This window comes from Calonectris borealis, chromosome Z, assembly GCF_964195595.1.
Source record: "Calonectris borealis chromosome Z, bCalBor7.hap1.2, whole genome shotgun sequence".
Taxonomy (NCBI): Eukaryota; Metazoa; Chordata; class Aves; order Procellariiformes; family Procellariidae; genus Calonectris; species Calonectris borealis.
Genome location: NC_134352.1, coordinates 46,346,216 through 46,634,573, shown reverse-complemented (window position 1 = coordinate 46,634,573; position 288,358 = coordinate 46,346,216). Strand labels below are relative to the sequence as shown.

Here is a 288,358-nt window from a genome sequence, read left to right as displayed (position 1 = left end):
AAATCACCATAGCATGACCTGAAACTTGGTAATAAACAGCACAAACTTTTCACTTAAATCCATGTCTTCTCAATGAGAAGTTCTTATCCAGTGGATATAATTTTAAGTGTAGCATCAGTACTTTCACACTGATGGCTCTAAATAAACTAAATAAATCTAGGACTTGCATGGAGGCCTCTCACTTTGTACAACTCACTGAAAAAAGCTATAGGACTGTCTTGAAATGGCTGGTTTTAAATAAATAATAAAAGGTTTTGTCATGGTTTAATTCTAGTCAGCAACTAAGCCCCCCCCATCCCAACACAGCCGCTCGCTCACCCTTCAGTGGGATGGGGGAGAGAATCGGAAGGGTAAAAGTGAGAAAACTCATGGGTTGAGATAAAGACAGTTTATTAGACAAAGCCAAAGCTGCACGTGCAAGCAAAGCAAAACAAGGAATTCATTCACTACTTCCCATCGGGAGGCCGGAGTTCAGCCATCTCCAGGAAAGTAGGGCTCCATCACACCTAACGGTGACTTGGGAAGACAAACGCCATCACTCCGAACGTCCCCCCCTTCCTTCTTCTTCTCCCAGCTTTATATGCTGAGCATGATGTCATATGGTATGGGACATCGCTTTGGCCAGTTGGTGTCAGCTGTCCCAGCTGTGTCCCCTCCCAACATCTTGTGCACCTCCAGCCTACTCGCTGGTGGGGTGCGCTGCTTGTTGTAAGGCTTCTTCTCCATTGGTTCAGGTGGTTCCTGCTATAGTAATTCCTATAACATGCAACTCAAATCATGGGTTACAACAATTTAATTTTTCCATTGCAATCTCCACCCCTGCTCCCTTTGGGCCAGGTTGTAGGGTTTAACATTGCAATGAACTCCTCCCCCTGCTCCTAGCCTGGCTAGCAACAAGGGGTTCCTGCTATAGTAATTCTCATAACATGCAACTCAAATCATGGGTTACAACAATTTACACGTATATCCATTACAATCTCCACCCCTGCTCCCTTTGGGCCAGGTTACAGGGTTTAACATTGCAATGAAGTCCTCCCTTTGCCCCTGCTCCAGCTTGGACTTATCCACAGACTGCAGTCCCTTAGGGGTGTACCTGCTCCAAGTGGAGCCTTATCTATGAGCCACAGTCTCCCCAGGGTTATACCTGCTGCGGCATAGACTTATCCACAGCCACAGTCGCCTCGAGGTGCACCTGTTCCAGCGTGGCCTTCTCCATGGGCCACAATGCCTTCAGAGATATACCAGCTCCAGTGTGGACTTATCCACGGCCACAGTCCCTTCAGAAGTAAATCTGCTCCAACATGGCCTTACCCATGGCTGCAGTCCCCCCAGGGGTGTACCTGCTCTGTCGTGGGCTTATCCATGGCCACACGCTTTGAGGTGCTCCAGCATGGACTTACGCACAGCAACTGGTGCTTCAAGGTGTACCTTCTCCAGCGTGGACTTATCCTTGGGCCACAATCCCTTCAAAGGTACACCTGTTGGTGGCACAGACATACCCATGGCCACAGACGCTTCAAGATGTACCTGCTCTGGCATGGGCTTATCCATGGCCACAGACGCTTCGGGATCATCCACAGGTCACAGTCCCTTTGACTCAAGTTCACACCGGAGTTCCAGCCTGTCTAGTACGGCAGCACAGAAACAGCAGTGATGCTCTGGCCATCTGACAGCCCAGGCGCTCGGCCATTGCTGTTATCAACATGTTCCCAGGCACAGCAGAGTAAGATGATCAGCAGTCCAGCAGTACAGCAAACAGTGTAAGCAAAAAGCAGCCACTAACGAGCACTAGACTCTAATATACAGTAAGGCAAGTAAGCCCCATGGCACAGGAGCCTGCCGATTAATAGGTAAATAGCAATAACAGCTATAATTCGATCTAGCACATTCCAATCAAACCTGTTGTTATCTCGAACCCTTCGAGCCCCATGTTGGGCGCCAAAAAGGACTGTCGTGGTTTAACCCAGCTGGCAACTAAGCCCCACACAGCCACTCGCTCACTTCCCCGCAGTGGGATGGGGGACAGAATCAGAAGGGTAAAAGTGAGAAAATTCGTGGGTTGAGATAAAGACAGTTTAATAGGTAAAGTAAAAGCCACACACACAAAGCAAAACAAGGAATTCATTCACTACTTCCCATCGGCAGGCCAGAGTTCAGCCATCTCCAGGAAAGCAGGGCTCCATCACACGAAACAGTTACTTGGGAAGACAAACGCCATCACTCCGAACGTCCCCCCCCTTCCTTCTTCTTCTCCCAGCTTTATATGCTGAGCATGATGTCATATGGTATGGGACATCGCTTTGGCCAGTTGGTGTCAGCTGTCCCAGCTGTGTCCCCTCCCAACATCTTGTGCACCCCCAGCCTGCTCGCTGGTGGGGTGGGGTGAGAAGCAGAAAAGGCCTTGACCCTGTGTAAGCACTGCTCAGCAGTAACGAAAACATCCCTGTGTTATCAACACTGTTTCCAGCACAAATCCAAAACACAGCCCCGTACTAGCTACTGTGAAGAAAATTAACTCTATCCCAGGCAAGACCAGCGCAGGTGTTATTCAACAGGTAAGCTATGCTCTTATTTTGTTCTGTGGAAATGGTGTGCAAGTGCTCAGTTGCCTGAACTGACATTTGATACGGCTGTGGCCACAGCAGCCTCATTTGGTTTAGATAAACTAGGATCATTTGTAGATGTTGTCCAGCTTTGCTCCCTGTGCTTTTCTTCCAGGCATATATTCCTGTTCTAACCCACTTCACTAATACCCTCCTGTTTAGGTATGGTTTTATAATCCTGTTTTCTCAGTTTTTAAATTTCTAACAGGCACACAGAATACTAGGAGCTGTATTTGAAGTACAGATTGAAACAAATTGTTGGAGAACATTTTTAACGACTTGTGTCGTCAGCTCATCCTTCACTTCCGCCATTTTTTCCCTTAATAAATATTTCCTGTAGCACATTCCACGCTGGTACTTTCTATAGTTGTTTCAATATGCTTAAACACACGCTAATGCGCCATCTAATGCCTTCCCTTCTGAAGCAAGAGGATTAAAAAGTGCCTTGAGCACACGTGCAGAGAGGGTGGCTTTGTGCAGAGAAGGAAACCGTCATTCTCCTGGGACGGTCAGGTTAGTTTCCAGGGGTGGCTTTCCAGCAGTGACTTGTCCAGCTTCTGTTGCTCTATCTGAGTTCTGAAACTTGTTTCTTTATGTGTTTGGCCAGGGTCTTGTTACCTTTGATACTTTTTTATTCTTTGTAAGGAAGGGTTAATATTAGTGGCAAGCTGTTGTGATCCACTTTGTGCCATTGTATATGTAAAAGCTGTTGTTCCAGTTGCAGAAAGCTCTGGTAGTCACATTTCTGTTTGTTTTATGGTGGAAGAGAATTTCTGAGTCTCCACATGTCACAAGAAGAGATTGCTTCCCAGGAAAGGAAGCGGAGTTCAAATGGCAGGATTTAGAGAAAACAGACATTTTAGAACAATGGTGTATGCTCTCAAAAAATTAATGAATGACATCATACCAAAGACTTCACTCAGAGGATCCTGTGCCCTAGGAAAGACTGCAGATGTTGCACTTCTGCTTGGGACAGATATGATACATGTCATGGGATCAAGGAATGAGCAAGACACTAAAAGAAAAAACCTAAACTGAGAGTAGACAGAGGACTGAAAAATAAAAGGTCTGTAATGTGCAATAAGCTTACACCACAGATTTAGAGACATGCATGTGTAGAAGTACGGTACTAAACATTTGGAAAGCAACAAATTACCCAGCCTATTTTTTCTTAACAAGACTACTAAAATTTTTTAGAATGAATTTCAATTGCATGTCAGTAAGTAGATTTGGAAGGCAGGAACTTTGGAAGGGCCAGAGGAAAGGAAGCAGAGTGAATCAGAAGAAACACTGGAGAAAATGTTTTGGCTAATTTTTCCCAGCATATGGCTTAGTAAAAATGCCTGCTCAGCTCTACCAAATAAATACGAAGAACATTTATGTAACCTGGGCAGCAGCCTAATCTAGCTCCAGGAACTGCTGGAAGTTTAAAGAGATCAGACACTAAATTTCTTACCAAAATTTTTTGTTAATTATTTTTGTTAATTATTTTTGTTAATTAGTTTTATTTGATTGCCTTACCAAGAACGCGTAAGTTAACCCAAGAGAAAACTAAGAAGTTTAAAAATGGTTCATTAGAATGAGACACAGTGTCTTTTAAGTGTGACGATATATACATATGAAATTCTCACTGGGCTGAAATATATGAAATATAAGTGTGGACAATATTTCTCCTGCTACAGCAAGCTTGGTTATGTACATGAAGAAAGTATCTACAGGAATAAAGATTAGGAAACACGTCACAGGCTTTATTAAGATACGTGGAGAAATACCACACTGTTTAACAGCTTAAATCAGCTAAAATCTCATTGCTATTTGATTCCCAATATGTCAGGATACTTTTGAAAAAAGCTGATTTGGTAAACAGAATGAAAAATTTGCTTCTCCAGAATGGTGGAAGAATGAAATGAGAAAATAAGCAGAAATCTAGGCACAAAGGCAAGCAAAATGTGTAGATTTTTTTTCTCTTAGCAAGTCTTTTGATGCCCAGTTGGCAGTGGGGTCTGGTTTATCACTGCTTAATAGTTAAGAATTTATTCTGATTATTGTTTTAGTTGATTTGCCACATCTACTTTCAAACTGCAACAAAATGAGAGGGCAGATTTACTAAGTCTCAATTGAAAAACTGAGATACACTTTGGAACAAATCCTAATGCATACTGTTATTATTGGTGAGCTGGTGCAGTAAATGTTTCTGAAAGTAATATGCACATTACTGACAGTAAAATGAGGGTAGTAATTTACCTGTGCCTCCACTCAGCTTCTTGCTGACTTAAATTGTAATAACGAATGAGCCACCACTATGCTTCCTTCAGGAGGATTTGATGCATTCTGGGAAGTAATGACAGTTCAGCCAATAGGATCAGACTGCTTAAAACACAGGCCTGTAGAAAATATCAGTCAATGTAACAATTTTCTTGTAAATTCGCTAATAGAAAAACTAGTCACACCTCTCGGTATGGTGGGATGCTGTGTATGGTATGAAAGATAGGTAAGTGTTAAGAGTGCATATAAGTTCTGTTCAGAAAGAAATTATTTTACAAACAAACTTCTGTTTTGCTGCCAGAAAGATCATAGTTATATCTATTACAGTTGTAATAGATGTTGCATATTTTTACTCTAATTCACAGATTTTCTGGGGTGCATTATTTGTCCTTAGAAGCCCAAAAGCCATGTTACCAGCAAAAAGAAAGATTTTGCTTTCTGTTGTGTGTTCTGCTCCTGTGCCATCAGTTTCATCATTTAAGGATGGCAGGAAAGAAACCCGGCTAGGGCATTGCTGTGTCTTTGCAGTCTCCTGCTTTATCATCAAGAAATTCATTTAACATCCCAAATCAGGGGAGCAATGGGTGTTGCAATGTAGCTTCACAGCACCTTTGCACAGGTGTGCTTGCATTACTGCTGTTCAATTGTTAGCTGTGCCTGTAGTGCTTCACATTTTATAACCAAGTAATGGCAACGTGGTGAAGATGTTTTACCAGCTGGGGTGGAAGAACAGATAATATGCCTTTTGGGGGTTGCACATTCCCAAAAGCTGCTTCTTTCTTGAAGTCCTGCTTCTCACCTTCTCACATGGCAACTGGGCATGTTCATGTGTAAGGAGTTTCTGACAGATTATGTCAGTACATTTCTTCTGAAAGGGAAGGAAATGTGGAACCTGATAATGATTTTTCCTTTTTTATATACAGAAGTAGCAACTCTGTGTGGTTAATTCTTTGGTGCAGTATACAAGTTTTTATGTGATCTAAGGTGAATCACAGCTTGTTAGCAGTTTGCCTTATTGACTGAATCTTTTCCATGAATATGACTCAGGTTGGTGACCACTAACTTGGAAGTGATGTAGCAGCAAATCAGTTTCCACAACAAGAAATATTATCCCAACTAAGAAAAGAGAAAGGGAGAGATCAAAATAAAAAGTCTAGCAGTAGAAGTCATGTTTCCATGGGATAGCCTACATGTAAAAGAGGTAGACACATCAGTGCCATTTTGAAGGAGGAGGCTGTAGTCTACTAATTTTCTGTAGAGGGAAAAATGGTTTTGACTTTGAGGATGGAAAAGGCTGTATGAATGCAAAGTTTCTTCTTTTAAACCAGAGAATTTTGGAAAAAAAGGTCTTTTCTTTCTAGCACTGTGTGAGTGCTTTTCAAAAAGAAGCGATAGAAAGGGTAATATTAAATTTTCAGTCTTGATGCAGCAGCTAAGGTACAAAAATACCTGGCTGTTTTAAAGTAAGGATCCTGCAATGGCTACAGGTTTTTATCCTCTTGCACGTAAATATTATTTTGCAGTGCTTTCCCTAAATCCAGCTGTTTCCTTAGGGTCTTCACCTTCATTTTAGAAAATACCTTCTGTGCCGCATGGCCAGTGGGCTACAATAACGAAGGTGAGGTATCAGAGGAGTCATCCAGGGTTGCCCACGTTTCCTGCACACAGAAGGACTTGGTTCATAAATGATCTCTGCTTCCCATGATGCTCAGTCTTTTCAGATTTGATCACTTACAGGAAGTGGCAAGTGGCCTCAATTCTCACCGGACTTTGCAAGAATTGACAATATATGAAACACTGCAATAAACTTGCCTATCAGAAAGTAAATGCAAGTTTCCTAATTTGTGACTGCATGAGAGATGCTTTATGGTCTTGTTTCCAAAGAAATTAAAAAAAGACACAAAAGAAAAAGTAGCATTTTTGATGTATATTAACAGAATAGGAAAAAATTAAGGCTGGTTCTGAATAGACACTATTGTTTTAAAAATAATTGTAAAATGCTAAGTACAAAAGCCATACAAGCAAGAAGCTACAAATACGATGTTGCTTAATGTGTAAGTGGAATCCTGTATTAACAGCATAAGATTTTAATGTTGTTCTGCAATACCGTTCCTTACGTTTGACAGGGTGCCATGTGAAAAATTCAGGGCAGAAGACCATAAAGTGAAGCTGAGTGGTTTTATTCCACCTGAATTGCTAACAAGACTATGCTACAGTGTAAAAAGAAATGCCCTTGGGGCTCTCTGGAAATTTATGTCAAAGCCTGTAATAAAGCATGAAATAAAATCATTTCATCAAAAATATCTTTCATCCCCCAAATAATATGATGACATGAAACCGTCTGACAAAGTGCTTTTAGCAGTGTCAAGGAAATGACTGAAGAAAATATTAGGATTCTTATAATGTAATTAAAACAATCATCAGGCTGATTTTACATTAGTGAGAAGGTGATTGAGTAAAAACATTGTCTTTCAGTTGCCTTTTTCTTAACCTGTTGTTGGTAGGTGCAGAGGTAGTAACTTACTGAGTTCTTACATAATTAAGAATTTAAGGAGGATGCACTGCATTGTTCTGTTATGGAAGGATGCTATTTTTTGAATTTTGTGGTTTACTGAATTGTCATGGCATGTTGCTGCCGGGTCTGTTGTAATGCAAGATCACACCTCAGTTTCCCAGTGTAATGGCTCGATGTGCAGCTAGAAAGAGAGATCAAAACTACAACTGGATGAACCAATTACAGGATACTCTGAGGACCTTCCAGACTGACTTTCCTATGATTGCATGTAGAATTTTCTAAATTTTCTGAATCGCAGAAGGCATTTTCCAAATTCATTCTTGCTCAACTTTTGGTTTCAGTACTTCAAATTACTAGGTGGTGTCTTATGCAGGAGGCCATATTCAATGACCAGTGTTTTTTCCTGGCTGTAAACTCTGTGTTATCACATTAAAACTGTGAAGATCTGCATGACCTAGCCATAATACTACTAGTTTTCTCAGGTTTTTTTCCTACATTTCTGCCCACCTCCCCGCTGGCTCTTTTCCTGAACTGCATCCCTCAAAGCAGTTTTCTGACATTCAGCTGCTTAGCCCATACTCACAGAAGCAATAGTGGTGCCAGGTTATGATGGCAAGAATGATAACAAATTATTTGTTACATGCAGTCCAATGACTGAGCCATCCAAGGAAGAGGTCAGCTCCCTCTGCCTGAAGAATGGGTAGATCAGGCATCAAGATTACCCAAAATGCTTGGTTAAGACAAGCACAGCAGTAGTTAAAGGTATCCCTTTTATTTGGATGTGGCGGCTGTAATTTTGTATTGTCTTTGATATATCTGGTTGCAAAGTAATACTGCTTGGAAGCCAAATACTTTTTTAAATTATTCAGTTCAAATCCAACTTTGTCTTAAAAAAGAATATGATGCCAATTTTTTAGAGATCCTACACTTACTTTCTTCTGTGAGAAGTCCTGCCACTAGCAGGACTACTTCAATATGCATAATTTCTTACACGTGTTTGTCTAAGTTCCTAAAGCCATAACCCTCATAGGCAATCTTTTACATTGACCTTATCTATGCCATCAGAAATATTTTTCTGTGGTGTCTGACTGGATCTTTCTTGCTGCACTTAGTCTATGATTTCTTGTTTTGCCCACTATGAGCAAAGGGGAGGATGCAGAAGCCTTTTGTGCTTAAAAATTCTTGTGTTGTGTTTGGAAATTGGCGGGTTTAATAGATCTGCTCATGACATATGGCTCTTTGTCATCTTCCAACACAGATTATTAGACTATTTATTCCACTTTTGCCTCCATGGAAGTTAGACTGAGATTCCCTTGCTGCTTGCTTTTTTCTCTCTTTCTCTAGTCTTCAGGTGTCTTACTGGAAGGGCCAGCAGAGACGTGAGGGATTCCTGCTCAATCTTCCATGCTAATCCTAGCTCTATAAACTGGGGAAGGGTTGATAAGGAAACAGAAGGTATCACAACCCTCTTTCATTTCTGTCTCCTGAAGAGACTAAATAACATTTCTCTTAAATTGCCTACAAAGTCTTTCTGATTTAACTGACTTTACAAGAACGTGAGGTGACTAACAACTATCCGTCTTCAGGGAGAGTTTTAAGGGGGCAAAATCATTTTCTATTTGCACAGTAGAGATATTCTTTTTGTTTCTTTGTACAGTAGTAAAACCAGTGCTTTTTAATGGTCGCATTAGCAAAGAAATTTTAAAATTACTGTGGGGGACAATCATCAGCACAGTACTTATTAAGACACTGAACTCCAAGCATATGTGCTACCTTTATTACATACAAATGCGGAAATTTAATGTTTATGTGCATTTCTCTGGAATAAAAAGGTGATTTTGATCCTTCTAACACAAATTTGGAGGGGGTGGGGGAACAAAAAAGGTTTTCAGAGATCTCCTAGTGGGAAATGAAATGTGATCAGGTTATTTTATCTTGATATATGTGATTATTTAAGAATAATTTAAAGATAAATATCTGATCTATCAAGCCAAAAATATCCTGTGCAGTTTCCTATTAATGGTAACTGTGGGAGCTTTAGCTTATTCAAGATGGCAAGAGTAAATTATTCAGAGGATTGCTTCCTCTTAGAAGCTGCTGACTTCTATTACTAACATCCAAGGATGAGTTTTTTCCTTTTGGTTACTTTTATTTGTAAGTAGTGCAAATTTCAAGTTTTATTTAATTTTCAAAAATTCTCAAGCGTTACTAAAACATCCCATGATAAAATAGATGTCTGTAGAGTTAGAACAAATGAGAAGAACTACTTGCACACCCAATATTGCAGTCTGCCAGGAATGTGACTGCAACAGGAAGTCTTTAGTAAGTACTGAAACTGAGCAAATTGTTTGCATCCAATTATCTGACAAGTTTAGCATCTCAGTGCCATGAAATGTGTTAGCACAGATAGTTTCCGTTAATTTATTTAGGACTTATCTGAAATCTAATTGAATCAATGGAGACACTTTCACTGATTTTTAGGGGAGTGACCCTTATTTGCCAGATAGCAAAGCTTGAAGCTTGAAGCAGAAACACTGCAGTAGTCCAAGATATGTATAATGTACATTATGGTTTTTTGATTCAAGACTGGGCATGTGTTCAGGTATATCTCTGCTGCAAATAGTTGTGCACATAACTAATGCTGCAAATCTTTTCATATCAAATCCCAAGTCTACTCTCCCCTTAAAGTAAATGAGGAGGGCAAAAAGCTGAAGCAAACTACTTAATATAATTAAATAAATGTAAGTAGCTGCAGAGAACTTTGTGGAACATTTGTTAATTGAATTGATTAGCAGCATGGCATAGGGAAAAAAAATGCTTTTTCATTTTCTTTGAGCAATGAGGATATGCTCACTATCCATGGCAGTTCTAGCCCTTGTTTGCATTGATGCAATTACAAAATGATGTTTTATTACAGCTAAACCATATTAATGGTAAAGTGTTTGCCCCTAGTGCTTTGGAATTGCATAGTGAAGTATTCTACTTTAGTTCATTTTGTGGAATACACTTTTTTTCAGTATCAATGTGATTACTTAATATGACATTCCTTCAAGCCTTGATAACTAGATTATTTGTGACAATCATCCCAATCCTAATTCTACTCTTAGTACTTGTTAGTAAATGCTGATTTGAAAGGCAGAGGTCATTTCATGTCAGGAAGGATTTATCACTAACGGTGGTTTAACCTTGGCTGATGTGGCAGTGGGTCCCCAGTTTTGGGACACACTCTCTTTCTTGGCCTTAGCCAAAGCAAGGTTAATACTGCAACACCATATGAACTAAGCTGGCATGTGTCTCTTCTCTTATAGCATTTCTTCCTCATGCCAAAATGCTATTGCATGCACTGGAGGTATACGTATAGCCTAGAAAAAGGTCTCTTGCAGATGAAAAATCCCAGTTTGGAAGCACCTATTAGGTATCAACATGAGTAAAACTAGCATTAACATCCTCAAAGTTGCTTTTTAATGCCTTATTTTTATGTGCTTAGAATTAATATCCCTTGACTCTAGATTGATTTTTCAGAAACTGCTGAGGCAACATTCTCTGGAAAGAACAGTCCCAATAGAACCATAACAGGCCGTTATCTAGTTTCCTGAAGCTGGAGAACTCAAAAACACTAAGATGAGGGACTTATAATGTGTCTGTATCAAAACTGCTCCATTAAAATTTGAGCTTTTTCTGAATTTCCTGTTCTGTGCTTCCATGGTGCAATAGGCTATGACTCTGAATTTCACATTTGAGGTCTTCCTCAGATACTCAAATTAGCTGTCATTAAAACACTTGCTTCCTGCTGTGGGGGCTTTCAGCTTTTCACTGGGAGGCTGCAGGCAGAATAACATAATGCACTTGTTTCAATGTAAAAAAGAAAGATTCAATAAGGAATTATATACCCATAATTAATTCAGGTAGTTGATATGTGATCTGAATACTCTGTGAATAAATGCTAAAACACATTATGCTTAAAGCAGCAATTATTATTATATCCCAATTGTTTGGATTACATACATATTAGTAGATCTTTGCTTTTCAAATTCCATTCATAAATGTGGGTTATTTAAAAATAAAAAATTGAGTAGGTTAGCAACAGAAATATTGACAAGATACTATAAGTAAAATAAAGCAGATGAAAACAGAAAAGTTAACATTAATGCAATGTCTTTGAACTTCATGCACAGGATAAAATACAAATACATTTTAGAATGTCGTATTACTCATATCAGTTTGTTGCAGAAAGCTTATCTAATCAAGTTAATCCTTTCACTAGCTGCTGTTTGCTGTCTGCTTCCTGATCTCATTCTGGAGATAGCAGATTACTAGTCCCAGATCTGAGCTAAAATTAGTTAGCTCATCCATGTATACTTAGAATCATAGAAGCATAAGTATCTCGAGTTGGAAGGGACCCATAAGGATCATCGAGTCCAACTCCCTGCTCCTCACAGCACTACTTAAAACTAAACCATATGACTAAGAGCATCGTCCAGATGTACCTTAAACTCTGACAGGCTTGGTGCCATGACCACTTCCCTGGGGAGCCTGTTCCAGTGACTGACCACCCTCTCAGTGAAGAACCTTTTCCTAATGTCCAGTCTGAACTTCCCCTGATGCAGCTTCATTCTGTGTCCTCATGTCCTATCGCTGGTCACCAGAGAGATGAGATCAGCACGTCCTTCTCCGCTGCCCCCTTAAGGCAGTTGTAGACTGCGACGAGCTCACCCCTCAGCTTCCTCTTCTCCAAGCTGAACAAGCCAAGTGACCTCTGCCCCTCCTCGTAAGTCTTGCCCTCAAGGCCTTTCACCATCTTGGTCGTCCTCTTCTGGACACACGCTAGTAGTTTGATGTCATTCTTATATTGAGGTGCCCAAAACTGCACACAGTACTCGAGGTGGGGCTGCACCAGTGCAGTGTAGATTGGGACAATCACCTCCCTCGACTGGCTAGCTATGCTTGATGCACCCCAGGACACGGTTGGCCCTTTTGGCTGCCAGGGCACACTGTTGACTTATATTCAACTTGTCATCAATCCAAATCCCCACACGCCTTTCTACGAGGGTGCTCTCCAGCCTCTCATCCCCCAGTTTGTATGTATAACCAGGATTCCCTCATCCCAGGTGGAGATTCCGGCACTTGCTCGTGTTAAATTTCATGCGATTGGTGATTGCCCAAGCTCTCTAGTCTATCCAGATCTCTCTGTAAGGCCTCTCTACCCTTGAGGGAGTCCATAGCTCTTCCTAGTTTAGTATCATTGGCAAACTTACTTAATGTACATTTGATTCCTGCGCCCAGATCATTTGTAAAAACATTAAAACGTTACTTGACTTCCCATTTGATGTTTTTCTCTCAATACTAGAAATAGTGGTGGAAACTGGAGTTCGTGGTGGACAGCAAGGTTGAACATGAGGTAGCAGTGTGCTCTTTCAGCGAAGAGGGCCAGCTGCATCCTGCACTGTAGTAGGACTGTGGCCAGCAAGCGTCGAGGGAAGAAATCTTTCTCCCCTATTTGTGAGACCACATCTGAGTGCTGTGAGCTGATCAGGGAGTTTTGCACATGACATGCAAGAGAGAGCTGGATTTGTTCAACCATGGGAGGGGAAGTGGAGGGGAAATCCTATTTCTGGCTTTCCATACCTAAGAGCAGGGTACAGAGGAGATGAAACCAGAGTTTTTTCAGAGGTGCAGAGTTCCAGGACAGTAGTAATAGTAATAGAAACAAGTCATCATAAGGGTGAAGTCATCATAAGGGTGTTTAAGCACTGAAACAGGTTGTCTGGAGAGGCTGTAGAGTTTCCATCCTTGGAGATTCTCAAAATTGAGATGTATGGGGCCTGATCTAACTGGAGTTGTCTGTCGAATTGTGTTTTCCTGTTTTGATATAGTTTGCAAAATGGAGCAAAGACTGTTAATCTTCAAAGAAAATGTCCTTGGTTTTGCAAGTGTCTCTTCTGTTTTAAATGTGGGCAGAGATATATTTTTAAACACTTTCTTAAGCAGTGCAGAACAGCACTGCAACTGCTGGGCTGTTATCACAGGATCTTCTTGAATTCAGGAGTTGTCAGAAGAGTCTTCTGAAGTTACTCTCAATGCTTGGTGGCAGCAAATATGTCAAGGGTGAAAGGTGACAAACTTTGTATGTATTCTGTGGATGTGGAGCAGAGTGGTTTCTATGTACACATTACATTGCAATTATGTTCTGGAGTTGTTTTTGCTGTAGCAGCTTTGCAGCTGAGTGTCTCACAAATTTGTTTGGATGGCTGAATGTATCATGATTATAGAAACTGATTTACAGCAACAGGCAGCTTTCAGAAAGTTCAGACAGCCATCGTGTCTCTGACTCTTCAGCATGCTAGCGGTTGAGCTAGCAATTTATATCAGCTACATGCTGTCAAGCTGTTTGTTTTCTGTGACCTGCTTCATTTCAAATTGGGTATTTACTTGTTTATGCACAGTTTATGCATAGTGGGGCTATCAGTCATTTCTTTGGCAGGACTTGTTTTGATAAGTCTTTATGAATAGGGCTAGGCACTAGTGGCAGCTATGGTGGAGGAAGCATCTCGAAAGACCCTGAGGTGGGGTTTTGTCTTCAAGGTCTGACTATCCTGATGGAGGTTGTGCTGCTGCAACCATGCCCGCAAGGATGACAGGAAAATGGTGTGCAGGATGAGGAAGGACAAAGTGTCTGCGGTCTTATGTATTATAAGTCCCCTTTGGAGATCCTGCTATCTACAGCAGAGGCAGTGGTTGATATGGGGCATGACTGAGTAGAAACTGGGGCCTTCTGGGCAAATTGAGAGGCCACAAAACTACAGGAGCCGGGTCTGACAGAGGCCCCAACCTCTGGGGCAGCCCTGGTCATCTCAACAGAAATGGCCTCAGTCAGCCCTAAGCTGTAGTGGGCTCACTGCCCCACACTCAGTTTCCACAGACAACTTCCATAGACAACTTCCACAGACAACTTCATGATTTGTGGGGTGAACCATGGCCATGGACACAAGGTCACTGCCCCAGAGAACTGCTCCAGGACAGTGCATGACGATTTGCAGACAGGGATTGCTGTGAGGGCAGGAGGTGTTACAGAAGCTTGCAAGGGCTGTGACCTGCCTCTGTCAGAGCTGGCCTTGAGTACAGGCAGCCAAACCCCTACGAGCTGGAGAAGAGAGGTTGCAGAGGAGGATTGCGTAGAAAGATGGTTTCAGGCTGGTCAGGGCAATCAGAGCTCAATGCCTTGGACAAACCCTTGCATGGGGATGCAATAGTGATTAAATTTTTTTTTTTTTTTGGAGGACGAGGGAAGAACAGAGCACTGAGAGGGGCTGTGGAAGACTTTCCAGTCTCATTTGAATCAATATGTCATTCTGAGTGTTTGCTTCGTAAAATAACTTAAAGCAATCTAGTAAACTGAATGTTTCATTAATTCCCTGCTATCTTTCCCATTTTCTTTAGATAGGCAATTTAAACACCATTATTTGTACAGGTTTATTGTACGTGTACACTCAGTTGAAGCATATTTTTGGAAAAAAGCTTTTTAAAATCAGAATTGCATTTTACTAAGAATTTTCACTTAAGATAAATTCATAGTAGAATATTTGTTATGAATAAATATTCCCCCTTGCAGAGTGTACTGATGTGACCAAATTTTCAGGGTAAACCACTAAGCAGCCATTAGACTATGGCTTTTTCTCAAGAAGCTGCACTGTATTTGAAGCATTGATCAAGGTATTAATATGGAAAATACAAGCAAAGGTTTTTCTACTTTAGTGAAAATACAAATTCAGTACTTTCCCTGCACTCTCAACCTCACTGTTCCTTTTTCAAAGGAAAACATGTATGATAGCTTTCTGAAAAGCTGAAGAATCATTCTTTCAATATCGGTATTGGGGCTCATACTCATCAGATGCTGTTTTTTTTTTAGCGCAGGCTTTTTTTTTCTCTGATTGTTACACACTCCATCGCCTGAAGTAGTTTTCTCGTAAGCCTACTATGTATTAATAAAGCAATGCTGTGGAGGAATCACTCAACTCTACCTGAGCTAGATGTATTCACATATATGCTCATATATCTCGTAGTCATAGTGCTAGCTATGATATTGCACCTTAGAATGATTGTGGGTACAGTTTAAAGAAGACTATATGATGTAAGAGGTCAGAAGTATAGCTATTAGTCTTGTCTTACAAGGATAAGGAAAATAAAATCTGTATCCACCGAAGGTATGTTTGCACAGCAGAGGGAACAAGAAGTCTTCAGAAGTCTCCACCCTGAGGTACTGAAACTCAAACCTTCTGACTCAGGATGGTTTCAGATGCTCTGGAAGAGTTATGTCCCCTTCCTCTTCCTTCCCTCTTCCCAGAAATTGTCCAGAGGCTGTTTTCCTTTTCTTCTCTCCTTGAAACACGAGCTAGTGACTGTACCTGGAAGCAAAGTATCAACTCACAGTCAGTTCTTCTGAAGGATCCTGAAGGATCCTTTCTGAAGTACTGTAGTATCAACACCTGCATTTCTTTCCAAAGCTAGAAGATCTAGTCAGATAATTCCACTTCTGAAGCATGGAAGATTAATCACCTGTTAAGGTTATGAAGCTATATCCAGCCAGATGACATGTGAGTTATTCACCAGTTATTCACCAGGCCTCGGGCATTGATGCTGCTTTGAGCTCTGCAGTTTCTTCCCTTTGGCATATGACAAAGGGTTTTGTGAGGATTGAAAGTGTTTTAATTAGAACTAATTCAGCTAAATACAGAGATGTACAATGTACTGAAGGTCTGAACATATGATTTCTTTTCCAAATGCCTTTGAATTCTTTAAAAATATTAGAAATGGATATTATTTTTCTTTTTAAAATATTTTCTCAACAGGAGGTGGAAACAAAAACTCATTGCAGTGAATTAGAAGGATGGTTTCCTCCTCCATATTTGAATGAAAACAGAGATAGAGAAATATTATTTTTCTTAGTAAATACATGGTCTGTTGCATGATAAAATATAGCAGTTCTGGTACAATTCAAGTAAAAAAAAAGTAATTCTTGGATTCTTAATTAAATTACTGTTTGGATCATTCAGTGTGTTTAGAGATGATGTGCTCTATCAGTAGTCATTATTCCCATCGACAATTAGATGCCTAAAAACCATCATATTCACCTCGATATTTTACAAACTCATGTTTGGATTTGTACTCAGAAAAAGTAGTAGGACCCCATTACAGTATCTTCTCAGTTTGTGACGCTTTCACGTTGTATAAGCCAACAAATTTAAGATTGATTAATTGACCAAGAAATCTCCAAAGAGAACTCTAAGGAAGAAAGAAGGTAGCATTAATGATTCAATAGGTGATTCTACAAGTTGTGAGCCAGTGAGGTGAACCAATACTGCAGTATAGTGTTAGATGGGCTGTATAACTTTTTCTGATGGAACGTAAAAAATGAGCGTCAATTCATTTATGTAATCACTAAGTACCCACAGTACTTGAGCATATTTACTGTTTTGCAGATTACTTACATATTTTGGGGTGAGTATGTATTTGTCAGCTTTGAATGACCTGTATTTCATTGGTAAGAAAGTTTACCTAATCATCTGCATGCTCTAGCCCAGACCTAATGCTTTCTTGTGACAGAATACAGGGTTTGCACAGATAATTTGTTCTTTGTTCAGGGTTTTTTAAATTTCTTTTTTTTCTTTGAACCTTCATGGTGACAGATGATAAATGTAAGTTCCTGTCTCCAAGACCATGCAGAATGAAGATGTAAATGAACTATTTATGAGGTATGAATCTCTAGCTAAGAAAATGAAGTTTCTGATATAGCTACATCAGAAAATTTTTTTAAAATGTGAAAATTAGATACATACTTATGAAAGCTTGATTAAATTGTCATCAGAAGGTAAGAGCAATAATAATAATAATACTAATCTGCCTATTCTTAATCTTTGCAGCAATCGCACAATGAGATGTGTAACTAGGCTGAATAAAACAAAATGCTCTGTTTTCCATACCCAGTATCTCTGCATAAATAAACAAATAAAGAGCAGTCTAAAAAAAATGAGCTCAGCCTAAACTCTAATTTTGTCCTAATCTTGTAATTGCTGCAAGCAATTACCTGTTGAAGGAAAAAGAATTAAGAGAAAACCTTGTCACTCTCTTCAGAATGACTTTGTTAGGAAATGGTTACGCTATCCCAATAAACGTGTTAATAACCTCATATTGAATATTTGCCTCTTTGTCTTATCTCCAAGTCCTGAGAGACTTCACTGAGGTACATATACAGACAGCATGGAGCCCTATTTTATCAGAGAACATGCACTGGTTTAAGTTACAACCTTGCCTGGTTTTGGCTCAACGGTAACATGTCATCTTTTTCTATTTTATGGTCCTCGCAGCTTTCCTGACTGGAACCATACAATTGCAAAACAGAAATTAGGGGAAATTAGGCCCAGAATTCTGCCTCTATCCTTTTGTAGGCTCTGGGTTACCTTTACCTATGACACAAATGTTTTGTTATGGTGCTGGGATATGAAGCTATAAAATGAATTATGTTGTAAAAAAAAGAATGGTGATTTGAAAATAAAGTCCAAGGACAGTTTCAGGGCTAACACCAAAGTAGGTAATTTTTTAAAAAAACAGATAATGCAATGCATAACAATTGATATATTGATTGCTTTTCTTTGTGCCTGTATACATAATACAAATGATAGTATTTACTCAAAAATATAAAACAACAGTGCATTACTTAAAAAGCAGAGAGTGATAAAACAGAATAAAACAAACAAACCAGAACACCTGATAGTACCTAAGTTTGGCACATACTTGAATTCTTTTCACTAATTCATGCACTTTAAAATATTTTTGTCCAAATTAAAAATACCCCATCAATTGCTATGAATGATACAGTGTCTGCGTCAGGAAGCTGAAGTATAAGGTTTGCAGACTAAAATTAAGGTAAAATAGTAAGCCTACAAGAGAAAAGATTAAAAGGGTGATGCTGAATTAAATATGATACCTCTATAAACACCATTGCGTACATTCTTCATATAGTAAATCTACACTGCACATTCAAATTTACTCTATTCATATGGTAATCTATCATATCCAGTTTTTGAGCTGCAGAATAGGAAATGTTTCCCAAGCTGCAAGATGGATTTTTACAAAGTAGATTCAGCTTTCATTTCTTGTGAGATTGATTATTTTTGCTTGATATAGGTCATTTGTATAAGTATGTACAGTATTTTTGTTACTTATTCAGTTGTCTGAATTTTCCTAAGGTAATAATGTGCCAACAAAAATCATGAAGATGTCAATTTTTTTTTCCGTTGTGGTATCAGTCTGTAAATTTCATTTGTCCTTGATATATTGCTGTGGAGATGAGGAAGCTGTCTTTATTCAGAATACTATTGTTAGTCTGATGCATTTGTGTGGTATCTTCAAACATGGCTGGATCTGGCAATATTCCAGATCAAAATCATAAATTTTACAGAGATGATCAGAGAAGGTTCTTGTACAGGGTACACTAAGGCCACACTGAAATGGCACGAATTTTTCGGTGCCTGTATCTGCATTATACACAATTCTGCTAAGATGTAGTGTCTTGTAGAATTTGTGTGATCTATTTTTGTGTATCTCAATTTTTGAGAGTGATGCAATTTTTTTCAGTTCTCTTTTGAATAAGTCTAGTCCAGATATAGTGCTACTGATCTCAGCTGGCAAGGTTTGTAGGTCTTTGGTTATTCATGCACTTCATTTGTAAGATACGTGCTTCTGCTCAAATCAGTTGGCAACCCCAGCTGTGCTAACTGCTAATTGCTAATTGTTCTGGAGGCTGGCGATGATTCCAGTTCATTGGGTTGCATATACCATATGAAGGCACAGTTGACTTCTTTATTATCACCTTATGGACCACCATAAGACATGCCTTGAAGAAACTCATTTTTGTTTGATTGTCTTACCTAAAACCCCATGATGTGAAGGTTTATGACATCCGTTGACAGTTAACTTCTGCCTTTGTTATAAGAATGCAAATCTCCGCAAATCCACAAACTCCTGTTGTACAGGACATTTGCTTTTGTGTGGAACGGTTTACTGTTATAGAGCATCTTTTCTGTCTGGATGACTTGTCTTTTCAGGTTACATGCACTTTGTTGCACATTCACAGTTTGCATTTTTTTCCTGTCAGGCCTGTAAATCAGACATTCCTGGTTGTCTACTGTGTAACATGAGATCTATAAGGCAGATTTTTATCCTTGGCATGACATCATAGTTTATTTGCAATAGAAATGTACTTATTTCTTCAGATCATCATTTTGTCAGTGAGACTTACCTCTTTTGGCATTGATTTCTAAATATTAATATTCAACTACTAAACCAGCATTAGGTTGCTTTGTGGACATATGCTGGATATGATGAGCTGCATTTGAGTATAAAATGTTTGGCTGCTTCTTTTGTACATGGAGCGTATGTTCTGTTTATATTTTCTGGCACTTTTTTTTTTCTTTTGATATGTTTCTAGCATATAGCTTTTTATTGTTATAGTCCTCAGTAGACCTGAACAGAAAATAATTTCCTTAATCTGCCAGAAGCATTGAGATTTCATAAATCCTTTCCTACTCCAGAACAAACCTGAGATCACCACCCCTTTCCTTGATGACTCCCGAGACGTATAGGAAACCTCAGTTCAAAATGTCCTGTAGTCAATATTAAATTATTATAGCATCTTTCTTTATTGTGTGTTCCGATAAGTAACTACTGGTAAAGTCCTGCAGATTCTCCAGGTGGGGTTTTAGTAAATTGCCTGTTATTTAATTAAATAATTTTTTCTTCATTATAATTAAAACGTTGAATTTGTAGGACAAATTTTCTTTTTATTTCAAGGGAAAATAACAGAGTTAGAATTTGGAAAATGGCAGGATTTAGTTCAAAGTGATTTATGTTTGAAAAAATAGATAATATAGCTCATTTCCCTTTTCCAGCTTTCTCTTATGCACCTGACTTTAAGCCAGATCAGTTTAATCTGGTAAAAGCTAATGGCTGTTGAAAGGGGAGGACCTTTCCTGCTTCTTCAGTGCCAGCTGCTTCTTCCCTACCAGTTCTCTTTTGCCAGTATCAGCATTCATGTGGCCACATCCTGAGCAGATGTGGTAGCAACAGATCCAGCTCAGAAAGATCTCCACTTTTATCAGCACAAGGGGAAGCAATGGGAGTGAGCTATTCGGGACTAGAGAAAAGTGAGATTGTCCTTTTTGGATTTTTGTTGGATTAAAGTAGCAAAGTAACCGCAGCTTTAATGGATGTCTTTTCACGGCAGACTATTCAGATTTCTTTTGAAAGCATATTTGTTCAATACAGTAAGTGCTTGATACTAGCGCCTTCCTTCATATGATCCTTTGCACTTCAGGTTTTTTTCCATTTCTGCAGGCATCAATGAAAATCACATGCTTCCTCTCTACCAAGGAAGAAAATTCAGTCTGTATTATTAGCATTTTGGATACCCCGTTGTTGTGGTTTAACCTGGCAGGCAGCCAAATACCATGCAGCTGCTCACTCACTCCCCCCCAGCCCCCCAGTGGGACGGGGTGAGAATCGGAAGGGTAAGAGTGAGAAAATCTCATGGGTTGAGATAAAGACAGTATAATAGAACAGAAAAGGGAAAATAATAATAATAATAATAACAACAACAACAACAACAACAACAACAACAACAATAAATAATGATAGAATATACAAAATGAGTGATGCACAATGCAATTGCTCACCACCCGCACTGACCGATAACCAAGAGGCAATCGCTAGTTCCTGGATCACGCCTACCGTTCATATACTGAGCATGACGTCACATGGTATGGAATACCCCATTGGCCAGCTGGGCTGGCTGTCCTGATTATGTTCCCTCCCATCTTGTGTACCTAGCTCAGTCAGTAGGCACGGGAGCTGTCCTTGGACTAGGAGGCCACTTAGCGACAACTGAAAACATCAGTGTGTTATCAACATTCTCCTCATACTAAATCCAAAACACAGCACTAGGAAGAAATTTAACCCTATCCCAGCTGAAACCAGGACACCTGTATATTGTCATTTCCTTTTAGTGGCAAACCAATCCTGCATATTCTCGCTTTCACCTCCCTCCTTACCCCTATATTCATATTAGCACTGAAATACTCTGCGCAGTGCATTTCCAATGAATTATTGCATTTCTTGAGCCTGTAAGTTTTTCTGGCTGTGCGTGACGTCCCTTAGGTTACCACCAGCAGCATGCAATAATTTCCAACCAAATGCATTCTTTTCATGTCTTATTATCTAAATAAGTTACATTCCATTGATTGTATACATAATTGTCTAAGAAAGTATTTCAGGATCCATACCTGAAAATTTCTATATTCTAATAATGTGTGTTTTGATTTGCGTCTTTTGCACTCCTTAGCTTTCTTCTTGAGCAGCAGCAGTCAGAAGTGATGTTGATGGGGTCAGTGGGCACATTGCTATGGTTGTCCTTATTTCTTCATTGTGGCAGTACAACTCATCAGTCTCTGTTTTTTTAAGTTTTGACCTGACTTTTAAACAGTTTTGAAAACATAAACCCTAGTAGGCCAGACTGTTCACTGTCTCACATCAGTCTCACACAGCTAGCAAGTCAAAAACACTTGGTGTTGGTATTTGTATACGGTGCAGCTCATGACAAATACATCTAATCAACTTAATTTTAAACCAGAGAACTTTTATACAAGATTTCTTTTGACCTTTCTTCCTTAATCTGTTTTTATTTATTTTGAGTGCGAAAGGTGGGTGCACACATATATATATATACTGTACAGTTTACCTATATGTAAGTTCAATATGTAAATGCGATTCATTCTCTACGTGTTTTATCAGTAGTGAAAATGTTATTACCGAGAAGACTAAGACTGGATAAGCAATGAAAAACAGATGCTTCTCTCTCCCTCTAAATCAAATTGTGACCTGCAGGAGAATCAATAGCAGTGCTGATATAGACAAGTAAGCATATGACAGATGTTACCATGATTTTGTTAGAGCAGTTAATATTAAGACATCACCGTCTTAAAAGATCTTGGACACAAATAATTGTTTCAAAGAGAGAGGAATAGAAAGACAGGTGTATCTACAGTAATGGCTTTATTTCCATGCGGTTTGCAGTGAATTTTGTTTTCTTTCAGATAGGAGTTTTTACTTTTGACACTATTCCCTTCTTCCTCTTCTATCCTCAGTAAATTTTCTTGTTTGAAAAATAAAAAGACCCTTCACTAAAATCTATGTGAATTCGCACAAGCCATTTACAAGTACAGATAAATATTTCTTCACTGTGCTGCTGCAATACATGACATTTTATCTTCCCGTGCCTGTTTTGGACCTGAGACCCCTAAACAAACCCGAAGATGATCAGTGTGGTTTTTTATATTCTTATAGGAGTGGAGAAATTACACTGTAGCCCAGCATTAGAAAGTATGGACAAGGAGACAGATTCTTCCTCTGTGTCCATGAGTGAGCTACCTAGTCAGAGGGAAACATGAGCTTGCAGGCACAGTTTTCTGCGTGATGCTAGAAAAACGAGAATTCTGTAAATCCCAAATTCTTGGTAGGAGATATGCTAGCCACTGGCAAATGCTGCTTCTTTTTTTCCCTAGAAAGGAGCATTTGGAGCCTTCCTTATTCCATTTCTCTCCTTGAGGAGTGAGAGGGAAGATCTCTGTCTGAAAATACTGGAGGTCCTGGGGAAGAGAGGGAGTGACTAATGGCAATCTTGCAGTGCATACCCAGGAATGCTACAGAGCTGAATACTTTGGGAATTCTGTAAGTTTTGAAGGCTGGGGTTTGCAGGCAGGCAGTTCTGCATGCTAGCTGTTTTTTTTAAACACTGACATTGTAAAAATGCGTGAAGACTACAACTCAGCAGGATATTGTTGTGACGGGCATTGTACAAACATAATATATGAATAAGTCTAAAATTATTGCAGTGAAAGCATCAAGAAAGAAACAGAGAGATCAATGCAGAAATTGGGTGTTTGTACAACCCATACCGCAAGCTGTGGCACAGCTGAAACCCTGCTGCTTCCCCTACTTGTTTAATGAGTTGGTGATTTCTGGCTCTGTGGGGGAGCTGTACTTGGTTACTATGAAACTTGGAACTGGCTGCAGAACTGATTAACTTAAAAGTACCATAGCAAGAGTTTGTCTCAAAATAAGGACATTATACATTAATTCTAATATAATACAATGCTTACATTATATTTTAAGGCTCACTGTATTAGTACTCGTCCAGCTTTAACAGTTGTTACTGTTACGGTGCTGTTACATATTATTAAAATATTTATTAAAATATCTTGTTTAGTATCTGTTGTGTCCAGTTATGCTCTCTCTATATATTTTAAATCCTATGAGGGACAGCTTCTTTGTGTGGCCTTGAGGGACAGCTTCTTGATGGCCTTGAAGTCAATTTGTCCTGAGTTACCTGCAAAGAGATTTCCTCTTCCACAGGATAAAAATAATTTCAGAATCTCTGCCAAGTTATTGGACTTCTTTTCAGAATATAGTATTATTCTGGTGACCTCACTTCTGTTTTAACTATGGTGTATCTATAGACTGTGGAAAAAAAGACAAATGTTCTCAGAACAGTCTGGTATTTTAACTTGTTGAGTCTCTGCTCCTCCAATCTTTCCTGGTGAAGGCTCTTTTCTTTGAATTCTGTCAAACTTCCTTTAATGTTGATGTTTACAGGAGTTTGACATCTCATGTTAGGCAGTCTCATGAGAATACTCCTTTTTGATAAGAAAGTGTAAGATCTTTGCTATTGCCATCTTTCAAAGTAGCTACTCTTTCTTGTAAGTGGATGAGCGAGTTACAGAAGTGCTAGATGGCAGAAGAAAGACTCGAGCCTCAGGGAAGATATAATCTGGAAGTAAATGAAGATATAACCTGGAAGTGGTGTGTTTCACCTACTGGAAGATAGAAGAATTATTATGTGTCTTTTCTGAGGAGAAAAAAAAATGTTGATTTGGTATTTAATATGTTCAAGCCCTATGAATTTGTAGCACTGACTTTGAAATGTAAATGCAGTGATAGAGTATACCGGTGTTATCACTGAGTGTCATTGTGTTACCTGATGAGAACAGCCCAAGTATTTTGAATACTTGGATATCAGCTTCTCAAAGAACTAGAAACCAAGATTTGAAGATCCCTTGTTTTGTGTGTGCAGAATACTTAAAACAGGATTTAAAATACAGCTTAAATGAATTATACTGAAAGAAGTGTACCCAAATTATGATTTTTTTTTTTTGGTTGAATAAGTAGTTAGTGGCTGCACTTCCAATAATTATTTCTTTGAGATCATATGTAAGCTAGAATAGTTTTCATAGCTCTCAGCTATAAGGAAAACTGTGCAAAATATCCATAGTAATAGAACTGATATCTCATTTAAAAGGTCATCAACCTCTTTCTGGCATGGCAAAAAGCCTTAAGCAAAAATCATTTCCCCAAAATTTGACAGTACTTTTTTATATCTATCGTGTTGCTCAGATCTCATGTACGTTTACAACGAATCAGAGACTAAATGGTTATGCTTCACATATGTGTACTATGTAGAAACAATATAAAGGAGCATAAAACAGTCATAATCTACCCATGCCAAATTCAAACATAGCAAGCAGCTATGTTTCAAACATAGCTTCAAACATAGCAAGCAGCAAAGCCCTCAAAATATCAACAGAAAGCATTATTAGTGAGTTAAAAGCACTGGGAATCTTGGGAATCTCTGCAACAGCCTGTAGAGATTCATCAGGGTTGGCTGAAAGCAAATTTTTGTTTTCCTCCATTGAAATACTGCTGGCTTCACCAGATACAAGAAACAAAGTAAAGCAAACTTAGAGCACTTTCCTCCTTCTGAGGATTTTCTCTCCCCTGTCATTGCTCTAGTTAAATAACAAAATCATGGTACTATAGTCTCAGAGTGGCAAAGTCTGGGTTATCTGGACACCTTTCTACTACTATTATTTACTGCCATTCCACATAATTTTTATATATGTGGGGATTTTACCATTGTTGCAAATATCAGGAGCTCTGTGTGTGTATTTGGTGAAGCAGCATCCTTTTACACACGGGTCGTCTTAGAACTGAACTGTGACTTCCTCTAGGGAGATGTCATCTAAGAGTACCTGTAAATTTATCATAAAGGAAGTCCTTGCTTTCTAGTTTCGTGTATAAAATGAAGGTTTCTCAGAACTACATTCAGTTTTGAAAGTCATAAAATGGATAAAAAATATACTACTCTTGTTAAAAAGCAGCATATTATGACATTTTTTTGACACCTACAGCTTACTATGATAATGCATTAATTTTTTGCCAACACTAGTGCTATGTCAAGAATTTGAGGAAAATTTCCTACAAATATAAGGATGATTTTTATTCTAGGAGTCAGCTAAGTATTTTACTGTTCATATATTTACAGGTCCATGAAGTAGTAATATTTTAATATGTGCTCTTTAATTACAATTTTGAGCAGCACAGGGTTTTCAGCAATATTGAATTTATTATTTTATTAGCATTTTTTAAGACAGTCTTTCTGATGATACTTTGGCTTGAAGCCAGAGCAAAAGGACTTCCTGAGAATAGATGTTGTATTACCTACATTGCTCTGTTTCTTCAGTGATGAAGCTGGTTATTTCTGTTGAGGGAAGAGATGCACATGGCTATCTTTTGAGCTACTTTTTAAATGCAACATTTGGTTTAAAAGAGAAATTTCAATTTAAGTGTATGAACATGAAAACTGACTCCCTACACCTATTTTTGTGAAAATTAAGAAAAGTTATTAAAAAAAAAAATTGACAGTGCATAACTAGATTTCAGAATAAAAGGGATTGTTTCTCATTTTCTACTGCAAGAGAACTGTAATTTTTAGACAGTTCACAAGTCTTCTGATTTTTTTTTTTTCAATTAGTTTTTAAATTACTGTGTGCTGGAAAGGAGAAAAAGAAGAGTCATTGATAAGATACTAAATAGCTGAACAAAAACTTGACATGGGATTTAGTTAACAGGAAGGTGTTTCTAGCCAAAGCAAATGCTAGTCTCATGATTATTCAAAGTTCTCTCTCAATTGGTCTTTCTGGATCTGTTCCATGTTGCATAGATTAAGTCATTATTGAACCAGGACTTAAAGCTCTTACTTGTAAAGGTGAGTTACTGACGAATCTGTCTACGCGTGTGTCAGGAGCAGAGATGGTAGCAGAGAGGAAGCCAGGAAGCTTCCAGAGAAGTCATGTGCGATCTAGGGGATACAGTGGCAATGGAAATTTTGCCTAAACTGAAAATCCCTCTTCCCTATTGGTAATCTTCCCCAACCTATTCATTTTTTCCCATGTATGAACCACTGCCACCATAGTAGTGAAGAATGCTGATTGCTGAGGAAAGAAACTATTTAAATGGAGAATAAAGGAAAACTCCACTCATTATATGCCATGAACTATTCCTTCTGTATGCACAAATCTTTCTGTTTCCATCTACCAAAAGAAACTCTATTTTTATTTAATTGACTTGTATCCTGTATTATAAATCTGTCTACTCATTAAACTCAGGCAAAATTACAGTAGAATTTAATACAGCAGTAGCTATTGACAATGCTCAGAATTAGCCCTTAGTATTATCCCAACTAATGCCTACCAGACAGAATAATGGTATTTTTACAGTATTAAAAAGTTGTAAAACATTACCTCAGTGTTATTCATGCTAAGAATCTCATTTGCGAAATATCCAGTCTTTCCACTCCTGCTCTGCTCAAATGTGTGTTCACATCTTCCGTGAAGATGTGAAGGAGGATAGAATTTTGCAAACACAACCAGACACAGTGTGCTGTAGTGTGAGCAGCTGTACTAAATCGAGGAGGTCTAGGGTTTTAGTGTAGCCAAAAGCCAGACTACAGCTGTTAAGACCATAAAAGATCAAAATTCTCATTGGAACTGTTTCACTTTGTACAAATATTCATTTGCTGTGATATGTTAGGGTGGCAGGAACAGCGTTTAATTCAGGATGCCAAAATACAAACCCTGACATCTCTTTCTGTCTTAGATGGGAGGTACCTTTGCTCTTCTGAAGAAGTCTTGGGTAAAAAAAAAAAAGAATGAGGGTATGAAATCTGGGACCATCAAAAGAAGACAGCATGCAAGTCATAAGGAAAAAAAATAGGTCAAAGATTATTTTTAAAAGGAGGAGTTGAGGGAAAACTGCAGGAAAGGCAAGGCATTGTAAACTAACTGAAAGACTGAGCAGCCTTTTTGTCTCTCTCATGGGTACAGGGAAGAAAAAGTAGACATGCAAGTCAGTATTGTGAGAAGAACATACTGAGCATTAGCTCTCTTCCAGCTGTAAAAGAACTTCCAAGGAAAGCTAGGCTAAAAATTGCTTTTAAGATCTGTTTTTTCAAGCTTCCTTGGTCCTTACAGAAATTCTTGCTTCCCTTCCTGCCCTCTTTCCTTCACTCAAAACCTAATGATGATTTCATTTCTCATAGAAATGAATAAAGGTAGTGCCTGTTATAAATATGTATTTTAGAGAAGGTTAGGGTTCTTTTTAAAAATTGCAAGCACAGAAATCTTTGTGATTTTGTTCCCACTTGAAAAAAAAAATGTCATAGCCAATATTTCATATACATGGAAACAGGAAAGATATTCTAAATATTTGTTTCACAAGTGAAAATTAAATGCAGAGCCAATGTATAAAAAGCAGATGGAATTAGAAATGAACAATGCACTGCATTCTGCAAAAGTGATCTTCATGTAAGTGTATGCATCTTTCATGATCTCCCATGGCATGCAAAGCATATAGCAGCCAGCAATACTGGAACACATCCCTCAGTCAGCCCACCTCATTTCTGCTGATCTCACCAAATCTTCCTTTTTTTTTTTTTTTTGGAAAACAAGCTGTGTTGGGTAAATATTTTACAATGTTTCATTCTCATTCTTTTATGGCATTCTGAGTAACTTATACAAAGATTCTGTGTGTCTTATCAAAATACGATTTGCACCGTTATTCCTTTCCTCCCACCCCAAAAATCTTTCTCTTCAAACAAAATCTGCTGTCTCATTTATCATCATGGACTCAAAAGGAATATATGTTGTGTGCAGAACCCTTCAGGGACAGAGGCTCTCACAAGTGTTATGACATTTGAAATATTGTTTGAAATATCAATTTCCGTTAAAAAAACGCAATACTAAGCACTAATTGACTTACAGGCCAGACTGTGGCTTGAAGGCCGCAGGGTCTGAATATATATGTGCATGAGATGGCTTCATAGCTTATTGCTACCAGATGCCCTTGGGAGACTCTCCAGTAGTATTCTTCCCCTCACACCAAATGCACATGCACTGGAGTAACATCTCCATCTCAAGCACTGAAGGGGTGCTGCCTTCTGCAAGACCAGCTTTGCTTATTGCCCTAGTTTTATACTGCTTTTTTTCACCTTTGGAGAAACTGGTACCTTATCCACTAGGATGCCAATGTTGGTTATAACTTACAGTATTTATTCAGCCAGCAGTACAGGCTGAATACCCCTTGCACAGGATTTGAGGGGAGAGAAAGGAGTGTGTATATCATCTCCTTTTATGCATCCGCAAAGCCGGGCTCAAGTGGCTTACAACATCTCTGCGGCATAGAGTACCCAGAGGATCGCTAGTGCTGCAGGTAGCTGCTCATCAATGACAATTCTTGTACACATTTCTAGGAATGACTGTTTGGCATACAGATATCTTGAGGGGTTGTTCATAAATGTCCTACATTTCCTTTCTTTCATTTTCCTAAAATACGTGACCCAGCTATTTGCAAAGTGGATCATTCTGAAAGTTTGGAGCAGGGAGTGAAAGCACAGTACAGATGTCCTAAACAGACTTGGGCATAAAGAGGCTTAAGTTTCTGAGATCTCTTAACCTGATGGTGTTAATCCTATACGTTTGATAAAGCTGATGTATAGCTTCTCTTCTTGTGAGTACAGCTTGTGTTTGTGAAATTTTTCCTAAGTATTGAAATGCATTGCAAGTCTGAACAGAGAAAGAGCTGCAAGCTGTTACGCGTTAAGGTAACATAAAGTGTCATAAAGCAAAAACATGTTCCAAACAGCATCCTATCTCTGCCAGTGACTAATGATTCCTCCTTTATACAAATGCTCAAAGTATCCTACAGAAGATATTTATGGAAAAGTTTCAGCTTTACCCTGAGCGGTATATGTTTGGCATATTTGCAGAAGCATAAATGTGTGCATATATAGCAGTCCCATCTAATGGAACTGTGAATGGTAGCAATATCGTGAATTATCTCTAATCCTAATTGAGTTCTTGTTGGAAATAAAAATTTCCATATTATGTGGCAATAAATCCTTTTGCTTAATTATTCCCCAACTTCTTTCTTTTTACTGGATTTAAATTTCACTGAATATCCCTGTGTTTTTCCAGTTTTCACTCACAATTCATGATCTTTGTAAGCATTTATCTTACAAATAGTTCTAATGTTCAGTCCTTCATATACACAATATGTCCTTTCCATGCTTCATCAGGCATACCGCAATCAGGCTTTTTAGCATACAGTGAGAACCCTAAATGAAACTGAGCCACCTGTGTTGAAACTGCATCCTTAAACTCAACCCTCACTATCCAGCCACCACAACTACTTTTCTTTGTAGAATTAACTAACCTTCTCATGTATGTTTATCTGAGTAACTAGGATTTCTTATAAAGCTACTTGGTTTTTTTTTTTGGGGGGTGGCCTTTTTTTTTTATTTATAGTTGTGCTGTACTTTGATTATGATGCAAGTTTGCTCCAGGTACAGTTCAGTAATTCTTCTACCATCTAGCTGAAGGCTCAAGTCATCCCTTACTGAGGTGAATAGGTTGATTTTGAGTATCGTGTATGAAAATTATCTCTGTGACAACTGTTACTTCCTCACGAAAGGTTTTAAAGCCACATCCACAAAGTTCTTGCAACAAAGTTCTTGCAACAAAGTTCTTGCAAAAAGAGGTGGAGCCACTTATGAAATGTCATTGCTTCCTCCTGCACATACACTTATATGAGTGAAATGTGTTGCGTATAAAGTATTCCTGTATATTCACTTGTAAAACGGGGATTCTTCTTTTCTCTCCCCTAATGTGGGCCATCATCAGAAGCAGTGAGGAGGTACTTTCTGGCTTGGAGACACAGGAGGCAAGAGTTTCCTTCCCTCCTCCGCCTGCCAGGGCAACCGCATTTGCATGATTTCCCCGAGCTCCCTACCAGCAGCTCCTACTCCAATTTCATCCTGCAGTCAACAGCCTTCTGCTCCTCGGGGAGCATAGCCCTGGCAGTGGAGGCTGCTCAGAGGAGATACGCACGTGTCTCTGTCCTGTCCCCAGCTGGCCCTGGGGGCCCCACTGCTGGCTCCCAGGCTGCTGCCAGAGCAAAAGGCAGGCTGTAGCTGCCAGCACAGCTGCCCTCTGCTCCCAGGAGACCCCCTTCTGCTGGGATTCCTGAGGGAATGTCTTGCCGAGACTGTTAATTAGGACCCAATGTTTTCATAACACTCTTTTCCCCTGTATTTTAAAATAAATAATAATAACTTAAAAATCCAACTCTGGGTGTGGAACATGGAGGATGTAGCTATTTGAGCTGGATGTTCAAATAACATCTGCCCCCTCAGTCAGTGTTTCTGTTTTGTTTATCTTTTGCCAGGGTACCCCACGAGGACATTAGCAGAGACGGTGCTGGAGACACCATTCTTAAGGTTCTTAAGACTGTCACTTTCTGTGTCAGTGGAAGCTATATTGAAGGGACTTGCCAGAGGAGAGCTAGCTCTGCGAATTAGTTTGTAACAGTTGGCTGCCTCAGAAAAAGGGAATTTTCTTCATTGCCAGATCCCACCTCATCAATATTGTATTGCTTTCACTCTCCCTGGGTAGCCAGAGTAAGCATAGTACATCTCTACCCATTTGCACAGTACATCAGAGAGTTTTAATGTCATTATACTGCCTAGAATGGAAGTGGCATTAAAAAGGCTTTAGAAAGTGGTTCTCCTGTATCTTTTTAATGTTCTTGCACTGGAAGGAATTATTGCAATTAGTAATTGATAACATTAAGTGGAAAGTAAGAACTAATTTGCTTCTTTCCCCTGAAATAAATTAAAGGGGTTTTGTGTCTGAAAGAAGAACCATATGCAATTGAAATGATAGCAAAAGCGTACAAAATTTAAGTCCTCAATTATCTTTGAATACCTCTGGGGTTGTTCAAATATGCTCGCTGTATGAATGGAATAATAGTGTTTTGCCTATAGTTTATATATATGTTTTGTTTGCTGTGTGTGGTAGTGTCTCTTCACATGGAGATAAAGCATGTATTTAACATGTTATTTCACATCTGTACACCACAGCTGTTTTTAGACCAGGAGAGAGAGCAGATCCTGTGTCTCCTTGGATTACTAGTTTCTATGACAGCAGAAATGGAGATAATGAGTTTGGAGGATCTGGGGTTTTTTTATAATTTGCTGTTATAGTCCTTTCCAAAACTGCTGTGCTTCAATGCAAGGGGTAGGAGGCAATGACCTCTGTGGAATTACCCAGAAGAAGAAAATCAAAGCTGGTGATTCCGCTAAGAGATTATTCAATTCTCTGTCCTTACTAACTAACCAGCAGTTCATGTAATCTATCTGAAATATTTCTATATATTTTCAGCATCTGAATTATCTTAAATAGTATTCTAGGGATTGGAAAAGACGGTGTTGATTGGATATTATTCTTTAATGCTACCACAGACTAAGGACACAGAGGAGAAGACTGCCCACTTATGCTTTTTTCTTTTCTTTTTTTTTTTGAGCTACAATGTATTTGCTTATGTTTAAATATAGGGGAATGTTGCTCTCATGGCAAACCTGGAAATTGTGTCTGATTCAGCTTGCATTTCCCTTGTGACTGCTTTAAAGCATGCTCTTCCCCCTTTAAACAGGCTATTATACAGTGTTCTTGGCTTTCTCTTCCTTCTTTACAAAACTTAGTGCTGGTACCAAGACCGTTAGTCTTTAGAAGTGATGTGAAAGAAAGCAAATAACCAGGTAAATACAGTTACGACTCTTAAGAAATGCAATTAAGTACATTTGGGAAATACAGGTAACCATTCAAACAAATTGATATTTGTAACATATCTTGCATAAGGAAACAAATAAAGAAACAAAAGGTCATGTTTATTCCAACATGTGTATCATCCTATGGCAGATAACTTTCAAGCCTTTCCCCTTCAAAATGGGGCAAAATACTGAACAGAAATAGTGTTAGCACCTCAAAGTCCAATGTATGTTTGCACAAAAGTCTCCACATTTTTCACTTAAATGTGCTGGTCTAGCTAATTTTATTAATTTTCTCTACAGGTTTTGCCTTTCAGATTTTTTTTTTTTCCCCAGGAAGTAAAAACTTGGATTCCCTATGGTTAGCGTTGCTTTAAAAACCACCTGGATGGCTGAGCCAAGCCCATGCAGCACGGACCATGCCCTCCCAACCTTACTGGTGTTGCTGTAGGCGTGCTGGCTTGTGCCAAGTCCATGGGAGGGACATGCTGTCCCCATTCCTGTTCTGGAAGAGCCATAGAGCAAATTTCTGCCTCCCTCAAGCAGCTTCTGTGTGCTGGGCATGCATGGGTTTCAAACTGTCTGGTGATAAACACCCTGAATGTCAGACATGCAACAGGTCTTTTCCCTTCATCCATTCCCGGTGCTATTTGGAGAAAGTCCAACAATATTTGAATTGCTGCCTTCTTCCAAGCCCACAGGCTTTTTTCTTTTCATCTGTCTGGATGCATGTGTGTGAGGAAGGTTATCTCTGCCTAATGTCTTGAACATGATGAGAAAGACATTCTCCAGAGGTCATCTGGTCCAGCCCCCGGATAAGCAAGACAAATTTCAAAGTTAGGTCAGATTGCTCAGCTGAGTTGTGAAAATCTTCAAAGATGGATATACCACAACCTGCCTGGGTATCCTGTCCCAATGTTGACTACCCCAACAGGATTTTTTATCTATGTGCATTTGGAATTATGCTTATTGGGACTTGCAATCACTGCCTCTTGTCCTTTCACTGTGCCTCTGAGCAAACTCTGACACTGTCTTTTCTACAAATCCCTTTATGTAGTGGAATTCAGCAGTCATCTCCCACCCGTAACCTTGTTGAGGCTGAATAAACCTTTATCTGCTCGTCATATGTCATATGCTCCTGTAATGAGCTTTTTGTGTTCTTCCTTATGCTGAAATTACCTTAGTGGAGCAGATTAATGTGAATGTTGCATATCAGGATCCCTTGTTACTACTATTTTAGCTAGCAAAAGCAAAACTGTCATAAGGAAACATCCTTTACATGACTAGCAATAACTCAGATTCTAAAAAACCTGACCCTTTTGTTTTCTTCATTTTCCACACAGTTTTCAGCTTGCGTGCTCTTCATTATGCATTTGTATATATGTAATTGCCATCTCTGACCACCCAGCTTCATCAAGTCTATGACCATACCATTCACTCTTGTTCTACCTATAATACTTGTGTCACCTAAAATCCCCCCAGAATCAGGCTGAATGGCTGGCCTAGACAAAAGACTTGAGTAGCTTCTGTGGACGAGCATCCCCTAAGGCTGCTTCTCTTGAGCACAGGAGCCTGAGTAACGGCAGAGCTTTCTGGATCAGTTTGTTGGTACACCTTCCACTAGGTCACTATATTCTTTATGGTTTTCATAATAATCCAGTGGTGAATCTGCCTGAGGCAATGACCTGGCTCACCTTTGAATTGTAAATAGTGCAGTCACTGAGGGAAGTGTGTTAATTGTAATTAATGAGGCACTCATACTGAGGGGACCGTACAGAAATCTATAAAAGAACTAACACACAACTTCATTTAATTGAGTTTGAATGTGGACAAAGGAAATCAGGCCAAGAACAACCAGCTGCTCCTTTTGAAATATATGTAAGTACTATCCTGAGTTTTAAACTTTATCAGTTTGTAGAGCATATGGAAGGAAAAGTGGTGTTTCTGTGGATTTCGTTATTTTCCCAGGTTATAGACACTCTTACAAGGTAGCCACCAGTGAGGCATTTTATTGCTAGATTGTGATTTATAGCAGTGAGAAGAACAAAAAGAGAAATACCAGGAGTAGCAGCTTCTGTCTCAAATTCAGTTTGGAGCATTACCAAACTTTCCCCAACAGCCAAGTTCTGGCCAGCTTCTTCCTATCTGATTTTCTCTCTCATTGTAGTTATAAATCAGTTTTAAACAAAATTAATAGCCTTTGAATGTGGGGCAGGTGTATGTAAGTTCTCTGCTATATAAAACATGATATTTCTGTACGCGTGTGTATATATATATACACATATATATAAAAAACATTGCAACAAGCAGACTGCGTTACTGGCTGGGTATAGAACATAGCAAAGTACCAAACACAATTTTCTTGCTTTCGTTATCTTTCCCTTACCTCCCATGACCCACCAAACTGGAGAAGTTACTTAGGAATAGATGTACCAACCCAAGGCACCAACCAAGGTTTGGCTGCTTGTCTAAATTGTCTTAAAGTAGCATTGAATAAAATGCCTTCATCCCCAAGCTACAGTCACTCTCCCTCTCGCATGTTTGTGCACACACAAATTTGTTGATCATTTTGGTCATAATCACAGTCCCAACAGGAACTGTTGAATTCATTATTTTATCCATAAAGAAAAAAAAACAAGTTTTTGGAGTTTGGTGGTTTCTTCTGCTAGACTCAATTCTCCAGGATGACTTAGCTGCCTATACAAAATTTATGACAGCAGAAATTCAGTTCCATGTCTATGCCTAACAGAGATGTTGTTCTTTCTTGTGTTTGCAAAAAGTGGGAGAAAAAAAGGAGGATTTTTTTCACATTGACTGGCCACATGACATTTGTCTGATTTTTCAACTCTGAAAGAAGGTCCTCTTATAGCAAAAAACGGAGCATAAAGACTTGAACTGTATTTAAGTTGATGTTTTATGAGCTTTTCAGTTGAATTGATCTAGCTCAATAGACTTAATTCAGTTGAAAATGAACCATTTCCCTGTTCTAAATTAGACCTTAAATATGAACTGAAAGTATCACAATAAAGAACTGAAAGTTGTTGTTCCCCTAGTAAACATTAATAGCTGAATCTTACTTCCTTCTATAATGCTGTTTAAACCCAGAGAGAGAAAAAATTCCTTTGACAGATGATAGCTATTTTCTGGTGATGAATCAGGAGAACATATATTGTTTATTTGTTAAGCATGAACAATGTAGTCAATGTTGCATAAGGCATAAAAGCAGTCTGTGCCTCGAAGAACATTTTGAACTAACAACACAGATGTTGAGTAGGCAAAACATGCCAGAGTCCCCAACAGTAGATAATTGGTATTTTTAGTCAATTTTGTAATTAATATAATTTATTCACTGTTTCTGGGCTCGGTTGAAAAGGTTTTGACTAAATACTTACTGAGACAAGAGTCCATTTACTAAGCTGTATGAAAACATACTTAATATGAGAAGTGGTTAGTGTAATTTCATCTGGCATCAAGCAGATCAATAGGTGACTGAACTATTTCTTTGAAATTATTTGCTTTACTCAAAGCACAAGGTAATTCTTTGTACATGAAGAGGGAATGGTATTCCCTACTGGAAACAGCAATTGGTATTTAATGTGAGCTGTTACTGTTACAAATTTCAACAGTATCTTCTTGCTACTACTTTCCCTTTCATGCCTGCACCGGATGGGACTACCAATATTGAGTATTTGAAGTCAAGGGGACTATTTGTTGGCTTTGTGTGGATACAGATGTTTGGAATACGAATCCAGAGCAGAAGAGATGAGCTGCATTCTCTGTGGGCAGCTAACAGCAGCTCTCTCTCTCTCTACCTGCCTTGAAAACCTAGGCTCTGTCAGGCAGACATGCAGAGCCCTTGCAGCTGCAGTCAAGAGAAAGGAATGTTTTAAATAGCAAAGCTCTCTCCATAATGTGAAGTGTTCTAAAAAAAACCCATAGTGTTCGCTGATTTGGGTGCCTGAAGTTAGAATGTATGTTGGCATGAATCTGTCTCTGGCAGACAGATAATCCAACTGCTGATTTCACAAGTCTTGTGAAAATTTATATCTGTGAAGCTCTCAGACATCAGCAAAGATAGATGAAAAATCATTAGCATAGCCTGTTTCTCCATTTATAGTTTTATGCAGGAGAGAAGAAAATGGATATCTACTGTTTTTGGTAAAGAGTTCTTGTGCATACAACTCAAAAATAGCTGTGTGCTAAAAGGCTGAATTTTCCTATAAATAGAATTTACTGAGAATTATTTGTAAAATTCCATTATAATTTCTTGATGAAAAATTATTCGCTGCATTTTCCTACTGATGTATTGAAAGTTATCCTCGGCTGCAGGTGCAAGAATGTCTTCTGCTTTTCTCACTTGAAACTTCTGGAACTCTAAGGATTAGGAGTGAGAGAAGTAGCTTCAAAAAGGGAGTGAAAACAAGCAGCAGGTGGTGGCTGGCCGGGCTGGGACAGAGCCTCTCCCAAGCGACAGCGAGGTGCTGCCAGTGGAGCTTCCCAGCGCTTGAGCTGAGAGAAGGGGGCGGTGGAGGGGCACCTGGATTACCACTTCAGATTGAAAAAAAATCCAGAAATAATGAGAGTACCAGGAAGCTGGACTGGGTTATATCAACACCACCAAGCCTAAGAAAACATTTTTTCACATATATGTGGGTGCTATCCTGGGTTCTCATCTTGCTCTCCTAGCCAGGATTGATGCCACAGTGATACTGCCGTGATGGTGGGAGAGCTCCAGTTTCATCCAGCGTCAAAGAGGCAGCACTGTGGTAGTGCAAGCACATGAGTGATTGGTACTGAGCGGGATGATAACCATGTGCATAAATCTTGTCCTGAATGCATGAAACTTGATGGATCCGGTGTTGGCCACTGGATTATGTAATACAGGAGTTCACCTGCAGGACAAGTAAATTCTTCCGTTCCAGTAGTGGAAGTGCAGCCTCCTTAGGCCATGCCAGAATCCTTGCGTTCTCAACATGGGAAGGGAGGAGTGCTTAATATGCTAATGATGTGTACTTCGTTTCTATTTTATTCTTTTTATGGCTTCTTATGATGAAGATGATTGCGATAATCAATTTTTCCTTTGCGGAAAATGTTGCTCTTGGCGGGTATTTATTTAATATTTTTAAATGATTGATCTTCTTTGAGGTAAAAGAAAGCAGGAAAAGTAGAGAGAGAAATTCAATGCCATCTAAAGAAAAAAACAAATGGATTTTTCCTTCCTGAAAATAAGAGATACTACAAATTACGCTTCAGAAATAACAAAAATATTTTCTAAAAGGGACTTTTAAAAGAGGAGATATCTTTTGCTTAAACATTGTGCAATTTACCTGGAGTGAGTTAAAAGTACTTTGCTTCATATAAAGCCATTCTTTATTACATTCTTGACAGGATTAAAATCAGCTGTAAGCAACAGTATTATTTAGTTAATTAGATTTTATTTTAAGAGCTGAACTAACATGGTATTAGTTGGAAAGCCAGCACTTATGAATTAAAATTTTTATACATCCTCTGATCCTGCTTCTTTTCCAATTCTGTTTTCATGTCTACTACTAACATCAAATAAATAAGCACAAACATAAAATCAATGTAGCCCATTTAGAAGCTGGCAGTGAAAAATATATAATTTGCTAAATACAAGTGTACTCATGTGTAGAACCAGCAAATGTATTTTAAATCTCCTCCAATAACCATTACAGTCATTTCTGAATCCAACTTAGCAGTTCTGTTCATGTCACATCTCATTTTATTGCTTGCATTTTAACACACTGAGGAGCTTTCTGATGATCTGTTTATGACTTTTTCGTTTCCTCAACTGGTAGGTGTGTAATATTTATTTAAAATGAAATTTCATGGTGCCAGACACAACCATAAAATTTTTGAAGCGCAACATATGGCAAATTCCAGCTTCTGTTCAGTCAGAAAGAGATAGGAGGTATAGTGAACAACATTAGCAAATAAAAGATGGCACATATGCAGATATTTTTATTTATGGTAGACAGTTATCAAACACAAACTTTACTTTAAGTTAGAAAGACACAAGTAGTATTTAGCATTCGGATTACCTTTATTTCAATAAAGTAGTGTATTTATAGGGAACAGATATGGTGTCTTCAGAGCTGACACACAAGTTTAGCTGTGGAAAGCTGTGGAAAGCTGTGGTGTATTCAGCGCAGAAGCCACACATAAAGTTTGGGGTTGATGCTTCTCTAAAGCATCCTTGTGTCCGAGTAATCTGCTTGACACTGCATCACAGGCATAAACCAACAGGTTTTACAGCCAATTTGGGGTAATCGTAATGGTTTCTATAGATATAACTGTGTCAAGATACCTCGTGTTGCAGATCTGTAAGGAAGGGGAAATGGGATGCGTGCTTTGGGATGCTTGATTTGACTGTTGGCAGTGGCTCTGGAGGTTAGAACTAGAGGCAAATAATGACTCTCGGGGCTGAGAACTAGACCCTGAGCATCATGTTGCAAATCAGGCTGGTCAGCAACCTCAGTCCCCCTGCAGGCAGTCAGAAGAGGCAAATATTTTTCCAGCTAGTTTGGTTTTCCCTTTCTGTTCTCCAAGTGTGTTTGCTCCCTCTCTGTTCAAAAAGCAGTCAGAAGGCAGTTTACTTCTGTGCATGTATTACTCATCATGTTGTGGAGATTCTTCTCGTTTGTGCCTTGTTTAGCAATGTTGACGTTCTCCACTTGTTGAGATACTGTAGGAGCTAGGAAACACAGGAAAAGGCAGTAAATGCACCATCTGTGGCAGTACCATGCAGCCTCTACTGTTTCTTCCTCTATAGGTGATAAGGAATTTATCCTATTTGTCTTTGGTTTGCTTTTTTTGTTATTGTTGCTTCCAGTGTTGAATTGTGTTCTCAATGGAAACATGCCATTATAGGAAATCTCTCCTGTTCAATGAGAAAGAAAATTAGTGCTTTGGCTTGATTTGGAAAAACAAGCTGGTCAAACTGTTAGTGATAAACAGACCATTCAACCACTTGGTGCTTTTGTGTATATATATTTTTATAGGTAAGATATTTGTTTGCATGTATCAAGTGCAATGAATGTACTAGTTAAGATAATGTCAGCCAGTAGACCGCTTAGTAATGTTGCACAAGAAATGCTCAATAAGCAATCAGTTTAGACAATAGGATTTCTGTTCTTTGAGAGAAGAGAAAGTGAATAAAGAGGAAATGGAGAAGTTCAAATTACTGAGCCTTTGACTCACAGAGTAAGACCAGTGTGGATAGGACATATTAATGTTTTCATTTCAGGTCCAGCTTTGAGACATTGCTGTCAGAAAAATAGGGTTGGTAGTATTTTGGAAACAAATTTAAATAGAATTTTCTCTTGAAATGAGAAATACAATGTAACACACAGTTATATCATGTGTTTAGTATTTCTATATATTGGGTCAGTCACAAAAGGAATAGTCAGTTCCACCTGTTTCACTTAACCTCTGGCTTCCTGCCCATTTTTCATGGTTCTGTTTGCAATGAGTGTGGTCACTTACTCTGCACAAGGTTACTGATGAACTGGGGTGTTTAACCCAGCCATCATCACCGTTGAATAATACTTGCAGTGTGTTTGCTAGGAAGGGCTTGATCATATTTTAGGTCATTGCTACAGTTAACTGCACGTTGTTCAACATGTTTGCTATAAGCAGGAAGTAGAAGATACCAAATGTCCAAGGACAACACTGACTCTTTGGGAAGCAAGGCACTACCAGCATTAGAGTTTTGTCTTTATATCTGGTACATCTATAAACGCTCCTAAATGTCCTGGGAGCTTTTGACATGAAGAACAACTACTAGGTAGTTGTGGCTTCATGTTCATTCTTTTTGCGTATTGATAATAATACTTTTCTTGTATGCAGGAAGTGCGAAGTGGGAAGCTCTGTGATTCCAACAGACTAATACTGCTGAAGTGAATTTTCCCATAAATGTCTGCAGTACCCTCAAAAGTCTCTTCCATTTTACAATACCAAAGCTAAGGCTGAGAGAAAGCCAGAGGAGAAAGTTGTCTTCATGCACATGTTCCAGAGCCAGATCAGGCCCTATGACGAGTGGTTCCCATGGCAGTTGCTGGCATGTAGATCGCTACACACACACATGCACACAGAATAGAGTCCCTCACCCAGGGGAAGAGTTAGAAATGGGGTTTAATGAGAAGACAAGGCAGACTGTGCTGGTCAGGCACAGTACACATCAGATAAGTGTACTCACCAGCCCTGTTTGCACATGGATGGCCCCTTTTATCCCCTTTTTTGTCTGTGCTTATTCCTCCTCCATGCTCATTGCCCCTCAATCCACTATGATGCCTCCTGGTTCTCCCCCTGAACATCCCACAATAAGTCTTGTACAAGCCCAAAAGGCTCTTCCCAGCATAATGAGTCCCATGGCTCTGTTGGCCATAGCCCCACAGTCAGTGTGAGGGTCAGTGGGCCCCAGGATCGCTAGTGGGGCTGGCCATTCTCCTGCTGTCACTTGGGGAGCCCAGCCAGGGGCTCCTGGAGGGGTGACCAGGAATCCCTTGCCATCTTTGTGTTTGTGGAGACCAACCTCTCATAGCATAGCCCAACAACAAGGAGAAAGGAAATCTGGATTCTTTAGAAAAAAGTCAATTCCTTGCAACATCCAGATAAATAACGGACTACTAGCATGAAAAGTGCTCTAAAAATGTTGTGAGAACTAGGGCTTGGAGTAGCAGGAGGGAGAGAGGGATGTAGTTCTTGGCAAGGCAGAAGGGGGCTGGCTCCTGCTTAGGGACCACCTGCTGCTGATTAGCAATCCCTGGCTCTCCTGAAACAGAGGTAGTCTTCTTCATGTCACTTCATGTTACTACGAGAAGTCACTCTAGAAAATTTCTCAGAGAAGAAGTTCTACAATACTTCATAAGTAGACCCTGATAAATCTCAAAATGTTCTATATTGGCATTGTGACCATTATGTTTTCAACACAATCCAATGAAGTGACCAAAATGAAATGAAGTTGAAGTGAGAAAATTGAATATGATAGATTTTGATTTTCAATAATCTTTCCATCAAATCTAAAACAATTAGCATGATTCCATGAAACGTTTTACTTCTAATTCTAAATATTTATACTTCTTAAAACTGGGAATCTCTTCTGTCCAAAACTGTATGTTATTGATAACATAGACAGTATAATATAATAAAATATACTACCGTAATATTACAAAAATTATATTTATTTGCTTGATTGTCTATGTATTGGTGACAGTATTTTCACAGTGCTTCTCAGCCCCAGATCTTCTGTTTTATTAGTTCTTACCATCTCCTAGCGATAAAAAAGAGTGGTTTCATTTTATCGGTGTTTGGCATGTTGGGAAACTGAGGCAAAGTCCAAGAATAACTTAAGTAAGGTTATTCAGGAATTTGCTGGCAGAACAGCAGTTACAACCTCCAGCCATCTCTCTGAAGGCCCAACCATGCTGCATCTTGGATACAGTGATAGGAACCCCCAAAATTTCCTTTTGCCGGAAACACACTGTTAATGTAACCAGGTTTAAGTCAAGAGTGACATCCAGTGGTCAGACCCACTTTATTTCCAAGACTCGTTTTCGTTCCTCTGGCTAAGCACCAGTAATCTAAGTATAAACTAGATTAATTTATCCCCTCTTTTTTTCTGAGCATCTTCTGTGGAAAGGCGGATTTTGAAAAATGTGAGCTGCTCAGAAAACTGTTCAATGGATTATGTCCATGAATCAGGACCGCTTTGAGATTGCTTAGTTGCAATTATTGCTTTATGTCTCTGCTGATCATAATTTATAAATTGTATTTTTGGATTGATGATCAAAGCCTCACAGTGCTAAGATCCTTTTACTGGATGTCTTACACCTGCTGAAAGCCTGCAGAATGAAATGGGTAACTGCGTCTGTGCGTATCTTTGTGTGTATATTCCAGTACTCCCACTGATCTTTGCCTCTGATGCTTCACTTTTTCCATTTTATTATACACTTTGGGAGCAAAAATTCACCTAGGGAAGACTGAAACATGTGACTGGAAGTGATCACATATGTCAATAAATCCACTCTGCTGTGGGCAAGCATACTGTCTAAACCCTTTCAAGAATGTCTCACAGAATGGGCATCCACAAAGAAAGAATAGAAACATAGTTCTGTCAAATAGGCTTTTTACTCCTCTAAATAGCATTAAATACTACTTCTGCTTTCTTTTACTCAGATCTAGTCATTGCCAAATATATCTCCTAAGATCTCAGTGGCTTTTCCCTTATCAACATGAGAAAGTCTCCACAGATCACATACATAGCAAAACATGCTCCTCAAATAATGCTAAAATCATAAGCGGGTGGAGCAGGACACACACACGGGAGGGGACGGGACTTATGATAAATGCTGTGTTACACATTGATAATAATCTTTTCTCTCTGGGGAGCAAACTGATGACCAAAAATGCATGTGGTAAAAGAGGAAATTGTTATAGAATAGAAGTGAAAAATATGAATTCTGGTACTTTTAGAGCAAGAGAAAAGCTGACATTAACTCTCCCAATGAAATATCATCAACCTGTGTATTTGAAGATAAGTTTTATGTGCTTTTTTTCTTTCATTTTAGGTATCAGAGTTACATTTCACACTTTTTTATTCTTTATCCTACAGCTGTTAATTAGTGTGTAAATTATTGCCCGTTACCAGGCCGACTCCACAAACTCAACTGATATGTATTCGTGTTACAGAAAGTATTTGGCAAGTTAATAATTCACTTAGTTTCTAATCAATTAACATGAGGTAAGTCAATGAACCAGGTCTGGTCTAAAAGATAACTGAATCACATGATTTAAAAGCACTATTTTATTTTAGCAATTAAGTATCTGGACTGAAATGAAATTACATTTCAGAGAGATGATACGAGTGTGTTCATTTAGCCCACACTGCCTTTTGTTGAGCTGTACTTTAATATTATATTCTGTCTCACAATGAATTGCAAACCAGAATCTGCTTTCCTAGGAATGAAAAACCAAAACAAAACATGATGTAATAAGGTATTTTGTTTTTAGCAAAATTATTTTGAATTTTTTGTTATTATTATAAGAAAAGAGCTCTTCTAATGCAATTGCCATATCAATCTGTATTAAGATAGAGGTATGTCTATTTAAGACATTACTTTATTAAAAAACCTACTGTTTCAATTACGTATATAGAAAGGCATTCTGCTAGGTAAGACTAGCAGATAAATATCATAAACTTAATTTTTACTGTAGTAGTGAAATCAAACTCTTCATAAAAACAGAGGCCTAAGCTTTGATATCCAAGTTGCTAATGTACCTAAATTCATATTCAGAGGGTGCAGTTAAGGGATTTGTTTAGTTTATTTTTGCTTCTTATAGATTGGGGGAGGGTTTGTCACACATTTAAAAAAATTGTTTCAACTTAATTCAAAGTAATTTATTTTTGTTGATCTTCAGAGCAGCTGGAGGGGCAATTTGCTTTTCCTGCTTTGGGTGAGTTACCTTTTTAGAGAGGTGAGCACTGGCTAGGATAAATTAATTTTTAATTTTGTATTTGTGTATCTATTGGTTTATTAATTTTTTGACTGACTTCTTCTGGGTCACAATGGGGATAATAGAAATTACTGCATTGTGTATGGGTGTGTTAAAACATTTGATCCATTTTTCTAGGCATGCTTTACCAGTCATTTCCTTTTACATGTATGCCTAGAAAAAATAGTGCCCTTGTTTTTGGAGGGGACTAATGCCCTCAAGAAAGCACAGAAAAACAATTTTAGTCTGCTGTTTTTGTCATAAAGAAAGTTAAAAAACATCACATGGTAAGCACTGATTATTATTTCTGGCTGCAAGCCCAATCTGGTCTTCAAGACTAAAATTTTTTGCTCATTGCATTTTGTGGCAAAATAGTCACATTTCATGTAAGGTAGTAATAATGTAAGCCTAATAATTGTAAAGACAGAAATGTAGTGTTGCATGCAATGTTCCGTGTTCATAGAGAACCTTTTATCCTCAAAAATGTCAGTGCATTTCACAAACTAGATACGTACTAAGGCTATATTCATCACTGAAAGGGGAAGATACACATCGTCTGTCATTACTAGCACATATCAAAAGTGAACCCACCAAAACTAGGCAAAACACATAGGCCTTTATCACTGAGAGTGATGGCAGAAAGTTATCTTGCATGGCATGTTGCAATGCAGCTGCAAAGAGAGGAAGAAAGTGGTGATATTTGACTTAGGAGTGCTAAGTAAATTCTCCTTTGTAGTAAAAATACAACAGAGATTTTTAATTTTTGGGATGAGTAGACATAGGATTTCATGTGAAAATTTTTTGTCTGGTGAGACTGCAGAACTTGCTGTGATTAATAAAAGTAAAGCAATTAATGAATTCAGTATTCCACAGACTGAACGTCATGCATTGAAAATCACTGGGTTATATTCAAAGCCTTCCTTTCCAGAGCTGGTATTTCTTTCACCATTGATCAGTGAGGCTTAAAAATTCAAAGTGAAACACAGATAAATAATTGCACTCACCTCCTTGGCGAACAAGTTGTTCTCATTTTCAGTGCCACAAACAGCAATCCAGGCAAAGCTTAAATTTTAAGGTATCCCTTACTTGACTTGGTATGTGCAAAATCAAGCACAGAAGGCAAAGTGTAACTGTGTGGACATGCAATGTTTCCCTTCCTGCTCCTCAAAGTCCTCATGTAGGTGCAACACTCCCCTTTTTCCTTTAAGCCTCAACAGGATGAAACATCCCCCTTCCTATTAGTTCCATCTTTGCCTGCCTAGAGTCCTGATGCAACTGTCTTCTCCAATACATTTCTAGTAAAGGTTAACTTTACAGTTAATTTTACTTCTCCAGTGATATTCTAGTCTCCCTTCTGCTCCCAAATCATACTCCAGTGGCTTAACAGAGATAGCTGTGGAATGGTATTTGCTTTTCTTTATTACGTGCCTGAAAGTGGTTTGGGTTGTGTTTGCAGGAGGAACTGCTCTCACTAGTGTAGAGATGCTGGTTTCGTAAGGCTCAAATCAGTTAAGTCATGAGCTTATATAAAAGTGGAGAAGGCGGAAAGGGATGACAGCATGTTGGGTCAGCTTATATCGTACAACTAGCTGCCTCCTGTATAATGTATGGGAACTGTCAGGGTGGGATCCTTCAAGGGGCTCTGAGGCAACTGGGACTCTGCACTATGCATTCATATTTGCATGCATTGCACATTACATTTGGGATTTAGGAAGGAGAGATAAAATAATCACCCATTTATTAGGCGCATAATGAAATACTGTTATAATCCAGCTGTATTGGGTTTGCGTGGCAAGGTTTTGGTAGTGGGGGGCTACAGGAGTGGCTTCTGTGCGAAGATGCCAGAAGCGTCCCCCACATCCGACAGAGCCAATGCCAGCTGGATCCAGGACAGACCTGCTGCTGGCCAAACCTGAGCCCATCAGCGACGGTACTAGCGCCTCTGTGATAACATATTTAAGAAGGGGAAAAAACTGCTGTGCAGCAGCAGCTGGAGGAGAACAGTGAGAATAGGTGAGAGAAACAGCCCTCCAGACACCAAGGTCAGTGACGAAGGACGGGGAGGAGGTGCTCCAGGCAGCGGAGCAGAGATTCCCCTGCAGCCTGTGGTGAAGACCATAATGAAAGAGGTTGTCCCCCTGCAGCCCGTGGAGGTCCACAGTGGAGCAGATATCCACCTGCAGCCCGTGGAGGACCCCACGCTGGAGCAGGTGGATGCACCCGAAGGAGGCTGTGACCCTGTGCAGAGCCCATGCTGGAGCAGGCTCCTGGCAGGACCTGTGGACTCGTGGAGAGAGGAGCCCACGCTGGAGCAGGTTTGCTGGCAGGGCTTGTGACCCTGTGGGGGACCCACGCTGGAGCAGTCTGTTCCTGAAGCACTGCACCCACACTGGAGGAGGGGACCCACTGAGGACTAGTTTGTGAAGAACTGCAGCCCATGGGAAGGACCCACGTTGAAGAAGTTTGTGGAGGACTATCTCCCGTGGGAGGGACCCCATGCTGGTGCAGGGGAAGAGTGTGAGGAGTCCTCCCCCTGAGGAAGGAGTGGAAAAGACAACGTGTGATGAACTGACTGCAACCCCCATCCCCCATCCCCCTGCGCTGCTCAGAGCGAGGAGGTAGAGAACCCAGGAGTGAAGTTGAGCCCAGGAAGAAGGGAGGGGTGGGGAGAAGGTGTCTTTTAAGATTTTGTTTTATTTCTCATTACCCCACACTGATTTGATAGGCAATTAATTTCCCCCAGTCGAGTCTATTTTGCCCGGTGATTGGTAATGATGGTAATTGGTGAGTGATCTCTCTGTCCTTATCTCGACCCATGAGCCAATTTTCTCTCCCCTGTCCAGCTGAGGAGGGGAGTGATAGAGCAGCTGTGGTGGGCACCTGGCATCCAGCCAGGGTCAACCCACCACACTAGCAAAAAAGAAAAAGAGTGCACCTGTTTCCTGACACATTCCTGGTATAATGTTGCCGAAGGCCTTGGATAGACGCCTATTCTTCTCCCAAGCAGAAGATAATTTTTTAAGTCTGAGCTTATGTTACATAACTGGAGAAAAGAAAGCAAATCACTGCATTTGCTAATTAGTTCCTCCATACAAATAAAGGAGAATCAAATATTAAGAGTTTAATTAGTTGTTAAATAAGCAAAGACAGTTCCATTCTTAAACAGTTAATAAGGGTTAATATTAGCTTTCACAATATCAGAGGTATGGTCTTGAGGCCTCTTAGTTACCTTATCCCTCAAATACACTTATGTTAGTCACAAGAAACCTTAAACTTTATTCATGTCATTTTACGTAGACAGATTAAAAATGAAGGTGGAGAAGAGGCAAAATCAAAGGTTGTAGTTCTTGTGACCTAAAGAACTGATGAAAGATAGTGCATAGCTTTTGTCCCACTCTTATTAATTTGATGGAATCAGTTACAACAGTTAAAGAAAACTCATTACAATAACATCTTCCATAACAATAACATGTAAAATGAGCTATTCAGTGTGGTTGGTGAGTGTGCAGCCACCTTTCAAAAAAATGATCAATTTTCAAGGAAAGTCTTATCACAGTTATCAAAAGACTTGCAATAGTTCTGTTGTAAATTTATTTCCTTTCATAAATAATATTTCTACTGTAAATCTCTGAGTGACATCAAGAGGGTAAGCAGTGCTTAGTCAAATTGAAATTTAAGAGATGTGATTTGTACTGAAAAGAAGATTAGTCTGGTGATATTGCAGATGTTTGAAGTGTTGCATTTTATATACAGATAAATAAATGACCTCTCTTGCTTCTGGTTTAATCATTTTAGTTCCATCTGAAATAACAGTATGTTATTTGCCTTGGTGATATTACACTGACCTCATTGTGACTCCTATTATTTACCGGTTTTATTTTAGCTCTGGAGGAAGTACTGGACATTAGCATAGAAGGTGGTTTCTCTGGACCTATGTAGCTCATCAGTTAATATAAATCAGTGTGACTCTCTTGAAGTTGATCTGATCCTGCGTTACTCTTTTCAGAATCAGTTTTACACTGGCGATCTCAGAGTTTTCTCACAAGCAGTAGGCAGTCTCCCGAGGTCCTATAATCTGATGAACTCCCTGATATCGCAATATCAAAGCAAGAACACACCATGCAATGATTACACCATTGCTGGCTTCTGTTTTACCCTTCTCTCCATTGTGGTCAGTCTTATCTCAGCCTTTCATGTGAGCACAAGGCCTCTTTAATACCTCTTCCATATTTGGAACCCATCAGTGCACAAATGTGCAACTGCTGAAGCTAGATGCAAATGAGTACTGAGATGCTTTAAAGCAGGAGCAAAAATGCAATACTACAGGCAAAAGTAGAGAATGCACAATGAAGTTAAATAGATCAGTTCAGGCACAGAGAAGCACATATTGTATATCAAAGCCAGCTTTTTGCCTTTCTCTTTTAAAATAATTGTTAAGATATCTGTATAGCAATTTTGAGTAAAATAAGTTGGAATTTTTAATGTTTCAATTTTAAAACATTTTCACTTGAGCTTACAGATAAAGTGATCATGTTTTAAGGGGAACTATTTCATATTTCCTTTGTCCCGGTTTCTTTTAATTTAATTCAAAACATTCCTTAACCAAATTTCTTCTATGGAATATAAAAATAAAAGTAATAAATACATTCTAAATTAACGTGAGGAAGAAAAAGTTTCAACTTTTATCCATATACGAATCAGGATATGTATGTGATACTTTTTAAAATTGCATTCATATGTCTAGTACAGACGGGTTTGTTATTGTTTTCCACATATCATACAACATGTACAGCTGCGTGCACAGAGGTATATATGAATATTTCTTTACACATTTAGGAAAAACCCAGAAGGTATTTGTATGACTTGTCACCTCTCCTGCCTCAACACTTGGAATTTAGATATTTAACTAATTAACATTAATTTTACTTGTCCCCTCATGATGATTAATCATTCCTAATGTTTGAAACGGAATAATAATGTTTAACTAAAAATCATGCTTTCTGATCTCACCATTTCATTCAGCTTATCGGTTAATTAAATTCTTTGCTTGATGTTTGGGGAAATCCAAATCCATTTTAGTAAGTAGTGAATAAAGTCCTGTTGCTCAACTTATGCAGATATATTATTTTAGTGGGAATTATTTGAAAAAACTGCTTTTAGTTTTTGGTCTGTATAGGTTTACATACGGGAGCTATATTTGTGCTAATACCTGAAGTATGGGCCAGCTCTTTTTGAGGCTTTTTCAACATTGCAGGTGAGATATTGATGAAATATTTGATTCTTACTCTAATCCTCTTAAAATAAGTCACAAGATCAGCCCCAGTTGGAGGAGGGAAGTTCTCCTCCCTGTCCATGGGTGACCACCAGCGACAGCTGGCAGCAACAGCGGTGAGGATCAACTCCCAGCCTGCCTGGCTTTCAAATTGGGGGAAGAAATGAGCCAGCCCTGGCTTTATGACCCTGAAGGCTTGATTTGAGGGTGCTGTGACTGACCGTCAAAGCTGTTAATAATTTGAATGAGGGACTAATTAGCACCAAATCCAAGCACTGATCCAGGGCTAACACACAGTATGATCACACCTGTAATGGTACAACTTCTGGTAGCACTGAAGCAGAATGCACAGCACAACAGGGATGCTGTTGAAGCTGGTTTCCCTCAAATTTAAAATGTTTTATTTGGCAGAGTTTTCAGATTCTTCAGGCTATTTTATGTATAAATTCTTGTAGTAGAGTTGTTTGCCCACTGCATCAGAACTCACTGACGGCCGAATTTCTTGTGCGTATTTTTTATGTTGCTAAAAGCCCCAAAGTGATTTCTTACAGAAGCAATGGATTTGTATTTTATGCTTTCAAGAGTGCTGGCTGTCCTTAGCCAGCTCACTGACAAGTTGAATGACATGAGTTAGAAGTTTTGAACCGATAAGAAGTTTTGAACCAAGAACAAGGTTGTAAGTTGATTTAGAAAAGTACTGATACAGCTTCTGTTTATGTGACATAGGATGCATTACCTGCAGTGTCAGTAGCACGTAAATGAATGGCTTGTTACTTTGGAGTGAGAAAAAGTGTTGTCATTACAGTGATTGTTAGAGTGCCTGTGTGGAAATCAACAGGAGACATCTCAGCTGAAGAGCCCTCTTCTCTATGTACTTTTTAAAATTTCTTTCTTTCCAGAATATTTCTGGATTACAGAAGCATTTTGAATGTGTGTGTGTTGATGGATCTTTAGAAATCTGTGTGTTACCATTTTCATTAGCTTGTGAGGTGTGAAGAAAGCTTAATCCTTGCTGGAAAAAATATTTGTGATGCAGTCTGGAGATATCTTCATCCTAGTGGTACGGTCTGTTTAGCACATGCTGGCAAATGAAAGTTTTCTCAAAAAGGTAGAGTGCTAGACAGCAAGCTGCACTTGCAGAAACAAATGAAAATTAGAACATGAGGCTATTCACCCACCTCACCACCAATTCAATCTCTGTGGTTTGTCTTCTATCATCTGCCCCTTATTGTTTTCTGAACTCCTCTTTTTATTCAAGAGCGGATCTGTTAGAAACCAGTGACCCTCCTTCAAAAAAGCCTTCTAGGATTTCTTAGCTATTGTTAGCTAATTCTTAGCTATTTTGGATCTCAGAATTAATATTACCAGGTGGAAAGGCATTCAGGAGTAGTTCAAGTCCAAGCCTCCCTTGGACTTCGATAGGTACTTCTACCTGAGGAGATCACACTTAAGGGCCTGGGCCCTGTCCCACTGTTTATAGTGTGTTGTAGCAACTTTTCCGATGAAATACACAAAAAACCTCTAAGCTAGAAGATGATATGTAAAACTGAGTCAGAGCTGAGGAATGGTGTTTGCACATCACAGCCCATGAATCCCAATAAACTGAAGAAGAAAATGAGACCTTTGTGCAGAGAGCTTGTGGGCAGAGACAGAACCAGCACCAGGATCTCTTGATTTCTACTCCAGTGTGATAATCGGCAGAGCTATAAAACCATTAAATGTCTGCAGGAAGGATGTTCTGTGTGAAAATGATAAGCAGCAGTAGATGCAGAAGGAAAATATATTAGAAGTAGGACAACTATAAAATTATTTTCCTTATATATTTTTATATATATATTCCTTATATATATATATATATATATATTTTCCTTATATATACCCGTCAACCTTATAGTAGACAGCAGTTTAAAGGGTCAGTCAGGAGCATCCTCCAGAGCAGTGCGTTTTAGATACTTTGCTTAGAGACATTAATGGTCTCTTTCATTAAGTTACCATTTTATTCATCTTTTAACTCGTCCATCTTTAATTATTTCCTTTAGCACTTTGTATCAATGTGTTTCACATTTTAAATAATACTCTAGCTGAAAGAGGTTTTTTGTTTTTACACTTGCAGCAAAATTCTTAATTCCTAACTGCTTTTATGAGAAACAGGGAATTACCATTCCCTGCTCCCTCTCAAAAGTATTCATAACACACTAAGTTTTTTATCTTATTTTCCCTCCCTCTCCCCCCTTTATTTGTCCCAGGTGGAAATGCCTTGTCTCTTATACTATGTAGTACTATACAAGTATTTCATATCTGTCATCATCTTTGTTGTCATCCTTTATTTCTTCATAATTATCCTATATCTTTCTTAAAATCAACTAACTAGAGCTATATAACTTTTTATGGTTTGTTCTCAAATCCTTTCCCAATAATTGGTAAGGTTCTGTTTGACTTTCTGATGACACTTGGTGCTGCAATGATGTTTTCCAGGAATTATCCATGACAATTTCAAGATCTTTTCCAAAAGGGAATGGCTGAGTCAAAGCCATATTTGTGCTTTTCCCCTTGGTGTTACTGTGTACTTTCTACATTACATTTACCATTTTATTGCCAATTTATTCAGTTGTATGGGAATTCTGTATTTCCTAGTTGCCATTAGGAATTGTGTGTTCTGAATAATTCTGTATTGTATAGCAACCCCTTTTCAGGTCATTTTCCAGTATGCTAAACTGTTCACAGTGCCTGTAACCTTTTCCATGTTGTGATGTCTGCTTCATACCTCAAGACCGGTGAATGTGGAGACTCCCTTCCACTGCATGACGGCTTTGTTTCCTTAGGAGACTTTGCGACAGACTTGTTACAACTTCCCACAATATTCCTAGACACTCTCAGCTCACCCACCTGCTCATTGAATCTGTCACAGAACTCTACCATATTTTTATCTACAAAGCTGTATTGATTTCTCTCCAGTACAGTTTCTTTATCCTTTCGCTTTCTGTATTTTTTCATTATAGTTTCTACTAGTTGCCTTGGAACAGATCACAAACACACCAGTCTCACTTTTCCGTATCATTTCCAGAGATGATTTTGCAACCTTCTGTTTTGCAATCTTCTCTTTTGACTGCACTGGGCCGGGATTTTACTCAGTCATCATTATGTCAGAGGGGCTGAAGGTACCAATTAATAACATTTCAGAAATACATTCAGATATGGTATGTGTGAGGTGTGTGTTTCAGTAGGCTAATGCTTGATGATTTATTTCCTCTGGCTGTCTCAGCTGTCAGTTCTGTTTCATGAATTAGTGTTACACCAAATGCCACAGTAGCCAACAACTCACGCTCTGCACCTGCTTCTCGATCTGACACATGGACGTTTGATATTAAAAAAAAAAATTAAGAAGAACAAATTCAAATTAGAATGTTCCCTGTATTTTTAGTATCAGCAATATTTTGCATTGAAACATTTGGCTTATGAACAGGCAGGAGATAACATAAAGATAAGAGCATTCCCAGAAGGTTAGGATGCAACTTGTTGATGAAGGAAGCAACAGCATGCATGTGGGATTGTCTTTAAGTATTACCCTAACAAAGTTCAAAGGTTTTGCAGAGATTCAGTTAATCTTCCTTAAATAACTTTGCAGTTCTAGGTGTTTGATAATAACACCTACAGCATGTCAAATTCTTACTGTAAATGCACAACCAACTTTTTTAGCTATAGATACTACAGATTTTATTTGCAGTTAGGAAAGTTCTCTAATACATTTCTTCAAAACTATGAATAATATTTTATTTTCATGGCATTTATCTACATTTGTATGGCACTTACTAGTAGCAAATACACAAAGTGAGTGGCTGCATCTGCTTCCGTTAATTTTAGCAGGAACAAAGCCAGGTCCTGAAATTGCAAGGCATCATCCCTGATTTTAGATAAAACTTGCAATTTTGTTCCTCATAGTTGTGGGGAGAAGACTCTGAAGAATGCTTGTCAAATCTATAATCTTCTCAGTATTGGAACCCAAAATTTTCTCAGAGAAGGATTATTAACTTTGCAACCTGCTGCAGTCAACACTTGCAAATTAGGCTGTGGCTGGTCTCAATTTGACTAATTAAAAGGGGATTTTTGAGTTGACTCACAAGTCTATGGGGCCGGATGGGATCCAGGGTACTGAGGGAGCTGGCGGAGGAGCTTGCCAAGCCACTCTCCATCATTTACCAGCAGTCCTGGTTAACAGAGGAGGTCCCAGACGACTGGAGGCTCGCCAATGTGATGCCCATCTACAAGAAGGGCTGGAAGGAGGATCCGGGGAACTACAGGCCGGTCAGCCTGACCTCGGTGCCGGGGAAGATCATGGAGCGGTTGGTTTTGAGGGCGCTCATGAGCCATGTCCGAGACAACCAGGGGATCAGGCCCAGCCAGCACGGGTTCATGAAAGGCAGGTCCTGCCTGACCAACCTGATCTCCTTCTATGACCAGGTGACCCGCCTCGTGGATGAGGGAAAGGCTGTGGATGTGGTCTGCCTGGACTTCAGTAAGGCCTTTGACACTGTCTCCCACAGCATTCTCCTAGAGAAGCTGGCGGCTCACGGCCTAGAGAGGTGCACTCTTCGCTGGGTAAAAAACTGGCTGGACGGCCGAGCCCAGAGAGTTGTGGTCAACGGAGTTAAATCCAGTTGGCGGCCGGTCACGAGCGGTGTTCCCCAGGGCTCAGTACTGGGGCCGGTCCTGTTCAATGTCTTTATCAACGATCTGGATGAGGGGATTGAGTGCTCCCTCAGTAAGTTTGCAGACGACACCAAGCTGGGCAGGAGTGTTGATCTGCTGGAGGGTGGGAAGGCTCTGCAAAGGGACCTGGACAGGCTGGATCGATGGGCCGAGGCCAACTGTATGAGGTTCAACAAGGCCAAGTGCCGGGTCCTGCACTTCGGCCACAACAACCCCAGGCAACACTACAGGCTTGGGGAAGAGTGGCTGGAAAGCTGCCCAGAGGAAAAGGACCTGGGGGTGCTGGCTGACAGCCGGCTGAACATGAGCCGGCAGTGTGCCCAGGTGGCCAAGAAGGCCAACGGCATCCTGGCCTGTATCAGAAATAGTGTGGCCAGCAGGAGCAGGGAGGTGATCGTGCCCCTGTACTTAGCACTGGTGAGGCCGCACCTCGAATACTGTGTTCAGTTTTGGGCCCCTCACTACAAGAAGGACATGGAGGTGCTGGAGCGTGCCCAGAGGAGGGCAACGAAGCTGGTGAAGGGCCTGGAGCACAAGTCTTATGAGGAGCGGCTGAGGGAACTGGGGTTGTTTAGCCTGGAGAAGAGGAGGCTGAGGGGAGACCTCATCGCGCTCTACAACTACCTGAAAGGAGGTTGTAGCGAGGTGGGTGTTGGTCTCTTCTGCCAAGTAACCAGCGATGGGACAAGAAGAAATGGCCTCAAGCTGCGCCAAGGGAGGTTTAGATTGGACTTTAGGAAAAATTTCTTTACTGAAAGAGTGGTCAGGCCTTGAAACAGGCTGCCCAGGGAAGTGGTTGAGTCACCATCCTGGAAGTATTTAAAAGACGTGTAGATGAGGCGCTTAGGGACATGGTGTAGTGGGCATGATGGTGTTGGGTTGACGGTTGGACTCGATGATCTTAAAGGTCTTTTCCAAACTTAATGATTTTATGATTCTATGGCTGACAACTAATTCTAGAGAATGCTTTTCTTTAAATAATAGGAGGACATGCAGAGAGCAGAAGGGAGTGTGCATATCATAGGAGAGGGCTGTTAAGTGGTCATCCTCTTCTTTGGAAGTAACTCCTGTTATGACATCTTGCATAATCAGCATAGATTTCTACATAGAAAATAATGTTTTACAAAAATCCAGAATAACCTTAATTCTTATAAATATAGAAGCCAACTACTTATCTGTTAATTTTATTTCAACAGATACTTGCTACACTTTCTGATTTCTGCTTTATCTTGCAGTAGCTTCATTTACATTTCTGTAATGATTTTTAAGAGACCTTGTTCTTACATCTATTTCCATTTAAGATATAGTACTCCTTTGTTTCTTTACACTCTTCCTCTCAAGAATCATCTACCTAGTATAGTTTACATGACCTCTATTGCTACATGAATCCAAAATTCAAGATGTGTAGGACTGTCTGCTCCAGTTTATGGGGCCACAGTGCTATGATGGTGCTTTTGTTTCTGTACTGGTTTCTAAATGCTTTAATGATAGAGCTTAAATGTAGAAAGCCCTAGCTGTTTTTGAGCCCTGGATCGTAGAAAACAACCTCTCTCTTCATATGACATCAATGCAGTTTCAGTCGGTATAGAGACTGAGCAATTTCCACTTCTCATTTGAAAGAAAAGAATAAAGGCTCAGTGCCTCCAAGGTCTCTGAATTCACACTGCTTCCAGGGGACTTCAAGTATAAAAACTGTCAAGGCATTTCAGCAACAGTTATCCTTTCTCTCTTACTGGTGCAAGAATTATTTGAGGTGGCTCAGTTGCATCTGATGACTGATTGATACAGTTTTATCCTGTTCTTAGCTCAAGCCTTTAACATCGCATCTGACAGTAGGTGTCAAGCCTGGCTCAGCACTCTTTACAAGATCAGTCAGGCCAAATCATCTGAGGGAAGATTCTTTGCAGCTGGGGAGTGGGGATTTTGTGCTCTGGCCTGACGGGTGGGTGTATAGCTGTCCTTTTGGACATGCACGAGGTGAAGAATCTAATCTGTGTTAGATCAGATGGGGCTGGGAAACTGAGCATATGTCTGGAATACTGCAGGCCCTTCTGGTGCAGAAGTCTAAACTATGCAACAGAAAATGTTACTAAAAGTTGTTGATTAAAGTCAGTCAAAGAAATCTTGAAGGCTTTTTTTTTTTTTGAAGGGACAGCAGAACAATGTGGGTGAATTTTCAAGTTTTTTAAACTATGACCGACAGTCACATGTCTGTTCCTAAATAAAAAAGCTCTGATTTTTTGAGGCAATACATGTTTGCAACACCTACTGATTGACTCTTTGAAATGTAAGATGTTTTTTAAAAACTAACTTTGGGTTTTCAAGTTTTAAACTTTGGTCTTTCTTTAACTTCAGAAGACTCTAGCATGCTTATACAGTATTAATGCCTGAAAATAACCATTTTACTCCTCTTAGAATTGCAAAATACAAAACCAGTAGTAAGTGCAGTTTCTTGAATCTTGTATCCTATTTTCCCTCTTTGATTTTTTTTTTCCTTCCCTGGCCCCACCCCCAGTACGTTGCATTGATACATTTTTCTCACTGCTGTATCTCTGCATGTATTCATTTCCTTTCCTCTTTCTTTCCTTTGTAAGCAAAGTAATCTATCTCCTTGACCCCAACCTCACATACACATATAGCTCACCCATTTGAGTCTTCCCTTGGAGGTGTATGGGACAACCCTTTCCAGCAGTGGAGAGTAGTTCCCGTTCGACCTTTCTCTTCCGATCAACCTGCACCCTTGCAGCTCGGTACAAGAGTCCTCAGATCTTCTAGCCTATTGAGATGCACCACTTTCCCTTGAAGTATGTAAATGACTAGTTGTATACAGGAAATTCATTTAGGCATTTCACAATGATTTATTAACATCCAGATTGCAAAATTCATGCTTTCAATCCTACAGTTCATACAATCTTTCTCAGCAAAACCTATTTAGTTAACTAGACTGAAGATATTTTTCTAGGTGGAAGTAATAACAACTCCTTACCTTTTAGCAAATAAATTCTTAATAGGAGCACAACATACAGTGACACAATGTGTTAGTGCATCCACATTTCATCTGAGAAGATTAGAGTTTCTAGTTCAGTCCATTGAACAAAACGAATTTAGGGAGTGTTCCCATTATCTTAAATCAGTTGCAAGGTGTGAGTGTTTCAAGAGGTGATTCAAGGCAGGTGCTCAGTGCAGCTTTAGTTATTTAAATAAATAGCTTACTTCTTACAAGGATTGAGGATGAAATTGTGGAAGACTGTGTCCTTTCAACACCCCGTTATGTCACAAAACCAACAGAAAGCAGTAAATAAATCTGAAGTTCTAGCAAAGTTTGCCAAAGGAAAACCTTAGCATTGATACCAGAAGTTGCAATTCATGTGACCTGGCAACCTTCCTATATAAACTTACATAGCACTCACCAGTACTGCTTTTGGTGTCAGAAATATTGACTTTTCCCTCACTTACATGAACAATGAATTTTCTTACAGAACACAACTGAATTTCCGATTTCTGCCTGTCCTGATCCAATATCGGGGGAGATTCCGATGTGATCCCAAGAGCAAGATTAAGACACAAATTAGGTCAAATGCCGTATGTCTTAAAGAACTTTTATTATCAAAAGTAAAAGTTAGTAGCGATACTGTATGTCCTAAACAACTTCTATTATCAAAAGTAAAAGTTAGCAGCAATAGGATAGATTAGAATAAAGATAGAAATCAAGCAAGCATTCAGGATAGAGTTGCAAGAATAGTCACCACCATGGATCCGCGACATCTCAGAGTCCAAATCTTTTAGTGCTTCGGTAGTGAGCGGTCGCTCCGAGGTCCGTGGTGGGCAATCTCTCTGGGGCCGGCAGTGGTCTATCGCACTGGGGGTCATCTTGTCAGTCCCCTTTATTCCTGTTCCAGGGCTGCAGTTTCCATGGCAACAGTACGTTGACACATTCCTAGGCAACACAGAGTCTTGCTCAGAGCACATCCCCTGCAAACTGGAGGCCTCAGTGGCCTTGCAGCTGCTCTTATCTTTGAGGCAGATGTTTTATAGTTCTTAGGTAAGCAGACAAATGTTTTATAGTTCAGTTTCTCCCACTTTGCGGCTCTTCTTAGATAAGCAATCCTTGAGACAAATGCCAGGATTCACTGACAAATGTTTCAGTTCCTTACACTGCCCAAATACGTTCACGTAATATGTATTAGAAGATTTATGATAAATTTTGCAAATATGAAAGCAGTAACTCCATTTATTTAGAGACAGAGACTTCAGAGGTAAAATCAAATCATTCTAAAATTATTTTCAGGGGATCATGTCAAGGCTCATGTCTTGCCTAATATTATGCATGTAGAGATGGTATTCTAATGGTTTTACGCTTTATGTGAATAAGGATTGAAATAATCAGAGGTATAATCTGTGTTGTTACACAAAAAAAAAATTCCATAATGGCATGCCTCATATACCTCTGTTTTTGAAAAAGCATATTAAAATGCAGAGCTGTGCCAAATACTATCAATTTTGTTGGTGACATTAAATTTTATTGGAAGCTGTGTGTGCTGATCTGCGTACATTTTTACTCGGACTTGTCTAAATTATTTTTGTAATTTTTTTTTTGTTTAAATTTGCTCCAGACCTAGGATGAAAGTTTTGAAATTCAGGTTTGATACAGACTCAGTCATCACCATATTTCTTTAATTCTCTCTGTCTTTAGTGTCTGGCATGGAACATAGCTTATATATACAGGAGTTAATTTACATTTCTTTCTGTTGATAGAAGATAATTTTACTTAACCATCATATTCAATTTGTCATGAAAGTGTATGAGGTTTTATTGTTTGATCTCCAGCTGTAACAGACAAGCTCATTGACTGTTTAAATACAATAGGTTAATTTTATCTTGAGTTTTGATATAGTATGTGGACTCACTGCCCTAATTTAAAATACTTAAAACTTTACAAACCTTATGGATACCAGCTTCAGAAAATCTCATCTGACTTCTCTTTCTTTTACTCTTTTCCATGAACTTGTCAGAAGAGAATACGCTAAAATTTCTGTTTGTGAAGTCCATGTGCTGTGTATAAGTGAGATCAGAAGACATCAGGAAATATAGCAGTGAAGTGTTTCGAAAAACAGTAAATTTAAAAGCCATGGAGCATTTAAAGAACATTAAGAATTACAGCCAAAACCTGATTAGTTCTTTGTAGACCTCTAAAACAGTGCTGTTTTGCTTTATTTGTTCTTGGATACTTTGAAAGCACTTTTTAGATTACTTCCTCCTTAGGGAGAAGAGTGGAGAGCCAGATATAAAGGCCTGTGTAAAACTAGGGAGACACTGCTACAGTATTTCTTTGGGAATTAAGAGAGAGTAAAAACAGCCAAAAATTGATCTGATAACAATGTCCTTAGGGTCTATGTAACTTAAATATATCATCAAAGTAGATTTTTTAAAAGTTCAAAAAGGTAGGATTTTTTTTTTAACAAATTGCACACAGGTAAAGATAGGAAGAATATTCTGTAGAAGATATAATCAGAATATGCAGCATGGATGATACATTTTCTGGGTAAAGCAGAGAACCTCTTTTCCTTACATTTTCTAAGGACTTAAAGCTTTATAGATTTATACCATCAGAATTTAGTGCATTAAAATCTAATGACGTGAACAACTATTGTGACATCTATCCACCAAAAAATGCTAAATCTTTCTTTAAAAGGTAAATCTTACGGTGGTGTTCTGGTAAAGTGCAGTTAGGCAAAAAATATCAGTGAATGTATATGTTTTGATTGTACTAGTATAGTGACAGTTTCTACCAAAAATGTGACACCTAAATATGTAATTGTTCATGTGAATGTATATTCACTGAACTAAAGGAGATTTATTTGCATAAATAACATTACTTATTTACACACGTTTCTAAATAGGAAACTGAGAGTATTGACATGCTGAAAGATTTAATGTAACACTTCTGACCACTTTCTAAGTAGAAAGATCTCTCCTTCAGTTACCTGGAAGACTTTCACACTTCATCACAGCAAATCTTTCCCTCAGTAATGAAAATTACTGACTCCCAAAAAAGATCTTCTTGAAATAGTTGCACTCTAAAATTGCATAAAGCATGAGATATTTCTTACTTTCTAGGCATCTCTGTTTGAGTCCACTAAATAAACTGAGGTTTCTCTGAATATTAAGTGTCACCTTCTTGCTAGCTAGAACTGAATAGCTGTGACATGAAGTCAGGCAGGCGTTACCTTTACAACGAGTTATTTAAGATCTTGAGTTCTGTTATAAAGTATATTGGAATTTGAAATTTTCTAGATGATACGAGTCAGGTTCAGAGATTGTATAAAGTTATGTATTTTTCATCCAATATACTTTGGCTGTGGAAGAAAACCCCAAACTTTTTTTTAGACATATCTTGCTCTCTGTTCTTTCTGCCAATCTCAGTACTTTTACTGACTTTTCTTACAGTAGGCTTTCTGCTTGTGTGAAGACCATTTACACAAGCATTGCCCTATGTTAACTGTGATTCACTTATGAGTGTCCCCTGTTGTTGAAATGAAGTTGAAAATCAAAGAAACAATTAGTAGATCAAAGGTTTTGGAAATACATTTTTGCTGGAGTGTAGGCAATGGCTTGTAAATGCTGTTGCATAAAATGAGCTGGCTTGTTCAAGTTTCTCCTAAAGTCAGCATTGGTAAACAGCATATAAACCATTACTTTAGATTTTCATGTCCCATGGATTGACTTGGAAACATTTTTAAAAACTGACAGAGTTAATTAAAAAGAACTTATTTTGTCCCTCTTTCACATTCAATGGATGTTTTTTCTGGTTCTGTGTTAATGAGGTCTGCTATGCTAACAGGAAATACTGACAGAAAGCCCAGCAAATGTCTTTCCAAATTGTCACCAGGATCTGTCTAAACACTATGATAAATGTCAAGTTTCAATCAAAAAATAAATGGTTCTGTCCTGTAGAGACAGCTAGTGAGCTGATGAGATTCGTGTTATTTTATATGCCATATACAGGCAAGCTCAGGGAATATGAAGCTATTGTGGATACTTAAAATGGCCAGAAATTCTGGCTAACTGCTCTTCCTGTTTTAATCTAAGAGTGTCTACCTGGCACGTTAATTTTTAAGGATGGTAGAGTAGAATTTCAAACTTTATATCTAAATTTTACTCGCTAGGAGTTCTCTTGAAAGAACTCTTTAGTCCTGCTTTGAGTGCACTCATACCCTTTTAGATGTCTTTGCAGGTTTAGGTTTGCCCCTTCTCTTCTCTTGCAAGATTCATTTTTTGCGCACTTGGAGTAAACTCCAGCATCAGTCTCACTTACTTCCACTGTAAAACATGTCTGACAACTCAACTGACGCCTCCAAACAAATTTCACACATTGTAGGTAGAGCTTGCTGGCCTTGTATGACCTGTAGTTTAGGAGATGGATTTTGGTGCTCTATCGGCACAGAGTAGGACTGAGAAATTGAAAAGTCAGGTTTCTTTCAATATTTATAACTTTTCTGCCTAGCAGCAGTGATGAATACAGGTCCTTTGCAGATCCAGTTTTTACGTAGATTGGTTATCTTACAAACTGAAGTGTTGTCTTCTAGAACCTACTCTTTTTTCCAGTAAGACTGCCTGCAAGATGTTCATATTGAACTAAGTTGCAAGGAAGCTGTATGTTACTTGTATAGGGTCCACAGAATCATAGAATGGCTTGGATTGGGAAGGACCTTCAAAGACCATCTAGTCCAACCCCCCTGCTATGGACAGGGACATCTTCCACTAGATCAGATGAAAGATACGAAGAATAACTCTTTTTCTCTGCCCGTGCTAAGGTTAATGTCCTATATAAGCTCTGGTTATTCCAAATAAAAATTTATAAATATAAGACTATGATAAAGAGAGATTGCCTTATAAAATATTAATGATTATAAATATAATTAAAATTCATGAAAATTCTGTAATACCTTGAGAACTTAGATCCTTTCCAGCCACTACTGCAGCGAGCAGCCCTCTGTACAGGATCATACCCAGGGCAGTGTTTGTCCAAGTGTGGAACTAAATGTCTCCAGTGACCCTGTGCAGCTTTTAGGACGTTTTCTCTGAAAATCTTCCTTTTTGTTGCTAAGTTTGTTCTTATTATGAATAGTCTGAAAAAAAGCCATGTGCTTTGAGCTTGCTCCAGCATGTTGGCATATCTGCATGTGCTCTGACTCACTCCAACTGTGATGCTGACAGATTATCACTTGCTTTAGCGTTTCAGGTACCAGTCATGTCAATATACTTTTTCATGATGAAAATCTGAACTGTTTGACTTCCATGATTTAAAAAAAGATATGTACTTCAATAATGATGAACCATTTTAGACCACACTTTACTTTTCATGTTTTTTTGCTATTTGGGATTAAATGTATTTTACTTGGACGGACTGGAAACAAGTCTAGGAACAAAATGGCTGCAGTGTTGAGCACACACAGAAAGAAATGTCATATTTTTATGTTCAGAAAATAAATAGCATCAGACTTTTCAAGCTACATGTGCAAAAATACTCTGAAAACAATACAGGAATGTGAGAAGAGCAAGGGGAATGTAACCTATCTTCACATGAAAAGAAATCATGTAATTCATAAAAAAAATGAAAACAGTTAAGTAATTTTACTAATGCTGTTCTTAAATCTGTGTATGTGCCAAAACTGCTTTGAAGCTTTCAATGTAGAAGATACATGCAGAGTTTAACTGAACATTCAAGCTCACGGAAGGTCATTGTTGGTTAGATATGTCCAGTCTCATATTAATAAACACCATTCTGAAACAGAGGATAGATTTGGAGGTAACTAGGTCAACCTTTTGGAATTGTTCAGATAACTTTCAGTGCTTATTTTCTTCTGCTCTGACTGCGGGAAAAGTTGGAGACGGTTACTGTGGTACTCCAGGACTTGTTCTGGGAGATCAGGTGGATGTTATTAACCAAGTAAAGAGGCTTTTTCAAAAAAAAGGGGGGAAAAAAGACAGATTGCAAGGGGTGACTTGCTGGCTGGTCATTCTAAGATTTAAGGGATATGTTCTTTTCTGTATGTTTGTGGTTGATTCTTCCTGCTGAAAACTGGGGGTAACGTCTGGGAGTGCTCCTAGAAACTTAACGTAGCTTTACAGTTACTTCTTTTTTGCGTATTTCTCAGGAAAAACAGAAAGGAAGTAAAAATGCTCTGAATTTTCTTTGTGACCCCTAATGATGCCTCTCCAGTAGTAGACCTGAACCTTTTGGAGAGAACCTCCTGATCGTCTCCATTTACCTTGGGTGGCCCCATCCTGGAAAGATCTCAGAGAACACCATAACAATTTAGATGAAACCAAACAGGAAATTGCATGACAGGAGCATGCATGTTGTGCTTCAACTTCTAATGGGCATTCACTCCCTAGGAGCTGACTAGGACAAGTCCAAAGTTATACCCTTCTAAAAGTGTACACTGTGGACCCTCAGCACCAACTGTTTCACTCTACTGATCTTCTCCTATGGGCTAACACTTACTATTGCAGACATTGACTAAATTTATTAGTTGCACAAATTTCAAGACTCATACTAAAGCAAATTACTTAGAAATTAAGTGTTTATCTTAATGTAAAGAAAAAATATACTTAATATTATTTCTTAAACAAACATAATACAACAGAAATCATTTAGTATATGTGCTAAACCAAATAACATTCTTCACAAATGCTTTTTAAATAAATATTTATTCCACTCTCTTCTTCCTTCTGACTTTGCTCATTCAGAGATCTCCGTAAATTCTTCCAGGATGCAGATTTTTTCAACTTCTGGTCCATGTATGAAAGCAATGCAGGCTTCTAGATATGTTGAGATTAGTAGGAAGAATGGGACATTTTCCACTCTGACACAACAGCACATGCAGCCCAGCTAACTGTAATTGAAAGTCATTAAAGTCTGAAGGTCTTGACCCAGCAAGCATAAAACTAGTAACTTTGCCATATTCTGATGATTACAGAATTGGTTTTCCTTCTTTTTTTAAGATGAAACCCAGTATACTCTGCAATCACCTTCCGTGGAAAGTACAGGTGCATGCCACTTCTGAAAATCAGGTATTAAGTGTACATTTGATGGCAAGAATCCTGCCCCATCATCTTATATTGCATCTGTTCTGGCAGAAGGCAAGACTTAACTGACAAGAAGTTTAATAAATCACCCTCCAGTCCCCAAGGAGGGCAGTATAGATGCTTATGCTTGCATTGTCTGTATTACACTTCTGACAATTGGGGTTAGAGATCACTCTTGAAAGTTGCCATGTTGTTTTTTTCCATGAAAAAGAAACTTATTCGAGCTATGTCTCCCTTTTTCCACTCTTTGTTGTAGTGGATGGTGTCAGCCTATTTTTAGCATTATCCGCTTAAATCTGGCCCTTGAGACATCTGATTGAAAAGAGAACGACAATGTGAAGATAGCTACTGATGATAAAAAGTAAACGGATCATTTTGTCACTCCATCCCTGATTTTCAGATCTCTAGTACTTGGAAGCCTTTTGGGATCCCCTCTGGAACACTTCCAACCACAGTGCATTTCTAGAGGGAGGGGAACGGAGCACTTCTGTTAAAAGAGCTGTCAGTTTGATAGAGGGGAAACAATCATTGCACACTGAGTGAAGGTACAAACTATTTTGACACAAAATTGTAGCACTCTCAGAATATTCTACATTTTGTGCAATCATAAGCCTCTAAGGAGTGTTTTTAAATGCTTGTTAGATAACTTTGAATTGCTTTGAGATAAGGATATGTGCATTTTGAGGTAACCCCATTCCGTTTCTTTAATTTTTCTCTCCCCGTGGATATTTATTCCATTTTTGGAACAACATCCTTTAAACAAGTGTTTCTGTAAGCATTAAAACCAGCTTCCCAGATTTGCCTTTCTTTGGTGACTGACTTTTTTGTTTAAAATGAGGCAAAATTTAATTCAAACTTTTCCTGTTTTGAGGGCATTTCTCTTTTTGTCTTCTTTCCTTCTTCCACAGGGATGCACTGTGCCAAGTAATGCATATGCTGCTTCTGCATTTTTCCTATGGTTGCCAACACCTATGGGCTCACTTCCTTCTTCTCTACAGGCTATTTTAGGACCTCACTTCTCTGTGACCTCTTTTATCCTGACCAATTTGGATAAACTCAGTCACTTGGATCAAAAGTCTTGGATGTAGGGAACAGAAAAAATTACTACATGAGTCTGAGAAGCCAAGCTAAAAATAGGAAGAACACTTACCTGACTTGTTTTACTTTCCAGTCTCTGGCAGGCCTGGGTCTGAAACTAATGGAAATTTTATAATGGGATGATCCAGGAGTTTTTAACAAAATCCACTCAGCAATAAGTCACATACCAGTTCCAGGTCTATTGAGAGACTTTCTGCCACATTTCCACTAGGAAGTTCATCATATTTTTGAATTTGGGGCCCTGGAGACAAGAAAGATACTGAGAAATACTGAATTTCCCACAGAAATGCAGAACATCTTACATCTGAGATGGTGACCGGGGTTAGGCAAAATTTGGCTCCGTATCCATACTGGAGACCATTGTATAATTAATGGTTATTGACTTCACGTATTCTGTACCTGAATTTTACTGAGGTTGTGATATCGAACCCTGTACCTTATGTGAAGCTTAGAAACCAGTTTCAGAGTCAACAGGATCTGAGGATTTGGCAAGAAATAAATAAAGAGAAGGGAAAGTCACTACAATGACAGATTCTGGGACTGAGGGTTCCTGTGAGATAGAGTTAGATGAAAGGGTAGCCACACAGTCAAATGAAATTGTTACCTCAAACAAATATATACATAGTGAAATATATGCCTTGAGAACATATAAAAATAAAATTGAAAATTAAGACATGGTTTCTAAGCTTGTGGAAAAGGGGAATCAGTAATGCTGGTGTTTTGGGTGAATAGTTCAAGCCCAGGCAACACCCTAGCAACTGAAAAACTAAACTCTTAAAATAAACTCAAGTACCCAATCAAGGTATCTGTCAGCCTCCTGAAAGAGAAAAATTGGAGTTTGCAGGATGGAAGAATGGAAGACACTGAATCACATTTGTTCTTTGGCAATGGATGTGAATGAAGTTTTCCTACCACCTTGGGTCTGAATGTCTTGTTCAGGTGGCAGTAAGGCATTCAGGGGTGCTCTTTGCTTCCCTCAGTATCTCTGCCAGCAATTATCCTGTTTGCAAGTATTCTTGTATGCATTTGACAAAGAGTGAGCAAGAGAGACCAAATTCAGTGCTTACAGTGCATCCACCTAGGAGATGAGTGTCTGACTCCAGCAAATACCTATGTGTCTGAGAATATAAGGTTAACAAGAACCTAGAGGACCTGATCCTATACTATCCTAAGACTAATAAATAACAAGCTTAAATTCAAAAATCCTTAGGCTGAGGAGGGAATTGAAGTTGGGTTTTTCATTTAGAGAGGTGAAGTGGCTTTACTGCCATAGTTCTTTGTGGATGTTTTTTCCATCTGATTGCATTTGACAAAATCTGGCTAACTTCATTAACAGTTTTTTGATAGCTAGGGGATTTTTTTGCTGTTTGTTTGGTTTTGTTTTAATGGCTAAACTGTTTACCATATTGTAAGACTGGATGTTAATGATTGATGTATTTCAGTTCCTCCCATTACATAGGTTAACGGACTACCTTCCTTGAAAGCACAAATGTAGTTTTGATTTGGAAATAAAGGTGTTTTAATGAGGATGTTTTTTACTCGAGGATTGAGCTTCTTCCAGTTTTCAGATATTTTGAAACAATATCAGAGCATGAAAGAAAGTTTGTGCTGAACTCCACGGTCAGATGCTGAACATTTGTGTAGATGTGCCTGTAATCAAAGACCTGTAGAATTTGGTTACTTCATATTTCCATCTGCAAATATCCTAAGTCCAGAAAGACAAATGAAAAGGAAGAGGTTCGAACAGGAAAGAAGTGAGACAACTGAGAGAAGGAAATAGTAAAAGAAAAAGCTAGATGCAAGAAACAATGTGATGAAAGAGAATTCTATGGAGAGGTATTAAAAAGTGACATAAACAAGAAACGCTGCAAAAAGGAAGATTTCCCAACTAATTTTTTTTTTTATAATTTAAAAGTTTTGTCAACATATAAGTGAAAACAGAGACAATCAAGTGGCAAACCAATGGCAATCATAATTCCCTATCTCTCTCCAATTCCCTACTTTTCCTAAGTAGGTTAATCAAGTTGGTAAGGCTCAAGAAAAAGGGTTGAGTGGAGTCATGTACAAAATGCTCATGAAAAGATGAGAGAGAAAGATAAGAGGGAAAAGAAATTATATAAATGGTTTTCAGATAGCTTTTTGTTGTTTTGTTTATTTTTAATTTTTAAGATAACATGGTTCCAGATCAGTTTTTTCTTTTTAGAAAAGACCTTAAAAATTATCATCTCTTCGTGGGATTCATCATGACCAGCTGAATTAACTGCTTACTTTTACATCTGTCATCTCCTCCTCTACAATTTGAATTAAAGACTTGATCTAGACTTTGATAAAACAGAGCAAGGGAACAAAATTTACCAGTTTTCTTGCTAACTCCATGGAAGCTCCCAAGAGTCATTGCCTTCAGGGCAGCAGCTGGATGTTCATTGTGCTGAATCAAGTATAATGAGCATAGAAACTGTATGTACTGCTCTAGCAATTGCTCTGGGAACACCCTTGAGACGTTCTCAGCCCAGCAATCTCTTGCAGAAGGAATGAAATTGAATCTGTCAGTTCTGCTTACATGCTTATGAAAAGAGACTTTAATTGTTGCTTGATGAGATTAACATTTTACTTACGGTACCTACATGCACAGAATTTCAGGTTATCTGTACTCTAAAAGAAAAATTCTCACTTACTCAGTGGTGGAATATCTACCTGACATTTACTTTCCCCTACTGCCTTTGTAGTCTTTTATTATTCATTTGGTGAACATTATCTGGTGAATTATTTTCAAGGAACAATACCTTGTGAAGGGCTACATTGTATTTTGTTCGCAGGTTATACTATTAAATGATGATAATTTCCTGGAAACTTCTGTAATATTCGGTGTTATTATCCTGAAGTAATGCTTCTGGTAAAATTGATGGTGTAAAACAGTGTTGGTTAAATTGAAGCCAAGTCTGTTCCGCCTGTAGCATAGCTGTTAATTACAGCATTTCATACACCACAGATAACTGTGCCATCAGAAAAACTCTTTCTTTCAAATCAACTTCTGTGAATGCATTTAAATTTAATTTCTAGAGAAATTGTAACTGTAGGTGGATGCTTAAGGAAATAGCAGAAGCCAGATATGGTTTTTTTTTTTTTCTTCTAATGCTTGTGGTATGTTGTTGTAGAAACTTGCCTGTGGCAGGGTTAATTTTATTTTATAAGGGCCTTATAATTCTTTTATAAAAATGTGCTTGGGGTTGAAGATGGGCCAAACCAGTTCTACTGCTGAGGACATTCTTTATGAAGCTGGACTATGATAATTCATTATGTGCCTTAAATAAAGGATCAATATCACAAATTCAGTAAAATGGCAACAAATCTTCACTTTGCTGTACAAAACCCTTGAGTGCCACACTAGAGGTTTCACAGACATCTGCTGCTTGGTTGAAAGAACATCTGAAGAGAGACACTTTTCCACAGTCCTACTTTGAAAAGTTGGTGTGCTATGCTTATATTTTTAATTCTAGACGGGGTCTTAAGCAAATGTTATATTTAATTCATACCTTTGGTTGTGCTCATGAGTCTCAGTTTCCTTTCCCTGGCCACAGTGTAAATTAAGAAAGACTTGATTGAAATCCATTGAGTTTCACAGACACAAATAAGAGAAGAATTTGACTGGATAATGATTATTCATAATAAATAAGTTTAATACATGGACTATTAAAGCTGATTAAAAATGGAAGCCATAAAAGGCCATTTTTGCAAATAATTACTGGATTTTGAATTTAAAAAGAAGACATTAAATAGTCTCACTGGTTTTTTTTCTTCTTTCCCATCTTCTCATTGAAAGAAGAAAAACAAGGAAGGAATAAGGGGTAGCAAAAGAGAGAATCAGAATTCAAAAGAATTTCTTTCTTCTGAAGTCTGAGAAAGAAATTTCCCTTACTGATACTGTTGGGTTTTTTTCTGTTTTCAGTGAAAGGCCGTTGATGCCTGTATTTAGTTCCAATAAGGGCTACTAATCACAATGGATGAACTATTTTCATTTCATCTGTGCTGGCCCATCTTTCTGTTCTTCCTTACCAGGCAGTTTCTCAAGGTATCTGCTTGTAAGTTTATAAGACACAAACGCATATGGATGATATTGTTTACATACCCTCTGTGAAATGTATATACCAATGCACATATTAGAAAGTTAGAATTGAATGCAAGTAGCTTATTTTTAGTATACATTTAGCCTCTAAGAAAAGCTTTAGTGGGCATTATTGTCCATAAACGTTTTGATCTACTTAACATATTCCAAAATTGTCCCCAGACTTGCATTGTGGATTTACAGGTCAGGAAAAGTATTTGTAAATTTCTGTGAATGTGAGTGAATAGATTTAGAAGAATTAGCCATCATATAATCTTGGTCTGAATGTTTCTTTTTGCAATTGGAAGGATGTGTTTAAAGTATTTTGAGAGGACAGGGAAATGGGAAGAAATATGTATTTTAAAGCCATAAGGAAGGATTGCACCTGATGTTTTAAGTATCCTGAGGACAAAATTACAAAACTTCACAAATATTATTTAAATACAAATATAAAACAACTGCATGCTAGTTAGCTAAGTGGGTAAAACTTTTGTGAGATAGAAAGGAAACATTATGATTAAGCCTGTGTGTAGGAGAGTCATCAAGAAAGAGAAATGCAAGTTTTGGACATTATCCCTGACTTTTCTGTTACCGTCTCTTGCAACAGTGCTTGTGAAACAACACTCATGGAGTTTTATTTGCTGTTGTCTTGTACCCACATCTTTTCATTTGAGTACAAATGTGGAAACAAAAACTTTACAAAATCAGATCACCAGTATGTTGTACTAGCTTTCCATTCGCAAAAAAAAACTACATGAAATGTTAGGCAACTGGAGAATTCCTTCTTTGTTTTTGAAAGGATATGCTGCTGGCTTGGCAGGGCAAGAGGGGGAGGAGAAGAGGGAGTTGTTGTCTGTTTTGGAAGAGGACCCTTCCCTGAAGTCATGTCCAATGTGTACTACTTAAAGGCAGAATCTAGAAAAAACTAGTTCACCTTTCTCATGTCTAGAACATTTCTTTTCTTTTGCAGTGGACTAGAGGGAAGAGAAAGCTCAAAGTTTCTTCCCTGGTAGGATGACTTTTCCAAGTTTGGCAGGTGGCAGGAACATTGTGACATTTGTGTCTTAACACAAAGAAGAACACAGGAAGAAAAGTCCTGTGTTCCTCTTCATGTGTGGGAAGTGACTGTATTACTATGAGCGTATTTTTGACAAACTAAGAAGGAAAACTGCAGTTTCTTAGAGGGAAGGGAGCACTTCTGTGCCACACTTCTGTGCCACGTTTTCCCCCACTCCCCAAAGGACTCCCGCAACTGCCCTGCCTTGCCAGCATGATAAGAGGTTCTCTTTATTTAAGGATGCTGTGGGTAAAGACCTCTTTACATGCTTACATCCTTAAAATACTCCTCAGGAAGTATATTTTGGAAAAATAGAAATCCAGAAAGGATGGAAGCAGATTCCAAAGTTTTCTTTAACTGATGAACTGAAAGGACATCAGAAGTTTAATATTCATTCTGAAAACTAACTTTCTTTGCTTTCTGTTTGAGATTTGATTTCAGTTCTGTTAGAAGAGGTTTATCTACTGGATTAGATTACAGAGCCAAAACTTCCCAGAGTTATATTACAAGCACGCATACAAAGGAAACGGAAAAATGTTGAATTCAAGACTTTTGTTTTCATAAATACTGCAGTGCAAGCCAAAACAGTGATTTTTTTTACTATATGAAGCTGTAAAAATGTATTTTTTGAACTTTGATGAATTTGACAAATCTATCAAATGTCTCTTTGCAAGTACGGGACAGGAGTTTCTGTAATTACTGACACAGACTCACTATATGAAAGGTCTTTGTTTTTCCTAACCATAGTAATCTGCCTGTCAGACAACTGCAAAATATGGCAACCACTGGTGCCTTAAGCTCTTGGCTATTCAAATTTGAAACCATATAAACCCAAAATAATACCTGGTTGAGACAATACAAACCCCTAGAAAGTTTGTATATACACACTTTGTATAACACACTTTATAAAGGGACAGTGATGCCCTCTGAAAAATATTTTCTAAACTCTAGGCTTGATGCATTCAAGTTCTGCACATATGTCTGTGGTTGTACATGAATACATAACTAAAGATGTCTCAAACAACTTGAAGTTCAAGATACATTTTTCAGATGTTTTTGCATCAAAATGGTCCAGGAAGTTCTGCTATACAAATCCAGTTAGGAAAAAGTTGTTACAAAAACATAATATATAATGTACATTTTGAAGAATTCTTAAGTTTTGAGAGAGTCTCTTCATATATTTCTTAAACAGTAAATGCCTGTTTTCTGCTGGTAGGCTTATACAGAAGTGAGTGTACCTAAATATGCCAGCACTTTTTACAAGAAACATTGTGAATCCCATTTTATTTTTTGGAAGAATGTCTGCATATATGTATCCTTAAAAAAGGGCACCATTTTAAATAATGGCATATATTTATATATAATACATGCTCTTATCTCCTTGAAAAAATGATGCAGAGAGAAAAAATACGTGAGAGGAAAATCTGATAGCTTACAAAGTACTAAAGTTGCACATCAACCAAGACATAATGTAGTCTCCAGTTCACCCAAACGGTATCACAGAACCACAGAAGTAGAGGTTGGAGGGGACGTCTGGAGATGATCTGACGCACCCCCCCTGCTCAATGAGGGCCACCTCGAGTCAGCTGCCCAGGACTATGTCCAGATGGCTTTTGAATATCTCTAAAGAGGGTAACTCGACAACTTCCCTGGACAACCTGTCCTAGTGCTCAGTCACCCTCACAGTAAAACAGATTTTCTTGATGTTTGGGGGGAAGCTCCTGTGTTTCAGTTTGTGCGCATTGCCTATTGTCACTGGGCATCACCTGGCTCCATCTTCTTTATAACCTCCCTTTAGGAATTTTATATACATTAAGATCCCCCCTGAGCCTTCTCTTCTTGAGGCTAAATAGTCCCAGCTCTCTCAGCCTTTCCTCATAGTAGTCCAGTCTCTTCACCATCTTAGTGGCCCTTCACTGAACTCTCTCCAGTATGTCCATGTCTCTCTTGTACAGGGGAGCCCAGAACTGGACCCAGTACTCCAGGTGTGGCCTCACCAGTGCTGTGCAGAAGTGAAGGATCACCTCCCTTGACCTGCGGGCAACGCTCCTCCTAATGCAACCCAGGATGCCATTAGCTTTTGTTAATGCAATGGCACATTGTTGTCTCCTGTTCAACTTGATGTCCACCAGGAACCCTAGGGCATTTTCCGCAAAGCTGCTTTCCAGCTGGTTGAGCCTCAGCCTGTGCTGGTGCTTGGGGTTATTATTCCCCAAGTGCAGGACTTTGGCAATTCCCCTTGTGGAACTGCATGAGGTTCCTGCTTGCTCATTTTTCAAGCCTGTCGAGGTCACTCTGGGCAGCAGCACAACCCTCTGGTGTATTAAGCACTCCTCCCAATTTTGTATTGTCTACAAATTTGCTGATTTGGTCCCATTTTCTTAGTGGCCTCACTGGACTCTCTCCAGTATGTTCTTGTCTCTCTTGTACTGTACTGAGGAGTCCAGAACTGGACACAGTACTCCAGGTGTGTCCTCACTGGTGCTGAGCAGAGAGGAAGGATCACTTCTCTTGACCTGCTGTCAATACCCTCCAACTGCAGCCCAAGATATCATTAGTCTTCTTTGCAGCAAGGGCACATTGTAGGTTCATGGTCAACTTGGTTTCCACTAGCACCCTCAGGGCCTTTTCTATAAAGCTCCTTCCCAGCGTATACTGGTGTGTGGTGTAGTGTGCAGGACTTGGTACTTCTCTTTGCTGAACTTCCTAAGTTTCCTGTCAACCCATTTCTCCAGCCTGTCAAAGTCCATCTGGATGGCAGCATGACCCTCTGGTGTATCAGTCACTCCTCCCAGTTTTGTGTCATCATCAAACTTGCTGAGGGTACACTCAGTCCCTTCATCCAGATAAGGATGTTGAGCAGGACTGGACCCAGTATTGATCCTGGGGTACATCACTAGTTACTGACCTACAACTAGACTTCGTGCCACTGATCACCACCTTCTAGGCCCAACCACTCAGCCAGTTTTCAATGCACCTCACTGTCTGCTCCTCCAGCCCATACTTCATCAGCTTCTCTATGAGGATCTTTCAGCCTTACTGAAATCTAGCTAGACAATATCCACTGCTCTGCCCTCATCTGCCAGGCCAGTCATTTTGTCAGAGAAGTTTATTAAGCTGGTCAAGCATGACTTCCCCTTGGTGAATCATGTTGACTCCTCCCAATCATCTTCATGTCCTTCACGTGCCTGGAAATGCTTTCCAGGATTAGCTGATCCATCACCTTCGCCGGGACTGAAGTGAGGCTGACCAGCCTGTTGTTCCCTGGTCAGTTCTCCTTCTTGCCCTTCTTGGAGATAGGAGTGACATTTGCTTTTCTCAGTTCCTCCTGTACTTCTCCCAATGACCATGATTGATCAAAGATTATTGAGAGTGGCCTCACAATGACATCAGCCAGCTCCCTCAGCATTCACAAGTACATCCCATCAGTACCCATGGACTTATGTGTGACCAGTTTGCTTAAGCATTTATTTGCTAACCCGATCCTCTTCCACCAAGGGCAAGTCTTCATTTCTCTAGATTTTCCCCCTGGTCTCTGGGACCTGGGATTCCTGAAGGCCGGTCATGCTAGTAAAGACTGAGATGAAGGAGGTATTCAGTACCTCAGCCTTTTCCATGTACTGTGTCACCAGGGCCCCTGCCTCATTCAGCAATGGACCCACATTTTCCCTAACCTCCTAGTCACCTACCTACTTATACGAGCCTTGCTTGTTGCCTTTGACATCCCATGCTGGATTCAGTTACAGCTGGGATTTGGCTTTCCTAACCTCATCTCTGGAAGCTCAGATGATGTCTCTGCATTCCTCTCAGAATGTCTCCATACACTTTAAATAGCTATTTCCCTATGCCTATTCTTTATTTGTCCACATGGAGACTATTAAGAGTAATGCAAACCTGACTAAAACACAGTCTCTGTATCATGAATGCTGACTCAGTAGTGAGTGGAACACCCACTCCTTCATGTTGTAAATTTTCTGCCATAGGCAATACATAGATAGCACTTCAAATGTATTTATGTATTCTTGCAGAATACAGTAACCCTCAAAAATATGTTATTAGGTGTACATATTAAAAAGGTGGTTAACTGTTTGCTCTTAATTTCTTTATTTTGGTACATTTCATATAGATACCCAAGAGAACAGAAAGAGATTTTAGTGTGGATTTGAGTTTATTTGAGATTTCATGTAGGTGAAAGACTACTGCACAGTGTTGTACCATCAGGAGATGTGAGATGACCTGTTCTGCCACTCCTATTTCTCTCTCAGAAATAACTGACGTTGCTTTCTTGAGGGGGGTCATATGCTGCTCTGCATCAATATTTTTTTATGTCTTGATCTATTTATTTTAAGTGGCAGTCTGCTCACGAGTCATCTGGTAGTAGGTCACATGTTTACTCTGAGATTACAGATAGTTCATTTATGTCTGGCCTTCTAATTGTTTTCATGAAGTCTGTTTAAGTGTTTTTCTCCTCCATGTCACTGTCAGCAGCGTAGACTGTTATATTATTTGATACTCTAGCCCAAAACATGCAGAAGGTGCTGGAACCATATTAGGAACTGATTTGGAAAGAAATTCATTGTGGTGCAGGAATGAGTTTGTGATAGGAAAATATATCAGAAAGCTTTATCCTGAAGGGGTAAAATGGTAGCCATAAAATGCTCTTTAAATGACAAATTATGTTCTGATGTATATTGTAGCATTTTTCATGAGAAAGGTTGTAACTCTCACAGTGGTTTTTCTCAATTTGTTTAATAATCAGACAGCTCTAGCAGGAGAAGGTTTTTATCTTTAATTTTAAAAATGTGCTTGGTGCACGTGCCTCAGTCAGTTCAGAGATCTGGTCATAATTACTTAGGAAATCTTTTACAGAAAGACAGAAGTATTTCTAGAGTATTTAACAAGCAGGTTTCACTGAAACAACATGCTTTTATGTAATGCACTGTGTCTTGTCGCAGTTCTGGAGAGCCATTTACTGCCAATTGTAAACTGCTTTGCAGGAGTTCCTGTTATGTGCAGTCATAGTTGTAGCAGAGGGCTGCATGGTGTTTAGACCAGGTCTGTGATTTACTCATCGTGACAGGTGATCCCCACCTACTCACAAGGTTAGAACAAATATTAGGCAGCCTCTCTACTGACTCCCTCTATGTGCTGCTCTTCTTGGATCATTTACTAGGAAAGACTTCTGGGCTGCAACAGATGTCATTCTTCTTGACTGACTCTTTACAGGTGGCCTTTTCAAAGCAGAAGAGAAGGCTTCACTAGGACAGAGGCTGCAGGAAGCAAGTACTAGAGACGTGTATTTTGATAGATTTAGGAGTGGGGTTTTTTCCCACTAGTTTGTAAGAGGATAACTGAGACTTCTCTGATCTTGTAGCTGTACATAAGACCTTAGGTTTAACCACTTGCTAGTTCATGTTTCACCTCTGAATCTATCATCTCTTGTTCTGGTTCCTTTCTTTGAGATTATATTGTATTTATCATATTCTAATTCGGTTTCCAGTAAAGTATCAAATGTAAAGATATGGTGAAATAAGACCGAAACTTGACCTTTGTGGGGCACCTGAATTCCGGTGGGACTCAACCTCCTGTTTCCGCTGCCGGCCCTTTTCCGCTGTCTTGCCTGAGATAAGCCAGTGTCGTTTTCATGGAGGTAGCAGTACTGTGAATACGCATATTGTTGGCTCTGAACAAGAAATGGTGATGTTAAATATTGATTTGTGGCAGACTGGTATCTTGAAAAAGAAAAGCATACTCCCAGAATTCGAAGAAAAATATCATCGTCGTCAAAGGTTCAGGCTGTAGATTTCAGGCTCTGTCAGGGAAAAGTGTTTATATTCAAGGACTGATGTGGACAGCTGTACCTGTTACTAAAGAACTGTCATGCCAATAAATTAAATCTGTTTTTATGTACTTTTGGTTATAAGTTTGCCCAGAAAAAAATATTTATAAGGAATAGCTGATGACTGACTTTTCTCCAAAAATCAGTGAGCAAATATAGCTGACAGGAAACAGGTAATTCCAGACTGTCAAATGTCTGCTTGGGGATTTTCAGTGCTAGAGTGTGCTGCTGCCTGCTTCTTTAGTTGTCCGTTTCCATACATGACTGTGGTTGAGGTACTGTTTCACCTGTGGTGGCATCTCCTCCTGCTCTTTTGGGGAAAACGAGGGAGAATCCAGCATCACCCCACTACCAATTTCTAGATTGAAATGACTGAATTAACTTGCTGAAATCTCAGCTATGGCAATGTGCTTCCTCAGGAAGACTCTTCTTTTACAATTTCACAAAGATCACTGCAGATAGTTCTCTCGGTACTGTTGCAGTCTGATTATCTCAGAGATTTCTGAACTTTCCATCTGTCTGCTTAACTTTATGATGCACTGAATTCTTGATCTAAACCAAAGGCTCTTTTTGAGGTCTATTTGCTTTATTTCTTTACAAACTGTTAAAACACCTTTAGCTTTTGTGTACGTTTGGCACTCTTTTTTCTGTCCTGCTTCTGTAACATCTGTAACTATACCAGATGTGATTTTAGAGGAAGTATGTGAAAAAAGCTTCTGTTTCTGCAATGCTCAGCGCGTGCGTGGCCTGTTGAACTCATTGACCCTCACCTCTGTGCTGTTGGTGTCATTAGCATATTGCATATTTTAAGTCCCAAGAAGCACTAACCAGGGAAAGAAAACATTGTATGTGACAAACTTCAAATGTTATGCCCTAATTACTCTGTGATGGATTATCTCAGTTTTCCAGCATTGGATGAGAGTGTAGAACTAGGTCTAGAACTGAAACAGCGCATGTTTTGAAGCACCCACAATCCTTTTAAATCATGTTTGGGTTTTTGTTCTGTTTTAAGTTCCTAGTGACCTTTAATCTCCAACCCCCACTCATGTTTCACATGTGCTTAAATATGGTGGTAAGTCTCCTACTGAGTGGCATGTCTTCAGGACATCTTTTCAAATCAACAAAGAAATAATGGAACAGAGAGAATACCATATAAAAGAGAAGTTATGATTTTTGTTGCATATGTTTTTCTGGTGATGAGTTAGGAGCAATTAAGTGAGAGATCAGAAGGTCCCAGAGCGCAAAAAAAACTGAGATTAGTATGAGCAATATTTTACTGAACTTCTTCAGGTAAAATTTTCATTTTTCTTCCTTAAGCTTCTAAAGATTCTTTTAATCAACACTTCATTTTTCTTTATGAAGAATGTAATACTCAAAGGGATAGAGGGACATGGTGGGAGGGACAAAACTCCAGCCTGTGCTTACTTAGGATAAAGGTGTATTTCTAACTAATAGAGGGTGAGGTTTTTCTCTCTGATGAGATTTGACTTTCACCTCAAAACGATTTTTTTCCACTATGGTAGTAGAAGACATACCAGGATTGAATACCATGAGCTAATAATAAGAAAAAAATGCAGAATTGTAACCTCTAGGGAAGGACAGTTTGGATAGTTGGTGGTGAATTGCTTGGTCTAGGTTTTTTTCTTGTTTTTTTTTTTTTCTTTTTATGAAGTGGTGTAGCAGGCAGCATTGCCAAACTTGGAAGTCATTCAGGAAAGGGTGGCTTGATGATCTGTGAGGGTCTAAAGAATATTTTTAAAATAGAGGATAGAGGAGAGAGGCTCCTTCAGCTTAAAAAACAAATATTTGGGAAAGTATCTGTAAACATAGTTGAATAAACAGGGGAAAGGATGAACTAGTTAATCCAGCAACAGTTATGGCTATTGAAAGAGAAGCAAATGGTAAAAAAGCAGACCAATCATAAATGTACATTAGGAGGGGGGGAAAAGTTCCCCGACCTTATCAGCAGTAATATTCTGAAACAGTCTTACAACAAGAATTGTAAATGTGAAAGACTATGCTCCTCTAAGGACACATCCCAATATACGCAACGGGATTATGTGATACGGCGTCTGCGATAGGTACACAGGGCCTAAGAACGACTGGATGCTTCAGTCACCAAGTCCTGTTCTCTGTCATGTCAGCAAACAGATGCATCACTGGGTTACTGGAGATATTCACTGGTTTATGCTCAAATGGCCAGTAATGGATCAGATGGGTTTTTGGATTCCCTTCTCAAAAATGCAGGAAATTATACTGGCAAGTTTACTTGAAGCTGGCTGCTGAGGCTTTTCCAAGCATTAATCCTAGTGAAAATCAGTGCTAACCAGATGTGCAGATTTGAAGGGGCTCCACTAGATAGGCTGTGACTCCTTCAGTCACCAGCTGGTCTGCAAAGCCAGCCAGCAGTTTTCTCAATCACTGTTTCCCAAGGTAGTCAGGAAAGTGTTAGTTCTTGGAGTAGCTGTTGTTAGACCTTTTTAGGGGGGATGGAATTTTGTTTATTTGTTTCTGCTTTGTGATTAATGAGTTTATGTAGAAATAGTAAGAATTCAGAATTCTTAAATAGTTTTGTCTGAATGACTTTGGATCGGTGCTCTGCAATCCCTTGGGAACAATTTTGTTTAATTGGATTGAAGACGACACCAAATGCCTGCAGGTCCTTCCATGCTGTAGTCAAGAGTCCTTATTACTCAATTACATGCTTTTACATTCATTTTATGTTAATTCCTCTTCTTCCATCCACCACACATCTGTCTCCGTTCATTCCTGGGTTTTTTTGTAAAGAGCTTCAGATATTCGGCTTGGAATTTTTCTTGCAGATTTTCGGTCTTAAGATCCATTTCTTTTATAGTTGACTTTTCTTTGGTTCAATTGTACATCTTCATGGTAGGTTACCATTTTAACTGTACAAATTAAGGCAGACTGTTTAATCAAATTTCAGTCTTAAAACTGAGGCATCTACAGGCCTGAAGATTGTACCTAGTCCATCGACAGGTTTAGTGAATATCTCCCTCTACGGGCTCTGCTGGCAGGGCAAGTAGAAGCCTGCTAATTACTAACTTTTTGTGGCTTGAAGTTTTGGGGCTTCACTTAGTTCCAATTGCTGTCTGCAATGTCTGTGTACTCACTGATGGTTCATCACACTTTTTTTTTTTTCCTCCTTTAAGGTATAAGTATTTCTCATTGCCAAACACATAAATTTGGACTGAAAACCGTAAGAATGCATATCTGTAAAAATCTTGTATTGTGGTCATGTGTTGTCGTTTGTTTTATAACACTCTGAACAAAAAAAAAATCACAACACCTGCATAGGTTTATAAAAGGGTCTTTGCTTTTGAGCATTAACCTTTTCATTGACTCCCTGTGCTCCAGTTTTTGCATTTATATCAAAATAAGAGATCCTTAAAGTCTCTCACAACATACATGAGCATTCTTTGAGTTTTTATTTTTTTAAAATCTTTTTCTTAAAGTTGCATCTTTTCTAAGGCTTTTCCTGCACAGTTCTTCATTTAGCAAATGTCATCAGACTAGACAGTCAGAAATCTAAACAATTGTGACATTACTAAGATATTACACAATCCTGTTTAGCCTTGCTCCTGTTGTTATTTTCCATTCCTGTCCTTCTCTGCTTCTTTTATGTGTGCATGGGCTATTTAAACTGCATTCTTAGAGTACGAAATCTCTTCTTTATAACTCTTCATAAGACTCCTTGTGTTTTGTGGGTGCTATGTAAACTTTACATAGTACCAATATATAGCCATAATAAAAGACTGCTGGAGTGAATATGAAAAATATCTTTAGAAAGAACAATTTCAACTTTTTTTTTCCTTACAGTGCGTTCTGCTTTTATTCCACTTCACCCATTTACCAAAAAGGAAATTATTCTGGTGTCTATAATATCACAAAAGATCCATAATGGAATTGCCTAGGGCTTTGTATAAGCAAGTGTACATCTTTAAAAGACTTGTTTACAGAAAATCATGACCATAAGCAAACACTAAAGTTCATTGTTTGAATAAATTCAGAGACATTATCAGTTATGTGGACTCTAAAATTTAATTGAAAGTGATCAAAACAGAGCGGTAAGAAACAATGCTTGTATCTCATGAGGTCTAGCCAGGATGTTTTAAAGAAGGTATGCCATCTCACATACAGAAAAAAAACCAAATTACATTTTGGCTATTCATAGAAATTTCTTTTTGTGCTGCTAGTTGTGATCTGCAGATAATCTTGTTCCTTATTCTTATCCTTACTCCTTAATATGTAAGTTTTTTCTTTATTTTCTTAAGCAAAACATCATGTTCTGAAGACCGGTTCAACAGGTCCCAGCTTACTTGACTTTTTCTGAGCTTACATCTATAAATTGCCCTATATTCACCTTCAGATCCTCTCCATTCCCATAACTCCCCTGTCCTTAAGCAAAAGACTTAAAGTAGTCACAGAAAAATTTCTGTCAAACTTCCTCACACATCTTTCCAGTGATTTTATCTAAATAATTAATCTGTGAGAATCCGATAGCCCAATCAGATACGTTTGCAAAATATTCCCCTTTGATTGACCTCATGTGATATACCCTTATTGCTCCTGACACAAACATAACATTTGCATTTGCAGTCTGCCCGTAATCATAAAAGGTCCATGTCAGGCACTTTCTCATACTCCCTGAGAAGTGGCTTGAGGTGATCCCCTTTCTAAAGCACGTCTGCTTTTGCACTTTGCTTTCTGCAGTCTCAATTCAGGGGACAATGTTACAGTACTTTTGAATAATATTCAAAAGATCCTCTTTTGCAGCCTCTTTACTTTAGCTGTTGGTCTCACTGGTAGTCCCTGTTTTAATGCTGAAAGTAGATTGATGTGCCGTTAAAAGCAGCTGAATAATTTACATGCACTAATAATGTGTAAGCCGTGCAGCCATCTTAGGGAGAACTCTGAAACAGGAGAGAGATGGTGTATACCACAAAATATATCTTTTTCAGGGGGAAAAAAAACCACAAACAAACAAACAAAACCACCACCACCACAACAACAACAAAACAAACAAAAAACCCCAAAATTTCGCACATCTGCAGAAAGCAATGAGCTGCACGTTACAGATTACATGCATAGCCTCAAACTGGCTGTTCTCTCCCTGCACTTACAGCCATACTCTTCCAAAAATACAACGTGGATATGCACGTCTAATCAGAATACAACTTTTAAGAGTGTGGTATTATTAAAAAAAAAATTCCCTTTGATGACAGTTCACACCAATAAAATAGGTTTCAAGGAAGAAATAGGTACATTGATGTCCTGTCAGATGATTAAGTGAATATTTTTGTTTAAATATTGCACAATTGGCTACTTTCTGGTCTTATATAATAAAATGATCCATTGCTTCCTAGTAATACTTGTATCAGAAGTAGGAGACAATTTTGCATATTAAATTATTTTGAAGGCCAGACTTCCATTGTGTTGAATCTAATCTAATCTTAATTTTGTTTGAATGAATTTTCACAAAAGGCGTTACCCAATGAGAGTCTGTTTCTCACTCTGCTTCTACCTTTTATTTCTATGGCAATATTGATAATTAATTAGATACAGTTGAAAACCTGACAGGGAATAAATTAAGGGGTTTCTGCAGTTTCTTTTTCAATTGTGGTACCTATTACTGAGCTAGTAAAATTGCAATTAAATGTAATTTGAAGAGTTCATCACATTGTAAATTTTGACCAAGAACCTCTAGCAGTTTGTTTGTGACAAATTGTTCCTTTGTTCAAAGGATTCTATTTTTAACCAAATGTTCTTCTGTTAACATGTCTGTTCTGTTAGCATATGAAAGAGCAATGTAGAGTTGAAAATGTTATGAGAGAAGGTAATTTCCTTTCACTTTTTTTTAAGAAATCTAAGTATGGGAAAATATTCTAGTATCTCAGCTTATTAACAGACATACCTTCCCCATCCCAGCCACTGCATATTGTACAGGTTTGTGGCTAAATGCCAGGGTGAGCTGTAGTGCTCACAGAGAGCTCGCAACACCTGAATGACATTTTGGCCTTGCTGAAGCAAGAGTCCTAAGTAGGCACCAACTTGTTGGAAGCTGAGACGTCACTGGAGATATGCATGTGGAGTTTGCATGGGGTTTCGAGGTGGCAGCAAAGTTAGAGAGGCGGTAGTTTGAAAATCAGATGGTTCTTGGCATCTCCGTGCATTCACAGGAAGCCTACAGGAAGAAACATATGTGCACAGCCTGCACGAGAACCGTGTCGTACGGACTGTCCTTAGTGAGCTTGGGAGCTCTCGTGTCTACAGGCAGCTGGCACATAACCAAAGGAAATTATCTGTGGCTAGTCTTGTATAAGCAAATCCTTAAATAGGAAGCAACTGCTGCAATGGCCCCTGCTTTCTTCTGGCTGGTCACATTATTAACAGGGGAAAGGAGGTATTGCCAGAACATCTCTGGATCGCGTTAGAGCTGAATTCAGAGGCAAGAGGCCCTAGAGAGCAGCCGTATATCAGAAGGAGCGGAGTGGTCCCCCACCTCCTCTCCTGGCAGCTGCATTGAATGTTCTTCCTAAAAATCAGGCCAGCACTGCTTATTCAAGATGAGAAATCATTATGTGCAAGACGATGCATACATCTGTTAACTACTCCCAAAAGTATTTCTGTCAAGAATCATCAAATTTCCATATTTTACAAATGCTGTTTTTCTTACCCAGCCTTAAGCAACTAGTGATATGAAGCCTTTAAGAATAAAGAATAAAATGCTGGAGAACCTTTTACAGAATTTTGACACCATTTACTTAGGGAATCCCACTTTGGGCTTTTTTTTGGTTTACAGGATTTTTGATATAAAATATACAGACTTCATGTGTCACTGTTTTTTGTTCTTGAGTACTTGGTAACATTTCTCTATTCCTATTAAACACTATGTTGCAAATAGTTTTCTGAATTCCTCCTGCATTCCTGAGTCATTTAGAATTCCAGATAAATGTGGCAGCTCTAGCATGCATCAGGGTAATGAACCTTTCTGTGATGTTTTGATGAGATGTCAAACCTAACTGTTAAGTCTTCGAGATGTTAATTAGTGGGCCCTAACAAGCATAAACAAGCAAAGGTTTTGTAGCTTTTCCTTACTGTGCCATCTGAGAGGGGAGATGAGACGGAAAATGAAGAGAGCAGGGAGGCTGAAAAATTGTAAAAGAATGTGAAAGAATAGGAATCCCTGTTTGGAACACAGCCTTTTATAACATGCACAAAATCAATGGTGTTCATCCAATTTAAAATAATCACTCCGGATGCTTGAATACATGAAAGTGAATCCGTAAAGCCTCAAGGTGTTTCAAAGAGGAAAATAGAAGAAACTGTCAAAGCCAAACCTAGAAGTTGGTTGAGGAAAGAGGAGAGCAGGAAATAGTATTCCAGTTCTTCAGCAGAGTTTGCATTGCTTCTAGTATTTTGAGATCACCATTACTCTGAATAGGCAGGTCCTTCTTGTGGCCCAATGAGAGATGGACATATGCATACCATGTACAGACCACTCTGATTCCTTTCTTGCTATTGTTTGCAAGCTTTGGGTCCTTCCCCCTTACCCCCCAACCTGCTCAGTTTAGCATGTTATACAGCATATATCCTTTTGTCTTTCTAGTTATATTTTCCAATAAATAGCATATCTACACTTTACTTTTCATTAACTTAAAACTACTGACAAATCAGCAGACAGAACTACAGTATATTGTCTTAACCAATGCTGATATAAAAAGTAAGGAAGATTTGATTTTTTACTGAAAGGAACTATCCCAAATACTGTAAACTGATAGATATGGATCTAAGTATGGACTTTAAAAGAAATTTGCCAGGATAGTTACTGCACAGAAGCACTTTGGAAAACAACAATCTCTGATACAGAAAATAGTTTCAATTATTAATTTTGAGTACTGTGTGAACTATAAATTGTTAAAGATTATCAAACCTCCAAAGAACTGACAAGTAAGTCAATATTAACAAATATTTAGTAGACATTTAGAATTTGGTGATTATTCATGAACACATTTAACAATGTTATTGACAATATACCCAGGAAAAATCAATGCAGCAGAGTTTAAAAGAGAGCTGTTATCACAGGTATTTATTGATGTAGTACAGATTTAAGTGGGATGCACTTAGAAACAAATGGAATAGACCATGACTCACTGAAGTTAAAGAATCGTTAGTGCTTCTACTGCAAGGCTCTAATCTTAATTCAAAAGACTTTTATTTAGAGCATCCAAGGCAGCTGATAATTAAGTATATTTAACATTTAATTGTAAATAAAGTCTTTTCTGTGTAGAAATTAAACACATTTTATCATATCCCCAAACAGTATGCAAAGGATGTAATATGTATAATATTAATGAAAAATGAACATTAAAGATTAGCTTTCCTTGTGATAAACGTACTTTTAAGAAAAGACGGAAGTGAGATGATTTCAGCAAAATAGATTGCCTTCTATAGAAGGAAAGTAGGAAAATTACGAACAAAAAATTTTATGGAGAAAAAAATCAAATCAAAAACATCAGTACAAAGGAAATCTTTATCAAAAGTGGTAATTTCGTTCCAAAACAACTGTTTTCTCCAAGATTTAGAGATATAGTTACTTGTCTAAGGGCTTTCCAGTAATTTCATATTTAAATTTTTTCACACACTTCGTAATGTAAGATCTTGTACTGAATAAGCAAGTGCTAAAAAGTCAATATTTAAGAGCATACTTCATTGTATTTGCTTTGCACATTCATTGTATTAGGCTGATGAGATTTAATTAACTCAAATGAAAGCATCATCAATTTCATCAAAAGTTATTCTAAAGAAATCTTTACATTGAACATCACTTATTTTTTTTCTATTTTTCTGAGCAGAATAAATGAAAAAACTGGCTTTGTGTCAAGGAAATTATTCCATTAGGCTTGAGATGAAATATGTTATTGCTGGCAATAGAAAGGCAAAGCAAAGTAAAGGCTGGGACAGCCCTTCTTGCCTGTCTGCTGGTTATTTATTCAGGACATGGGAAACAGAAGTCAACATTGGTTTAGTTTGTCTAAATAATGAAGTGCTTCTTGGAGTCAGAAGTGTAATTCTGATGTCATTACTATCCCCCTTGAAAACTGTCCAAAATTTCAGAAAGCCATTCTGATTATTATTATTATTATCTTTTTCAGCAGGTAAAATTTTATGTCGGAGATATAATCATATTTGCTCTTCAGCATATTTTATTTGAGGGATAGAGGTGAGGGAACTTTTTTCCAAAATTTTAGTCCCACTTCACATCCATGACTAACGAAGTACTAAATACTAAGGGCAAGAGAATAAATACTGGATTGCTGGTGAAAGCATTCTCTGGGCATTGGCAGCACTGGATTTCCATTCTCTACATCAGCGAGTGTTTGCATATGCAGAACGGAGTCATGTCAGCCGGACAGGACAGGAAGAACCCTGCTCCTAAACACGCTGGTGGTTAGCAGTCCTTCTCTGTAAGGTGGGAAACGTAATTCACCAAATTCACTTGCAGCCTACATTCCCCTTTTTGAGAAATATCATGATCAGGCTCAAAAGTTGCTGAAAAAACACTTTCGCTATAGAATAGTCTCCATAATTCCTCAATATTTCTTTTTCTCTGTATCAACCACCACTTCTTGTTTTTCTGTTGTTTTGGGGAAGGTTTTTTTTTAAGCATCATATCCCGTCATTTCATGAAGAACGTGTCCATCATATTAATTATTTTATGGTCTATTTTTATTTTACCAGGGTTTTTAAATATATGTTAATATATATTTTTCTTGATATATGCAAAATCACTACAGGGACATATACAGTGAATTGCAAATTTTCTTCATTACAGAAGTAGTTTATAATATGCTAATTCAAAATTATGGTAGCCCTAAGTTAGCCAGGGAATTAGCTAAATCACTAATTATCGATTAACACTGAAAATCACAGATAACTAGTGGATCAGTACATAATAATGCTATGTAAGGTTTCCTTAGGTGTAATACCCCTTACACCAAAAGACTAAGCAGATTTGAGTGTCTTATATCAGAGTATACGCTGTTTACTCAGAGTTCAGTTCAGTGAAAATTCAAAGAAAAAGGAAGATTTAAGGCTGAATTTATTATTCTTCAATATTGTATTTTAAATATAAATATTTTTACACTGTATTATATAGAAGTCTATGAACCTGTCTACTGCAATTGGTTTTGCAGTCTTGCCTCAGACTCATTAGCAGCATAACAGGGTTTTAGACTCCAAGGTCTATATTTCTGCCATCCAGTCACAATAGCAAAGATATGATAAATTGCATATATCTCCAAACTGCAGGAGCAGTTGGTGAGGTGATATTGAGTCACTTGCAACTCCTTTTTCACAAAATGCTCCTTTATAGAGTAATTCTGTCTTGTAAGGAGAGTTCCCACTTTGTCTTGTAGAAGTCTTTATTGAAGAAGTTAATCTTGTCCTGAAATTATTTGGAAAATGTAGTTACTAAAGTGCATGCTTTAGATAATTTACTTCTGTAATCTTGTTTGTCCAGAAAAAAAACATTTCCTTTCAATTTTTTCAAGGTTTCCACACACACCACACACTTTCTGACAAATCACTGTTATAACAGCCTATGCTTCTTTATCAGAAATATTGATCTACTTATTTCTCCTGCACTATACCTTCACATGGAGGGGGTTCCATAATACAGGTTTCACACGTATGTTCATTTCCCACTGAGAAATTTCATATGCTTTTTTCTGTTTCTGTGTAGCTCCCTCTGTGCTACGTGCAGTGGAAGCTGTAACGTGGGGTGTGCAAAGGAACAACTGCTTTATTTACTCTTTTAATGGAAGTGTTTTCGATTACACCTACTTCTGGCAAAATTGCTGGTTCACTCTCCTAATGTAGAAAAGCTTGAGCTCCTTAGAATTCAAAACCACACATCTGGAACTAGTGTGGTAGCGCATCTCTCGTTCTTAACCGGTTGGTTGCATGGAGTGCTGTGGGCACCTCTCTCTCAGTCAGTGTGTGTGCAGATCAAGTAGTGCATTCTGGCAAAGAAGTGTTTCCGCCTGGATATAAGAAATCTTCTGTCCTATTTGCATACAAAGATTTTTATCCCTATTCTAACATCTTCCTATTGTAATTCCATAAGAGTTTAAGTAAATTCTGAAATACCTTTTCATTTAAAAAAAAAATGTATTTGTATTAGTGTTACAGGTGTACTTGTGGTGGGTTGACCTTGGCTGGCCAGGTGCCAGGTGCCCACCAAGCCGCTCTATCACTCCCCCTCCTAGGCTGGACAGAGGGAGAAAAAATACGAAGAAAGGCCCGTGGGTCGAGATAAGGACAGGGAGATCACTCAGCAATTACCATCATGGGTAAAACAGACTCGACTCGGGGAAATTAATTTAATTTATTACTAAATCACAGTGGGGTAATGAGAAATAAAACCAAATCTTGAAACACCTTCCCCCCACCCATCCCTTCTTCCCAGGCTCAACTTCAGCCCCAATTTCTCTGCCTCCTCCCCCTGAGCAGCACTGGGGGATGGGGAATGGGGGTTGCGGTCAGTTCATCACACATCGTTTCTGCCGCTCCTTCCTCCTCACTCTCTTCTCCTGCTTCAGTGTGGGATCCCTCCCATGAGAGACAGTCCTCCACAAACTTCTCCAACATGAGTCCTTCCCACGGGCTTCCCTTCTTCACGAATGGCTCCAGCGTGGGTCCTTTCCGCATGTCCTTTACAAGTGGTACAGTCCTTCAGGAAAAACTGCTCCAGTGTGGATGCCCCACGGGGTCACAAGCCCTGCCAGCAAACCTGCTCCAGCGTGGGCTCCTCTCTCCATGGGGCCACAGGTCCTGCCAGGAGCCTGTTCTGGTGTGGGCTTCCCACGGGTCACACCTGCTCTGGCATGGGTTCCTCCACGGGCTGCAGGTGGGTATCTGCTCCACTGTGGACCTCCATGGGCTGCAGGGGAACAGCCTGCCTCACCACGGCCTTTGTCACAGGCTGCAGGGGAATCTCTGCTCTGGCGCCTGGAGCACCTCCTCCCCTCCTTCTCCACTGGCACTGGTGTCTGCAGGGCTGTTTCTCTCACGTATTCCCACTTCTCTCCTCTGGCTGCTGTTGCGCAGCGTTTTTTTCCCCTTCTTAAATATCCCAGAGGCGCTACCACCGTCACTGATGGGCTCAGGTTTGGCCAGCGGCAGGTCCGTCTTGGAGCTGGCTGGCATTGGCTCTGTCTGATATGGGGGACGCTTCTGGCATCTTCTCACAGAAGCCACCCCTGCAACTCCCCCCTACCAAAACCTTGCCACACAAACCCAATACAGTACTGCTGAATTATTTTTATTTCCCAAATGCATTTTTGAGTTTTTCAAGTATTATTTAAATATTGATCACTAGTGTGGTGCTTAGTTTATGTTTGTACCTGATATAGTTACTTGTTCATATGGAAGTAAAATTGAAAATTTTGAATTGATAATATATATATTAAGTTTCGGTATTGCAGCTGCCCTAGGAGTTAGTTTATTGGATGCTGTCGGAACTTCTCTGTGTATAGTCCGTATAGGAAAGTTCAAAATCAGGCCTTAATGCGTAGGCGTGAAAACCTTTGTAAAATATTTCTTTGCAAATTTTGAAAATTAGTTATAAATCTGGTTTTGTAGAAGAATACTAAAGCCAATAAATATATCATTTCAACAGAGAAATATGTCATCAATAGCTGAGTGGTGGTTTGTATAGAAAGGTTTGAAGAAACAGTAGGCAACTTCTGTGTTGCAAGGAGAGAACTATATCGGTTTTCGGGAGGTGGACACAGAATTTTTTCTTTCCTGAAAAAAATTATGTCACACTCTTGCACTCTTCAAGTGCTAAGAGTCTTCCCCAGCAACAAACCAGCTACATAAGATGTTAAAACTGAAACAGCAAGGGACGTAAGTTCAAAGTGATACATCATTAAAAAAAAATCACCAACTTGTGGCATAAAACTGTTTTAGAAACAAGCTTAGTATGTTTCAGAAAGTTCAGGATGCAAGAGTCTAGTCCAGCTACCATAAGCAGTGTCATGCAACACTCCTCAATGCCATAAAATTGTGGTTTGACTTACCATCATACCCTCAGAGCATAGCAGTTTTGATGCTTCTGAGAAAAATTCAGTGTGTTGTCTGCAATGAAGCATTAAGGGAGAGAGTGCAAGAAAATAATAAGCACTGGGCAAATGCATTTGGGTGTCTGTCATAGGTGGCTGGGTGAAATATTATTCTTTTGGGAGCAGAGAATTGCAGAATGGCTGTTGTTTCTTCTCAAAATTTCTGACAAGGGCAGCCTATGATTAGGTAGCAAATTAAAGTCGTTCTGTTGTGGATATGCAGAAATGCCTATTGATTACAAATTATCCTTGAATTAGAACAAGCAGTCCAACAGTGTCATTATTTTACCATAGTCCTGTGAAGCATGGCCAAACTACAGGTCCTTATCCAGAATAACTGTTGGTAAGAAGCAAGCTCATTTCTACTTATCAAGTATGTTGTTTTATTTCACTGTTTAAAATCTTAAATTTTTCTGGCATACTAACTGCTTTAATTACCAGGCAACAACCATAAATATATAAACAAATCTTTGAATGCCTTTGAATGTGTCATGCAGTTTCAATGGCTTTCTATGTCTTGTTCTGCCATATATTTTCTTTGCAAATTATGTATCTTACTACTCTGCAGAAAAATATGTCTAGCTTAAAAAATAAGCAAGGCAAATAAGTATTTTTGCAGGAAAAACTATAACCATGTGTTATACTCCAGTTGTATCACATGGCCTACAGATATTTTAGTGGTAAGTGTTAAAAGGTTAGTACCTTGATCAGTGATCACTCACCCTTCAATAAGGTATTCAGGTTTTGCCCAGATTTGTTTATGTGTTGGAATCTCTGCTGCCATTGAAATCAGTACTGACAGTTTGATTTAACTGAAAGCAGGTTTTTGATTATTTAGGAGAATGTACTGGGAGCAAGGCAGATGCAGAAGAAATGCAGCACATTAAAAAAAAAAAAAAAAAGAAAGAAAATTACATAATTCTCCACGTATCTCACAAAACAGACACAGCCAAGTTTATATAACTCAAAGACTTTCTTCTGTTGGCAAAAGTTATTTAAAATTCAACAACTTGTAAACCAGCATTTCCCTTTTTATACTATTTTGTGGCAAGTCCCCTTTCTATTTTTAGCACCTGAAAGCAGAGTTTGAGAGTACTTTTTGTAACAGCTGTGTTTTGTTAAGATAGAGGTGAATTTCCTTTTAGGTCAAATAGTACCTAAAACTGGAATATGTTTATCAGGAGGTTCCTACAGAAAATCTACTAAGTGTCATCAATATGTAATAGTAGTATGTAATAGTAATATGTAATAGTTTCTGGGCTTGGTAGTGAGTTTCAGCTTCATATATGTCACTGAGGTAAGAGCTGACTGCATTAAGCGCCTTACAAGGACTGAATCCTTCCATTGCTTGCTATAGAATGTAGGTAGTGATTCAGTTAGTAAAAAGGTAACAATGTTTTCTCAGGCCATGTGTAACAAAAATACTTGTCTGAGCTGTGATATAAACAGACATAAATGAATAAATGCCATTACTTCCAGGATAAAGCATTAAAAAAGCACTAAAACTTTTAAAAAATAGGAAAAAAAATTGTTGTATGAGAGTGGATAGGAAGTAAATATAGTAGATAATGTGAATTGCATATTTCAGAATGACAGCTCACTAGGCAAATCATAGCATTAAAGGGTCTCAGCTTTCCTTTTAGCTAGTTCTGAGTTAATAAAAGTTGTATTGATCTAGCTGTGTGTTGGAAAACTGACAAAACAGGATGACCATGCTGAAAGCAAGATACAATTTTAAAGTAGTCCAGGTAAGATGGCTGTGTATGAAAAAGAGAATTCTTTTATCTGGCTTTATCTTCTCCTATGCCATCTCAGTAAGCAAAACCAATGTCCAAACTGAAGCTTAAGAAGTATGAACTACTGTACATATTTGCTGTGCTCTGAGCAAGAGTTCACCTGAGCGAAGTAAAAGAAATGTTTTCAGAAATATTTTACAAAGCTCAAACTTGTTCTTCTCCTCATGCTTTATGTGAAGCCTATTGAAATCCTAAAAAGAAACACATTGGCTTGAATTGCTTTAATTCCTGCCTTTACTGTTCGGATGGTCTGGTACATATAGAAAATCATCGAATCATTAAGGTTGGAAAAGACCTCTAAGATCATCCAGTCAAACCATCAACCCAACACCACCATGCCCACTAAACCATGTCCCTAAGGGCCTCATCTACACGTCCTTTAAATACTTCCAGGGATGGTGACTCAACCACTTCCCTGGGCAGCCTGTTCCAAGACTTGACCACTCTTTCAGTAAAGAAATTTTTCCTAATGTTCAATCTAAACCAATCAACAGCACTTAGCCTGGGTCTCTCCATAGAAAGTTAACCAGACTGTGGTTAACTGTGGTGATAGAGAAGTTTTAACAACAAAGCTGGCTTTAAAATAACATAACAGAGGATGCTGGACCTGGACCATGTGGTAAAGAACTGCCTTGGAGTACGAGGAAGTATCTTAACATGGTGCTGAATATCTCACAGGGTTCAACCATGACCTTGTAATAACTGCTTGGTAAAGTCTGTAAAACTGTTTAAAAATTAAATGAATGCAGTAGAAGAATTCACCTGTCCTGCTTTCTGCATAAGCAGAAACACCTCTAAGTCTAAGTTGATTATTAGACATCTGTGAAAAACATTTACTGTGTTTCCGTCCTGTTAAAACACTAAGGTTTCTTTTATAAGAGTCTGCAATAATAGGCTTAGATGTAGGGCATGTTGTATGCTGCTATTATTAGGACTTTCAATGGATTCTGACATATACAGTCATAATATATTTTCTTTGATCATCTACAGCTTTTGGGAAGCTGCCTTAGTGTACCACTTCCTTTTTTTTCTTTTTTTTTTTTAAACTTGCCTCTAGCAATTTTCCTTTCCTTGTCTAGGCTAGATTTCTCTACTTAAAATCATCACTGGAGTTGGAGAAAAATTTGGCATTTGCATTCCATAAAAGCTTCAATACTTTAATACTTTAAAGGAGGAACTCAGGAGGAAAAGGGATTGAAAAGTTTGGGTTAGAATGCATGTGAAATATAAAGAAACTGAAGCAGTTGTGGTTTTTTAAATTGTCACATTCTTACTTTCTTAGAGCCAGCTCAGATAAGGATTTTGTGTCTTCCAGGTGTCAATTTTGATGAACCTGAAGTATGTATTGCGGTTTAGGCATCCAGTGTAATCCCAAGTAGGTGAAGAACTAAACTGGGAGTGAGAAGAACGATCTACTCTGAATCATAGAGTACCTTTTCTTTATAATATGAAATGCTCCTGGGTAGGTAGAATTCAAAACTGTTACTTTCAGCTGTGCTGAACTCCCTAGAGCTGTTTTTGAAGACAGGGTTCTCAATCAGCTGAACTAACTTTCTTTAAACTGTTGTATTTACCTCAAGAAGCAATTTTTTTAAAAAATGAAAATTTATTTGTTTTTTTGCTGGGAGAGTTTGCCCCATGCAATCAAAAGGAATTGCATGAAATTTCCTGTCCTCACTGTTGAAAGATGTAGCATGTCCTTGCCCTAGCTAAGGATGATTTTTCTTCCATTGCAATTCTTATTGTTCTCAGCAGGAAAAAATGCTTCCTTGCATTACCTCGTTGCTCAGTTAGACAATGTTATTTTTAAAAAAGTGTGTCTTTTAAGACCCTGATAAAATCTATGCAAGTTGTGTCTGCTTTTTAGTCTTGTGTATATGCCAAAAAAGATTTTATTCTTTCTCCAGTGCTTTTTTCGTGTTTGACAGCTCACAAGCAGTGTTCTAGCACATGCCTAGCGATATCTGACACTGCTGTTTTCACAATGTATTTCTTAAATATAGCATACTCAGATTGCATTTGCAAAATATTTGGTAATTCGTTTATGACTGTAAACATCTGCTGACTTCTACAATTTAAGAAGAATCTGCATTCATAGAGGGAGTCCTGCCTGGCAGCCTTGAGCCAGTGTTTCTCAAATAATTACAAAGTGTGAAATCCCTTCGTGAAGCCGCGTGCATAAACAGGGAGGCAATTCTGTTCTGGAAGTCCAAGTGACTTGCATGTAGTTTTATTATAAAGTCCAATACTAGCACTGTAGTGCCATCTGCTGAAAAGTAGCGAGGACCCACTGGTATGTGAGCAGAGTTTTCCAAATTGCCCCTTTCTATCGTGGATGGCAAATTCTCATTTCCCTCATACTTCTCTGCCTGTCTACAATTATCACTATCATTTTGATTTAACCTTTTTTTTTCTCCTTATACTGAATCTTATTAGGGTTCTCAATCATAAAACCATTTCTGCTGCAGTGTTGTCACTTCAGCGGTGTTTATGTAGCAAAACCGGGAAAGTTAAGACACAGACTAGAAATATTTCATATTAATCAGCCAGAAAAGTTTTTCTGTAACTTCATTGTGCTCTGAGATCCCAAACATAGATTTAGAAGGAAATAGACAATGTAAATCAAGAGGTGTTTTCTGTTTTCAGGATCCCTGGTTTTGTTGTCTAATACTACCAGTGTGGGATTCTTGCTTGGTTTGGTTTTGGGTTTTTTTTGTCTATGCTACATGAAAGCACTATGTACCTCAAATAAAATGTCTGCATCCAGTTTTTTCATAGCCCTTGCACTCAGGCCTTGCTACCCTTTTCTTTGCAACTGGCCTTAGCTACCTCTCCTCCAAACAATACAGCTACAGCCTGAAAGGAGAGCACGCAGTGCAACGTCAGGAATGGTGGAGCAAGCCTGGGTATGGGCACTGCCCTTCTGACAGGGGCTGCCATCCTCCCTTTGAACAGCCTCTTTGTCAGGAAGGTGACAACAACCATTACCAGTGGATGGTGGATGGCATAGCTCTAAAGGTGTCTCTAAGGATTTTTAGTGGATTCCCAAAACCTAGAGACAGGGATAGCTTCAGTCCTGTGGGAGCAGCTTCAGGTCTCATTTACTCAGAGTTTCGAAAATTGTTTTAGCAAAGGGATTCCTTGGCATTGTTCTCACTTGTCATGATACCTGTCATGATATTCTTTTCAACAAGATAACTTAGAAAAGTGGACTTTAGGCTGATGAATAATGTTGTTAATGGCTGCAAAGAAACAGTGGAGAGAAGTATGTGCTTATAACAAAATGCTGGGTGATATATTTAAATGCTAATGAGGGAAATTGAAGGTCTTAAAAATATTAAAAGGCAATGCTTTTGCTATTCATGATCTGGCACTCTTAACCTCTGGTTAGTCATGATGGTTTGTTTCTATCATGATGGTTTGTCTGTATCAGTTCAAACGAATATATCTGTAAGGAAAACAGCACTGCAAGTCTGTCAAAGAGGAATACGAGGCTAGAAGTTTCACTTTACTGGGAAAAATATCTTTATGCCTCTTTGATAACAGAAATTAAACCAACAGGTTTTCAAGAGTTTTACATCTGTAAACTTCTTTGATTAAATGTAATAGTGTCAAAGCAGAGAATAAATCATAGCAAGAACATTAGTATAGAAAGCAATATAATATAAAAATCATCCAAAAGGACAGTAGAAATTACAAGTCTGATGGCCAAATACATATATTCTAGGATCAGAAAATAATGTTCCATCTATTTTGCTGTAATAATAATACTGATTTGAAGTTAGAAATCCTCCTTCAGTATACGGGCGAAGAGCAAGATGGTTGATAAAACGTACTAGGGTCTTCTAAGGGTCTGAATGAAGACTAGAGGCACAGTGGTGCAGAAAGTCACAAACAACAGAAAGTATTTCTAGAGGTGGATCAATAACCGTAGTGGAGATGGGTCCCTTGGGGTACTCTCTGTATGTGCTGATGCCTTATGGAAGGGCATATTCCATGTGAAATAGACTCAGGTTCTTTGTCAAAGGCGACTTTATGGCTCAGTCTGAGTGGAGAATCGTGCTCTGATTTCATAGTAGTTTGCAAGTTCCAGATCTTGGTTTTAATCTGTTTTGGACTGGGATAAATATATTTTGTTTCCATAAATATAGTAAGCCCGTGGTTGCATCAACCCTAGTCATGAAGGTCCTGGTTCCTGTGGTATGCAATGCACGTTCTCATCCTTTCCCTATCTGATTTGAAAGACAGGTGGTAATGAAGGCAGAGAAAGCTATGGGCCTTCCTCTCACTCGTCCCTTGGTGAATTCACATCAGGTCAGCTGGATTCCAGGTCACCTTTTTGTACCATTACCGGCAGAACTGGAGACTTCTTCTCACACTTTGCCAGCAAAAGTTACCAAAATATATCCATGACCCATTATCCATTGTCTCAAAATATTTTGCCAGAATGATATGACGAATTTTAATGGCTATGTCAGCAGATGGTCACTGTCATTTATTTTGTTTTCAGAGTCTAGTATTTTGTTGTGACAGTTAAAATGTCTTGCCTGCTGTTCAATTGTTTTCATTGGAATAATACTTCATTTTGCTGCTCAGGGATCCATAAAAATGGATCATTGGAAAGAATTTGTGTTGCATCAATAGGCTCCTTATCTAAACTCCCGAAGTTTTTCTAACTCAGCCTTCTCAGACAAAGTGGTAAGCCCAGCTTAGTAACTTTGTCACCAGCAACTTAATAAATAACTAAGAAAAAGAACAGTCCAAAAATCCAAACTTGATATGCTACATATCCCATTCAGCTGGAATTGATTAAACAATCAATTTAATCTAATTAAATTACTGTCCAATTAACAAAGGAAAAAATTATTCCATCAGAGAAGAGACTATCCATTTTAACTTCAGACCCTAATATTAGGGTGGCCAACTAAGTTTACAAAATGCCCTCCCACTACTCAAAAACTGTAGTTTTAACAGTAGTTGAAAAGGGCTTAGGTGAGAGCGGTAGTACTTGATGTATTGCTTATTTGTATAAAGATGTCACTTGATCAGTTTTGGTAAAATACATTTAGAAACTTTTCTGGAAAACTACTAATCTTTGATCCTTGTTTACTATATACGCAGATACATATACTTTGTTCAGTAAGCTTATTGAGTCCAATTTCTGAGCATTCAGCTAGCGAAGAATTTTTTATGATGACATTTTCTTAATGAGAAAAGTGCTTGCTCGTAACCAATAAAGGATGTCACTGCCTTCCACAAGCAAAATATCTACAGAGTTGTTCTTTCTGTATTTTTTCAGTTGCCATCCTTATATGGCTTTACTTTTCAAGCACATTATGCTTCTGACTTTAAAATCCATATTGTGCTACATGGTCAGTAAGGGACCTCTGCATCCTGACATGAGTATGGATAACTTCAAAATAAAGGGAAACAAGGGTGTTCATTTCCATTTCATAGGTGCTTTCCAATTTTGGTTTTCAGTTCCTTTCCCAGTTTTAAATTTTATTTTGCTATGACCTGTGAACTTCTTATATCTGTTCCATTTTGTTTTCTTCTCCTTTTAGTCAGCCATTTCTGAAGTCCATAAGAACATGTATTTTGCTCAGGAAAGCATAGTGCTGCTGAATAATTGCAGCACAACATATAACATAAAAATTGCTGTTGGCACTGTTAGCTGTGGAAATACAACAGTTGAGATTTAAAATATGTTTGATAATTAATGATTTTGCTTACAAGATGGCTCAAATATTTTCATCTGGTCATTATAATTCAGGAGCAAAATATTTGATTATGTTCTGAAATACATTTCATGTTTGAGATGTTTGTATTTATTCCTGTGTTTAGAGAGGCATTTGGATTTATTTTCTTCTAAAAACATGTGATTCCTTATGGACACACACAGCTGAATGTCTCCAGGAATCTTGTGTACTTGTGCTCCAGAAAATAATTTAGTCCTCAGTAGCAATATAGGTAATTTGAGATGTCTGTTGTGAAGGGGAGGTGTTTGATCCAGATAAGAAATGCTGCTGGAAATAAAAATAAAATTTACACGCTGTGCATCTCAAATCTGAAATGTGGTAACAAGTGAGATCTACCTATCCAAACTGAATAAAAATAGCTATGATAGAGTGAGAATAAATACATTGTAAATTATGAAATTTTATTAATTTACTGAAAGTTGCTGTGTCATCAGCTGTTCAACAAACAATTTAATTTAAGACAGTAATAAAACTAAAATTGACTTAAACTTTTTAAGATGGTCAAGAAAACAATTTACATAAACAAATGTGCATAAATAGTCTTTTAAACACTTTGATTGACATGCTGCACACAGAATTAAATTTGGGACATTGAGTAGGAAAAGGCAAAAGTTTTTAAATTATTTTTGTATTTGGCTTCTGTTTGTCTGCTTGAATAGGCAATTTAAAATAACTAAAGAAAATGTTACATCATCGTGGGACTACTGAGCAGACAGATCTTCTTGAGATATATGTCTTTACTGCAGCTATGTCTACATTAGGAAGAAATGTGGTGCACTAATGCAATAGAGATCCTGCATTAGTGTGACGTGCACTTTGGACATTTTACTTCAACCAAACTTTAGACCAGCCCCCTGCATACAATACGTTTGTTGTGAATGGGTTGAAACTGTGCAAACAAAAATTGCTCACTTGACTGTGAACCCTAAGTGGTTCAAGGAATACTATACGGTCCTTTCTTCTGTCTCCTGCAGATGCTGGTACATGTTACTGCAACCGTGGTAACATATCATTTCTTTTTGTTCCTGCTGAATTTTTCCCATTATTTCTGTTTGTCCCTGCTTGTTTCCAAGTGACACCACAGTACCTGTGGCCTGAATCTCCTGCTGACGCTGAGGAGGCCAAAGAAGAATAGTAAGGAAAAAAGGGGCGTGAGGCAGGCAATTTCTTAACCTGCAGGTACCACTTTGGCCCTGGGACATTGGATAATCAATGGTGGGTTCAAAGCTTTCAGACATAGAGCAGCACAGCTGAAACCTTTTGCCAAGAGTCAATGCCTTGACTTTGCTACTGTTGATGAAATTTCACGAGGTTGCCTATATCTGTGTTGAAGAAGTTGCTGTCACCCTGGTGGGGAAACCTTGGCACTGTTGGACCATACAAGTCAATGACTAGCAAGTTCAGGGTGGCCTGCAGGTAAGAAAATGGCTACTGTTATGCAGGCCATGGGAGAGCACCACGGAAAATTTAGGGACATCTCTACTGCCTGTGCTGGAAGGACTCATGATGCCTTGTTGTTCATCATGCTGGTTTTAAAAGAGGATGCTGACACGTCCTCTCCGTGCAGTGGCAGGATCATCTGGAGAATGTGGCCATCTATATTGTGGCAATACTACATGATCCCAATGCGCCTTTGGTTTGTGAGTGAATACCCAAACCATGGTGTAGCCCTGGTGCTGAAGTGCCACCAGAAAACTCCCAGGCCCTCCTACCAACTGTCCCCATTCTAAAAATGTGTATAAAATACTTATTCTGGAACTGTGGTCACTGGCACAGGAGGTTGTTGGCATTAGCTGTGGTAAGGAGCACATCACAGTTCCTGGCTGACACGTCACAGACAGATGATGCAGGGTCAAGGAATGCAAATCCCAGATGACAAGATCTCCTCCAGGCTCTCCCATGTAATGAACCTGAGTCTGCAATCGTGGGCACCCAGGCAGGTAGCAGGATCTGTGCTGTGCTCATACCAAAAGGTCTGTTCAAGATAGCCACAGCAGGGGCACATATCCAGAGTGTGCCTATTGTCCCAGATCATCAGTTCAGTGATTTTCCTTTTCTTGAATTTTGTTGATCATTTATCCTTTTGTTGCCTAGTGTTGCTACCAGGTCAGCTGATCATTTATCCTCTTTTTGCATGGTATTGCCACCAGATTACCTGTTATCAGAGAAGCCTTAGACCTTCTTTTGACACCTGTTTATGAACTTTGCTGTTTCCTTGAGGCCACAGACTGCATCAAGCCGTGTCTTTTAGGAGACCAAAGGGACGGACATTGTCATCAGGAAAATATTAGGAAAAGAAAGATCAATAAAAACAGTAGGATGGCAATAGATGAGTTGTGGGGATAGCAAGAGAAGCTAGAGTAGGCACGTAAAGCAGGGGAATTGCCATATTTGCATGTTCATGAGACCTGGGCCTTACAAGGGGCTTGAGATGGTATAGACAGTCATACGAAATATTAAATAAGTGGCACAGTTTGGCTTGTTTTACATACAGAAAGCACTGCCACCTGTTTGTCGTGACAGTGGGAGTTTTGAAGACCATCTATTGGCACACAGTCTGTGTATTGTGTCCTGGAGGACTTCATGCAGGTACAGCCCACTCATCAGTCCTGTGGCCCCACTTGGGGCTGGCACACATTTGGAAATCACAGAGAAAAGTCTTCCCATTTAGTGTTTTCCAAAAGGAATCTAATTCATACTCACTGAAACTGGTTCACGAACCAAACTAGGGAGGGAAGCAATACAGGGGTTTACTTCAGAAACTCACTACCAGTCTAAATGCTAATGTTGTCATGGTGTATGTCTCAAAATAAGGAAACTTTTGCTGTGTTTTGTGTTTGATTAGTGACTTTTGAGAAGAAAAGAATGTTTGATTGGGGTTTTGTTTGTAAAGCTAACCTTGCATAATGCAAATTTCTAGAAAAATCAACAATCTGTTTTGAAATTTAATAATCAGGTGGTGTTTTATAGCCGTTCTCCACACTAAAAGAGGCTGGAGGCTTGCTGTTTTTTAGTGAAAGCTAAAATAAAATATGACATTCGTAGGATTTCAAATGAATTGATGAGGGTACTGTTCCATTGGCATCATGAGGCCCCAAAGGCTGTCTCTGTTGAAATTGCTAACAGCATGGGAGGAAAGTTATGTACTGAAATCATGTTATTTAATGCTTGTATTTTGCTTTTCATCTCCAGAAAGAGGCTATGTTTTGCAGTCTCAAGAGAAAGTAGGAGAGAGGTATTGTAAAGGAGAAATTGCATTTCGCCTCTTGTCTGCCCTGGGAGATACTGCTTTTTTAATACTCAGTCAAAGGAATAATAGGGATGCTATGGCTCGGAATTGACCCATACTTAAATTCATCAGGGTAAACTTATGTGAAAATGTGTGGTACTTAGCATAGTGGATCTCCACCATTCACAGTTCATTTTTATAATAGTAGTAATGCAGCTGTTTAGTGGTGTAGAAGGTGCTTGGCAAAATAAACAGAAATTCAGAATTTAAATTCTGCTTTAGCAGAATTTTTCCCTCTTTGCTTAAAAATATATAATTATTAATGACTTACATTTCTTCAAAACTGAGTATTGCAAAATCCTAGTACATCTTTTTGGCAGTGAGATAAAAGCTTATAACCATTAGCAACACAAAATCTACAGCTGAACCCCTTTATGCTTTCTGCAGATTGTTTGGTGGGGTTTTATTTTTGCCTGATGTAGTCTCTAAATTGTTCTTATACTTGGGAAAAGTGGATACGAACAGTTCCATTCATGGCTCTCTTGTGAAAGTTCAGGACTCCTTATTTTAAATAACCGAGGGTAATATGAGATCCTGTAATTTGAGAGAAAAGGGAAAGACTATCACCCAGCAGAGTAGTGATGCGAACGCAGCTCTAATTTAGGCTCTGGGATACCCTTCCCCACCCCCTCCCTTTTTTTTTTTTTAAGTGGTGCTGATTTGTCACATACCTATAATGGCTGTAATCCCCACAACCAAACATGTCAGTCATTCTCTACCATAGTAATGTGCTGAGATTTTAAAAAGTCTGGTGTTGAGTAAGATCTCATTTAAACAACAAAGAAAACTCAGATAATTGTTTCAAGTGCAGAGCCCTGCTACACTGCAGACTATATCCAAGTCCTCCACATTGTCCAGATTCAGTGACCTAGAAACAAGAACTCCAATACTAACAGAGAGACTTGAAATGTCAGGAGTTTCAATATAGAGAGTGAAAGGGAGTAATGGCATAGAGATTTTCACATGTAGATTGACGCTTACATTTCACTTCCTTTATAGGATCTCCAGCAAAAAGAAAATTTCTTCTTTTTTTTTAAATTCTCTCCAAGGAATCATCTAGTAAGGAGCAGCTTTATAAAGGCAAACTGAAAGAGGGTATTAAAGAACAGTAAATGGGCAGTTTCTTATGTAATGATATACATTTCCCTGTTTTAAAGCCCCAGGCTTAGAGGTAGCCTTTATTCCTGGTAAGCATTGGAAGAGAAAGTTTATGAAAGTTGCTGACTTGTAGTTCAGATGTCTTGACTCTACATATTTGCACGCTGTAATAGAAAGGCTGATTCAACTCATGCTGATGCATCCAAGCTAGCTTTCTGCTAACTAATATGAAGTTAAACCAGCACAAAGGTTAGCATGGCTTAGTGCGTGAGTGTTTGGTCAGGCTCGGTTTTGCAGATCACGCTTTACTTTGGTTTCGGTGATTACGCAGCTATTAATACCTGAGTTTGCAAACTTGAATCTTACTTTGTGCTTCTGCCTGCTGTCAGGCATTTGGCTGTGGTAATAACACACCCTAAACTGATTCATGGTGGACTAACCTTACACTCCTGACAACCACTGCCTGTACCTCAGTCAAAGCATTGGCCCTGTATTGGTCCTTCTGCCACAATCCACCAGTGAACATTTCTTCCTTGCAAAGATTCTCCATGGATAAATTTCTGAGGCTGTAATGAGTGCCACAGCCTTATGGGCTGCTCTTTATTCCAAGACATTTGGTCTTGCAGAGCTGCCTCCATTACGTCAGGATGATTTCTTGCTTTATTCAGAGAGGTGATGACATACAATTAGTGACCTCTGGAAAAGGATACAGTGAGATGTATTATGCATACTCAGCAGGTCCCCAAAATACTTGTGGGCTCAAAGAAAAGAAAGAAAAAGGAAAAGAAAGAAAATTAGCTACATGGCCTGAAGTCTTTAAATTATAACTGTTCTTACTGTACTACACAGTTTTCTTCACGTCAACAGATGAGAACCTCTATTTACTACAGAAATCATTCCCTGTGATGGCATAGAAGAGCTCTTATCACCCTACAAACTATATCACACCCTTACACGTCACCAGTTATATCTATGCAGATCTGTGAAGGTCACTCCAAAGCCTGAATGTTTTACACACCCAGTGTAACTGAACCAGGCTGATGAAATGGAGACACTTCGCAGAGTAAGCACCAATGAACAGAAATTAAGGAAAACTTTTGCTTTTTACGGAATCACAGAATAGGAAAGGTTGGAAGGAACCTCTGTAGATCATCTAGTCCAACCCTCCTGTTCAAGCAGGGTGAGGTACAGCAGGTTGCTTAGGTTCATGTCTAGTCAGGATTTGAATATCTCCAAGGGTGGACACTCCACAATCTCTCTGAACGACCTGTTCCACTGTTCAAAAACAGTAACGTTTTTTCCTATGTTTAAACAGCATCTACTGTATTTCAATGAGTGCCCATTGCCTCTGGTCCTGTCGGTGAGCACCACTGAAAGGAGCTTGGCTCTGTCTTCTTTGCACCTTCCCTTCAGGTATTTATATAGACTGATAAGATCCCCCCTAAGCCTTCTCTTCTCCAGGCTAAACAGTCCCAGCTCTCTCAGCCTTTCCTCACAGGATAGACGCTCCAGTCCCTCCACCATCTCTGTGGTCCGTTGCTGGACTTACTCCAGCATGTCCGTGTCTCTCTTGTACAGGGGAGCCCAGAACTGGACCCAGTACTCCAGGTGTGGCCTCACCAGTGCTGTGCAGAAGGGAAGGATCACTTCCCTCGACCTGCTGGTAACGCTCCTCCTAATGCAGCCCAGGATGCCATTAGCCTTTGTTGCTGTATTGGCACATTGCTGGCTGATATTCAACTTGATGTCCACCAGGAGCCCTAGGACATTTTCCGCAAAGCTGCTTTCCAGCTGGTTGAGCCCCAGCCAGTGCTGGTGCCTGGGGTCATTCTTCCCCAGGTGCAGAGCTTGGCAATTCCCTCTGCTGAAGTTCATAAGGTTCCTGCCAGCCCATTTCTCCAGCTTGTTAAGGTTCCTCTGGATGGCAGCACAACCCTCTGGTGTATCAACTTCTCCTCCCATTTTTGTATTGTCTACAAATTTGCTGAGGGTGCACTTGATCCCATCATCCAGACCATTAATGAAGTTGTTAAACAGTATTGGTCACAGTATTTACCTAGCTGGACTTTAAACATCCTTTTCCTCCTTCCTTTGTAACTTCAAGTTTCTACTTCAAAGTAGCAGACTCCGCGTGATTGGCAACATTTTTTCCATGGACAAGATTTGTTGAAAGATTTTGGATCGACCTTCAGAAAAGTCTTACTATCATGTTTGGGTTTTGAAGCTATTGGGTTTTTTGAAGCTGCTGGATTTTTTGTCGTATTTTATAGCATTATCCATAGAGACCTTATCTCCCTAAAATTATTAAAGATCATATATAAGATGATAGCTATAATCATTAAGCATTCCCTTTTCACTTTTTCTGAAGAAAAGTTTTGACCCCTCCCTCCTTTTTGCCTATTTATTGTCCTTCTGTTGAATTTCAAAGTTTGTGTGTAGATTGATGCCACCTAAAAAGTGAATCACCAGCAATGAATTTTACTTTGCTGGTAAAAAGAACATGTCTGAGGGCAATAAAAAATGCACGTTAGCCAAAAATAAATGCCCTGAAGGTGGTACCTGATGGTACTGTGCTATCTATACGACGTTTGTAAATATATTCTAACTAAACTGAGAGTGTTGATTCAGTATTACATGGAAACAGTACATGAATGGAGATGAGTTTCTGACCATTGAGGGAAAATGTCCAATATACTCTGTACTCGTTCTGGTAAAAAGGAAGACTGAAGGAAACATTGAATTGAAGTATCCAGCTAGCTGAACTTTTGCAGGCTCTACATCTCAGTGGCAGTCTGTTGCAGCATACATTTTTTAGAGCAGCTGAGTTCTACTTATCAGGAGACACTAGCTAACAGGTGAGAAAACAAGTTGCTTTTAGCTAGGAGCATAGAAAATATGTTTAAAGAATCAGTGAGCCATGTACAGTGCCTGTTTCTTGGACCCATGCTAGGCCCTACTTATTGCTACCATGGCGTATGGGATCCATTTAATGCTTGCCATAGCAAGATTTCCTCTGTCACAGGAACTGCCCTGGGCTAATGTATGCAAGGTATATGAGATGTAGTGGTGATCTGGATTGCATGTTATTTTCAGGATAATACAATCAATAAACTCAGAACTTGGGTAGGCAAAACATATCCTAGGTTCATTTAGCCACTTTCACCTGGAGCAATTTCAAAGAATGCATACTTTAATCTCTTTATTCTAGTGCAACCAATGATGTGTCTAGTTTTTTATGAGTTTTAATATCCCCTTTTTGGAATATAATCATGCCTCTTCCTCATAACATATCCACTCCTAGCACAGCACGTGAGCAGTTTTCTATCTGACCAATTACTTAAATTTTTAAAAATATCAGATTGCAGAAAAGTCATTCTTACTAGTGCATATTTCTGGTACTTCATGTGGGCACATTTCATGATGTGTCTGCCATGATGTGGGAATCTGCAGTGCCTGAAGTATCTGTGTGAAACTTTTCCTGCTAGCAGTGGGATCCCCATTGTAGACTGAGCTCTTGCTATTCAAACTTCTGTTAAAATAGCAAATGCAAAAGAGTGTATTAGTAACGTTTATACTTGTCCAGGGCATAAACATTGAAGATGTACAAGGATCATACTAGAAGTCCCCGAAAACTAGCTGTAACCCCAGACCTTTGTTTAACTCAAGATCTTTTATAGCACAAGAGAGCTGAGCTAATCCAAGGCATGGGATAAATGAGGGCGATTTAGAAATAAACTGTGTGGATGGATGTGACTAAGTGTTTGTTAAGGGGGTGAAAGTCTGTAACAACAAATAATTGTCAGATATACAGGAACTGGCAAAAAGAAAGCAAGGTGCAATCAAAAGAAATTGAGAGAGCTGAGATATATGCAAGAGAAGCTTTGGGAGACAGATCTGTGGCTCAAAACAGGTTATGGCTGTTAGCAAAGACATCAAATTACAAGATAACGTTTTTATAATAAAGCGTGAGTGGAAATAGATGGAAACTGAGTTTTAATATTCATTTTGGTGCTGCCAGTGCAACCTTGTGTTCCCACTCTCCACCTTTGCTTGTGTTTCCACTGTCTAGACTAGCCTGAGCTCTGAGTCCCTGTATTTCTATGTGAAGTTCCACGCAACAACTAGATTCTAATTTCAGATGGTGGTCCTATGAGTTAGTGCAATATAAATTATTCATAATTCAATTATATATTGCATAACTAAATTCATACATTTTAGTCACTATGCTTCCTGTCTATAAGGTTTTCAAGTAGTAGTATCCCCAGCTTACTGAGAAACAAATGGAAGCAGGGAGACAAACTGGTTTGCTCAGTGTAGCATAAGAAATCAGTCAGCGAAACTGGTTCCCAACACTATTATGTAAGTGGCAAGTGGCACAGATGTGCTTTTCAGAAAGTACTGCTTCTTCTATGTTTCTTCCTTGACAAGGCTACTTTAATTTTGATACAGTCTAAAAACAGCTAGAAAAGTTTCTTCTCCTTTTTTTTTACTCTTCTACTTTGTTGATTCTTAAATTATTCATTACTTTCAGGTGGAAAATAGTAACTGTAGGATCAAATATCACTGAACTATTGTCATAGACCATCTTCCACTTTCACTGCTATATTACAGATGATGATGATGACTAGAGTGTTATGCATTTTAAAGTATTATTTGAAAAGAAAAAGTTCACAGTCTTTTTAAATCATCTGAGAAAATTGAGAATATGAGGTACACAGTTACAGGAAAATAAAACAGCTCTTATGAGTTTTTTTCTTCCAGAATGTCTTATATTTTGCATGTCAATTTCAGAACTAAAGGAAAATTATTGTAGATGATACAAAGCATTACTATTAAACACCTTATTTTTATCACCCTAAATTCCAAATGCTGTTTGCAAACTGTTATGTCTGTTTGGTTCTTACCATTGTAGAGGCCAAGTAAGGAAGGTACTGAATAGTTTCAAGCCACTAGGGTTTACTAGATGCTTTCTTAAACTGTTATTTATGATGCATGTATGTTTTGCTGTCATCTATTGATGTGTATATAGTGTGTATAATCTGCAGATCGAAAGTGCAAAAGAAGAAGGGTGAAGTATTCTCAGTTCACTAAGCACACTCACAGGGAAGGAGCGAAGGAGTAAGAGTCAAGTATATATGAAATTATCATATACAGTTTTCAGTGCCTTTTTTTAAAAAAAAAATATAGTATTGTATTGATTAGGCAACAAAGCCAGTACTATTTTATATACAGTGAGAAGGACAGGATCTTAATTTTTTCCAGTGCTGTGGCCATGGTCTTCAGAATGCTACTAATTATTGAGGCAGGAATTACTCATAATTTTCAACTACAAAAGCAGGAAATTATGGATTTACTCAATATAAGAGTGCCAGTGTTTCAATAGCAACTAATAATAGACTTTGCTCAATTAATAAATTCATGAAATGCAAAATATTTCAAGTGAACAATTTCCTAATTTTTCCATGAGAAAGGATTTACAGAGCAAACAAGTAAAGTAGACATTCAGAAGAAGATGGGGAATGTGTTTGTGCCACACAACCTGACTTCAGGTAGTTAAAATCTCATAAAAGCAACTACAGCTTGAAACTTGATGATATTTTCCCCAACCACAGTTTAAATAATGGCTCTTATCATTTTGGGTTTTTTTCATAAATGATTAGTCTTGACATACATTCCGGTCTCTGTACCAAAATGGTGCAGAAAACTCAAAGACTGGGTGGGGTAAATCTTTCCTCGGTTTCCAGTTCTTCTTTCTACTTTTATACACTTTCTTCAATTTATGATTGAAGTGACAGGAGGGCACTTTGCTGGTGATGAAGTAAGGGAGGTTATTTGTAAGGGTGAAAGTGCTTGCAGACCTGACAATGTTTGTCAACTGTCAAATCATGAATGATTTACAAAAGTGTCAATGATACACTACTATCATTGTAAGGAAACTTCCTGTGAATAAAAAGGTCTGGAAACAGATGGTTAAATTGTCACTGAACAGGCAAGAAAATTCTTCCAGAACGCTTTCCAGATTTTTTGTTATTGTTTTGCTTATAATATATCCCATAAAGAAATCTTGATGTTTCAATAGCATCAGTTCTGGGTCCTCTTTCTCTTTGCCAAAAAAAATTTCAGCGGCAAAGCTTTTGTTTGAAGATAGTCCACTAAACCTCTATCATCATCTTATGTGAAATATGTCCTCCAGATATATTTTGATACCTTCTAGGAATTAGTTGAGGTTGGAGACAGTTTACAGTAATTGATACTTATTATTTGTAAAAGGTGACATTTATATTGTAGTTCTTGCTGTATATGTATTTATCTCAGAATAAAAAGTGGGTCGTGGTAAAGAAAAGAAATCCAAACTGCTATTAACCACAGATATATATGTGGTGTGGGACTTACTGAAATGATGGAAACAACCCCATTCAGTATTTATCTTTGTCATTGTGGCCATTAAATCCTATGTTTCAAGCTAACAGTGAGTTAGGAATTAAAGAGTTTGTGGCAGTGAGCTGCTGAACTTCCAGAAAACTCAAACCTCTAGCTCTTTCAGTACTCAGACTGCTGGAAATGCAAAGATTTTTGCCTTTGCTAAGGGTGAACAAAAGTGGCTTAAGTGGTTCCTAGTAACTAAGAAATTACTTTTGCAATTAAAGGAGCATGCAGAGTCTTTTATATTCTTTGGATCAGGAACCCACTCCAAAGCATAAACTGATAATGAAGACAAATCCTTCAGTCAGTCTAAAGAGTGGGCCAAACCCTTTCCAGGTGAAACTCCTGGTGAAACTTCTGGATGCAGTTCTGGCAGACCAGCGTTGACCAAATCTGGAGCTGAGGGCAAGATGTCCCTACTTGGGGGAAGCAGATAAGCAGCCTTAGAGACCAGTTGCTTTGAGGTACCAGTGCAAGTAGGAAGGGGAGCTGGTGCTGAGCTGAGCTGAGCTGAGCTGAGCTGAGCTGAGCTGAGGAGGGGGGCAGTTTAGCTTCCCAGATAAGAGACAGCAGCAGTGGGAGCAGAGCTACCTGGGGGTTGTTTTCATCATCTAATTTTGCCAAATGGAGCTAACTTGCCTCAAGCACAGCAGGATAGGAGCCTAATTGTATCAAGATTATAAATAGACTAGAACTGATGAGGATAGTCTGAATTTTGAGTGACGGATGTAGTCTAATAATCAGAGTATGCTAATAATTCAACACAACATAATACAGATGGTGATGCCACAATTTGTGTTTACTTAGTTTTCAAACTACTTTAAAGTTACCTTATCTTAGTACAGTCTTATTTCTTCAGGTAATGAGGACTACAAGATACTTTCAAAAGTAAGATGCCTTTACAAGTCTATCTCCTTTTTTATGCAGTATATGTGCCTTATGATGTAGTGTATTTGCTGGGTTGCATCAAACCCAATGGCTATCTTTGTACATATCCCTTAAGAGATTAAGGACCATGGAAATTCTGCTTAACAAACAAGTGACAGTTACCTTTTGAATTTGAAGATTTTTTTGTAATTGATCATCTTTGTCAACGCAGTATTTCTCTCCTGCAGCATAATAGAAACCCTGACGCATATAGTGCTGCCCTGTGCCTGAATGAGTGTCTGCCTCCCCAGTCATGTTAGGTAGGCGTGAAGACTCTGAATGCATCTGCACCATCATAGAAAAGTTGGAGAAAAAATCGTCAGGAGTAGATTGCCCGCTACCCTCTGCGCATCAAAAAACATCAATACTTTTTCTCCTAACAAAATGTTAACTCTGTATTGCCAGAAGTGTGTCTACTGTGTTCACTTAGTAGGAGAGTATATTGCAATCCACGAAGTAGAGCAACAGAGCTATGATAATCCATATTGATTGTTGTTCATATAAAACTTATTTAATTTTTATTTAACCCCTCTCCTTTGCTCGCCTTCATGTTTGTCAGTGAACCTAACTATAACGAGGCTTAAAATCCCAGATTTGTTTGGAGGTTGTTTATTTTACACTCTAATCAGTTGATTGGTTGAACACCAATTGGTCAGCTTCTATCCTCGAAAGTATGACTAGCTCCCACAGGTACAGCTGTGGGTGCTTTGTTTGAGTGGGTGATATGTGTGCTTTGAAGGCAGAATTTAGTTCACTTACATAATGCTGGATCACTGTAAGCCTTATTTGAGTATCAAGCTTAGATCCTATTATCGTTCATTGTTAAAGATTGTAATTACGTTGACCAAAACAAAAGATTTTTTCTGAAGGGGATAAATCTAGCTGAATCCCTCCGACTTTACCTGAAACACCATCCCTGGTGAAAGCTGGTAGAACAACTGCATCTCAGTAATTTTCCCATGGAAATACACTGTTCAGTTTCTGTCTGCACAATGGAACAGTCAAATACTGCAGATGGAAAGGGTTACCTTGCCAGCAAAAGCAGAGCAAACCTACAGTTTGTCAGACTGTAAGCCTGGCAGCAATTAAAGACAAACTGGGATGGATAAGGAGTATTACACAGTTGCATCAAATAAATCTGACTACCAAAATAGTTTTCAGCTCTTCTCCTTCCCAAACAGACAGGGAGCCTGAAACAATATCTCAGAGAAAATAATCAGAGCATCCAGCTTTATTAAAATGCAGAAAAATTATGGGGAATGTAAATATCCAGTGCAAATATCTAATTTGCAATTCTGAACATTTTGGTTATACACTGTAATGGAACAGACAGCACATTATGTCTGATTTATTTTAAATTTTATAGAACAGAAGAAGGAAAGAGACAGGACAAATGTTGTGTAAAACTAATGGAAAAAATCAGCTGAATAGGACTAAAGATAATTTTTTCTTTAAGGGTACTTTTAAAGATGTCCTTTCTCTGCTTAAAGATAAGATAGAAAATAGTTTTCAAAATAAATGAAATTTTGTGTCTCTGTGAAAGAGACACAAATATTCTTCAGAAAATGATTTATCCAATTTAGAAATGCCCTCACCTAAAGAGACTGTCCTTTCATGCAGGAGAACTAGATTGACATAATAAGAGTCTTTAAAGATTGTTCATGAATCTTGGCTTCTGAAACGCTGAGCTCTTCTGAAACACGCAAGCTCTTACGCACCAAGCTACTCCAGCCACGGATTTTAAATTTATTTGACATTCAACTCCCTCACCAACAGAATGTAAAAGAGAAACAATCAGAGCACAAGCTGCATTCAGTCCTTTAGCTTTTTGCTGAGAAAAACAGACCCTTGGTTCGCTGTTTATTTTCATGTGTGCAAAGTTAAAACCTGCAATGTGGTCAAGGGAGGCCAAGAAAGGCAGTTGGAAGACTGTTGGTTAAAGAAGCCCTGATAATGCAGCATACTTATGCATTTTCTTTTACATGTTATAGGAGAAATACTGCACTTCCTTCATATGCTTCAAATAGTTGATTCTGTTTGCTGCCTCATCCCAAAACCCTGGTTCATGTTTAACTATACAGTCACACAGTCACTGGTAAGCGTCTTGCCTGTGTCAGGACTGAAGGTTAAAGCCACCAAGGTCTATATTTATCATCTTAGGAAATATCTACTGTTAAAAACTAGTAGTTATTAATATCACACCATAACCAGTCTGCTTTAAGGGAGGTATGTTCTCCTCCACAAAAATACATGCAAGGAGGGAGATATGTTTGTAGGTAGGTACCCTGCTTTCCAGAGTAAAACTTCATTACTGTCATACATGAACACTGCTGTGTTGTCCTGTCATTACAGATCACAAGCATTGGTCTGACATTATTATGGACTTCCAACGCAGGCCTGCATAGCTGCTCTTGTGTGTACACTTGTTATCCATGGTGTATGTTGGAAGCTGTTGATAGTTGAGGCAGCATCTCTGGCAGATGATGTTCATTCTTTATAGCCCTTCACAGGTGATAGAATCACAGCATATTTAAATACCTCTGACCTAATGATTTCAATATGGAAGGGTAAAGAAGTTGATATGGAAGTTGAGAATCCGGAAAGGAAGCTTGGAGACAAAAAAATCCTTGTGCATTAGGGATGATGTAGAGTTGGCTTGCTGCTCAAGTCATAGTCTTACTTGGCACTCATGGTGTGCCTCCATCCTCCATGCCAGTCATTAGCTAAAGCTTTGTTTTCTGGCCTATCAGGTATTCAGTGAAGCCTCCTAACCCACCAGCAGTTGATGCAAAGCATGACCAGGGACCACTGACTAGAGGCAGCCAGGCCTGGTCTGCCCGTGTTGCCAACTTAGGGGTTGACAGAACAAGTTACAAAAGAGCAGAACACGTGCCGTGTGAGAAGAGTGAAAATAGGAGATAGATAGTGCAACCTAATAAAACCAAGTAAAGGAAAAGCAAGAGAGACACTGAAAATTATTCAGGTAAAGATGAAGCACGATCTATTATTACAGGAAGGGGAATGAATGAAAACCAAGATGAGGGAAAAATGTTAGTAAGAAATGCATTAAAGAGAAGTCTAATTTGCAAAGGTTACTTTGTTATAGAGTATACCAAGCAGTATCCCACTCCAGTTTCTCTGCAGAAACATGTGGTGAATGGGGAACCACCAAAGCATTGGTATTTTTCAAGTGTGTTGCTAGGCAAGTTGGTATTGAGTCAGATTTAGATTTTGTAGCAATGCTTTGCTAGATATGTTCTGGATGCTTATTTGTTTCCCTATGTGTCTTACGTTTTTACTTTTTATTACAGTTTAATTGTTCATCATAAATAATAGTTTACCTATGGCATTAAATTATTCTGGTGTCTAGGAAAAGTACTTGTTTCCCGCCTTTCATGTAATGTATTTACGTCCTGTTAAAACTAATTAGTGTATTTTAAAAGGTGAAAGAATTTATAAATTCCAAGACTGTATTTATAGTATTGCTTAATGACTCTGGCAGACTGAGGCCTTAATTCAGGAAATCATCTCTATTTGGAAAAGTATTTGGGTAAAATTCATTATATTGTTAAGGCTTAGATTTAAGAAGACATGACTATTGAATTTGAGTATGTGCACAAACACTCTGCAGAATCAAGGCCTAAGAAACAGGCTTTGAGAATTGTTCTTAACTCAACAGAAAACTTTTTTGCTCTTAAAGGAAAAACTGCAAGCCCATGTGTTCTGCCAAAGTTGAGAGGAGAAAGTGATCTATAGGTCTGGCGTGTGGAATACCAGCCCCTGCCACCTGCCCTCTGGATTTTCACTGGAGATGAAAAATTGTCTCAACAGGGAGAGTCCAACCCAGTATTTGTGCGATGGCTTAGATGTGTCACACTGGTAGAAGTCAGACCTGAAATCCCAGTTCCATAGGGCACAGAGTGGCTACCACAACCATGTTTTTCAATGGAAGCTGAGATCATTCAGTGTTTTCCAGACCAGGACCTCTAGGATAACAAAAGCAGTGACCCTCCAACTAATCATCTCCAGTATTATTCAGTGTTTACATCAACATTACATACTGCATAAAGTTGACTCTTACATTTTATGAGCACCATAATTACTGCTATTGGATTAGAGCAAAATTCAGTTAATATTCTCACTTTTGGCTGCACGAGCTTTCTGAAGTCTGTGCCAGAGATAATTAAAGAATGGTTCAAATAGCAGTCTCTAAAGCTTTGAAAATATCTGTGGGAAATAAGCTGTTCAGTTGTTCTTTACTGCCATAATGTATTAGAAGTGACATTACTAAAAATGCGTTCATCTTTCTGGTCCAGTAGACCAATTGAGGTATTCACATTTTGCAACCCATGATTGCACAATTGTTGGCATCACTTTTCCCCGTACAGTGACTTTGCGGAAAGCCCTATAATATTATGTGAAGCCTTTTAATATCTGTGTTTCACAAGGAAAAAACCTATGAAGGTGTTGAGAGTGAATGAGAAGGATAAGCTAAGGGATGTTTTTTGACCATGCATTTGAGACATACAAAAAAGAAGTAATTTTCACATACTGCTTACTGTAACCAAGTTAAAGGGAAAATTGCAGTTGGTGAAAAAGAGATCAGCAGTAAAAACAAAATCACTAACTTCTAGTGGTCTTGATTTCAGTTTGGCTTAATTATTGTTACTTAGATGTCTAAAATTAGCCTTCTGGAGTGGCTGTTAATTTACGTTTTGCTGCTTAAGATCTTTTCCTTTTATTAGCCGTAGTTTTGAAGACATTCGTTTAGCAAAAAGAGATCCCTGATTCACAAAGATACTTAAGCATTTAAAATAGCCCTATGTTCAGAAACTCTGCATGTTCCTTTTTAGCTATCATAGTTTTGGTAAAAAAAAAAGCTGCTGGCATCCTATATCTGCATGCACAGTAGCAAAACTATGTTTGCAAGGCTGACCAATTCAGTACTTCCAGGCTAGTTACACATCTGTTTGATCAATATCTATCTTTCATAATCCAATTAGGTTTTCTAGAAATGCAGTCCATAGTCTCCATTAATTCTTATATTTGCAGCTTTTAAAAAGAAGATCTAATATCTTCATTAGAGTTTTTCTGTTGCTGGCTGATCTTTTTCCCCATTTCCTCTTAATTTTTCTTCAACTCTAACACAATTTCAATATCTCACAGTAATTTTCTTCATTTATGGCAGAGTTTATTTTAAATAATCTTGTGATATAGGGAGAGGAAGATGAGTGTGAAAGATAAAACCGCTTACAACATAATCTCCACTATTTGCCTAACTTACCTAGTGCTTGTTTCTGATGCTGTTCAAGATGGAGGTTCTTGTTCACACGTTGGGCAATACTATTAGTCATTTTGTCAGTGGTAAACTGCGACTCAGATCTCCACTGAAGCTAGAAAAGCAGCAAACATGAATTTTTGCACTCATGACAATTTTTTTCACAAGTCTAATTTTGGGACTACATACATTAGACAAAGCATCCTGCTGTCAGTGAATGTTAAGCAAAATTGCTAATATTATTTCTCAGCTTAAATTCTAACTTGCTTCTTTTTCTCAAAAGGCCGTTGCCCCCACCTATAATAAGTTTTTAAGTTTTGTTGTGAAAACTTCAACTATCAGCAGAGTGGTCTGAAAAGAGTCACACAACTTTTTTTCAGGGTGTAAGTGAGATTGTTAAAATAAGATAAATATTATGCAACCTGCAGTGAGGCCATGAGGCACTGGTGATAAATTTGAGATGAGTTAACTGCAATACATTACTGCAATTGTTCTATACATAACTCTGTAAAAGCATTGCTAAAACACACTTTTCCTGTAAAAGATGCCTTTGTTAAGATTTCAGATGAGATCTTAAAGTAGCAGATCATGTCATTGTAATTGCATTAGTGTCAGTGTTTTCAGAAAATTATTTGCAGTACAGTTCATTAGTAGTAAAAGAAATTGATGTGGCCTGTGGCTTATTTGGTAAATTATTATAGGATGGAGGAGAGTGGTGGAGGGAAATAGGGGGAAGCAGAAAGGACTTGGTATCCATTAAAGTCTTATGTGCTATTGAATTAATCTTAACGCACAGTATAAGACAATTGAACCCATTTATCTAAATTTGCATAGCTGAGCAGAAATATCAGGTATGGACAAAGCATAGTGATTTAACCAAATTTGCTAGACAAAATTAGACTGTATGAGGTCAGACTATATTACTGCATTTTCACAAAGACAGCAGACATCTTCCTTTTCCCATACTTTAGGTAGCCTCCCTCAGCTTGGCTCCTGTGACCAGAAGGTCCCTGCTGGGTGACAACTCTCCCTCCCTCTCACCTGGTGTCCTGGGGCACGAGAGAACTCCGAGCCCCGTGCATGGTCACTGCTGGGCATGGCACAACAGGGCACAAAAGCACGAGGGCCTGCCATGCACCTACATGTTGCATGCAATCAAGAACTGAGAAACAGGATAGAAACCACCCTGCACAACTGGAAGAACCCTCTTCCTTCTTCTCCCTTAAACCTAGCAGTGTGCTGAATTAGCTATATCAGCTGCAGAATGTCTACTACAACATACTGATTCTCCACAAATTTTCTATGTGATGTCTGTGGCATTCCAAAGGACCACCACAGAAGGAAGGCTTTGGACAACTTTTCTTTTTTAATTTTTTTTTTCTGTTGTTGGCTGGTTTTTATATACTGCTTTTAAAATGTTAAGAGAAAGAAAGCTAATTTTAAGAATACTGATGTGATTTCCAGAAAAGTCCTCAACAGTGGATTTGGGATGTGTTGATTGTACCAGAAACATATACATGTAATAAGCTGAACTAAAACTTCAGAGCTAAAACATCCCAAATATTTTGCTGCTTGAAATATTGAACCAGGTTCAGTGGAGGATTCACATTTATTTTTCATCATCCTAAACCAATAAAGTTGATTTCTGTTCCAGAAATGGTTACAGACATATAGTGTTCAAGTTGCACTCTTGCAGGGTTTTCCACTATTCCCTTTGGATCTTTTGGCAACGTGTTGAAAGTGTGCTAATGTGTTTAGTGCACATCCTGGAAGTGAGATCCCAGCAATTATGGAACACAGGGCCAGCCTTGACACACGTAGAGTCCCAGGAGAAAAAGACATTTACCCCATCGTTAAATAAGCAATGAAGCTTTAAAAATAACCTTCAGTTTTCTCCCTTGACACAAATACAAAGAGATCATTAATTTCTGACTGCAGTTAAAATAAATGTGTACAGCCTTTTTTTATTTTTTTTTCCAAGCAGATTACCTGAAAGGCCCTGCACAAAGGCTGCCTAAATCATTCACATTGTAACTAGGGCCTAAAAGATTTAATACAGCAGGAAGAACATTGTAGATTTGGTTACAAAGAAAATTAATTTTGCAAGATATTAAGCCTGTCTGGGCAAACAGTTGTCTCTTGTGTATCTTGGATCAAATTCACCTTTGATGTAAGCACACACATCTCACTTCAGTCAAGAAAGATTGAAACTGAATTTGACTCACTATGTTTAGATCCAGATGCCATTTAGTCACAAAAGCAAACCTGTGATTGAAGACTGAAGATGGCTTTTCAGTCTTTTGATTGATGCTAATTGCAAAGCTGTTTTTGTTTTGGAAAAGAGTTAGCAATAACAAACCTCTCCATGTTTCCTAATTAGCAGTGAATTGATATCTAAAGTTTTTAAACTTTTCATATTGCGCTTAGATTCAAATCATTATATGGAACATTTTTAAAATGCAGTGAAATGGATTACTAGTACAACAGAACAAATATTAACTGTCTAACATAGTTGAAGCTATAGCCTGAAGCTGTCACGACTAATTACTAAATATGGAATTTGTATTTAGTTTCAGGCTTAAAGAAACTGAAATACATCTGAAATCAAGAAATGGTAGAATCTTGCCTTCCTTATGCATTGAAATCTATGACAATTAGTGTTTTGGGAATACAAAGTTGGCTCACCTATGGTTAAATATATACACAATAAATATGCAAAACTCAAGAAATTTCATGACAGTTCACAAGCATACTGTGTGCTACCATATAGGTAATGCTCTGGCAATTATTTCCTACTAGGAAAGCCCTTTTCAGGCTTTTAACTAAACATTTGTTGGTGGGAATGAGGTTAGTGATAGATTCTTCTATGTTTGGAGATGCTACATGGCTTGAATATACTCATGACCTTCCATGTCACTCGTACCCATACTGTTGCATTTTACAGTCCTTTAGAACCTCAGGACCATAGATACTTACTTAAAATAGTGTTTCTCAAGCTGTGGGTTATAGTCTTGAAAAAGTTGTGGAGGCTTCAGTGAAGGTCATGTTGGTCTAAGTCTTAAGAAAAGTCCTTTTAGATATAAAATTAATTAACTTTTATATTGACCTATTGCTAACAACAGTTGAGCTCCTCCAAGGACAATAATAAAAAGCTACATTACTGGCTGCAAATGCTTGAGATAGCTAGGAAATGGATAGCTACCTTTAATTTCTGGCAGCAACTCAACTCTGTAATGTGGAGTTGTGTATGTATCAACACCTGCAGGTAGTAATCACAGCCTTGATCTTCCTCCTCTCTGTGCCGTAAACACCCTATATAAAATTTAACCACAGGTTCTCAGACTGTTGAAGTCAATAACAAGATACTCTCCCTGATGACACAATCAACTAATTATATTAAACAGCAACAGCCCTTACAGAGGTAAGCAAAATGTGCCTTCTGAATATTGACAAAATATCTCAAGGTGAAACAATGTACTTTATGTTAACAAGCCCAGCTGGTCAAAATTTTTAAATCTACATTAGATTCAAGATTCTTCACTTTTGAAAAAATTGGAGGGGGGTGTATCTTTTTTTTTTTTTTAAATAATGTGTGAAGTCTTTTCTAAGGGAATAAGTCTCTAAGTGTCTAAATACTAATAAAATCCCATTCAGTCATGACAAAGCTAAACATGTATGGGTAGGGATGTTATTCTCCAAATCTGTGATATTTGCTTTTTTCATTATTGTATTCATTTCCATTAAGGAGAATCAGGCAGACTATGCTTAATGTTAAGGCTCGGGCATCCTGGTATCTGAGGCTTGTACTGAACATTGGTAAGTTTATATCTGCACAGAGAAGGCTTAAATTACAAAACCTAGTATTTAAAAAACTGCAAGTTGTTGGATTTAAGTACAGTGTAACTACAGATAAAACTTAGAAGTGATAAATGTTAAATGAATGATAGCAGAGATGATTTACAATTATGGAGTGAGGGCATGTATATTTAATCATTTCTTGCCTTTGAAAAGTTTCAGATTAAACAAAACTCCATCACACTACTGAGGGAATTGTTCTTTCTCCATTGTTGCAGTAAGAGAGGAGTTGAACTTATGGGTAATAATAAGAGAGAAATCTGCATAAAGCTTGCTTTAAAGTATACCGTGGGACACACAGTTTGTTATTAAGAGACTCATAGCTGATCTTATTTTTCTACGATACTGACACAGGGAAAATGTTTAACAAAAACATAAATGAGCTCCCAGGTTAGCATTCAAAAGTCTTCTCTGACTCACTTTGCAAAGCTCACAACAGCAGCAAGAGGTAGCCAGTATTAGGTAACTTCCTGGTTGCAGGTGAGAAAGGAGTGAGGCATTTAGTAAAGAGAATCACTTCCAAAGGCAGCTGCCAAAGAGAGGGTGGAACCAGGTTTCACAGTTGTGATGTTCACTGTTCTCTGCAGCACAGAATTGTTCCCACTGAAACAGCAGCTATGGAGTGGATGGGAACTGGTGACCCAGGATTTCCTGAGGAAAGGTTTAAAAGAAAATACAGTAGTTGTTTGCTTTGCTTTCCAGAGGTGAGCTCCATCCTACCTTAGCAGAAAGATATTCTGGGGAATGCTCTGCGTTTGTGCTTTGAGCCAAAAGTTTTTTCCCCTGGAAGATCTCTCTGGCACATTTACTGATTTGCCCATTTTTCAAGTACGGGAAACAGGGCATTTTCTAAGTCGTACATATGTGTATGGGGCCACCGTTCAGTTTAGTCCAGAACTCTCATAAGTAGCACCTAGTCTGTACTCACAGAACTAACCCTTTCTCAAGCTGTTGTCACAGGGAAAGTCTGCTTGATGGTGGTCTCAAAAAATGCCAGTATTGGATCCTTCCCTTGTTTTGGTGTCTTCAACCCCGTTACCTAAAGTGTTAATACTACAATACGTGCTTTGTGGTAAAAACTTCAAGACATCATTAAAAAGATAAACTGAGAACCAATTGTTCTCATTGCAGATGTTACATTGCAGAATAACAAGTCTATTGGGCATATCTCTTCCTAAAATATCCTCTTTTCCTCTTTGTTTCTCTACACTTTCCCACAAATTTGAATGGCTTTTACAGTTGAAGTCTGAGACACTAATGAGGAAGCTGTAGGGGAAATGGAGTAATAACAATCTGAATGAAATATTCAGAAACTTCAGATATATTGTGATAGTTTTCAAATCCTGTGACATCCTTTCATTCTTTATTCTGTGTTCTGGTTATTTAACTCTTGCGATTTTTTTCCCCTGTAAAAAATAGTTTTCATACCTTTTATCTAGCTGGCTGTCTGCATATGAATGTAATGTAACAAGCCAGGTGACCTAGATCCTGTTAGCACTGCCATACACAAGAAGGCAACAGTCACATTCTTCTGTAAGTTGAGAGAGAGACATTTAAAGCAAAGAGCAACTCCGCTCTGAGCCTGTATCTTCCAGGTTCTGAACTTACTGAAGTCCTATGGCTGTGGAGTTCTTAGAGGTATCTTAACTTTTTAGTTTGTATGATATGAACTTAAGAAATCCAAGTTTATATCATAGAATCCAGCTATCTGTGCAGAAAAGAAAGTCTAAACCAAGAATACTGTGAACTATTTTTACAAAGCATCATAGCTCCTGTTTTACATGCTCTTCATTTGGACAAACTGTCCAGCAGCATTCATACTCTTGAAAATTGCAATTTAGTGAAAAGAGGCACATAGAATTCCAGAGTCCTGATGAAGTGACTTCACAAGAGGATAACCCAGAGATGAGCATTTTTCATAAGCAGAGCTTGTGCTTCTGCTTCTATGTGATTTTCATAGATGCAAGTTTCTGATTCTTCCTTACCTTGAGCCTTTTGCAAGCATGGCCAAACATAAAATACTGATTCTTGGGACAAACAATGGGGAACTCTTGTGCGGGAGCATTTAGACTTCTTCCTTTTAGTGAAGGATCTTGCTTTCAGAGGTTGATCTGAAATGTTTCCTCAAAAAAAATACTTCACCTAGAACCACAGTGCAGAATTATCCACAAAGTACCGCCGAGATTTTGGCCTCTGTCTTCTTGGTAGATTCATTGGTGTCTGAATTTAATCCTGCAGATTTCTTTTGTTAGGTCTTTGACAATTATAACATGCAGATGAGTAATTAAAGAATAATAGGAAGTTTGCAAGATGTTGCATAGTGCAGATGCTTACTGTAGTTCACTGATTAGTTCTCTGGAAATACCTTTCAAGCATGGAGGATAGGAGATCTGTATCAGATTTGTTGACATAATGAGAAGTTTCCAAGGAGTGAACCACTATGGAGTCTGTAACTCATTGGCTAGATCCCAACACAAACTCTTGCAAAGAAAACCAGCCAGTAACATACTGACTTACCAACCTGACCAGAAAGATCGTGGCAGGGCTGCTGCCAGGACTCCCGGCTGCACCCAGGCAGCGGCTCAGGGGCAAGGCTGCCGCAGAAGCTTGGGCCACTTTCGTCAGCATCGTTCCCACAACCAGCTCCTGATGTCTCGAAGAGCCGCAGGAGCAGAGAAAAGCTGATGCAGTTCTCCTCCTCTCTCAGATCTCTTTTCTTTACAATCACTGTTCACTTGGGGCTGCTGACTTGAGGTGCCAATTCTAATGCAAAAGTCTGTGCTTTTGGAGCTGCGACCATCCCATACTCTGAATGAGTCCTTGTCTTTTCTCCGTGCATAATTAACAAATGCCAAGAGCACTTAAAATCCTCAGAGATGGAGTGTTTCTATATCTTTCTTTTTTTTTTTTCCTTTTGAAAAGCTGTAAAATTACTGAGGAAACATAGAAGAGAAAAGGAAGAGAGGTGCATTCCCAGTTGTGTTATGGTGCAGTCCTTTGGGTTGCTAAGAAATCAGGCTTCGCTCCACAGCAGCATTCTGGCTGGACCTGTCACTTCCATCTGCAGACTTTTCAAGCAGATGTGGCTGATTTGAGCCTCATTCATGCTATGAATCTGTGATTTTCAGCACGTTGGATAAGATGAACCACTACTCTCATTTTTAGTTGTAATATGTCCTGTTCCTGGAGATGAAGTAGCAGACATATTAGCGCTGTTAACTCCACTTTATTACATATAAGTGCTGCCTGGAGAGACCCAAGGAAGCTCCGTTAGAGAGCACTAAATTCAGTAATGGAAGCCTGATATATACTAGCATTTCCAGCATTGAGATAAGATCGGATATGTTCCGGGCCGAATTCATCTCTGCATTTGATTGATGCTACACCACTGATTTCAGTGGCTTTGCCTGTCAGAAACTGAAAGTAAAGTTTAGCCAAATGCAATCCTCACCTAATGTTATTTCAAAAGATGAAACTAAAATTTGGATACTCCTGAGTTTCCCTCTGAAATTCACTTAAGTCATCTCTACTACAATGTTTATTTCCTACTCTACTGTCTGGCTAAAAATAGTGCAAAATGTCATTAATTCTTAGTACAACTTTTTTTATTATTATTATTTTTAGTTATATTTGAAGTGTCTCATTTATGGAATACACACTAAACTGTCCTTAGAGTAATGAACCTTTATGCTGGTAAACCTACGTTGCCATAACAAGGTTACTTATTTTGAATTATTTTGGATATGGGAAACAGAGCAGAGTTTAACAACAGCAATAGTAATACATTAAGGGTACTTATTCATTTTTTCTCCAAGTTGGTAATGAACAGCTTTCACCCTAACTAGAATCCCACTGTGCTGCAGACAGTATGGTTGTATAGACTATATCTGTTGTACGCAGCCACCACAGCAACCTTATTCCACTCTTACTGGTTAGCAAAGGTAGCTAGAGCTCTGTGTTAAAAGAGCAATCAGAGGTATCCCTGTATGACTGTGAACCGAGCCTTTCCTCACTGTCCCTTTTAGTTTAGCAGGAATTTTTCTCCTGGGCGAAAACAGGAGCCATTTTGTTATCACATCTCTCTCATAGAAGCAGAGGTATTTTTCCAGGTGTTTTAGATAGAGTTGCTTTTGGTGACTTTTTTCTTTCCTTTAATCCTCTTTTCCAAGTCTTACTAAGAATTATTTCTTTTCTTTAGACAAAGAATTTCCAGTGTAAATCAGTCACAGACCAAAACAGACAGTATATTAAAATTCACATGACATATTATTTTTAATTCAATTTTAAATTATCATTCCCTAAGAAGTCAACAATGAAAAATACTGGGGCAGATATCTCCATTTAGAATCTAAAATTTTCTAAATAATTTTTTAATAAATTAGTCTTCAGTGAGTCAGTGAGACTCTTTAATGGGTCACTGACTGCACTGGGTACAGGATTATTCCTTAAGTTTCTATAATCTTTCTTAATATTCCTGTTCAACTGCGAATAAAGTTGTCAGATAAAAAAACTATTTACAGAAACCCTTAGGAAAACACTTAAATTTAAAATAAGAATTAAAAATATTCCAGCACATTTTTTTTTTCTTTTTTTTCTTTTCTGATCCGAGAAAACAGTGCCAGATTTTAGTTATACATTTGGTAAGACATTCTTGATGCTGGCCTTAATTTATTCTTTTTAAAAATTAAACCAATCCAAGAGAGTGCTGTTGGGGTCAACTTAGTTTCTAAGATTGCTGAACCATAGGCATCTCTATAAGTTAGAAAACTGCCAGTTTAAAATACGTAAGCTAAAAGCCCCATAGTAATGTCACCCTCAGTAGCCCAATGGAAAAGGTAATTATTTCATTCACTGTTATTTTTTTGTGTGAGAGAGCAACAAATTAAAACAACTAATCCACTTCACTGAACAATATTTAGCAGAGCTCAGAGTCTTCAATTAACCACAGTTTAATAAAGGTACTAATCTGTATTAAATGAAATCCTTCAAGGGCTGACATTGAAACAATGCATAAGTAGTAATCAGCAAGTCCTGATAGAGGGGCCTGCTGGGGCAGATAGATGGAATGTGCTGTGTAATCAAATTCCAGGAGATTTAAACCCAACAAAAAAAGAGAAATTGCTCAAGCTTTTTTTCAGTAAAAGGTGTTTGGGTTTTTTTTTCCCCCCATCACTAGATTTTAATATCCAGCATATTCAAAACTGCATATTCTAAAAAAAATTACATTAAAATCCTTATTTCAAAGTCAAGTCAAAACAAGAAAGTAATTTAAAGCTGCTTACATGTCCTCCCTGTGAATGACCCCCATCATACAACTTTGCAAACGGTAAGACTAAGATCCTCAACTGCATTTTTCCATCTCTGTACTATGAGTATTCACTAAACTCAGAAGCTCTAATGTGTTTAATTCCTTCCAGAATCCTCTGGACCGTTGCAAGCTGCGCTCAACATACAGTGCTGGAAAGCAGCAGGGATTTTTATCCTCAGTCACATGTACATTTGTATGTACGTAGAATTGAATAACCTTGTAGAGTTCAAGATGATTAATATTAGCACTGCATTGTCTTTTAACAGACAATATTTGATTTGTATTAATTCAACGAAAGGCCCGTAGCACCTTGCTTTCGGAAGTAGTTTCAGCACGAGGAATAAGGGTCTTCAGACATGGTTGGGTTCTGATTTCTGTCACTGCAGATCTTAAAGCAAGTCTCATAGCAGGCAAAAGTGAAAAAAACCTTAACAAAACAAAACCAAAAAAACCAATTTAATTGCCCATTAGAAATGTTCACAACAGTCACTTTGTGTCTAGGGACTCAAATTCCAACTCAATTCCAACTGATCAGTGGGTGAAAAGACTGCCAATTTTGCCAGTCCTGTCTGACCCCTCAGCCACACTGAACTCCACCTTAGTCTTCGTGGGATGACAGGGTGGAAATTGTACTTCCCATACCAGAGGTGTTAATGTTTTACACTACACGGTCTAAGTTATTTCTTACATCATAACTCTGCTTTCTCTCGTATACCTTTCCAAGTAAAAAGAGTCAGCTGTGACTACCCAGACTGACCAGCTGACAGCACAAGCCACAGCAATGCTTATTTCCTTAGGCCTATAGCTTGCAACTGAGGCCAAGAGTTGTTTAAGGAAGTCATTTAGCCTTCATGAGGAAGAAGGAAGAGGGATTGACTAGCCTATACAAAATATTTCCATACTTCATAGAAAGTTGTTCCACAAAATATGTCTATTCACATGAAAATATTTTACTAGGTACTGAAGAAAAAAAGAGAGGGTAAGATCTACTAAAAAGTAGAGACAGCTCTCTTCTTCCTGCCTTCATTTTCAAATGCCTTCACAGCGGCTTGCCAAGCTGTTTCCTGTAACAGTGCAAAAGTTGTAAATTTAATCCTCTGCAGGTGGATATCATTCATCAACAGCCTCTATCACGACTATTCATTTCAAATTTGGGGGGAGAAAGAGATATGGGGCTCAATCCCAGAGCATGGGGTTATCGAGTGATGAAGGTTTACAATATTTTGCCCATGAGTCAGAGTCTCTTTCCAAGGCTTCACCCAGTGTATTCATGCTTGCTGTTTATTTCCAGATTGGTGTAATGGAGATCCTCCACCCCAATTATGTTTTATGCTTATACATGTATATATACGGTTGCAAGAATTATTGCATATAAGGAATCATGTAACGGCAGTATCATTTTCTCGTTGAGACCACTTCTGGCAGCTGGTACATGAAACTAGTACACAGAATCAGCTAACTGTTGTGGCTAAAAGCACAAGGAAGTATGGTAGCAATGTGAAAGCATGGGGCTTGTTTTCCTCATTGCTAGGCTCCAGTCCTTCAGACTTTCCAAAGTCATGACACTGTGGGTTGCCCACATAGAAGAATTTCTGGGATTTGAGATTTAATGAGGCCCACCCTAATATTAATTCAAGGATTAGAAATGCAACTGTAGGACTGGCTTAATAGTCTTGTTAAGTCAAGGCCAGAATAGGCTGAAAGAAGGCCTTTCAGTAAAGTTTTCAAACATCAAGCAAAGCTAAATCCGTAAATTAAAATAGGATGGAAAATTCAGTGAAATATTTGCTATTATATATAATGTAGGTCATAGTTATGTGTTGATACACATCAGGATTAATATGATTAAATTCTGATATAGATCACCCTCTTTTAAAGTTATTTATTACACAGGAATTTAAAATTAAAATCCTGCTTGAGTTATTATATCATGTCTTTTGCTTGAGGAATTCAGCAGATGATTGAACCAAGTTTCAAACTTCCTGAGACTATGATATTGGCTAATTTTTTTCAACAGTCCTTTTAAAGTAAGACCCTCTGTTCAGACCAAACAAGAATCACTAGAAACACCTACTTAATTTATATTTCTTGTGATTTTCTTCTTTTCTTAGTCCGTGATTTAATAAGAAATTCTGTCTCAAAGCTATTCTTTTCCTTCTATTTGACCCTGAAGAAATGTCATTAAACTTTATTACATCATATTTGATGATTGGTTTTTTGTTATTAAAGGATCCTATGTGTTTACTTCCATTTAAGCCACATGGTTAGGACTAAACATCAGGGGAAAAACAGGAATGATGGATTCATGTGCGCAAAAAGGAAAAAGCATGTTAAGATTTTTATTATGCGCATCTTGGAAAAATGTGTGAGCTTTTACAAGTCACACGAGTCACATAACAGTTGGAATAACGGTTGCATAGAATATAACTGATTATATTTGGCTTCCTTTGCCAGTTATGAAAGCGCATGCTGAGGAACAACCTGTGAAATTTCACAGTCCACAGGGAAAAAGAGAAATAATTATTGTACACATGGACCTATATGACAAAAAATATCTTGCATCATACACTTATCTACAATAGGGCTCAAAATTTAAGTGATAGAATTATGCACTTCTTAATTTCATCTGTGTGAAATTTTCCTTTTTTCAGAATGTTATAGGGCTCTTGGATTAGGTAGTCTGACTGCTTTCACCTGAAAGGGAGGAAGAGTTGATAGCACCAGTGACAGTAATCTTTATTTTTTAATTGAAGTTGAATCAGTATAGACTGTTGACAGAAAGAAGAAAAAAGCAATGTTTCATTGCCAAGGGAAGTAAAGGAGCAGTGATCAACACTGGAGCATAGAACCTGGATGAAAAATATTGTGGTGTGACAAAGGTCTTCAAGTTCTCAAGTGTAGTTACGATTCTAACTGAGTCAAAAATACTAGAAAGATAATGAGAATTCCTTGCATGACTGATTTTTGCATTGATGCAGCGATGTAGGTCACAAAATAATATTTGATCTGAGCCTTTTTGAAGGCTTTTTCAATTGAAAAATTGAATTACGTAATGCTATAAACATTATAAAAATATACCTAAGAACAGAGGTATGAAATCTGTGTCATTCTATGAGGGACTGTCTAACTATTTCAGATTTGCTGAACTATGACATTTTAAACATGCTGCTTGCATCATTACACAATTACACACGCTTCCCCCATGACAGCATTGTATGTTCAAAACATAAGCAAAGTGCATAAAAACAGTTCTTGTACTGTTCACAGTATCTGAATCAGGGTTTATCTGACAGTGTTTCAAATTGATCATTCTTTCCAATGGCTTCATAAATGCTCATACTCTCTAGATGTTTTCAACTTCTTCATTCACAGTTAGGCAAATATGCTGTAGATATTACAATAAAACCGTAATTTTATAAGGAAAAACTATCTATAAGGTATTATTATACTTCTGATTAATTCAGGAATTTAATCACTAGGTTATACTTTAGTTGTGTTTTTCTTGTTTATTTATTCCTGAAACATTGCATTAGGTGGACAATTGAAACTTGGATATTATTTTTCAGGAAAAGTGAATGTCAGCAATCTCTGGGTACTTAATAGGGGAAAAAAAAATGCTAACTATACAGCTAAGCCTAGATTATAATAATGCCAAAATCCCTAGGAAATAAAATACTGTAACGCCAAACTTTGTAGAAGTGTTTCTAAAAGAAATTCTAAAGTTACTTCTAAAAGTTACTACAGGGAGCAAGTTTCCTTTCTCAGAAACAGGTTTACAAGAGCCACACTGGATTTGCTATGTGTTTGCTAAAGCAACTGGCCACAAGATGTTTTTAATGAATAAACAATTTTTCTGCCTCCTGCCCTCCTCCTCCCCGACAACAAAAACCACTAAGGGTTGCATGGGAGAAGATCTATCAGGCAGCATAGGACTTTCTCTGATATTTTCCATTGTGTTCTGTCAGACAAGGCAGAGAAGAAAGGTCTGCACTGGGAAGAGAGGAATAGCTATCCATGCAGTGGTATGGAAGGGTCCAAACCTTCCGAAGTGGGGTTTTGGGTGAAAGAGCTGCCATATTCCTGACTGCGGAGGCCAGAGGGCTGCTCTCTCTTCCCCTGGCCACCTCAGTGGTGCTTCCAGCTTCTTCCTGGAAGTGTGTCTTCTCTCTTTATTCTGATCAGACATGGGCAGATACAAGCAACAAAAGTGAAAAGAAAGCATTTACCGTTTGTAATGCATTATATGTCTGAATGCTTTCCCATTCCCTCTTAGTGCAAATGTCAGAGTAATAGCTGTGATTTGGATGTGAGCTCTCAAGCCTAAAAACTTGTCTTTACTTCATCCACTTCCATGTTTAGTGAAAGGCAACTGTGAGTCAAAGTCAAAATATCCATTTTGTTCTAATCTGCTGCATAATGTTTTCCTTAGCTCTATTTGACATCAGTATCAAGGCTTGCTAGCATTTTACTCAGTTTGGTTTCAAGTGGTATGTCACTAGCATCATTTATTAAACTCTTCCCTTTATTTAAGGGTTAGCTAAAGTAGTACATTTGGTATCACTGAAATCAAAGCTCACAACAGATCACATAATAATAAATTACATCTGAAACAAAAAAATATTGGAGCTGTTCTTTATAATACCATTTGAATGGCAAATTGGAGGGAGCAATATTCTTGTAACTTCATTCAGAATATGTCCACCATCTCTTCACAAGAACATATATAAACAAGCTAATGTTGAAAGCACTGTTGTCAATGCTAATGTCAATTTGGCATTCAGACTCTAAATGATCCATGGGGCTTGACTCGTGCCTGAAATGTATCTCTCTGATATTTGATGTTTGCTAGGGCAGTAAGAAACCGAGGTTTTAGGACAGAAAATGAAATAGCTACATACATGTAGGATCTGTGCGCTTTAGTACCCATGTTTTGTATAATAAAGTTGGCAAGAGTTGTCCAGGAGGGTACCCCTCCTACCTTCCAGCACAGACTGCACACATTGATGAATCTGACACGAAGATAGTCACAGGAATAGCTTAGAGATCCTGGCTGAAGTTTTACCAAAATCTGGGGACCAAGTTCTCCATCTGGCATGATGTGTTTACAACCTGGAACCCATGTTTTACTCCCATGTTTTAGTGGTTAGTGCTCTGAATGGTTTCCAATACCAGTGCTGATTGTGGATTTCCGTGCATGGAGGGTGCAGTGATGATCTGTTCTCCGTCTGTACAGGATTTTGTGCGATATCCAGGAAAATCTTTTAAAAAGAGAATAACCTCGGTTGGTAATACCTCATCACAGCAGAGGGCATGCCTTGCAGCTGTGCTGTAGAGATAAATTCCATAGGTTCTGCCATATTGTTCTCCAGACTAGAGCAGGATTAAGTTAGTGCCAGAGTTCAGTGAATTAGAGTAAACCACGGTTTGTTGGTGATTGCTGTCCCATGATAATGGTTTCTCTGAAAGTGTGTGCTGAGTGTTGTAGTCATTTCAGCCCTCTGGGGATGTCTGCTGTGCACTAGAGCTTTGGAGTCTTAACTTGATTCAAGCAGCGTGTTTTCAGTCTCTTTCCCACGCCCTGTTCTGGTGTCCACTCATATACCTAAAGACTTTTCTTCTTCTTTTTTTAACCAGGGCTGGACATAAAAGGTGAAGAAACTACAAAATTTGTTTCACCTTGACAGGATCATCATGCCAGACTTCCCATAAAAAGAAGCCACATTAAGTTTTGTGGCTCTTGAAAATTTTGGCCCTTTTTTCTTTCATAGTGAAAGTGATTGATGAAGTCTTCTGTGCTGTCTTTAGAGTGTTACTATGCCCTGTCTTGTGAACTAGTCATCTATAATTACTGCTCCCACATTCTTCTGTCCCTCTCCCAATAGTGATCACTTGATTTGGCAGCATTTTGCAATTTTATATAATAAATTTTAAAAATCTTCACAAATGGTCTCTTTGTGAAGCTGTTAACAGAGACATTTGGAAAAATAGGTATGGAACTTGCATTATTAGTGAAAAAAAGGAGGAGAAAAGATGTGCCTATTTCATCTACTATGAGCAAGTCATCTACTATGAGCAAGTTTCTTTCAATTTATGCTTTGCAATTCTAATGTAATTTTGTATCTCACCAGTTTCTAATTATTTCTTAATGTGTTAAATATTTAGCCATTTGATCTGCCTTTGCATTTTCTGAAACGTATCTTTTGTAGTTTCTTTCCTTGCAGAAATCTCTGTCCTGCTACTTCTGCAGTGAAGGTCCACTACTCTACACAGTTGTACTTCAAGACAAAACCAAGAAACTTGGACAGACAGTCTCAGTTTATGTCTAACAACCTTGAATATCTCAAAAAAATGTCACATTAGTCCAGCATATCTCATAGCAAACTTACTGGGCCGGCTTTGTTTTCTCTTTAAAATGCAGACCATATAAATAAATTTCCATTGGAGAATGAAAAAACATGAGTATCAACCTGAAATATTTCCATAATATTTTATCCCTGCTTCTTATGAGATGTTGGTATATCAGATTGGGCTACATACAAAGAATAGGTACATTTACAATTTTCCCTGTGCCTGTAAAAAGCTACAGCTATGAAGACTTGACAGAAAGGATACCTGTTTCCAGATCTCTCTTGGTTGCAGCTAAAGTCCACTTAAAATTATTAGTCCAAAGAGATAATAGGATTTAGACTGCGTTGTTAAATCTTCCTATGTGATTTGAAACCGGTTCAATTTTTTTCTAAGTTAATAATGCAAATTCCACTTGACCCTATCAGCTTAATGATGTGACATAATCAGAAACCATAACATGTTTCATTCCAATATATGCAACTTGGGCAGTATGATTATCAGCAGAAGAAAGAACAGTGCTGTTAGTTTATTCCATATCAGACAACTGACATTATCAGGTCTGAATAATAAGGGCTCATATAATTCAAAATCACGTAGTTCCAACATGCCAACAAAAAACAGAATTAAGAATTTCCCCTTACGACACAGAAAACCTAAGAAGCATCACAGGTATGCCGGACTGTGCTCCAGGGTGAGAGATGCTTCTCTTGGACTTTTTTGTCCTGTGTCTATTTGGTGACAGTGTTTTTGCAGGGAGCCGGGGTGGCTGTTCCTCCTGCCAGGAGCCCGACTGTTACTCCCTCATCTGCGCCAAGCAAAACAGAAGAGGGGAGTTATGAACAGGACAATGCAGAGGAGGCAGCACCATGCTTGCCTTCGATTTCGTGAATGAAGGTGGTTTCAAACAGGATGACCCATAGGAGATACATAAATTCAAGGAATCTCCAGGAGAAGAGAAGGGAGGAGATGGTGAAGAAGCACAGAGGGGTGTAGAGAGGGAAAAGGACGTTGCTTTGCCCAAAAGAAACATCCTCTGGTGTTTTGCCTTCTGGGTGTTTCAGTGGGCAGACTGCATTTTTCCCTTCTTCAGCTAAGGGAAGCTTCCCTTCTTTTGCATCTGAGAAAATGATGATTTTGGCTCAACAGAAGAGGAGGGAGACAAAAGAGCAGATCAGCAGTGTTGTCTCATCTCTTATAACTGGCTCTTCTCTTGTTCCATTTCTCCAAAATGGTGTCTGGAGGAAGGCTAGAGGGCAGTGAAACCAGGACCTCAACCATTCTAGCAAAGGATGCCTTTGGGGCTGCATTATGCAGGGGCCTTAAGAGGGACTTGTGAATAACTGCAGGGCTGGAAGATGAAATGAAATATGAACAGTGGCGTATAATTGGTCCATTTGAATGTTTAAGCTTGGGGAACGTCTGGAATCCCCATTCCTTCAGGCCCTTTCATACAATTATGTACAATTTAATTTTAATTGCTTCATCAACTTAGCACCCACACAATGGCTAGCAAAACAACCTCACTCTAATGAAAGAGCAGACAATGTTATAGCTGTCATACATTTGTGGGGTAGAATGAGCAATTTAGAAATCAAATAGTTCAGACCAAAATTAGATTCAGTGCAAAACTCCTACGTGTGCATTGTAACCTCACGATTTTTTATTAGAGAGCAATGAGATCTGTCTTGATGTGAAGGTTATTTTCTTTCCTTAATTTGAGAAGTTAGGAATAATGTTACATTTTTTTAGAAGCCAAAAACAAGTTTACTGGTTTAAAAGATAAATAGTCTGCCAGCGCTGAATGGCAGAAAAATATTTCCTGTATATTCTACTTCCTAGTTATGTATGTGCACCTATAGACTTCTGTGATATCATGGTTCATTACAATTTGTTAGGTTACATTTGACATAAATTAGAACTTCATATAGGTGTAATGCTGTTCTGTCAGATTTTGATTAAAATAGCTTGATTTTTATAGTAGTTCTTTACAATTAGTATTATAAATTCTTTACTACATTGGCGTGAAATATTGGGGTTATGCTCGATATTTCTGTGAAAATGTTACCACAGTGCTCAGCAGTGGTGGTTGAGAAAACCAAATCAATTTTTAATAAGAATTATTAGAGGAATAGATAGTGAAACAGTGAATGTCCGCTTGCCACAGTACCAATCTGTAGTTCACCTTTTGTGCACAGTTCTGGTTCCTTCCAGAAGGAAGGATAAAGTTAATTGGAAAAGGTTTGGAGAAGGGTAGCAAGGATGATTAAAAGGTCACAAATGGTTTCTACGTGAGGAAATACTTGGTAAATGGTTAATCTGGAGAAAAAAAATTAAGAATGTATCTTGAAAACTATGACTGGTATGAAAAGGATGGATGGGAATTGACTGTTCACTCCCTGTCTCAGTAATAAACATCATGGGAAAGTATGAGTAGTCACATTCAAAACAAACAGAAGAAACCTATTCCCCCTGCAGCAGGGAGAAGGATGTTAAGGATGCTGAAAGTTTGCATTAAATCAGCAGACAAGTTTGTGGAGGAAAGCCCATGGAGGAGAGCCCATGGCGGGTTACAGAACACATAGAAATCACAACAACGCAGGAAGTCCATGAGCAGAAAATAGTTGCTAGCTGAGAAACTATAAGGAAAAAGTATTATATACATTTGACATGTTTTTCCTTTTCTCTAGCACCTATTTATGGCACTTGTAGAGACAGGATAGCGGGCTAGATGAATCCATCATCTGATCAAGTAGAGCTTTCTTGCTCAAAAAGATTTATTTACTTATTTAAACAACTCTAACCTCACAGCAGATTTGGTGAAATCATAAATATTTCTCTAAAGAAACATCATGAATTAAGTCAATAGGCTTAATTCTTCCTCTCATATGCCACTACTCATAAGAAGGAAATAGGGAAATTTTTGAAAGTGTTCTTTACAATATATCCTTCATTTTAATAAGCTTTTCTTTAAAATTTTTCCCTTGCACTTCTACTCATCCTGAGGAGGTCTGTGGGAACTTGAATTCTTGGATCTACCAAGGAATCTTGGATCTACCAAGGAACACCAATTCTTGGATCTAATCATTCTCTCTGGTTCTTTTTGAAACGTCTGTTAATCTTTCCAGTTAATTTATCAATAGCATGGATAATAACGACTGGTCACATATGCTTGGTCTATATAATATTTGAAAATATATAAGCCATAACACAAATTTGCATTGCAGCATGAACAGAGTTACAAAATTTTCATTTCCACTACTTTGCAATAAGAAAAATGACAGATATAATGCTTAAAATCATAAACCATTGAGTGAAAAGTTCCCAATTATTTTTAAATTACTCTATTTCTTCTAAGTACAGTGTAAAAATTACATCTGGTAAACAATGCTAACAGATAAATTCTGTAACATACTGTAGTAATAAATGACTGCATTCTATGCCCTCCTACTCTGTACTGAATACAGCTTGATTTTCAAGACAATTCGACATTGTTCTTGGAACAACACTGGTGATAAAGTGTTTGGGAAATCAGTTAGAAGAACAAAACGTACAGAAGTACAGCTCGAGGGTGAAGGCCTGATGGCCAGCCTCTAAGATGTTACTAGTAATAAATGTCTGTTAGAAAATGAAACATATTGGGACAGTCTAATAATCCCTATCTTATTGTCCAGAGGTCAATTCCTAATATTTCAAGCAAGGCGTAAAAGTGCTTTTAATGCTTATAATTGGGCAATGTTGAAAGGAGGGATGGAAATTTGGCTTGAGCACACCTAGTAATAAGGTTATACTGTAGCGTTGCCATCCTTTGTACTAATCTAGCTTTAGAAGTTTACAGATACAGGGTCTTTACTCAGAGACAGTGGGATTTGCAAAAGTGCCCGTTTGATTAAGGAACACTAATCAGCTTGCAATAGCACTGATGCAGTTCAGTCACCAGATGCTCCTGTAAATCCTGTCTGTAATTTGCTTCAGTAATACTCCATTGCTTGTTCAGCTGCTCTGCCCCACTGCAAGATAGAGAAAGGCTTTTAACAACACCTCTCTTGCCCCAATGAAACCTGTCTTATAACCTGGTTACTTGTTGAAGATAAACAAAGTTGGGAAGCAGAGGGTTAGAATTGCCTCCTGTTCTGCTCTGTCACTGAAATTGCAGGTTTCTAAAATTGTCGCTCTTGGTGCTCTTTTTAAAATAATGTAAATTCAGAGGTCAGCAGTTAAGCATCCCATCTACATAACATGTTAAAATTTATCTTCTTGAAAAATTTCTGTCCTTGATTAATTTTTAATAATTGCTCTCCTCTTTTATGAGGAGTCAGTACTGAGCTTATTGCTAACTGCTGTTTGAGAGTTCATTTCATTAACAGTGAGCTGGGTTGAAAATGTAAATGATGTGTATGTTTGTAGCATTGAATATGCAGCATCCACTTCTCTGAAAGCACTATTTTGCAGTTGCACCATATGGCAAAAAAAAACAGCTATCTCTGCTTATTGGTTGTTTCTTTATTACTCCTCAAAATATAGGAGTATCTGTGGCACTGGTAATTTCATTGCCAGAGAGTCATAACATTAACACATCTTTAAACAGCAAAGACAGTTGGAATTTCCTGTGGCATCAGTGGCATATGCCAACTCTACCTAAGTCCCTATCTATAAAACATCCTTTACAGTGCCACTGGGTGACATATATGAATGAGTATAAACGTTGTTGCTTGTGTTGGTTTCTTAAGATGAAAGATGTGGCTTCTCCCCCAGGTCACTTTGCAAGCTGAAACCTGAATCCAGGAACAATCTTCAGAATCTTGTCAAGGCCAAGTACTGAAGTTTCACTTCAAAGTCAAATTTGCATTTTTACTCATGTGAAATCTTTCCTTTCCTCCCCTCATTCTTTCTCCACCCTCTCAACCAAACCAAATTCACTTGTGTTGAAATGTAAACAGTCTTTTCCTGCTGACTCCCCGCTCATATTGTTTACCTCATTGAGCTGTGTAGTAGTTGCTCTCTTGACACTGCAGCTTTCTCTACCTTTGCTGTTCTCCACAGATCAACTTTGGTCTGACCGTGTGCTAAGGAGATCTCACGAGAACTGCACATGGTCTCTGTTGGTCTGAACTGTGTGGTGGAGAAATCTCACAGGTCGTAGCTTTGCTGGAACAGTACGTGTGTATATATATGCATACAGAGTGTGTCTATGTACATACTTCATATATACATTACATACAAAATACATGTATGTATTTTACACAAAAAACTTAGAGAACCAAGAGAGAAAAAAAATCTCATGGATTAGCCAGCCTAGCAGAAGCTTCTCAACATGTGTGATGGTATAAGAAGCTTAGAAGTTGATGCATGTGCTCAGCCTTGCCCATCCTGGGCCCATCAGAGCTAATGTACATGCAGAAAAGTTTCGTGCTTGTGTATTCATCAGTGCCGAGGGTGGACAGAATGTTTTCTATGCATTAGATGCAGCCTTATTGAAAGAGAAAGGAGGGTATGTGTGCATATGTAGGAGTAGGGAGGAATTCATCCAAACTTGCCGGGGGGGGGAAGAGTAAAATTATTTTATATTTGCAAAACTCTTGAAGTAACTAATTGAACACATATAATTGCTATATACTAAAAAAATCTAAGTTTTTCATATGAAAAGGTCATTTTTCAGTGTTGATATGAAGAGGGTACAGTAAAGACGTAGTCCCCAAATTTGTAAACATTCAAGTTGTGTTTTAAGTTACTAACTTTTAATTAAGCTGGAAACGATGCAGTTGCTTGTCTCTGAAAGGCAAAGCTTACGGTTATGACTTTCTGAAAAGTCACGTTCACTACAGTACAGCAACTGTGGTGAGAAACAGTGACAAACCCCAGCTTCTCTGGAAAAATACCATTGTTGATTAATTGCAATATATTTCAACCGTGTATAAATTTCCCACAGTTACCCAATAAACACACCGGTTTCATTCTTCGGAGATTAACAGTCTCTCTTGTGTGCTCAGGTTCTTTCCAGCTTAGTACACTGTTTCTTTTGAAGGATTTGTTTTCCTGGGTTGAACTTAAGAACTCAGAGCACCTTATCACACTTTCACAAGCTCATTCTCTAAGGGGGAAAGAAAAGGAGGAAAAAAAGCCTGACAAGTCTTGTGCCAGTTAAATCCAAGCTCTCAGGGGATTTGTTTTTCTTTTGGCATCAGATTAGATGTTCAAACCAAGCAGTGTTGTGGGGCTGCGGGTGAGTGTCCACCGAACGCTTAACGAGGCTAATCCCACAGCAGCACATTCCAAGCAGCTAATGGGTGCAAGGGCTTTGCTTGCCCTCACATTTCTGCGCCGCGGATGGACTGAGCACCTTGTTCAGGGGGCGGTCGCAAACGTGTTATTAGCGATGACCGGCAGCGGGGGAATGTGGACAGCAGAGTTTGCTCCAGGACAGACTTAAGCACAAAGTTTGATGCTCAGGTAAAGAAGAGGGAGAAAAAATGTTCTTGGTGGGATTTTGCAGCTAGCTTAATAAAGAGAGAGACTTAACCTAGAGATCTAAGCTACGAGTAAACTAAATCCAAGTATAAGTATGGCATGTATTTTAGGAATTCACTGTGGACTTTGAATTGTCTTATGAATTATTACTGAAGGAGTATTTATGAAATAAGAGAAAGAGAAAATAAGCTTCTTGCGCTACTATTCTTGAAAATACTTTGCTATACTTTTCTAAACTTTTTACTACCCTGTTATTTCACATTATAAACAAAAGTTTAATGCAGACTGTTTTGTTATAAATGTGTTTGTTTCCTCAAGTTATTCTAATTTTGTTAAGAAGGCTCTACGGCAAGTAACATAATTTATTATATCTCTGAACCTTGTATTTCATTGCAAATTATCTCTGTCACAGGAAGATAACTGGCATGGGGCAGGGAAACCAGATAGTTTCTTTTCGGTTTGGAAAGACAAGGAATTATGAAATGAGTAAATTCTGTATTTTGGCATTATGACTCTCTTGGGTAGGATAGTATATTGTTTGAGATCTAAAAGTTGAAAAGTCTTTTTTCCTGATGTGAATAAAGGACTATTATTTTTGCAATATTACATTCAAAGAACTATGATGAAAATTCAAATGCAAATTATTATTATATTTAACATAGCTGGGTTTCTTTTCTACTTGCAAAGACAGTATGAAACAGAGTAGGAAAACAAATTTTAAATGTCAGTTTTGTGGTTTTTGAAAGCTGGTTTATATATCTAAATAACAAATTTTCAGTGAAGTACCTGTTATGGCACATTTTTGTATTGGATCTTGAGGCTTAGAGAAATTGAATTAGTGGCCATCTTTAGCAAAGATATATTAGGTCTGTGTAGTAAGCAAATTCACCAAGGTAAATTGTTTGCAGAAAAGTATGCAAAATTTATGAAATTTAATAAAGGATATTTCTAGAGAGTCTTGGCAACATGAATAATAATCATATGCTATGTAAGCTCTGCAATAAGAGCTGATTTTGAATGCCAGGAAGACAAGCCGGCTTATAAAACCTTTTCATGCTTTCTAGAGAAGAAAAAGGATATTGCAGACATTATTGTTAAAACAAACAAGCATGAAGATAAAAATAGCATTGTTCTATAAGCATTCCTTTTTTGTCAAAAAGTTACTGTATATATATAAAACAAAGGGGTTTCATAAACCTGCAGCTTCTTATCAGTGTGTGTCTTCTTAAGGCAACACAGAAAGCTTGTATTCTTGGAGCTCGAAGGGGAGAAATTTCAAGAATGTGTGGTCCATACAGTAAAGTATGTCATTTCAAATGTTAGCATTGCAATACCTGAATAATAATTGTAACTTCCTTTCTTTCTCTACAACACTCAACAAAAAGAAAAACCCTGATTTTCCCACGTAGTTTAGCTTCAAAAGTTCTGCAGTAAGAGGTCAAATGAAGTTCATAAAGTTCACTCTCGATGTCTTGACAGTCCTAGAAAGTTAGTTTATAAAAAGTCTTTCTTTGCCTGAAAAGATCACTAAATTGAGAAATTACTCAATGATGCACTAGACTTCTAAGCTGATTTGTCTGTATAATATACATCATGATGATGATGATTACTATCGCCTGCATCATAGGCTTGTAAGCATTTAGGAGTTACAATAAATTAGAACTTCAAGATAGTCTCTTCTATGTAAAGTAAAACTTTTTTAGATTTTTCAAAATTTCTATTTAACTGCTCTGTGCTTAAACATGAAACAAACCTTGCCCCACATTCTATAATATATTAACTTCCTGTTTGCAAATACAGTTCTATTTAATATTTTAATAGACTTTACTTGTTCCTGTGTGTAAAAGTCAGATGGGGTGTCTGCCTTTCCTACAAAATATGAAGTCTAACAGATTTTTCAAATAAAAATACACATAGAGAAAAGATAAAATATTGTTACGTGACATGAGTGACCACTAGTTCCAATAAGGGATTATCTTCTGTGAAAAAGGCAAAAGAATAACTTTTAATATACTCAGTGAAACGTAACAAATGTAGCTAGACTTTCTTATTACAGTACTTTATAGTTTATATTAGTGATATTCATTGACCCCAAGAAGTTTCCACAGTTCACAATGATTTTTAAAAGTCCCAGAAACACGGGTTTCTGGGTTTAAACATGAAAAACAGGATGCAGATTGAGTTGACAAAAAGGTAACATTAGGTAGTTAGTAAGGTAACATTAGTAAGTAAAGGTAATACTTAGATAGGTTACTATCTAACCTTATATAATAAAAGGTAACCTTAGTTAGTTAGGTAATGTTATAAAGGTAATTTCATATTTTCTCTTTTTATAGAGACAAGATGCTCAGATTTCCTTTAAATTATCTGAAGCGCATTTCACTTTACTTAACTCTCAGATAACTTTGTCATAGTTCATAATTTAGAGTTCTGTTTATGCTGTGCAATTAAATAGGTAATTTTATTATTTAAATACATTTTCTAAAATGTATCTGTTTGAAATGAATTTTTAAAGGAAAGTTTCAACTCATCTCCTTATTAAATGAAATAATTAAATTCTATCTGGGGGAATCTTTTAAAGAGCTTGCAAGAATTCATATTATATGGAGTGAGGACTGCCTAGATAATTAAAAATATTTCAGAACTCTGAAAGTCTCTTGTTTGTTGTTTTGGTCCTACCCATCTAACTTTATTTTTAAAAAGATCTCTTGTGTATCTGAAAATTAAGACTATACTAAGGGAAATTACTTGCTGTCCTGCAGATATGTGGGGGAAGGTCTTGAGTGTTATGAACAGGCATAGCTTCATTGAACTCAATCAGTTTTAGCAGTTACATCAGATGGTCATCTGACTCTTAATGTATCAAAGTTTTTTGTGTCTTGTTTCAGAAACAGATCTTCCTTTTTTTTTTTTCCCCCCCAGTAAGTTGTCCACATATGAAACTGTATTTTCTGGCTCCACGTTAAACAGCACTCTCAGTACTTGTGTAAAACATCGTACTGAAATCATGGTGTTAAAGTTTTATTGCGAAATATTTATTTTCTAGACTGTTTTTTTTTTTTTTAAATTAGAACTGACTTAGTTGTATCACTAAAATGGAAGTAGATTTTTTTAGAAGTATTTTTAATGAATAGGTGTGTTTTTTCTCTACCATGCAGAAAACTTTACAGTTTGAATTAATTCTTCTCCAGTGACTCTCAAACTCTCTTGTTTGGGAATATAGATGACAGTATCAAAGTCATCTGGCTAGTGAATATGAAAAAAATCTTAAGAGCTTGTGCTGATTGCTTAACTCTAGAAGGTTCATGTTCTAATGGAAAATGTTTCTTCTGTGCAAAATATGCACTGCGTATCTGTAAAGTCAGTGACATTTTCTTTTATGTTTGAAGTTTCTCTTCAGTTGTACTATAAGTTGTGTTTAATAAGCAAACAGAGCTCACAGCATTTCCTTTTTCTTTTTTTAGGCACAGAAATCATGGATAGAAAGAGCATTTTACAAGAGAGAATGTGTTCATATCATACCCAGCACCAAAGACCCCCATAGGTAATTGCATGCTACTTGTACGAAAAAGGAAGGTCAATTACAAGAAGATGTCTATATATATGTTGCATACATCTGTATATGGATATAAATAGTTTGAAAAGACTTGGTTGATCACAAGGTGGTAGAATTACATCTGGAGTGATGGATTCGTATGGGTGTTATTTGTTTACATTTCAAAACTTATTTCATTCAAAAAAAAAAAGATAAAACAAAGGTGGATCAGCATCTATGTTCAATTTCCTTATCTTTCTAGTTCAAGATTCAGTGCCTTGAATATTTACCTAAATTGGATGCATGACACACAATACTGTCAAAAGAAAATACTTGCAGTGAATTACCAATTTACAATATGTGCTAGTCCATGCAAAAGCTGATTATTTGGCCTGATGTCATCTGAAGACAGTAGAAAATGTTCTTTAACTTCATCTTGTACATATATAGAACAAAGCATAATTTTATTGAAATATAGGAGAGTCCAAAGTAAACAAGATCATAGAAAGAAAAGGTAATATCTGTACTATGTTGCTCCCACAAGTAGAGGCTTCAGATAGCAGGAAAATGGTCAGCAGAGTTGAAAAGGGGGGTTCTTTTGAAGATTTGTAGGCTATTTAAGACAGTTTGTTTCCCTGTTCAATTTATACATGCATGTGACTCAAGTTTTCTGTTTGTTCAATGTCATAGGTGTTGCTGTGGACGTCTAATAGGTCAACATGTTGGACTGACTCCAAGCATCTCCGTTATTCAGAATGAGAAAAATGAAAGCAGGCTTACTCGCAATGACATCCAGTCAGAGAAGTGGTCCATCAGCAAGCACACGCAGCTCAGCCCGACAGATGCTTTTGGAACCATTGAGTTCCAAGGAGGAGGCCACTCCAATAAAGCCATGGTAACCATGTTTTTCTCTTAGATAAATAATGCTGCTATCTCAAAAAAGGCATTCACAGAGAATAACCAGCGTTCTTTCTTAACTTCATTTAATTTAAGTATTATTTAGTGTAAGACCGTACCATATGTTTTTATGTATCGTGTGCCAAAGAATTGGTGAACAGAATTAACTGTAAAAGCTGGATTGCAGCGTAAGAGGGGCTACATTTCTGAAGACTGAAGACATGCTGATGTGCTGCTATCTCAATTTTATTCCAATGGCTAGCCATCCCTCTTTTTCTGAATGACTTTAGAATTCAACTATAGTTTCCAGGGTGTGTCTGCAAGGCTGACAAATTTGAAATATACCAAATTTCTTTAAATATTCCTCCACACATATATAGGAGGATAGACCCGTTAGACTTATTGGTTCATCTTTCAATGAAATAAGAGGCCTAGTAAGTGTCTAAGCTAGGAACTGGGAAATCCCTGTTCTGCCACAGATTTTCTTGAGCAAGTCACTTAATCATAATAAAATGCTAAGAGCCGTATATTAAGCCGTATAGCAAGAGGCGTATATTTTCCTCAGACGGATACATAGGGGCTAGAGATGGAATGATTACTTGAGTGGACGGTTCTGTTTGCCCAGATGGTTGGCTTCTTTTGACAGAAACCAGAAAACACTGTTATACCAAGAAATAGAAAATTAGGTCATTTCTCTGAGAGTATCACAGACACCTTATGTTCAGTTAATAACTAATCACCTAAAAATCTGCAAGGCCATTGCTAGAGAGAGACTGCAATTCAGTAAATAACATTTGTTTAGTGTGAATAAATTGACACCTCCCTCAGCACTGAAATGAACCAAATCACGCTGTTGGTATCTTCACAAGGAGTGGGAACAAAACAGAATGCTTTTCACCAAAACTGAGAAAGATTGAGAGATATAGTAACCATCATGCTAATTAAGCATATATGGATACTTTGCATTAAATCTGACTTTATGAGAAAGGGTAGTCGCTAGAGGTTTTTGAGTGATGTCCTTGAAGATCACTGGAAAGCAATAAACTGCCCCGCCCAGACAAAAGTAGTCTTGGGCAGCCAAGAAATGATGAAGGGTTTAGGGAAGATGTTGATACCAATTTCTCTAGAGGATTTCTGGTCTTTGTTGGGATTCTGGTGTCATAAGAGAACAGGAGATGCTCCAAAGTGTATGCTGTGTGCTCAAAGAAATATATTTGAGATGAAACTGTGGAGATAAAATTGGAAATCAACAGGAAGGAAAGAAAAATCTTGTCACAGAGTGAAGTCAGGAATGAAACCATGAAGAATTTAGAAAAAAGAAGACAAAAAGGAGTAAAAAATCTAAGAGACCTAAGTAACATGTTAAAACTTAGGGATGAATACAGAAAAAAATATTTATTGCTGGAAAAACTCTGGATTTATTTTGACAGTACTAGAATCAGGAAGATACTTGCACCTGCCATCTCTTCATAGTCATTAAACCCCACCTGAAACATGGGAACAACCAAATTCTTCATGAATTAAGTAAATCTATAAAAGCTCCAGAAATTCAATCATCCCATTAGTGTGAAAAGTGCTTCAAATTAAACAATTCACTAAATATCTCTTTAATGGGTGTCCTGCTTGGGTACCACTAATGAGAAAAACATCTTTCATATGACTAAAACACAAATAAGGAGGTTTGCATAACCAGTAATTGTGCATTTTTTTAAATGGAAACAAAATGAAGAGCTTTGTTATACTATGGTATGTTTGTCACTGAGGTCATATTTCCAGCCCCAAACATTATTTTAGGGTAGATTATAGTCAAAGAGCTGCCTAACTAGTTGTTGCAGTTTTATTAATAGAAAGAATGAAACTCCTGTCTCTGAATTTACTGGGTACAAAGTCTTTCTCATAATAAATAAAACTTACGAAATCAAAAGCTTTTTGCGAAAGCCAAGAGTTTGCTCAGTCAAAGCAACCAACCAATTTAGCCAGCAGAGGAGGGGAAAAAAGAACGTTTAAATTATCTTGAAAAATAAGACTTGGAAAAAGGAACAAGTACAGTAATAGTAATCCTTGGAAACATTCTTGTTCAGAAAATATGTCTTCATAACCAAAAGCACAGAAGCTGGAAGATCAACAGGGGCAGGGGGAGGGAGAGAAAAGGGAGAAAACATGATAAATGGACATTTGTTCTTTTCTAAAAATATGCTACTTAGTTATTTTCTAGCTACTGGATATCAAATATCACTATAGCATACAAGTTGATTTTTGCTGACAATCATGGTAGGTTAATATTGTGCCTATTGGCTAATAGAATAACCCTATAAAACAGCAAGATTTAACAAGTTGACCAACGTCAAGGAAAGCCTCAGGGGAAGAATTTGGCATAAAATCCACCACCTGTTCCTTCCTTTGTTTCCTGAAATGGATGTGCACAGATGAAAATTTTTAAGCAAGGGAAACATAGAACTGAGTAATATTATCTTGGTAAGTGCTAACAGCCAAATTGGTAAATTTTTCTGAATCAGGCTACAAGGAATGAGATAAGATCTATTAAGGGAAACTGTAGTCTCAGATTTATAATTGGGAAACTGGTAGTTAATTAACGGAACAGGTTAGTGTGTGTAAGACTGACAGATAATTATTTCCTCTGCTGGAAGTAACAGAATTAGATTTTAATAACATATATACAAATTTGATAGTAAATGTACGTATACTTTGCATGTATATTTGCAAGCTACAAATGCAGTGATATAATATTACATCCATTGCCACCAGACAATTAACAGTGGCATCTTCAGCTGTGAAAATGAAAATTACACTGAAATTATAATAGAACACATGGATTTGGAACAAAACAGAAAAGATGATGTAGGTTTACATATTGCCAATGAAACTGACTGTGCCACTAATTTCATTTCCATAGCCACATAGAACAAAAATTCTCCAACAGCATTAATTTTGCTAATGCCATTGAGTTGTTAAAGTATCTTCAGAGGGGCGGCACAAAGCTACTTAAATCAACAATATGAATAGCTGAGGGTGTAGCAGATTATACAGAAAGATATAGCCAAGATTAGGTAACATTTGTTAACAAGATCAGTTACTAAAGAGGCCTTTCTTTCAGTCTTCATGTAACCACAGATGATCTTGCAACAACACTGTGGTTTTTAGATCTCTATCAATCTCATTTTTTTTTTTTACAAGTGGCTCATCCCATTAATGTTTAAGAAACACATTTAACAGTTTTGCTGTTCACATTTACATTGTTTTTACGGCAGATTTTCAGTTTTGACAACTGTAAAAAGATCTGAGAGGGATGTGGAGATACATAAACTTTATTAACAGCTTTTGCAATAAATCAGTGGATTAAAAAAATATAGTAAAATTAATAAAATGTGATCTGCTTATATCAGTTGGCTCTTAGTAGTTTAAGAAATAAGATGGATGAGTTCACCTAACTATATACTGGCAATTTATTACCCTAACTCTGAGAGCAATTATCAAACTAATGTGAGTGATTCCATTCCAATTATGAGCAATATTCTGAACAATTTCAAAATCGATTCTGGTCATTAGTGGACAGTGGACCAGTTAAGACAATCTTGTTGTGATGGATTTTGCACTGAACCTGTGATCAAACTAAGCCAATTTTTTCAATTCACTATCTGCCTTTCTGCACACAGAAAACCCCTTAACATTCTTTCATTAATTGGTGTGCCTAGATTCCATATCAACCTTTTTTAAAGGACCGCTCTTTAGCACTGAATTTTCTTTGATCATGGTTTTTCAAGGTTAGGTGGAAGATGGCCGCTTGAAAAGCTTTAATAAGTTAAATACATTCCTCCTAATTGAATACATTCCAATGATACATTTAATATGCACAATAAAAAGCTAAAATATGTTTGCAGCTGTAGAAGAAATAAAGTTTTCTTCAGTCTTATAAGCTTAACCTTTCTTATGGTGCATGGAAACATGAACGAACGTCAGTAGAATTCCAATGTACATAAACAACTTCTTAGACAGACTTTCTAGTATTCAAATCCTCAAAATGTTTCATTTTATTAAGGATATTTGGAAATCAGCCACATAAAAAGGCATATTTCTGCTTTTGAAATACATTAAGTTTTATCAAAACTGTGTAAAAAGTATCTTAAAAGCCATCCGTGCTTTTGAGAGAAAAAAAAAGAGAGATAATCCTGTAACTTGCATAAATCATGAAAAAGGCAGGAAACATTGTTTTTGTTATAGTAAATCAATACTTAAAGAACATTGACAGAATTTAAAAGATGGTATCCTACATGGAGAAAAAGGGGAAATAACACAGAAAAGCATCTATCCAAAGCCCATTTAAATCAATGAGGGACCCTCCACTGACTATTTAGTGGAACTTGGGTGAGGTCTTAAGATGTTAAGAAGAATATTAACTTGTAAGGAATCAGTCCAGTTTCAGTCTAAGTGAGACTTTCTTTGTTGAATTCAGTGAGAATTACATCAGGCCCATTTTTTATGTGAAGATCACACTTGAGGGAATCAGTCTTTAGCTTCAAGAAATGCCTGCAGTGATGGAATCTTATTTAAGATAGGTGAAATAGCCACCCAGTACCTGCATGCATCAAAGAGAAACAAAGGAGCAATGTTAGACTGTAGATCACAAAATGTTCTCTGAAGAGATTTCTTTGAAGAAATACAACAAAATTCTGAATCTTTCTATTTTATTCATTGAGACTCTCATCTGCAATCACTCACCATGTACTTTAATGAGACAGCTGTGCTTGAGTAACAGAGTAGTAATTTTACCACCCAGGAACTTTGACTTTTGCCCTAGGGCATTGGAGTCCAACTTGCAAACATCTGGTTGTTTGACTGATGATGGGCACAGTTATTTTTTAGGAAAACGCTTGATTAAAAAATGAAACAACTATGGGCATTAAATAGCACTTTTGGTGACTACTTCTGTGCTAGTTTAGGGATCAAATGGGCATGACAGCTTGAACTTGATGATTTATCATTTCACACTGTTATGCTGTTGTCAGTGAGGTCACTGTCCTACCGTCCATAGGTTTTGTGGTTCAAAACTGTACTTTTGCTTCCTATCTCGCCCTGCTCTGCTGACACATAACAACTGAAGTCTTGCATCCTATCCATACACCACTCCCATAAAGAAGGGATTAAATCATTTGCCATTAGAACTGATCATTTCTACAGCTGACAAATTCACGAGGCATGTAATTTCAGGGTAACAGAGCAGTGGTTTATCTTAGATTTACATTTAAATTTTAAATCTTCCTCCAGAGGCTATAGCAAAAGAATTCAGGAACAGCAGAAATACTCATTAAGATTCTAAACAAAAACTGAAAAGGCCGAATATTCTGCTACAAGATTGAAATAAATGAATTTTTAATATGGACAAAAATGGCCTTAAAAGTGGCCATTATTCATAATTTAATGCATACTTTGAAAGTGATGACAAAAGAATTCTCTTGTACTTACTAGTTAACATGTTAAATAATGGCGAAAGAGTAATCCCAAGCATACCAAACTGAAAATGGTCTCTGTAAAATCAAAAATTAATCAGACAGTCATAAAAATTTAGGTCCATGCACAGAAGAAACATCATGATGTTTGGTGCCACTGTCCTTCTCAAAAAACTTCTAAAACAGTAAAGCTTATCCATGATGATTTAAATTTTAATTTACGTGAAAAAATAACTTTCAGATTTATTTTTGTTTAAATTTCCTCTTTATAAAGTAAAATGAATTCTTATAAGTATAGAGGGGTTTTGCCTGCAGTATAAAGAACAAGTAGTTGTTTGTAATACAAGAGGTCTACATTTCAAATAAATGTAAGAAAATATTTCTTCTAACTTTGTGATTCACTATTTAGATTTATATTTATTGAAATTCAGAGGACTTAGTGGATAAGAAAATGAAAGAGATATTTGCCAATTAATACACCGGCTTAAGAAGGTAGGGACAGTGAAGTCACACATTCTGGGGTACAAAACAATGCTAGAGGATCAAAAAACCAGTCACTGGCTGGATTGGATAATACACATCTGATGCCATTTGTGCCTTCATCTTAATATCATCCCGGATGATGCAGTGGCCTCGGTTTTCAGCAAATTTGTAGGGCCATTACTAATATGAATTCACTCGAATTATCATCTTAAAAGTCCCAGTCTGTCTTCCTCAAAAAGCTGAGTAAGGTACTAGTGATCCCAAAACATAATCTCTGTAGTTTGACCAGCAGATGTTTCCTGCAAGCCCCCTGATGTTGTCTATCTATTAATGCTTGCAGTGTTAACAAGGCGTTGCCCTTTGCAACCTCATCTCTCCCTAAGGGCAGAGCAAAGAGAATAAGGATCAGTCTCCTTACAAACCCTCTGGTGTGTTAAAAATTTGACAGCCCTCAAATCCTAATCAAAATCATCAGCTTTTCTCAACTCCCACGGATAAAATTGAATGGGTAGCTACTGAGGATGCAGTTCATGTATATATAAGCTTGAGGGTACGTTATGCTCTTGCCAGACATGAATATTGTATGTTCTTTGTCCATTAGCTGTTATGAATTTGCCTGGCTGCTGCAGAGAACACTATCGATGTACTGGGGTGAATGTGCATTCCCAAGATCTTGCTCAGCTTTCAGTTTGGCTGTGTCCCCCTTGCTTCCCTGTGACTATTTGCCCAAATGGACTTCTGCTTCAGAAATGTTAAGAATGACTGTTCACTGTGCAACAACCCATTCTTGCAAAGAAAGCTGTCTATTAGCCCTTCTGCTGGAAAAAGTCAAGTCCTTATTTCTTATTCAGCTAGAAAGGAGTCCACTTTACTATCATATGATTTACTAAAAAAGAACAACCTTTTGGCAAGAAAGACTGATTAGACATGTTAAAAAGGGACAAAATGATTACATAATATATGTGGATATTATACTACCTGGCATGATACAATAAATAAGTTAGAACTAGGTATTCCTCTGGCTGAAAGCAAAGGTGCCTGTGTTAGACACCTGCTGGCTGTGCTGACAACCTGTCAAGGGAAGGGAAAGACTAGTGAAGTAATTCTATATGCACTAGTTCATTCAGAAGTTTGATACATGAGTGGCTTTTTATAACCGATTTTATTCAATTAAGAGGGTCCTTCCACATCTTAACAGCTATAGAAAGAATTTTATCCTCTTATGGCCCATTTCTGCTATGCAATTAGAATTCAAAAAAGTATCATCTGCCTTGTCATGGGCTTTGTGAAACCCTTCATACATCAGCAACAGAAAGAGCAGGAGAAAGAGCCCAGAGAGAAAGGCTTGTCCGGAAGAGACAGGTATGTGTGTGACATGGTAGTGCTGTAGAAATTTTGAAGACAGTTGTTATCTTTGAGCACAGACAGATGGGCATGATCTCCCTTGGGGCAAAATGCTGCAGACGTAGCATAGAAGAGCCAAGAACTGGAAAGGTGTAAATGTGTGTCAAAGCACTTTTAGTGTTCTGTGCCGTGTTAGGCAAATTCATGAATCTATACAAATCAGTCTGTAAGGTCATAAGTTAGCATTCGTTCATCTGAAAAGTACCTGTTTAGTAGTCTTGCTCAATTTAAACTTATGTGTGCTTGAACAACCGAGCTTGTTTCTGTTATTTCCTACCTTTTGAGAGTTTGATTTTGTGAATTTGAAAATAAGACACAAATGAACACACAGTTGTGACTCTGACTACCTAGGTCATCTTTGGCAGACCACTTAAATTTTGGCTACAGTTTTTGCATCCATAAATTGAAGACATTTATCTTTCAAGCACTGCTAAGCATATTGAAACAATTAATGACTTAATTTCCTGAATAAAGGAAAATTGTCCAGCCTGTGAATTGCAAGTGTTCCATTATTCCTAGTTTCCTAACTTTTTAAAAATCACCAAGTTAGCAATTAGTTAGTGCTTTTGTCATAAAGGTTGCCTTTTTTTCAGTGATCTACTGGGTATAGATCATATGTGTTAGGAACCAATGAGTATAACCAATCTTTTTTTTCTCTACTACTGCCCTTATTTCTGCAGTATGTACGTGTGTCTTTTGACACAAAGCCTGACCTTCTTCTGCATCTGATGACCAAAGAGTGGCAGCTTGAGCTCCCTAAACTTCTCATCTCTGTGCACGGGGGCCTTCAGAATTTTGAACTTCAGCCAAAACTCAAGCAAGTCTTTGGAAAAGGCCTCATTAAGGCTGCTATGACAACTGGAGCATGGATATTCACTGGAGGAGTAAACACAGGTAACAGCAACATTGAAATGAAAGCACAGTGGCATCTAGGAGATTTCATCACAGAAGAAAATTAGGACTGATGAGATTAAAAAGCCATTCCGTGGTTTATTTTATTAGTGTTGGCTGTACTATGTGCAAACAAGAAAATGCCAAGTTCATACCAGCCTGGCAGCTACCAGGGAATAAAAGGTTTGCTAAAGCATGAAAAGCACACTGGGGAGCTGAAAATAAAGCCTCCTGTGAGGCAATTACATTAGTATATTGCCAGTGAAGACTTTATAAGATCAACAGTAAGCTACAGGGAGGGACTACTAACCAGAAACTGAAGAAGGCAAACTCTTATTACATAAAATGGAAAACATTTTCATCCAGAAAAGACCTTTATTTTATCTTATAAGATGATCTGAAATATCTGAAGGAAAAACGGTTCTGTTTTGTAGATGTGGTGGAAAACTTTATTTTGAATAAGTATCACTTTTTCCTTTCTTGTAGACAGCTTGACCTAATTTTTTTTCTATTACCCCTGCAGCAAGAGCGATAACATTGCCATTTCTATTCAAAGTTAAGAACAGCTGTAACATACCATATGAGTGTCCTAATGACCCAAGATAGCAGCTGGCCCAGCTCTGCTAGGAGACAGCATGTAGGTTTTGGGAATAAGCTGCAAAACATAGTTCTCCAGGTAAAAATATTGGGCCGTGGCTTCCCAGTTACCCTCCCTGAAGCAGACAGAAAGGAGGAGAGAGTCAGGGGAAAGTCAAAGAGTTCTGCTAGAGATAAATACAAAAAGTTTTGCGCTAGGATATGTACTTGTAAATTCTTATGTCATTCTCATTTGCTGCAGTAACAAAGCCATAATTTATTACTTTAGTAATCCCACAGAGTGTATCCTCTTATTCTCTATGGAAAACATTGTAATGACTCTATCATGCGTTAATTTTAGTACATTGTGGATCAACTCCTACATATTCGAATATGAATGCTTAATAGGAGTCTTGGGCTTTCTAGTTTGCAGAGCACATCAAATTTTAAAAAATATTCAGTTTTATCACAGCAGCAATACAAATAACAAGGAAGAGGCATAGCTTCTGGAGTGTTAGATAAATGGACAGACTCACATGTATGTAATATTGCCCACATCTCTGCAGAACAAAGAAGAAAATCACATTAAATATTGACCTGTGTACTGTGATGATAATAGTTATATTAGTTGCCAAATACTCCTATAGTGATGATGGCGAAGACAGATATAAATTTTACATTAAAAGCACATTAAAAAGCTGTAGCTTTTGTACACTCATTGCAGTGGATTACCACAGGAACTGTAGAAATCAAACTACAGAAATTTTCTAAACAACGACTGACCACATTTGCATTTGGCAAATGCATGACTGCTTCATACCATTTTTCAAATCATCATAGTTGCAAATGCCAAAACAATACAAATGAACCAGGAAAGTCAACATAATTACTGTTGAAAAGGATTTTTTCCCTGTAATCAAAAATTACCTAGACAGAACAATGAAGTTCGAGTTGCTTGTGTTATTTGAAAAACATAACTCCAGAAGCAGTTCTGTGTTATCAGTTACCTCTCATTGCTGTTTTTGATTTCTGGAGCAAAACAGTTGATTGCTCCTGGACTAGGGTTTCAAACTGTGTAGGTGAAAATTAAGTGGTTTATTTCTATGTGAAATTGTACAAATTGAGAATTTCTGAGTACAGTCTGTTCTGTTGATGATGAATTTTTAAATCAGATTTCTCTTAAGGAAAAGCATAATTGAAAAATCCTGAAATACTACTGTTGGACTGAGAATTAGGGATGTGACAGGGATGGTACATACTTGACTATAACCATGACTGTAAAATGACTTCAGCAAGTTGTTCTGAATATTCATATCATGCCGAAAGTTGGTTATTCTAAATAACAAAAGTTTTTGCAGCCTGGACAGATTTTCTGCTTTGAATCCTTTGGGTTGTTGGATCACAGCTTAATTCATAGCTGATTGCAGCTACAGAGCTTTTTTTTTTCTTTTTCCACCACAGGAAGGAAATTAGACTCCAGAACTTACTCAGAGGATTTGTTAGGTTGTGGACTTTTTTCTTACATGGTTCATTTACGGTGCAGAAAAACTATGGCTAAAATCACATCTATTGTGTGACTGTTGTAATTCCAATCCAGTCATCTTGAAATTGTGGAATCTCAACATGGAGCAAATACAGAAATTGAGTAACAGATAACATCTGCAGCAAATCCACAGGTCTGCTTCAGTGCAGCCACATCACAAAAATAGTTATTGATACACAGGTAAAAAAAAATATTTTATGAAAAGGAAGGAGGAATGGTACTTGTCCTCTGCACAGAGATACCATTGAAATACTGACAAAGCTGGCCTAAAGCATACAAGGAGCATTATCAGAAAGCACTCGGAAGAGAGCTGGGGAGCAGTCATTATCTCTGTACTAATTCTGTTTTCTCACTGATCCCCAGGAGGTTTTCTAATACTCCGCTGGAAGCTATCTCAGGTGACTGAGTTTGGTTGGAAATAATGGTAGAATAGGTCACCACAGAGTAGTGTAATGACGTTTTCACATTTCCGTCCTTTATTCAGACAGAAGGGAACATTTGCGTGTGAGCTACACTTTTTTGGAGGCTTTGGGAGGGGGGCGTTAATTCCTGTGCTTCTTTCTATGCTTGGGAAGGATGCAAATGCTTGCATGCACATATGTTTGTGAACATAAGTGCAGATAAACAAGTTACAGTCAGCTGTCAACATTTCCATTCTTATTTCTAGAGCTGTGTGATTTTTTTTTTTTTGCTGCTTCATTTAATATTTTTTAGATTAGATAAAATGGACTTACAGTGTTACTGTAATAATAACCAATAGGAATATATTTATAGCTTTACTTAGTTGTAAGTGTATGCACAGGTGTTCCCTAAAAAAGAATTCTATACTAAATCCATATCATAATGAACAAAAAGGACGTAATTTTGAATTTCTTTTTTATGCTGTTTCTTTCCCAGGAGTCATTCGGCATGTTGGAGATGCACTGAAAGATCATGCCTCAAAATCTCGAGGGAAGATCTGCACCATCGGTATAGCTCCCTGGGGGATTGTGGAAAATCAAGAGGATCTGATTGGCAAAGATGTAAGCCCTATATGGACATAGATCACCTCCAATATATATAAATCTTCCAGCTATTTTTCCTTTCCTCTCCATCCCTCACTTAACAATTACTCATAAAATTAATGTTTGCAGCAAAAAATCAATACATACACAGGTTTTCCATTGTGGTTGATAGCAGTTTTGACATGGCAACTATAAAAATTTCAGCACTGTACATTCTTTAAAAATAAATTATAAAGAAATTTCATTAAATGCTAGTCTTGAAAATATATTCAAGTTTCATCCTTAGAACACTATGAACCCTGAAAAGTGCCTAAGAAAACACTGATTGCAAAGCTTGAAGTCTGATTTATTTTGAAACAATACTATGATGCATTGGTTAAATTCAGAATTGCAGACTGTTCCCCTTATAATATATTCCATCCTATACATTTTTATTACCACAATTGTGAAAAGTCATATAAATGTATTGGACATGAGATGAGACCTCAAAGAATCATTACTTCAGTCACCTTCTCAAGGGCAGAGTCAGTGTTTCTTGTACACTTTCACATCATCCTTCTCTTTTAAACCTATACTGTCACTCAGAAAGATTAACCCCCCAATTTTAAATACATGAATAGTTTACTTAGACGGGTTATATGTTACCTGAAAGTTTTGTGAGCTCTGTTTTTTTTTTCCTCACCTCTGGTTCATTCCCAAGCAATCTGCCTGAGACCCAGTGGCTAACTTTGAGTGAAGAGGAGATATAGTCTTCATTCTGCATAATGATATTTTTTCTTGTCTACATAATTCTAAACTATTCTTCTCTGTATGTTTGTCCAGTAGCAAGTTGGGGAGGGGAAGAAGATTCAATTATCAGTTAGGTCAGAGGGAATTACACTGAGTATGAAGAAATTGATCCAACTGGAATTCATTGCAATTCACTATTAAAGCATAGCTATTAGGGGGAATTTTATTAGCATGGGGTTTTGTGCTCTAATACCACCAGCGCTTGTATAATAGGGCGACCACTACATACGAACAAGCAGGATGGGACTCTGCAGCAGTAATTCTGAGTCACTAATGAATTCTTCTGAGATGCAGTGGGAAAGGAATCTAGCAGAAATAGCTAATCACAAACATAAAGTGCATCTTGTTAAAGAAGTATAATGTACACATCAATTTCAAATAAGGAGTATTTATTGACTATGCATGGAGTTCTGGAAGCATGGCAAGAAGAAAGAAGGCAAGAAAGGAATCAAATTAGTCGTGAATTTTGGGACATCATTGTTATTCTTCCATTAATTATTTCCACCTGTGGAAAGCTACCTACCTCTATTCTCAGCTAGTCACCACCGGTTAAAGTGGCTCTGGAGCCTTGTTTTACAGAAAGAGCTGAAGAAAGAAGTTGGTTTCCCAGCTGTTCCAGCCAACTGGAACAGCCCCCCCGATTTCTGATTTCTTTAAGAGATGTTTTCCTCTAAATATCCTTCCAATTTAACAGGAATCCGAGAACTTGTATGCTAACTTTTTTTTAAAAAATCTTTCTGGTAAATCAAAAAAGTTTAATATTTAATCTGATCATCAGACAGAAAGTGACAATAGTTTAAAAAACAGTAAAGAAAATTTGGGTAAAGACTTCCATTAATGCAGCCACAATTATATCCGTAGGATGACAATTACAGGGTCATGACTAAGGACAAAACTAGTTCCAAAATATATCTGTGATAGACGAAATTGAAACTTTTCCTCTGAACCTCCTGGCCCCTAATATTTTCATAAAATGATTGATCAATGGCATGATGCAATGCTGAAGCACTTCTGGTTTTATCCATCTCTAATGCACATGTAATGATACTGCTTTATGCTTACCAATATTGAATTTCATCTTCCATTTTATTGCCTCGTCAGGCTGCTTTATGAAGACTTTTTTTAATTCTTCATAGTCATTCTTAGTAACCCCAAATCCCTTACAACTGTGTTGAACAGGACATGACCCAGCTTGAGGCAGGCCACTTATGTCACTAGATATTCTTAGTAACACTCAGACTTTGCAAAAATAAACTTTTCCTTCTTACTGCTTTCCCTTCCTTCCCCTCAGCTTTCCCCAGTAACTAATCCCTCAAATTACTTTCACACTTATCCCATGTGTGCAGTTTCTTTAGAAGCATTTGGTGAGGAAGCTTTTTGGAAGCTTTTTGAAAGCTTTTTGAAAATCAAAACGTACTATATTGACTGGCTCATTAGAGGTGAATACTGTGAAATGAACCAAGAAGGGGAAATATAAATAGTACCATAAGCATGTAAAACGAATCATCATTAAGCAAGAAACAAAGGCCACAAAGGATTATGCAGGGAGAAAAAAAGGCAACCAATAGTAAAAGGCCTGTCGAACTCTGGCATCAATGCAGCTTTATGCCTATATGCACTATGTCTACTTAAATCATGATCAGAACTGAAGAGTTGTCAAAACATACCCTTCCAGCATCAGACAGATACAGAAAATGGTCTTAGTCATGGGATTTGGGGAGGGGGAGAGAGGGGGCGGAGTTGTTGCCACTGCACATGCCCCAGTACATGTTGCCTCCCTGTGCCTCGTGGCAAGTCAGGCGTGCACAGCAGAGCCCTGCCATTTACCAGTCCATCCAAATCTGTCAGCTCTTGGGAATCCCAAGGGCTTTCCTCAGAGCCATAAAGAGAACTGGCCAAGTTAAGCAAAATATTACTGTTGTTTGTTATTTGTTATATTGTGATGGTTAAAGATCCCTGAAGAGACTTGTCTTAGCTCCAGTACTGTAAAAGCGATGTAGCAGAAAATAGTGCCCCTCTTAACACACTTAGATTCTCATTTTAAAAAAAAGCACACAAGGGAAAGGTAGTTAGTTGCCTTATTTCCAACTTTCTGATAGAAGAACTGAGAAAGTAAGGTGGCTTGCCCAGTCTTGTAGAAAACTTGGATTATAAACAAGTTTCTCCCTACACACAGAGCCCTTCTTCCTTTTAAAAGAGTGCACTTTGTGAGTCTTCGTAGGATACATGTCTTTCCTTTCAGAGTCTGTTCAGTCCTCGTTTGGGTTTAATTCCTAGTCACCTCAGTAGCAACAGTGCCTGGATTACAAAGAGAACACTGATTTTAGTACTTTCCTTTTGCTCAATGAAATCATTCAAATAAGTTTCATTTTTAATCCTAAGCAGCTGGTATTTGAGACTTAAAACAAAATATGTTTTTATTGCACAACTCAGTGAAAAGGACATTTCCAGCATACTGAGATATGTCATTGATCAGTCAAGATGCTGTTGTATATAATCTACTAACTTAAATAGGATGTATTTTTTAGTAATTAAATTTTTGAGAAAAAAAAACGAAACTTTTTCTTACTGATCTAATTGAAACTGAAATTGAGCCTCTGTGCTGCTATGCAGAATCACTACAAAACCCATCATATCCACTCTTCCATACCTGTTATAAAAATCCTTCCATGCGTGGATCCAGCAGGTTGAGATATGGAGAAATTCCTAAATTCTTTCCAAATTTCTTGGGTTTTATTTGTATCCTTTAGAGTAGTGTAATAGCCGTGGATTATAGTGTGTTTCTCTCCCTGTATTACTTCATTGATCTTTTGGTTACGCTTAACAACTAGAGTATGGCAAAACTGAAGCTCAGCAGAGATTTTTGAAAAATACTTATTATTTTTAACAAAGGCGTTAGCCAGTGAAAAGGAAGCAATAGTGGTTGGTTTTTATCATTTAGTGCAGCAGAATGTACAACCCAAAATATAAGCCTACTTTGTAGACTTGTGCATAAAGAGATAAAAGTGCTACATAAAAGCAAAAAGTGTTATCAGAAAAAAAAATACTTCCTCACAGCAAATTTATATCTGTATAATAAGTATATATTTATTATACAAATATATATTATATATAATATATATTGTATATACTGTACTATATTATAGTATATTATATATATTATATTATATACCTCATATTTTATATATTATATAATTTTATATTTAAATATATATAAATATATCTCATATATGTTATATATTATATATATTTTAAAATATATTTATCAACCCCTTTCATGCACTCTGTGTTCCAGAATAAATTATATTTTTTGCTTCCTAGAACTCTAAGTTTGGAAGCATGATCATTGCCAGTTGTAGATGTTCTTTATGGACTTCACTAATAACAGATGCCTTTTCTTCTGTACTGCTCAGAATATTCAGAAAAAATAAATTTAGCAAAGTCAAGCAATGAGTATACTGCTACTTGAATAGCAGTATATACTCTACTATACAGCTGAAATAATAAAAACAAGGAGTAAATATTGTCCCTTTTTATATAAAAGCTAAATTTATATTGGACTAAACATAAGTTGAGTCCAAATATCCTTAGATATTTCTTTTGTTAAAAAATAAAACCTGGTTTTCTCAGCCTGTTTCTAGATAATGCTTCTGATTTATTAAAGACTGCCGTTTCAGAGTAACCAATTTTTATATTAGTGCAGCTGCTGAATTTTATAACTATAACTGGAGGTAAGAACATGTCATCAACAAACTTTTCTCTAGAATGCTCAAACTGTACTCACAGCAGAAATCTGCAGTCTTGCTCTACTTGCTCAGTTATATCTTCAGCTTTTTTCAGTATTTATTTGGATGGTGGAATAGGGAGGAAATTTAAAAGCTGGAAGTTTGTATGCACTTCAGAGGGCAGAGTCACAATGGAGAAGTTAGAAGTCAGCCCATCATGGAGAAGGTGCTAGCATGAACTGCTCAAAATCCCTGGACAATAACAGACTAGACAACTTTTTCAGGAAAGGTGGGGACCTTCCATGTTGTAGTGGGTCACCAGGTAATTATTAATAATTGTTAACAACTCAATTACATCATAAGTCAATGCTGTTTCAGAAAGATGAGTATTATGCTGGAATTTAGTGACAGGACCTTGGGAATCATTCATTTTTATGGCACAGGTGAGGCCAATGTCTAGTTATAAGACAAGTCAAGGAAATAAGGGCAAACAGGAGGTGCCGAAAATGTAACCAATGGGGAAAGCTTAAAGCTTAAACAGCTGGAATAGATTACTATATACTACAGCCGAACTAAATGAGAAAGGCTTATTTTCATCAACACACCAAGTCCTGCCCACTCCGTTCTCCCCAATCCCATCAGTAAATGCTTCATTATAAAGGACTTCATTCTGCCAGTACCAAGGCCCCTTCATTTTAAGAATACCACCTACCTCCCTGAGATGACCAAAAGTTATCCAAACCAAAAAAAGTGTGCATTCAAGAATTAGCATTGCCTTAGAATTCATGTCTCCTTACCATTCATGCATAGGAAAAAAAATCATATAGCTGTCAAACTTGATAGGTATGTAGCCAGCTCTCACCACTTTAAACCATGGTCTTTAAAACACATTTCAGTGAGTCTTGTCAGAAAGACCAGCATTCATATTACCTGCTCTGTATGTGTGTAGCAGACAACACGTACATCAGACTGGGCTACACGTTTCCTTTTCGTTCTTTCATAGTAACCTGAATAACAATGTTAGCTTATAGCATGAGACTGCTTCCTTCTGTCTCTCATACTTATTTGTTTTTACAGTGCCAGAAAGATTATGTTTTGCTTTAATTATTTTCTGCAGGTTTCAGAATAACGATAAAAGTTACAAATCTCAGGCAACTAATTAGTAAGTGTATATTACTTTATTGTCGTTGGATTTATTGTTACCAATTTTGACTTGGTTTTGGTAGATATTTTGCAATTTTCCTTCCAGAAAGATGTTATTCTTTGAGAATAAATTGAATTGCTGGGGAAAAAAAGGTTGCAAATAACCATAAATAGTTCACAAGTTTGTTTCACTATAACTTTTATTCATTGTCAAAGTATCAGAGCCCCCTTGCAGGCTGGGTCAGCAAATAATTACTCTAAGGAAAGGTGTAAGGAAAAGGGATTCAGCGCTCTCATTGCAAACTATGAGGTGGGAATCATGCCTGGGGCAAAGCTTGGGACTGCCATATTCGCAGCATATATGGAGAATTTGGACCATGATGCTTCCAGGATCCTCTAAATTAAACCAGGAACTACTCTATTCCCTGGTGTAACCCAGAACAGTGAGGCTGCAGAGAAGGCTTAATTTGAAGAACAGCTACCACTTTTTGAGAAGCAAAGCACGCACCTCTTTCTTTTTCCGCCACTCCTCTGAACACACTAAGTTTGTTGTAAATTCTTTGCCTTCACCTAGACTGCTCAGATTCATGCGTTGGATCACATCACACATGCATGCTCATTGTCCATGGTGAGCGATTTTTCAAGTGCTGTCCCTATGTGGAGTATCATGTGCCCGTGGGGAATGTAAACAGAGTATAACAGTGCTTTTAATTCAAGCTTGCTGCCACCTCAGGGTGCAAAGGCAACTGCTGGGGTTAGCCTAGCTCCTCACCCATTGACAGAATGTCTTCAGCCCGTGCAGCATCAGTACTGCTTCACAGCATGGCTGCTGTCACATTCATTAACCTATATTTAGAGGGGTTGTCTTGAGCATAAATGCGTCCTTTCAACTCTGCAGAGGAAAATGCCAGGGGACATTATTCCCTCTTCTCAATGCAGAACGACGATGAGAAGACATTAAAGTCAAAGTTTTCCCAGCCTTTTAACTTGCCTATAAAATGTAAGGGATTGAAAAGAACAAGGGAATGGGAACTGCAAGAGTGAGAAATTGAAAATCTGCTGAGTGTTGTGGAAAAGCAATTCACCTCAAGGAAATAGTCTCAAAGCCTAGGATTTTCTTGCCTTCCTGAAGATTTTGCTTATCCTTTAATCAGGAAAAGAGCCTGACAGTGTGGTTTGCAAAACTTATTATTAAAAAATGTATTTCAGCTGTTGAACTGTGCATGCTGTCAACAATTCAACCGAAAATAATTGTATTCTCATTTTCACATCTATAAAAATTATTAATAATAAGATTCACCTTGTAGCTAAAGAGCAGACACCGAACCAAAGCGTAGCCTTCTAATCTGCCCTGCAGCAGCATTACTAAGTCAATGTGTGGAGCCTTTGGTGCCGCAGCTCATTAGAGCTGCAGATCAAGCTGTCACCATTAGAAAGTTTTGAGCTGTGGCTCTCGGGGACAAACCGCAAGCTGTCAGTAGAATTGCATGCACAGCAGCTTGTAATCATACAATGAACGGGCAACTCAGGTCATTCCTCTTCTGTCAGATCTTGCTGGCCCGTGCCCTCTATATGTTGGGAGGTGGGGCAGGTATCAGTTTAAAAAATCTGTAACTGTTTTAGTTTGATTTTATTTTATTCTTAGGCGTATGAGAAAGAACCTTCTTTTTCCTTCTAACTGTGGCATGGGACGCATGGTTTCTGTGTCTTAAAAGCTACTTAACGACCATGTTCCCCCAGTGTTGATATTTGTTAAGCTATATGCACCTGTAGAATAAATGTTTTATGAATGGGACACCAAAAGAAACAGTATAAAAGAAACTTGAGCCAAAGCTATCACCTGTTCTCACAGTGGAGTGCACTGCCTTGCTGTTGGCCAGCTGCCCTCTTGGTCTTCTCAGACCTATTTCCTCATCCTTTTGCAGGATGAACAGTTTACAGAGTACCCTCTGTGTGACAGTTTATAACAGCAGAAGAAGTCTGTGGGTTTCCCCTTGCCGTCCAAGAGCTGACCAAAGTGCTGCAAGCATTTGCAAGTGAAAATAATAGAGAGAGAGATTTCTAGCGAAAGAATAACTGACATATATTATTTATGAAGAATTATGTCTCAATTAGAGAGGTCTTCAGAATAACAAAAAGGGAGAGAAGCTTAGGAAAAAATTAATAAGCTAATATATTTCTGTCTACAAGCATTTTTGTCAAAATGTGAGTGCACTCTTTTGTGCATTAAAAAGCAGATTTGGTTAAATTTGCAAAATAAACAATGCCAGAGCTGTGAAGAAAATTCCTTGCAGATGAAGTAAAGCCCAGATGAGTTTTGTAACAAGTCACTTCAGCATTTCTTCAGCTAGGATTTCATTTTACAAATTTTCAGGAGTTTTGTCTTTTCAAAAAGACAAGACATATGTAAACAATGCAGGGAACAATATTTCTAGCAAATGTCTTTGAATGATCAGTCAGGATCCTTCGACACAAGACCAATTCTTTTGCCACATCAGTGCAGTCTTACTTAGGTCACTGGAGACCCACCAAAGTAGCTGTCAGCCAATATGGCCCAGTGCTATTATTTGGTCTGTCTGGAGGCTATGAGTGGGATAACTGCAACAATTTACTCTGTCTGCAGCAGAGTTTCTCCTGATAAAAACAAATCAAAGGAAGTGTAGCAAATTCCCCATTGAATGGGAACTTTCTAAAGATGTGGTGAACACAAGCAACTGCCTTTCTACTATGCTAAGAATGGGCCAATAGTTTTTTCCAAGGAAATTGAAAATGTTGTGTACACCTCTCCAAGAGTGGAACTCATCTGTATTGGTGTGTCTGCAGAGAACCTCCTGTGCTAGTGGCTCTGAATGAGTTAGAACAGGGGGCATGGTGCTGGATGGGGTCTGTGAAGGAAGAATCAAAGATTTCGATCAGATGAGGTGAGGATTTATGGCAACACTATTGAAAGACAGCAGCAGACAGGCTGTACTCTGTGTGTGTGTAGTCACACAGACCTTTGGAGGACTGACGACTAACTGGACTTAACCCTGAAACGGTGGCCATTGATGCTATTGAAACAGATTACCACGGAAAACCCTTTAACCAGTTTCTGCATCTAAAAGGTCAGTGTTTACAAGAGGTGACCACACTGGTTTAAGTACTAAGATTATTTTCTACTTTACGCATATAAGACAACAGTGCTCAGGTGCAATTTCAAAAAATTTTTTTTTTCTTTTTCTTTTGTATCATCTTGTTAGATGGTATATCATAATTGATTTAGTTCAGAGTGTCTTTTCTGTTTAGTACTTCTTTTTTCTTCTGTCTCTAAAATGCAGGTAGTCCGACCATACCAGACGATGTCCAATCCCATGAGTAAGTTGACAGTGCTCAACAGTATGCATTCTCATTTTATTTTGGCTGACAATGGCACTACTGGTAAATATGGAGCAGAGGTGAAACTTCGTAGACAGCTGGAAAAGCACATTTCACTTCAGAAGATAAATACAAGTGAGTAACATTTTGCTTGTATTGTTTTATAATTGCAATTATATCAAAGACACTATGAGTTTAAATAGGCAATAAGGTCTGTATATTTGAGGGAGCAGTTCTACAGTCTAAAATGGTGAGCATGAGCTAATAAAAGCAAATAATGGTGAACAAAGATAATAAAATTTTATTTTAGAGTATTGTGGGTGAGGGTACAGCACAGATGGCTCCATTTGTTTCTGATAAGTTTTAAACAATATTTGTCAAAGCTCTTCAGGTTCAACTTAGGTCTTTGGTACCTCCATTTCCTTAAAACTGTATACAGTTCTGGTCCCCTTCATTTTGTAAAGAATACAGTGGAATTAATAAAGGTAGAGAAAAAGGTGACAAAAAGTAAGAGAGAGCTTTTTATGATAAAGACTGCAGGTTGGAAGAGAGATGCTGAGGTGTATAGAGGTATATAAAATCCTGCATTGTTGCAGGAGAAATGACTGGACAACTCAGCAGTTGTCAACAACAACTTCAACTGAAGCAGTCCCAAAGCCATTGATATTTAGAGGCAGAGAGAGTATCCCATATAAGTGTTACTATATGTTTCCACTATGTTTATTAGTTTTTCCTAGGCAGCTGTCATTAGCCACAGCCAGAGGCAGAATATGAGGTTAGATGGTCCTTTCACCTCATCTTTTACAATCATGCTGATACATTCCACATCATGATCAGACTGAAGCCCCAGGTTTTCTCTCAAAGTTATAATTTTTTTTTTCTTTTATAATCATGTACCACTTTCCTACATAAAATGAAAAATAAATAGTCACCTAAGTAAACACTTCTGTTTGGATAAAAGAAAAGATGATATCTCAATATTAGTATTATTATTTCTGTAGTATACAGATGCTTAATTTAGATAGGGAGTTAATTTCTTTCCAGACATTTTGGGTTGGGTTGGGTTTCTTTTTGCATCTGTTTACAATCATTTAGTTTTTAGAAAATTAGTGCTATCAGAAGAAAAAAGGATCAGCTGTAGAAATTGAACCTAGGCTGTTCACAGTGAAGAAATTTACCTTTGGATGTTAGCCAGGCAGGAATTTTTTTAGTCTCACAAACAAACCTCAGTGTTGTACCTGAAATAAGCTACCTTTAGGAATGAAAACAGAACTCATTTTTTAAAAGTGACACAGTCTTTCTGCTGATAACTCTCTGTAAACATGCAATTTTGAGACCAGGAACAGTGACAGTTTTTGTGATATAGGTACTTGAAACTGGAATGAGTCTAGGAAACACATTTAGACTCCCTGACATCAGATGATAATGAATTACAGGCAGGCCCAATGGGGTGAACATAAACTAGCGTGTTGGTGGTGCTTGATAAAGCTTTCTGTATGATGAGTACAGTCTGTGCTACTTACACCTTTCAACACCACTGCAAGAACTACACGTACTACAGGCTTATTGTTTTTGATATCAGAGTATATATTGCTTTTTCTCAGAGAGCAATGTGTAGGTATGCACAAACATGTGTGCGTTTGTCCTGGTTTTGGCTGGGATAGAGTTAATTTTCTTCCTAGTAGCTGGTATAGTGCTGTGTTTTGGATTTAGTATGAGAAGAACATTGATAACACACTGATGTTTTAGTTGTTGCTGAGCAGTGTTTACCCTAGTCAAGGACTTTTCAGCTTCCCATGCTCTGCCAGGTGCACAAGAAGCTGGGAGGCAGCACAGCCAGGACAGCTGACCCAAACTGGCCAATGCGGTGTTCCATACCATATGATGTCATGCTCAGTATATAAACTGGGGGGAGTTGCCAGGGAGTTGCTCAGGGAGCAGCGATCACTGCTAGGCATCAGTTGGCAGGTAGTGAGCAATTGCATTGTGCATCACCCATGTTGCATATTCAATCGTCATTATTATTATTATTATCTTCCCTTCCTTTTCTGTTCTATTAAACTCTCTTTATCTCAATCCACAAATTTTACTTTTGTTGTGGTTTAACCCCAGCCAGCAAAAATAAACTCCACGCAGCCGCTCGATCACCCCCCCGCCGGTGGGATGGGGGAGAGAATCGGGAGGGCACAAGTAGGAAAGCTCCCGGGTTGAGATAAAAACAGTTTAATAATTGAAATAAAACTAAGTAGAACAGTAATAAGAACAATGAGAACGACAATAACAGAATATACAAAGCAGGCAATGCACAATGCAACTGCTCATCAACCGCCGACCGCGTGTCACGAACGGGGGGACGAGCCCCCACACACACCTGGTTTTTATACTGAGCATGATGTCACGTGGTATAGAATACCCCATTGGCCAGCTGGGTCCACCACCCCGGCTGTGCTCCCCCCTCCCCGTGCAAGTATCACCCAGCAACAGCCAAAGCATCAATGGGCCAACTGAACCCAAAACACCGCACACCCCCCAAGCTACTGGGAAGAAAGTTAACCCTGTCCCAGCCGGAACCAGGACAACTTTTTTTTTTTCAATTCTCTCCCTCATCCCACTGAGCAAGCAGCTGTGTGGTGTTTGGCTGCCTGCCGGGTTAAACCATAACAGCCCTTTTTGGCATCCCTGGATGGGCACGAAGGGTTGAGATAATGACAGATCTGACCAAAGCATGTTAAGGCAAATTTGTTATAAGCATTCATTATATTGGTTTAATAGTCACTGGTCACAATGTTGATTTATTGGCTTTCAAAATTATTGGGTTGGCTCTCAGTGTTGTGTTATGTAATACCTAACTTGCAGTATATGTTCCCTGTTGTGCTATTTGTCATCACTCAGAGCTGGTTCAAGGTTATCACTTTGCTGCGCTGTGTAACACTGTTTTATGATATGATAAAATTATTGGTCGTGAGTCTAATCTGGTATTTATACTCAGCATTGCCATCATCTCCGTCCCTCGGGAGACACCTCTGGGAAACTGTTAATAATTACACTCCTTACTTTTTCTCCTCGGAGAACCAATCTATGAGGGACACAGACTTTCCCCCACTCCTTCACCCTCCCTTTCATATCTTCAGAAACTCCTTTTTCTTCTGTCCTTTTCATGAAGCTCTTCAAAACAGTTCTTGAGAGTTTTGAATATCCTTGGGATGTTCAAACAAGCATGTTCCTATTGCTATGTCTCCTGAATGAGGTTCAGGGTTTGGGGTTAAACAACCATTTAGGAATACTGTCCAGAGATCAACCCCAGCGACAGGCACTGTGGCTACTCCAACCCTGGCAACAGGCACTGCAGCTGCTCAAACCCCAACAACAGGCACTGTGGCTGAACCAGAGAACCAACCCATGCTGGTATCAATTGTCCCTATATACAAGAAGAAATACACAAGAAATTCAGCTTATTTAGTAAGGGATGATGAAAAAGCAGGGCCGTCACAAGGAGAGGAGGAGGAAGAACTCATAAATGAGACAGAAACCACCCAATCCCTATCCCTGAGTGAGCTGCGAGATATGCGAAAAGACTTCAGTCGCTGTTCCAGGCGAGCACATTGTCACCTTGCTGCTCTGAGACTGGGATAATGGGGCCAGTAGCCTGGAATTAGAGGGTAGGGAAGCCAAGCAGCTGGGATCCCTTTTTAGGGAAGGGGGCATTGACAAAGCGATTGGACAAGGGACACAAGTCCTCAGCCTCTGGAGGCGACTCCTGTCAGGCGTGAAGGAAAGGTATCCCTTCAAGGAAAATGTTATATGCCACCCAGGCAAGTGGACCACCATGGAGAGAGTTATCCAGTACCTGAGGAATTAGCCGTGCTGGAGGTGATTTGTGATGACCTGGACAACAAGCAGTTATCCAAAGATCCAGATGAAGTTAAGCACATGCAACCCATGTGATGGAAGTCTATACAGAGCGCACCAGTGTCGTATGCAAACTCATTGACAGTAATGACCTGGAAAGACAGAGAGAAACAAACAGTGGATAAATTGGCTGGCCAACTCCAGCAATACAAAGGAAGTCCCTTTTCCTCCCTATGGGCCTGCATCTCGGCTGTGGAGAAACTGCCAGATACGCTAGCTGAGAAACTGTCTAACGAGGTCCAGCAACTCAAAGAGGATATGTCCTGCTCCCCACCTGCACAGACCAGTATCTCAGCCATTAGGAGGAAGAGTTCCTCTGCTCAAGAGAGAGGATATAGTGGATATACACCCCAGGGCGCCTGTGGTTTTACTTGCATGACCACAGAGAGGACATGAGGAAGAGGGATGGAAAATCTACCTCGACCCTAGAGGCACGGGTACGTGAGTTGCAAGGAAAAACAACCACAAAAGGGGGTTCTTCCAGGAAAACTGCTGCTTCAGTCTCCAGTGACCAGTTCACCAGAGCAGAAGGGCTGATTTTACTTCTGATCTTAATAAAGGGACTTCTGATTCATATTTGCAAGAAGTGAGTAATGAATACAATGACCAGGACTAGAGGGGCCCTGTCTCCAGCCAAGTGGAGGAAAGGGACAATCAGGTTTATTGGACTGTGTGGATTCGATCACCTGGCACATCAGACCCACGGGAGTATATGGCTGTAATAGATACCGGTGCGCAGTGTACCCTGATGCCATCAAGCTATCAAGGGGCAGAACCCATCTGTATTTCTGGAGTGACAGGGGGATCCCAAGAGCTAACTGTATTGGAGACCAAAGTGAGCCTGACCAGGAATGAGTGGCAGAAGCACCCCATTGTGACTGACCCAGAGGCTCCGTGCATCCTTGGCATAGACTACCTCAGGAGAGGGTATCAGTGGGCTTTTGGTATAGTTGCCCTGGAGATGGAGGAAATTAAACAGTTGTCTACCTTGCCCAGTCTCTCGGAGGACCCTTCTATTGTGGGGTTGTTGAGGGTCAAAGAACAATAGGTGCCAATTGCTACCACAATGATGCACCAGCGGCAATATCGCACCAACCGAGACTCCCTGATTCCCATCCATAAGCTGATGCGTTGACTGGAGAGCCAAGGAGTGATCAGCAAGACTTGCTCACCCTTTAACAGTCCCATATGGCCAGTGTGAATGTTTAATGGTGAGTGGAGACTAACAGTGGACTACCGTGGCCTGAACGAAGTCACGTCGCTGTTGAGTGCTGCCATGCTGGACAGGCTAGAACTTCAATACGAGCTGGAGTCAAAGGCAGCCAAGTGGTACGCCACAATTGATATTGCTAACGCCTTCTTCTCAATCCCTTTGGTGGCAGAGTGCAGGCCACAGTTTGCTTTCACTTGGAGGGGCGTCCAGTACACCTGGAAACGACTGCCCCAGGGGTGGAAACACAGCCCTACCATCTGCCATGGACTGATCCACACCGCACTGGAACAGGGTGAGGCTCCAGAGCACCTGCAGTACATTGATGACATCATCGTGTGGGGCAACACAGCAGAAGAAGTTTTTGAGAAAGGGAAGAAAATAATCCAAATCCTTCTGAAGGCCGGTTTTGCCATAAAACAAAGTAAGGTCAAGGGACCTGCACAGGAGATCCAGTTTTTAGGAATAAAATGGCAAGATGGACATCGTCACATTCCAATGGAGGTGATCAACAAGATAGCAGCTACGTCTCCACCAACTAGCAAAAAGGAAACACAAGCTTTCTTAGGCATTGTGGGCTTTTGGAGAATGCATATTCCAAAGTACAATCTGATCGTAAGCCCTCTCTATCAAGTGACCAGGAAGAAGAATGATTTCAAATGGGGTCCTGAGCAATGACAAGCCTTTGAACAAATTAAACAGGAGTTTTTTCTGCCAGTCCGGGCAGGACAAGATGTGAAGAATGTGCTGTACACCGCAGCTGGGGAGAACGGCCCTACTGGAGCCTCTGGCAGAAAGCACCAGGGGAGACTCGAGGTCGACCCTTAGGGTTCTGGAGTCGGGGATACAGAGGATCCGAGGCCCGCTACACTCCAACTGAGAAGGAGATATTGGCAGCATATGAAGGGGTTCAAGCTGCTTCGGAAGTGGTTGGCACTGAAGCACAGCTCCTCCTGGCACCCCAACTGCCGGTGCTGGGCTGGATGTTCAAAGGGAGGGTCCCCTCTACACATCATGCAACTGATGCTACGTGGAGTAAGTGGGTCACACTGATCACACAACGGGCCCGAATAGGAAACCCCAGTCACCCAGGAATCTTGGAGGTGATCATGGACTGGCCAGAAGGAAAAGATTTTGGAATATCGCCCAAGGAAGAGGTGATGTGTGCTGAAGAGGCCCCACTGTAGAACAAACTACCAGAAAATGAGAAGCAATATGCCCTGTTCACTGACGGGTCGTGTCATCTTGTGGGAAAGCACCAGAGATGGAAGGCTACTGTATGGAGTCCTATACGCCAAGTTGCAGAAACTGCTGAAGGAGAAAGTGAGTCAAGCCAGTTTGCAGAGGTGAAAGGCATCCAGCTGGCTTTGGATATTTCTGAACGAGAAAAATGGCCAGTACTTTATCTTTATACTGACTCATGGATGGTGGCAAATGCCCAGTGGGGGTGGTTGCAGCAACGGAAGCAGAAGAACCGGCAGCGCGCAGGTAAACCCATATCACACTCCCACAAATCCACCAAGGCAAGAACTATGTGCTCACCATGGTGGAAGCAATCAACCAGATGGCTGGAAACATATCCCGTGCCCCATGCCACCACCCAAAACACTATCCTGGGCCTTGAAAAGCAAGTCTTATGGCGACATAGCACCCCAGAAAGAATGGAGTCAGAAGACAGGACTCATTTCCGAAGCAACCTCATAGACAGCTGGGCATGGCATTGAGTGGGTCTATCACATCCCCTATCATGCACCAGCCTCCGGGAAAATCAAACGATACAATGGACTGCTAAAGATCACACTGAGAGCAATGGGTGGTGGGACATTCAAGCATTGGGACACACTTTTAGTAAAAGCCACCTGGTTAGTCCACACTAGGGGGTCTGTCACTCAAGCTGGCCCTGCCCGACCAAAACTTCTGCATACTGTAGGTGAAGATAAAGTCCCTGTAGTGCACATAAAAAATATGTGGGGGAAAACAGTCTGGGTTACTCCTGCCTCAGGCAAAGGAAAACCCATCTGTGGGATTGCTTTTGCTCAAGGACCTGGGTGGACTTGGTAGGTAATGTGAAAGGGTGGGGAATTCTGGTGTGTACCTCAAGGGGATTTGATTTTGGGTGAAAATAGCCAATGAATTGTATGATGTTAATTGCTATATAATACTGTATGTCATCATTTCTATGGTTGCTATATGTCGTATCAATGATATTGCAGTAAGAATCATGCAGATTAATAAAGAATGAGCTTTGGTGAAACAGCAAAACACAGCAATAATGGAATCAGAACTGGCTCCAGCATGCAACAATCCAACACCACACACCATCTCTCCTGCCCTGAAAGACTGTTATGACAGATGGAGCCCAAAGTCATGGACTAAATGAACTCAATGGACATTTTAGAGGGATGGCCCATAGACTAAGGGAATGATATCTGTGTGTATATACCAAAAGACAGGAAAAGTGGTGGTGATTAATTGGAACGTATTGGAAAATGTGAGACCTGGGCATGACGTAGATGGTATAGAATAAGGGGTGGATCCCAGATGAAACCAGGACATAATCCTAAGCGGTGTGTGCATGCTTATGCGTTTCCTTAGCAGATGAAGATAGTATGATCTAATCCCAGGTTGATCAGCAACAAAAATTCGCATTTAAAAATGGTGTATATGATGTAATCAAACTGTAGAGAATTGTGCTGTAAATAATAATTATTTTGAGGACATTTATAAGAAAAAATGTGAGCTTTTGCAGTTTACAGCACAACACTACCTTGGGGAAATCTTTATGTTAAAAAATAAATCTCTCTAGAGAGATTTAACTTAATTCAGGTTTGGGCAAGAGGTTTATCTGTTGAAAAGTGATTGATGGATGAATCTCCAAACTTTGGTGGTTCAAGTCAAATGCTTGCCTGACTTCTTTAAACACCCACAAAAAATGAAAGATTTCTCTTCTCTGGTTTCTCTCTGCAGCCTCCCCAAAACCTGCCCCCCAGGAGTATATATCTTTGTTTTCCTTTCCCTTTTCTCTCTGACAGGGTCTCTCGATCATTTAATCTCTCCCTCCCAAATCTCTCTCTTTTATAAACACAAACACTTGGTTTTCACAACACTTCTTAAAAATAGAAATGTGAGAGAACTGTTAAGAAGGAAGGTTGCTGGTAAGATTTGTACGTCTTGGTCCACTGACACCCAGAATGTTTCTGCCATGTCTTGTTTTCCTTTGTTTTAAAAGAAGGTGACTGAGTCCTGCCCAGCCTGTAGTTAATAGAAAGGTGACCATATGGATGAGAGAAAGACCACCTGCCCTGTTGGGTCAGCCAAACAGATGGCCACTTTCTGATGCCTGTCCTTACCCTCATTCCTAGCAGAGCAATGGAGATCCTCAGCCCTGGGCGTGCAGGGGCACTGCTGCAAAGGGATCTTCATCCAAACAGGAGTGTGCGCAGCCATGCATGTGTGTCCTTATTTACCATTTTCCAGTAGTAAGTATGTGAAGTGGGGAAAAACACTGACAGCATCAGACTTCTGTTTTCTGGAGAGTCAGGAAGAGGTACAATTTTTAGTTAATCACCACACAAAAGAGCAGAGGGTGAGAAAACAGAACAGATTTAGGAACTAATAAAACAGTTGGTAACTTCTTATTTCACAGCCTGTCCCTGGGCAATAGTGCTGAAAGCAGATTTTATTCTTATTTTTAAGCCTGCCTGACTTTTAAATGCTAGGTTTGTCATTTCTTCTTATTCACTTTCCTTTGCTTCAACTGTATCTTTTTCCGGTGCAGTGGTAGCTCTCCTGGGTGTTTGGGATCACACACTCTTCACAAAGGGAAACTTCAAGCTTGTGCTCACCTATTAAAGACACAGAAAACAGTATTCCCTTCAAATAGGGAATTAGGACAGTGGCAGTCTCTCTTATAAAAATTTAAGATTAGATCGTTAAGTATGCCAGATAATTCTGAAAGACTCAGCTGTTTTTGTTCCTAATATGGCATAACTCTCAGTCATTCAGCAGTTTCTAATTTTCTGAATGAGTGTACTATTAAATAATAATAATAATAAAAAGCTTGTCTTATGCCCCCTATGGACTCTAGAGAAAAGATTTCATCAAATACTCTGTTTCCATTCTACCTTTTTAGCTTTTACCACTTCCATAGCACTTATTTTGTCCACAGCAGATATTCAGGAATTAAAAAAAATGCTTTCCAGGCAAGCAGAGGGTACAGTTGCATTTGTGGGTCAGTCTGTGTCTGCAAGTTCAGGACAGAGCCTCTCAGTTGTGCATTTAGCTAGAGGACAATTTGATGCTTCAGTGCTCAGGGCAGGTCTTTCTTATTTTCACAAGTGAAGACTATTTTAACACAGCCCAGGAACCATCTCTTACAGTGAGCCACAAGTTGTCTCAAACTTGTGAAGTTTCAAAGTACATCATTTTGTAGTAAGAAATCTTGAAAGTAAGATGAACTTTTCTAAAACTGTTTCAAGATCAAAAGGAAATATTGAAGGTGATCTCATCAGAAATGTTTCTGGTTTCCAATTCACACAAACATTTGAATCCTGAACTTTTTGCAGGAATTTAAAGGCAGGGAGATCACCTTAAGATATGCTCTGGAAGGAAGGAAAAATATCTTTGTGACCATCTCTGCCTTATGGTCTATTTGTACAGCATTGCATGGATAATTTGACAGCTCACGTAAAAATTTTTACATTGAAATGTGGAGTTAAAACAATAGTTCATCCTATTCAAAAAATATTGCATTAATGAGCAGAAAGTTTTCATGACAAATGTACAGAGTTTGTAAATGCAATGAAATGGCCCAGCTCAAAAGGTGTGATTTTTCAGAGATACAGTAAGTGGACTGCAACAGTGTTTCCAGCTGTGATGCTATGCTTATACTGTTTCTTGGCATGCAGGGATCTACACTATGTCAGGCTGATGTAATTCACCGCTGCCAGCTTACTGATTTCTGAATCACTGCTCCTGGAAGTGCTCGTAATACTAAACTCTGTCTCACTACCTGGAAGACAAGAAGGTTTACAGCTGTTCATAGAATGATAGGTTTCATATGGGCTGGAACAGACCTCTGAAGGTCCCTAATCTGAGTCTCCTCTCAAAGTGGACTATTGTCAATGCTAGATAGGCTTGTCTGTAGCTTTGTTTAGTCTGAAAACCTCCAGTAATGGCTATTCAACCATCTATATGGGCTCTAGCAAAATGTTTGGAAGCTTTCCTCACCGCATCATCAGCGTCTGATCTGGAGCCCCCAAACCGCTATTTGTGGCCATTTTCCCTTCACAGGGCCTGGCCCTAGCAAGAAGAGCATGGCTCTAACACCTTTTTAACGCTCCTGCAGATAGTTGTAGGCAGATATTAGATTACTTCTTAGACTTCTTTTCAAAAGGTTAAACAAGCCCTGCTGTCTCAAACTCTCCTCTTCAGATATATGCTCTAGGCCACTATATACAGCTTTTCTCCGGATGCTCGCAGGTACTCCTCATCCTTCTTGAAGTGGACAGCCCAAACCTGAATCCAGTGCTTCAGATGCAGCCCTACTAGTGATGAACAGAGTGGGGGTGGGACAAAAACTCACACCTGACACACTTCTCTAACGTAGCACAAGTGCATGGTTTGCCTTATGTGCACTGAGAGCATGCTGTTGGATCACATTCAGATTGGCATCCACTGTAAGCCCAGGTCCATGACATTAGCATCTAGTTTATCTGATTAGAACAAAAGCTACAAGTTTTACTCTGAACAGTCGAGTAATTTACCTTATTGGAATCCTTCTCCAAGAATGAACACAGAGAAATTGCAATTTATGCGGGATTTTTCAAGTTTGGACTTCATTTTCCCAAAAATCACACAAGTCTTTATTGTCTTTGAGCCCTGAAATAATTTTCAGTTTAAAAAAAAGTTGTCTAACTGACTGTCTTTATAAGGATAACTAAAAGTTATTAGGCATTCATCCTCAAGAGATAGTCTGCCATGATATTGTAGACCTAGCATTTAATTATTCTTTTTGTAAAATTGTTGTGCATCCCTCAAGCTCCTCTCATCTACAGTATTCTTTGATTAAAATCGTTCTAAAGTCTTGTGTTTCAACACTCAATTATATTCAGAAGGAATAGGGATCAACATGTGCTCTAAAATGTTGAGAATTTCTTTTCTTTTCTAGAATCCCATACACAATACATTTCCTCTTACCCCTGATGCCTGGGAAGTCTTCTGCACATTGTAGATTTTTCAACCCCTTTGCAGCTACTTTTCCCAAATATTGTATACTTATACCTTCTTTCCAATGGGTCACAATGGTGCAAAAGAAATGTTTCAAAAGAAACTGTTTAAAATAAAAGAGGTAGAACAATTTTCACCAGAAAACTGGTCTTGGCAATGGATTAGAAATCTGTGAATATCTTATGATCCTGCAAGATGTGAAAGTGCAACTAATCTTTTTTTTCCCATCCTGGGAAAATAGTGGTCAGTACAGAAAGAGAACTTAATGTGTCACCAAACAGATCATGTAATCTATAAACAGAAAAAGGAAGGAAATGAAGCGTCTAATTACTAGAGATGACCTATTGCAAATTCTCCAATTATGACATTCCTAGACATTAACAAAGCATTTCTGAGAAGTGTGCTAGAATGGCCCGGTCATTTGCTAAGATGTACATCATTACTACTTCTGCAGAACATTGCTGAGTAACACAATAAGTACATCAGTCTTGCCTGCAACCAGAAACATAAAGGGCAAAAGAAATCTGTCTACAAAATGTGCATTGGAAGTTACAAGTCACAAAACATTCATTCTTGCCACTCCACAGACGGTTAGATTAGAATAATTGCCAATGTAGCAACTCAGCTAATAGGTCTGATCTGAGGACTGTTAATCACTTTCAGGCAAAGTCACTGCAATAGGTTGACATGCTCTGGGCTTCACCCATTTTGTGATTAGCCAGAACAATACTTTCTCATTAACAGGTGTGGTCTAGAATTACTTCATATTACATAAAAAGACCCTTTACCAGTACTTACAGAATCTTCAAAAATCCTACCCGTATTTTCCCCCTTTTGACTCTGCGCTCATGTTTGCATTTTTATAATATGCAGTTCATTCCTCCTGTTTGCATTAAGGCCTTCAGTTCATGTGGTATAGTTGTTGCTATTAATTGAATTGTTATTACTAACTAACTGAAATATTCTCAAATCCTTAGAGAGCTTACAGCATGATAGCCAAGCACTTCCATCACAAATGCCTACTTTCCTTCATATGAATGATCTTACTGGAGCAGTGGAGAAAGACAAGAACACAAATTATTTATATACATAAGACGATCGCACGTAGCCTATATATAAGTTTTTAATTTGAATGAAAGAGGTTGTGTATTAATTAGGAATGTTGTAAGTTTTTCTTTAGAAGAACAAGTATAATTATTTGTCAGCAGAATCAGAATCTGAACACGACGCAGTGCGTAGCATAGCATAGCATGCACTTACAGCAGGTTCTTGTGTACGCATAACTATTTTGAGAATCAGACAATCATTGTCTTTGTCTTGTATGTATCAGCACATACGTATCAGTAATAAAATTTGTGTTTGGCATGTGTTAGAAAGGAGTAATGTGCTTTCAGCAGCGGTTAGAAGGGCAGAATAAGCTTTTGTGCGATATTTGCAAATCTAACAAATGGCCTTGAAAACATATTAATCATGAGCTAATGACATTTTTCTTTTAAATCCAGACATTTTTCTTTTAAATCCTTCTTATATTGAAAGTTTCATCTATCAAAAGATTTAAATCTTGGTCAAAATACTGCCAGAATTTTCTGTTCTCTGTAACTATCCGACAGAGATTTTACATCCTTAAAATTTGCTTTGGAAATAGGTGAAGTCCAACTAGTGAGGCAGTGGTATTCAAATTGGGGTTAACAGCTACCAACAGGGATTAAAATGTAAAAAGATCTGATGTTTGCTCTAATGATTTAAAATAGGCTTATTTACTTGCCAGCTTGGACTACTTAGATTTCTGCCATTTTATAGTATGAGACATAACCTCAGAGAAGGAAAGAGTAGTGATGAGGCAAAAAGACTTCATAATCATGAGGAATGAAGATCACAAGGATATATAATGTCACTTAGACAGCAGGAGTCTAGCCTTTGCTGATAAGGGGAGAAGATATTTTTCACTATGAAAACTCTTTATTCTTTGTAAAACTAGCTACCACCTTCTTCTTCAGGAACAGTTATGCAGAAAAAACAAAGCCCTTTCTGAGATTTTTAGCAATTCTTTTTCCAGAAGACTCAAAAATAAGTTAAAAATGATGATATGTAACCAAAGACATATGTGAAACCAGAATGTTAAGCCAGAAGACAAATGCAATGCATGTTTAATTGCAAGTAGACTCCTTCAAAAAATCAGGATGTTTTGAGTAGTTTGGTTTATTTTGTATCTTTTATAAACTCCTTTAAGAAACACACTATTTTAGCCTTTTTGAAGCTTACAGATCCAGAAAATGGACAAAATTATTTCTTCTTCAAAGCCAAATGTGGGCTACAGATCCAAAGGGATTCATCTGTATGCAGCTGGCAACCCTTCTGGAATAGACGGACTGTGTCACAAGGCTTTGAAGAACAAGGCACACATTTATGTTAAAGCTAAATGTCCATTTATGTTCAAGTTGCCGCAACAAAGGTATATAGTGAGCCTCAACACTGCTTTTCATCTCCCACTCTCCTGCTGCAACATTAACACCTTAAATGTTATCTACATTGTGCTTCATCTTCTCTGCACCATGTGAAAACAATAGAAAAAAATACATATTTTAGACCACAGTTTTATTAAGGGCTGGTGCCTTGTCCTCTTTCCTAGAAAGTCTAGAAATCTCAGTGTTCTGTTTTTATTTCCCTCAAAAAAAGGAAAAACAACCCCAAAAAAATTTCTGTTTTTTGCCCAAGAATCACTCTGCACTGCTCAGTCAGTTTCACGCACTGAAGGATGTTGGTATTTCTTAGAAAGATTACTGCACAAAATCCTTAGGTTGTGTAGGTCCACCTTGTGATATTCTTACTCTTCCTTTGATTAGTGCGTTTCTGAAAGAATTGTCTCCTAGAACACGTAGGGCTTCATGTGGAATATTACTATTCATTATCAATCTGTAACTGTTCTTATTTTAAACATACTGTTTGGTACCGAAGGTTTGCTCTACCTCTACAGTGCACTGTTTGAAAATAGACAGACCACAGGCATTGGTACCTGTGTCCTTGTTTTTAATCTTTCTTCGTTATGGAGTTGGTGAATGTAGTTGAGTTTTGGTAGGCCTATGAGAAAAGGTTGCCTCTGAGTAAGGAATTGATGGATAAAGTTGGGTGATTTGATTGGGTAGAGAAGGTAATTTGGACAGGTTATTATGTCGACAATATCTGTTCATGTGACCCGTGGACTTCCCTTTGTCATCCTATGCCTGAGAATATATGAAGGGGGCTGGGAAGGCAAAGGGACGTTCAACTGTCATCACTGGCATCTTCTCTGACCATTGCACCATCATCAAATGCATTGGAATTCTCATTTGTTTCAGATTTTTCCTTCATATTCTGTGCAGCCCTAGATGCATTTTCATAACTACATAGCTGGGAAGATATAGGTACAGACTTCTTTCTAGGAGAGGAAGTTTGCTGCAAGTCTGACTTCTGTGAAATCTGAGTAAAACTCAGAACTGTTTGAAGCTTGACTCATTTCAGATTTTGTTAGAGATTGGAAACTTGGGCCTTTTTCATGATGTTGGTGGATCAGTCACTGGAGACATCTCAGAAAGGGCTGAGAAAACACATGCAGGTTAAAAATTGTTCTTGAAGCACAGATAAATACGCAATTGATTTAGTGCAAGTGGATCCATAAATTCCTCTCATGGACTTGACTTTCAACAGATGAGTTTGTTGAAAACATGTGTGTTTTCAATGATTGATATAAAGAAAAGAACACAGGTAATTTTAGCTCTATAATGTTTAGACAGCTTAGTTTTATTGAATTCACTATAAAAATCAGAACAAAGCCATTAAACTAAAAAACAGAGATTATTTTAGGGTGAATCCTTTTTAACAAAATTTCTGCTGTTCTGTATCTCACCTGTTGTAGTTTTCCAGAACAGCTGAGAAAGGAGGGATAATTTTCTGAGATTATATAGTGTCCAATATGTTGACAAATATGCAAAATATAACAAGGAAAAGCTCCTCAATACGTAATTCAAGGCAGTGTAAAAGTTGGTTTTGTTACTGTGATAACTTTTTAAAGTGCTGGCTACAATATGTGGTAGTGGTCACATCCAAAGGGAACCAGGGAAAGTACCGAGGAAGATTAGACAGAATGTGAAAATTACTGAAATTGTAGTTGCTCCTGAGTCTCTTAGGCCATTACCTACAGCTGATGAGCTCCAAGAAGTGCGAAACCAGTTGGGTCCTGTAGTACTGGCCTAATAAACAGTTGACTGCTAGGACAGATAGGGTAAGTTTTGACTGAAATCTATGAAAGTTCTTGTGAGCATGCCTTTGAAGTTGAAGTGCCAGCTTTGAACAATATATTGTCATCCTGTAGAAAGTAATCAAGTGGGTTTTTACTGGCTTGTGAGGCTCACAAATCCCAGGGTTTAGTCTTACACAGACTCTTCCTTTGTCTTGCCTGTTCTGAGGACTCTCTGAACTTTGTCCTTTTGCAAAGACAGGTATGAAAATCAAAATAAGCTATCACAAATTTTTCATTAGTTTTTCTTGTAACCATCCTTGATGTCTTTTGGAGAAGTTTTTAGATTCAGTCCAATATTAAATGAAGATATGGTCCAGGTATCAGATCCACAGATTTGTCTGTCAATGCCACATCCAGTAGGATGGCAGATACATCACTAGATAGAATTAGACAGATGAGGAAGGTGCACTGAACAAATAAAAATGAGACTGAAAGTACTGAGATGAGGCAGAAGAGAAAGGAGAACAGGCTGGGACAAATGAAATGCAATCGTACTCTTAGTAAAGAGGAGAATTAAAAATAGAAGAGGTAAAAGAGGATTATGGATTAGACACAAGGAGACAGAGAGGAAGTGAAAGTGTGTTTGGGATACCAAAAAGGAAATTAGAAAGATGAGACGCAGAATGGAAGTGACCGTAACAAGAGGAACAAGAATGAATGTAAACTACAAAGGAAACAATAAAGCTGAATAAAATAAAATTTATAAGAGTAATTTTAAAATGTGGTTGGGAAGCGTGAAAGAGAAAAAGGAAATTACAGCAAATGAGAGGCAATGAGTTTATGGCAGAAGAAAAATCAAAAAATAAATTGAAAATCAAAAATAAGTCCAATGGTTGTGAGCTTTCCTTTATTAGCAGTGGTTCTGTGTCATTCTGTCACACATAATCCTTTAGTTCTGTGAATTTGAGAAAGACAGCAAATATTTTTAAAATTTGTTGTGTTGGCATACAAGGTCACTTTGATTTCTCTAGACACAGGGCATGTAATTAATGAGTCTCCAAACAAGTGGAAGTTCCACTTAATGTATGAAAATAGAAAACATTAAAGTTGTTCAGAAAAGGGTAGAATGAGTTTGGGCTCCTTTTTTTTTTTTTTTAAATCCATAAGTTTCTCTGGTCTGATTACTGAACAGTCCTTTCAAGGATTAAAAGAAATATCTGTCTCATCTTTGCCATATCTGGAATAAGTAGTAACTGGTTCTGCTCTGGGGAAAATACTGGAGGTGAAGAAAAGGGAGAGCTGTAAAATTGGAGCTATGTGAAATTAAGTTTGAGCTGGTTGTGGCACCTGGGGGATGTTCCTGTCTCTCTGGCTAATAAGATCCAGCATCCCTCTCTATCATCCTGTGAAGGCAAGCTACATTCCCTTTTTTCCAGTCGTGTTCACTTAGTAGTTAATAATGTAACTGTTCTGGTGGTAAGCATACTGCAGCTGTGATTTGCGGAGCTGGGGAAAGCAGATCTATTGTATATGCAGGTGATCTCATCTATTTGCTGTTGATATTGATATTTTAGCCAAAATTGTTTCATATGCATCAGGAGGTGTTTCCAAAAGGGCCTGAAGGCTGAAAACAATAGCTTAAAAAAAAACAAGCTGTAATGTTATTTCAGTGTAACCTAACAGGAAGGATCTGGATTCTTTCAGGATGTTCTTTGTTACCACTTAGGCTTTCTGAGGCAGTTGGGACCATAGGCAATACCACATAGATGTCCAGAGGTGAAGCAGATACATTTGTGTGGACAAACTTTTTAAAGACTGTTGTAAATCTAATACCATTTTAAATCTATTTAAGCAGGACTTACCCTGTGGTTAGACACACCCTATTAACAACTAAAGAGCAATATCTGTTGACTCTGTATTACTGTAAGGCAAATATTAGTTCAGAAATTAAAAATTACTTTCCTCAAACTTTTAAGCTCACGGTGGGTGGACTTTTGCTTATTAAAATTCCAGAGCATATTTAATTGTTTACTCATTCTGTGTAAGTACCTCTTACTAGGATATCCAAGTGCTACGCAACACTTGGACCAAAATGCTTCTGAAAGCCATAGATTTTATGTGGTGTGTTTCTTTCAGCCTTTGCTGATGCAACACGCTGCTGCATACTCTGCTAGTCCCATGAAATATAGCAATGGCCTAGAAGGCAGACTTTTAAGACAGACTTCTTGAGCTAAGGACTTTCTTTGCTTTTTTTTAAGTTCCCAGAACCCCCAAGTTCCAACTTCAGTTTCAAGACACCATAAGCCTTAAACTCTGCAAAAAACTCAGAAAGAAATGCTATTTTGCCCTGTTTCAAATATGAATGATTAATGCTTATTAGCTGATTTCCACTCAAAAATTTTAGTTCATGGAGGCTTACTCTCCGCACCCTTTGGGACAGTTTGGACTCAACAGGTATGACGAGGTGACTCTGTCTTATGTGCACCATAAGCCTTAAGTTCTTCCATTGCATCTAGCTTCTGGAGAACTTGCTCTACCGCTGCATGTTGTGCGGGACATGTGACATAGGTTTCCAGCTGTATGCCACTTCTGTGCCAACTGTTGTGCAGTAACTCCTCCAGTGGGACAGCCATGGGCCCCAAAATCCCAAACAAATCCAAATAATTACCAAATTCTCCAGCCAATATTTCCAGGTAGAAAAAGAAAATGAATGTAGGAAAACCCACACCAACATGTCTGACCTGATGAAGAAGCAAAAGTGGTGTCGTGGTTTAACCTGGCAGGCAGCCAAATACCATGCAGCCGCTCGCTCACTCCCCCCCGCCCCAGTGGGACGGGGAGAGAATTGGAAGGGTAAGAGTGAGAAAAAACTTGTGGGTTCAGATAAAGACAGTTTAATAAGACACAAAAGGGAAAATAATAATAATAATAGTAATGATAACGATAGAATATACAAAATGAGTGATGCACAACACAATTGCTCACCACCCACACTGACTGATAACCAAGTAGCAATCGCTACTTCCTGGATCACGCCTACCATTCATATACTGAGCATGACGTCACACAGTATAGAATACCCCACTGGCCAGCTGAGCTAGCTGTCCTGGCTGTGCTCCCACCAGTTTCTTCCAGAGCATGGAAGCTGGATGTCCTTGACTAGTAGATTACTTAGCAAAAACTGAAAACATCAGTGTGTTATCAACATTCTTCTCATACTAAATCCAAAACACAGCACTAGGAAGAAATTTAACCCTACCCCAGCTGAAACCAGGACAGGTGGTCAGCAGGAAATCAGCTCAGATGCACCTACCACCACCCAGTGTTAAGATGCAGAAAATTAGAAACATTTCTGTCAGGGATAGTGAACTAGAGCCTCTCAGTTTTATTTGCGCTGATCTCAGGGGTGAACTTAGAAATAGTACACAACATACTCATATGTCCCAGTTATTCTTATGAACATGCTTAAAAACATGAGTAGTAAATGCATTTTGTAGTAAATTAGGCATTTTATTCACTTGTTGGTCTATAAAACAATGGGTAACTCATGTTTAGCTCTTCATAAAAAGAATTAGTAATAATTTATAAGACAGTTATAGATTATTTACAAATATACTCACAGTATAAAATATTCATGTTTTTCCAAGAACTGGGAAAGGTAGGGTTTCTGCAAAGCATGGTAGATTTTTTAAAATCTCTTTTCACACAGCACAAATATTATGCAGTTTTTCCTTGCTTCCATTTCCAAATTCATTCATTTCTCCTAGTTTATTGTTTTACTTACATATTCATGAACTACTGTTGTGTCAAGGGGAAAATGGGATTATTTTTCTGTATAGTAACATGAAGGCCTGTATGTTGCCACTAGTGCACATCAGGACAAATATTCTGGTATGTACGTACCTTCCTGGAATCACAATTGCCAGAAAGTCTCTCACTGGCTTTGTTGCTGACCACAAAGGCAATAACACAGTAATGAAGCTTTAGGTTGACTGTATAAATCTTTCATACAATATTACAGTCTAATTTACAATATTGCACCAACAATATTCACAATAGCTGACACTGTGAAACACTTAGCAATCTAGTCTACCCTGTAAAAATCTATGCTTATTGAAATGCTCTAAATGCAAGTTATTGTTTTAGAAATTAAGATAGTGATGAGCCTCAGAGAACTGATTTTAACTCCCAGGTCTTTGGTACTATTTCTTCTTCTTTTTGGATGAATCATTATATAAAATGAAAATAAAAACATTTTTTGTCTGTATTCTATTAATTAAGTCATGAGAGACTACCTGTCTTTTTGCATTTATTGCAGGAATGCTAAGACTTCAGTATGTGAGATGGAGACCTTATTAAATGAGAAATAGTAATATGCAAGCTTGTGTGAGATGTTTCACACATACCTGCTCTTCAATACAAGCTGAACATTTCCTTTGAAAATCCGAGGAAAAAAGTCTCCTCTCTGGCTTGCGAACTATTTTCAAGAACACAGAATAAAAATTCTGAGACCTTAAGTAGGAAGACCTTTGATTTTGGGATCAGACCTTTACCATCTTGAAACATAAGTGTAGTTAACCAGGTGATAAACTTCACAGTGATAACACAATAGTCAGCATTCCCAGCTATTCTCAAGTCCGCAGATATACTGCTAGGCAAGAAGGTTTCTTCATCTTCCAAAAGGAAAAAGAAAAAGATTTGCTGAAACCAAAGTTCATCCTAGAAATGCTGAAAAAACAATAAACTGAGTAAATTTAAAAATAAATCTGCCATGTAATTATCAGATGGCTGGAAAACACCATAATTTTTCAGATATTTAAAAATAATTAACTTGAACTTAAAAGACGATGAGTCTTTCTCTACAAAGGATATTTAAAAAACTGAGTAACATGTCATTTACTGCCTTCTAAGAAACAGAAAATATACCTAGATCCATGAAAATGAGTTGGTCTTTTTCTATGTTTGGAAAACAACACCAGTGATCGAGAGTCTTTCCTGATAGTAATAATGCATTGTCCTATACTGAGAAGGGTTATCTGCAATTTCAGAATGGACAACATTTCAGTGGAGTGTATTACTGCTTCTCTCTTTCCAGTTAATAAAATGGGAAACACACAATTTCTAAGGCTGTATACTTTTAGAGTACTTAGAGAAAAGAGCAGTGTTGTTGGAGACAACAGCGAGATGAGTGCTATCCTTAGTTTTGCCCAGACTAGGGCAATTTTGTGATAAATTCCACAAAAAGCATGAAGGAAAAACTTCTTGCTTGTTGATTTATTGGACTGTTCATTTTAATGCTTGGCACAAAGTTCCCACCTTCTGGATGTGTGCTAGGAGACAGAAACCCCAGTACTCTAGTCCAGTTTTTCATCAGCATGGTTTTATCTCGGCATTGCCTCCTTTCTGACAATCTCAACTCAAGCAAGAAACTCTTTTTATAATTATGATGTCCTTGGCTTTGTAAGGAATGTATTAACTTCAGATTTAGAATCTCACCTCCCAGCCTGACATTATCCTTCTGAAAGAAGTGGCTGAAACAGAGGCTTCCTGTGGATGTATCAGGCACTTCCAGCCCCTTCTTTGCAGACTATTGTATAATGTGCATGCGCAAGCTGAAATACTGCTCTTGCAGAGAATTCCTGAGTCTTGCATTTCTAAGGAGATACAGAGATCTAGAAGGAAAAATATTTTTATTACCAGTTAAAAAGAAGTCCATCAGCTACTTTTTTCCCAAAGTCAGAAGTTCTGTCTTAATGGCATCACACGCCAGCATTTTTCAAATTGATCCTGTGTTACAGTAAGACAAAGCATGGTCAGTTCTCAATTTCATAGATGCAAAATTGTTACCGAATGCAGCATTAATATCTAATCAGGAATAGTCAGTCAATGTCTTCCTACCCACTGAAATTTTTCTACAGACCCTCTGCATTCATTTCCAAATTCCTAATATTTAGTGGCAAAGATGCATCCAGGATTTTTGGTATCAAACCATGTAAAAGTTTAATTAAAATCTGCTCTGTGTTTTGCCTGAGAGTTATTGAGATGCAAACTTCTTCGGTACAAGTAGCTAAGATTTTATTTTTAATAATATATATAAAATATATATAATGTCACAAATAATTTAATTGTGATTAGGAACATCATAGAAAACTGAGAATGTGGTAATTCTCACTTACCCTCTTTTTCAAATTTTAAGATACTCAAGCAGACATGACTTTTTTTCCCATGTCTATGGACATTAATCATCATAAATCTGGAAAAGCACATAACATTAGGATTCAGACAACTGTAATCTAGAGAGCTTTCCTGAAAACCATAAGTGGTTATACTCTGAAGAAATATCAACAAAGTATTATTAACTGATTTTAAAATATTATATCTAATTCCAGAAATGTACTTTCTAATTTTCCCTCCAAACTAGAAAAGCAATATATTTTTCCAAATCAAAATTTTTTATGGAGAAAAATGAAAATTACAAAGAAAAAAATTCTATTTGCTGAAACCCAGAGAGGATTTCCAAAAGGAAAATGAGATGTAAAGCACTTTGTGCTTTAAATCTTTTCTGTTTCACAGAAATCTACCAGAAATCTATTCTGTTTCACAAAGAAATCTACCAGAAAAATTGAGAGTTGCATTTCAGTCTGGAACTTAATCATCTGTCATAAATTAAGGTTCACATAAGCTTTTTTTTAAAAAACTCAAAGCTACAAAGTTTCATTGAAGAGTGGATTTGGAGAGAAGTTGGGGTTTTTTACTAGCCTCAAATTAGAGGATTTTTTTCATGCTGGATGTGTTTCTACACAGGATCAGGGAAGAGAAAAAATGCCTTCTGATTAACCACGGTGAGACACAACTGCAACACATGCAGAGAACTGCTATATGCCATGCAACTGTTGTGACTACAGCAGTTTAAAAAAACAAAAAAAAAAAAAAAAAAAAAAAGAAAAAAAAAAAGAAAATAAAAGAATGCAAGAGGAATTTTAGAAATGCTTTCAAATGGCCAATTCATTGGCCCAAAAAAGCAAAAGTAGTTCAGCTGTATAGGCTAACCATCATTATTTATATTAGAACTACATATCTGATCAATATCCAGCAGAATAAACTGAGACTGAACAAACTTCCAGTAGGCTGAAGGAACCTGCTTTAGGAACACCTTGAGATACATAAGGTGACTGCATCTATAATGATTATTGAGCATCACTCCAAACTCACAAAGTTATTCCCTTTTAGTCTTACTTCTGATAGCCAGAAATCTTCTGAACTCCGAGACTATTGATACGCAATGTGCTGCATGTCATGGGAATATTCAAACATACTGTCTTTCACCCTTCAATTTGCTGAGGAAGATGAGCCAAACTCATCTAAACTTGTCTTATAAGATGGGGTCTTGATTCTCCATATACTCCTTTTGGCTTTTTCCTCCATTTGTTCCAGTTTGTTCTTTTTGAACATAGGTGAGCATAGCTACAGAGTATTTTGCGTGGTGGAATTTCTTGAGTGGCTTAGAATCATAGAATCATAGAATCATTAAGGTTGGAAAAGATCTCTAAGATCATCAAGTCCAACCGTCAACCCAACACCACCATGCCCACAATGGCATGATGTGCCCGTATTTCCCACTGAAAATGCTTTCCTGTGTGTATTCCAGGATCATACCTGCCTTCTTCATGGTTTTGCTACACCGAAGACTCAGTTCTCCTGTGATCAGCTGGATCACTCCTTTCTCTTTTCTAATATTTCCTCCTAATGAATTCCCAGTTTACAGCAGAATTTATTAATCACCAAGTAAATGACTTTGCATTTCGCACTGCGAACTTTCTCCATTTCTATTACTCAATCCTTAATGTTATCCAGACCCAATTTGACTCATTACTGAGAATACTTCTTAATATTATCTTATTAGCAGATTTCACTATCAGTTCTACTTCTTGATTTGAAGTCATTAATAATAATGATAGGATCAGGGTAAGTTCTTCAAGAAACTCCATTAGTACTACAGTTCCACATACAACTCCACCCATTAATGAATTATATACTTTCAAATCTGTGCACTTATATTCAGCTTTGTTAACAATTTCATATATAGCATTATAGCAAATACTTTACAAAAGACCACCTTTGGTAAATGTTAGTATCAGGCTTTTAAACACATCACTGGGATTGTTTTTGTCCATAATGAAATAAAATGGGTCCTACCAGCCTGTTTCCAGAGGAAAATACTACGCTGCTGAAAAGGAATGCTGATGTAAGATTTCAGCGATTTGTGGGCCTCCTAGTCGGAGTTTATTAGATCTGCTCTGTGATGAGTCTTTCAAGCAAGGAACACTGAAACAAGAACAGTGAAGGGAAATCATTATTCAATATCAAGAACCCATATCTTAAAAAACTACCAGCAGAACTAAAGATGCTAGAAGTATTGGCTATACAGTGTGGTATAAAGAAAAGCTACACAAGAAGAAGCAAGTACTGATAGAAAGTTCAAAAAACTTGGTAACATTACATCAGCCAGACCGGTAGAAATTAAATGATAAAATATCTCCTTCCAATTCTGTATTAAAATTTTAACTGAAGAAAGTCTCTCATCAGCCACTATGTGATTATGCTGGAAAGTATCATAAATAAAAATATTCTGCAACAAGAATTTCATTTTTATTCATCTTCTGATAGCAATTGTCTTACAAAAAATATATTCTTGTACTAGACATAACTATAAACAACATTTCTTTTGCCACCTGACAGCAAAGGATAATCTGGGCAGACTTGTGACATGAGGTTCTCAGCTGCATACTCAACTGCAACAAGATCTATCGTATTACATGTCTTGAGACGGGAATAAAATCATGTTACTTATAAGATTCTCAGGAAAAATGTGTTTTTATTGCTAATATCTAGAATGCACTTTTAAGGGATGCAATTTTAAACATGATTAAAATGAATGTAAGTGAACAGTGCAAATTTGCCAAACAAAATTCATCGTTAGCTTGAATCCCTTAAAGTTAATGGAAGTACATGTGGGATAGGTTAACCCATCAGACTTATAATTCACTCTTCTCAAGCAAAGTTCTTAATTTTCCTTTCTCATTTAACTTCGTTCCCCAAAACTGCTTTTCCACTAAGACCTTTGAAAAGAACTTAACCACCAAAAAATCTTAATGATTAGGTAGAGCAGCAATTCAGGGAAATCCTTAATATTAATTAAAAAAATAACCAGTGAGCTCTGTTCAAATCATTCTGTTAATCACCTTGTTATATTCTACCCTTCTTACTTTCATTAGCCTGGATTTTATAACTCTGCTTATAGTTTTCTTAACATAAATAAACACCACGCACTTTACTTAAGTTATATAATAAAAGAACCACAAACTGACAGTAGATACAGCCATAACAAAACATGCTGAGAGTCTCTCCAGGAAACACAATGTTTACTTGTAAAGTGGTTCAGGAGGTGCTTACAATATTTTGCTGTTGTGTATAAGAACTGGGGTTTTTTCTTTTTTAAACAACAGTTCACTTCATTTTTTGACCGTAATTCAAATCCTTAAAAATATTTCTGACTATCAAAAATCATTTGATTTGTGAATGTTTCTAGAGGGTCTAACCAGATTTAACGTTCCAGTCTCACAGGCTTACCTTTGTTTCTGTGGACTGAACTCCCTCTAAATGGAAACCTGAGGCAGTCACATTAAAACTTATTGTTGCCTGGCCTCATGCAACTTTTCCCAACCCAACTATTAACAGTTTAGGCACTCTTTTTATTTTGCAGTGAAACGTCAAAATTTTGCAGAATGCATATAGTTTTTCTTAAGAAAAGCTAGTTTAAAAGGAAAAAGTCTTTCTCTTGACAAAAAAATGCTAATAGAAAATGTTCAACTAGTTCTACTGCCTGTGTCCTTTTGAACGTCCCCAGTCTCAACTGGTCAAGAAGTGACAACCATAAAAGCTTTTTCAATCATGTTAACACCAGCCAGGTGTCAGACTGTCTTTCTCCAAATCCATAAGACTTTCCTGGCAAAGTCCATGCTGCAACTTTTGCAGAGGGCTCCCATCTAATTGTACCACAAGTATTGAAAATGAAGATCTCTCTCTTCTAATTCAGCACTAGTTCAGCTCTCTTTGGAGCAATGTCCCCAGTGTGGGGTCTGCAAATCAAGGAGTATGCTGCAAAATTTGGAGAGAATTCAGAGAAAAACTGTGAGACTGACTAGAATTGGAAAACAAGTATTGCATTGACTTGTAACACAATATGTTTAGTTTATCAAATAGAAGGTTAAACAGCTATCCAGCTGCAACCTTAAAATGCATGTAATACAGCAACAAAAATATCATAGAGGGGATTTTAAAACAGTAAGCAAAGCTAGTGGAAGACCCAATAATTGGAAACTGACAGCATGCGAAGTCTAGATTACAAGCAAGCTACAAAGTCGTGACTCTGAATGTGTTCAGAAGAATTGTGGTAGCTTCTCTATGCTTTCAAACCAAGATTCAATCTTTCAAAAAATTCATCGTCTATTTCAACCATAAATATTGTATTTAAAACAGAAGATAATTCTAGAAAATCCTATTTTATGCAGTGGAACTGATAAGATGACTACACTAGTCCCTTCTGTCCTTAAAATCTATGATCTTCTGAATGCCATTTTCTCTAACATAACACTGTACAGTCACAATGCAGTAATTTCAGTCTGATTTTTTTTTTTCTGTCTTCTGTTATGTTTTGTTTGCTTTGCTGGCTTTGCATTTTTTTGTTTCTTTTCTTTTTTGTTTGGGTTTTTTGTTTGTTTCTTTCTTTTACTCCAGGAATTGGCCAAGGGGTTCCAGTGGTGGCCCTCATTGTGGAAGGAGGTCCCAATGTTATCTCCATTGTCCTGGAGTACCTGCGAGACACTCCTCCTGTTCCTGTTGTGATATGCGATGGCAGTGGCCGGGCATCTGACATCCTTGCCTTTGGTCACAAATACTCTGAAGAAGGAGGGTAAGTCATTTCCTAGTATGTGTTCTTTCTCCATCCACAGGTTCAATTTGGTGGTAAGATAGAGCCTAGGAAATCTTTAGCAATATAGTGCAAAAGCAATACCTTCCTCACGTGGCTGTTTCCATCATGGATACAGGTGAAATACTGAAGGTATTGTCGTGGTGTAACTCAGCAGACAGCCAAACACCATGCAGCCGCTTGGTCAATCCCCCCCTCCAGTGGGACGGGGAGAGAATCAGAAGGGTAAGAGTGAGAAAAACTCGTGGGAGATAAAGACAGTTTAGTAGAACAGAAAAGGGGAAATAATAATAATCATCATCATCATCAATAATAGCATATACAAAATGAGTGATGCACAATGCAATTGCTCACCACCCACACTGACCAATAACCAAGTAGCGATCACTACTTCCTGGAACGTGCCTACCATTCATATACTAAGCATGACATCACATGGTATGGAATACCCCATTGGCCCGCGGGACTAGCTGTCCCGGCTATGCTCCCTCCCAGCCTCTTCCAGAGCAGGGAAGCTGAATGTCCTTGACTAGCAGGGTACTTAGCAACAACTAAATACATCAGCGTGTTATCAACATTCTTCTCATACTAAATCCAAAACAGAGCACTAGGAAGAAATTTAACTCTATCCCAGCCAAAATCAGGACAGGTATGCAGAACAAAAAAAAAGGGGAGTTAAAGCAACACTAAGGAAAGTCTACAGAATAAAACAGAGGTGTAGAAACTGTATCATATAGTTACTTGCCATGACATGTAACACATTGACAAGTACAATGTAAGGTATCTTTTAGTTAGATCAAGGGATTAAGTCAAAGGGCACAGGGAATTATTTTCACTGGTTTAGATGTGCTATGTCATTTTAATATAGTGTACTGCTGTCTTCAGGTTTCATTTAGCCCTACATGTTCATATAAGCTAGTTCGTATTTGCTTTGCCTATTGGGCATGATTCTGCACACCCGCCTATATTCACACATGACTGTTTGTGCACTGATCTGTGTTTGCACTTTCTTTGCAGACTCAAGGTGAGGCAAGGATAGTACTTAGCTTTTATTATAGAAGATTCAAGGGTGTTTTTGTTGAACCAGGTTATAAGCATGCTTTGCAAGTTCCAAATTGCATATTATTACTGAATGCCCAAATCTTTAATATTCTTTGTTCTTCCCCTCTACCCCCAAAAATATGTAAACAGCCATAGAATCACAGAACTGTTGAGACTGGAAGGGACCTTTAGAGGTTATCTGCATCCAACAGCTATGCTCAAGCAGGGCCACCTAAAGCCAGTTGCCCAGGATCATGTCCAGATATCTTTTGAATATCTCCAAGGATGGAGACTCCACAACCTCTCTGGGCAACCTATGCCAGTGCTCAGTTACCCACATGGTAAAAAAAAAGTATTTCCTGATGTTCAGAGGAAACCTCCTGTGTTTTACTTTGTGCCCATGGCCTCTGGCCCTGTCATCAGACACCACTGAAAAGAGTCTGGTTCTGTCTTCTTCACACCCTCCCTTCGGGTATTTATACACATTGATGAGATCCTCTCTGAGCCTTCTCTGCTCTGGGCTGAACAGTCCCACCTCCTTCAGCCTTTCCTCATATGTGAGGTGATCCAGTCTTTTCATCATCTTAGTGGTCCATCACTGGATGCTCTCCAGTATGTCCATGTCTCTCCTGTACTGGGGAACCCAAAACTGGACACAGGACTCCAGGTGTGTCCTCACCAGTGCTGAGGAGAGAGAAAGGATCACCTGCCTCAACCTGCTGGCTCGACCTGCTGGCAACACTCCTCCTAATGCAGCCCAGGATACCATTAGCCTTTGTTGTTGCAATGGCACATTGCTGGCTCATGTTCATCTTGGTGTCCACCAGGATCCCAGGTCCGTTTTTGCCAAGCATCTGTCCTGCTGGGAGGCCCTCAGCAGGTACTGGTACATGGGGTTGTTCCTCCCCAGGTGCAGGACTTAACATTTCTCCTAGTTGAACTTCATAAAGTTCCTGTCAGCCCATTTCTCCAGCCTATCAAGGTCCATCTGCCAGAGGGCAGCACGACTCTCTGGCATATCAGCCACTCCTTCCAGTTTTATATCATCACCAAACCTGCAGAGAGTACATGCAGCCCCATCTTCCAGATCATTAATGAAGATGTTGAGCAGGACTGGACCCAGGATTGGTCCCTGGAATACACCACTAGTTGCTGGCCTCCAACTAAACTTCACATCACTGAGCACATCCCCCTGGGCCCAGCCATTCAGCCAGTTTCAATTTACCTCACTGTCTGTTCCTCCAGCCCATACTTCAACAGCTTCTCTATGAGGATCTTATGGGAGACAGTGTCAAAGGCCTTAGTGAAGTCTACATAAACAATATCCACTGCTTGCCCCTCATCTACCAAATCTGTCATTTCATCACAGAAGGTGATCAAGCATGACTTCCTCTTGGTGAATGCACATTGACTACTCCTGATCATCTTCATGTTCCTTCATGTGCCTGGATATGGTTTTCTGGATGAGCTGCCCCATCACTTCCCCAGGGATCAAGGGGAGGCTGACCAGCCTGTAGTTCCCTGGGTCTTCCTTCTTGCTCTTCTTGAAGATAGGAATGTCCATTTCTTTTCTCTAGTCCTCAGGCAAATCTTCCAGTTGTCATGATTGTTCAAAGATTATGGGGTGGCCTTGCAATGACATCAGCCAGCTCCCTCAGCATTCATGAGTGCATCCCATCAGAGCCCATGGACTTATGTATATCCAATTTGTTTAAGTATTCCCTGACCTGATCCTCTTCCACCAAGGGTATGACTTCCTTCTTCCAGACTTTCCCCCTTGGTCTCTGGGGCCTGGGATTGAAGAAGGTACTCAGTACTTCAGCCTTTTCCGTGTCCTATGTCACCAGGTCCCCTGCCCCATTCACTGAGCTTAGAGGAAGTGATACTTGAATATTAACCAGCTTCCTTGGTCCCCTCTTCCCTCTGGGTCTTATCCCATAGGACTCTTCCAAGCAGATCCCCAAAGAGGCCAAAGTCTGCTCTCCTCTAGTCTGGGGTTGTGATCTTTCTTTTTGCCCTCTCCTGCCTCTCAGAATCCTGAACTCCACCATCTCATGGTCACTGCAGCCAAGGCTGCCTTTGACCTTCACATCCCCATACTCTTTGTTGGTGAGTATGAGGCCCAGCAGAGCACCTCTCCTCATTGGCTGCTCTATCACTTGGGTCAGGAAGTTCTTGTCATTGCACTCCAGGAACCTCCATTATGCCCTGCTGTGTTGTCCCTTCAGCAGATATCGCAGTGGTTAAAATTTTCCATAAGGATGAGAGCCTGTGAACATGAGGCTGCTCCTAGCTGTCTGTAGACGGCTTCATCCACTTGCTCTTCCTGGTCATGCAGCCTATAGCAGACACCCACTACAATGTCACCTTTACCTGTTTTCGCTTTAATCCTAACCCATAAACTCTCAGTTGGCTCATCATTCATTCCCAGGCAGAGCTCCATGCACTCCAGCTATTCTCACATAAAGGGCAACTCCAACTCCTCCTCTTCCCAGCCTGTCTTTCCTACGAGCTTGTATCCCTCCATTGCAACACCTCTGGTCATGGGAGCCATCCCACCATGTCTCTGTGATCCCAGCAAGATCGTAGCCCTGCAACTGCACACAGATCTAACTTATGTTTATTCCCTGTTCTGTGCACATTAGTATACAGGCACTTTAAAGAGGCACCCCAGCACACTGATTTCCCAGAAAGGGCTTTGGGGATTTCTCCGTAATGGTGCCCTGTAGGTATTTCCTTGCTTACATAAAAATGATGGAGGTGAGCCCACTGAAGCCTTGTTTTGTTGATTTTGTGATCCCTTTCCATCACATCACTCCAGGCTCTTTGCTCATTATCCCTGTGCATCACGCTTTCACAGGGCTGCTGGTGACTCTCCCTCCCCCAGCATTCCTACTTTAAAGCCTTTCTTATCAGGTCAGCCATTTTGGCAAAGGTAACTTTGGCTGCTTCATGAGGTAGATCCCATCTCTTACAAGCAGACTCTGATCTGCAAGCAGAGTCCCACGGTCACAGAACCCAGAACGCTGTCACCAACACCAGCTCTGCAGCCAGCTATTGACCTATATTATCAGTGTACTCCTCCCCACACTCTTTCCTCTAATCAGCAAGATTGAGGAAAACACCACCTGGGCCCCCATGCCCTTGACTACTGCTCCCAGAGCTCTGTAGTCACTTTTGATACTCTCCAGGTTTCCCCTTGCAGTATCATTGGTGACTATGTGCAAAACCAGCAGTGGGTAGTAGTCAGATGGTCAGACAAGCTTTAGCAGTCCCTCCACAATATCTGAGCCCAAGCAGGCAGCAAACCTCTCTAGTTGATAAGCCAGGTCAACAGACGAGTGCCTCTGTCCCCTGCAGCAAGGAGTTACTCATTATAATCACTCACTGCTTCTTCCTGGTTTACTTGCTTGGGGTAGGGTCAGGTGACAAGATCCTTTGCTTGAAGGCACATGTGGCTCCTCTTTGAGAGGAGTGAACCTATTTTGTGGTTGTAAGCCATTAGGTGGAGCAGGAGTCTTACTCTTGGTGCCAACTTGGTCACCAGCTTTCATCCTTTGCCTTCTCCAGAGGTTGCACTTATCTAAATACTAGGTGTGGACACTGTCTGCATTTCTGTTGCAGTTGGGGTCCAGGGTTCTTCAAGCTGTTGCATCTCAGAAGATCCTGTCTATCTCCTTTTCATTTTCTCTGATGCTGCATAGCCTGCTCACTTCCTTCCGTAACTCCTATGCTTGGTGGCACAGCTTCTCCAAGACAGCAGACCTACAGGAAAGAAGGCCATCTCTCCTGGCATCAAAAATAGACCCTGCAGCCTGGGACTTGGAGAGCTGCATCCACCACCCAAAGCTCCACCTGCATCAAAGCCTCTGCTCTGGCAGAGGCAGCTACTCCAGCACCTGCCAGGAAAATTACCCTGTGGCATGTCACCACCATACCTGAGATTATTTACACTGGAACGAATTCAGCTGAGGCCCCTTTTTTTTCCACCCTCTTATACAAGCTGCTGCATCTGTTGGCTGTACTCTTGGCCTGGTTCTTATATAGGCCTCTCCCAAGCACCAACTAACAGGTGCTTGACCTTCCCTAATAAGGTGTCCGTAGCAAATAAGGCTACAGGCACCCTGAGTCTAGGGCTACTCATCATGCTCATTAGAAAATGCTGGAGCTTTCTCAGGGCCACACCCTTGTGGCCACCCTTACCTCATCTTTACCCATCAGCACCCTTCAGAGGGTGTCCAGGTGTTTCGCAATGATTGTGGACCTTGTCCCCAGAAGCTCCCAAAGCAGAGCCCAGAGTCTGCTGCTCAGAGTAGGAAATAACGGATAAGGGAGGATTTAATAATTTGAGAACAAAACATAAAAGTGGAACCAAAACCTCCTCAAATTCTTATAGCTAAGAGCTATTTCATGCTTTTTGTCTAAGTAGCTGCATTAACCTTCTGATCGGGATTCACTGGGAAGGGACTCATTTTTGTGTGTGTTAGAACATGTGAAGATATGTATTCACACCTACAACAGAGTTATGCAAATAATAAAACATAAATCCATAAACACTGAGCTCTAGACCAAGCACTATTATGTTTTTTAAAAATAGATGTGATCATGCACTTACTCAACCTAAAATTCCTACTGTGAATAAGATAGTTTTCCATAAATATTTAAATCCATTTTATATTCAGGTTTATGCATAGTCCAATGCTGCATCTGGAATAGATATGAATGTGCCAGGTTTCCTCTGAATCTTTGAGATGTTGTTTCTCTGTTTTCAGTGACCTCACACATTTAACATAACCTTATTCAAACGTGTTTTATCCCTTTTTTGCTATGTATCTATACAGTTTCCATCTACCTTCTCTGTGATGTCATTACGAAAATGAATACAGCAAAAAGAGAATGAATGCAATTTATTTCAATATATAACGGGGGTTTATAAGAAAGATGGAGAGACACTTTTTATGAGGGCCTGTAATGACAGGACAAAGGGCAATGGTTTTAAATTGAAAGAGGATAGCTTTAGATTGGGCATAAGCAAGAAATTCTTTATGGTGAGGGTGGTAAGACACTGGAACAGTTGCCCAGAGAATCTGTGGATACCCCATCCGTGGAAGTGTTCAAGGTCAAGTTGGACGGGGCTTTGAGCAACCTGACCTAGTGAAAGATGTCCCTGCCCACGGCAAGGGGCTGGACTAGATCCTTAAAGGTCCCTTCCAATCCAAATCATTCTATGATTCTATTTCATCATCACAAACTCCTGCCTGTAAGAAAGGTAAGTGATAGAATCACTGGAGGCAGAACAAGCAAGTCATTTCTTACCTGAGACGCTCAAGTCTGGCTTTGTGAAAGCTACTATTCTCCCGTACTATGGGTCTTCTTTCTGTGGTGGTGCCATTCCAAGTGGTGCTTGCAATATTATCAGATAACATTTTTTTTTCCTGTTCACCTGCACTACATAGAATGCACAAATGATGAAATTTGTAAAGCTAGCTAGTGGGAATTTCTGTGTGTTCTCCCTGCTTCAGAAAACGTCGGTCTAAAATGCAATAATATTTTTAAGGATACCAGAAGTGAAACACCAATATTATTTATAGTCATAAAAATATTTTACCCAAATACATTAGACTTTAGATACAAATTGGATACCTTTCCCTGTCTGTAACTTACTTTTGAATAGTGCTTAGCAATATGAGAGGCATACTGAATAATTTGCATGTTAACTCATTTCAGCTGCTAGCTTTTTCTTTTGGATGGAATCTAAGTAGGTTATACAAAACTGTGTCTATTAGACTCTAAATCAATGTAGCACATCCAAATTGCGTGCAGAATTTCATTCTGCAGTCCACTGTGCGGTCAAACTAAAAGGTCAAAAACCTATTTTAATTCTGGCTGCTGGCTGCAAATCAGCGTCTTTTCTGAGACACAGCATATCTTCTAACTGCTATACACTGGATATCTGATCTAAATAATTCAAAGCCCACATCATTCATGGCAGCCACAGACTCAGCACTTGCATGTTGGTATTATCAGGCTGGTTTTTCAGTGTCTTAAATTCTAACTCATTGCAGACCGATATGGATTCATTTTCTACATATAAGAATGTGTGTATAAGTGTACTAAGCACTGCTGTGAGTTTTTAAGTTTATTTGAAAGTTTGTTTCCAGAGTTGTCCTGGTTTCGGCTGGGATAGAGTTAATTTTCTTCCTAGTAGCTGGTATAGTGCTGTGTTTTGGATTTAGTATAAGAAGAATGTTGATAACACCCTGATGTTTTAGTTGTTGCTGAGCAGTGTTTACATAGTCAAGGACTTTTCGGCTTCCCATGCTCTGCCAGGTGCACAAGAAGCTGGGAGGGGACACAGCCGAGACAGCTGACCCAAAATGACCAAAGGGATATTCCATACCATATGACATCATGCTCAGGATATAAGCTGGGCGGAGTTGGCCAGGGGGCAGCAATCGCTGCTCGGGGACTGGCTGGGCATCACTCAGTGGGTAGTGAGCGGTTGCATCACTTGTTTTTCCTGGGTTTTGTTTGCCCCTTGGCTCTTGTTTTCCTCTTCATTACAATTTATTGTTGTTGTTGTTGTTGTTGTTGTTGTTGTTGTTATTCAAGTTGTTGTTGATGTGTTGTTCTTATTATTATCATCATTATTATCATCATTATTATCATCATTATCATTATTATATTTCAAGTATTAAACTGTTCTTTTCTCAATCTACGAGTTTTCTTACTCTTGCCCTTCTGATTCTCTCACCGGTCCCACTGGGGCAGGGGGAGGGTGAACGAGCAGCTGTGTAGTACTTGGTTGCCAGCTGGGGTTAAACCACAAAAAGGGAGGAAAGAACTATATCTGGAGGTGAAGGAGGACAAAATATAGCTTTCTGCTTGAGTTTCGACTGCTTGAGGTGCTAATCCGCCCTCTCAGAGAGATCTTAAGAGTGTTGGATAATTGCATATCTGCCCAACAGGTCCTTTTGTATTGGGGTTCACAGAATTGTGATGTGCCTGCCTTCCCTCGTCATTACTTGTTCATCCTAACTGATTTCACTTAGCAGAAAAAGGAGCAATTTTGTATATTAATTAAGGTGCAGTACCCCTTTGCAATGTCAATGTATGTGTGTCCTTGAAAAGACAAGAAACAAGAAGCTTGAATCTGCCTTATTATAGGCCTGATTATAGGCTTTCCTCATGAGAAGGTGGACATTTCACTCACCTAGGGCAGTCTTTGGGTGCATATTGTAACTGTAAGCAAGACTTCACTGGACTGCAGTGGAATGAGGCTGCCAGCACAACACAGAGAGCTGTGTCTGCGCTGCCTTGCAGGAGGTGCTGCGTGCAGTTACGTGATGTACCAAGAACAGGTCCGAAGAAACTGTGAAGCATACCTTGAAGTAAAGATATCTTTGGAGGTAAATCAGTTTTGAGTCCTCAGTATTTCATCTCTCTCACTGAAGTTCCATGGGGAAGGCAAGGCAGATATGCAATTTCCCACTGAGCTGAGGTTTCAGCATTATGAATATCAGAAATGCAGAATTAACACAGGTGGGTTTTTTTAAGTTTGCCATAACTTTAATATCAGGGACTTCACATTGCCTAGGTCTGAAAAGTCTTGAACAGAATATTAAGAATGTACAACGTGGCTACATTTTGCTACAAGCAAATAAAATTCTCAGTAGTAAGCTGAGTACGTTTCCAGTACCTTTTACATCTTAATGACAAACAAGCTATGTACATGGGATAACCTAAATGAGAAGGTGGCTTAAATGCAACCTTCCCCACGTGGTGAATCAGAAGAATTATTTGGCTGCTCATCACCATTGGCCCTAATTTAAAGGTCAGGTTCTCCAGGCTCTGAAGCACTTATTTTCTCATTTACTTAAACATTGAAAATGTGTTGAACAGCATTGAGGGGTAAGAACATAAGATCTACCATAAACACCCAAATTTAGTCCCTACTAAGCCCTAAGTGAATATCCTAAGTAACTGTCCTCCACATAAAGCCGAAGTATTTTTGACTGTATAACAAAGGATGCTTTCTCATTTCATTGCCTTGCTTAAAAGCACAAGCTGGAAGTGAAACAACTGTAAAGTACAACTATTTATAGGATCATTCAGTAGTTTTTAATCTTCAGAGATTTTTTTAATTAAATGCTGAATTTAAAATGAGAAAAATGAAACAGCAAGTTAAAACCATGTCACTTCTTAGACAAATATTTCCTTACAGAATGGGAAATGACTTGCAATACTCGAATGCAGTCTCCAAGCTGAGTTTATAGCATATTAACTACTCCATCAGTTCTACTCCTGCAAGCATGAGACCCTTAAGGAATTCAATTCAATGCCATAAAAATGTACTTCTTGCCTAATGTTCACAAGGAAACTCAAAACATTCTCTGTGCTTTAAATGAGCATTCTCATATGAGAATCATTAAAGATTGCCTTTGGATTGATCTGCCTCTGCATCTACTGTGGCACAATTTTTAGGCTTCATAACTGTAGTATATTACTTAAATCTCTTTTTTTCTAATAGGGAAAATACAGGGATTTTTCACTTCCAACAAAAGGGATCATAATGTGGGTGTGATGTGGGTCTTCTGTATCCCCCGTGGTCTCTACCACATCAGGGAGGATCATGGCTACTATCACATTTGAATTATTTTGTAAGATTGTTTTCACATTGCATATTTTGATATCATTACTTTTCTCTTGTAACAAAGTACTTTGCAAATCAAAAGCTGGATAGAAGAAGGTCATTTCTTTGTTGAAATACAATCATCTCTCTTTTGGTGAAGGGACAAACATATTAATAAACATAGTCGGGGAAAAATGGCATAGAAGAATAATCACCAGTAAAGAGCTGCAAGTAAAGCTGATTCCTCATAAAAGCACCCAAAAATCATCCCTATTTGAATAGAACGAAGGAATAATTACATTTATTTTCTGTCTCTTCTCATAACAATGCTATGCAAAATGTGTGGATTTTAAAAGTATGAGAAATTCAGTCAGTCCCACAGAGTTGCACAACTGTGTCTTATTTGTAATTCCATTGGAAGAAAATATCAGCAGAGCCTCCGGTCATGTTTTTTACATATGGTGTGATTGTCTAAAGTGAAAATCATAATTAAAACAGAAAATTCCCTAAGCTTCCCATAAAGGAGGGCAGGGAATAATTTTCTCATTACACTGATATTTTATGAATAAAAAGAATAATTAAAAAAAAAAGAATTCACAAATGAAAAGTTAGAAACCGATTATGTGCAGTTCATGGAATGGAGTGTTTCATTTAGAGAATTTCAAAGCATTTTGATAACAATAAGTTTTAAAAAATCGATAATGAACTTGCATTTTGAAATCAGGTTAGAGCATAATCTTTATAAATCTCTAGTACATTGTACGACTCCAGTATTAAAAATCTCTAGAGAAAAAAGACTAAATAATTTAGGGAGCTGGCTATGGGCCAGATCTTTCAAATCCTCTCCAATGTTCCCTACAAAATCATATGCCATGAGTTTGAAAGACTGTAATGTTACTGAGTGGAATGTCTCTTATCTCCTCAAATATTAGGCATGACTTCAAAAAAATTTTCTTTCTGAGGAGGGAGGATGCCAAAATGCTGTCTTCTGTCTCTTCTGCATCGGCCAAAACAATGAAGGAAGTTCTGCTTTGCTGTTAAGTCTTCCAGCATATCTTGGACAGAAATAGAATGTCACTTTATTTACTTTGTCACTTCAATGTTTTTAAGTGGCCTCTCCTGATGGATCCAAGACATCTTTCTCCCTTTTTTCCTGTGGTAAGGCCATACAGGTCAGTTCTGATAATCTGATGCATCAAAACTAATGTTGGCATCTTCTTCTTCAAAAAAAAAATTACTCTTAGCAACAACTATGGGTAGGATTTTTTCTGAAACTAAACGTAGGTGTATATAGTTCTACTTTAGATGCCAGATTTTTGACAGTAGATATCTAAATTCCATCAGTAATCCAGCTCCTCTGGGGAAGAAAAAAAGTGGTATTCCTGGACTAGTAGGAAAATGGGCTTATCTTAGGAATTTAGGGAATGAAAGAACAGATTTGAACTATGTGGGGAACAAAAGAAAAGAACAGGTTAAATTGTCCTTTTGTAGGACATTTCATTTAGGCAGGAGCAATTTACCTGCAGTATTGCTTCCATGGCAAATTAAATGGAATTCAGGGAATCATGCCATCAAAATGCCCCAGACAGGACTTTACTGGTATGTGGCAAAATATTTTCTGAACTGAAGCCTAGCAGAAAGATGATAAAAATAGTATCTTCACCTGATACTATGCAGTTTTCTTAGGCTGGGAGTATGCTGACTTTGAAGGAAGTCATAATCGTAGAGTTTCAGTCTGGTAAAGTGGGCAGTTTTATGCTTATGGATCTTTATGCATATAAGGTTCGTAATTCATGACAGAGGCTGCTGAATATACTGTTCCCAAGTTAGTGACTGAGAATCTCCTGTGTTTTAGGTTAGACCTCTAATCAAAAGACTCAAGGAGCCACCTCTTTTCCCATGAACCTAAAATTAGAAATCTGTAATTTTAAAAAATGTGTGCTAAAGTTGTATGTGTAACAAATGTGGTTGTCTCTGCATAGTGGATAAATCCCCACCCCATCTGCAAGTGCCAGTTATTTTGCTCACAGTAGTCTGTAAAGTTATTTGTTTTACATGCATTGGATTTGGTGTATGCATTATAGATTTAGCCTTTAATAGCCTGAAACAGTTGGTATTTGTCCCAGCTGGGTTACGCAACTGGGAACTTTGATCTGATACCTTCTAACATTTATAGATTCCTAAGGAGTAAATGTGATATAGTCTTGATATGACTAATTGCAGTTTACACAAAGCTTAACACAGCTATGATTGCTTTATCAGAAAGCTTTCTACTATGGTTTCTATTTCTGATCACAATCACTTCAAGTTTTTCATCTCACAAAGACATTGCACAGGCTTGCTGTAGAATTGCAGACCAATGAGATGTTAAAAAAAAGTACTTAGTAAGGCTAGAAGACTGCATAAATCAAATGATGACAACAGGAAATTTCTGAGTAGTGGTACTTCAAGAGATGTGTATGCTCGTAGTTAGAGAATCACTTCTTGATACATTTTTTTTTTTTTAAATCCATATCTTTCACACGGAGTTTGCTTTACATGCTGTTTAAACTTATGATATAATACAGTTTCTGGTAGCTTTAATTCAGGAATGGAAAGTGATGGCTGCTTACAAAGCGTAGGGATTTAATTCTGCTTTCACTCAATGCTTATGAAAGCAAATTTCTCTTGCTTTCTGTGTGTGTTAGCCTGAGAGAGAACCAATTTCTGAAATGAAATTTCAGGTTTGGATTCTACACTTTTTTTAAGGAAAAATAAATTATGATGAGAAAACAGGATGGTTTTCATTCCAGGATCTTTGGAAATGTTTTCCGAAGTTCTTTAATTTCCGATTCTTCCAATTCCGCGTATTTTTTCATATACTTCATATGCTTTTCATGCCTTTTTGTGTACTTTACTTTCATATACGATTTCCAAAGGAAATTAGAGCTTTATTTAAATCTCTTTTCAGATTCTCCAGCTGATGTTTTTAGGAAACTTGTTCTTAGTGATTAACCTCTTTTTTCTTTCTTAATTTGAAGGATGGAAAATTGTATAGTTCTGACCACTTATATTTACAGTGATAGCACCATTTTGTTAAAAGCAACCTTCCTGATTAACGCAAATTTCCAACTGATTTTTTTTAAAAAAGGGGCTTCAGAATTCATATCATATATGACCTACTAATCTGCAACTTGAAGTATGTAGTGCTTTTCAGGGTGTCAGCCTTTTCAAGTTGATTCACTTGAACGTGGAGTGAATCTACATTTCTACCTGTGCTCTGACATCTTGTTTCATGTTCCCAGGTGCTTGCAACATCCTTGCTTCTATACGGGAGGTCAGGTTATTTTTCGTATAACTCGCACACAGAAAGTCCTCTTCTGTCAGCTTTCATTGCTGCCCACTAAGAGGGTTGAGGGCTGGAGGTTTTAACTCATCATATGTTGGCTTTTTGTGAGGGAAGCAGGTCACACTGTGGGGAAGGAATGCTTACATAGTGAGTAAGCAGTAGATGCAGTGTTGTCACCTCTCTGGTATCCCAGGAAAAAGCACATCTGGGGTTGTACTGCTCCTCACTAAAAAGAGGAAATGCAGAGGCAGACTCTCTCAAGAGGAGTCTGTAATAAAGTAGAAGACAACAGGAGGAGCCAGGCATAGAAATAACAGTGATCTACAGGCATGGTCTAAAACCCCATCTAAACTCATTTTAATCCAAACACATTGACATATGCCTTAAAGGCTTCTTTGTGAAGTGGAAGTCCTATTCAACAGGGATATTTACAGTCAAAGTCAAATTTAGAGAGTAGAGAACATATGCACTCCATATGCCAGGCCTTCTATATTCCTCAATGCACCTCTATACTTCTTTCCCATTCCCATTCACTGTCTCTTCTAACGGCGTATTTGCTGTAGGTATAAAGACTAGAGAGTTAAAGCATATTTGAAATTCAATTGTGTGTTGAATATCCTGCAGTCTCATTTAGGCTTCCTTGCTGCAGAGCAGTACAGGCAACTTTTACCAATAGCATGAAATAAACAGGGGGTTGGTCATTGTTCTCCCAAAGCAGCTGCCACAATGACTTTTAGATGCTGTGCTGTTTCTGATAATTCTTTGCGGTCACTGTACGGCTAAATCTTTGTTTAACTTCTATCATAAAATACGAGTCATGAAGATTCTCTGATTTTCATTCCCCCAGATGATCAACAATGACTTATCCTGTAAAACATTCTGACTCAGCTAATTTGAAACACTCAGTTACAATTTTTAAGTGAGAAAAATGCTATAATGTATAAGCTTTCATACATCAAAGGATACATGTTCTAAATTAGAGCCCACTATTTTGTAAGACATTACGAACAACAATGTTTCACCCAGAACAGTCTTGAGGAATAAGCTTTTTGATATCAAGAGGTAGGGTTCAAGTATTAATATTCCATGTAATATTACTATTTATTTCTGCTGTTGGACCACTTTTTGCAAGTTCTAACATTAGCACTGAAGAGGAATATAAAAATGGTTACTCTTTAAACTCCTGGAAGATCAGCATGAACAAAAGCAAAATCGTTCCTTCAAGTGGACAGAGGAACAAAGAGAATTTTTTTCTAGTTTTCTTATCTGGTCCTGTGCAGCATCAATCAGGTGAGTTGAAATTGTTGGAATATTCAAGCTAAAATCAAAAACACTGACCACACAAGCACTCCTAATTTCATAAAATGAACCATGAGTTGAATTCTGCTAACTCACTGATACAAACGGATCTTCAGTTCACCTAGAAGTGTTGGTCTGCCTCAAATCCAGATTGTCAGTGTGGTTTTTGTTAGGAAATCCCACAGAGGTGATAGTTTGAATGACCTTCACGTCATGCAATGTGTGGGAACTGAAATAAAAACTTTGGAAATAAAGGACTCCAACATGATCAATGTGTTTTTCTAGAAGTGTTCTCCAATTTGTCTCTGATGGTTTCAGCAATTCCTGTCCTTCACACCTGTCCAAAACAACCGGCAGTGATTGTTGTCTAACTCCTATTTGTTTGACTCTTGGCTGAAGTTGCAATGTTGCCTCATGTCTGTTTTTCTACTTTATTTTTTCTTTTCGAATTTCAGACTTATCAACGAGTCTTTGAGGGACCAGTTGCTAGTTACCATACAGAAGACTTTCACATACACCCGAACCCAGGCACAGCATCTCTTCATTATCCTCATGGAGTGCATGAAGAAGAAGGAGCTGGTAGGTTCACACTTTCCTTAGAGGCAAAGAGAGAGCTCAATGCATTTTTTTGATGAAGTTTTTAAGGTCCCTGTTGAAGGATTTCACAAATCTGATCATTGTGATCCAGACTCTAAAAGGATATTATATCATGCTGATTTTTGTTTGCTTTAATCTATATTTCCTCATTTAAAGTGATTAATCCAACAGATCTGTTCCCTTTGGAACATTTCCTTTTCCCTTTACATTTCCTTTGACAGGACAAAATCCAGCTAGTAGAGTACGGATATTATTACGTTTCACTCATCCTCAGGCATATCATAATTAAAATTCTACCTCTTTCAACTACAGAAAACCTCAGAAGGAAGCATCTGTCACTGGGATCATATTTTAAAGATGCTGTAGAGTTGCACAAGTATCACTAGGGCTATTATTTATTATGGAGATGTGTGACAGGAAAAGAAAACAGCTTGTCTCCAAGGCTTCTATTCTGCAGTGGCAAGGCTATCCCTTTAATGCATGCTTATACTTTCTTAAGAACACAAGATCTTTCAACAATTTCTGGGAGCTCCATGAGGCTGTTTTTGCAGAAGCATTTTTGAAGTGAAATCATATTGTAAAAAAACTTAGGATTCAATTCCAGGGGAAGTTATTTCTTACAAACTCACTGAATAGACATGCTTCAATTTTGTAACTTAATCTTTCTTCTAAGCTTTGTTTTTGGTTCATATCACAGCTTCCTGGAATTCCAGGATGATGACAGTCTGCAACACTTTTTGTAGGATAACACTCAAGAGGAAAGAGGAAAGATTGACTCAGTTGTGTAACAGAAGTTTCATTTTCTGAAACTGTTTGAGTTTTTTGTGACTTCATTCTCTGCACTGCCTTTTAATTTTAGTTGGAAATATGGGCACACAGTAATTAATACCACTGGAGGGGAATGGGGAAAAATGGTTAGGAAGTGTTACAAAAAAAGTCTGCCTTTCTAGACAGAGCTTTGCAAAATAGAAGATATTTCTTTCTGTGGTTTAACTTGCCAAAAGCACAGTATTCTGTTCAGTAACTAGCAGTTCGTGCATCCATCAAAAAGTGGTCAGCCTTCCTCATGCATAACTAATCATTTACATGTACCACAATCACCTGGCATGTACCTTGGACAATGGCAGAGAGAGGATCCCAGGACAACTTTTCAGGAAAGACATGACAGCAGCATGCAGTTCCACTATGTCATTGCAATATAGATGGCTGATGGGACTGGGCAAACAGCAGTCCCTGCTACCTTCTTCCTCCCACAATCAGAATTCAAACTGTATAGCAGACTTTAAACACCCTTTAGCTATTCACAAGCAGTCAGTGCAGCCCATAAGGAATAGACTACTCATCCTTTCCCTAGGTGAACTACATGAAGATAGAGAGTTCTTTTTTCTTTCTTTTTCTTTTTTTTTTCCCCAAAAATCTCCTTTGCGTTAAAGACTGTCAGAAAAATATGATTGTCCTACAAAAATGCTTTTCCTATCCATTTATGATTGTCAAGATGTACCATGACCTCCATGGCACTTGAGTTTGCTTTACATGCATAGTACTTATGTGCCTCAGTCTACCTTAATGTTGAATTTGCTTTAGCATTTCTTATCAATGATTAGCAGAAAGAACCTCCTTAGGGAAACAGCATTAATTCTTTTATAGACATATAGGACCTATTTGTGAACCAGTGTTCTGCAGGCAAACTTAAAAACATACTTAATGATAGAAGATGGAAGAAAGGAATGAGGAAGGGAGGGAGAAAGAAAGGGAGAGCAAAAGGGAGGGAGCAAGGGAAGCAGGAAGGCAGGAAGGAGGAAAGGCAGGAAGACAGGAAGGAGGAAAGGCAGGAAGGCAGGAAGGTAGGAAGGAACGAAGAATAGAAAGTAGAGGCAGACATTGAATTATCAAGACTGGAAAAATGCAATTCTGGATTGTTCCAGACATCTAAATCCAGAACTTGTTGTCAGGCTTTGAACAAACTCTGCTACTGCAAAGTTAACTGTGAATTTTTTGCCTGCAGTATTCATACCAAGATTTTTATTCCAAGCAAAGCTGTGCACTTGGTAGACGTGTAACCTCTGTCACCACTGACATTCTTTACACACGTCTTGTCAAGAGCTATTAGCCAGGAGATGGTTTGCTCAAAATTAGGTGTTCTGAATTTGAATTTATACCAACCATATGTAAAGAGAATACATTAAAACAAGTGTTTCTCTCTGGTACCTCAGTTGTACTCAGAGTGTTAATTTTAACAGTGGTATGCTAGAAGGATTTTATATCTGAAATGTGGTTGCTAGGCTAATGGTGTCCTTTAAGACTCATAACCTTGCATATGAATGTAAAAGAAAGATGATACTAATAATGATGAAGATAGCATTACCAAAGGAGATGGATGACCTTGGAGATGTGAAGTACTCCTAGAAGTCAGTGGTGACTTCATTGGTTCTACAAAGCCAGATGTTTCATATTTCCACGTCTGTCCCAGCTCTTGTGCTTCCTCAGGCTCGACCATCTCATTTGGTTGTGCATAAGACCAAGCAATGTTTGATGAACTGACTTCTTCATTAGTCTGATCTCCGCTCTCCCTAAAGAAACAAATAGAAGGAAGATGCAAAAGATTGTCTCAGAGGGCTCAGCAGCAGCCAAATTGATCATGGCTATTTTCCCTACGTTCATGGTCAGTGTGCTTGATTGTCTGACTCTGTGGCTGCTGAATTCATAGGGAACAAAGTAGACAGTGCAGAAGAGGCTTGTCATATTACAGTGTGCAGCTAAACAATTAAGTGCAAACAAGGTACAGACAGGAAGATGCTCTTAAAGTAAAGTACATAAATACAGATGAATCATAAATATGAAGAGAGAAAATAAAATGCAAGTTAATCTCTGGAAAGGAACAAAACTATTTTTGAAATAATTTTTCCTACTCTACCTACTTAGAATGTGTAAAAAGACTGGCATCTCTTTTATAAATGTGACATAAGAGGGGTTGCCAGGGAAAAAGCATAATCATAACAACAATTACCCCCTTCACAGAACATCAGGTTTTTCAAGTTCTGACACTGTTTAAGAATGGTCTCTGAATTGTCTGCCCAAGGAGCATCATGATTATGATGTGCAATGTTCCATTTATTTGATAAAGTGTAATTTTGTTTTTTGAATAAAATCTGAGTACAAAACCTGGATGATAAGGTGAGGCCATAGCAGAGGAGAGATCTAAGTCTCTTAGGTTGGCAGGACAGAGCAAATTCCACTTCTCAATTTAATGAGTAGTTTTTATTAAATCATAAACTTAGCTGTGTTGATACTGCAAGCATCAGGCTTTATATTCAGAAATGTATTTGGACCAAGGTGCTTAATGAGGTCTATGGTATAAAAATCTATTTAAAATGAAGTAGACTATACAGATCTGTATATATAACTGTAGATTACAAGGGTAGGAGAGTGTTTTGTATGTAAGTTATGCAGATTCTCTACTGTCACATTTCCATAGAATTCTTAAAAAAAGTTTATGCCAAGAAGTTCCTAAAATAGAAGCATGAAGGCTCACCAAAGCTAAATGGGCAGGAGGCAGTACTGTAAAGTCCAGCCCACACTTTTTTTGAAAAAGCACCATGAACATTTTTCTACATGTTCCCATCTCCTGCCTGCAGCTCATGAGAAGCTAAAGCAGCCCATTTGATGATAACTTGCCTGCCACTAAAAAAAAAAAAAAAAAAAAGGAGGGGAGGCAGAATTTAAGAAAAGAAAGAAGAATTTTTTGCTTAGGACATTTGCATTCCATATCAATTTGTGCAAAGCAACAATAAGATTGAATTCCATAAATTTAAATTCCATAAATTTAAAAAAAAAAAAAAGATAAGTAGAATGAGACAGTCTTCAACGGTGTTTTTTGATCTTCTATCCTATTGTGGTTACCTTGCTGATCTCAGAATACAAAGAGCAGTTGAGGGCACTGCCTGAGGACTCAGTCTGCAAGGACATTTCTCGCTGGAGCCCCAGCTCAGCCCGAGACAAGTGGCAGCGAGGAAGGGAATCCCTCAGATAGCGGGCTAGGAGAGTTCACTTCAGAGAGTCCCTGAAAACACGTTGTGTTGGGTAATAGTTCAGAAGTCTGTTTCCAGTTGTGCAAAGGAGTATTTATTTCAGTCTCAGTAAATAAATTAACCTCATTATTTTCCCTTAAAGAAAGTAATTCCGGTGTTTGAGTTCTCTGACAAATACAGGTTGCTCCATTCTTTTACAAGTACTTAATCATTTTGCAGCTTAGACTGGCATGTTGCTGGAGTGCTTTGTTCACAAGTCACAATGTGAATTTCTCAGAAGCCAGAACGTGCTTTCCAACAAGCTGCATGGGTCTATCTGTGGAGCTTCACTGGGCAGGCTCTGGAAAGACCATTTTGGCAAGCCAGAAAGGTCCATGTCCCTGAGAACAACCACATTTGTTGCAGTGAGATACATTTATCATAAAACTAATGCTTCCAAAATAGTGCTTTGGGAGTGAATAGACCTAATCTTATAACCATTTAATAGAAAAGCCATTTGCTGTGAATCAGGTTATGTCCAATCTTAGTGCCTTAGTAATCAAAAAATGGCACATTAACACCAGTGGTAAAGACTGTGTACCGCCTGCTGGTTAAGTTTGTTTTCTTATTACTACCATGATCATTTTCTGCTAAATTTGTTTCCTTGAATATTTGAAGGTTCAGTTACTACATTAAGCAAACTGATAGTGTCATTGCCTACCACTCCATTACAAAAAGGGTTTGCAGAATGAGGAGTGTATGGATGGTGGGCATAGGTTTGTGTGCATCCGTGAATTCCTGGAACTCATTTCCACATAGAAGCAACAGACACAATTTAATTAGTTTCTTGCTAAAAGACAAACAATGAAATCCCATCTCTATCTTATGTCAGCAAGTAATGGATATTTCTTACTTGCCTCTCCTTTTCTCTGTTATTCTGTGACAAATGGTGACAAACATAATGGCAGCTTGGGGATAGCGTAAACCTTACTTCTACTTTGTGTTGCTGAGTGTATATACATGGTAATAGGTCATTCCAGATGACTTCATGACTAACTTGCAACTCTGTTGCTGTCAGATTAAACAAAACAGGTGTCATGCTGAAGTAGCTGGGTGCATTGAGCTGAGATCAGGACAACCTGCACCGTGAAGGTGGTTGCTATTGATTGTGTTTTTCTTTCAAACAGAGATGGATCAAAATTGTCCAGAAATACACAGTGCGTGAGCAGGCTGTGTTGCAAGGCTAACATTCATACTCCAATATTATCTTAGTAATTCAGGGCTTTGACTCAGCTTATTGGTTGCTTACGAAAAGTACTGAGAAGCTGTTGAGTGACTTAGCAGTTTCTTTTCTATTTGGACTACGAATAAGACCTATTCGTCTTCGGTGGTTTCAGTTTTTTCTAACAGAAAAGGCAGGAGCAAACCTGTCCGTGTTTCTGGAAGAGTTTATACTGGGAAGAGCTTGACTTGATCATATACTGGCTGCAAACAATATTGGGCTTTTCAGCTGGATATGCAGGCTCAGTGAATTTGTATGCTAATTGAACACCATCTGCAACTGTTTATTAGCATACACATAGATATGTTCTGAATTAAATATTAGCTAAATCAAATGGACTTTTAAGAATTTACCAGCATATTGTCACTTCATTTCTTTGGCCCTTCCCAAAGGTTAAAAAGTTCATTCAGATCCATTTTTTTAAAGAAATTTGGCTTCAAAAGCAAATAAATTATTTCAGCTAAGATTTTTTAATGCTGATGGAATCTTTTTTATAGAGGAGGCAGAAGAGGGCTTGGTGACTTCTCAAACAGTAGAAATCAACTGTAGTTCCAGCAGGATTATAGTTGCTATGAACAGCATGTAATCTGGCAGTAGAGATCTGGAGCAGGAAAGCATCATGTAACTACTGGCCTGCTGGTTGCTGAAACAACTCTTGTCTCTCCCATGGAAACACCCTGTGAGATTTCCAGCGTAAGGTGTACTCATGCTTACTAGTTCTCTGCATCCAAATGGAGGTGCCAGTCCTCTTCAGCAGTGACTGTAGCAAGTCTCCTAATTTTGATGAAGCTTAAATCTCCTATCCAGTCAGTGCAAATCAATAGCATTAGTCTAGTACGTAGACCCTACCTCTGTAGGTAAGTGTTAAGTTTATGATTACAGGGTAGTTTTAAATTCTGCAAACCTAATTTGATTTCTTTTTTGCGAAAGAGATAAAACCATATTTTGTTTTTTCAGCTGCCAAGAAGTCAGATGACGTTAGCTGAGCTTTGCCATTGACTCCACAGAGAATGAAATCTAGTCCTCGGACTGGGTTTTTTGTTTCAGTAGTTCAGAGAACAAGTTCCACAAGCAAAGCAGCTATATACATAAAAAAAAAAAAAAAAAAAAAAAAGTAAAAGAAAAAGAAAAAAGACAAAGACAACGGCAGCTGTTGTATTACACTGAAGTCTTGAAAAGCTTTTTGTCCCTCCAGCTGCTTTTCAACTGCTGTCAGATGAGGTAGGGCTTCTGCTAACAGAAAGCAGAATGTCAGACCTACGGTTGAAGCAGAAGTGTGCAATTTAGGCAGTTATTTGGTCCACCCTGAACCTCTGCTGTGCCATCTTTGGCACAAGTCTGCAAAGACCAATATTCCTTTTGTGCTTACATTCAATAAGTAGACATTTTCTGTTTTGTTTGGTGCATACTGACTGCACGATTATCACAGATGGAGTCACCTAGTAGATACTAATGCAACTTACTGAAAATCTCTTATCTTCCTACGTATTCTGTGATTAAAATTGCAGCTACAGAAATTAAATTTAGAGTGTTTCTTTTCCCTCTAAAAATATAAGCTTGTGAAAATATCCATTACCCCATTTACACTATTAACAAGTAATTCTGGGAAATGCACACTGAATAATTATACAGCTCTGTCAATTGACCCAGTAATGAAAGGGAAGGCAAAACAGTACTGTGTGACACAGCAATTTCCACATTAGATAATATAGACCAATTTTTGCAATCAGGGAATTGGAAGGGTTCAATGCAGTTTATAAACTCCACAATACCGTTCAGAAACCTTTCTTACTCCCTGGCTCTGTTGTGTCTGGGGAATTGTAATTTCTTTTACCTTTCTTAGAAAATATATTTACTTTTTCTGTTGTTTCAGATGGGGCGTGGAGACCCATTCATTACTGTTATAATATGTTAGTCATAAATGAGGAGCTCACTGTATGAGATGCAGGATCTGTGTAGATACAGGAGTAACTGCAAATTTACTGTCCTATAGGAATCTCTTACACTAAGTGAGCTGCCTTTTCCAAGTATTACCTACTTAGTCTCACCAGCAAACCAACTAGGAAACTAATGGTTTGTGGCTATTTTTGCTGCTTGGTTTCTGTGTGCTATCACGATGTTGTTGTCAACCTAAATACAGAGTAGACGTACGCCCTGCATCATCTATACCAAAGCAACCTGGGCATCCAAGTACTGTCAGACTATTTGAAAATATGTTGCAAAGCAAAAGTAGGAATTGAATTTTAAGATGGAGCAAGAGTCCCCAACTTTACTAACGTTGCCACTCAACCAACTTACCATACTTCTTTCTAAGGTCAGCATTTTCAGTTCAGATTAGAAGACATATGCATGCATATAAGTCCTGCAGACAACATTGTTTAGGGCAATGACTTGCAAGACATAATTTTTCACTATATACTGCAGTGGGAATGACCAAACTGAATTCTTCTTCTCTTAAAATAACAGAATATTAGGCCTATCAATCTCAGTGATGAGCTTTTTATATCACTTGTGGCTTTTTTATTAAACTTTGCCTTGAAAAACAATTCCGTTTTACATTGCTTAGTATCTGTGAGCAAGAGATGGGTTACAGTTAAATTATCTCACTAAAAGCCCAGAATGACGTTAGCCTACTTAGCTGTTTTTTACAGAAATTGTTAGTTTAGCAGGAGATCAGAGACATTGCAGATCCAAGGTTAGATGCCAAAAAGGAACCTATTTATTCAAGAGTAAAACTGTCTAAGACCGTGATTGTCTGCCAGTTCTTAGTTTCCCAGAATGAGCTAATAGGACTTGTGGGTTGACACCCACCCACATAAAGACCAGAGATAATTGAGACTCTAAATACAAAACAAATCTCAAATGGTATGTACACGGGTCTTACTCAGAAGGTCAGACACACATAGACAGAAGTTGACTCTAACACCTCCAGCCCGTGGCATGGGTGCCTGTTATACGTCAGAAGAAGAGTGCTCTGTGGGAGAAATACCCATTTCATGGGGTTACATGGCAGCTAACATCTCCTTTAAAAGCATTTTATTCAGGCATCTCCTCGGTATGTGCTGGAACCCGTGAATGATTCTTATATCATTAGTGAATCCATGTTTGTGGATAATAGCCGCTTTGGGACCAGTGGGGTTAATAAACTCCTGTATCCTAGGTTTCAGTTGGTCTTAACTCCTATTACTTGGGATTCAAATGTCAGAGCCTTCATTGTTTTATTCACTGTACTATTCATGTTCCTTTCTACCTATTTAAGTCCACATTTCTTTCCCGAATCAGGTTGATGGAAGAGCTCGGATTACACCAATGTTTGAATCACCCAAAACCATTTCTCCCTTTGTGTCTGTTCTTAACCAGTCCCAATACTGCAATTCTACATGGAAACACATCTGTGTTTATTATCACAGTCTGTTGATGTGCATAGCATAGTGATTTAAAGGACAATGTCTAAATTCTATTCCTCTGCTCTTATACTTTGTGACTTACAATTTATATTTACTCATGTTTCTTCAACTTTAAAATCACAGACTGGTATTTCACTGCCTGAATAGAGTCATAAATGGCCTAATGTAACAAGAGCGTGAAATCTGTTGTATAAGGAAAAGGATTGTTTCCAATGTTTTTACTGCCAAAACTTTTTTTGGTCATTTATTCCACCGGAAAATATGCATATTCCATTCCACAATGTTGACAGTGCTGAAGGCTTAAAAAGTATGTGCACATTATAAAATATAAACTTTTTTACATGGGACAGAGCTGTGAGATTTCCATAGCCTTTTCTCTTCTGTCATTAAGGGGTTGACACAGCTGTCTCTGGAATGAAAGCTACCAATTATGGGGGAAGTCAAACATTTACAGTAATTTCTGCCAAATGATTTTCTGTGCACCTAGATGGCTCCTCAATTGCGGAATTGCTGCCTTTCTTATAAGGACTGATTTTTCTGTTTGCTCCTTGTTCCTTACCAGACAATGAGTCTATGGTAAATTATTGGATCAAAGAAAAATTTGACGCGTTGCAGTGCTGCCACAACACAGAAGGAGGTTTAAAATTTAAAAATTTTACAACCAACATTCAAACTTCTCCCCTCATATCTGCTCCCTCTTATTTCCTCATTTGGAATTCTCTTTTCTATTCCTCAGACCACTTAATTTAGGTTTTCCCTAAACATAATTCTCTCTAATCTTTCTATTCCTGAATTTCCTCTTATTCGGCCATTCCCTTTCTTCTGCAGTATTATCCATTGACTCACCTGATGACTTTCATCTTTGTTATTCTTCCACATCAAGCAGCTTTTCCCCTGAGTTAAACAGGATTATTCATTGCAAGAAAAAAGGAAATGCTTTCCCCTCTTATCAGAACCATTTTGAGGCTTTGCATAACTGACCTCTTTTAATGTTTTATTTTATCAAACTCTCATTTTTCTTTTCAGGGTAATTTTCCTCTGAAATATTCAGGTAGGCCTAGCTAAATTATAAACGTCAACATGTACTCTGGAAGGAATTGCCTATTTTGCTGAACCAACCCTTGCTCTCAAACAGGAGAGTTTCTGGTTGTATTTGCAATTGCATCTGCTTTTTTGTGGGAAAGAGAGATGTTTTTTTCTGACTTATATAACCAAGATGCATACAAACTATTTGTGTGTTTGTCAGACGTGAGATTTAAAGACATTCAAAAATTTTCTGGAGATAGCAGAAAAAAAAATCACTTTGAATGAATTTTAAATCACTGTGTATTTTCTCCTCATGTCATAGTGAAATGATGGTGAGAAACAACTCCGTCTCTAAAAGCATGGATAATATTTGCAGCATTCTTAAGATGCCATGAGTACAGTATGTAAAGAGAGCACTCTTGGCTGCTTTGTCTGCTCTCATCACTGCTACCCTGTTTTTTTCCTCTGTCTTCAGCTATCTGTTGCCTGGTCAGCAGGCACTGTCAATCTGAGGTGTAGAGAATGATTTTTCTTCTTCATTTAGTCTCCTTCATGACAGAGGGTAAAACACCTTTCTGTGCAGGTGTGCACTGCATTCTCCCTGCTGATTTGGCGGTGTTTCCTCTCTCTCCAAACAAATACAAGCTAAAAATCTGAATATATTTCAGCTCACTCTTCATACTCTGAAGTGGTTGAGGTTAACCCTACTGTAAAAAAAGACATGTTCACATGTAATAGAATAATTTAGAAATACTAAGTACGGCCTGGTGCTGCATAGCTATTCCAATTCAATCTTGGGCTCTTATACTGGCCTTGAATAGAAGAAGCTCTTCCACCTCTGTGGAGCTTTCAGAATAAGTCCTAGAAAAAAAGTGGTGTGGTGGGGGGAAAGGACTCACTTTTTGGTTAGAAAAGACATTAAAAGGGGAACTGAATATGCTGGTAGTTGAGAAAAATTTTTATGTCCTGTGATTAATTTCACCAAATGCTGTTTTAAACTATTTCAAAACAGTTTTTTACATTAATTCTCATCCTATGACCTGGCAAATTTGAGTTAATGATGACTGTGGCTGCTGACCCTACCTATTGCTCTGGCTTCTCATTCTAGGCGTAAAATCAACTTTGTCCATGTAGAGTACAAACCTGTTCGCAGTGTAGCAGCTCATATTGATGAAGGTTTATCATTCATACATTCAGCTAGGCCTGAATATAGCAAACTGTGACACAGCTATGCTGGCTTAGAGAGGACTCTATAAAGTAAAACAAACAAATTTTTGTGTCAAGGAATTTCCGATAGGTCTCTATGACTTGCTCATCAGGGCCCTAGAACTGCTTCTGCCTGTCTTCTGCACAAGTCCTGCCCTCTCTACACACAATAGGTCTGCTTCACCCACATTAGTAAAGGACAGAAATGTGAACAGTTATTGAGGAACAGGGCAGAACAAGTTGTAAGAATTCAGAAATTTATGATTAGAGCCTATTACAACCTATTACAACCTGCTCCTTCTCTTCCTAAGTATCCCAGTGCTCCTGCCACTTCAGGGTTTGTCTCATCTATGATTTCATTTGCTTTCTGTTTGACCACTTCTTCCCTCCTCAGCATCTATTTGACATATCCTCTTCTCAGCTGGTGCTTTGATTTGGCAGCTGCCATTAAGAAGACCACATGAACACATCTGCATATGGGCAGCTGTGATTTGTATTTCTAAGGTAACCCTGTATTTACATGCACACAGAACTTCGGAAATCCTAAGTGGCAGTGTAATACCTGTGTCTCTCAGTAGGTGAATAATTTGTGAAAGTCTGTTTGGTATTCACTGCTCTTATGTAAGACAGTATTACGTGACTTTGCCTATAGAACTACAACACAGTATCAAGTGTGAAGGCAGGAAAACAACAGAATATACCACATTAGGTTAAACTGACCCTGCTGAGCCAGAAACTATGTAGAGGAAAGAGAAATGGATAGAAAAAGTAATCTGTCGAACAAGCATGAAGCTGGTGCTAAACAGAAAACAGAGCTGGTTTAAAATGAGTGCTTTTGATAGAGTCTAAGATCACATAATCTCTTCCCCCAGCTCCCCCCCCAGCCTTGCTTTCTACCCCACTGCTTTTTTTTTTTCTCCATCTCTTTGATTTTTTACTTGCTTTCTATCTGCCCTGCCTGAAAATTAGGTTTCTACCCTGCTGGACTGTAATTATTGCTGGCAAGTATCACAGTGTACTGCGATCATTGTGCTTGCAGAGAAGATCTGGTTTGGCTTAGTGATTTCCTAGCACGTTTTCCTAGGAAGAATTAGGACACAGCTAGGTTTTCTTCCTGGAAGTTAATCCACTTCACATTAAGATACTTCAGTAAAATCTGCAATGAGGTAGAGGGCGGACCTTTCCAGTTTGGCTTTTTTTTTTTTTTGTCTTTTCCTGCTTTTAAGGGCCAACCTCATGCATTTCACTGAGGCAGGTTTTGTGGAGGCAAATGAGAGGTAGCCTTGTGACACAAGGGCTTGACTGGTGGGTCCCAACCACCTCCTCCTGAGAGGAGCCCAGCAGAGCTGGTGGTCCTTGCCCAGCTACCCCCAGAACTGGAAACAGCTGCTATCTACTGTAATTTGTAAGTAGATCACTATGGGCATATCAAAAGAAATCCAAACATTAAAGTTACATTTAGCAAGAACCTGGATGCCTGTTAACACTGTTTTTGCAGCTTGTTGGTGCAACCTTTTTTGGTGACTTAGAAGCATTGTTGCTTGTCTGTTTCAGGTGTGTTTTCATCTGAAGATTTAACTCTTTCTTCAGTGCGCTGCAATACAGTTTTGTATTTGTAAGGGATGTTAACATCAGCTTCTATTACATTTGTAAAGAGAAGAAAAATATGTTAAAAAAAAAGCTTGCTACTAGAAATCACAGTTGTTCACTAAGGTGCCTCAGACAATTACCTGAAAAAGTCATTTCAAGCCAATAAATAGCGTGGACACTGAGGAAAGAAAGGAGGAAATTGAAAAAAAGACCAACCCCAAAATACCCAAGGTGGTGGCAGAGGAACAGAAATTAAAATAATTGTGTTTAACATCAACAATTGAAACTACCAGCTACATGGAAGCAATAATGTGGCCCAAATCCCTGGGAGAAAAAAGAGGACTTGATTTTTGGATTGTTTTCCTGTTTGAACATAAATTGCTTTTCGGCTCAAAAGAAACAGCTGAATAGGGTAAATGGTGTTTTTTCTCGCTAACACAATTTCATCATGCTCAGAAAAATAGAAAACCATTTTATAGGTACAGTTGAATAAGATCAGCATAAAGAAAATTTCTCAGTTTAAACTAATCTTCCCTTTTTCACAGCAACGCAAAAGAATGGCTAGTGGTCTAGTCTGACTAATGCTGCAACTCTTACCCCTTGTTTTCTTTTCGCAGGGTAAGCAAGTCTTAAGCATGTATTGCTTTTTAACCCCGAATTCTTGGGGTTTATTTTTTTATAATTAAATACCCTGGATTTCATATAAACAGCTTGCTAGGTTGTTTTTCCTTTTACTTTTTCACTAAAGTTGTACAGAGGCTAGGACTCAACAACAAACTTAAGCAGGACTACAATAGGTCTTTTTAAAGAATGGCTCTTAGGCACTGTGTCATCTTTTCATTTAAAGAAGAAAGGCTTTCTTTTTTCCTTAGTAATGAGTTATTAAGTGGGTTTCTAAGTCTTCATTTTACTATTATTTTTGCATCTCAGTGGCAAACATTCAACCAACAAGAGGTAGCTGGGAACAGAGTTTAGTGACCCAGACATTTTCCTTTAGCACAGCAGTTTTATGTACATTAGTGCAGTAACATCTGTAGCCCATACTAACAGGGCTCTAGTCGACGTCCTATTTTAACAACACCAATGTGTTGTTTCTCAGTTCTCTGCAGTGATTTACTCACCAGAGTGCCTGTAAATGGCAACCAGCAAGATGTCAGATACATTAATGACTCTTGAAACTAGATGAGTATATTGCAAACATAACATTCTTACCTGTTAATTGGGGAAAAAGAAATCACCAGAAGAACAGGTCTCCAGCAAGGCAGACAGATAAGTTTTTTGAGACCTAGAGATATTGAACAATTCTAAATATAAAATCTGCATAAATACTTTAGGATATGTCCTTATTTCCTCACACCTCTGACTACAAAAATTAAAGGATGCTGGAGAAACTACAAAGGCTGTATAAGTAAAGAGGTAAATCCACGTTGTAGAAGCAATTGCTGTCTCCTCATAACTGTACTCACAAAATGCAGAAACAAAATTCATGCTTTCTTTCTGGAAAGGTCAAGATTGTCTATAGCACAAGGCACTAGGATCTCATCCAACAACAATTTGTATGTTTTTCTGCCTCTCTCAGTGTTTTACAAAGCTTGTTTATTTTCTCTTTTTATCCACGTTTAAATGTGACAGGAAAAAACAAAGGGGCAGCTTTTGGGGATGCATTTCCAATAGAAGTTGTGAGAAAAGGCAGGGGAACGTGCAGCCCTCTTCGTTAATGAATCATTCAGGCATGCCAGCAACCTAATATAAAGCTGTATTGGATAAGCAATACAGGTCTGCTCAAGATGCTCGGGGTTCCTCACAGGTTGCTAATCTGAGATTCAAAACATAGCAGCGATATTCCTCCAGTCCCGCTGCCTTGTCCCTGGATCATAAATAGTTACTGAAGGAGTACAAAAGCTGCAGCTACGTGGTTTAATAATAATCTGGCTTTGCCAGGTAAAGTAGAAGTGATGATGGTACAAGTGTTTCAGCAGCCAGCATGCTGTAGCTTTAAGCCTCACCTTCCTAAATTCATTCTGCAGAGCCATGAGTGCTGAAATACTTTCCTTTAGCCACTTAAAATCAAATGTCACTATACTCAAATACCTCTGACATCCAATAGTGAAAGCAAGCAACACATCTGGCAAAGATAAAAGGCAAACAAGTTATACCTGAAGAATGCTGCAGATCAGGACTAAGATTTTATCAACAGAGATAAAGATTTTATCAACAGTGTGACAAAGTTGGCTCTTCACCTAATTACAGTGCAGTCCTATCTTAAATCCTCCACTTTCTGAATAAACAAAAACATTGGTCAAGATTTAGGGCAATAGTGGAAAGAAGAAATAATCAGTCTTCCCAAAACCATGGGAAACCGTGACAGGGCAAAGACATGCCTACGAGGTCCAGATTGATGAAAAGCTGTTTCACCAGGTTGGGGGGCAACAGTTCAAAGCATGACTAGTTTCTCAAAAAACCCTGCATGAGTAATAGTAGTAAGGTGCTGCAGGTTGTCCAAAATCATCTTCAGGACCTGTGACAGGAGAGTGTTGCAGAAGAAGAGTCAGAGATCACTCAGACAAACCTGATCTAGTAACTGTTTGAGTAAGGAATTGAGTTCTAATCAATAGGTATGTAAAATGTTTAATAAGTGCAAATGGATTGGCGGTCAATATCCTACTATATACTACACTTAACGTTAGTATGGGATACTTAGATTATCGCATAAGCTTACTATAGGTATCTTAAGAGTTACATGCATGCAAAAAATGTCACTTACCAACCCATCGATGCCTGGTGTCAGGTGAGGGATAAGGGATCTCTCAGCCTCGAGGGGTAACCTTGTGAGGTGTCCCTGCTCAAGGGGAGATCGCTGCCACACAGCCAGCTGCTATGGAGGGAGAACTCAATGGGCCCTAATGGCTGCAGATATTTATAGTAGTCAGCAGTATTGATTTGTAGTCAGTTTTTCTGCTGTGTTAATGCAGTTTCAGCCACTTATCAGCCAAACCGTTTTTTTGGGGTTTGGTGCTTAGTTCTCACTGATAGCCTCACAAAATAGGATAAACTTTGATTGGGCCTGCTTGCTGAGCATCTGCCTGGACCAAAGTTCAGTGAGTTCAAACAGGAGGAGTGCATCCACCACAGAGAGAAAACAGCTACGGATAGTTACAGTTAAGCTAAACCATAAGGAGAGACTGAGCACATCTGTTTACCATCCTAAAAGATTTTGTGCCTTCAGAACAGGCAAAAGTCCACGGTATCAGCAGAGTCTTTGAGCTACTAAATTCACAGTGTTTTGAAATGAAGTATCATGATATTTTGCCTTGGTTCTGTCTAAAATTCTAGTTCAGTCTTGGGCATGACCCGCAAAATGAAAATAATTCTGGTATGAGTCTGAGCACTCTTTCCATTTCCATCTTTTTTCCCAATTATTTATCTTCTTTTTCTTTATTTTACTACTTGAATTACACTAGACCTCTTAAAAATAATAATAAAGTAACAGTTACTGTGGAAAGACAGCCTTTTTATTCTAACGTAACTAAATTACATAGTTCTCGTTTATTTTTAATACAGCAGCAATTTGTTCTGCTGAAGTGGGTTTATTTTTCTGAGGCATGCTGGGAAGAGGGATGAAAGAGAAGCTGGAAATTTAGGGTTATATGTGATCCAATACATGCAAAGTGTTTCCCTTAGTTTTCCTGCGGTGATAAGATCTTGCAATTGATATGATGCCTTTTAATTAAACTGGGAGTGCACTGAGCATGTGTTTAGTTTGAGATGTACTTTGTTCTTCTGCTGAACTCCTGTTGTTCAGTATTTTCAGTCCCTGATGTGCAGACTGCTTCACCTTTGGCCTTAAAGAAGGAGAAGGGCATTTTGCCATGTGGTGGTGCCACCAAGCACAGTGATGCAAACAAGACATTCCCAGCATCAGCTGATCTGCTTGCCAGGCTGTCACCCTTCCCTTCAGTGCTACGGAGATGCCTGTTGCTGCAAAAATTGTGTAGGAAATTGCAAAGCGTTGTGAGGATGTTATGATCAGACTGGTATATGACAACACTGTATTCACCCACTTACTGTCAGCATCTGCCGGAGCTGCCCATGAGAAGGGAGGTGTTCCTCTTTCCCACTGGGTAAGAGAGGAAGGCTTTCTCTTCCTTCTGCCTTCTGACCCGCCTGCCTGGCTGCTAACCTCTATGGCACAGTTCATCACCTGTGGCATGGGAAGCGCATCATGAGCATGTACAGTCTCATCAGCTCACATTTTTATTGTGTTTTGAGATGAGACATAAGTAGAAATGTGTATTTCCACCCACATTACCTGTGCTCTACAGGTCAGAGGAGCAGACAGGGGATAAACATCAAGTGGTTTGCCAGAAACATCTGTAGATTCCAGGGGTAGAGAGAAAATAGATCATTAAATATCATTTGCAGTATTTATGCTTTGTCTCAGGAACACTTTGAAGGGTCAAATTAAGTTTAATTTGAAAACAGTCTACTTTAACTGGGGAGGACACCTAACATAAATGCTTTCTCACATTAATCGTTTTAGGCATCATCTAAATCAATTGACTAATCGAGCTAAGCCTGGTTCCTATTACTTCATCCAGTTTGCTTTTTCAGTCTCTAACATGCTGTACTACTGTCACCGATGCCAAAGTCTCCTACCTCCCTTTGAACCCCCTGGAGCGCTAGGGTCAAGTGAGGGTAGAATAGGTGCTACAGGAGGGCTACACTGGATTTCTTGGGGTACACTCTGCAGGGCTATTTCAGCTGGCAAACTGAAGCTTGTCACCAAAGTGTTGTCTCAGCCTTGACCACTTTATATATCTCCTTTCCCCATCAGAGTACACTGTTCTTTGTGCTCTGATGTTTGCTGATTTCTATCCCAGACGTTGCTGCAGTTCAGGGTGCAGTATGGGTAGGAATCTAGGAATGTGGGGACATTATATGCTGCTGGATATGAGTGTAAAATATGTTTATACAATTCCTAATTAAAGGTATCACTTAATTAAAAAAAAAAAATGATGCAGTCTGTACTGGCAAAAGGAAAAACAGGTAACAGGTATTTAGATCAAAATGATGACATAGGTTCCATTAGTAAAGGAAAGGCACTAATAAAAAGCTGCAGTCTCAGTTGCTTCACAAGAAGCAGAGGCCCAAGAGCAGCTATTGCCATGGCAACAAAAGGAGCAAGGGGATTTACACGTCTATATATTCCCGTGCAGCCTTAACCAAGGGTGAAACTGGCTTGAAAGAGCAGCCCCACTATATTCATTCTTATTCTTTAATAATTGTGTATCTCACCTCACCGCCTCAAAGTTTATATCTTATAGTGGTAGGTAACTGACCACCCATGGCTAAAGATGTCTCTGGACCTGTTAGAAGCCTAATTCTTAGATTATTTATCTAACTTTCTGCTATATAAAATCATGAGGTTGAATAGGTTGCTAATTGCAGTTGAAAATATTTATTCAATGCCATATGCCATAAATTAGGTCCACAACCTATAATACACCTAATTCCTCCTAGTACTGTATGGGAACACTAAACCTAATGTTACTCTAATACAAGAACATTCCTTCATCTCTAATTTCACCCTGTAAGTATCACTGAAGACTTTTCTTCCATATGCTCATTAATACAATTTCTATCTTTAGCAAATTTTATCTGACAAAAAATACTGTGTGTTAATCCGATCTATTAAGGTTCTCATAAAATGTATAAAGTAAGATCCTCTTGTCACCATCAGGACATTTTGAGATCCAAATGGTGCTGCCCTGACTTAATTTCTTTTTGAAAAAATCACCTTTGTTTCAATAATGATATTGTCTTTTAACATTTCAGATCACAGTATTTCGCATGGGATCAGAAGGACACCAGGATATTGATTTAGCTATCCTGACAGCATTACTAAAAGGTAATGGAGTTTCACTCCACAGTGATTCTGTACCAATCCAAATGGATTAACTCTGTTTCTCTGCTGTGCTGAAACCTGGATTTATTGACAATATCTACCGTATCGAGATGGTAAATTTATGCTGTGAAATTGAAGTATACTTTTTGCTCTAACTGCTTTACACAAATCCAGCTCTTTCTTTAATGTTTAAATAGCTACTGTTTTTCCTATCTGTATTTTTATTCTCCACCCACAATCGCTAAAGCATCACAAGAAACACCGTTGGTGACCCCCCACTGTTTACTTGAGAAGATTTGTACTCACAGAAGACAGCCAAAGAACTTCTCAGACTTAGATTGCCTTGGCGGCTAGTAGAACATCCAGAAGGAGGTTATCTCCCTTTAGATAAAACTGGCATTATTGTCAAAGTAAAATGTTATCTGTAGTCATCCTAGGAAAATCTGTGAACTGTGTTGGATTCCTTCCAGCCTCCACTGGTGGAGCTAAGAACTAAGCTATTGGGGAGGTAGGGGTTTTAATCTTAAACTTCACAGGTCGCTAAATCTTTCTAAGCCATTACATGTTACACTTACGCTCTTAAAAGATTGTCTTACAATAAATCTGCTGTTGCTACAGTTCATTATAAACCCTGGTCTTGCAGACACTTACACCATCTAGCTTGGCTCCCTTCAAAATATGATATTATCAGGTAATTTAATATCTGCTTGCAAATACAGAAACAGGTGAGATTTTAAAGCCTCCAAAGCACATGTACTTATCTGATGAAGAATTATTCACCTAAGCAAGGGCTGGGAGGTTCTAGCCCTCCGTTTATATGGTATTTCCCTAAATGGGATTTTCACAAATTGCATGTATCAATCACCATGGTCATCTTGTTGTTTTCTGGACTGTTTTGTGCTATGTAGTACAGGCCATACTGATTTTAAAAACAGAGAATAAGACATACCAAACAATTTTAAAGAGCAATCTGAGAAACATTAGGGAATGGACTTCCAAAGGTGACTGGGGAGAGTAATGCTTCATGAGGCCCTTTAATATTTGTCATCATGTTATTGTCATCCCCACACCTGCATAAGAGTACACAATGCCATGTGGCAGACCTGAATTTGAGTCATAACAAAAAATCTAATAGATTTACTGGGTATTTAAAAGGTAACGGGAATTATTCTTGCTTGTTCCAGGGCTCAGTTTTCTTCTCAGTTTCTTCCTGTGCAGGTTCACAAAAGCTGCATGAAGAGAAAAGAGAGGAGGCCTGAGTAACTTTCACCTAACCAAGCAAAATAGTATTTTACCTTTTACACAATTATGCATCCCATTTCAAAAATGTTATTTCAGACATTTAAAACGAAAGTCTGAACAGGAGGAGTAAACAAGCACTGGCGCCTCAAAAGTATGATTGCAAGCTGATAGCTACCAGCCAAGGAAATGAGCTAGAATTATTTTGCTCCAGTAGCTTTTGTTTCTTTAGGCTTCTGTAGTATTGCTTTCTCCACTTCTTTTGCTCATTTCAATCAAGATACCAGTTGTTTGTCCTGCAGGTAACATGACTATTTTGCTGCTACCCTGAGGTAACAAGTTTCAGCCATCTGCGTAATTAAATCTCAAGGCGTTTTGGACATCTTCACACAGAAACAATATAAATCAAGGTGAAGAAAGGAAAAAGAAACTAATTCAAAACAAGGAACAAGAATTGCATCCATCACCAAATTCCTCTTTTCTATCCTTAGGAAATATTTTAATTGCAGATTTCATTTTTATCTTAAATATAACTGGATTCTTCATTATCCTCAGTGTAAAGTGTATTCTCTTCACATTTGTTCTTAAGACAATCACTGAAACTACTGCTCTTGATTTCTATTAGTAAGATACAGATTGTCTTAAAGTTGTGATTCCACTTTTTCTAGGTGTATTTTCAAAGTCTAAATCCCAACATAGATCCCTGGAGTCTTTTACCACCTTGAAAGCTGCCTCTTGGAAGCTGAAGAAAATAAATCATAGGCCTGGGAGGGATTGTTTTCTGTTTGAAAAGTTATTTTATAGTATTTACGTGAGCAACTGTACTATGGTTGCAGTCTGGGTATATGAGTAGTTCTCTCTCATCTGGAATATCCATTTTGCAAGTGCCTAACTGGTCCTGTTGTCTCCTTAGTAAAATAAAATTACCTCCCCTCTTCATAATAGTACTGCAAGACATTGTAGTGAACTTCTGTTAGCTCAGAAGGTGCCTGGATCTGTGTAAGTAATTTTGACATCTCTTTCATGCTCGCCTGACAATCTTGATTTGGTAATCTGCTGATGGCAGCAGCACTTGTGTCTTGCTCAAGAGCCAGATGAACTAAAACTTACACCTCATCTTCCTTGCCCCTCAGCATTTTCTGATTATGAAGGTACTCAATGAAGATTAGATTCATAGATGCCTCTTGTTAAACTGAGCTTTCTAATCACGGGGAATGAAAGTCCATATAACTTTTTAGTCAATGTGTGCAAAGATGAGATCTTTTGTCTCAGGCAAGTCCGTGGTCCTTATTCATAACATGTCTTTGTACAAAGGGTCTGGCTCACCCTGAAAGAAATATTGCCTTTCTGTAAATATACCCCATCAGGCTGATGGATAGTTGTGGTTTTCGTCAAATCAAGAAATCTAAGGTAGCAGTGCTGAACCACTTGTATATTGATTCACTAGTAAGCAGATTTGAAGACTGCGTCTGAATTATCTTGAAATTCATAAGTTTAGATTCAGGAATTAATGTCTCTCACCTCTTCAGCACTGTGTGAAAAGGGGGCAGAGAAAAGTACGAAACTGGGGAGTGATTATTGGTTACTTTTTCTCAGTCTTGCTGATGAAGATTTTGCAGTTCTTGCTAGCCAGTATTCAAGGCGCATAGCAGCTAATCACCAATCCCACTCTCGTGTGAGTGATTCGTTCAGGGAGTAGGAGGAGGACAAGGATTGGGAAACACGAAGTATCATTTTCCTGCTTGCTGTGTAAAATTTGCAACGAGCTAGTCTCTTTTTAAACCCGCAGCGGGCACACTGCCAATGCAGGAACTCTCCTGGATGGGATATTCCACAAGCCCCAAACCCTGCACTGAATACGAGAGATTATTTCCGTGTTTGTTTTCATGAGTCACTTGTTTAATCTTGTCAGCAGATCTATCTTTCTTGGAAGTGATCTCCAATAAACTAGGGAATGGCATCCAAACTGGTTATCAATTTACATTGCATGGATGTCACAACAGCATATGGCTTGTGAATTCCTTTTTTTTTTGTTAATTTCGAGAGACATGCAAATGTGGGAAGTAAGTTTCCAATTGCATGAATTTGTAGCAAATAAATTTATTGATACAGTTTAACTGTTTGTGCTCTCTTAATTTGAACAGTTGGAACTCAAACAGTAATGGATTTTGTCCTTTTGCAGCTGCTAATTGAGCAGAAGGCATATGGCAGAGAAGTGAAAGACAGCATATGGAGACGTTCTAAAATATAATTGTTTTGAAGTGGCATCAAAGATCCTAGTTCACGAAGCTGTTGCAATGTCTGGAGCATACTAGCAGCAGCAGCCATGTTTCAGCTGGTGCTCCAGAAGCCTTCCCGATGCAATTGTTAGCATTGGGAAAGAGATGCCATGTGGTATATGCATACTGTAATATTACTGCCATGTAACCATCTGAGATAAGCCATTAGGCTAATGCAGATCTGATGTCTCTGCATACTTTCCAGCCTGTGAATAAATCATGATTCATGCTCACTGAACAGCCATCATGTAGCATCAGATGGTCCTGGAAGACAGTGTGATGGTCTGCCAATCATGAAATCACTGACACAGAAGGATTTCAGAGTTAGGCCAGATATCTGGTTACTGCCCTTATAGTTGTTGCTATCAGCTTTGTTATTGTCAATTGATTTGCTAAATACCAGGAAGATGCTTGTAGCAAATGCAGTGGAAATGCAGCTTTTCACCAAAGAGCTGCTGAAACAGAAGAAAACGTAAGACCTGCTGAGATGCAGAGCAGAAAGTTAATTTGGATTGCTATTTTCCCTAACCTAAATCTTTTCTTAAATGATGATTCAAAGAGGACACTGACATGCTTAGAAGCACTGTGGAAATGAGTCTCCAACAACCGTTTCTGTCTAGATATATCAGTTTTGTGTCATTTCAGCTTTCCAGATTCCTGAGTACTAAGCATCATAGACTATCCCAGGAGAATGCTTTACATTGATCACAGTAAACTTTATCCAGTACATAAAAGTCTGTAGTCTCTCTATTCATTAATCTGGGATCCTGCAAGGGCATAACACTCATTGTCTGATGTGTACCCTGGCTCACCTAGGATACAGAGTCAAGTTTATGGTCCCAGGCTTTATCATCAAGGAATATTGCATTTTTGGTCCAAGATACTGGATAGACCATCTGACTTTTTATCAGAAGAATCCATGCAAGATATCCAAGCACTCCTGGATGGCCACCTAAGAGCATAAAGTTAACACCTGCAGGAACTAACAGCTGTCCCAGGTCTCCTTCTTGTTCATTCAACTTCGCACCATCCTTGCATTGTCTATCTATATCCAGCAATACCTATACTGAAATAAAATACTGCCAAATCAATGCATTGCATCCCAAATGCAACTTTTTGGAGCAGATGAAGGGAAGGAAGACTCCCACTGCAGATATTAGTCATATTGTCAAACATTCTTTTGAGGAACATACCTTATGCTCAGCCAGACACCAGGATACTGAGTAAATATTACATAGACATTAGTCATATTGCCTAAAAGACTATTTAAAGCAGTAAGTATACTACGGTAATTAAAATAATACAACGCAACTAAGCAGAGAATCTTTCCATGAGACAGGATGGAACAAAAATGTCGGGAGAGGAAATGCTAATTTCTCACCACTGACAGCATTAAGGGCCTAAGACGTGGTTCCACTGTGATTCCTGTATTGAGCTGATGAGAGCAGGAGGTTATTAGCTCTACTTTATTTTTTCATTTCCCAAATATCTTTTGGCTTTGATTTGGATACATTGCAGTGACACTCATGAGCGAGATGAATCCTCAGAGAGGTCACTTTTTGGATTCTTCTTACTGACTCAAATCCATGCTCTGTGGCACCAAATGCAATCAAGGAAATGATTGAAAGGGGATAGTATCTTAAGAAAGCCCATGTCACATTTGTTCTAGGAAGTTTTGCTTGTGTTAGTGGAATTATTTTCACTTCTTAATACTGGATAGAATTCTACCTGAAATAGCCTGAATACTTTCTTTTTCATTTGAGTCAAAAGTCATCAGTCCATCCTGGAATAAAATCGATTAAATGGCATCCACAACCCATTTGCTGCTCTGTGCAAACTTTTATAGCTTTTATTTTCCTTCTCCTCTTATGTAACACCAGTGTAATCCACATTTGCCTGAAAACTACATAGGGAAGACAGGAAAGAGGAGAAGGGTGCAAGAGCTTTCCAGCAACAAACCTCACTCTGGGAGCAGCCATCCCACCATGTGCATCAAAGCCCCAGCAGGCAGACCTGTACTGCCCAGTCTGCGCCCTAGCTGATGGACTGGTTTGGACCTGAAGTACAAAAACTCCTTGAGAAACCATACATTTCCTTCAACTGCCAAATGTCTGCAGCGCTCTGCGAGATAATGAAATGAACCGTTATGGTAACAAGCCCTGAGAAGAGCATTGTCTCTGGGACTGCACATGCACCCATAGGAAAACTTGTCCATTGCTGGCAGCTTTAAACACCACGGAGGGAGGTGGGAATGACAGAGGCTGGACCATGGCTTGCTTTCCCCTCTGTTCAGTATTTGGAGCAATAAGCATGCTAAAAGAAAACAGTTCTGATGAACTGCTGGGCTTGGGGGCCTTTCTGGAGATGCAGCCACCGCGTCATGCCCCATGCCAGTTGCTCTTTCACATGATCAGATGCACCAGAAGGCCCTGTGTTCATCTGGCAGCCAGGTCCTTCCTAAAGCGCAAAAAGGCCAAGAATGCTAGGTCACTCGATACAAACTGGGGGAGGCTCCCTGCTAGGGGTCAGAAGGTGTTCACCTGGAGCCTCTATGATTTGGCTTGAGTTCTGGCTGAAGCGGGGGCAGTGTAAGTAACACACTTCCTTCCCCAAGTCCATCTGATCCACTCTTGATCCAAAATGGTTTCTAACAAGGCTGCACCCCTGGCTACCCAGACTGCAGGCTGCAGTCAGTTTAGGAAAATCAGGAGGTGGAACTCCCCCATCACATGTGCAAAATGGTGCCAGGCTGCGGGATCACCATCACTGCCCCTGGGTTTTGGAGTCCACCCATGTGCCTCCTCCACTGCTCACCACACAGCTTGCCTGAGTACCTGCCGAAGCTCTTGCTGGCACACGGATGGGAAGGAGGAGATCCAATGACATTTTGAGAGGATCTGTTGTTTGCTTCAGAAAGGGGAAAACATTATTTGCTCTCTGTACTTAATTTACACTATCGTACCCACTGTGGGTAGTTTTCTTCTGTTTTTATAAATAAAACCGTAGAGACATTTTTGCCCTTCCCAAAGGTAAATATTTTCTGTTCTTGAATGTTGCGTGTTGTTTGTGTAAGAAACTCAGAAAAGTTCAGATGTCATTGGCATCCCCCATGAGGTCACTTGTGAGACCTTTTGTCTGTGTCAGAGTATACAGCAATGAGAAGCTGTGTCTTATGCAAAAGGGTGTTCCTGTTACTTCTCAGTCGCAGAAACGCCTTTTACTGCTTTCACTGTTTGTTCTTCTTTTATTCATTTCTTTCTATCCTTCTGCTCCTGCATCACCTACCTTTTTATCAGAGCTCGTTTCTGTAATAAAATGAAAGTGATCTGGACGATCTACAGTCCACCATCTCCCAAATAATTGCTGTAGCTATTGCAAGTATATTTGGCAAAGTTTCAGGGCCAAATTTCAAAGTGAACTGATTGCAAAGTTAAGAATTATGAAATTAAACTATAGGCTAGTTGAATTGATGAATTGATCCTTCAGCGGGAATTTCAGCGGCCAGCGTGTTACACTTTATGTTTTCTGTGCCTCCAATTTCAGAGTCCACCTTCAGCTGGAACAGTGAATGACTTTGAATAGTAATGAAGTGGGGACAGAAATTACTTTGAAATAATGAAATGCTTTTGTTTGTCCTCCTTCCATATCAGTATAAGAATTAATAAAGACAATTAATAAAGGCCTTTAAAAAATGAGCCTTTTTACAATCACTGAATCACTACAAGCAGCTATGCAGTTAGAAGTCAGAGGGCACTTTATTTATTTGGTTGATCAGTTCATTTGGGCCATCAGTTGTCCCTGTCATACTGAAGCACAAACACTGTTTTATTATTACAAATCAGCTAATAACCATGAAATCTTTAGTGAAATATTAAAAAAGCACAGCAGGGCAGGAATGTCCCACAGCATCCATTAGAACTACAGGGAAAAACATACCCTCCCTTCCAAAAAAACAAACAGCTCCAAACACATCTGCATAGTTTTTTATTTAATTTGGATATATTATACCTTGACACCAAATTTACAGCATGCTTTCTTACCTGAATATCGCATGTGTGAAGGGAAATTTGTCCCACCAAGACCCCAGAGTACAAATAGATAGAGGAGAAATCCCTATGCTTGTACAGGATCCCCACCTTATCAGGTGGGAATGCATAAGGGATGTGCATAAAATGCATGACTATTGAAATCGGTGGGGTCTGTGTGAGTTGAACCTGTTTGTAATTGCTAGATGCACGTGTGTGTATGTGCGCACTTGTGTGCATACGTGTGTGTGTGCGTATTCCTGCAGCTGGACCAGTATCCCTTCTGGCTTCTCCTCTTGCTTGCCATCTGAGAGGAAGTAAACCCATTCATTCCACCTCAAGTTGCATCTGCCGATATGACGCGTACCTACTGTATTTTTCAAGTAACAATTAATGTCTGTGAGACAATCTAAGAACCATAGATTCAGATTTGAGAACCAGGATTTCATTATAGGAACAGGTTTGGAAGGTTTGGTTTTGTTTTAATATGAGATCAGTTGCAGAAATGACATGGACATCTGTGAGATTTTTGACAAAGAGGAATTACCATGGTGGTCTGTTGACTGAGTTTAAAGTATGCCGTGTTTCTTTTTTCTCCTCCTCTCCTCCCTGCACCTCTCTCTGTATTCACAGGAGCTAATGCATCTGCTCCCGACCAGCTGAGCCTAGCATTAGCCTGGAACAGAGTAGACATCGCCCGCAGTCAGATCTTTATTTACGGGCAACAGTGGCCGGTACAGTATATATACAGCATCTTCTACTGAAAACACTTTAAACACTACACAACATTAAATCCATTCTGTTGGCAGCGCTGATTTTAACAGAGTTTAAAATACACTGAGTCATGCTCCCAGCCAAACACAGAGTTCCCATTCACAGCTATGGAAGGCAGGCACGGTTACAAAGATGTTAATATGTTCACTTGTTCGAGGAAATGGTGACATCTAGCGATGCCTTAACACTGAGAGACCACACCTTTAAAGAAACGGCTAAGCAACACATTTATACTATCAAGCAATGATTCTGCAAGCTGAGAAAAACAAGTAGCTGTTTACAGCCATATTATAATGTTAGGCTATAAATTAAAGGAAAGGCAAAACTACTTTTTGCTCTTCAAGCAATATGTTTTTATACACAAATACTGAATTTGATGATGATCGATCGTCAAAAATATGCTGCACAAACGTTGGAGGTCATGAAGTGGACCACGAGAGCTGATCAGCAATGTTATCACAGAAGTGCTGCGGCTCCAGACCTGAGCTGGTGTTAATTTCGTGCCTAGTGCTGCTCTGCACCAATCTGCCTGCTTTACGTCTGCCCCGTCCCATGCTGCAGCTGCCAGCTGTGGGGACAGGCTCCCTGGCCAACACCGTTCCCCTGGGGGGCACCATGGGCAGAGCTTCCCTGCAGGAGTGGGAGGGCTGTAAATAGAGGAGTTATTGAACGCTGTGTGGGGCAGAGGAGGAGTAGTCAACTCCCAACTTGTGCTGCAGTTTTTACAGTGGTAGATGTCACCCATGCTACTACCTGTAACTCCTTAAAGCCTATCTTAATTCAGAAGGTTTAATTGGATCACAATATTCATTACTGTGGCTCTTGTTTTGCCACCATCATGAAAATTTCATATGCTACCATTACATGAGCATTTACAACTCCCCATGGAAAAATTATAACAAAATTATATTCTGTTTAACTATCCATGCTTTAAATGTAGTGTCTGGAGCTTGCTAGTTTCAAAAAAGCTTAAAGCTAGTTTCAAAAATCCTTGCCTTTTCAGCTATGAAGTGAATAGGACTATTCATCTTGTCTTCAATATTGGGCACAAGTATGCATCAAAACATAGGAGGGATTTTAATGGTACTGAACTGTCCTTATGGTTATTGCTCCATTACCACACCATAGCAAAAATTTGCAAAAATGCTGCAAGCTGCCGTCATTTCGCAAGCTAAAAGCTGGAAGTATGAGATAATTTCTCATCCTTCTAACTCGCCCCAACTTGCAAGAGATAGAAAAGGAGAAGTTTTGCATAAGAAGACCTCTTGCATTTGGCCCTTCAAAGAAATGTTAATTGTGAAGCTATTTCTGCTTCCTGGGTGCCAAAGTTTCCCTGAGTTTCCACATCACGAACAAAGGAAAAAGCTAGTAAAGACAGAATTAAAGTGAGCGTATGTGCACATAACAAATATACCAAATATAAATAAAATGTTTAACAGGAAAGCGAGAAATAAAGATAATAATGAGATGGTGAATAGTGTAGAGGTGTGGTCACCAGTTTCCTGGGTTCCAGTTCCTTGGTCCTAATCTGGATTTCCTAGAGTATGTTAATCTTAACATTCTGACACTCATTTTTGAAATGCTGCCCTGAGTCAGAGAGACCAATATAGACTAAAACTGTGATTATCCCATTTTAAGCTTAGCAGAGCAACCCTCAGAATTTTGTCAGGATTCCCTGTTTGTGCCAGGGTGACCGGACCAGCCAGATACAGCCTGCAATACCCAGGAACAGCCTGAATTAATCGCTTGCTTTGCAGGTGGGCTCCCTTGAGCAAGCAATGCTGGATGCACTGGTGTTGGACAGAGTGGATTTTGTGAAATTACTCATAGAAAATGGAGTAAGCATGCACCGTTTTCTCACCATCTCCCGGCTAGAGGAATTGTACAATACGGTAGGGCCAACCTAAGGCAAATTTTCTATCTCTATATTCATTGTTCTAGTTCCCACTTGTATTACAACCACATGATAATGCACAAGGCAGCCAACACGTTGCAGAAATTTTCCATGTTAGAAGTCCACATTGTCTCTTAGCTTTGTCTCTCATATAATGGAACATGCTGTATCTTGCCCACCTAACCTGCTGTATGGACATTGATTAAGCCCCACACGGTGCCAGATGATTTCTGGTCATTGTAATTCCAATATGATAGACCTGAGATTTAGGCAGATGACACTGGCTGGAAGACAGTAACTGGCAGGTTAGGACTTGTAGGATGGTGATATATGGATCCTGACAGTATAAGCCCTTACGGTTTCAGAAAAATCTTGCAATTGTTAATCAAACTCAGCCACTAGAAAACAAATGGAAGCAAGCTTCTTGGGATAATATGCTGAATTTAAAGGTGAAATATCTTGATTTCAGGAGGTCTCAGTGAAGGACTTCCCCATGTCCTTACTGAATGTTCCAAAAATCATAGTTTTGACTTTTAAAAGCCTGTTTGCAAGTTTTATGTCTTTGCTCTTAAAATGAACATGAAACTGCAGAGGTTCAAACTGCTTCTGAGTTCTCAACGGCAAAACACATTCCAGCATTCACATCATTATTGCCTACCAAGAGAAACCAGTAAGTTCAAATTGCTTAAGTAGTATGAAAAAAATCTTAAAGCATTGTCTAGTTCTTAGGATTGCTAGTTCTGTCTGTTGGAGAGAGGTTGTGATAAAGTGCATAGCCCTTTTCAAAAAGTTTTTTTCTGCCAGTACTTTTCAAAGCCCTGCCATCATAAGCTGCCCACTCTGGGGTCTTATCCAGAGATGTTTTGCACTGATGGTGACCAGAAGTCAGTCTTTCAAAAATATAAAATATGAAAATAATTCATTAAATTTGTGCAAAATATAGAGGAACAGGTATCCATGCCACACTTGAGACAGATTCCCATCTGATCTTTGATCGGCTTAAACTTTGCCTACCAACTAGCATCTATGTATTAAGAACATAGCATTTGGGTCCGCCTGTTTTTGCAAAATCTGTTTGACAATATTTGAAAGCCTCAAAGGTTATTTGTCATGGTATAGAAGGTAAGGGGCACTTGTGGTGTAAAAACTACCTGAAGGATAGAAAACAGAGTAAGAATACATGGTGTGTTCTCACCACAAAAGGACATTATGACCAGGGTCATCCAAGCCCCTGTCCTGGGACTGCTGTTGTTCAGCCTGTTTAGAGATGATCTGAAAAATAGTAACTACTGAAGGGGCAATGTTTGCAGGTGATTTAGCATCACTCAGGGTAGGCAAATCTGAAGCAGCATATGAAGAATCACAGAAAAGTCTCACCATGCTCAGTGATGGGGTTACATAAAATTAAGTGTTGGCAAGTGCAGAGCAAGGTATATATGGAAACACCGACGCTGCACATATGCAGTGGTCTCATCTATCATCAGTTACAGCCAAGGAGGTCTCCCATAAGAGTCTCTTAAAATATCAGCAACAGTGAAAAACACAACAGAAAAGAAAGTACTTCTCCACATAACATATAATTGTAATTGTGGGAATCTGCTGCAGAATGTTTTGCATGTCAGGTGGAGTCAAAAGAAGATTGGACAAATTCACAGACTGTTAGTGGCTTTCAAACAAGACAGCCTAGATGCAATGTCAGGCTTGGGGCTCTCAGCCACCAACGGTGGAAGTGGAGACCCCGAGTGCAGAAAGGCTGACACTTAAGCAGCTGGTTTTCCTTCCACTCTCTCCCAGAGGCTGTGCATGTTGTGCTGGGCTCCTCCTTTGCCTAAGTCAGGAGCCTAATCTGGTACATAGGACCTTGCTTTTCATCCGGTATGGCAGTTGTGTTTTTTTTACTGAAGGGTTTTGTACAAAAGAGAAGTCAGGTGAAATAATGCTCTTGTAACTGAGTTTGGTTTTTTTTTAATTGATAACACTGTACAATTTAAGTGATCTCAGTTGCCTGAGTTTTAAACTACTAAGGTGAGAAAACCATTTCAGCATTTACATCTTGCAAGTCTTTGGACAATGCAAAACTATTTTATTCTTCTTTATTTGTCCTTTGCAGAGACATGGACCATCCAACACTCTGTATCATCTAGTCAGGGACGTCAAAAAGGTAAGAGTCCAATAGACGGTAGGTTGGAGATAATTCTGTGATTGCTTTTTGTAGCTAGATACAACCTCTGTTTTGCATGAGCTTTCAGTCAGATCCTTCTCATTCCCCTGCCATTACAGAATGTCCTGTTCGTATGTACCGAATATGAACTTTTTGCATACAAAGCACAATTAGCAAGTTATTTGGCTTGCTTTCTCTGTGGTTTTAGATGCTTGGGTAATAGTGCTTCTGCTAGCATAATTGTAGGCTCTTACATACTGTGTTGATTTATGCTGTTATCTGTATTTTTCCATACCTGCAACTATTGTCAAAGCTAATTTCCATCTTGTTAGTTTACTTCCGAGCCTGTAAAATAGCCCTTATCCTTGTGCTGGATCCCAGCTTGTTGAAACAGCTCCTTGTTCTGTGTTGTATGGTATATTGTAGGCATATTCCTCAGCAGAAATATACAAAAAGAAGTAGTGCAACTTTACTCTGCCCCCTTATCAAGTTAATTTCAAGCATCTTCAATTATAAAGAGCCATTAGGAGGGCAGGACAGAAACATAGAAAGGTATAGTGACAGGAAGGAGATATCAAATACCTTTAGCAATGTGTTCAGGATTAAAAGTGTTACAGCAGCAGCACTGAATGAAAATCCCTTATATATGGATCACGTAGGGAGATTGAGTCTGCAACTGACCTCATCAGCTTGAATATTCTCCCAAAGCATGTGCAGATTACAACCTTGCACATTCCGTAAATTGGACCTCAAGGGTAGCATACCTGAGAAAGGAGATTTCTGTACATGGGACTAGATAGAAGATTGAAAAAGGAATAGAGATTTTTTGTAAAAGCACAGGGTTTGATGGTTTCTTCTGTCACTGACAGCTGAGCAGAACCGAAGGCAACTAGGGAAGGGGAGTGGCAATCCTTCATATGTCATCTTCCTGTTAAATAATGCTACAGAATAATAAGTAGTTATGTTTAGGGGGGTTCTGGTGGCTTTCTTTAATTGGTGTGGGACATGGCATCATCATCGTTCAATTATATATATATAGTATATTAAGTGACCATGGGAAAGTGTGAAATGTCTACAGAAGAAACTGAAACTGTTCTTAAGCACAAATCCCCTTGGATAGAGCAGAGTAAAGCTAGAATGCATTTAGACTGGCTACTTCTCTTGAAGCCCAAGTTACTGGAATTTTTTTTTTTTTACTAGATATGCAGTTACTTACGTGCCTATAAGAGTTTGAAACAAGCATCATTTGTCTTCTTACTTTAAAACATACTCCTTTTCAAACTCCTTCTCTCCCCCAACATCACCTTTCCAAGTCCTCCGTCGAAGGCAGAGCAATTTGTATGTTGAGTGACTAAATAATATCAATATCTTTTTCTGAGTCCCTAAGAAAAGATGTATTTTTAAAGGAGCTTTTGAAAAACAGACATCAAAATAGGCAAAGATGATCAGTAATCATAGGTATATATTGATAGGCATTGGCATTAAAAAAACTGACACCGTATTTAATGACATTATTTGTCCCACAGTGATTGCTAAATGTTAGGTGATGGTCATTTTTCCACAAATTCATCTTTCTTTCCTCTATTCATACCTAAAGTCTCCAGTAATTCCCACTACAGGAAGACAACGTGTGCTTTTATCAGAATATCGTTTAAAAACAAACAGCCTGGTGCAGCCTTCTAGCACCTTCATCAGAAAACTGCACCTCTGGGGCTGTATTTCTCATTTTGTCAGTGATGAGGGACAACTGCGGTTCACTCGGAGAAACGTGACAGCTCGCCATAGCCCTGCCACCTGAGCAGATCCCTTAGCAGCCAACCAAGTTGTAAATCAGTCAGCAAATCTGACAACGGTTTAAATGAAAACACCTCCTCGGAAATAACTTCTTAATGGACATCACTATTTGACAGCTAAGTGGTCCACCGTGCATGAAAACCAGGCCACACTGCTGATGCTAGTTTTTTGAGTTTATATATATATTTTGATGCCAGAAACCTAACATCTCAGATTTAATTACAGTATCACAAAATATAAATAGAGAAAATGTAGTCTGTCACCTTGAGACAACACTTAAAGGATATGCATACTCTATGCTTTTTATGCATACATCCCAATTTTAAAACTGCACTATTTAAAAGGGTGTATACTATAAAAAGTGATTTACATCTGCATCGTTGTGAATTCTCAAACAGAAGACGGATGCTTACAAATCATAGAAGCATCATTTAATTTACTACTATTGTATTACATAGCTGTATAAATCACTAGGAGGATTTTTTTTGTTTGAAAGACCACCCTGTCTGTTTAATAAAGCAAAGAATTTGAACAACAGAAGTCACACTACCACATCCCGTTTGTGGCAGATTACAGACACACATGTGTGTGCGCACGCACACACACACACACACAAACATGTAAGACAACAATTTATTTTCTCTTGGATTTCCAAATATCACTGTGAAGACTGTTAGCCTGAGCAGCATATTGTAAAGGCCTGGAGTCACAGCCTTAAAGAATTTACAGTAACCAGAGCGTGCTTAAATTCTGCATATATTAACAAGACAAAGTACTTCTTAATGACTCTGCTTTAGAGACAACTGGGCTCATTTCTCTTTTCGATCCTCTCAATTCCGTAACTTAATACGGGGACAAATCTGCCTGCATCGTTTGCATCATGGCCTTTTTGACATCTCCCACCAAGAGTACAGAATTTAACACGCAGAGTTGACTTCCTTCCCTGGTCCGTACAAACCGATGCATCAGACTAAGCAGGAAAAGACAGCGGCAGTGCTTGGCATCCTGTCTGTAAGTGGAGGTTGCCCTCTACAGGTTGTTTTTAAAAAATCCTTCCCTGGCTCAACTAGCTAATGAAGATCAGTAGAAATTAACAAATTAATTTTTTTCTTTAATCCAAAAATTGTATATAATCAATATATCTTAATCCCACTCTGGGGTGATATGAGTTTTCACAGGTCTTTATTTTGGACTGCCACTGTATGTCTACATTTCCAGGGAGCTAACAAGCAATATACAGAATTTTGAAAGTATTATTTTTTCCTCAGCATGTAATATCAGAGGCTTGGCACCTGCTGAATTTAAAAACCCACCTGAAGTGAAAAAATACTCTAATTGATTAGCTACAGTTTAATTTGAAGTTTCTTCAGGAAAAGAATAACGCATTAGTACTGAATAGTGCATTAGCACTAACATTAAAAGGTTAGTTGATTATTAACTGGGGTACCTATCATACCCGAAAATCAAACCTTCTCTTCTGTCATTCCTGACCACCTTGGCTCTACTAGAATTAGCCCACCCAAATTTTTGCTGTTCTTGGAGGGATTCTGGCCCACTTGCACCACTGTGCTTCATTTACAAGCAGACTCACCGCTGCCAGGGTAGTTCGGGTGTCTGCTGATACAGCAAACGCTTTGGCACATGCATAACTCTTTTCACAAGGATGGTCCAAGTGGCTTTACCAGGGCTGCTCGCTTCGGAAAAGTAATTTGTGTTAGCATGGAGCCACACATGTGTATGTCTATAAAATGCATATTTCTGCTGCGAATTTGTGACTTTTCTTTAGTAAAGTGCTTCAATATTATCTGGGAAGTTTAGATGCATCTTTTATTAAAGTTACTCTATTGGAAATTTTTTATCTAACTCCCTTTATGAAATTTTAGAAATCAGAAGAACTATATCAAGAAACTCACACTTTCTAACACATGCAGCACCCTGATGCCTGTTGTGCTTTCTTAATTGCTCAAATATTTTTTGCCACTTAATAATATTAAATCATTCAGTTTTAGTGAAATTAAGACAGCAGGAGTCTGCTGAAAACTACAACTCTGTCTTAGAGCTACAACTCCCACTTCTGCCAGTGCCTTCATCTTGGTTCTATTAAAACTGTCATTGCCTTAGGCATTCTGGAGAGAGAAGAACATTTTGGGGAAAAAATAAACAAAGAAAGAAAGAAAAAAAAAACCTAGCAGGATTTAATTTTTAGCTTTACGTTATTTTTCTTTAAATAGTTCAGAACAAAAATGACTGGCTTCAAATAAACTAAGCTAATATGAATTCCTGCAAACCATAGTGATTCCCCCACCCATCAGATTAGCCACGAGTAGGAAGAGTGCAAAAGGATATGCTAAGGGACATTACCGAAAGATAGTTGGCAGCTCACCTTTTGCCACTAAATTTGCTTGATCTTCTGTCCCTTTGAATCTCAGCCCACCGCTAGGCATGGTACACCACAGCACTACCTCCCTCTCTCCTTCCTCAACCTTTCAGCGTGCTGTTTGTACCGTGGTGAGCAGGGAGGGAAATAAGCATTGCTTAGAGAGGAAGGAGGATCTTTGCATCCATTTCATCTCTTCTGCAGAACAGTTGCCATCTGCTCTGCATTAGTGTTTCTCTGCGCTGAATCTAATAAGCACATCTGCAGAGAAGCCAGGCAGATATCTGCAGACATGCAGATATTTCCAGCAAGACATGGCAGTCATAAAATTGCTCCGTGATAATTACTAACCTTCTTTTGATTACCACATAAAAAGAGCTACAGGCTAACTGTAATCTGTGCTGTATATCATTATAGAAAATGTGATTATTTTATTACAGTGCCCTGAAAAAGTTTAAAGCTAACAATTACAATTTCCTGGTCCTTCTGCAATGTTGACTATACAAGTTAATTTTTTACTAGAGTAATTTTCGCTTTTTCCAAGACTACTGCTCGCAGTTCACAAAAGGATAATTTACCTCTCTTTCCACCTTTAATTTGTAGTCACATCTCTTGCACAACAGCATACAGGACAGAGAGGGTTCGGTAAATCTGCAGGGTTCTTAATGAGACCTCTCGATCTGGGTGACCTATTCACAATTTGCTGAATCATGCCTTCTTTTCTGGTAGGGAACTGCTCGCTGAACCATAAACTGTCATCCGAACAACTCGGAGGCAGTGATTTAGAGAAGGAGGCAAACTTTCATTTGGGACATTCCCTTCCCATTAGCCCTTTCCTCCTAAAGGGATCAGAGTTTTCCTTGAGGAGTTCCCAGGGAGGACCAGAAGAGCAGATGTGCCGACGCTGGGGTTTTGTTCTTCCATGACCAGAGACCCCCAGGAGTGCTTCACGGGCACATCTGTGAGACCACTCCACTCTGAAATTGTTCTGGCCTGCTAGGTGTCGCATCAGGCTTACTGCTACTGGCGAGTGGAAATGCCCAGTTAACTCAAAGGTAGACTCAGATTCATATGCAGTAAGAGACAATCTGTTACTGAGATCTTTCTTCATAGTTTTGCAAGTTTTAAGTATTGGAGAACTCATAACCTTAGTGTTGCCGTTTTCAGGCTTGACAGTGAAGAGAAGGAAGCTATGTACAAGGGAGCTCACAAAGTGAGGGCAATAAGACGTGGACATATTTATCATTCTTTTTCCCTTCAAAATAAAAGGTGCAGGCTGAAGACATTGCATATATATATTATATTTAACAGAGAATAAGAAAGGAAAAGGAACAGAAGAGCAAGTATGTAGATGTCTAATGCTAATGACCTTACCACAAGCACAGTTCACCTCTTGGGAGACAATCTCCCTGGCACTGCTGGAAATTAGGTAGCAAGATTATCATGCTTAGAGGGGCTTTCAGTAAAATATGTTCAAGGAAGGACGACCTAGGAAAATTGCTAGGCCTGTAGTTTTCTTCTTGAACAAAACCCCAAAGAATTAGCCACAGATATTTTGTTTATTACAACTTTCATACTTACTTTCATACATACAGATGCTTTCCTCATACTAGGTGTGGAATTTAAGCAAAGATATGTGTTTATTTGTACATAACCCCAAGAACAAATGCTAATGGACTCTCCTTGCCTCTAGCAACTAGCAATAATTATAACTCATGCACTGTCTAAGTCCGCTAGAGTGGATAACGCAGCTCTTTCCCCCCTGCCCTTCCTTTCCTGGAACACAGGAAGGAAACACTGCAGGATGGGAAGATCATACGCAGGAGCTGGTTCCATGTGAACAAATGATATCGCATGTTGTCACTTCACCGTGCCTTGGCAGTGCAGATGGGGCAGTCCAAAGAGATGCCAGCAGAGATGTGAGATGCCAGGACAAGAGTCATGGGGGACAGATGGTGCAGAAAAGATGCTATCTTGCAGGACTAGAGTCCAGCAACTGTGCCTGACCTTTCAAGTGTGCTGATCCTCGTGCTTTTTGTTCTGCAGTCGTGTTCCTTGTTTCCCCAGCTGAAGAATATGAGTACTGTGTACTGACGTTATCTTCTGTTACTTCCAACAAGTTCTTCACCTTCTTATTTAATTTATGTCTTCTTTCCAAGCGAGAATATCCAGGTTTCGGTTGGATCTATTTTAAGGTGAATTAATTAATCAGCATAATAATACATTCCTGTTTTTAACTATTTGATTTGTTTTATTCTAACATCATTATAAAGTGTATTTAACAATGCCAGTAATAAGCATTTCTTCCTCTCCCACCATCCTTCTTATTTTCATTGCAGGGAAATTTACCTCCTGATTATCGGATAAGTCTGATTGATATTGGTTTGGTGATAGAGTACCTGATGGGAGGAGCATATCGCTGCAATTACACCCGAAAGCGGTTCAGAACACTGTACCACAATTTATTTGGGCCCAAGAGGGTAAGGAGCAAGTTATTTGCCATCTGTATGACTGCACCCACTGGCAGGGATTACCATAGCTTCTTAGATGGTTCCAGGCTGGGGGGATCCACATGCACACACTATTCAGCCTGCAGATTCATTTCCATTATGTACATAGCAGCTATTTCACCACAATGCACCGTAAGCCAGCCACTGATACAAGCTACATTTTTTATTAATTTAATGAAACAATTATTGGGTTCTGCTGCCCTGGTGAGACCAGGACATAAAACAGTCTCTGGCTCTAAAATCTCTAATTATAAGTATCCACAGCTTTTCAAAGACAACTCTTTTGACCTGTACCAATAATACCATAGGGCACTTGAGTTAGACTTGAAAAATCTTTTGGTTTTATAGACGCCTTTCCTATCTCATGGCACATCTTCTTGATTGTGGCCGGAAGCTATCAGGGCAAAGAAATCCATAACTCAAATTTGGCTTTATTGGCTGGATGTGGCTCCAGCAGAGTCAGCTGGCTCATGGCAAAAACACTGTTCAGTATTTTTGTGGTTTTCATGTTTGATAGATTACAATACTATGAATCCAAAGTAAGTTTACTACCTTTCTAAAACATAAAAGATATTTATTGTCATCCATAATGCCACCGACTCAATCCAGCATGAAGAAAAATCTGCTCAACTGCTCTCAGTAAGATTTGTCGTTCTTTGCCTATTTTTACCTCACATTTTCATGTCCCGTCTCAGTTCAGATCTTAGCAATACACGCCGCTGAATATTGTTCTAAGTGGCTATAAAGAGCAACAGCTCTGTGAAACCGTTACAGCCAAACACCTGAAATGGGTTTGTTTGTTTCCCTACACTTCCATTCTTCACTTTTGAGAGGAAAGGTAGTAGCTGTAGCTGCTGGGAGAGACCTCCTTCCCTTAGTCACTCCATCAAGAAAAGCATCTGAGTAGCAGTTTCACAGATACTGAGCCAACATACAGAGCAGCTCCACAGCCGTCAATAAAAGTGTGCCAGGGGAATGGCCAAAATGCTGATGTACTCCAGAGAAATCCACTCATGCCTTAGTAGTAATTCCTATCTCTTTTCTACCAGAACGGCCCTAAACCAGCTGTAATTTGTATCTGAATCCAAAAGTATGTCTTCTGTTGTGTGTTTTGATGAAAAAGGGTCAAACTCAAGGTTGAATTAAATATATATATACGTAATTATTTGATTGATGTATATATGTATATTATATTACATTACATTGCATTACATATATATTACCTATATTATATATTGTTTATTCTATACTCTATATTGTATCTTATACATCACATGTTACACACTTACGCATGCATGTATGTATACACATGTAGTTGTAATTTTTCATCACCCTTCTGGGAGAAATAACATTTTTCTAACTTTTTTGTACAGCCAAAAGCCCTGAAACTGTTGGGAATGGAGGTAGGCAACTTGTGATAAATCTTAATGTCTTTTCCTTCTTTGACAAATATACACTATATCACGATAATGTTTAAATTCACGGTAATGAAGACACCAATAGTTGTTTTCCAGTTTTGTATGAGAAATGTGCCACACAAATTGTATTATTTTTCATCCAGATAACTTGTTTACGCAAAGGCCAGATTAAGAAACATTTCTTAATAAAACTCCAGCAGGTAGACAAGAGAAAAGAAGGCTCTACCCCCTCTATGCATCATTTTTCCTTTCATGAAGATTAAACAAAATGTTTCAATCTGTCAGGCCAAGCAGAATTTCACTCAGATAACAGTATAACTTTAGAACGTGTTCAGAGAAATGAAGTAGTTCAGAGAATGATGCAGAAATCTTTACATGAGCCAAATTTCTGTCAGTTTTGTTGACACTTTTGGCTACCCCAATGCTTCAAGGAGATAGTAGTGTTTTCTCATTTGTTTATTTTGTACAACAGCTTTCATTTTGCTGTCCACAGGCGCAGCACAGAATAGGTCAGCTCATCTGATAAAAGCAGTAGGCTAAAATGGGAAGGAAACTAAAGGCAATAGAAACAACAAAGAGCTGGAGAAAGAAGGCATGAACATGGGATACAAAGGCAGAATGGGATTGAAGAGAGGATAAAAGGAGAAAACACAAGAATAAGCAGGGAGGGAGTCTTCAGCAGACCAGAACATTCCTGGATATGTACTTTCTGGGGGTGGAACAAGGCAGATGCATTACAACAGATGTTATATTTGGAGTGAACTCTCAGCTTTGTTTTCATGGTGGCGTTTCCAAAATGGTTCTGGATATTGTGTGATTGTGCTCTGTGTTCTTAGGGAGAAAGAGCAGTTCAGAGCGATAGTCCAAAGCTCTCTTTCCCTGTGTTTAGGTATGGGGTTACTGACTTCTTAATTACAGTGCATGGACCAACAATTTTTTCATCGTTTCCCTATGTTAAATATTTTGTCCAAAAAAGCTGAAGGGGCTGGCCTGCAGGAAATGTGTTTGACATCTCAGGTACTGACTCCAATGCATTGTGTGAATTGATTCAGTTCCTTCACTGGTGAAAAAAATTTCTCTACAATTCTCACAGGATGATGTCCCTTTGCGGCGAGGGAGGAAAACAACAAAAAAAAGAGAAGAAGAAGTTGATATTGACCTGGATGACCCTGAGATCAATCATTTCCCCTTCCCGTTCCATGAGCTGATGGTGTGGGCTGTGCTGATGAAGCGTCAGAAGATGGCCCTCTTCTTTTGGCAGCATGGGGAAGAGGCTATGGCTAAAGCACTGGTGGCCTGTAAACTCTGCAAAGCCATGGCCCACGAAGCATCAGAAAATGACATGGTGGATGACATATCCCAAGAGCTGAACCATAATTCCAGGTGAATTTTCTTTCGTGTACACTTTCCTGGGTTTAAAAAAAAAAAAGAAGAAGGGAGAGAGGCTGCTGAACCTGCGTGAAATCTGCTTATGCGTACTTTGCCTTCATTTCTAACTTGTAGGGAAAATGCAGTCCCCTTAGAGAAAATCTAAATGGCTTTTAAACAATCTGTCTGCCAGACAAGCAGAGTTGCTAGCAGTATAACTTCTGAAATGAGAAGGTGTCAAGAAGGCAATGAAATATCTACGCTGTCGTGTCTCCCTGAGGCTTCAAGAGTCAGGCTGCAACCTTTCTCTGTGCTTTTTCAAGACCTCTGTTCATCCCAAGCAGAACAATTGTTGAAATCCTTACAAACATAATATTTGGGCAGAAGTGTTAATTAACCAAGAGATCATGCTTAGGTGAGCAATCCGAGATACTAGATTCCATAATAATCTTTCCTGATGTTAAAAGCCCGAGGCACAGAATTTAAAAAAGGGTATTGGACACTCCTTGGAGTGGAGACTTGGCCACTAAGCTATGGCCAAACAGCACAGAAGCAATTCTCTAAGCTGCATATAACCAGAGGATTTCAGCTAGAAAATGTCAGGGAAGTGGGCAGGCAGGTGGGAGCAGACAGCTGGTAGGTGTGGGTGCTCATCACTGCTAAGTCAGGGCACTTATTTATATGCCTACCATTAGCCACTCACATTTGAAAATGTGGGTTTCCATGTGTACAGTCAACATCACGATTTGCATGACGGAAGATGATGCCCTCCTTGCAGAGGCTGTCAGTTGCAGAGGCGTGTTTTCTGCAGCAGGCTGCTTGGGCTGATGGGAATGTCCCTCTATTGCAGGGACTTCGGCCAGTTGGCGGTGGAGCTCTTGGATCAATCATACAAGCAGGACGAGCAACTGGCAATGAAACTGCTGACCTACGAGCTGAAAAACTGGAGCAACGCCACATGCCTGCAGCTCGCAGTGGCAGCCAAGCACAGGGACTTCATTGCTCACACTTGCAGCCAAATGCTGCTCACAGACATGTGGATGGGTCGTCTCCGGATGCGCAAAAATTCTGGCCTAAAGGTCAGCACTGTTTTAAAATAAAATTAACAGTCAGAGGAATTCTAACGGATGGTGATGAGGCTCACAACAAATCAGTAATAACTGGTTCAATTAACCATATTTCGGGTGCTTATTTGTAGTGACATTAAGCAGGGTATATTCTTCCTGTGTTCAATTTTTCAGCAGGGAGTTTATCACAAACCCAAGTTCAAAGCACGTTACTTAGCCTTTTCATCATCTTTCTCAAAGCCCCCTCCAGCATCAGTGAGAGTTATCAGAATTAGAATTGAGCCAGGAGGTTAGTATGTCACCCTGCCTGGATACTTAAGGAGTTAGCCAAGATTTTTAAAGATAAATAAAGAAAAAGGATGTGTAAGTGAATTAACAGCTAGTGAAAGATGCTGTTCAGACAACCTTACCCAGAAAGGGCCAAAGCAAGCAGTACAAATTTTCTTGCGATCCCCTGCCAATCTTCCTGATAACTGACCTGAATGGACTACCTGAGAGGATCTGGAGGATAATTCAATTTTCAAAGTTTTTCAAGCTTTACTTCCCCAGCTAGAGAAATGCTAGCAGAGCAAGGTGAATACTGGGAGGTGAATTTGTGTCCATGGGCTGGCACCTTTCACCTTCACCAAAGTACTCACCAGTCAGTACATAACCAGGAATTGCCTCTTCCTCCCAGATGACTGAGACATATTTTCAGTGACGGGGTTCTCTCTCCTGCATTAATTGTATGTGTGAAAAGTGGTAATTGCTCAGCTGTTTTGCTGTGTGACAAGATGTTCGGGAATGGCAAGAATGCTTATAAGTACATATATCGTTACTGTACTGATAGTATTTTCATCATCCTCCTGCAGGAGCTGTGCATAAATATTGTTCTGCTTACAGATAGAACACATTCTCACATTTGGAGACATCTTTATTATCTATTTTTCTGACTCAACTCACAGGCCCATTGCCCTTCAGAGGGACTGCTGCCTTGTTCACTGCTTGGCTTTGCAGATATTCAACCTGGGTAGATGGGGATCAGTGCAGCAACTCATTTCCCACTGCATGCTTTCTCCTTTGGAGCACCTTTATGGCATCTCTTAAGCCATAAAATAGATCTTTTTTCACAATGAATAACTGAAGGTAACACACTCCATTTCCTTTCAGCTTCTCATATCATCAGGGCTTCACAAGGATCCTTTACTCCGTTTCTAACCTGTGTTTTATTTCACTGAAGCTCATTAGCAGGGCCCGTTTAAAGCTAAAGCAGGCTACAAGCTACATGAGCAAGAGGCAGCATGACAAAGAAATAAATTTGCAAGCATGAGTCATGGATTATTTCCCATGAACAATTTTCTCCGTCAAAACTGGCAAACGGCAAGAAGGCTGAATGTAATTCCTTAGAGTCTCACTGGGGATGTATAGCACCAGTGGAAGGGGGAGAGGCAATTGTTAATCCTGCCTGTTCTTAAAAATAGCCTCTCTGGGAAGCCAGGTCTGCCCGTAACCTCCTCTCCCTGGACACATCCTTTTGCGACAAGCCGAGTGCAGGAGCAGTGCAGGCAGTCTGGTGCTCAACACTTCCGAGGCTGGGCACAGCCTTCATAATACACTAGCTGTTCCTAATTATGGTACTTTGGATGGTTTCAACAACCATCATGCTGTCTGTCGGTATGATAAGCACAAGCAGTCACCTTCTGTATCCTGCCAACAAGCTAACTATCTGGTTTCACTGTCATTTAGGGAGAGATTTATAACAAAATCATTTTCCATGAGATTACAGCAAAACCAGGAAAAGCTATTGTGCTTGTGAATACAGACAGGCCACTTCTTTTTGTATTATTATGATATCTCTTCAGTTACACTACTGATTTAACCCCCAGCATCGTTCACTGAGTATATCCACACAAGCTAATTTTAATGGTTTCTACGCACCCACGTTATTAGAGAGGGAAGGCAGAAAAGAAAGAGCTGGCATTAGTGTGAGCATTACATGGCCGCCAGGTTACTGAAGCAAAATCTAAGGGGACTGCATAGCTAAGCACATCAGCATTTGCTATTGCTGGCTTTGCCTTATCTCCTCAGATCCACACGTGCTTGCACCGTGACTACCTGTGTGCTTTAAGTATGGACACAGAGAGCTTGAGACCTGTTAACCATCTCTGTAGAAATTAATACTGCTTGCGTGTCATTTACACTGATATTGTGTAAAATGCAGAAATTTGCAGGTCTGAGGTCTTAACACCCCCATGGTCCCACCTGCCGTTGACCTTATATAATATTTTGTAAATATATTCTGGCATGTAACAATATGCATCTGATGAGCAAGCAGATAAAATATTCAGGAGAGGCAATTAACCATAGCACGCACAGTAGTGCTAATAGAAGTTACATGCTTTGTTTCACTATGGAGCTCTGAAAACACTACCCCAAGTGACAAACACTGTATTGTCATAGAAGCTCACAGGCATACATATGTTTCTTTTCCTAAAGGTCCTGAGGGAGTTGTTCCATTTGATACTAAGTAACCATCATGATTGTAATCTGTTTACTGTGATGGTTACTGTTATCATTATTATTGCTTTAGGTAATTCTAGGAATTCTACTTCCTCCTTCAATCCTCAGCTTGGAGTTCAAGAACAAAGATGATATGCCTTACATGTCCCAGGCCAATGAGATCCATCTTCAAGAGAAGGAGCCAGAGGAACCAGAGAAGCCAGTGAAAGAAAAAGAGGAGGAGGACATGGAACTCACTGTAAGTGCCAACAATAAATCACCAGCCTCAGTGCTGTCAATTTGTTATTCCCACCTCTGTGGGCGTTGCAGGCTGTCTGATGGTTAAATTTAGCAGGTGATAGGATACCATTCTTAACATTCCCTTCTTTTGGTGGGACTCAAACCAGACAACTTGGCATCATTGTGTCTCGATGTTGCAGCAGTGCATGGTGATGCTGAAGCATCATGTTGTGATGTAATATCCTCATGTTTTGATTCAATTTGATACCATGTTGTCTGAAATAAATTCATGAGATTACAGAATTGAAGGCAATCAGCCATGATAGATGACTGGGCCTCACTGGTAGAAAAGAAGCTCACTAATTCTTCTGGGTGGAAACGTCCAAAGATTCATAGAAGCTAGAGGTTATTTTTTTTCTTTTGGTTACCTTTGTTAGAGGGCAAGTAAATGTGCAAACAGGCAAGAAAAATGATGAAAACGTTTTTCAAAATTCTTTATAAATTTGTGGTCATTGCCTCTCACACATACACATATGCAGTGTTTAATCCACTGAAGACAGTAGCAAGCAGCTAGACAGCTCAGCTCTTACTAAGAGCTCAGCAGAATTGTGAAAGGGAGGACTTGTCTGTATTAGTAACACAGCCTTAGAGGAATAATTTGCACCAAAAAGAGAATCAAATAGCTAAAGCTCTGAAAACCATACAAGTCATTTACTTCAAGTCTCTTGTTCTCAGACTTGTTTGAGACTTTTTAATTTGGGCAATTATCATATGAGCTATCAGACCTGCCTTAGCTTAATTTGTTTTGCTTTGGTTTGGGTTTGATTATGGTGTTTTTGAAAGGCTTAAAACTCAACCCTAGTTGGTCAAGGTCAGGATAGAGGTATAGAAGTAAAAGGGATTTTCCTGGTTAATTTAAAAAAAAAAAAAAAAAACCCAGACTGTTTCCCACAGGCAAACAGCAGGAGCTGCCCACAGGACCCCGTCTGCAGGCAGGCAGAAGGACCTGCCTACAGGACCCCATATGCAGGCAAGCCGAAGGAGCAACCCACAAGACCCACCTACAGGACCCGTTTGCAGGCAAGAACCTGGCCGTTGGGAAGGACCAGAAGCCAGAATAGCAGCAATGGGCCATTCTCTGCTCATTAGCTATTAACTGCAATTTGCTATCCCTGGCTTCTGATCCACTTATGAAGTGCCTATTCAAATCAAATAAGCACTTTGCAAGCTGCCTTTTTCTTGGCAATGGGGAGAAATTTGGGGAGGCAGTCATTTCCATCTCTCTGCAGTTATCCCAGCTCCTGGTTTCTTGTCTACAATACTGTGTTTCCTTTTTACCTTCTGACTCCTGCTACAAGGAAATGATGTGTGAACCGGATCTGCTTTTCCAGATGAGTCTTAGATGTTCCCTCCCTTCTCCCTTCCATGTGCTGACAGTGCTATTGCTCTTTCCTGTCATTGACTCTGCCCTTAACTCCTTCAAATTTGATGCATCATTCTAGTGAAGTTTCAGACACTTACAGCCTTTCCTGTAAAATAAGAACTGTTTCTGTGGGGTCCAGCAAGTTTAGAAACAGTATTTGTGGTAAACTACTGCTGACTTAATATTTCTACATATAATCTATAATGTGCTTTAGGACTTCTAACACAGCTTCTTCACTCAGATGCCCTTCAGGGCTGAGGAGAGATAATTTGCTAGCAAAGAGACCTTTGCCTATATTTCTGTGGTTACGTACCATAGCCAGTTATATTTAGTCACCTTCAGGCATGAACTGTCATGACATAGCCACCGTGTCAGGGAAAGTGTTCCTACCTGACATGTTTTAAATATAAGAAAATATTTTAGATTGAAGTTTTGCGTTGTTCCAGCCTTAGTCAAATGGTCTGGCATAAGTTAGGTCGGGTGTCTTCTCCACTGATGAGAGGATGCCTGCAAGACTCTGGGAAGTGCCTTTGCAAAGTTTCCCTTTAGCCTTAGTTCATTAAGGTTAATAATTGTTTGTGATGTGATATCACAAATGTTTAATCAATTGCTGAACTCTGGCTCAATAGATCAGTCACTCACCCTAACCATAGTTTGCAATTATTGTACTCAGAATGACCTGCATATTTTTCTCCACATTTTTCTTGTCAGGACAAATAGATTTTTTTTTGTGATTACCACAGTTTTCTTTTATTCGTTTACTTAATTGGCACATGATTGTTTAAAATATTTTCAAAATTTTTCCATGGTTTGGGTTTCTGAGCTTTGTTCAGCTTAAAGCTTAAACAAACAAAATTGATGAACTAAAAATAATTTTGGTCACCTCAAAAGTCCATTTCTGGCAGATAATGTATCATCCAAACAATCTGCCTATCTTTATTTCTAATCATTCCCAATGAATACTTCTCAAGTCTCTGTATTCCTATAATATTACACCCATACGCATTTTTATAGAAGTACTGCTGAGATAAAGAGATCGCATCTAGTCAAGGTCTGTTCATTGATTTCTCATGAAGTCTTGTGTGTCCTGCACTGCTAAGCCCAGGTGACTAATGACAGGCCAAAAGAGTCAGTTTCTTCCTCTGGACTGCACTTGTACAGAGTGGATAAGGTACAGGGCCTCAGTGATTTTTGCACTGTTTTACACCTCATCTGCACAGAATAATGTAATCACACAGACTACAGCAACAGTGAAGTAAGTCTCCGCATGGGTGCATCTGCATGCGAGTATGTATTTGTTTTATGCTCTCTCAAAGAATCTGGTGGGTAGCTGAACATTTGGATATACTATAAAGATGTAGTGTTTATTCACTGTAAACTACTTGTTACTCACACCTGCTTTTAACTTTATAACAGATATATGAGAGTGCTGGGCACACATTTCTTTAACACCTAGATGCTAGGCAACAGACTTTCCTTATAGTAGCTACTCACAAAAATACGCCTGAATACTACTCTTATCACCGCTCCCTCAGCAGTGAGGAATTTACCACAATTTATGCATGGAGCTGCCAGTCATTAATCCTGAATATTAGACATAGAGGAGTAGAAGGGCACTAAAGACTAAAGGCCAGGGACATTTTGTATTTGTACAATGTCCTGATCAGGGCCTTAATTAGTTGCTGATTTTTAGGTCAGTCAGAAGCCCCAGCAGTCTATCCTCTCAAAATAACACTGATTCTGGAAGCCATAACTAGGAGCATCCTTATCCCTATTCAGTGCCTTATTGTTTGGGTATTTGAGTTCCTCAGCAAATGGTCATATTTCAGAACACTGAATAACTCATCTAAGTCCTTTAGAAGATGTTTCAGTTGTTGTTTTGCTAATTTTGTTCTAATTTTCCACATCAAATAGAAAGTTCGGACTTCTGTGGGCATCACTAAGAGTCTGAGCTAGGACTTTTCAGCAGAAGCAAAGCTAGTTCTGTTGGCCTCTGGGCTCACATTATCTCATCTGTAGTATGTATGCTTAGCCTTTTCTCCATGGCAAGAACTAACCAAATATTATATCACTAAACATACAGTTCTTAAGATAGGAAATGTTGAAGACTACTGTCCTCGTGCCCCTGGCCCATCTCACCCACCCTATTGGGGGAGGTGTTTGCAGCATCTCACATGCCAGCAGCAAGGCACCCCTTCAGCTCATCTGGAAAACGGCAGTGGGAGACACTGCTGGTGGTCACAAGGCAGAAGTGCTGGCCCTCTCCATAAAGAGGGATTTCCTTCCGTTTCTCCAAGGGTTTTGGAAACCCCCCATACCGCCACCACACAACTGCCCTGGCACTCTTCGTGTCCTTCACTGTGCTCAGCAGACAGGATGACTGAGCTCCTGGTACTTTAGCCCTGCTCCTCTGTATTCGCCTTAAAGAACCACTGAGCACATGCGAAATCCAATTTTACACACCTGTAACTCAAAGGCATTAAGCCTTTTTCCCTACCAGTATTTCAAGGCAGAGAACGGTAACCCTAGAACAACTACCCAGGAGGCAGCATTCCCATACATAGCATAGGATACAACGGGGTATGCAGAGAGAGGTATAGTATATCCACCCAGCCATGTACCTTCTCCGTACCAGTTCTGTGTGAATACAGGGTGAGTCTATATGTAGCATGTAGATTTCACTACAGATAAAATTTGAAGAGCCTATGATCATTCTAGCAGGACTGAAATTCCTGTTATTTAATTATAAAACAGATAAATATATTATAGGATCATTAACATATATTAATGCAAAAATGCACAACCCAAAACTGTTCTGGTTCCCTATCAGTGAACGGTCCTCAACTACAAAAAACAAAATCTGGCCATGAAAAAAACCAACAACAACAAAAAGAATCCTGATTAGAAAAATCTCCATGTAAAAACTATGCACACATCAATCCTCTCAGGCTAAAATGATGCAGTTGTACTGTACTTTACAATGTAGTTGAGCTGCTGTCAGGCTTACCTTGCGTGACTCATGGTGAATCACGGACAAAATTGTGTATTAGAGAAAGAGATGCCACCCACACAGAGCAATGTCGAGTTATTCCCACCCTATTGCTTCCCCCTCCAAGTGAAAACACGTTTGTTCGGCATTGCAGCTATTCTGTTAACACTATCATTAGGTTATTTCTATATGTTTCTAATGGGGAGGCTTTTCAATTTGTTAATACTGTTAATATAATTAACAGTCGGGGACATCAGGTCAAATCTAATCCCCAGCCATCTCAGAGCAATTCCCCATCTGTAGCATGAGGAAGGGGAGAGGTTAGTATTATACGATACAATTAATTCAAAAATAATTATCACAAGATAAAATTACAGCCACATTATCAACAAGAAAGCAATAGCAAATAGGAAATCAGCATCCATGAGATAAAGCATAAATCCAGGTACTGAAGGAGCATTATCCTAAAAAAATCCGCAACTCACTGATTCCAGTGAGAGCTAAGGGTGTCTCAGAATTAGTAAATTTCTAAAATTGTGAAGGATTTAAACTCTGTAAAATAATCCCTTTCACTAAAGCACAGCACTGCTCGTTTGTTAAAGCTGCCAGCATTCATCTTCACTCTGCTGCAAAATTCTTGAGCACCAGAGGACAGCAGAGACAAAGCCTTGGGAAAAGCTATAGAAAACTCTGTAGCACCAGACGGCAGCTTTCCCTGAAACAGCGTCAGGAGGTAGAGAGAAGCAAAGCAGTGAGTACTTTCTTGGGCTATAATTTTCCCAAAGCATTCAGATCGTATTCCACTTTTTTCCCCAAATAAACAATCCCTGATATAGATCAGGGAATCCCTTTGGTTTTGTAGACTTCAGGTAGCAATACCTGGGGTTCTGTGAAGGTTGTGTAATCTCTGCTACTACAGTTATATTCAGTAAGTCTCATGTCCTTGCAGACTATCTGCTTATCTAATAAGAACCCTTCTCCTCTGCTTAACAGCCACTTCATCTTTTCCCTTTTTTATGAAACTCTTGATGGGCTTTTAAGGGGGCTTATGTGCTCTGTGAGAATCACAGGAGGTATATATAATTTTTAATAGGCATTGTTTTATTTACATTTATGGCAATGAACTTAGAAATCTACATGCATAAAAAGGTAAAGGAAATAGATAACTTCATCAAAGCAGGCTACAGTTTTAAGGAGATCTCAGCAGGTTAGTTTCAGTGCAGTATACTTGTGTCCTGAATCTTTGTTCTATTTTATTAAAAATGTGCAGGGCAACATCTGTGCACAGTCGAATTCAAGACTATAAAAGACCGTATGGAAAGTAATAATACCAGAGGAAAAAACTAATTGCATAAATGAAATTAAAGAGAAATATTAGGCAGGAGCCATCTAGGACCATCCATGGTCCTAATAATGTTACAAATATCTACACTGACTGAAAAAAAAAAAAGTGGTCATCAGTTTATCATTACAGATTACTATTTTACAGGATCAAAGACCTGTATGAATAGCTGCACATGAGGCCTAGAAAAAGGAAGAAGAGGAAAGATTGTGATTCTTACTTTTAAATATGTGAGAAGTGCGTCTTTTATTCCTGCAGGTCACTAAAACGAGATCAAATAGCTCACATGAAACTGATTAGTTAGGTATGTGCTGAACATCCTGTTGAATCAGAGAGCACAGAGACAGATAAAAGAAGGATCTCTTTATTGAAAGACAGTATGTCTGGCATCTAATTGTTCTCTTTAGGGGCTTAGTTTTCCATGTTTTTAAGTTGCAGATGAGGCCAATGAAAGTTTGCTTCCGTTAACATAGAAGAATGGAAGTGCTTTGATCTACTTGCAGAAAAACATTATAGAAGCATTTAAATAAAAGCATCATCGTGCAATCCCTGCATACTTAGATAGGACAGTTGTATCTCAATTCTCACAATTGCTTTCATGTGCAGGAGTGCTACAATCTATAGGTGCTGCCACAAACTAAACAGTAAGAACTTGCTCAGGGCACAGTGACTTAAAATCCGCTCTTACTCTACTATTCACAAAAGAATTGTTTCAGAAAGAACATTTAATAGATCACGCTGTACTCTAAATACAAAGGAACACCTTCTTTTAAGCATTAACTTCAGTGAGTATGTAGTTCAGTCACTCCTTCCACCTCTCTGCAGCTGACCCTGAAGAGTAAACAAATATTTTGTCTTTTGCCTGTTAGGTTTGCACTTACAGCTGAGGACTTCTTAAGTATGTGTTTCGGGAGCTCAGCATAGCTCTTCAGTGAGTCTGAATTGCAATGGTAACAGTGAGATCAAGCCTAACAGAGGGAGTGCATGAGCAGTCTGGAACTTCATTATGGAAGAAGCTACAATCATGTAGAAGGATCTTTCAATCCAAGGCCTTAATGCTGCAGTGAACTCTACTGGTCCATCCTCTACATCCATGTGAGGTTCACTGTGGGATCATCGCCTGCGACAGATCCGGTGATCAACGTAAAAAGAGTCACTGGCTTCATTGCTTCCAGTCCAGCAACTGCCAACTCATCTTTCCCCCTGTGGTTCTCTCTCAGTCTCAGCCTTATGAACTTCTCTTTGTTTAAAACCAAAACTTACCTGTTTTCTGTGTGCATCTGTTTATTGTATAGAAGTATACCACAAAAAGCTGTTGTAAGGTAAAAATTTTGCTGTCCATACAGCAAAAAGGAGAAATGTTCTCCGCATCTCATTTTTGGTTCACCAGTCAAGGATTTCACCCTGGTGCTGACAGCTACTGCCAAAGCATTGCTTTTTCGGTTTACAAAGCATTAAACAGCAGCTTCCCTGCAAAAAAGATAATCTGAGAACAAAGTATTTTACACTTAGCTATGGTCACCTGGTTTTGTCTAAAGATCAAGAAATCAGAGAAGTTTTGAATAGTTTCCTTTTGACATTTCAAAAAATAACTTAATTTCTCTTCCACAAAGAAAGAAACACAAAAATGTCCTTTCTTGTAGGCAATGCTGGGACGAGGGAATGGAGAGTCCTCAAGAAAGAAAGAGGAAGAGGAAGTTCAGAGCAGGCACAGACTGATCCCTGTTGGAAGAAAGATTTATGAGTTCTACAATGCTCCCATCGTTAAGTTTTGGTTTTACACAGTAAGAAATCTTTCCTGTTATATTACTAATGTTTGGACAAATACTGAAATTGGATTAAGGTCATCTTGTGTGTTTTACTGAAAGTCTGCATCTGCATGCATTGGAGGGCTTACCCATAAATAGTTTAATAAAAACCTTTTGTGGAGGTCAGCTAGCACTTGCATACCTGTCTAAGACTTTTGAAGACTACAGTTTCATTCAGGAAGTTAATGGTTAAAATTTCAATGACTGTGTATGTTTTTCTTCAAATACAACAGTAAGAGGCAGTTTGCTGCAGTCAGTGGTCCCAAGGAATTCCCTATAGGAGAATTCCCAATAGGAGAGTTCCCAATAGTAAGCCCAATGGGAGGCTGGGCTGAATCAGGATATCGAATTGTATAATAATTGATGAAAAAAAGAAGCAGATAGAGCACATCTTTTCTTAAAACAATTTTTCTTTGTTCTGTTTTGACTAGTCTGCAGAGTGTCTCTCAGAGAAAGTGTTTGTGTAAGTACCCACAAGATAACAAAGACATGAGTAGCAGCTAATGTACATTTTTCAGGGACAAATTATGTCAAATCAGTATAATCTCCATAAGTTATAAAGAAACAGACCTTGCAGATGGAGCAGAAAAAAAAATATGTTATATATTTTGACTAAAGTAAGACAATGTCAAAAACTTTACAGGATATTCTCACAGATAAATTAATAACTGCTATATTAAAATTACTATATGGATACAAACCTTTTTTGCAATTAGTCCTCAAGAGTAGATATTAATTATTCACTACCAAGCTGGAAGCAGGGATTGGAAAGGATTCCATCAGGGTCTCTCCTACATCAGGTGCTATCTGATATTTCATTCAAAGCTTGGATGATGGAGTAGAAATCAGATATTAAATTTGCAAATTGCACTAAAATGTAGAAGGATGAGATCAAAAACTAAAATGAACACAGACAGTAATCTTTTCAGTCTCCTTGGCTGGAATATTCTATCCCAGTTCAGCTTCTGCATCATGTCACAAGTATGGACTGGTTTGAAGGACACAAAAAAGAACAAGAAAAATTTTTCAAGAGGTCTGTAAAACATGAGTTAAGGGGAAAGATTTAAGGAAGTGAGATTGTTTTCTCTGGAAAAAAAGAAGTCTGCAGAAGGAATGTAATAGTCTTCAAATATGTGTAAGTAGCTGCAGAGAGGAACAGAATGGAATAATCTCCAAATCCTTTCTGAATAGGACAAGAAGTAATGGTTTAAATTGCAGCAAGGCAGTTCTAGGTAAGATGTTAAGAACAGTTTCTAACTGCTCTGAGAAATACTGTTATAAACTGTGTAAAGAGATGGTAGATTTTCCATTATTAGGGATTTCTAAGTTTATCTTATCAAAACATATGTCCACTGTGGTACACTGTAATTAATCCTGCCTCAGCACCATCGAATTGGCCAGATAATTTCAGGTGGTCCTTCCCAGTTATATTTTCCATCATTCTGCTGAATGCACAGCAAATCACAAAGAATGCATCCTTCTGCAGATGACGTCTTATAAGAAAAATTGCCTTGCTGAGATTCATGCAATACGTCTACAAGCAGCAGGAACAACTCTCACATCAACAGAGACTAAACTGTGGTGGAGAGCTTATGCTAGCCAATAGCTCCTGTTTGGCGACTTGCAGTAACTACTTGCTGTGGCCACTGAACATTAATCAGGCCGATGAGTCTAGAAACTGCACATCAGCAGTCTAGTCTCATTATCAATTGTATTATGTATAACCAGAAAAGTCTTTACACTGTAAACAGAAAGAAGCGTCCCAGCTCTTCCTGTTAGTTCAATTCTGAAATGGGAGAAAAAGATCAATATTGCATTTCCATTTAGACCTGTTCCTACAGTTTTATGTCCTGAGGCAGGTCTCAATCAAGGTCACTTATTAAAGCTGGATCTTGGCTACACTGAACTTGAAGAGCAAATTAATGTGGATTATGGCTGCAGTGCTTGACCAGTTGGGTATATAAGAAACTCCTGGAGACAAAAAGCAAAACAACTTTCAGATGAGGGTTAAAATTGCACAGCCTATCACATTTTTTACAAGCACACAGGCAGAAATACTAATCATAGATTTCAGAAAAATCCTCCAAATTTTACATTCCATAGTCCAAAAAGGAAGAAAAGTGACTATACTTATGGCTATTGCATGCCATTTAAAATAATTTGATTATTCTACATCTACGTATCTGCTACTGCTCTATAGCTATATCCACCTTCATTCTTAAAATACACAAGAGTGGGTTAAATGTGGGGATGTTTGAGTAAGTAACATGAGCAGTGTACGTAAGCAGATGAGCCAAAATAAACAGCTTTTTCTCAACCAAAAAACCTCCAGCCTTTCTCTCTGGACATGCAGTAGTTTCAAAAGTCAACTGCTCTGTTCTGTCTTGTGGCTGTTGCATTGAAAACCATGACTCAAAGGTTTCATCTCACAGATTGCTTGAGGAGAAGAGGACGGCCTTCCCCTTTTAACTACTAGTTTTAGGCTGAGATGCTAGCAGGATGTAAGAGGCCACATTTCTACCTCATCTGAGGAGGAATAGCTGCAGAGGGAATTGAACCCCGAGTAAGAGTCATCCTCTACACATCAAAACAGCTTTGCCCTAAGTATTGCATTTTGGGACCATGTCACTTTATGATCATTTAATTATTGCAACCAGTGAGAAAAGGGGAAGATAGTCTCCCTCTTGAAGCACTCTCCTGCTGGTAAAATTTCCAGGTTTGTCCCTTACCATAATAAGTATTCAAGTATTTTCTATAGAATGGGACAGCATCCATAGGAGGGCAGGGAGCAGCCCACCCTAGAAACTTCTTAGCAGGCATTCTTCTCCTTAGTTTCTTCAGGTTCTACCCTCAAGAGTGAAAATGGCAGCCCCTAGCTCTTTGTCAAGCCTTGCAAAAGCAAGAAAAAGAGGGTTCAGTTACTTGTATAGTAGCATTTTCAAAGAATCTTGAGTACCAGCATGGGCAGCTGTACTGAGGTTTGACCACAGTGTGGGGTCAGGACATCCTCCTGGAAGGCAGGAGCAAGTTACAGGTCCGGGGCGGGAGAAGGAGGGTGTCACTTGCTATCTGAAGGTCTTGTTTCTTGGGTTAAAGTGGTGCAGTTTCAGCATCATTTTATTCTTAAATCAATATTTTGTTTTTCCTTTTCTTTTTTTTTGGCCAAGCAAAGATTTTCAGCAATTTTCAGTAAATTTGGGTTGACAGGGAAAAAAAAAAAAAAAAACAAACCAAAAAAACCCAACATCTCAAAAGAAAACCAAGAAGAAGTAGAAGCCCCGAGTTACACTGAGACTCTCGTGGTTTCTGTCAGCTTTGTAACCTCAATGTCCCCATTCTTTTGCCATACTAAATGCAAATGCTCACCAAAGGCTGCTGAGTCAAACCAAATTAATAAGATTTGCTGATAATAAATAATCAATAAGTTCTAACAGGAGGGGTGTTAGATGACCAGGTATCACCTGGCTTTTTGCACTATAGTAGAAGGTGTTGTTTCAGCTAGGGAGGTGCATGTCCAGTTCTGCCTGCCCAGACAGAGTTTCTGCTGACTCAGCTGACACCCTAGATGCTGACCTACGTCAATATTGCTCTCCGTTTCCTTTAGGAGTGTTAAGGGAAGATGAAACTCTAGACCTGATCATTGCAATCCATCATCACGCACAAACTGAAAGACAAATGAGATCATTTCCTCCTCTGTTTTATGTAGACAAGAAGCAGTGGTTCAGCTGGCTGTCTTCTCTGTACTGATAGTTACGGCCAATGTAAAGAATTCTCTCGAGTGTCCTTCAAACCAGCAGCTATAAGAAAACCTAGAACCCTGTGGCGTTTACACAGAGCAGATGTGATATTCTCTAACAAATACAACAGGACTATAAATCCTGTTCTGTGAGGTGCTGAACACTGAAATAATCCTACCCAAAAGTCTCAAGCCCCTCTGTAGTTTCTTCATGTCAGGTCTGAACCAAGCACACAATAGTTGTTAGTAACATGCAGTTGAGAGAGAAAAACTGTATTGAAATACAGATGTATGGAATAAGCTTTCTGCCACAATGACTAAAATGTTCATGCACAGAAGTGAATCATCTTTAAATTTGGCTTAAGATGCATTTTCTTGTAGGGCTGCTGTTTGAAAGGCAAAGTAGACAGGCAGTTGGATTCTGGCCATCACAGCCATTCACTCTTCCTACAGTCCATGCTCCAGTGTGACACTCAGGTTTCTCTGAGTTTTATGAACTTGATGATGCAATTTGCCTGTCTTGTCTTTTTTTAACTGATCATTTCATTATATTCAGCATGTAGAAAGAAAGGAAAAAGAAACTAAAAACATAATCCACACTTTCCACTGTATCAAAAATTAGGCCAGAAGGTAGATATATTAGAGAAGGAAAAGCAAAACGGTTATAGGTAAAAACTTGCAAAAAATGTAAGGCAAATGAATGCGTGGCTATGCCTGGCTACTTGCTGCAGCAATGTGAGTAGGAATAGCAGTGCTTTGGGGAGGAACCATGGTATAGGTTAGCTCAGTACTGGACTGGGTAGGAAGACCTCTAGCAACACCTAGGACCTTATGGATTTGGAAGGATTTGGAATGCCAGAGTCAGCCTAGGCTGCGTGAACAGGGGGAAAAAACACAGAGGAGGAGTGTTAGAGGAGTAAAGGGTGTTAAAAGCAGACGAGGGAGAAATCTTCACATAGGAAACTTAGTTTGGTAGTTGACAAAGTGGTATCAGAGTTCCCATCACGTGGGATGATCCAGGTGGACTGCATTAATACAATTTTGTTGGGGAGGCAGATGTGGCTGGAGGAGAGGACGTGTGTGCATGTATTTTGCAGATTCTACACTGTATCTGATGTAATGTGAGCTTTTTCAGACAACACAGAACACTGTCTGATTGTTAGTCTGCTTAATTCTGGTTACAGTGGAATTAGGAATATCAAATCATACCCAAGAAACTGTCTCAGTCGTATAAATACAGTGACTATTGATATTAATTTTGTTTCTTTACAGCTTGCATATATAGGCTACTTGATGCTGTTCAATTATATAGTGTTAGTGAAGATGGATCGCTGGCCATCTACACAGGAATGGATTGTCATCTCGTACATTTTCACTCTGGGAATAGAGAAGATGAGAGAGGTAAAATCACCCCAACTAAGAAAGACAGAATAAAAAAGAAATAAGCATGGGTTTTTTTCATTTTAATATCTGTTTTTATTATTCTTCTTAGGATAATTTTTGATGAACAGGCTTATCATAAAATTGTGGGGTTTTGCAGAAAAGCAGATGGATTGTTCAAAACACAGCACTAAAAAATCTATCTTCCTCCATTTTAAAATCAAGAATATCTCTCTTTCGTTCTTTTTCTCCCATGGAATATCTCTGTTCAGATTTCTATGTGATGCATGTTTAATAGCATTCACAAATATGGGGCAGTCTTCTGACATATCTTAAAGCTCAGCTATATTCCTTGACATGTGGCCCAGAAACTGATGTTTCAGGGAGAAGAAAAGATCTAAGAGAACGGACACGGGGACATGGTGATAGCATGACAATCGAAAAGCCCATGTTCAAATTCCCACCCCACCCCAAATAGAGTTCATTCAAAATTTATAGCTGTTCTGTCTGTCCAAGTATGTCATGCAAAGGCTTTAAATAAAACCGGCCATAACTGGGGGAAAATTTAGATCCACTTTGAATACTGCAGCACATTTCTAATAGGATTTTCCCCCTTTTAATCTTGAAAATTCTGGCTAATTATGTCAAGCAATAACATGCATCTCCCTAAAGATGCTAAAGCAGACACATAGGGCAGAGACAGAGCATTTAAGGTGGCGCTCAGTCTATAGGCAGAGTGAAGTTGTTCCACCATCCTCTGCCCCTCACGGTCTCTCCCACTTGCACCTACCGCTGCACCCTTTTCACTTGGCCAAATGTGCATTTATTCCACATAGGCCATTCAGCGCTGATGTGAGTGGGTGCGAGTCCCGTTAATCTCAGCTGAAACAGCACATTTGTACCCTTGGGCTGAATTTGTTACCATCTACATCTGTATTTTCTGCAGCAAATGCTTTTGCGGACTAGACTAAAAATGGTCTTGCAACAGCCAGTTAGGCTTCAAAGACAGATTTCAAACACTGTATGGTAAACTCTACATCATAAAAAGGACGGAGGACAAGACACTACTTGTGTGGCCTATAATGAGTGTACTTTACTAACCAAAAGAAAAAGGAAAACAGTGGCAGTAGCCACACAAGGACTCTGCAACACCGATGGAGACAAAGCACCGCTGGCTCAGTAGGTGGGAGGCTGCTGGCAGGAATCGTGTGTGCCATTTTTGTCTAATCATTCACCCTAAATTGTCCTTTCCACAAAAGTTTATCAAGAACATTTGTTGGAATGGATTTCTAAGGAGATGTTGGAGATTGTTCACAGAAGATGAGCCTAAAATGCATTCTGAAATGAATTATAAGAAAATTATAAGAATGGCATTCATCTTTTTAAGGAACTGTATGACTCTGCTCAAATGTTCTCAGGCTAAATATAGAAAATTAAAACAAACAGCTTGTTAACTCACTAAAAGCTAGAAATTATTCACAGAAATCACTTGAGGAATAGTTTCAACAGTAATTCAGGAAAACAATCAAGTCTCCCAAATGATCTTACAAATAGAACGACGATAAATTCAAAAGGTAAAATTAATTATTTTTGTTAATTATATTCTCAGCTGTGGAACTTAATTTCCAAAAACAGGTCCAAGTAGTAGCCAGTATCTGTTTGGATTAAATGCCAAATCCAGATCTTTATGCTTATTAATTATTTCTTGACAGTTTGATACACATTTTAGAATAATTCTCTCTAAATCTACAGCTTCTTTAAATGTGAATTTCTGATTAAATATCTTTCTGTATTTCTCCCTCTATTCCAAGACTCTAAGTAGGGTCTATAAATTTGAAAAACAGAAAGATATACATGCATTTCTTCTGATTTCATGGGGATTTTAGACCGAGTGAAGTTTTCGTCCTTTTTCTTTTAAGTATCTTGCACATAGATACAGGCTAAGAATGGTTGAAATGGAATATTCCTCAAAAAAATCAGAGAGTACACAAGATATTTATATGATAGGAGTCTATCACCTTTGCTTTTGGCCTGTGTGGCATATGTCTGTTTACTATAGATTTCTGCAAGCTTAAATTAAGACAGCTCAGCTCCTTTCCTCTCCATGTCCTCTGTCCTTCAGATATTGATGTCAGAGCCTGGGAAACTGTTACAGAAAGTAAAAGTTTGGCTTCAGGAGTACTGGAACGTTACTGATCTCATAGCTATCCTCCTGTTCTCCGTCGGGATGGTGCTCCGTCTGCAAGATCTGCCACTCCGGAGTGATGGCCGAGTGATATACTGTGTTAACATCATTTACTGGTATATACGGTTATTAGACATCTTCGGAGTAAACAAGTATTTGGGACCATATGTCATGATGATTGGAAAAATGGTAAGAGAAGTTGGTGTACTCCTTCTGTGTTTTACCAGCATGTTCTTGACTCAATGGCTTTGGCCAATGACATCACTACAGATTTATCGCTATTTTTATTACACAGTAGCATTTTCATGTAAGCTAGAAATTAGTGCCTTACTGAATCAAAACCTCAGCATAGACCCCCATAATTGAGGATTAGATTCTCCCTGTTCTGTTAGATGATGTATTGCTTGTCTTTCTCTGAGATCTCTCCTCGACAGCAAAGCCATCCATCCTATACCTCTGTGCCTCATTTGCAGAAAACACAAAGGATGCTAGTTCTCAACCAATTGTAAAGGAGGGTGGTTTGTCAAGGTAAAAAAAAGTGTTTGGTACCTTGAGACTCTCAAAGAAGTTGTGTTGTAATAGGCATGGTATGTTCAAAACTGTGACATTTCTATAGTTTGCTCCATATCCATACGTTCTTCCATCTTTCCTGTTCAGGTGTGTCCTTGTGAGATGAGAAATCCATTTGCATAACTGCAGCCTCTGTCCCCTGGCCACATCACATGTACACAACATGGCAGGAGTATGAGTAGTTTATGTAACAGCAAATGCATACAGGAGGAACTGAGAGATGTTTCCTGCCAGGCCAGGTGTATATCTTTTGACTTTTTGACTTTTTCTTTTTACGTTTCAGTAGAAATGTTGCATTAAAGCAGCATTTTGCCCGTATGAGTTAAAGAAAATGGCTGAGTTTACAGATGCACGTGCACACGTCCCTGATATTTGAGTACCTGCACATGTAGCTAATACACATGCTCACATTTTATATGCAGTTATCCAGCCTTTGTTGTGTAAATCATGGCTGTTTCATGCATTCTGGGGTTTAAGATTTTTTTTTTCAAAATAGAATAAAAAATCCTTGAAACTGACATTCAGCAAAAAAAAAGTGACTTTTTTTTCTTTTAACTTTTCTAAATACAAATATTACTGCTGTCTGATTACTGTATGGACAATAATTAGCAAGTCCAAATAGTCTGTTGTGTTTGCCTTAGCATGGTCCTTAAAGAAAAGATCCAGCCACCGTCCTTCCTCACCATCATAGGAAAAGGGGACATATATGAATGCATGGACTACAATCCCACCTTGACATTACATTAGTCACAACAAGCTCAATGATTCTAAGCAGGTATAAAACTGAAATGCAAAATACATGTGCAGTTAGGCTCCCTACCCAACAGGTGACCGGAGGACCATTGTCTTATCCCTTCAATTTATGAGCTTTCAACTCCAAACCCATAGTGGTAGGTTTGACAGAGAAAGAACAGCTTAGTGGAAAAAAAAAAAAAAAAAAAGAAATAGAGTGAAACACAAAAGAAAGTGGTTGTTGAATCGTTATGTCCTGCAAACAGGATTTTGAAGTGTGTTACCTTCCTTCAAGGAAGCCAATAGGCTATTGATGGGATGGATTTTGCAGAGCTCCAGAGTACAGAGGTGAAAACACTCAACAGTTCTTGCTGGAGGTTATTGTAAAAGGACAAGAAAAAGGACCAAAGACCAAAGGGAAAACACTGCATTATCATGTTTCTTTCCTACCCCGCCTGGACTATGTCCCTCCATCCAGTGGTCACTAGGGCTTACACAATACACAGTGTATAAAACTCCTAAAAAACAACCCTCCTACTCTGTTGTATTTTTCACAGGTGCCATGCACGAAAAGTTTCAGAACTGTGGTGCCAGCAGTCTGAAAACCAGTTCAATAATAAACAGATTGACCATGAATAACAAACTTCTAGTAGTCAGTGTTATGGATGGCTGATCGCAGCCCAGCTTCACCAATAGTATAAACAGTGGTTTATTTTTCTCCTGGGGTCAACACAGAAAGGAAGTGGTTGAAATCAGCAAAATAATATAATTTCCATTTCTTTGTCATCCTCACATGTGTACAACAAGCCCACTCCACCTTCTGTGGAAAACAAATGCAGGAAAATCACTAGCCTCTGTAGGCTCAGCACCCACTCAGAGGGTGTTGAATTTAGCTACCAGAGTACTCTGAAGGTGTGGGCAACTGCTAAAGGAGGGAAGTTCTTTTATTTTGTGCCTTCCTGTTATTTGATTTTCATACCTCATCCAACTTTCCATGCATTCAGCAACTCTGACACATCCACTTTGCCCACACATGCAATGCCCAACTGGTTTGAGTTACACAAATTTGCCTCTCACATCTATTTTCTGGCCAACTTACTCCCCTGTGTAATGGCCAGCCCATTTATATCATGCACAGATTTCCCTGGGATTTGCACCTGCTTGCTCCAGGCTGCAATGGGCTCCCTTGTGTATTTTTGTTTAAATCACATGTCCATTTACCCCCTTGGGTTCTGTCTTTTTCATTTCATGGTCTTGCAAGTACCATTCAGTACTATGGAGAACATCAAGCTGGTTATACATATTTCTACAGAGTAAGCCCATCACAGCTATTGAGTTCCTCAACAGACCATATTTAACGCCTGAGCTTTTATCCTGAGCTTCTATTGTGAGTAAGTTTTAGACTCAGGAGGAAAAAGATTACTTTCTCCATCATTCCAATGTTAAGGAATTTTCTCTTCACCTGCCTCTACACTGTATCCAATAAAATAGGTCTTCCCTCTGGGCACTGTGAACAAATACGCAAGTGAAATTAAGCAAGGGGCAGGAATGGGCTTGAGCAGTTTAAAAGCAATGGGCTAAAGCAAAGGTGAAAATAGGAAGAGGAAGCTGAACAGCCAAGTTCATTATTATCTACTAATTTCAGTAACAGAATGTGCTCATTATAATGTCCTTTTCTGATCTCTGCACGGTGATAGATTTACTCCCCTCTTATTTGGGAATGAAATGAAATCACTGTGGAATGTCAAGAGAGTCAGAGGTGTATCAGTTCCCTTACTGTGTGGGAATGGCTACATTTTCTTAGCTTCTCTGCAAATAGAAAGGGGAAAATGGAGCCAGTTTGTTTATAAAACTGCACCAACAGTTCCTCGTTTTATCACTTTTTTAAATAGGTGACTAATGAGTTCTTCAGAATGATTGAAATGTCCACTGCCTTGTTAAAAAAGCAATTGCAATTTGACCCTACAGGCCAAAGGGCCTGATACAATGCCCATTAGAGTCAGTGGAAACTTGCCCATCTGTTTCACAGGATTTCAGACAAGCTACTGAGGTTTTAGAAAGATACCCAGCTGAAGGAGCAAAAAGCTAATATGCAGCTTGAATAGAGAATAGCACTGAAAATTTTATTTCTTGCAACATGAGGTCAAATCTGATCTGATTTCTGATCAAAGACACTGAAAGCATCTACGAAATTGTCTTAAATTGCCACCAAATACTCATTATGTTTATTTGCTTGCATGACATTTTAAAATAGATATTATATTACATCATATCACGTTATATATTTCTACCTGAAACAAAGTTTCATCAGAGAAGAAAGAAGGAACCAGGTTTCATCTCCAAATTCCTTCCCTAAAAGCAGTAAGAACTAAAGGTAATTATGCAGCTTTCCCATTTCAGGATGCTCCCTGAGGTACAATGATCTGGAATTCCTCTTCATTCGGGTTTTCTTAAGAGATTAATGCTCTGAATAACATAGGAATGTCGGCGATTTACTTGTCTGTTTTTAATTCTTTAAGGCATTTATTTTCCTCTCTCGTGTCCCCAGGTTTTTTTTCTTTCTTTCCTGCATTTTTTATGGACCTCAAGACTTTTGTTTTTCCCTGCTTTTTTTCATTTGTCCCCAGTTCCTTCTGTCCAGCTCCTTGAGTCTCTCATACCAGAACCCTGCCCTACAGGTGTCTTCCTCCTACAGCCTCTCTCTCAGTAAATATGAGAATATACTTTTCTGTTTGCTCCTCTGTATACCTCTCTTTTCTCTGTTAGATACTTTCCCAGACTTTGACCGCAGGTTTCTCTCCTTGTGCTTTAAAACTGAAGAACCCCCACAGCAGTGCCAGATCCATCTGCTGCAAATGAGTCCCCTCTTCCACCAGCAACCCTGCTCTTGAGCTGCAGCAAGTCCCCATGGAGCGATACAGCCACTGGTTGGGGTGTGGGATGGTTGCACACCTGCCTCGCAGGGAAGGCAGAATGCAGCTGAGCCAGAAAATGCAGAGGCTGAAGGGATTAAAACTCATAAGGTTTAGAGGAGTTTGGGTCGAGTTTTGGCCAAAGACAAAAGTTACATCCAAAGCTGAGAAAAACAGCTCTGTCGTAACAAGATTTATAACTATAAGTAAACCTGTAACTAAAGGTTTTAAAGGGATCTTACCAGGGACCTTACAGGACTCCCGTTTTTTTCACACTCATTTTGGGATATAAGGCATCTCTGCTGTACCTGCTTGATGCCCATTGCTCTGCTCTCTGGAGAGTCTTTTCTAGCACAGCTCCTCTTCTAATCTTCAGCCTCTATTCAGCACCTCCCAGGACTCTTGTCCCACTTCTTCCAGGAACATTTTGAATGTGTAGGCACTGTTTGCAAGCACTAATTAAACTTGTACATATGCTAATGAGGCCTTCAACAATAGAGAAGAATAGAGTTGAGTGTCTGTGTTATCTGCATTTTTTTTTTAAATATGGTCTTTGTGAGACTCCCCTACCAAGCTGATTTCTAGTCCAGCCAGTATCTCAGTTTTCCTTTCTCGCTGCTTGCCACCATGGTGTCCCATATGTTGCAGTAACAGGCTGTTCTGCCACCCGTTACTCCTTATGTCAGATGCAGCTTCCTTCCTTTACTCCAAGACAATGACTACCAGTGAATAAAATAATCCATGTCAGCCCTTTTGTTTTGGTACAGTTGCCACTAGGTGCCTATAAACAACACACCACCTCGTGACCCAGTGAACCTATATTCTTGTTCAGGCAACTGGTGTGACCAGATGGTATCTTGCATTTTCAAGCCTATTCGTAACATTAAAATTGTTTTTAAAAGCAACACTGGGTAAAACCAAGGACAAAATAATACCACTTCACTTCTTTAAAAACGAAGTTTGTTATGTGTAAAACTGAGAATGGCTTTTCAAAATCTGTTATTGAAAATTCTGTTTCTAAGATTTACAGACTTTTTTTGCAGCATATAATAATAGGAATATGGACAAATAAGTTCCTCTAATTCTTGTCCCTTCTCTCTCTTTCTCTCTCTTTTCCTGTCATTACATTCAGATGATAGACATGATGTACTTTGTCATCATCATGTTGGTGGTTCTGATGAGCTTTGGTGTCGCAAGACAGGCTATTCTCTTCCCCAATGAGGAGCCTTCTTGGAAGCTGGCGAAAAACATTTTTTACATGCCTTATTGGATGATCTATGGGGAAGTGTTTGCAGACCAGATAGACCGTAAGCAAGTTTATGATTCTCATACTCCAAAGTCAGGTATCCAACTTTGATCAGATAATGTCCTATTAGATCATGTGTATGTGCTCAATAAATGGCTCAGGATAGAGGAGCTCCTTCATCACAGAGAATGGTCACGAAAATATTTTTTCAGCTAATATTGGGGTGTCAGTTTCAGAACATGCTTCTGGCATCACTTGGCAATTATTTAACAAGAAATCTGTAATGCTAAATTATCTTGCATATGAAGAACGTTTTAAATGGTTCCTTTTTACCAGTTGGGTGACAGGGATACCTTCCCAAGTATCCACCATGAGTTCGTTGGTATACCTGGGAGATAAAAAGCCCCTTCTTCTCTTCTTATCAATTGGTTTGATTTTAGACCTGAATACTTTTTACCTAACTTCATACTGAGCATCAAGTCTAATAATACTGGGTTAGACCTTCAGCTCCTGTACTTCATGAGGATCTAATCCAATGTGTTTTCTTTTCTCTGTTACCTACTCACCGCCACCACTTTTACGCTAAACCATGTGATGCAATTCTTTGAGGACAATAGATCCATTACTAGAATTTTGCTTTATTTATTTATTGGAAGGCAAGACTGTGGTTACGTCAGTGCAAACAGAACAAAAGCCAGTATTTCATATACTATCTCCTCAGGATTCATTTGGCTGGTGATCCGGAAAATGCCAGTTTTCTATTTAAATTAAACCTCCTGGTGCCACCCGGTGCATTACGCCAAAGGAGAGGGGTGGTCATGAGAAATGATGCAGTAGATGAACAAACTAAGAATCACAAACAATGTATTTTTAGCAAACACTTACATGCAACCAATGTTCATCATTCCTACTTAAATATGCGTAAGCCTTGGCAGCATTTAGAAGTATCTTTTCTGGTGGCAGATGGCATCCATTAAAGCTCTGTTTAGGATATTCCTTTTTATCCTATGTACCACCTTAGGAAAGGGCAGTGTTTTCATAATTTATCTTCTGCTTGTTCAGTATTGACCAAGTTTGAATGGAAAAAAGGTGTTGATTTTTCCTAAGCTGGTTAAGGTAATAAATGTATTTTTTAATATATAAATCACTAATAATCCCTCCAACTTAACGGGGGACAGACGTATACATATTACACGGCAGATATTTCAGCAGTTCCATGTTCAGTTCTTCTTCCTGGTTAGCACAGAATCATTACTATGGATAGAGATGAAACCTCTTTTTTGTGTTCACTTCCCCATTTTGTTTTCAGAGGCAGCATGGAATGCAAGGAAGTAAATAAATACCTAAAATCACAAAGCTTCTCACTGAGTTTAGCTTTTTACCCGATTCCCTCATTTTTAACTTCTCCTTTTCTTTTCTTTTTAAAAATTCATTTCACTCCAAAGGCATCACAGCTGGGGTATAAAACTTCATCTTGCTCCAAAGGCATAACAGATAAAGGTTTATCCCCTTAAACTATGACTTCCTTCCACAAGCAGAATTCTGTCTGTCCCTCTACAAGTGGCCATTTATTGATGTTGTACTAAGTAACTACCACAGTGCAACGAACATGGCAACTGGCTGAATAAAAAGTTCTTGGTATTTTTTTAAATGAAGTGCTAATTATAGTTTAGAACCCTGAAACCTGAGAAACTAAAGTATCTTTTAATGAAGCATTGTTTTTAAGTATGAAAAGAGGGTGGCAGGCTCCATGCCCTTGCATGAGGATTTAGGGATAGTCTTGCCCAATATTTAAACCTTGCAAAAAGATGCAGAGTAATTACTTCTGAGGCTTAGGGAAAGCAAAATTCCTGATGGTTTCAACTCCAGCTATAAGTGTAGACATGTTGTTCTGTCTGTGTCAAGGAAACTAGGAGTTGCGGCAAAAGTGGTGATGCCAAAATGAAAAGCAGCACCTAGTTCCTCCTTCCTGAGAGACAGATGATGTAGGGAATTAGAATCTGCCACTCTTTCAGCACAAAATTTGTGCAATATGTCCTGTCTGTCTGAGGCTTGGTTGTCTCAAAAATGTTACCTCTGGAATAGACTGGGAGCATGAGCAAATGGTTGGTGATGTTGTTATACAATCAAAATGACCTGACAGGCACCTAAAAGATTTTACTAGCACACTTACATTTTTTCACTATTTGGAAATTTGTTGTTATATATATTTTCCAAGTTCTTTTAAGCTAAATCAGCCACTGTATTCATGTTAAGAGTACTACAGTGTTTGTACTTTCTCAAGTAAGATAAACCTGTTCTAAAATTGTTATGCTACATCTAAACTGCAATTGAACTTTATAGCTTGGAGCAGATTTTTTTTGTTACTGCTATTTTAACAAACCAAAAGGGTTTCTTTGTGGTTTTCTTTATATTTTGGTGTTTAATATTGTAACATTATTTGCAAGTTTGGGATTCAGCAAAAGTGCTGATCTTGGAAGTGCATATACATTTGAGCCACGCTCCTGGAGATTATCCTAGTGTCTGAGAAATGTACAAAAAAAAAGTATGCTACTCTAAAATTTCTAACTTACTTTTCTTTTTTTTTCATTTTGTATTGATTTGTGAAGCATGCCATTAAGGCTGACCAGATACAATATCTGGATCCATCTCATCAGCTGGCAGCCTGTCCATCCACTGGATCTACTCTGATTTTTATCTCAACCACACTGTTAAAACATTAGCTAGATGCCTCGCTTTAAAATGATGCATGTTATATACATTTACATTTTTTACCCATACTTTCTGTATTCATTTAATTTTTAAACACATATGTTAACTGAAGTGTGCATTAGTGTCCTGTTGGCATGTGATCTCATCTTCAACTCAAAAGTGGGGACAGAATTATATCCTCACTTCTGGGAGTATGAATACATTATTCAATGGTGCCATTTATTATCAGTGATGTACATAAATACTACATTCCTACCAATTCCTGACTATCAACCAATTGTAAAGGGGAAAAAAAAAGCAGAGTAGATCTTTCAGAACTGTGTTCAAATTTTCAGGTCAATTCAACAAGAAGAGCAAAACCAGTCTCAAAGTGATTCCTCTCAGATTGACAGTTCATCACAGATGTGTTAGCTGGGGGAGAAAGGGGGATCTGGGTCAGGGAACCAGCGATGGTATACGCAACTGTCTCACTTTTAGGTTGCCTTTCCTAATCCAGCTGAGCCTTGTGCTGCCCGACGGGATCCATCTGGGGCAGCAGCGAGCCACTTAGCTGCTTTAGTGAATGCCTGTCCGGAAGGAAATCCACAAACGCTGTAAAACCTCTCCCTCAGTTCACCTCACTTACTTTGGCACTATTGCTGGCAATTTTAGACAAAAAATCACAACACAGTTGTCACATGCAAAGAACTTTGTTTTCACCTTCCCAAGCTATCTGCCCCTCCAGAATACAGTAGATACAGAAGTAGACAAGAAATACTGAAGAGGAAAGGATTATTCAGGGAGTGAACTTGCTTGGTAAAAAATGTAGATAGATGACATAAATGGCAACTTGAGAAATGACAGTCACCTGTAGAAATCAGCAGCAGACTTCACATTTTCCTATATTCAGAAGGCAAAGCAACTGAGAGTGCTGTTAGCCAACATGGGTTCAGGTTTTTTGGTTTGGGCTGTTTTTCAAATTTGCCTGATGTCTCACATGTCAGATTTGCAACTGGATTTTCTTTCCAGCTGACGGTATTTCAAGTGCCATCTGGAATCTGAAGATCAATCCGAGTTGTGTTTGTTCCCTGTGCCTACTTATTGGAAAAACCTACATAGTTCAAGAGAAAAAGATGGGCCCTCCTTCTCTTGCACTTGTATTGGAGGAATGCCAAGTAACCAGAATGCAGTTGTTTCAGAAGATGAGAGATGATTATATACAGGTTTTAACTATGCAATGAACTTAAGAGGAAAGTATAATTACTACAAAAGACTTTTTAAAAATCCTTTAAATTCCTTAGTCTATTAGATTTATTTATTTTTTAAAGTTCTTGAAGGTTTCTTAGTGTAAGTGAAAATTTTATACTAAATTCTATATGATCTAAGGGGTTTCATGCTTTTCATGTCTTCGTAGGAGCTTCCTGTAAGGGCTGTCATTTGCGTGGATCATTCTGGAATTAGAACAAACAGAGCAGCTTTGCACAAAACACAATAAATCATAGCATCATACCTGTGCGCTTTTTTTGCCCCCTTTTTTTTTTTTTTTTTGCATCTGTATTGCAGCTCTGCAGCACAGGCAATATTTTTAGCATTGTTAGACAAAGGCAGAGGATAAAATTTGTGCAAAGCCTACACACTATTTTGAAAGTCTCTCTGGCCTGAGTTGCAGCAGTATTCCCCTTCCTAGCACTCCTCTGAGGTTATATTTTGGGTTTCATTTGGTTGGTTATTTTTAGTGGCTGGTGGGGGAAGGAGGGAGAAAGCACTCCTGTAAGAGTCCTGTAAGAAAAATACAGGGATTTACTATAAATTATGATTAAAATACCAGCAGATTGGAGAGACGCTTCGAAGTCATTTTTAATGTGGCTGAGGGCAAGAAGCAACATGTAAGGTCACAATCTTGTAGTTAAAGCAACTTTTTTGAAGTAACGAGACACTGTTCAATTCCCTGGATGTTTCTGCTGATGAACAGAGCAATGGTGTGAGACTCAGAGTTCCCAGAGTTCAGTATTTTCTCCGTCCATGAAGAACACTGGGACAGCCCTAGGCAGCTTGCTTAGCTTTTTTTCAATATTTCCCAAGTTGGCAAGGTCACTTAGGCATTTGATTAAAAAATTATAAAATTCTTTCACGACCTTTGGGCTCAGTGCAGATCAAAATTGGAAGGTGCCTATATACTCATAAACAGGAAGATGAAAGTGCATTTAAAACGTCCAGACTTGAATTAAAAAAAAAAAAGATGGATTCGTTTGTTAGTTAATATGCACTTATTGGTTTCCTTTAGAATTATGATCATATGAACCCATTTCGCAGTTTCTTGTGATTTCAAACACATCAACTTGCATTGTAAAAGTGGTATCCATTTTTACATGAGACGTTTTCATCAAAAGCAAAAAGCTATTTGGTAACAAAGCTTTCAGTTATGCACTTTCCTCCCTCCATTATTTCCCACAACTACTTTGGAAGGGTACAGCTCGGGGAAGAGTCATGACGCAGAAATTTGCAAGCGTTGTTTCCCAAGCCCTCCACCCAACACACAGTAAAAATGAGCAGTGCCCATTGCTTTGCAATTAGTTGCTGGCCAGGAAAGAGGAAGGGTTAGGTATGTAGCAGGAAATGCCCATGCAGGAAACCGTAAATGGGAGCCAAGAAGGAAAAACAAGCATAGGAGGAGATTGTGAAAAAGGAAACAAGAGATGCAAAAAATATGTACATCCACAGATGTCAGGATGCAATATTTGAAAGCTGAGTGAAGTTAATGCGTGTAAGTGAAATTAAAACTCCAGCCATTTATTATTTTTTAAAGCCTGAGTTCAGGACTTAATGTCCGGCCTTTATCCACTGGCCTGTAGGTATCAGTTTTCAGCATGGGTTTTTCAGTTACCTGAAATAGGCATATAGTTATACTAACAAAATTTGCTTCAGCAAAACTTTTCACTAGAATTAAGTACTTTATGTATTTTTTGTTAAAGCAATGCTGTAATGTAAAAAGGTGAGTGTGTTTTCATACATGTTAAAATTGTGCTTTGAAAAAGTTTGTTATCACAATACGTTACTGCATGTACTACAAAAATTACCGCATTTCTCCAAACATAATTAAAATGGTCAAACCGTGTTACAGGTGAAAGGCGTGTGTGGATCCCCCAGGGACAAGATACAGCACTCAGGAAGTGAAAGCTTTGGCTTTATGGAAAGCGTAGCATTAACATGGTGGGAGCCCTGGGACACAACGTTAGTCAAATGGGGACCCGACGCAGTGGGGCCCTGCTCGGGAGTGAAGCTCAAGGGAAAGCACCGCAGGGGTGGATAATAAAACTTGCGCTCGTTATCATATTGTGCATACGCAATGTCCTGTTTTGCTCATTAGCGAACTCACTGATGTAATGCAGTGCTGTTGTCCGAATTCTGAGATCCACAGCTGGCCATCATGTTGGCGCCCATGGAGGGGTATGTGCAGACGGGGGGAAAGCAAACTGCCCCAGCACACTGTGACAAGGAGATAAAACGTGCTTGGGACTCTACATTCTCAGATGGGGGAGACAAACTGTCCTGGGTTACCGTTACAAAGTCTTCTTGAACCCTACAAACAGAATTCTAATTTCTTAAATGTAAACAAGTATCTTCTTATCTAAAAAGAGTATCATTGCTACTTTTAGCCTCCTGCCAGAGTCCTCTGTCCTTTTTCAGAGAGAGAAATTTCTGTTTCTAGTTTCCTGGGAGTAATTATTTTAAACAAACAGTTTATTCAGTAGTGGGGAAAAAATCCTTTAAAATTAATGTTATAGTTTAAAGATGGAAGAAGATGGTCAGTGATGTGAAGTGGAACACAGGCTTCGGCATTTTGGACACACCGCATACATTTTCTCATGCAGCTGAAGATGTGAAGATTAAGTGGTGCCTTAGTTCTTCATAAAGTAAGGCATGAGATTTGTATTCCCTTGTTATTTAAAAACTGTTCCAGTGACAGAACGTGCAAAAGAGACAAACTTTTGCTAACCTTCATGACAAGCCGAACATCTATGCATGTGTAGAAAAGACTATGGGAACTTGTCTTTGTAGGAAATCTAATTTGGCCATCACTGTGTGGTATAAACCAACAGGGATGCATTAATGGTATTCTAAATACTCTGTTGTAGGCAAATAAAGATGGAGAAATAATTTTTGTCTTGGTAGTTGTCAAAGCTGATTTTTTTTTTAGATTAAATTATCTTTTTTCAATAGAAAAAAATGGGATAATAGAATTGCAACCAGACTTTGAGCTGAGTTTTGATCTCATTGATCTAAGGTTTAAAATATGCTTTCCACCAGTTTCTCTCATTGCTACAAAAGACGTTATTTCTTCTGTTCTTCAGCACACAAAAGGACAACAAGGTTTTATCAACTGATAGTGATTGTTGCGTTACTGGTGAAATCATGATGGGTTTCGGTACTTTGTTGTGTTGGATTTTGTAGCTCTGAATCAACATGTGAGCAAATTAGTGTTTCCACACAAACAGAAATGTAAGTCTCACATTGAGTGCTGATACCAAGAGGTATTGAATGTCCCGATTTCTGCTGGGTGAAGACTGAGTGCACATAGCCCCGGCACTTACAGCAGCTCTCAGAAGGCATTTTGAATGAAACCACTGCTTGGAGCAGTGCAGGAAGCATGAAATCAGCACTAACTTTAAATGATCTGCAAGGTGATGCTTTCTGAGAAATAAAGAATTGCATACTCTCAGCCTGTTCCCGTAATAAAATGTACTTTTGTAAGTAGGAAGGACTAGTGACTCCATGGGTCCAGACACACCAGAGCTGCTTGTAAAAATAGTATTGCTTGTATTTGGCTTTGCCATTTCTTTCTCTGTGAGTTGAATATTTTGGGAGAGTTCTTGTTTGAAGCTGATGTATTATGTATTCTTCTGTCCCATATGGCTATAATATTTCTATATGTAATAGCTAACAGCTATATGTAGTGCCCAAAACCAAGTACCCAAATCACACATATCATATGATTGCCAGTACAGACACCCACAGCTGAATCCCGTGCTCTGTAAACCAAGTTCAGAAGGATACTTTTGAGAAGAAGTAACAGTTGGTATTGGAAATCATGGATTTGTTGACATAGAGTGAAATTTTAAAAAAACATAAGCATTGGCAAACTTTGTTGTCCACGAAGTCCGTGGGAAACTCTCATTGATATCAGCAGGATCCGAGACAGTCCTAAGCACTTTGAAAATTCCTGGCTTAAATTTCTTTTTGATGGGGACAAGGGGAAGCTAGCTGTAGTGCCGCACAAAATTTACTAAGATGGTTTGCATATGTAAGCTGCTTCTTCAATTATTTTCTTGAAGAGCTGACTACAGAGGTACTTAGAACCACTAGGACTGAGGCTAGAAAGACATAAACTGAAGCCATGCTTGCAAATGCAGATCACCCACCACAGCACATGAAGGCACGTAAAAAAATAAGCAGGGGAAACTATTTCACAATGTTTTCTCTCCCCTTGCTTCAGTTCTACAACATTAACACTGAGGACGTTTTGGTTCCAAAGCATTCAGGGAAGAAACAGGTGGCAACTCTGCTGCCTACATGTCCCTTTACCTGGTACAGTAAAGACTTGATAATCTCCCCCACTGTTTCTAGGCATGCAGTCAAAAGTCTGTAATAGCAGAGGGTCATTATGAGTACATCCCACAGGGGCTCGGGGTGGGGCAGTGCACAGCAATAAACGTCCACTCTTTAATTTACTTTCACGTACTTCTTTTTCCTTATGCCATTTATCACATCCTTCTCCATCAATCAAAAAGTTCAAGCTTTCACCATCAAAAAAAAAAAAAGTAAGCTTTTTTCCAGGATTAAACATTTTGATCATTTTATTTGCACAAACACTAATTACTACCAGAGTACCATGATATTTCAGCTGTATGCAACCAGGCAGCTTACCCGCGCCAGGCATGTCTCCTGCAATTTCTGAGGGGAATGTCTTGATATTCATGGCAAATAACACACAATAACAAGAACTGCACAGTAAAATCTGTGATAGCAAGTGCAAACTTCTTGGGGGAAGCATCAATGCCACTGTTATTTGGAAGATATTTCTTCAGCAGGCAGGCCTTTATAAATATTTAAATATTTCTGTAAAAAACACTGAAAAAATAAGCTTTATTCCCATTTTGCACTTTTCTGCATTTTTGTTCCCAGCTCCTTGTGGTCAAAATGAAACCAGAGAAGATGGCAAAATAATCCAGCTACCTCCCTGCAAAACAGGAGCATGGATCGTTCCTGCCATCATGGCCTGTTACCTCTTGGTTGCAAACATCCTTTTGGTGAACCTCCTCATTGCTGTTTTCAAGTGAGTGACACATTGCAAAGTATGGACTTGGGCGGCACGGACATTATTCACGGCCCAAGAAGGCTGCCAAGCTGGAGACTTTGACTGAGACCCATTTTCAGAAGATGTGAGGGTGAGAGGGAAAGAGGCAGTAGCTTGTCTCCAGGGAATGAGGGAAATGCCAAGTTCTTCACATTGTCTCATTTCCAAGGACAGACACCCGATGGGAATCAGGGTAGAGAAGGCAAAAATTTTACAGTTCCGTTATGGCCCCATTCACTCCTGATATGGAAAACAAGAATAAAAATACTTTCCTGTCTCATTGGGTTGTTGTAAGACTCAGCGGTTGTACAGAGCAGATGTACACAGCAGTAAGATACTTTGAAAAGGCTGATTGCCACTGTGCTTTGCTGAAGCATAAACTTACTCATTTTTTTTGTTCATCCTCTTTTTGCAACACGGAAACATTTGCCGCTATTAGTGAAATGTGTCTAGTTAAGGTGCTGCTACATCATCTTCAGCAAAGTACCTAAACCATTTCAATCTGATGTTATTTTCCTCTTCTTGCCTTCTAGCAATACATTTTTTGAAGTCAAATCCATATCCAACCAAGTATGGAAGTTTCAAAGATATCAGCTAATCATGACATTTCACGAAAGACCTGTTCTCCCACCACCTCTGATCATCTTCAGCCATATGACTATGATATTCCAACACCTCTGCTGCAGATGGCGGAAGCATGAAAGCGACCCAGATGAGAGAGACTATGGATTAAGTAAGCCTTAGACAACTTCCAGAGTGGGACTTTCCAATGCCTTTGGTAATATCTAGTATTTGACATGAATGAAGGCTATGTCCAGCACCTTGATAACCTTTCCAGCACAGAACTACTTTTAACTGCAAAAATCTTACCTGAATCAGTTAGTTTTACCTGCACTGCCCAACCCTTAGTTCTCCTCAGAGCGTTAATGAGGTTATGTTTTTCTGGGACTTTCAGGGGTTGTTCCCCCCTTTGTTCCTTCAGAGCAAAAGGGTTTGTTTTGCTGTTGCTAGAGGTCTGTTATTGCTGGAATTCTTCTTACTGCACATCGCACTTCCAGATCGCAGTTTTATTTCTGAAAATATAGAGAGAGCATTCCTACTTTTTGAGCAAACAGCACATACTTCCCCAAAAAACACTTTTTGCCTAGATAATCTGAAAGATGGTGAGAAGTAATTGTGTGGTAGACACATGTTCTCTCCTTGACACTGACTCAAACTGGAGGAGTAGTTTCTCCAGACACTTTCATACGAACTCCCATAAGCATGATGGAAAACCTGTCAGATTATTTTGATAACACTTTCTCTCCTCTACTCTATCTAGTTCTTCAAAGCAGAAGATCTCCATCTTCCCCAATGTATATGCCAGAGGCAGGGAGCTAAGGGATGTGCATCTTTTCCCAACATTAGCCCATGCCACAGCCCACTTCTCTATGAGGAGGGAGCTGGAGCCATGTGGTGGCACTGGAGATGCAAGTGCAACCAGACTGCTCTCCTCCCACTCACATCACACTGTCTGCCACAGCCCTTGCTGCTGCCTGCAGATATCAGCTCTTGCCATGTCAGATAGATCCTCTGTACTCTCAGACTCCCTTCCTAGCAGTCTGCTAATTTGATTATATTTATATTGGGTTACAGGTGGGCTTTGGCTCCCACCGTCTCTCTAGGACCTGACCAGCAGCTGTGTTTAGATCTCATGCAATCAAAACACATTCACGTTTGCTCAGCGTTTGCCTGCTTAAGTGTTTCTGTCTCCAGAATCATATATACTTGAAGTCACTAATTTGGTAATTAGTTGCATCTATCTGCTTTCATACCAAAACACCAGATAAATTTGAAGCCTGCTTTTGAAAGTCTAGTCCATGAATTCCACAATAAGAAGAATGTAGTTAATTTCATGTGTTAATCTTTGCCAAATTCACATTTTTCCATTGTTTCCACAGAACTTTTCATAACTGAGGATGAATTGAAAAAAGTCCATGATTTTGAAGAGCAGTGCATAGAAGAGTATTTTAGAGAAAAGGATGACAGATTCAATTCCTCCAATGATGAAAGAATCCGCGTCACTTCAGAAAGGTGCACTTTTTTCCTTTGTTCTCTCATACGTTGATCTGGAAATATGTTTCTGATGCCATTCTCACCCTTCCTTTCTTTTTCTTGAAAAGGGAAACATTTGAGGTATTTTTTAATAACTCTTAACTAAAAAGTAGAGTGATAAAAGATGGTGAATTTCCTTTCTCTTTTTTTCTTTTTGCTAAAGCAAATGTTCCTCAAAGTTTTGAAAACGTGAATCTTTAACCAGTTGTATTAGAACACAACTGACGTAGTGAGAAACACAAATTATTCTTGCATTTCAGTTCTTAAAGCAGAACTTTAAGGCCCAAGTGGTCAGAACACAACGGGAGAGTAAATGAGACTTCTCCAGTGAAAACCATGGCTTTAGCACTGACCTGCTAGCCATTCAGATAAAGAGCGAGCCTTGTTTCAGGATGGCCTTGCTAGGTAAGCTAGTTTCATTGAGAGCAACAAGGATCTTGTCATTGATTTAAAAGAAACTAGACATTTCACCTACAGCAATGAAACGCACAGAGGACAAAGGTAATACGTTAATTTAGTGGAAGTTGCCAGTCCTCAAGTTCATCAGTCCTAAAACTTCATAAATCTGTTCATCTGCTGTGGTGCTTATATGATCTTATCACACAGCAGCTGAGCAACAGAGTTAAATTTTGAGGACAGAGTTTGTTGTTTGATTCATAGCACTGTTACCAATAAATATTTTAAGGCAATATCCTGTCAGATATTCATAAAACTTATGAATCACTGAATACTCCATTCCCTGAATACTCCACTTTAACTTGAATAACAGAGGTCAGGTGAGTTGTCATTGTAATAGATTACACAGATATAACACTCTTCTCCTTATACATAATTTTCTAGCGCTGCCCCTGATGCAGCTATACCTAAAATGTTTTCTCTAGGCAAGGAAACACGCTTTTAATTTGGTTTTGAAATAAATCTATCCCAGAGCAGGATGAGCCGATATAATATCCTTTAATCATCTGCATTACTGAAAATAGCACCCCAAAACCCATATTTTAGAAAAGGATATTAGAGTGGAAGTATGGTAAGGCATGGAATGGCTTCCTCATAAAGAATGGCCGAGTAATCCAGCTCTACTTGGTCTGGAAGAGACAAGTGAGGAATGAAATGATAGAGATCTATACAATTATGAGTGCAAGGAGAGGGTGAGTAGAAATCAATTGCTTGCTGTCTCTCCCAGAACAAAATATAGGGCAGCAACAGATTAATCTAGCAGGAGACCAGCTTCAAAGTAAACAAAAATAGGTGATTTTTTCATGCAGTAAGTAGTGGAGCAGAGCAAATTCTCAAAAGCTGATGAGGTCTGAAAGAAGATGGTGATGTCAGCTAAAAGTCTACACAGGTTCAAACGGAGACCAGACAAGCTTATGGAAGAGAAATCCAGTAAGGACTGCTAAATACATAGAGATCTTATTGAGCCCATGAAATTCCTGAGCAGAAAATGTTTTAGAGACTGGAGAATATAAGGGGGAAAGAATTACATATGCTTCAAAGTAAGATAGTGGGCTAAATTGATCTGTGGTCCGAGTACCTTTTTTTCTTGTACTCTGATAGTCCAGTGGTCAGAGAACTAATCTGAAAATCATAGATGCAGGTTCAAATCTCTGTTCAGGCATAGCTTTCCTTTTGGTGGCCAAGGAAAGAAGAGGTATGTTTGAAGCCTCTGTAAATAAGAAGTAATCCAGCTGGGACGTCCCCTACATTAGGCAAGTGCTCTAAGTCCTTGAAAATACATATGAATACATAACAGTCTGCCTTTGCACTCTGTGCTAGCCCTGTTTTATAGGAAAAGAGTCCTTATCTCTATTTTAAGTGAATGGCTTAAAGCACCTCGTTCCAGAAGAGAGTTCATGATTATGAATCCTAAATGAAGACAAGCACCTGAGCCCCACAGAGAAATAGTGCTTTAAAAATCCATTTACCTTAGCCAATAGTGTAATGTGGAAACCAGCATGCCCCATTACCAGCTCTGTAAGGGAGACCCAGGTAGCAACCCCATGGGGTACAGAGGCCACTCCTGGACCCAAGCACACTACTAGGACCTGCAGTAACAAAATCCCACGTGAACGCAGTTCTCATCTCATCATAGCTTTCCTCTCCTTGCCAAACCAACTGCAATGCTCTACCACACAAGGCAAGTGCAAATACTTCAAAGATCTGAGGAATACTTTAAAGATGTTTGAGGAATCAGGGCCATCTAAGTATCTTAAATAACACACATTTTAAAAACTGGATGCCCAGGTCTGCAATTATGGCCAGGCAAGTATCCCTTGAAGTGTTCTTAATCTAAACCATCAAACTTCTTTTTTATAACCTGTGGATCATTCAAATATTTAAAATCCAGATTGCACTCTACAGTTTCTATATAGAAACATTTTTGTACAATTAACAAGAGGCAAAGCAAAGCAAACAGAGGAGATGCAAGACTATACAGTTTCTCTTCCAGTGTCCAGTCATTAGCCTGTAGTAGTAGACCAAGCACAATACCTACATTATAGCCACGAGATATCAGCTTAATCATCTGTCCAATTAACTCAGCTATACATGGTATAAAATTAAACCAGAAAGCCCTGCAAACATGAGTAAAGTTCCCCTGAAGACCCTCCATTTACAGGAAACTGAGGATGCTGCTCGGGTCAAGGAGAAGCAAGGGCTGGGACAAGCCCTGTGTGACGTACCTGCACCTGGGCCTGAACCGCTCACTGTATTCCCTCTCCTCCACGCATCTGTGATACACTCACCTCTTGCTTGAGCAGCTCCTACTTGCAGCTGGATTTATCAGAGTGCTCCAGGTCCTGCTTGGAGGAAGAACAGCTGCACACCGTAGGTGCAAAGCCCAGTACACCTGAAGAGGGAGTAGGGGGCTAGCACTGGAAGGAAAACGGGGGATGGGAACAGAATCTTGCTTTGAGGCTCAGTCTAGGTGGGTCCCAGAGGCAGGTTAGGAGCTCAGGAAAACAAAAGAATAAGGGATCCTGTTTCTTGTTGCATTGATCTGGGTGTAAAGGAACGATTTCAGCTAAGCGGTCAGTGGCTGTACTGGGTCAGGACCACAGCCTCATGTCTGACTCACCTACAACAAGCTGCGATTTATACTCTCACCTTGGAATAGTCCACCCTGGCATCCTTTGGGGCCTGTCTTTGTTCAGCAATCACCTTACTTCTCCTGTAACAAAGAAGACCACAGAGGTGTCCAGATTTGGTGTCACCACACAGAATCTCTCCTTTGCCTGATCCTTTCACAGTCAGAAATTAAAAGCATGAAACGACACTTGATGTTTGCCCTTCCCTGACCCTAGGTACTAAGCAACTTGGAGGAGTAGCTCACTAGCTAGGATCTCACACATGTACATGGAAGTAGCAGCAGGTTAGTGATACACATCAGAGGAAGTGATTGACTAAGCCAAAAAATACAAAGCAGTACGAAGCTGAAAGGTGTTTCCCTTAACTGCACTTATCAGGTTACACAAATCTTAGTGAATCTCCTGGGCACCCGTGAGGAAAGCAAAGTTGGACAAATTCATTTCATTGCAGCAGAAGAATCGCAACTTTTCCAGGAGACCCTTCCTTTCTAATCACTGTGAAATTTTCAGTGGCACAGTTTGACCAGCACAGCGACACGTGTAATATGATCAAAAAAGACTGCACTATTTTTCTTGATCTGGCATGAAGCCACTAAAACAATCTCTTCGATAGGTATTTTTTCCATATGGACAGGTCTCAAGTCTTTCAAACCCAATGCAAAACCTCTTGTTAATTCCAAAGGGAGTAGGATCACATCCTAAAAGTATTTAAAAAGCAGATAAGCTGGTTGGAGTAGATATTACTACGTCATCTTTGGTACTATATGGTGTCCTTTACTACAGCACCTTAACACTTTATAGTCTGCAGTGCAATTACACTAACAGCATCCATGTGAATGAAAACATCGTTATTATCTTGATTTCAGAGATGGCAGGCTGAAGTGCACAGAAATAGGTTTGGGTTGGTAAAAGGGCCGCTACTGAGCCTACCAGATCTGGCCACGCATGCAGAGCAACAGTAGGAAAGGTCTGTGAATCTGGCGGCATCTCTCTGTGGTCACACAGAGTTAAGTGGTCTTAGGCTTCAGATGGGAACGCAGCCAGGACAACCCAACATCCTTAGCCCGCAGAAACTACCGCGCCTAGGAAAATTGTCTGGCCACTTGCATCAGCAATGCTTTACCAAAATCAAAGTACCAATAGCCTGTTACAGGCGTGGGAACTGCTGTCTATGTTTTATTTAAATAAAACCATTCTGCAGTCACCTATAACAAGCACGGTGGATACGCCTGTAAGTGACTTTCAGCGTCTACAGTCTTTGCGGCAGTTGAAAAGGATTTTGAAGTATAAATGATGCCTTAAAAATGGACATAGGTCCACAAAGGGACTTGTGAACCTAGTTCTAGCATTCGATTAAGATCTCTACTTCTGAAAAGAGTGCCTTCCTCCCATTAAATTATTACTTCAGTTAAATTATTGATGAACTGATGTGCAAAGGTTAAAAAGAAATATAATCAAAATGAATGCCAGCAAAAGCCATCATCTCCCAAACCATAATTAAATAGGCTTGTGACAGGTAATATAAAATCTTTGCCAGGTTGCAAGTTCTGACCTTTTTTTTTTTTCCCTGGTTACTGAATATTGTCCTCAGATAGTCCGTGTTTGTTTCACTATTAGAAATTTCTGAGCTTCAGCAGAACACACTTGATGCACCTTTTACATGTAGCCTTCTCTTCTTCTGTTCTCATTCCCATCTGTTAGGATGGCTTGGCACTTTCTCATACGGTGGATAAATCTTGCTGTAAGGAAAAGCACAGGTGCAATGGAGGCGTCATACATGGATATTGTGACATTTGCCAAAAGGTTTATACTATCTCCAATACACATGGGAAAAAAATCCAAAGCAAAACTTGGGCATTCTTACTTTGAAATAGTGTTTTAATTCAAAACTGTTCCTGAAGGAAATACAGCTCTTACTCTCTATTCACTGAGTGCAAGATTATCCAACACTACAGGAAAATAGAAAATTTCACTTATTAAAACATTTTAAGGACCAGATTATGACTGTATTTCTCCAGAACATATCCTCTTATGTCCACAGTGTTTGGCTGATGTGATTTTATCATGTTTCTAGTAGGATTACTCCCAGAGCGTGGTGCTGTTCTGTGTGATGAATGATTGCCGAACTGAACATCAAATTAATATAAGAGAATATCACTAATTAAAAGAATAAAGATCTGTTAAAAAATCTGGGAGTGGCCATTTGCAATATATATGAAAAAAGGTGGCTAAATCCAGCTAATAGCTTTAGGTTTAGAGGAGATCATCATCACTCAAGGTTTCTTTTTGTAAATAAAATTATGCAGTCAGGCCCCATTCAGTCTAAATATATGTATGTACTTCTCAGTTATCTATGCACATCTCTGGTTATCCCTGGTTTCTGAACCCAGACTGCACTATCCTTATCTTGTTGAGTTTCTATATAAATTTCCCACCATTATCAATGCAGTCACATCTGTGATTACTTCCATAGCAACCAACAGCCTATGTAACTCAAAAGTCGCTCTTCGTCTTGGCCAGCAATACCACCAGTCTTACACCCTGTGCCTCTGGCAGCAGCTAATAGATCATGTTCAGGGAAGGCAGGACAAATATATGAACGTGTACCCACAAGGTATGACTCTAGTTCTTTTTGGGATGCATTAGTTGCGTTCAGTAGCATTGCATAGCCTTTACATGAATGTAGGATGCCAAATTTATCTCACTATGGACAGTTCTACTCATATTCCAGACACAAATATGTAACCAAGTGCAATAATTCAACTAGCTATGTTTGTATTAGAAATTATTTCACTTGTGTACATCTCTCAAAGCAAGCAAAAAAAGAAAAAAAAAAAATCCAAGACTATCCAGTTAGCTTCACAGAATGTTATAAATTCATTCCAGTTCTTGGGTAACAGTTGTTGGGGTGAATGTTTTTCATTGGTCATAATCTGAGCATTCTCAAGTAAAATCTAGGAAGTTTCTCAAATTGTTCTATATGGCTGACAGCCCTAAATTTGTGATGTTATATCTGTTCATCATCTTGGAGCAGTTGTTACAGAATCTGAACATGTGACAAGGCACTCAATTATTAGCTGATAAATATTTCAAAAGTATAATTGTTTTTATAAAATAGCAGTTCAGATAACTAATAACATGAGGGAAAATTCAACTGCTTCCCATATAAACTGCTCTCTCACTAAGGAATTATATGCTGTGCTTGCAATAACATTAATCTGTTTTGTTGGAAAAGTTGGTAGAATTGCAGGTAGACTGGTGCCTAAATGATTATAAGATGAGTAGAATGAGATTCTTTGAAGCTAGCGGTTCATTTCTTAGCAGTGATTACTTGATCATTCACCTATTGAAATCTGATGACAGCCATACAGTTACTGCTTCATATTTTATTTGCTGTGCTTGCACTTTCAAAACTCACGATCTTCAACAGAAAAAGCCCATATTGCACAGGAATGTGAGACTTACTGTAGGGAGTGGTGTCACACTCCTCCCTCTCCTCTCTTGTGCGGGCGGGTTGCTGTTGCTCATCACCACGAGGTAGTCAGACCTCAGTGTTTCACCAGCTAAAGTTCTGTGCATTAATTAACAAGGCATTAATGCTCAAGGCCCAATACTCATTCACTGCTAAAATTTGGTTTCCTTCTGGGCAAGTATGACTGTTTATGGTGTTGCCAGTTCCAGATCACTCGTCCTGTTGGTAATTCAACTAGCAGTAGTTGAAGATGATATTGACCTCATCAGAAATCCTGGCTATGATTGACAGGGCACCTATTAACATTTGAGTATGAATTGCACTAACAGGCAGAGAATAAGAGACTTGTGAAGAAAAAAGAGTGGAAATCCTGCCATTTGGTATTTGTTGCTTTCTGTTCATTCTTCAGTATCTACAGGAATGGGGAAAACCAGAATTGTAACCTTAAAAATCAGACAAAGATAACTATATAAATGTGTTGCTTTTAATACTTCTTTGGCAGATAATGGAGGTCCATGGTCTAGCCTAGGGATTACAACCAGAGAAAATAATTATGAGAAGAAATTTCATATGTGCTAAAGGCAATTTCATTGTGTAAAATTAGAGGAATCCATATAAATCCTTCAGTAGAGACGTTTTAGAAGCCAGAAAATTTAAATGGTTGAAAGCCACCAGCATAAATTAGTACACAATTCACCTTAAAGTCGAAAACGTTTTAAAGTGACAGATCAACAGAACAGATATACTAAAGTTTAAATTAGGATCACACATTCAATTATTATCTCTTAATACTTTAATCTAATTTTGTATTTATATATTATGATAGGTAGCTAATAAATAACTTTAAAATCCATCATTTCAATCCCTAAACTATTAACACAGACTACCCAAAGCACAATCACAGTAACGGAGCAGTCTTAGTGTGTGTACCCTATTGTAGGCTGTATTTGGTTTAATAAGTGTTCTCCCTGCAGTTTTCATGCATACTTTACTTGTTATTACCTACATTCAATACAATAGCTGATACATTTTTCTTCTATATATCTGAGCTAAAAATTAATCAGAGAACAAAGAAACTATCATCTCCTTAGGTCCACATAGCACCAGCTGGTGCAAATCTGGGGTGAACACCGGAAAAAAAATGGGATGTTACCCACCTTCTATGGCATATTGCCCACTTTCATTGCTTCCTTTAGTTCTGCAGTTAACTGCAGTGGTCCTGCCTGTGGCACAACTGGGGACAACGTCATGTGGCATCTGCTCTAAGTGTTATTCATTCATAACAATCTAATTAGAAGTTTTGGCAGCAGAGAGGCAGCAAATCATAGTAACATTTCTGTAATAACCCTTCTCCCTGGGATAGGGCACACCCCAAACCCCCTCTAACTTACGCAGCAGACACCCCTGGTTTAACCCACTGGAGCAGTTTTCTGAGCGAGTGCTATTTGTTTGCTGAACCTCTTTTAGCAGGGTTTTGAAGCAGATGAGGTGGTGTAGGTTGGCTTTGAATTCTAAGACCTATTTGTTCCCATTTGTTTTGGTGACCTATTAGCTGAACATCACTGCTTTGTAGAAATTAACCTGTTTAACTTTTCCCTTTTTTAAGGGTAGAGAACATGGCCATGAGACTGGAAGAAGTAAATGAGCGAGAGCACTGCATGAAGGCCTCTCTGCAGACTGTTGACATCAGGCTTGCTCAACTGGAAGATATGATGGGACGAATGGTGACCGCCTTAGAAAAACTGACTGGCATAGAGAGAGGTGAGACGACCAAGATACGATCCAGGACCTCATCCGACTGTACTGATGCAGCCTACATTGTGAGGCAGAGTAGCTTCAATAGTCAGGAAGGAAATACTTACAAGCTTCAAGAAAGCATAGATCCCACGGGAGAGGAGTCCATGTCCCCAACGTCTCCTACGATCACGCCCCGCATGCGAAGCCACTCTTTCTATGCAACAAATATGAAGGACAAGTGTGGGTTGGAAAAGTTTGAAAGCATTTTTAAGGAAAGATCTCCAAGCTTGCATCGGGCTATCAGTTCCCACTCAATAGCAAAAGAAGGAAAGGTTCCCTTAGCCCCTACCAGCACTTTGTCGATTGCCCCAGACTCCAGAAGGCCTTCGTCTTGTATAGACATCTACGTTTCTGCCATGGATGAGATGCATTCTGACACAGAGCCTCTCGACAGCTCCATAAATATTCTCGGTACTGGAGATGCAGCTCTGCAGGCTCACATAGCCTCTTCCATTTTAGCTAACAGCGCGTATATCAGCAGTACACCTGGCGAAAAAATTTCTGGCAGGAGTCTTGATTACGAGGAAACCTCTGGAATAGAAACAAGAGCATTTTCTTCAGACTACTCGCAAATCACAGATTGTCAAATCCCCTGGGATTCAGACCCTCCCTTGTATCACACTTTAGAGCGATCTAAAAGCAGTCGTTATCTGGCTACAACTCCATTTATTCTGGAGGAAACGCCAATTGTGAAATCTCACAGCTTTATGTTCTCTCCATCCCGAAGCTACTTCAGCAGTCTTGGCGTCCCAGTCAAAACAGCAGAGTACACAAGCATTACGGACTGCATAGACACGAGGTGTGTGAGCGCTCCGCAGGCCATCGCAGAGAGGGCCAGTTTCCCTGGAAGTCTCGGGGGCAAAGTGGAGGACTTGGGATGCTGCCACCCAGAGAGAGAAGCTGAACTAAGCCACCCGAGCTCTGATCATGAGGATATTGAGGCCAAAGACAAGAAGGGCATCCCCTTATCTCCTCAAGACGGCAATGCTACAAGAACTCTGGCCAACAGCATCCCACTTCCAAAAATAGAGCGGGCCAACAGCTACTCTGCAGAGGAGTCCAACATGTTGTATGCACAGCACACGCGGAAGAGTTACTCTATCAGCGACAAACTTGACAGACAGCGAAACGCAATAGGCCTGCGAAACCCCTTCCAGAGGAGTAAGTCCTCGAGGCCAGAGAGCAGAGGGGACAGCCTGTCCATGAGGAGACTATCAAGAACAGGAGCCTTCCGCAGCTTTGAAAGCAAACACAGCTAGGCGTAGACAAAGCTCACCGGCAGTCTAAGCGTCATCTGCTCTCCAGTCAAATTTTCTTAGCAGAATAAAAAAAAAACTTCACATCACCCCATGTCAACTCCCGTTGGCATTAGCCACTGGTCAAGGGAGCGCATTGTCAGTCTCAGCATCACCCACTGAGTTACTGCATCTTGACCCAGTTGACAATTGCACTTAAGGAAAAAGGGAGGGATGAAAGCTTTACAAAGACTTCAGTAAACAACAGGAACAACAAGCCCCCTTTATGAAGTCACAAGAAATAAATGAGTACGTTCAAAAATCTGCCTTTTATTAGAAGGCATCTTAAGATCTTTGATCATTATTCAAGTTTTTAGGATGCAGGAATTAACTGGCAAAAAGAGATGTACAAATTAGATGTTCTAAACTTCGATCGTGACTTCTTTTTCATCTGTTTCACCTTTGTGATGACTGATGAAAAGCATTTGTTATATCTGTAGGAACTGGCAGCAAACAAACCTAAAGTCTCCCAAATCCCTTGCATCCCACACTTGTGGAAATGAAGAAAGATGAACAAGATAACCACCATAACGTTCACTTGTCTCTTTTTGTATCAACTTTTAGTGCCACAAAAAGTTTATATTTTCAAGAGCAGAAAGGGAAATGAAATGCCTTTTGTACTGCGACTTAAATGGAGGAAGAATTTATGTTAAAATATCAGGTGATTTCCTGTATAAAACAGGCATTCTAGATTCTAGCACAGCTGAGCAAGCTCAGGATGAATGTAATTAAGCGGAATAGTATATATTTATTTTTTTACCACATTTGTCATCAACATGTTGTCTCACTAAATCAAAGGATGTGATGGAACAGTAAGAACAGGGTGATCAGAGCAGAGCACCGTAATATTGTCAGGTTCTCACTGCTCTGTTTAATTACAAACTGTGGAGATTTATTCACCAGGCTGCTACCACGTTCTTCTTGCTGTTCCATTTGAGCTGCCGATTTTTCACATCATTCCGTCACCTAAAAATATACACCTTTTTTTTTTTTCATGAGGACATGGCCATATTTGAACATTTTAAAGTATACAAGATTTATACAAGATTTATCTGAATCCAGATTAATGCAATTAGTCTGAAGTTGCTTAAGGGAAAATGTTCTTGGCAGAGAACTGGAAAACACTAAAAAGTATATAT

At 38.9% G+C, this 288,358-nt stretch overlaps 1 protein-coding gene across 1 annotated transcript; it reads left to right on the top strand.

Moving 5' to 3' along the window:
- The first annotated feature begins 140,086 nt into the window (after positions 1 to 140,086).
- Positions 140,087 to 287,476, top strand: TRPM3 (transient receptor potential cation channel subfamily M member 3). The gene is made up of 24 exons (XM_075136187.1): positions 140,087 to 140,230; positions 148,265 to 148,478; positions 151,492 to 151,616; positions 160,573 to 160,744; positions 186,970 to 187,144; positions 201,918 to 202,041; positions 220,413 to 220,485; positions 228,659 to 228,759; positions 230,557 to 230,691; positions 232,804 to 232,854; positions 239,185 to 239,220; positions 239,365 to 239,505; positions 240,909 to 240,938; positions 242,047 to 242,336; positions 243,172 to 243,400; positions 245,958 to 246,125; positions 253,504 to 253,644; positions 258,677 to 258,805; positions 260,907 to 261,158; positions 266,316 to 266,490; positions 275,304 to 275,454; positions 276,009 to 276,208; positions 277,416 to 277,548; positions 285,734 to 287,476. Exons 1-24 carry the CDS (start codon positions 140,228 to 140,230, stop codon positions 287,181 to 287,183), a joined length of 4,698 nt encoding a protein of 1,565 aa, XP_074992288.1. The 5' UTR covers positions 140,087 to 140,227; the 3' UTR covers positions 287,184 to 287,476.
- The last annotated feature ends 882 nt before the right edge of the window (positions 287,477 to 288,358 follow it).

Excerpts from the sequence above, each read along its gene's own strand:
- TRPM3 (XM_075136187.1), top strand. Across the intron at positions 228,760-230,556 it reads TTTACGGGCAACAGTGGCCG|GTGGGCTCCCTTGAGCAAGC; the intron begins GTACAGTATATA and ends CTTGCTTTGCAG. Across the intron at positions 239,506-240,908 it reads ATTTATTTGGGCCCAAGAGG|CCAAAAGCCCTGAAACTGTT; the intron begins GTAAGGAGCAAG and ends TTTTTTGTACAG.